The sequence below is a fragment of the Bos indicus genome, chromosome 13 (genome assembly GCF_029378745.1).
Source record: "Bos indicus isolate NIAB-ARS_2022 breed Sahiwal x Tharparkar chromosome 13, NIAB-ARS_B.indTharparkar_mat_pri_1.0, whole genome shotgun sequence".
Taxonomy (NCBI): Eukaryota; Metazoa; Chordata; class Mammalia; order Artiodactyla; family Bovidae; genus Bos; species Bos indicus.
The window spans coordinates 10848731-11103472 of record NC_091772.1 but is presented as its reverse complement, the minus strand read 5'-3'; the positions used below and the strand labels follow the sequence as shown (position 1 = coordinate 11103472).

General features: G+C 42.6%; 3 protein-coding genes across 4 annotated transcripts; 2 read left to right on the top strand and 1 right to left on the bottom strand.

The window, feature by feature from the left end:
* Positions 1 to 11901: 11901 nt before the first annotated feature.
* LOC109567863 (ankyrin repeat domain-containing protein 26-like) lies at positions 11902 to 86416 on the bottom strand. Its single transcript, XM_070801946.1, has 28 exons — positions 86062 to 86416; positions 83194 to 83308; positions 82857 to 83030; positions 77679 to 77785; positions 76042 to 76179; positions 74809 to 74876; positions 72302 to 72335; positions 71113 to 71182; positions 68096 to 68156; positions 67807 to 68003; positions 53161 to 53290; positions 52803 to 52864; positions 51444 to 51531; positions 48815 to 48843; positions 48648 to 48720; positions 44804 to 45052; positions 43679 to 43761; positions 40124 to 40242; positions 37493 to 37663; positions 35675 to 35708; positions 31398 to 32348; positions 29615 to 29767; positions 26341 to 26411; positions 25479 to 25572; positions 18832 to 19122; positions 18050 to 18239; positions 13274 to 13318; positions 11902 to 12144 (listed from the first exon to the last, which is right to left on the bottom strand). The coding sequence occupies exons 1-28, from the start codon at positions 86292 to 86294 to the stop codon at positions 12101 to 12103; spliced, it is 4074 nt and encodes a 1357-aa protein (XP_070658047.1). The 5' UTR covers positions 86295 to 86416; the 3' UTR covers positions 11902 to 12100.
* A 1965-nt stretch (positions 86417 to 88381) lies between these two features.
* On the top strand, positions 88382 to 132294 carry LOC139186648 (ninein-like protein). The gene is given in 23 exon segments (XM_070801975.1): positions 88382 to 88877; positions 89395 to 89567; positions 90067 to 90133; positions 92963 to 93002; positions 93004 to 93151; positions 93779 to 93931; positions 95117 to 95284; positions 97069 to 97205; positions 98429 to 98569; positions 102468 to 102513; positions 102515 to 102646; positions 103442 to 103549; positions 104386 to 104466; positions 107810 to 107912; positions 109212 to 109321; positions 110337 to 110596; positions 117298 to 117402; positions 118423 to 118492; positions 123822 to 123980; positions 124661 to 124774; positions 127785 to 127955; positions 129440 to 129553; positions 131333 to 132294. Coding segments are annotated over 23 exon segments (3273 nt in total). The 5' UTR covers positions 88382 to 88396; the 3' UTR covers positions 131525 to 132294.
* Positions 132295 to 136546: 4252 nt separating this feature from the next.
* LOC109567898 (ankyrin repeat domain-containing protein 26-like) lies at positions 136547 to 222817 on the top strand. 2 transcript variants are annotated; one of them, XM_070801944.1, is made up of 27 exons: positions 136547 to 137103; positions 141749 to 141863; positions 142113 to 142286; positions 150653 to 150759; positions 152519 to 152656; positions 155707 to 155774; positions 158353 to 158386; positions 159524 to 159593; positions 162677 to 162737; positions 162830 to 163026; positions 174832 to 174928; positions 175123 to 175151; positions 175247 to 175319; positions 196939 to 197021; positions 200016 to 200167; positions 200446 to 200505; positions 201628 to 201798; positions 203822 to 203855; positions 204131 to 204266; positions 205966 to 206188; positions 206866 to 207049; positions 210488 to 211444; positions 213037 to 213204; positions 216254 to 216423; positions 217658 to 217886; positions 221363 to 221408; positions 222573 to 222817. In XM_070801944.1, exons 1-27 carry the CDS (start codon positions 136871 to 136873, stop codon positions 222659 to 222661), a joined length of 4098 nt encoding a protein of 1365 aa, XP_070658045.1. In that variant the 5' UTR covers positions 136547 to 136870; the 3' UTR covers positions 222662 to 222817. The 2 variants fall into 2 exon arrangements, with proteins under 2 accessions (XP_070658045.1, XP_070658046.1); XM_070801945.1 differs by lacking the exons at positions 136547 to 137103; positions 141749 to 141863; positions 142113 to 142286 and adding an exon at positions 149702 to 150003.
* The last annotated feature ends 31925 nt before the right edge of the window (positions 222818 to 254742 follow it).

Sequence of the window (254742 nt, the reverse complement as noted above, 5' to 3'; positions counted from 1 at the left end):
CACTTGATGGGAAATAGATGGGGAAACAGTGGAAACAGTGTCAGACTTTATTTTGGGGGACTCCAAAATCACTGCAGATGGTGACTGCACCCATGAAATTAAAAAACACTTACTCCTTGGAAGGAAAGTTATGACCAACCTAGATAGCATATTCAAAAGCAGAGACATTACTTTGCCAACAAAGGTCCATATACTCAAGGCTATGGTTTTTCCAGTGTTCATTTATGGATGTGAGAGTTGGACTGTGAAGAAAGCTGAGTGCTGAAGAATTGATGCTTTTGAACTGTGGTGTTGGAGAAGAGTCTTGAGAGTCCCTTGGAGTGCAAGGAGATCCAACCAGTCCATTATGAAGCAGATCAGCCCTGGGATTTCTTTGGAAGGAATGATGCTAAAGCTGAAACCCCAGTACTTTGGCCAGCTCATGCGCAGAGTTGACTCATTGGAAAAGACTGATGCTGGGAGGGATTGGGGGCAGAAGGAGAAGGGGACTACACGATGAGATGGCTGGATGGCATCACTGACTCTATGGACGTGAGTCTGAGTGAACTTCGGGAGTTGGTGATGGGCAGGGAGGCCTGGCATGCTATGATTCATGGGGTCGCAAAGAGTCAGACACGACTGAGTGACTGAACTGAACTGAAAGCATTAGACTTGCGGAATACAACTCTCTTTATTAATCTAACTTTTAATTAGACTAATCTTCCTCCTTTGGTTTCAAATTGACCTGATCCTCTTCTGAAGATAACTCTCTACGCCCTTCATGTGTAGACAATTTTAACTTTTAAAAGCAGCTGGACGAAATAAATATGGATCTGTGGAGAACAGGTTATATACATAATAAATATGTCATGTCAAGCTTTCCTACCAATTACCAACTTGTTAATTTTCTTTTTAAAAAATGGCACAATTGGCACCAGAACACTGAAAAAACAAGATGACATTGCTTCTCATCCTTTATAACTCCTCTGAAGGTTATTAACAAGATTATTCTTTTAATTGCCGGCCATGCTTTGCCACTCTGCATCTTTACTGTAGGTTTATGGATGTTCATAATTTCCTTGCTTAACAACTATCATAGGAAGCAAATTCTGTTCACCTCAAATATCCTGTTCACTCCCCATCAGTCAGGGCCCAGGCCATGTCCCAGCCCCTCCCAGAGCTGTCCTTCTCTACCAACCACACTAGCTCACATTTATGCAACTTCTCCTAAATTCCTGCAACTCTCTCTTTGGTATCACTGAAAATTCAAAACTTAGCACTTGACATTGTCATTTATATATACATATTAAAAATAAACATATATAAAATATGGTAGGTAAGTGATATGTAAAATATATATAATGTAAATAGAGTCCCATGCAATAAAGAATTCCATTGAATTGATTCCAGATGACTTGGTGTATTTTTTCTTGTCCTCTACTTGTATGATATTCATCTGAAATTCAATTAGTATTATTAGAACTACAAGAAATAGACGAATAGGATCTTATCTCCTGGAGTTCCCTGTCAGTACTTTAATCCATGTTCCCTGGTCTCTTGCTCCCTTGAGCTCTCCTTTCTCTTTTGTCTCCAAATTTTTATTCTTTTATAGGTTTGTCTACAATATTTTCACTTTAACTTTTTTTCTGAACTATGTTTCATTACTTCCATTCCTTACTTGTATAATGTTTCTCAGAAGCACAAGTACACACCCACAAGTGCCCACATCAGCTCTGTGTTTAGGTGCTGTTTGACTGGGCTGTCTCTGTTTGACTCACATTTTCATATTCCACAATGTTACTGCATGCCAGGAGAGGCAACTATTTTCCTGTCTGCTTCTCATTTTGACCCACATCACACAAAAATGTAGCAAAAGGAAGGGTCGCAGGCAGACCATCTGAATGCTTTAAGATGCTGGCCTTTCCTAGAACCACCTTGAACAAATTTGCTGTCAAAATAACTATACTACCCAAAGCAATCTGCAGATTGAATGCCTCACCTTTCCAATGGTGTTTTTCACAGAACTAGAGCAAAAAATTTTACAGTGTGAATGGGGAAAAAAAGACCCCAAATAGCCAAGCAATCTTGAGAAAGAAAAGCAAGAGCTGACAGAATCAGGTTCCCTGACTTCAGACTACCAGACAGTTCAGTTCAGTCACTCAGTCATGTCCAACTCTTTGCGATCCCATGAATCACAGCACGCCAGGCCTCCCTGGCCATCACCAACTTCTGGAGTTTACCCAAACTCGTGTCCGTCGAGTCGGTAATGCCATCCAGCCGTCTCATCCTCTGTCGACCCCCCCCCACAGCATGGCTTAGTTTCATTGAGTTAGACAAGGCTGTGTTAGTTACAAGCTAAAGTAATCAAGACACTGGTTCTGGCACAGAAACAGAGATATATTGAATAGAGCAATGGAACAAAATACAAAGTCCAGAGAGAAACCAATGCACCTACGGTCAAGTGATCTATGACAAAGGAGGCAAGACTATACAATGGAGAAAAGACAGCCTCTTGAATAAGTAGTGCTGATAAAAATGAACAGCTACAAACATAAGAATGAAATTACCATACTCCCTAACATACACAAAAATAATCTCAAAAGAAATTAAAGACCTTAGAAAAGGCGGAGGAACCAGAGATCAAATTGCCAACATCCACTGGATCATCGAAAAAGCAAGAGAGTTCCAGAAAAACATCTATTTCTGCTTTATTGACTATGCCAAAGCCTTTGACTGTGTGGATCACAATAAACTGTGGAAAATTCTGAAAGAGATGGGAATACCAGACCACCTGACCTGCTTCTTGAGAAACCTATATGCAGGTCAGGAAACAACAGTTAGAACTGGACATGGAACAACAAACTGGTTCCAAATAGGAAATGGAGTACGTCAAGGCTGTATATTGTCACCCTGCTTATTTGCCTTATATGCAGAGTACATCATGAGAAACGCTGGGCTGGAAGAAACACAAGCTGGAATCAAGATTGCCAAGAGAAATATCAATAACTTCAGATATGCAGATGACACCACCCTTATGGCAGAAAGTGAAGAAGAACTAAAAAGCCTCTTGATGAAAGTGAAAGAGGAGAGTGAAAAAGTTGGCTTAAAGCTCAACATTCAGAAAACGAAGATCATGGCATCTGGTCCCATCACTTCATGGCAAATAGATGGGGAAACAGTGGAAACAGTGCCAGACTTTATTTTTTGGGGCTCCAAAATCACTACAGATGGTGACTGCAGCCATGAAATTAAAAGATGCTTACTTCTTGGAAGAAAAGTTATGACCAACCTAGATAGCATATTCAAAAGCAGAGACATTACTTTGCCAACAAAGGTCCATATAGTCAAGGCTATGGTTTTCCCAGTGGTCATGTATGGATGTGAGAGTTGGACTGTGAAGAAAGCTGAGTGCTGAAGAATTGATGCTTTTGAACTGTGGTGTTGGAGAAGACTCTTGAGAGTCCCTTGGACTGCAAGGAGATCCAACCAGTCCATTCTAAAGGAGATCAGCCCTGGGATTTCTTTGGAAGGAATGATGCTGAAGCTGAAACTCCAGAACTTTGGCCACCTCATGCGAAGTGTTGACTCATTGGATAAGACTCTGATGCTGAGACGGATTGGGGGCAGGAGGAGAAGGGGACGACAGAGGATGAGATGGCTGGATGGCATCATGGACTCGATGGACATGAGTTTGAGTGAACTCCGGGAGTTGGGGATGGACAGGGAGGCCTGGCGTGCTGGGATTCATCGGGTCGCAAAGAGTCAGACACGACTGAGCGACTGAACAGAACTGAACTGAACTGAAATATAAGAACAGACCCCACAAAACTCTTAGAGGAGAACATAGGCAGAGTAGTCTCTGACATAAATCACAGCAGTATGTTTTTTCACCCACCTCTTAGAATAATGAAAATAAAAACAAAAATAAACCAATGGGATCTAATTAAACTTTGCTTCTGCACAGCACAGGTAATCATAAACAAGACAGAAGAAAACCCACAGAAGGGGGGACAATATTCTGAAATGATGCAAATGACAAAGGATTAATCTCCAAAATATTCAAACAGCTCAAGGAGCTAAATATCAAAATACAAACAACCCAATCAATAAATGAATGTAAGATCTAGGTAGACTTTTCTCTATAGAATACTGACAGATGATCAAAAAGCACATGAAAGGATGCTCATAAAGGATGCTCCACATCACTAATAATTAGAAAAATGCAGAAATACTACAATGAGGTATCATTTCACACCAATCAGAATAGCCACCATCAAAAAACCTACAAATAATAAATGCTGGAGAGAGTGTGGAGAAAAGGGAACCCTCCTACACAGCTTATGGAATGTAACTAGGGTACACCCACTGTGGAGAACTCTATGGAAATTTCTTTAAAAACTAAATATAGACTTGCCATATGATTCAGCAATCCCATTCCTAGGCATATATCCAGAGAAAACCAGACTTCAAAAAGATGCAAGCACCTCAGTGTTCCAAATTGGGAAAGGAGTCCATCAAGGCTGTATATTGTCACCCTACTTATTGAACTTATATGCAGAGTACGTCATGCAAAATGCCAGACTGGAGGAAGCACACGTTGGAATCAGGATTGCAGTGAGAAATATCAGTAACCTCAGATACGCAGATGACACCACCCTTATGGCAGAAAGTGAAGAACTAACGAGCCTCTTGATGAAAGAGGAGAGTGAAAAAGTTGACTTAAAGTTCAACATTCAAAAAACTAAGATCATGGCCCAGTGACAAGCAGTAACAACCAACAAGAAAGGAGAAGCCACATTTTGTTTGTTTTTGCATCTCTAAGATCCAGCACAGAGACTAGACTCTGAAATTGGTTGGTTTTGGTTGTGCGACTTTTGAAGGACATGATACGCATTGAATATCTGAGACGGGGGAATATGACACACAGATTATTTCAAGAAAAGACATTTTTTTCAATATGTAAATTATGTTTTTTCTTAAGTTTTAAAATTGAACTATAGTTGGTTTAAAATATTGTGTTAGTGTCAGTTCTCCAGGGTAGTGATTCAGTATTTTTGCAGATTTTACTCCAATACAGTTTATTACAAGATATGGCTATAACTCCCTGTACTATACAGTATAGCCTCATTGCTTATCATTTTATACCTAGTAGTTTGAATCTGTTAATGCCATACTCCTAATTTGTCCCTCCCCGTTTAGAAGAGAGATTTTTGTAGACTTCTCAGCCTAGGTGAGTTACAAAAGAAAAGCTCCTAACTAGGAATCTTCCCTCCGCCTCTTGAATCTATTAAAAATAAAGGGGGACACACTAAAAAGAAGAACTAATGAGAATGGAGTTGGACCCTGTGGGGACTTCCCCATATACCCTCCCACTAGTTTGTAGAAAAGCTTTAGCCTCCAAGGCTTTGCCAGAGTCCCAAAGAGCAAATGTAATTAGAGAAGTGAGAAGATGCTGAGACAAATGAAAACAGTTGAGCAAGACAAAATAACAATAGTTAAACCTTCAAACAAACTCAAGGACCTTTAACTCTTCCTCAAGAGTTGCAGAGAACTTTCGGAGCCATATCCATGAGTTCTTCTGCAGATACAGACACTGGCCCCAGGTGGAAGAAGTTAACTGCATGCTGTCTACACCTATGCTTACCCCAGACCAGTTGAAACTCGGTCATGGCTGATGATACTGATTCCTGAAACCACCCAGTTAGCTACCACCAACCAATCCAGAAAGAGGTACACCAGCCATCAGCACCTCACATCCAGACCCCAAACGTTGCATTTCAGAACCCTTCCCTGAATTTGGGGGAGAATAGATACATGTATATATATGGTGGAGTCACTGTCTGTGCCCCTGAAACTATCACCCTTTTCTTCGTCGGCTCTGCTCCAATATAAAATAAGTTTTTTGAAAAAATGGGTTTTGTCCTTAGCAAACCTAAGTCACATATTTTTCTTCATTCTCCTTTACCAAGAAGTGCATTTATTTTTTTGAAAATATTCTAACTATCGGGAAAGGTTTAAGATTTTGTTAATTCTCATAAACCAGCCTACCCTCCTTGGAAAGAAAACATTAACGGTTTAATATAAAACATGGGGACATATATTTCTACACTGCTATCTGTATACCTACTCCTGTGTGTGAGTTTCTGTGTGTCTATATCTAGCTATTTCTCCCTACCGGAAATACGCTGTGCAACATTTTGAAGCTTGCTTTGCTTGAACAATAAACTCCTGACGTTAAAAACAACATCAACAGCAACAATAAAACCCTTCCCTGGAAGCCATCAGAGAGTTTGTGTCTTTGGAGAAGGAGCCCTCTGTTCTTGCCTGGCCTCGCAATGGGCACCTTGGAATAACCACCACAATTTCCTTCATCACATCTGGTGTCAGCAGATTGGTCTGACTGTGCATTGGGCAAATGGACTCAGGTTTGGTTGGGTAACAAAATCTATCCAACTCCTGCAGGAGGACAGGAGGCAACGTATAGGTTGTGTTCTAGGTTCTCCATAAAACCTAGCCAGGAACTGGAGAAATACTAGACGATTTCAATATTCTCCTTAAAACTGATAGTTAAAGCAACTGTCTAGTGTGAGGGTTCATTTATGTGTCAATTTGGTTAGCTTATGATCCCAGCTGTTTGGTCAAATATCAGTTTAGATGTTTTTGTGAAGATATATTTCAGATATGATATTTAAATCTGTAACTGAAAGGGAAATAAGTACAATTCAAGAACGAGTGATTCAGGTTAAACTGAAAGTCTTCTGAGAAAGAGAGGCGAGGGCTTATGAAGACAAAAAGCCACAGGTTGTCAAAAACTGCCTGATGAGAACTGTGACTGACCCTCATGCGAGTCAGGAAATATTTGGCCTCCCAGAAGCACAAGGTATACAGGGCAGGCGTGGTCCAAGAAGTAGCTTGAATTTCTGGCAGATGTTCTGGAGGACTTCCAAAATGGAAAAGAAATGATCTGAAGCTCAGATTGCCTCTAGGCTGAAACGTGCATATGCCACACTCCTTAATGGCCTCCCAGCTCTGTTTCAGAGAGCTCTTTAGGGAGCATTGTTGTCATTCAGTCACTAAGTCATGTCCACCTCTTTGTAACCCCATGGACTGTAGCACACCAGGCTTTCCTGTCCATCACTATCTCATGGAGTTTGCTCAAATTAGGGAGAATTACTGACTCCATCATTTTTATTCAACGAATGGCACTATGAAATCTGTCTCTGACTTCTGCTGAAGTGAACAACCGTAATAGGGAAGACCCTTTTGTATTCTATTACAAGTGCAGCACTAAAAGGATGTTGTCCGTAAGCTTAAATTATACATAGTGGCTCAGCACTGGGAGCCCTGCTTCCCACATAATGAGCATTAAGATAAAATACCTGTATTTAGCTCCAAGGAAACATCCTGACCAAGCCCAGCTGTCAATAACTGCAGGAAGGGAATTAACACAACCCCTTCAGAGGCTGATGGGAACCAGGAAGGGTTTGGCTTTACTCTTTCTCCTTTTAGTGTAAAACAAGCCTGAATTCTAACTCAGCCAAGATGGTTCTCGGGGACATGAGTCCACCATTTTACCTTGATCTACCAGCTTTCCAAACAAAGTTGCTATTGCTTGCCCCAACAACTCATCTCCTGATTTATCAGCCTATCCTGCAGGAAGCGATGCAGCTGGGTAACACAATGACCCTACCTATGTCTAAGGCCTTCAGGTGAGCATCAGCTCACTGGCTGGTGCTGCTGTATGGATCACAGTTTGCCAGAGATCTCTTCCTTGCAGACGAGGCAAAGCCTATGCCAGTTGTAAATTAGCATAGCTCCCTGTACTCAGGGGTGTGCTGTGGGGGAGGACAAAAACTATCCTTCTAGGTTCATCTGGCTGGTTAAGAAGCGACTTAACATGAGACAGATTAACAGGAGAAAAGCAAACAAAAGGTTAACAACGTGTATACTTCTGTATACATGGGTGAGAACCAGAAAACATGAGTAACTCACCAGAATGGTTGAAACCCTCACCTTAAATGCCATCTTCAGCTAGAGACAGAGGAGGATGTTGTGGGTAGTGGTTTGGGACTAGAATGTGGAGGAAGGTGATTCACATGGAGATGGAAAAGCAAGTGTTTGGAACTCTCTGTAAATATTTGGAGTTCCCCTGACCACACCTGGCCCACATTTTTTCTCAGTATCTCTCATAGTAGCTGTCTTCCTGGGCCAGCCCCTTTATCTAAACTATTCAACATTTAAGGAGGCAGTCAAAAGAAAGGCTTTGAGTCTTTTGTTTCTTAAAAATATTCTGCCTAAAATCATTCTCTTGCCAAAGATTTGACACATTTTGGGGTGACAAATTTTGCTTCCCTACAACCCTGGATCAGGTAGAAAAGGTTAATACGGAAACCCAAGGAGGAAGCCACCTTGCTTCCCAAAATAGTCCCTAAAATGTTGGGGGACTTGCTTAGATTCCTGAATCTAAGACTTGGGGGACTTCAGCTGAGACCAGTTTCTTTTGCTCAGTAAGGGTCTTGCTGATTAAATGTTGCCCAAGACAAGCCAAAAGGATTTGGTGCCCATCAACTTCAAGTTTCCTTGGACTGGTTACAGTGGCTGAATTGCGGCCTAAAACTCTTCTAGGAACAAGGAGGGAAATTGTGGAGAAATAAACTTCCCTGGATTTCTCAGCGGTTTTTTAAAAAGCCCAGATCTTCTGAGACTCTTCAGCGCAGACATCTGCAACTGTTCATCTAGTTAATAGCTCCGATCTGAAAGAATTCATAGTCTCATCTCCCCAAGGAGCAGGAGAGACCTACAGCCCAGAGTAGGTCCCCCGAAGGTGCTCCATCTCCCTAAGAATTTATATTTCAAGAAGGGTTGAGGCCCAGAACCTTGGAGACTCCAGGTCAGGCTCCTGGAGAGATTTTGCTACAAGCAAAGCCCATAAACACTTACCAGGTTAAACAAACAAACAAAAACAATATTAGGAATAAAAGTACTAACCTCCTTTCCCTTGTGCGTAGTCTGGCTTCTCTTGCTTGCTGGGTGTTTCCTGCAGAGGCCTTGCTCCTGGCTCTTCAAACCCCAGTTCCTGGTGTGAACCAGCTTGGCCGATGCTCTTGCTTGGGCTGGGGGTGCCGTGTGTGGAGACGCTGCACCCACCTTAATGCAAGATGGCAATGAGCCTTGTGAGCCCCATTACTGGGAGCAGCTGCGCCTGTCTCTGCTCCCCAGAACCCCGCCAGCTCCACCCACTCCCCCGCTGATGAGAGCCCTACGGGGCAGCCCCGCCCATGGCCTGTTGGAGAGTGTGGACTGTACAATGGGTGCTCCCACTTCTCAGTTCCTTTGCTTCTCAACACAACTCATTTCATTGGCAGAGAAACACTGGGCAGAAGGACCCTTTTTGGGGTGGGTGACACCTTTACTTACGTACCAAAGGCCAGAGTAAGGAGGACATACTTCCCAGGAGAGGAGAAGGCCCTTCTCAGCAGCAGGGACAAGGTTTTCTTCTGTTCTGCACTTGCTGGTGTGGAACAATTGACCTGCTCTCAACACACGGCCCCAGGGGCAGTCCTGGGCGAGGGGGCAACGCCTGTATGTTTACTGTGAGATACTTAATAAGAATTGTGTCTCTGATCACAAAGACCTGTCCGTGCCTTCAGGATAAAAGGAAAGAATACTGAAAGCCTAGCCAAAAGGAGGGAGTGTCTCCAAAAGGTCAGTTAGAGTGAAGGCCAAGAGGTAGGAGGAATTCAGATAGACAAGGGCAGGAAAGGTGTGGCTTTCATTCAGCGATGTGGTAGTCATCAGTGACTTGGGAGTAGTTTTGAGGAAAGAAAGGGAAGACAGTCTAGAACTGCTAGGGATACAGGTGAACCTTTCAAGAAGTTTGTTGTGGGACCTAAGACTGTCTGGTACAAGTGAGAGGGGAGAAGCATGGTGAGAAGTTCGTAGAGAAGAGATCTGAAATCCATATCAGAAGATACAAATTAAATAAAAGTAGCAGGATTACTGGGCAGTGCAGCACTGAGACCCTTGGAGAGGGTGATGGGGGAGAAGGATCATCAGTCTCATATGAAACTGGAGCTCTGCCAAGTCAGATCACTGAGAGGACAGAAAGACAAGGGGATGAAGGATTAAGTGAGCATTACTAACATGTCAGCTCTTGGAACTGTTGGTGAGGAAAACACTTCCTCCACCCTCTTAGGTTCAGTTATTGGGAATCTGCCAATTAAATTGACAAAAGCAGATAACCATGAGAAAAAAAACATTTAAATAGCTTTCCAGGAATGATGTACACATGTGAGAGTTGGACCGTAAAGGCTGAGTGTTGAAGAACTGATGCTTTCAAACTATGGTGCTGCAGAAGACTCTTGAGAGTCCCTTGGACAGCAAGGGGAACAAACCAGTCAATCCTAAAGGAGATCAACCCTGAATATTCATTGGAAGGACTGATGCTGAAGCTCCAATACTTTGGCCACTTGATGGGAAGAGCCGACTTATTGGAAAAGGCCCTGATGCTGTGAAAGATTGTGGCCGGAGGAGAAGGGGGTGACAGAGGATGAGCTAGTTAGGTGGCATCTTCGACTAAATGGACATTGAGTTTGAGCAAACTCCGGGAGATGGTGAAGGACAGGGAAGCCTGGCATGTTGCAGTCCATGGGGTCGCAAAGAGATGGGTGTGACTGAGCGACAGAACAATAACAACCACGTGCAGAGGTTCACAAAGAAATGTGACTTGAGGGGGTGACTACAACCGGGAGTTGATATACTACTTAATAAATGCCAGGGAGTAGGAGATAAAGGCATCTTCTGAAAAACAGGTGACTTGGGGAAGGAGGGGCACTTATAACAAAAAACATTTAAGAAATATAAATGGTACCTTAGGAGGACATATGGGAGATAGGGGAGTTTTGCGAAAATGTCTGTCTGGTGCTTGGAACTTTTCTCTCATTTTAACACGGTTTCCAAAAGTAAATCAAAAGTCAATTAAAACCAACTCAAATGCATTTCTTTTTATAGCTGAATAATATACAGCTTCTTTGTCCATTCATCTGTTGATGGACATCTAGGTTACTTCCATGTCCTAGCTATTGTAAGTAGTGCTGCAGTGAACACTGGGGTACATGTGTCTTTTTGGAATTTGCTGTATGATGCAGGGAACCCAAAGTTGGTGCTTTGTGACAACCTAGAAGGGTGGAATGGGGAGGAAGGTGAGAGGGAGGTTCAAGAAGGGGGGGACATATGCATACCTATGGCCGATTCAAGTCAATGTATGGCAGAAACCATCACAATATTGTAAAGTAATTATCCTCTAATTAAAAATAAATTTTTAAAAAAAGTTAAGTCATTGCAAGGGCAAAAACTCAGGCAAATCTTATTTCTCCATGAGGAAAGACCCATGAATCCATGTTTACAGTTACATATAATAAGTTTTATGCCACTATTAACGGTTGTAATACATCAAAACATTGATGGTAGCCATAACAGCAGTATCTAAATCTTTAGGTCTATATATAGTGATAAAAACTGGAAAATACAAAAAAGCTATCATCAACACCACTAAATATTAATGACAAGTCTGGTTGTTTGGGTGCTGTTTAAACAGCTGATATTAGGGTTTGAGTTCATACAGGGCCGCTCAAATGGTAAAGAATCCACCTGCAATTCAGGTGACCTGGGTTTGATCCCTGGTTCTGGAAGATCCCCTGGAGAAGGGAATGGCTCCCTGCTCCAGTATTCTTGCCTGGAGAATTCCATGGACAGAGGAGCCTGGCGGGCTCGTCCATGGGATCACAAAGAGTCGACATGGCTGAGTGACTAACAGTATCACTTTGAATATGGAAAACTCAACAGTGCTGGCTTTTAAGTCTGCTAAGTTAGATGCAGAGAAACATCGCTTAAAATACCATATACATTGTTATCATACACACATAATATGAAAATATTTTCCTTTAATAAAGAATTTCTCATCAGGTTTAATGGGAAACAATGAAAACTTCATGTAAACAGTCCCGTAGGGAAACTTTTACTATTCATCATTCAAATCATCTTTTTTCTTCAAAGTCTGTACATATTCTTGTGATGTTTTCCATAGTAGGTCCTCATATACATTTGACCCATCTGTAGATCCTCAAGGAGACACTCTAAAGGAATTAGATGCAAATTCAGCATCAACTGGAAAGAAAAGGAAAGAATTATATTCTTTACCTAAAATACTTGAGTTAACTAAGTATTAGTTAAGAAAAAAATAAACAAAAAACTGAGACCTTTCCAAGTGTTCCGAAGAATGAAATATATCTATAGATGACACAACACAAAAAACAAGATTACAATTATATAATCCGCTCATGGTCGCACGTGTGGCTGAGTATCAGGGCTTCTGGTTTTCTCATTCTTCATTCATTTACTCGATAACTACATGCAGAGGTGCTGTGACAAGCACTGGAATTACAAGATGAAGGTGCCCCAGTCCACCCTGAAAAATGATATGCCCTAAACTGGAAAAATACATGAACAGCGGATTTCCATACAAAGTCATAAATACTAAGACAGATATAAAAGATGGCACAAGGAGCACTCAAAAGGGACAGCCAGCCTTGTGTCAGTACTGCCAGCTTTTTGGTGGAGGTGATATGTAAGTAGCTATCTGAAGGACAGGAGAAAGTACAAGAGGTAGAGGGGAGAAACATGTACAAAGACCGGAGGTGAGGAAGCACACCTGTGGGATCCTACACAGTCTGGCTGGTTAGATGCAGAGTTGAGGGGCAGAGGAGGGTGGTAGATAAGGGCAACTACTTTGGCAGGACCCAAATTGAGGTGGGTGTTTGGAGCTTTTCCTGAGCGTGAAAGATAAACTGGTGACAAAGTCAGCGACAGAGGAGTTTTAAAGTCACCACCAAGTGACAGCTACACAAACATGACTGCTTCAGCCTGGGTTCCTAACCGTAACCACTGTCAGACACTTGAGACGCTGATGAACTCCACGTATTCTGAGAATAGTGTCAGGGTGTAGGCGGATAGTTCCACAGGGATGGAGGCAGCAGAAGAAGGAAATAGCAGAAATAAAAGAAATACCTAGACCTTTTGGGCTTGTTTTTCAAGCAATGGAACATGGTGAATAAATGAGGAAGAAGGAATTTTTCACTATGACTGCTCATGCTCACATTTTTCATTAGCTATATGTAAGAAAAAATATTTAAGATAGCAACTGTTATCCAAACAATGGAAAGAGACGCCACTGACTGTTTACCATGTATTTCAGAAATCAATGTCTAAGTTTAACTCATACGTTTTGGCAACATACCTTCTTCTAGTTCTCTAGTTATACTCCTGCCAACTCCTGCTGCATCTGAAATAAGTCAAATATTATGTTTAAGTTAAACAAGAGATATTATCATAGGAATGACATATAATTTCCTACATGTGACATTTAAATAATACTTTGAGACTAGACCTAACTTGAAGATTACTTAGGTAGAAAAATAATCCCATAAATAAAAGAAAATGAATTCCTACTTATTCTGCTTTTAGATAACAGAGAACATATATATGGAATGCTATTTAGATTAATCTGATAAAAAGTATAATAAATACCAGTCTATTGAGTACACATAATTTCAGAGAATTAGGGAATGACCCATAATCCTGGTAAAGATGCACAAGATCACCATCTTCTCCCTTAACAGCTCCTGCCCTAAATATGTACTTCCGAGACCTTTATTTTGATTTCTAGGTGAGGATCATGTTCAAATGAAGGAGTTTGAAGTCAAATATTAATAAGAAGAACACATCTGCAGTTTTCTTTAAACTTTTCCATTTAGCGAAACATAGAAAGGTGAGAAAACTATACACAAGAAAACAATGTACCGGCAAGTTTTAATTCTAAAGGTGTTTAGCGAGAAGGATTCTCTCACAAGTGTTAGTTTCTGAACTATGTCCCATAAAAGGGGAAGGTCCCATGGGGGTCACTGAAGGGTTGAGGAACAGAGAAGTCACAGCTGCACGGTCTCTGGCCACTCCTTTAGCTAAATGACTCTATACTTGTCTCTTTTATATAATATGGTTCTGTGAAGAAGGTTTTTTTTTAAAGAAATGTTGTTTTTAAGGTACGAGAGTCATTGATGTAGTCAAAGTTACAATTCTACAAAAGAGTCTAGAGTCCTATGCCAGCTACTTCCTCAGATTAAGAAAACACATATAGATTTTTAACTATAACATAGAGAAAATGAATATGTAAAACCTTGTTACATAGTTCAGTAATGCTTGTGGCATTTAATAAATGTTTTAAATTATATGTCTTAAATGTGTGAACAAAAATAAATCAATATCAAACTCCTATTTGTAGCAGTCGATATAGTTAATTTATAAAGCATAGATATTTTTTAAACACAGGACAGGAAACTTGAAAATCTTTAGTTGAATCAAGCAGGCCAAAACTGAAGAGATTAGTTTTAAAAGGATGTTCGTTTCTTCCTGATAAAACCTGGTTTATTAAAATGAGTCAGCACAATGAATTATCCACATTTTGAGTTATTTAGGACAAAATTTAAAACACAAATAAGATCTCTCTTTACTATTTAGCCTACTTCTATCCGAGCTCTCATGGTTAATTGTTATATACAAAAAGAATGAGTGTAATCTCAACTATAAATCTGGTCAGAAATTACAGTTGAACTTCATTTCCTCAGCCCGAAGTTTCAAAGGGAGGACTTATACTCCTACCCTCCTCATGAGAAGCAAGGAGATTTACAAAAAATATTTTTCTGAGCAATTGTAGAATGTTTCTAAATTTGTAGTTAAAGCAAACATGAAAAAATTTTAAATGAAGCTCACTTTTGTCTCTATCTCAACACTATACAGCCTTGACGTACTCCTTTTCCTATTTGGAACCAGTCTGTTCCATGTCCAGTTCTAACTGTTGCTTCCTGACATGCATTCAGGTTTCTCAAGAGGCAGGTAAGGTGGTCTGGTATTCCCATCCTATTCTAAATCCTTTCAGAATTTTCCACAGTTTATTGTGATCCACACAGTCAAAGGCTTTGGCATAGTCAATAAAGCAGAAGTAGATGTTTTTCTGGAACTCTTGCTTCTTCCATGATCCAGCATATGTTGGCAATTTGATCTCTGGTTCCTCTGCCTTTTGTAAAACCAGCTTGAACATCTGGAAGTTCATGGTTCACATATTGCTGAAGCCTGGCTTGGAGAATTTTGAGCATTACTTTACTAGTGTGTGAGATGAGTGCAATTGTGCAGTAGTTCGAGCATTCTTTGCATTGCCTTTCTTTGGGATTGGAATGAAAACTGACCTTTTTAGTCCTGTGGCCACTACTGAGTTTTCCAAATTTGCTGGCATATTGAGTGCAGCACTTTCACAGCATCATCTTTCAGGATTTGAAATAGCTCAATTGGAATTCCATCACCTCCACTAGCTTTGTTCGTAGTGACGCTTTCTAAGGCCCACTTGACTTCACATTCCAGGAGGTCTGGCTCTAGGTGAGTGATCACACTATCGTGATTATCTTGGTCGTGAAGATCTTTTTTGTACAGTTGTTCCCTGTATTCTTACCACCTCTTCTTAATATCTTCTGCTTCTGTTAGGTCCATACCATTTCTGTCCTTTGTTGTGACCATTTTTGCATGAAATGTTCCCTTGGTATCTCTAATTTTCTTGAAGAGATCTCTAGTCTTTCCCATTCTGTTGTTTTCCTCTATTTCTTTGCATTGATCGCTGAGGAGGCTTTCTTATCTCTTCTTGCTATTCTTTGGAACTCTGCATTCAGATGCTTATATCTTTCCTTTTCTCCTTTGCTTTTCACTTCTCTTCTTTTCACAGCTATTTGTAAGGCCTCCCCAGACAGCCATTTTGCTTTTTTGCATTTCTTTTCCATGGGGATGGTCTTGATCCCTGTCTCCTGTACAGTGTCACGAACCTCCGTGCATAGTTCATCAGACACTCTGTCCATCAGATCTAGTCCCTTAAATCTATTTCTCACTTCCACTGTATAATCATAAGGGATTTGATTTAGGTCATACTTGAATGGTCTGGTGGTTTTCTCTACTTTCTTCAATTTAAGTCTGAATTTGGCAATAAGGAGTTCATGATCTGAGCTACAGTCAGCTCCCGGTCTTGTTTTTGCTGACTGTGTAGAGCTTCTCCAACTTTGGCTGCAAAGAATATAATCAATCTGATTTCGGTGTTGACCATCTGGTGATGTCCATGTGTAGAGTCTTCTCTTGTGTTGTTGGAAGAGGGTGTTTGTTATGACCAGTGCATTCTCTTGGCAAAAGTCTATTAGTCTTTGCCCTGCTTCATTCCGTATTCCAAGGCCAAATTTGCCTGTTACTCTAGGTGTTTCTTGACTTCCTTCTTTTGCATTCCAGTCCCCTATAATGAAAAGGACATCTTTTTGGGGTGTTAGTTCTAAAAGGTCTTGTAGGTCTTCATAGAACCGTTCAGCTTCTTCAGCATTACTGGTTGGGGCATAGATTTGGATTACTGTGATATTGAATGGTTTGCCTTGGAAACAAACAGAGATCATTCTGTTGTTTTTGAGATTGCATCCAAGTACTGCATTTCGGACTCTTTAGTTGACCATGATGGCTACTCCATTTCTTCTAAGGGATTCCTGCCCACAGTAGTAGATATAGTGGTCATCTGAGTTAAATTCACCCATTCCAGTCCATTTCAGTTCGCTGATTCCTAGAATGTCGATGTTCACTCTTGCCATCTCCTGTTTGACCACTTCCAATTTGCCTTGATTCATGGACCTAACATTCCAGGTTCCTGTGCAATATTGCTCTTTACAGCACGATTCCCTAAATGATTTGCATTTTTTAAGTTGCCATATAGTAAATGGAATGTCCCACTAAACTGAACACTGAAAGCACAGAGCAGACCTCCTGTAAACAATGATAGTTGTAAACATGTTCTAAAGAAGTACACATGTGTCTGGGGCTCCTCAACTAACAAGTCACAGTTGGGAGAGGAGAGAAAGGGCGTCAGAGAGAAAGGGAGGTGGCCTCACAGTGATATCTGCTGCCCTCTGGGACACACCTGCCTCCAGGAAAGAGTCCAGGGATGAAGAAACACCCCATCCCTCAAAGCCACGTTCAAGTATTTGCTTTCACCACCCTAGTATAAATGTTTCACTCGTGACCTCAGAAAAATTAAGCATTTGGCTCTGAGGAATCACCTAGAGCCACAATCTCAAGGGTAGGATGAGAAAGTCATTGGGTGAGACTGAAAAGGGCTAAAACAGCCCCAGAAACAATTTCAAGCATCCCTTGCTTTTCCAAAGTTCATTTTATGTTACTTCACTTCTACGAAGGGCCTACATAGGCACCTGTTTTTCATAACAACAACAACAACAAAAATCTCCTGTTTTTCATAATAACAACAAAAAAAAAAAATCTGAAGAGGATTTTTGGTTTCATTTAAAAAGGCAAAAAGCTGAAACGATGTTCAGTGCATGTTTTTACAGTGAGAGGCATCGTGTTCCACAAACAGGGAGACCGGCCCCACCGAGCTCCTTCCCCGGGAGTGACACCCCACCTCTCAGCGTCAAGTCGCCACACCCCTGAACCTTGTGTGGGAGCACCTGTGCTTTACTCGTGCATATTCATTTTATGCATCTACGAGCAGAACGTGTCCTCGGGTCCCTGCTTCTTTGGTTTATGATGTTTTGGCTTATGAAAGGCTTCCTAGGAATGCTCTGCTTTCAGATAGTAGGGAAACCTGGACTAGGCACTGGAGGTGCTGCGATCTGCCCTTTGCATCTTCCACACCCGCCCTGAGTCAGGTCACCATGTTATTTTTAGGCACTCTGTGAATTATCCTGCCAGTCACCCCCATGTTCATTTCCCCCGATTTCACAACCATGATTTTACATAGTGTAGGAAAACTTACAAGGATATAGTATTACTAGTTTGACTTAGGGCCCCTTTGGCAGTGACTATCTAGTTAGCTTTCACTTCCTACTCATCTCAGGAACCTGGCTCTATAAAAATTAGGCTTTAGAGACAAATTAATGAACTAAATTTATTTTGTGATTCTGTGTTTTGACTTACGTGTCTAACTTACTTTCCAATGACTTTCTAACTTTTAGTTCTTCTAGGTAGAGTTTCTTATATTTTTCCAACTCTGCTTGAGAAGTTTTCGTCTTGGAGAGTTCAGATTCCAACTCTTTAATTCTGAGTTCCATCTGACTTATTATGAAAGCAGTATCATTCTCTCGTAACTTCTCTAAGTTTTCTTGAGATGCTGCTTGTATCTAAGTCAAATTTTGAAAGATATATTTCTTTTGTTAATGATTATAACCTGAATAATTGTATTTGTTCCCTTTAGTTTTGAGTCAGTAATTCAGAGAGCAATTTTAAATGTGAAAAAAAGAAAAGTGAAACTTTAAAATAATCATGGTCAATGTGAAATGAATTACATCTGAATTATAAAATTAAAGTGGAATCAATGTTATAGTAGTACTTATGTAACCTGATAAGTCAAAGAATAAGAGGATCAACTTAAAATTTAAAAACTGAACAAGACAACTTGAGAATAATTCAAGAGGATGGTACCCGTTCTAAACCACAGTATTTTTTTTCCTCTTCATGGTGTTGTTTTATGCCAATTGGTCTTATAAGTAAAAGGATCCTCTAGTGAGAATCATTCTGAAATATCAATTTAGTGATAACTGTGATGGAAACTGAAATCTTTCTCTCTTCAGAAAGAGACAAGTGTCCCCTTCCTTCCAGAAATCTACAAAACAAACTGCTCTAAGGGAAGCAGAGGAAACACATAAACTGTATGCATCCAAAATGTAATTTACAGTGAGGCGAATTCAAGGATATGACAAATCAACAAATTACCTGTAAAAACATGTTGACTTCTCTTAATTTCTCTATGAGATCCTGTCTCACTCTTTCTTCAACCTCCTGTTTATAGTGCTCTACTTGACTGTGTTCTATCATATTCAGTTCTATATGACTTTTGAGGGTCACTACTTCTTGCTGCAACTTCTTTTTATTCTTCTCTAGTTTTTCACATCTCTTTTGCATTCCTTTCATAGATAATAACTCCTCTTGAAGAACTTCAATTTTTGCATTCACGTGCAGACACGTTGAACATACAGTTTCCAGCTTTGCTGGAAGATCATCAATCTGCAAGAATAGAACAAATGCCATTTGGTAACGAGGGAAGTGGACTGAGCCCAGCCTAATACAAACTGAGGAGCAAATAAATGTGATGGTATCTGTACTGTTGAATGTAGGACCAGGAATTACGCAGAGAATCAAGAAAGAAGTCACCAAGAGTCACAAAATATATTCTTCACTGTCATCGTCTTTGTCACACAACATTTGCACTTGATTTTACACTCTTTTATTGTTCTGTAATAAAACTTTTCTCTCTTTCCTCCATGGAATGACTGCAAGTCACCCCTTGGTAGAACGTCTCTTACTCCTTCCCCTCACCATGTCCCATGGTTTTTAAAGAAGTTAGAGGTATATTGTATTGAGTTTAGGGCTGAGTTAATAAATGCCTCCCAAAAAAAGATAGTGAAAATAAGACTCTAATGACTAAATCTTGTAAATATGGATTCTAATCCAATAAGCCTTTTTCTGAACTAGAAATAGTTTTTCCTAATTTGAATTGCATTCCAAAGAGAAATGATTCACAAGGCTAAAGATACCCGTTTCCTAAGAATTTAGTGAGATGATCCATACATTTTTCTGAACAACAAAAAAATGCTTCTTTCTGGCAACCCATTGTTACTTTCCACAGAATAAGAGAACATAGCTAACAAAACAAACAAAAAATATTTGCTGGAATTTCAGTGACACAGAGTAGGAAAGAACTTTCATTTAGACAGAATGATTACTTGGTAAGTCGAGGTGAATGGAGCTGGTGGTTTTCAAACATGTCTACAAATTCTTTGACACTTTTCACATGAAATTCCCTCCCCTTAAATATGTGCTGGCCTCAGTAGCTGATTCTAGTGGACAGAGTCTGGGGGAACTGCTATGTTATTTCTCAAGCTAAATAACTTCTGACTTCGGCTCCGTGGGGAAGCCCACCCTTAGCATCAGTCACCATGCTATGAAGAAGCCCAGGCCACATACTGAGCACATGTCAGTGTCTTCCCCCACCTAATGACCCATCCAAAAGCCAGCTCCAGTTGCCAGACACGTGCATGAGCAAGTCTTCAGATGACTCTGGTCCCCACCTTCACAACATCCCAGCTGATGATGACTGGAGAAGAAATGAGCTGGCCTCACTCACTGAGCCTTGCCGCAAAACAGACTTGTGAACAAAGGAAATGCTGTTTTGAGTCACTAGGCTTTGGGTGATCTCTACTGCAATTTGTTAGCAATAAATAACTGGCACAGATACTGATATAAAAATGGGGTTCAGTGCAGTTCACTCAGTCATGCCTGACTCTTTGTGACCCCATGGACTGCATCACACCAGGCTTCCCTGTCCACCACCAACTCCTGGAGCTTGCTCAAACTCATGTCCATCGAGGCGGTCATGCCCAAAAATGAGATATTGCCATTAAAAAAGAACTAAAACACACGAGAATGCTTTTGAACCTGGATGTAGGTGGGACCTGAATGGATGCAGAGAAAGAAATGAAAACCCAATGGGCTTCATGACATTGTACACAGAAGCCTGATGGTCCTTGAAGAGGCTGCCGGTGTCGGCTTCTAGGCAAGAGAAGAAACTGACACTGAAACATGGGGGGCAGAGACTCTTGTTATGAAGCAGCTGAAAGTAAATCAATGAGAGGGGTAAGCTATGAGACAAAAAAAAAAAAAAAAAAAAAAAGCACTATTAAATATAAAGGAACCAGGACTCACTGGGTTCAATACCATATCCCCTTTACAGCATCTCCACCTGTCCAATTGTCACATGATGCAAAAAGACAGAAATGGCTTCTGGGCTAAGATCAAACCTAGGGTGCTGCCAGGAAAACATGGTCTAAAGGTAGAACCTGTAGGCTGTAAAACCCTTCATTAAGACCCTGGAAAGACTTAAGGTGGTGCCTCAGGTTCCTTTAAGGATCTTAAGAGCCTAAGAATTTTAAGGGCATCATCCGGCAAAGCTTCACAGAAAGCCCAAGGTATGATGCTTCCCTCAAAAAAGATTTTTGAGGGTAGCTTTTCCAATGGCATGAACCCCAATCAAATTCACAGGACACCGAAAGCTTTAAAGAGAACTTTGGCAGCAAAAACACCGCTCGCTTGCTTGATTGACCTAACAGAGACCAAGTGTTATTCACCCAGTCACGTCTGACACTTTGTGATCCCATGGACTGTGGGAGAAGGGATAGGCTACCCACTCCAGTATTCTTGGGTTTCCCTTGTGGCTCAGCAGGTAAAGAATCCGCCTGCAATGTGGGAGACCTGGGTTCAATCCCTGCATTGGGAAGATCCCCTGGAGAAGGGAAAGGCTATCCACTGCAGTATTCTGGCCTGGAGAATTCCAACAACTGTGTAGTCCATGGGATGTCAAAGAGTCGGACACAACTGAGCACTTTCACTCTCACTTTCTCCAGGGGATCTTCCCAACCCAGGGATTGAACCTGGGTCTCCTGCATTGCAGGCAGAGTCTTTACTGTCTGAGCCATCCGGGAAGTCCAACAGAGACCAAGACATACAAAATGAGAAAAGGCCTTTGAGATTTTCTTAGAAGTTCGATAAAGAGGAACCTGGCTTAGGAAACATGACTCAGCTACAGACAGAGGTCATTTCTTAAGAAAAGGACAGCACAGAGCCCAGAGTGTGAGCACAGAAATCAAAGAAAGTATTACTTCTCATGGGTTCATGAGTGATATGCATTTATACTCAACACAGTTTATAAACCTGATGCCAGTCAGGACAGACTTCAAAATGAATGACTTTCCTTCAAACAGCTTAAAATAATTTTTCATCATTTTGTTATCTTTCTGGAATTTAAACTGCCAACATTTATTTGTTAAAAATAGGCTATTTTACACATAAAATCGACCATCAGCTGATGTCCATGTGTAGAGTCATCTCTTGTGTTGTTGGAAGAGGGCGTTTGCTATGACCTGTGCATTCTCTTGGCAAAACTCTGTTCACCTTTTCCCTGCTTCATTTTGTACTCTGAGGCCAAAATTGCCTGTTACTCCAGGTATCTCTTGACTTCCTACTTTTGCATTCCAGTCCCCTATAATGAAAAGGACATCTTTTTTGGGTGTTAATTCTAGAAGGTCTTGTAGATCATCATAGAACTGCTCAACTTCAGCTTCTTCAGCATTAGTGGCTGGGGCATAGACTTGGATTACTGTGATATTGAATGGTTTGCCTTGAAAACAAACAGAGATCATTCTGTCATTTTTGAGATTGCAGCAGAGTACTGCATGTCAGACTCTTTTGTTGACTATGATGGCTACTCCCTTTCTTCTAAGGGATTCTTGCCCACAGTAGTAGATATAATGGTCATCTGAGTTAAATTCACCCATTCCGGTCCATTTTAGTTCACTGATTCCTAAAATGTCAATGTTCACTCTTGCCATCTCCTGTTTGACCACTTCCAATTTACCCTGGTTCATAGACGTAACATTCCAGGTTCCCATGCAGTATTGTTCTTTACAGCTTCGGACTCTACTTCCATCACCAGTCACATCCAAAACTGGGCGTTGTTTTCGTTTTGGCTCCCTCTCTTCATTCTTTCTGGAGTTATTTCTCCACTGATCTCTAGTAGCATATTGAGCACCTATCAACCTGGGGAGTTCATCTTTCAGTATCCTATTTTTTTGCCTTTTCATACTGTTCATGGGGTTCTCAAGGCAATAATACTCAAGTGGTTTGCCATTCCCTTCTCCAGCAGACCACGTTGTGTCAGAGTGCTCCAGAACGACCCTTCCACCTTGGGTGGCCCGACATGGCATGGCTCGTCGTTTCATTGAGTTAGACAAGGTCGTGATCCATGTGGTCAGTTTGGGTAGTTTTCTGTGATTGTGGTTTTCATTCTGTCTGCCCTCTGAGGGATAAGGATAGAGGCTTATGGAAGCTTCCTGATAGGAGAGACTGACTGTGGGGTCTTATTCTGATGGGCAGGGCCATGCTCAGTAAATCTTTCATCCAAGTTTTTGTTGATGAGTGGGCCTGTGTTGTCTCCCTGTTGTTTGGCCTGAGGTCAAACTATGGTAGGGGCAATGACAGTAATGGCCACCTCTTTCAAAAGGACTTGTTCATGCACTGCTGTATTCAGTGCCCCTGACCCCCAGCAGGCCACTGTCCACCCACCCCTCTGCAGGAGACACCTGGACACTCACAGGCAAGTCTGGCTCAGTCTCTTGTGGGGACACTGCTCCTTTCTCCTGGCTCCTGGTGCACACAAGGCTTTCTTTGTGCCCTCCAAGAGTCTGCACTGGTCATACCAAAACACCCTCTTCCAACAACGCAAGAGACGACTCTACACATGGACATCACCAAGTGGTCAATACCAAAGTCTGACTGATTATATTCTTTGCAGCCAAAGATGGAGAAGCTCTATACAATCAGCAAAAAAAAAAAAAAGACCGGGAGCTGACTGGCTCAGATCATGAGCTCCTTATTGCCAAATTCAGACTTAAATTGAACAAAGTACAGAAAATCACTAGACCACTCAGGTATGACCTTAATCAAATCCCTTATGATTATATAGTGGAAGTGACAAACAGATTCAAGGGATTAGATCTGATAGACAGTGCCTGAAGAACTGTGGATGGAGGTTTGTGACATTGTACAGGAGGCAGTGATCAAGACCACCCCCAAGAAAAAGAAATGCAGAAAGGCAAAATGGTTGTCTGAGGAGGACTTACACATAGCTAAGAAAAGAAGAGAAGCTAAAGGCAAAGGAGAAAAGAAAAGATACAATCATCTGAATGCAGAGTTCCAAAGAATAGCAAGGAGAGATAAGAAAGCCTTCTTCAGTGATCAAGGCAAAGAAATAAAGAGAAACAATAGAATGGGAAAGACTAGAGATCTATTCAAGAGAATTTGAGATACCAAGGGAACATTTCACGCAAAGATGAGCACATTAAAGGACAGCAATTGTTGGACCTAACGGAAGCAGAAGATATTAAGAAGAGGTGGCAAGAATACACAGAAGGACTATACAAAAAAGATCTCCATGACTCAGATAACCGTAACAGTGTGATCACTTACCTAGAGCCAGACATCCTGGATTGCAAAGTCAAGTGGGCCTTAGGAAGTGTCACTACAAATAAAGCTAGTGGAGGTGATGGAATTCCAATTGAGTTATTTCAAATCCTATAGATGATGCTTTGAAAGTGGTGCACTCAATACGCCAGCAAATGTGGAAAATTCAGCCGTGGACACAGGACTGGAAAAGGTCAGTTTTCATTCCAATCTCAAAAGCAATGCCAAAGAATGTTCAACCAATTGCACAACTGCACTCATCTCACATGCTAGTAAAGTAATGCTCAAAATTCTTCCAGTGAGGCTTCAACAGTACGTGAAATAAGAACTTCCAGATGCACAAGTTGGATTTAGAAAAGGCAGAGGAAATAGAGACCAAATTGCCAACATCCGTCTGTTGAATCATAGACAAAGCAAGAGAATCACAGAAAAACATCTACTTCTGATTTATTGACTGTCAAAACCTTTGACTGTGTGGATCATAACAAACTGTGGAAATTCTTCAAGAGATGGGAATGCCAGACCACCTTACCTGCTTCCTCAGAAACCTGTATGTAGCTCAAGAAGCAACAGTTAGAATCAAACATGGGACAATGGACTGGTTCCAAATTGGGAAAAGATGCATCAAGGCTGTATATTGTCACCTGCTTATTTAACTTCTATGCAGAGTACATCATGCGAAATGCCAGGCTGGAGGAAGTACAAGCTGGAATCAAGATATCTGGGAGTAATATAAATAACCTACTAAAGTAATCTTTGAAAAATCCCCATGCATACCCCACGTCTTTAAAAAAAAATCCAACAAAGGAAAAATGCATTCTTTCAAAAACACTGTCTATGCAGAGGTAGTATTCATTCCTGGTGAAGAGAATAAGCTACAATATTAAAAATGATTCATTCTCAAAAATCTCACAGAAGGGTTAGGATTACAAGAGATACTCAGAATTCTTAATCAAATCATTACTCAAATTTCTAGACTCTAACAGATGTTTGTGTACCAATGTTCAAGGCAGCATTATTAATAATAGCCAGAAAGTGGAAAAACCATGATTTCATTGACAGAGGAATGAACACACAAAATATTTTCTATATAAAATATTGCTTTTGGACTGGATTGTCACAATCTTTTAAATTAAAATCTTACTACAAAAATCATTAATTTTATGAATTCAATCCATTTCTTCTCTAAAGAGTAATTATGCTATTAGTAGCAAGCAGTATCAGTAAAAATACCATAAACTTTTTAATCAATGAGACTTTTCACATTGTCCAAAATATTCTTATATATTACTATTAAAAAGTTAAAACTCTTCTTCAGTATGACAGAAATTAAGAGGTTGACTTACCGATCTTACGCTTAACAGGTTTTCCTGAAGCTGTTTGATTCTGTCCGCTTGCTTTTTGACTGTAGTTTGTAAGTCGGTATTTTCCATTTCAAGCCTAAAATGCAGATTTTAAAACAATGATTCTCACACATAGGGTTTTTTGTTTAAAGATTTTTTTGAATGTGGACCATTTTTAAAGTCTTTATGGATTTACTGCCATATTGCTTCTGTTTTATGTTTTGGTTTTTTGGCTGGGAGGCACATGGGATCTTAGCTCCCCAACCAGGGATCAAACCCTCTGCATTGGAAGGCATAGTTTTAACCAGTGGACTGTCACGGCAGTCCTTCACACATAGATTTTTAAAATACCACACTGTTTCTGAACAAACATCTGCAGGTTCCATTACATAGGTTGTTAGAATTTTGAAAAGTAAATGATCTGGCAACCGCACTGTTTTTCTAGTTGTGTTTTGTGGATAATTGGCTTCCCTGGTGGCTCAGACGGTAAAGAATCTGCCGACAATGCAGGAGACCCAGGTTCGATCCCCGAGTCAGGAAGATCCCTTGGACAAGGAAATGGCAACCCACTCCAGGATTCTTGCCTGGAGAATTCCATGGACAGAGGAGCCTGGTGGGCTATACTCCATGGAGTTGTAAAGAATCGGACATGACTCAGTGACTAACACTTTCACTTTTCACTTGTGGATAATGTGCAAAATATGGAAATAATGGGGGAAAATTATGCATCTCAAAACACCTCAAAGCTGAAATGTTACCCAGCTTCACAATGATGTTTTTTATTATCATTACTGATCTAATTATCATATTATACTGTTTATCTGCTTTATATTTAAGTTATTTTCTGTGCTGCTTTAAATCATACTTTTGGATGTGATCCTGTGTTTTTTCAGCACATCTCACGGCCTCTGTACGTTGATCTTGTGTTTCTTGCAACTAAAAAGAAAGAAAAAAAAAAGGGAAAAAAACCAACTGTTTAAATTACTAATAACCTAGTGAATCTGCCAATGTCAGTTTCTGTCTCTTTCATCTGCATATTATTTACAGCTGTTTTCCTGCCATACAGCGGAGTTGAGTTGTTACAATAGATACCTTACAGTCCAAAAAGTGAAAATATTTACTGTCTGCCCTTTGTATATTACTGACCTCCCCTTTAGCACTCAAACACAAAATCATTCATGCTTTAAATTAGATTTTCTCAAATAAGTACACAAATTTATAAACTGGCCAAATGGGGAAAGACAGAAAATTACCTGATGATAAACTATATATATATATATATTTTTTTTTATTCTAAGCGCCACATCAGCCATCACTTTAAACATCCACATTTGTGAATGACCACAGCTCTTCCAGTGATTCTGAGAGCTAGCACTACTGTTGGTGACAACCAGATGCTTCAGGGACTAGTGTGAGAGGCAGTAGGTACATGGGAGCCAGAATCCATGGGCCTGTGTTCGAATTCCATCAGTTCTGAGCTGTGGGTCCTGGGACAAATTACGTAACCTTACTGTATCTCAGTTTCTCCCTCCATAAAATGGGGATAATGGTAGCATCAACCTCAGTGGGATGCTGGGAAGATTAAATTGGGGACTATACATAATGTCAGAGAAGGCAATGGCATCCCACTCCAGTACTCTTGCCTGGAAAATCCGATGGACGGAGGAACCTGGTAGGCTCCAGTCCATGGGGTCGCTAAGAGTCGGGCACGACTGAGTGACTTCACTTTCACTTTTCACTTTCATGCATTGGAGAAGGAAATGGCAACCCACTCCAGTATTCTTGCCTGGAGAATCCCAGGGACAGAGGAGCCTAGCGGGCTGCTGTCTATGGGGTCGCACAGAGTCAGACAGGACTGAAGCGACTTAGCAGCAGCAGCATACATAATGTATTTAGAAGAGGACGTGGCAGATACTAAGAGCTCTTTGTAATTGGCGTTATTACGGTTGCTGTATTTTATCTGCAAAACAATCTGATACTTGAGGCAGACGGCATGCCAACGAAAATGGTCTTCTACACAATCACAGTGAACTCACTCTCCATACCGTTGCCAGGGGCAGTAAGGGGGAGCATGAGGCCCAGAACACACGCGTTCAGACTTCAAAAATGTTCACTGACTCCACTAACAAACTAGTACTCTAGTACTTTTCTCCACTTACAGTAATTTGCAACTTCCTTCCTCTCTGTACTACTCAGTGGACAATGACCACCAGTTAATGTGTAAATAGCACCTCCTGGATGGAGTGGTACAGAACATTACACGACCATCAGAGGAAGGATGAAGTCACTGCCATGGAAATATAACTCTACTGCTAAATCAAAGTTCTGAGTCAATTCATTCTCACAACTGTTAATGTCTAGCCAGTACTCCGGTGAGAAAATTAAGGTTACGAGGTACGGATATCAGAGAAGCTATTCCCAGAACTTTACAGTTGGTGAAAGGCTAGAAATCTGTAAATCCCACTTCTGCCTACATAATGAAGGAAGGCAAATTTACACTTTTCTCCCAGAGTCAGGGAGAAAGATGAGCATTTAATTGAACAATTCTCCTCTATTAGACTAAGCGCTTTCAATTTTACATTGAGTTGCTTAAAATACATTTTAATAAAAGTTTTACTATACAAACACCTTCAAGAAAAAATAACTGGCGTGGGATGAAGTACTTAGTTGTGTCCTAACAGTTGTTAAACTAAACTGTTTCCCATTTATGCAAGACAAGTGCTGTGCATATCCATAAATATTCCCTGTTAGAACAAGGTATACCTAGATAAGATTCTCCCTCATGAAAAAAATGACAACAATGCAAAATTAAGGGCTAAATTGTTCTTCACAGACTACATAACAGGGCTGAAGAGAAAAGGCTCAATGAGAGCTGGACAGTCAGGAAAGCTCCATGGAGGAGGAGAGACTGGGCGCCAGGTCTGAATAAATGGAAGACTACCCAAGAGAAAACAAACTGTAAAGACAGAAAGCACAGTCTGAGCAAAGGCCAAGAAGAGGTGAAATCAGCCAGTTAACTCAGGATAAAATCCAACCACAGGAAAATAAAAACATGTCCATCCAGAAATGTATAAACCAATGTTCACAGCAGCATTATTAATAGTTGCAAAGTGGAAACAACCCAAATCTCCATCAACTTATGAATGGATAAATATAGCCACGTACTGTTTATTGTTTGACAGTCAACAGAAATGGAAGAACTGATACGTGCTATACCATGGATGAACCGCAAAAACATGAGGTCAAATGAGAAAAGCTAATCCCAAAGGAGCATACTGCATGATTCCATTTATGTAAAACACCCAGAAGAGGCATGTCTCCCGAGACGGATATTAGACTGGGGGTTGCCTGGGGCTGCAGGAGATGGAGGGGCCTTGGGAGGTAGCTAAGGGATGCAGGGTTTCTTTGGGGGGCTGATGGAAATGCTCTAAAATTGACTGTGGTCACAGGTGACACCTCTCTAGACTAAGAGATACTGATCTACACACTTGGAATGGGTGAATTATATGATACGTGAATTATATCTCAATAGCTTTTTAAAACTCCAAAGGCACTATCTAGATAATGTGCTTAATTCTCTATTTTCGATGTACGTGTTATACTCCATCTGAGTGCCTCCATGCTTTTACAATGTATCTTAAATGAAAAGAAAAGAAGGCAGTGCCTAACTTCAACTGGTTTGTATAATACACTTTCTGCACAAGTTATTCTGAAATGCACAAAATAAATATATACAGAACTCCACAGCCATTCACAAAAGTGAAGATGAGAAATGATAACTTTCTGGAACATTCCATTAAACATTATCCTCTGATTTTATCTGGCTTGCCTCATCATGGTAATACAGGGATCAAGAAATAAAATATTGTTCAATAGAAAAAAAAGTCTCTCAACTTGTGTGAAGAATGATGCACAATTCTCCACTTTCCTAAGGGTATATAATATATGAAATATATATATATATAATGCAAATGGCAGAATGAAAATCAGAGTTTAAGAAACAAGTGCACTTAAAGATTAATAAAATTATAGTAAATTACTAGTAATGAAAATAAAAAAGAAAGCTGTCCATGAAAATGAGCATCCTAAAACACTTTATCCTATGTATTAACTGTTGACACATTCAATTTCACACATACCTGACTTGTGAGTTGATGTAAGTTGCTCTTTAAATCCTGTGCCTCAGCTTCTAACTTGGCACAGTGATATGACATGACGTCCAGGGATTCCGCCAACTCAGACCGCTTGTTGAAGGTGTCAGTCAGTTCTTGTTGAAGGTGTCTCACAACTGCCTAATAAGATGCTTTGTTACTGAGTTTATCAAATCACTTTACTATTACGCTATGTTAGTAATAGATGACTCCAACACATGTACTTTGAAAACTATCACCATGGACAGCAACTCACCTTCTTTTCTCCTCCCTGAATGTGGTTACAGACCCAGAAGGGCTCCCCACCGGCCTTCCTGATATTAAGTTCCTCAGACGAAGGAGGCAGCCCCACTGTCCACACCCTGCCCCTCCCGATAAATCTGCAGAGCTTCACCACCTCACGTCCAGAACGAAACAGGTGTGTAGGTGGGACAAGCGGTGGAAAATTCCACACTGTGGAAACATTTTTCCTCTTTCTTTATTAGAGGCTTCGATTAACATCAGAGATCTTCACATATTCAATCCAGTGCTCAGATCTTTCCAATAGATTCCTTCCTCAGAAGGAAAATGAGGCCATTCCCTTGCTGCTTATCTCTTTTATATCTAGTCGTGTGTCTGTGTTAATCCCCAACTCCTAATTTATCCCTCCTCCCCACCTTTACCCTTGGCTAACCATAATATTCTGCAGGCATCTACTTGGGAAAGGATCTGAAAAAGAATGGATATATGTATACCTATACCTCAATCAACTTGCTGTACATCTGAAACTAACGCAAAATTGTAAATCAACTATATTCCAATATAAAAGAATAATGAAATTTTAAAAAATGAGGTTGCTCCCATGCCTTCAAGGAGCCTCGATAACCTGGCCTCCACCTGCCTCCAGACCGCGGCCCCTACAACCCTCTCCCTGACTCACTCCATTCCTGCTGCTCATGAATCCTGCCACCCTCCATTTTTATTGGGCAAACTGGTATTCAAATGACAGTAATTGATCCTTAAAATGAGAATTAGGAGCAAATTGTTTGTAAAAATGTTCTAAGTAAATAGCATAAATAGCAGTGGGAAGTTTAAATCAAGAAGAGCTTGGTTAAAGCTCACCACTTGAGTCCCAAATTATGATTTAATGACAAGTATATTTAAATGACTTGTCAATGAATTCTCAATTTCATGACAACTCTTTAAAGAGTTGAGAGGCATAAGAATAAATGATTCAAGCCTGAAATGTTTTCCAAGTTAATTCAAATTTACATGAATAAAACTAAAATTACACCAACACGTATGACAAAAAGGTATGACAAGCTACTGAAGCCAGAGTAGGATATATAAGTAATAGCATCTGGGAAACCTGGAATTGACTGTCAGGGTAATCCATGTAACTGAAGCTTAATTTCAAAATATTCAGTTTAGGTTTGAGCGTTTCTTTTATCTGCTTCATCATGATACTGACATGTGGTTACATAGAGATTAAAATTATTATCTGAATAGTAAAAGAGTAAATTACCAATACCCATCTATATTAAAAATTCAGAACTTAATCTCTTAGACATTTCATAAGCGACACGATGTCTCTACTCCAAGTGAAGCATCTCTTGGGTCTAATTTTTATTTGCTGGATACAAGGTGTGCTTTTAGTCTGTTTTAGAGACCATAGATTCACAGCCCGTGTATTTTTTATATTCAGCTAGATTCAACATTTAGCCAGAATTAAGAATCACTTTGAATTTCCTTTCAGGAAATCTGAGAATTATTTCTCCTTCTGGATACCTACTTCTCTTCCTGCTTTCTCATTTTCATACTGACGCATTCTCTCTTTTACATGATTCCATTTGTTGATTAACTTCTTGTTTCTTTCCTCCAGCATCAGACCTTGTTTCTCACGTTCAGCCTGAAGTTTTCTCAAAATCTGCTGAAACTGGTCTCGGATGCTAATAAGTATCTTCTCTTTACTGTCGGCTCTGTTTTGTGCATCATCCAGTTGCTGTTGGAGCAACATGTTTTCACTCTGGAGTTGAGATAATCTTTGCTCTAAGGATTCCTGCTTTCTAAGGTATTCATTCACTTTGCCTTGTTCATTGAACATGTGTTCAATAACCTGCTTTTGACACTGTGCTTCGCGTAAGTCTCTCTGGACACGTTCTAACATCAAAGTCTTTTCTCTGAGATCATCTGTCGTCTGATGCAGCTTGATTTTTAGCTGATTGAATTTATTTTTCACTTTAGAAAGTTGCTGGGAAAGCATCTCGTTGTCACATTTCAGGTTAGCCATATCGAACTTCATTTGGTCCTGCAAGCGTAACCTCTTATCTTTTGCTTTCTGGGAGGCAAGTTCCAGGTCTCTTTGTGATGTCTGACCTTGATCATGATCGTGTATGGCAGGAGCCAGTCTAGAACGGTAGGATTCCACTTCTGTTTCCAGTCTTTGTTTGCTTCGTTTTGCATTTTCCACCTCAGGGTTTAGCATTGTATTTTCAGCTACTGGAACGTTAAGCTGGCCAGTATGCTGGAATATGGCCTTTGTCAACGTTTCCTTGTTCAATTTTATTGCCTCTTGAGGATAATCATTCTCTCCTTTTACAATTTCAATACCCTCAAAACATTTCTTTTCTTTTTCCTGGTTCTGATTGTTCACTGTGTCTATTTCTAGTCTTGGCAGGGCAATTTCATCCTGCATGTGGTTTTTGTGCAACAAACCTTTTGCTTTTCTCCCACTATCAGAAACCTAAGTGAGACAAAGGAGACTTTTAGTTAGTACCCAATAAAATGACATTTCATCATTTCCTCTGAAATAAAAGACTAACCTGTATGTTTATACAGTGAAATGACTGCACCAAGTAGATCTCCAAGTGGAAAAAATGAGGTTCAATACAAACCTCAGACCTTATACAAGCAGAAATTCCCAAAGGTTCAAAAATTTAATTGAAGACAATGAATCCATGAAAGGTAAAAGAAAGCCCAAGGGACTTTTCAAGAAGCTCAGAACTGGAAAGGCTTTTCTCTGAATTATAACAAACACAGAAAGCTTAAAAGATTTACAGACCTGACTACACTTAAAAATTGGAGAAGGCAACGGCACCCCACTCCAGTACTTTTGCCTAGAAAATTCCATGGATGGAGGAGCCTGTAGGCTGCAGTCCATGGGGTCGCTAGAGTCGGACACGACTGAGCAACTTCACTTTCCCTTTTCACTTTCATGCACTGGAGAAGGAAATGGCAACCCACTCCTGTGTTCTTGCCTGGAGAATCCCAGGGACGGGGAAGCCTGGTGGGCTACCGTCTATGGGGTCGCACAGAGTCGGACACCACTGAAGTGACTTAGCAGTAGCAGTACACTTAAAAATTGTATCTGATGTGGTATATTTATACAATGGAAAACTACGAAGCCATAAAAAGAATGAAATAATGCTACTTGCAGCAACAAAGATGGACCTAGACATGCTCACACTCAGTGAAGTGAGTCAGACAAAGACAAGTCATGTTGCTTATATGTAGGATCTAAAAGGAACTTATGACATAACAGAAAGAGACCCACGGACATAGGAAACAAACTTACTCACCATACAGGAAAGTAGGTAGGGGAAGGGATAAATTAGGAGGTTGGGTTTAACATATACCATTTTATATATAGACAAGTGTATATAAAATAACCAGTAAGGATCTACTGTACAACATAAGGAACTACATTTAATATTCTACAAGCAGAATCTGAAAAGGAATATGTGTATGTGTGTGTGTGTGTGTGTGTGTGTGTGTTAGTCTTTCATGTCCAACTCTTTGCGACCCCATGGACTGTAGCCCACCAGGCTCCTCTGTCCATGGGATTCTCCTGGCAAGAATACTGGAATGGGTTGCCATTTCTTCCTCCGGGGGATCTTCCCGACCCAAGGATCAAACCCAGGTCTCTTGCATTGCACGTGGATTCTTTACTGTCTGAGCCAGCAGGGAAGCCCCATTTATATAATATACACACACATATACATAATATGTCTGAATCACTGTGCTGTATACCTGAAACTAACACAATATTGTAAATCAATTATAATTCCATAACAACACCACTCGCTACCTTTAAAAACACTGCACCTGATACCTCCTATACAGCTACTTCAAGTAAGAGCCTTAGCTCTGTATATATTTAAATAGATGAAATTTCATACAAAAATTATTTTCTTAAGAATATGCTACCTTTCTAACATTTTAATAGGCAATTGTAAGGCTTATACCTATTGACAACTATACTAAGCACTTCTACAAACATCAATTAACTCATTAGCTATAATGATTCTGGAAAGGAAGACGTTAAAACTATATAAGTAAGCTGCAGGCTTTTCATCAGGTCTTCTGACTCTGTTAGTCCTCTTACATCAAACCACAGTTACTTCTCTAGTACAAACATATCAGTACAAAATAATCCTCCTATGTCATTCATGGTATATACACTAATGGTAAATAAGGTAAAATTTAGAGAGCTCTTCTTAGAGAATCACGAGATTCTTTGCAATAACTTTCATTCTCTCTTCATACTGTTTAAAATAGTAAGATGGGGGAAATACAATGATAAACAATGATCACTAAATGTACACTATGGCACATCTATCACTGTTTTCAGAAGTTCCTTGCACTGACACAGGACACTACACAGAGCAGAGGGTCATTTTCTCTCAAGTACAAGAATGACTTCCAAAGTATGGTCTCTGAACTGCCTGTAGTTTCCTCCTTACCTTTAGTGGAAGTGATAAACTAACATAATCATCTATCAAGGAAGGGAAATCACTACCAAATGCAAGAATAGCTACTGTTAGTAGCAAGAGGTTTTTTTACTTTTTTTCCTTGGTGGGAGGGGGACTTTTATAAGTTTATTCTAAAGAAACAACTTTTTAAAGTGTACGAAAGTATTTTTACAACTGATGTCGCAGTTTTTATTAATTGAAAAACTGTAAATGATATGAAAAGGCTGTTGATAGGGTACTGGTTAAAAAAATGACAGTGGAGCCAAGAACAGACTCTGATTTAGACACTGATGGTGATGACGTGCATGGAGTGACTGACACACTCACTCCAGAGCACAGGGACTTTTGGTCGGGTAATGTAGTCATTGGTGGAGCACACACGGTCCTGGCCTAAACCACAATCAGGGTCCCGGCTCTGCGAGACAGTCGCAAAAATTTTGAGATCAATTCCTATGGAAAATATTAAAGGCCTCTCCTTGGATGAGGCCATGGTGTGTCCCTACCTGACTGCTGTAGACAAATGGATTTGAATTACAAATACTACTTTCCCGAGCTCTTCCTGAGAGCTTTTCGTTGTGGGAGATCTGCAGCTAGGACCTCAGGGATGGGACCCGGTCCGTGTTTGAGAGGGACATTGGGTGGGGGAGTGAATTCCTCTGCTTTGAGATGCCACTTGGGAGCTCTGCAGAATGAAGGACAATCAACTTCAAGAGTGTTTGGTTTCAACCAACTGCTGGAAAAAATCCACAGGGGGCATTCCTGCACCTCTTGAGGATGCCAGTTAAACACACCTTCCTTGAGGACTCTACTGTGAGGGAGAACCCAGCTGGGAAAGTGGAGCCAGCTCTGAGCTGTTCATGGGGCAGGTGGCCTGGAGGGCTGACAGGCACAGAGCGAGGGGGTCCATGACCCTCAGCCACCTGCCAGATGGCAACAGAGAATTTTTAGAGTAAAGCATGTCGCCATCCTCAGAAGCAGTTTCAGATGATTGAGTTAGGTTATCAAGGTCATTCACATAATTAATTTGTTCTTTGACCTACACATAAATAATACTGGTTCACAAAGTCCTCAAAATATGTATAAAATATACCAAGTGTACAAAGGTGATAAATATCTTCATCAAAGCAAAAGCAGAGCCTTCTTAAAAGAACAGGTTTTTATCAACAGGATAACTTTATCAACAGAGTTTCTAAATTATGTTTTCAAAGTAAATGTCTCTTCAGCAAAGGAAGATTTTCTATTTTGCCACTATTCCTTTTACAAAGTACTTTTTAGAGGATAATATATTTTAAAGTTAATATTATTTTTTTTAATATACCTTCTTCTTTTCATATGCTGTTTTCCTTGCAGGCCTAAAAAAAAAAAAATGATTCTTTTCAGGCTAAAATTTAATAACTCGAAAATATAAACAATACCTAAATGTTTGTTTTTTATATAACATCTTTGCATTCATAAGTAATTTCTATAAAAGGATGAAACAACAAAAAAGAGTAGCATTAAAGGACAAAGAAAATACATCTGTAATATTAATAAAACATTAAATTTAGATCAAAGGAAAAGGAAAAACCTAACACTACTTGCGTTATGTGATAGAAGCAGTATACCAGGGTTTTTTGCAGTTGTCATTTTTTAATAAGAACTAACTTTTATGGCAATAAAACCTATTTCGGAAGTATTCTCTAAGTCCTTATAAGAAAGAAACCCATTTTTTATCACCATGATATTAGCTTTTTGAGGGCTTATTATACAACGGCTATGCATTATAACAAGCATTTGACATGTCTTAAAGGCATTTTAATCCTTGCGATCATTCTGGGAGATAGGTAATATATTAGATCCTTTAGTTAGGAAGAAATGGAGCAAAGAAAGGCTGAGGAACTTGCCCAAGACCACACAGCAGTTCACCAACAGCCCAGGAAATCTGGCCTGAACACTGCTGTTCCAAAATATGCTGAGAAAGTGATATTGAAAAGTCTTTTTAAGTAATATGATACCAAATGAATCTATATTATTATTTCATGTCTAGCTATAACTACAAATGATAATTCTGAATCTTAAAACATATTTCTAACAAAACAAAAAGACTTTAGATGTAGGCAATATTGGAAATCTACTTTCAATAAAGATTTGTTTTTTGTAAAGAAATTCATCAATACACATTCATTCAACCATTCTGCTGTTTCTTTATGCATCTGACATACACTTATTGAGCACATAACATGTGTTAATGAAACTTTTAGTACAGGAAGCATGGTTTTGTCATTTAGATCTTTATCATCCAAAGTAATAAACTGTAAAAGACTGTTAATTGTTTCTATTGAAAATAAACAAAATCCTCCCCTTTTCCCTGGAAGCTATAAACAACTATGAAGTTAATATGATGTGATGTTTCAGAGCACCTTACAAAATCATAGCTACCCACGATGATACTATCAACTAGAATCATCAAGGAATGATTAAATCCTATTCAGTATAACCTAAGTATTTGTAAATTCATGATTATATAATTTTTAAAAATCTATGTATGATAGAATTAACTTAAGTAATCATCTACATATTCATTTACATAAGAATATTATGCTTCAGAGCCAATGAACAAGGCCTTACCAAAATCTACATATGAACAGAAGTACATATGTACATAATAATCATGTATAATAATAATACTGTATAATTAATTAATTGTAATAGTTTAAAGATAATGTCATACAATCAATAAGCTTTCTAATTTGGAAATGCAAATAAGATTAAACTCAGTAAACACTTCCTCCTCTGGCTCATTTCCAAGAGCATACACACTCTACAAGCTCCCCTCTTAACATAAAACAAGAAACTCTTTTGAACTCCACATTCCTCTTCAGTTACCATCCAGGTCTCCATTGCCTGTCCCAGTAAGTATTCCCGACAGAGCTGTTTAGGTGTATTCACTACAGTCCAGCTTCCAAGTGGACTATTTACTGAAATGACTTCTGGCCAAAGCCACGAATCCTCTCCTTAACCTTTCGGCAGTGTTCATCCAGTAGAGTTGAGGATTCTCTTCTCTTGGCCTGTATACTATTTATGCTGCTCTATTTCCAGAAGAAGTATTCAGTGCTAATATTTCTTCCCCTAGAAATAAAGAATTTGTCCATGTTACCTGCCATCATCTTGATCCACTTCCCTTAAAATGCTATCATCATTCACGTGCAGCAGGCCACCAGTCAGTGAATCGGTCTTTTCAAATATTGGAGCAATCACACGTTCTTCTGGTGTCCATTTGTTATCGTTCTTTTTCTTTACTCCCTTTCTGTGCACACCAGGATCGCTACTTTAAAAAGTCCAAAAAAAGCCATTGTTTTCTAATAATTCGACTAATAAAGAATAAAAAACCAATTCTTGTAAAATTCCAACTCTTACCCATATTAAGTCATTGATTAATTCACAAAACAGTTATGGCTTACTTCACTCTGTATAATAGGCTCCAGTTTCATCCACCTCATTAGAACTGATTCAAATGTATTCTTTTTAATGGCTGAGTAATACTCCATTGTGTATATGTACCACAGCTTTCTTATCCATTCATCTGCTGATGGATATCTAGGTTGCTTCCATGTCCTGGCTATTATAAACAGTGCTGCGATGAACATTGGGGTACACGTGTCTCTTTCCCTTCTGGTTTCCTCAGTGTTTATGCCCAGCAGTGGGATTGCTAGATCATAAGGAAGTTCTATTTCCAGTTTTTTAAGGAATCTCCACACTGTTCTCCATAGTGGCTGTACTAGTTTGCATTCCCACCAACAGTGTAAGAGGGTTCCCTTTTCTCCACACCCTCTCCAGCATTTATTATTTGTAGACTTTTGGATCGCAGCCATTCTGACAGGTGTGAAATGGTACCTCATAGTGGTTTTGATTTGCATTTCTCTGATAATGAGTGATGTTGAGCATCTTTTCATGTGTTTGTTAGCCATCTGTATGTCTTCTTTGGAGAAATGTCTATTTAGTTCTTTGGCCCATTTTTTGATTGGGTCATTTATTTTTCTGGAGTTGAGCTGTAGGAGTTGCTTGTATATTTTTGAGATTAGTCGTTTGTCAGTTGCTTCATTTATATGGAATTTAGAAAGATGGTAACAATAACCCGGTGTACGAGACAGCAAAAGAGACACTGATGTATCGAACAGTCTTATGGACTCTGTGGGAGAGGGAGAAGGTGGGAAGATTTGGGAGAATGACATTGAAACATGTAAAATATCATATAAGAAACGAGTTGCCAGTCCAGGTTCGATGCATGATACTGGATGCTTGGGGCTAGTGCACTGGGACGACCCAGAGGGATGGTATGGGGAGGGAGGAGGGAGGAGGGTTCAGGATGGGGAACACATGTATACCTGTGGCGGATTCATTTTGATATTTGGCAAAACTAATACAATTATGTAAAGTTTAAAAATTAAAAAAAAAAACAGTTATGAAGTACCAACCATATGCAAGAAAACAAATTCTTCCTTCAAACAGAGATATATAATTATGATACAATATGATATGTAAGAGTTGACATATGAAAGTGATAAGTGAAATAAGGAAGGATTTGCAGAAGAAGTGAAGACAGGAGGTCAAAAGGAAGAGAAAAGCGAGAAATCATTCTACTGGGAGATTAGAATGTGAGTACACAGATCAGGCACATGGCATCTAGGTTGTTTCCTAGGAACCTGGAAGGAAAAGTACAAAATACATGGAAGAAAGTAGAGAGATGCTCTGGAAAGACATTGGGAAGAACCTCAAGGGCTACACTGAAAACCTGGAGTCCACTGCCTAAACACCATGACTCTTAGACATGAGAGTCATAATTAGATTTACTCTGTATTTTTTTGTTTTGCTTTTAAATACAGTAATGTTTATTTTAGGAATTTCCCTGATACTCCAGTGCTTAGGAATCTGCCTGCTGATGCAGGGGGCACAGGTCCGATCCCTGGTCAGGGAAGATAGCACATGCCACAGAGCAATGAATCCTGTGCTCCACAACCACTGAAGCCAGCACCCTGGAGCCCACGCTCAGCATCAAGAGAAGCCACCACACTGAGAAGCCCAAGCACTGCAGATGCAAAGAACCAGCGCAGCCAAATAAATTAAAAAAAAAAAAAAAAAAACCTCAAAGAAAAAGGTAACACTTAATTTAGATGATTTTTAAAATGACATGTGGCACATCCACCATGAAAGAAGAAATCAAATTTAGGCGGGGTGGGGGCAGTTTACTTGTAAACCACCCACATGGGTGACATCAGCATCATGGGTGAAAGGCAGGTGCCTCATCGGCTCTCCCACTACCAACAGGAATCTGGCTCCATCCATGGACATACTCAAAGTGCTAGGAGAAAACTGCCAACCAAGAGTACTCTTTCCAGAAAAGGTGTCTTTCAGAAATGAAGGAGAAATAAAAACTGTCCCAGACAAAGCAAACCTGAGGGAGTTCATCACCACTAGTCCCGCCTCATGAGAAACGCTGAGAGAAGCCCTCAGACTGAAATGAAAGGATGCTCATCAGTGACATAAATTTACCTTTACAACACACTGGTTAAGGCAAGTATGCCGTCAACTCCAGAATACTCTAATACTGTAACACGGTGGTATGTTAACAAAGGAACTCTAGTATTGAGGCTAAAGGACAAGAGTATTCAAAATAACTATATCCCTAGTGAAATATAAAATTCGTAAATCACAAACATTAGCTCAAGTTAGAAATGATTTTACAGGAAAATAACAAATGACCTACTGTTAAATTTTGATATAGGCTTACCTATGAGAACCTTTATTCTCCATAGCAGGAAACGCCTGCTTGTTATTTCCTCCACTCTTTCTCTGCTGAATCAGTCGACTCTCATCAGCAGCATCTTTGTGCTTCTTTTCTTCTTCAACCTTTAATGAAAGTTTGACACTAAGAATAATTGCTATTACTTAATTCTAGAGACTGTTTTCAATTTATTATTTGACTCAGCATTTGCCCTGATTTTAAGTGATAAAAATATATTTGTGCTTACATAAATTTTATCACTTACAAGTCACTGAAATTTTTGTAAAATGTGCTTCTTTCTGAGGGAAAGAAACAAAATTCCCAAAATTTCAAGAAAGGCTTTTTTAATAAGATACAATTATTCACATCCAGTCTTCCCCATCTGACTGGCAGAGATAGAGAAATAAAAACACACAACATCTGTCCTCTTCGGTCTTTACCACCTGGATTTTCCATTAAACAGTCAGATGTAGAGGATGTGACACCTTAGTGCCTCAGAGACAGAAAGGAAACTTTCTTCTTTCTGCACTAAAGCTATTCTTTCCCCACTGCCTTTTCTAATTCTTTTTTCATTTGGATCCAGCAGATAGCAAAACCCTGATGGTGTTCACTGAAATATATGAACCAAAGTTTACCAAAACACAAGGAGCAGAATGAAACTGAGGAGGTGTTCGTGTGGAATTCTGGAATATAAGTAATGCTTCCCAATTCCACATTCAATAACCATCAAATTTTATAGCTAGAGGGTATAGAAATAACTATCTACCTTTGCCCCACTATTTACCAATAACAGCTTTAAAACAAACAAAAAAAAAAGGTTAAATGATTTGTTCAAAGCGCCTAAAGTGGCATTCCCTAACATTTTATGACACCAAAAGAGATGATACAATTCTATAATCTTGAATCTGATAAAATTACCAAATGAATTCCTCAAATGAATCAGGTAAGTTAAAAGCGTGACTTTGGCAAAGTAATTTAATTCATTAGTTGGGGTAGGGTTCATTCTCCTTTTTCTTTAAAGGAGAATAGCTACATTTTTTTTCTTTTTTTGTCTTACAGAAAAGACCAAGCAAGTTAAAAAACCTACTACTGAAGAAAGAAAAATCTCACAGCATCTCAAACCTCTGTTCTTTCCTTTGGAGATAAACACTTGATTTTTTTTCCCCTTTTTTTGCTGAGGGTTTATACTACCTATGGGCTTCCCTGGTGGCTCAGATTTTAAAGAATCTGCTTTTAATGCAGGAGACCTGGCTTCGATCCCTGGGTTGGGAAGATCCCGTGGAGAAGGGAACAGCTATCCACTCCAATGATATTCTGGCCTGAAGAAATCCGTGGACAGGGGAGCCTGGCCAGCTATAGTCCATGGGGTCGCAAAGAGTCAGACATGACTGACCAACTCTCACACACACATATATTACCTATGTGATAAAATCACACATATCAAAACTTACTACATTTTAGTAAACAACATCGTGAAGAGGTCTCTCTCAAAAGAGACATCTGAAAGTGGTGATTAAGGCATATGTGGGAGCACATGTATTTGTTATTAAAAACATCCTGGCCATGTTGGATATATAAGTGCCAGGGACTGAGGAAAGCAGAAAACATCACACATATTCAATCACAATGAAGAGATTAGAGGGAATATGTGTTTATGTCCCTTCTCTCAGTTTCTGCTTTCTTCCCATTCTGTGGAAATGCAACTTATATTTAATCCAACAAAGTTAAAAAAAAAAAAAACACTGCAAAATCCTAGTTGATCGTACTCCTTAAACACTTTCCTTGGTGCTTATTCTGGCTCCGAAGGTTACATGGTATACAGCTCAATGAGTTTCCCAGTCCATATGAAAGACTGACAGAGACAGAATTTGATTGACTGAAGGACAAAAGCCATGAAAACAGTTTCCTGAATTCCTATTATTTGGATGGCAGAAATAATCTATTTCTACACAATTACCTATTTAGATGACCCCACTTTATCCATAAGTAGAAAATCAAAATCGACCAGATCATCCAGAAAGGGAAAAACCAAGCAAGAGCAAACGAACCTCTACCTCTTTTGGAAGCTGAATGTTCTCTTTTTCCAAAGCTAACAACACTACTTGTAACACGTCTATTGCATTCTTACACCTCTGCATATCCTTCTGTAATTCTTCATTCAGATACACTTTGGATTCTCTGTGACTATTTGGTGGAGAAGAATTCCCGTTTTCTAAATCGGGCTCCATGCTTTCATCCTCACTAGCACTGCAATTATCCGCATGCAGCAGCTTCTGGAACCAGTCCTGTATTGGTTTGCTTTTCTTATCAGTATTTTAAACGACAGCAGGAGTACCATGACTTTTTATTTGAATTACGTGTTTCCTCTTACCGGAGCAGACAAGCCACAGACTAGACTGACGTGTCTGTCCGATGTCTATTTTCCAACTGGTGGGATTTTGCCTCATATTGTCTGACATTTACATATCAAACTCTTGGTCTTCTTTCACTTCAAATGTAACTACCTGGTCCCCTACTTTTTTATTTTCTGCATCATTATACAAACTCTTCTCATTTTTGGTAAATACACGTTCAATATCTAGTTTATCACTTTCAAAGTCTATTTTATTTTCACTGAAACACAGCTTTGAAGATGACTGACAAGCGTATCCCGGGGACCCATAGTTTATTCAAGGAAAAAACATTTTCAAGACTGGGTTCTTTTTGTTCAGGACATACTTGGAATACTAGATTCTTTACTGTCTGAGCCACCAGGGAAGCCCAACAATACTGGAGTGGGTACCCTATCCCTTCTCCAGGGAAATTTCCCGACCCAGGAATTGAACCAAGGTCTTCTGCATTGCAGGCAGATTCTTTACCAGCTGAGCTACCCAGGAAGCCCCTACATTCAGTTATATTATGTTCTAATATCCACCAAACAAAGTGGATAAAGCAATTTAATAATATCTACTGATTTCCCACCCTGAAATGAAATAAATTAGAACGTTATTATTTGTACCCTAAAAACAAAGGTCCAATCTAGAAGGTTCGATTCTCTTAATAGGCAACTGGGTTGATTCTATGACCCCACTCTCTCCCTGAATGTTCATCCCAAGTCAGTTATGCCGAGATCACAGGCAGAATGAATCTTTCATTTTGGCATCAGTGGCTGGCGATTTCAACGGAAAACCTTGAGCCACTGGGAATGATTTCTCTTTACATGTATCTAGGTCAGGGGCCGTCATATTGTTCATAATTTCAACTGCTTAATCTTATGATTCAGTATTTGATATCACCTTCTTAATCATGTAATGAAGTTATAAAAATGGAAGAAATAAACAATCAGGAAATTTTTTTCCCTCAATTCCAAAGACGAACTATAAATTACAATAGATTCTAACAGTATTTTAAGTTGTATAATTAAAGTGCTTTAAAAACTATTAAATTATTATCTATCAATTCTAAAAAGGTAATTTTGAAAGGCAATTTTATTTGTTATGGACTCTGTTACACACTGTATTGTGTTGCTAAAGCATAGAAAATGGTATTAAACCAGAAATTTAAATTTATAGTTTTACTTACCTGTGTATGGTTATTTTCATCTCCATCAGGTTTTTCTTGTTCTCCCTCCAATATCACTTCCAAGTCTAGTTCTCCTGACAAATCTGCATGTTTAGTTAAAATTACTTAGAATATTTAGATAAAAGACATAATCTTTATTTAAAACACAGATTTAAAACATTGTATCAAATGACAGCTTAAGTCGATATTTGTCTTCAGATGAATATTTACTTCTTTAAGAAATACTTCCAATGATCAAAAACTTCAACAAACCATTTGGGAAACACCAGATGTCACCAGGATACAGGCACACAAACACCTCAAAGGTTCATTCATGAATTCATCCAAGCATCAGTGAAAAAAACAATCAGAAACTAAACACAATTTCAAAATACAGGACAGACATATAAAGTCACAGTATATTCTCTTCTCTACTTCATCACAGTACCTTTTGAACAACACGCCAAGCTTCAACTGCATTATTATTCTTAGTTTACAAAATTCCTCTTACTTTTTATGCTTTTATCAATTCCTTCATCTGAAATGCTTCCCTGTACTCTTCTGACAAATTACTTTTCATCTCTTAAGACTCAACCTGCTTTGTGAAGTTGCCCTTGATTACAGCTATCTTTCCCCTGATAAAGAGGTATCCCTTTCCTTGTAGCTACCTTAGTACTTTGTAGATTTTTCTAGTGTACATTTCTAGACTTCTCTAGTGATAGATATAGGTCTGAACTATAAATTATTTCTTCACATGTCTATCCTCTTGGCTTCTAGACTGCAGAGGACAAGCTGTAAAAAATCACCTTAGTATAAATATTCTTTATTTTTTTCAATAATTACTTGTCTACCTAGGTCTCACAAAGAGTCCCAGAGTTCTAAACATAATCCTGCTACCCATCCTCAGATGTATGCTAAATACTAGCCTAAACGAACTTGCTTCCTCCAAACTCTGTTATTTATTATATTACTATGGTCAGAGGAAGAATGTAAGCTCCTTGCTAAGAGATATTGTTTGGCTGCAGGTTGCATAAAAGGAGTCAGCACAAGGTAGATTTTGCCACAAAATCTAATCCGAACCGTCAGAAGGACGGTAAGGCTGTGCCCAGGTGGTGCATGGCTGAGTGCCCTGGGCTTCTGCATTACCTTCTTTGTTTCCTCTGTTTCCTGGCAGCGGGGACTGGCACGGGTTAAGGGGCATGGAATTCCCTACCAGAAACACCGCTGCATTTTTCATCTTTTCTTTATCTGCTATGGTCTTCTGTCCGAGTTCTGTGGGTGCCGATTGGTTTTTGGTCACTGATTGGGACGCCAACGGACGCTGATCATCAACTTTCAAATGCCTGGCTCTTTGACAAATCTCACTATTGAAGCTCAAACTAGTCGAATCCCAATCTGAAAAATCGGAAAACAAAGTTTCCATTTATCAGGATCTGAGTACGAATACAACTCTGTCTACCTGTATTTCATAAGAACTTTATTATTATTTTCCTTCAATATACAAATATTTTATTAACAAAATTCATCTCTATTTTACATTTAATTTTGCACGATAATATTGTGTGTTCTAGAGACCATGGTTTTAAAAACACTTTTAATGAGTGGTACTACTTTCATTAATGGTAGAAACCTAGACAACATATTAAAAAGCAAAGACATCACTTTGCTGACAAAGGTCCGTACAGGCAAAGCTCTGGTTTTTTCGGTAGACACATGTGACACTGGACCACAAAGAAGACTGAGCACCAAAGAACTGATGCTTTCAAATTGTGGTGCTGGAGAGACTCTTGAGAGTCCCCTGGACAGCAAAGAGATCAAACCAGTCAATCCTAAGGGAGATCAACCCTGAATATTCATTGGAAGGAGTGATGCTGAAGCTGAAGCTTCAATACTTGGCACACCTGATGCGAACAGCTGGCTCACTGGAAAAGCACCTGATGCCGGGAAAGACTGAGGGCAGGATGAGAAGGGGAGGGCAAGAAGAGAAGGGGGCGGCAGAGGATGAGATGGTTGGACAGCATCGCTGATTCAATGGACATGAACTTGGGTGAACTCCGGGAGATGGTGAGGAACAGAGAGGCCTGGCTGCAGTCCATGGGGTCACAAAGAGTCGGGCACGACTTAGCAACTGAATACCACCACCATCAACAACTACTTTAATTTCAATGAGACAGTCTTTCCTCAATGTAGAAATATCTTCAGAACTCATTTTTAAAGCCTTGGATAAACATCATAACCTGGAGAAGGAAATGGCAACCCACTCCAGTATTCTTGCCTCTTGCCTGGAAAATCTCTTGGACAGAGGATCCTGGCGGGCTATAGTCCATGAGGTCGCAGTGGTTGAACACAACTTAGCGACTAAACGAAAATATCATAAACTTATATAAGAAATGATGGCCTGGTGTGTGACTAATTGTTTCCATGTGAAAACAGGTAAGTCTAGGACCACACTGGATCCAAAGAGCACAGAGGGGAGACAGGAATGAATACACCACAAAAAACTAAAACAGTCAGATCTGAATTTCTTAAGAGAAGTCGAAGAAACAAGCAAGAAATGTAAAAGTGAAGCTTAAAACCCTGGGTCAACACAAGGGCCCCTTTATCGTTTTACATCCAACCACTTCAATGTTTTAAAACAGTGGTTCTCAAGTGTCCCCTCAGAATCGCTGAAGTCCAGAGACCCATCGAGTCAGGGGGTCCAAGAGGTCAGAACTATTTTCACAACACTAAACATTACTTCCATTCTCATTCTATTCCGAGGGCACAGTGGAGTTCTTCAGAGACACAATATGTGATATCACAACACTAAGGACTAATGGAATTAGCAACTATGATGGTGTGTGCTTGTATTTTAAGTTTTTCAGTTTTATTTTCCAATATAGTGAACAACAATAGACTTAAACAAAGTTCCTTGGAATTTTCAATAATTTTTAGAAGTATAAAAGGATCCTAAAGCCAAAAACTTTTAGAATCACTGTTTTAAAAGATTATGTCTATCGAATCTAAGGTTTGATTACTTCCCCTACTTCTAATAATCAAAGATACCACACACACACACACACACACACACACACACACACACAGTCTGCTAATCAAAACCTCTGATCAGCCTACATTCACCTGTGTAACAACACTAAAATGAAATAATTATAAGCAGAAATACAACTGATATTAGCAAGTGAAGCTTTACTCTAGGTAAAGGTCAGAGATCAATTAAGCATTTTTGGACACTGGAAAAATCTTCAGTTCAGTTTAGTGGCTCAGTCCTGTCCGACTCTTTGTGACCCCATGAATCGCAGCACGCCAGGCCTCCCTGTCCATCACCAACTCCCGGAGTTCACTCAGACTCATGTCCATCGAGTCAGTGATGCCATCCAGCCATTTCATCCTCTGTCATGCCCTTCTCCTCCTGCCCCCAATCCCTCCCAGCATCCGAGTCTTTTCCAATGAGTCAACTCTTCACATGAGGTGGCCAAAGTACTGGAGCTTCAGCTTTAGCATCATTCCTTCCAAAGAAATCCCAGGGCTGATCTCCTTCAGAATGGACTGGTTGGATCTCCTCGCAGTCCAAGGGACTCTCAAGAGTCTTCTCCAACACCACCGTTCAAAAGCATCAATTCTTCAGTGCTCAGCTTTCTTCACAGTCCAACTCTCACATCCATACATGACCACTGGAAAAACCCTAGCCTTGACTAGACAGACCTTTGTTGGCAAAGTAATCTCTGCTTTTCAATACGCTATCTAGGTTGGTCATAACTTTCCTTCCAAGGATTAAGTGTCTTTTAATTTCATGGCTGCAGTCACCATCTGCAGTGATTTTGGAGCCCAGAAAAATAAAGTCTGACAATGTTTCTACTGTTTCCCCATCTATTTGCCATGAAGTGATGGGACTGGATGCCATGATCTTAGTTTGCTGAATGTTGAGCTTTAAGCCAACTTTTTCACTCTCCTCTTTCACTTTCATCAAGAGGCTTTTGAGTTCCTCTTCACTTTCTGCCATAAGGGTGGTGTCATCTGCATATCTGAGGTTATTGATATTTCTCCCAGCAATCTTGATTCCAGCTTGTGCTTCTTCCAGCCCAGCGTTTCTCATGATGTACTCTGCCTATAAGTTAAATAAGCAGGGTGACAATATACAGCCTTGGCGTACTCCTTTTCCTATTAGGAACAAGTCTGTTGTTCCATGTCCAGTTCTAACTGTTGCTTCCTGACCTGCATACAGGTTTTTCAAGAGGCAGGTCAGGTGGTCTGGTATTCCCATCTCTTTCAGGATTTTCCACAGTTTATTGTGATCCACATAGTCAAAGGCTTTGGCATAGTCAATAAAGCAGAAATAGATGTTTTTCTGGAACTCTCTTGCTTTTTCGATGATCCAGAGGATGTTGGCAATTTGATCTCTGGTTCCTCTGCCTTTTCTAAAACCAGCTTGAACATCTGGAAGTTCACGGTTCACATACTGCTGAAGCCTGGCTTGGAGAATTTTGAGCATTACTTTACTAGCGTATGTGATGAGTGCAATTGTGCGGTAGTTTGAACATTCTTTGGCATTGCCTTTCTTTGGGATTGGAATGAAAACTGACCTTTTCCAGTCCTATGGCCACTGCCGAGTTTTCCAAATCTGCTGAAAAATCTTAGGGTCTAATAATTAATCTCTGAGAATTCCTGAGAATACAGAGAGTCCAAACTGAGAACTTAAGGGTATTGAAACATATACAGAAACATCTTGAGTTCAAGCTTACATTTTAAACATTTCTTGTTCATATGCTTGTAAATATCTTTTTTTTCAAAACATGGATACCAACAATAACATTTGCCTTATGTATGTCCAATTCTTCAATTAAATTTGCAAAAAGAAGTTAGGAGTACAAAGAGCTAGCATTTCAAATATTTCAGTGTCCCTCCTTCCAGAAGGGACTTCCCTGATGGCTCGATGGTAGAGTATCTGCTAGCAATGCAGCAGCCAGAGTTAAGTGTGTATTGCAAAATTTACCTGAATTAGATGTTTCTGGTTTCTTCATTCCGACTGTTTTATTAGGAATGGAATCTTTCACTCCGACTGCAGGCTGCATTGGTTTGGAAACAAGTTGATTAATAAATAATGTACATATGATACAATCCACAGTTCATAATTCAAGATAAAAGGATAAGTGTTTTTACCTTCACATTAGGACATTTCTCAGGAGAAGCTAAAAGGCAAAAGGGACACAGAGTTAATTACATGTAAACATGAAAGCCAGCTGTACATCCAGGCAGAGTTAGTACCGAGCAGAATCCTCGTGCTCAGCCTTGACATTGAATACATTCTGTTTCAGTGTCTTGTTTTTAGGGGGATGTTAGGACACAGGCAAGACAGACATAGGAATCCATTATAGATAGTGAAGAAAAAACAGGAATACAGGTTTACCAAAACATGCAGTAAGATTTCAAAAGTAACATCATGTTTTCAAAGACTTCAGAAAATATTAAAGAGTACATAGACCAATGTGAATGTGCTGACTGATGAGGAGAAAATTAATCTTAATCAGAGGAGTAAATCATGACCCCAAGAAGATAAACGTGAAAGCTGATGGTAAAATGCACCAGTATATCTTGAATGCACTATAGCAGTAACATTTCCACCATTATACTGCAAGTATTTAACATGTTCTTCAATCTGTCCAGTCATTTAAGAAGTGCACAGTTGGGATGACAGTTCAGCTGAATGTATAATTCATTTCTCATCAGAGAAAGAGTAATGAACTGATTGGCTCGAATATACACTTGTAGAAAAACGGTTCATAAAAATACTCATTTTTTTCCCATACCCATGTGGGCTACTGGTATGCCTGCACATCTTGGCTCCTCTAGTTTAGTCATCTTAAAATTTCTCGATCCATTCACGCAAGAAGGCATGTAAGACACACTTACAAAATAATGTACAATAAATTCTCAACATTGAAATACAATGGTCAAAAAGGAAATAATAAATTTAATTGCCACAGAATTATTAGATGTTAAAAATCTTGCATGTTTTAAAATCAGTGTAGTATTTATTGAAAATAACAATTCTAGCATTTAGGGAATGAAGCCTATCGATCTGTTTTGTTTCAAAACTTAGTTTGGTTGGGTACATCATGCTAATGCTTCAAAGGATTTCTGTGAAACAACTGTCAAAAAATCAGTTATCTTAAAAATAAAAAGTCAATCCCTCCATATTCAAATCAATCTAATTTGAATAACAAATACCAGTACCACATATATCTTTGATGTCTATAGTTACTCGGAGTAGCTGGGGTTGTCCCTACTTCTAGCACCCCCTCCTGCCTCCCGTATTATCGGGAACAACAATGATCTTATCTCTTTTCAGTGTAAATACACTGAAGCCATCTAGATGGAGTTCTCTCAAGTGTCCTCATCGACTCCAAACTCACCTCCCTAAAGCCTTACTTTCCTCCCTTTGTCCTTTCACTAGAGTCTTCCCTCTATAAAGGGTAATCTCTGGATCCGTGGTCTGAATTCTTCCCCCTTTACGTTCTTTCTATGGATCATCCCCACCATTTCTTTTCCTTCTTTGCTCAGCAATGGTATCTTACACCTGTAATTGCTACTTCGACTCTTTGCTTCCCTCTGGCTATAAACACGCTCAGAAAGAAAAACAAACTAATGCTTTCCCTTGATCCTGTTATGTCCTGCACTAGCCAATGCTCTTCTTCCAGATTTCTCTAAACGCAAGGCTACACCCTTGCTACTCGGAGAGCTTGTTAGAAACGCAGAATCTCAGACCTCGTGCTCAGCATGTGCACTTCCCACAAGGTCCCCAGAAGACTAATTAAAATTTGAGAAACTATTTGGTCTATACGGAGTCTGCTTCTACATTACTTCAACTTAATTTATTCTCCTGAAATCTTAGCCTCAACTTCCTCACTCTAACACTTCCCCCCCACCCCCAAACTGAAACTGCATTGCAAGTTGGAAACTTTCCAGTGGCCTCTCTGTCAGGCTGTAGGTCCCTTGAGCACCCTGTTGTGCCCCCACTCTCTCCTTCTTTCCAGCTCTCTTGTTTTGTCCTGTGTGACACCATGCTGGAAAGCAGCAACACTTCATATGACACCAATTTGCACACATTTACAGCTGAGCACCTGTGCCCACGCTCCCCCAGAGGATGACAGACCGCTCTGCACACCCAGGCACTGCAGTTCTGAACGTCTTCCTAACAACGAGTAAACAGGAAGAGGGGAGAACTTTGCTGTTCTTCTCTGACAAGTTTTGGTGCTGGAAGCTCACTTCAAATTCATCGTCCATGTCAAATACTCTCCCTTTATCTAGAGACCTTCATTACTTATTGCCCCCTTCCCCCACAGACCTGTGCTTCCTTTCTTCATTTCCTCCCTGTACCATCTGCCTCTCTCATCGTTCATTTCCTCTTTCCTCTTATTTCTCGACCTTCTTTTGGTTGTAGAATATCTTGAGACAGAACTAATCATTTTTTCTCTTGTCCAGTGTCACGTGGAATCTTAGTTCCCTGACCAGGGATCAAACCTCCACCCCTGCCCTGGACAGTCTTAACATTTGGACCTCCAAGAAGTCCAGGAACTAATAATTTAGCTCCTTAAACTGGATTCTCAATTTAATCTGTGGCTGACACCTGATAAGATACACAATTTCCCTCCTCTTCTCGTCTTTTTCCTCACTACGGATCTGACAGATGTTTGGGGGTTTTTTGGGTTTTTTTTTTTTGCCTGTTAGAATATTCCCATTTTAAATCAATGTTCTGTCAAATAACCTTTCTATAAAATACAGTTCTCACCTTCTACTTGTCCATTTAATGTATTTTTTCCTCTTTGATCTTCAGGTAAATGACACACAAAGTTCTGTGGAATGCTGTCAGAGATACTCTGTTAAAATGAATATTGAGTTCCATGAAGATTTCCTAATGTCTTTTTAAGAAAATACCCTACTTTTAAAAACTGCCTACATTTAACCCAGTTAAGACAGGTTTTGCCAAGATCTCACAGCTGCCAAATGACAGAACCTGGATGCTGACTTCATACACTGCTGGATCACCAGGTAGCGGCTGCCAGCAACGAAGACATCAGGCCCTTCCTATCTCCTTCCATAGCTGCCACCTTCAAACAGAGCATCATTACTTTATGTTACCTCAAGTACGGCTGCCATAAGGGTACTCTGCCCTGCTACTTAAGTTTAGTTGCTCACTCATGTCCGACTCCTTGCGACACCACGGACTGTAGCCTGCCTAGCTCCTCCATCCATGGGATTTTCCAGGCAAGAGTACTGGAGTGGGTTGCCATTTCCTTCTCCAGGGGATTTTCCTGACCCAGGGATCAAACCTTGATCAAAACCGTAGGCAGATACTTTACCTTCTGAGCCACGAGGGAAGTCCCCCTGCTACTTAAACAATCCAAAATGGTTTGTACTTATTAAAACATTGCTAAAGCAAACTGCTGTTATTACAACCCCACATATTTATTGCTATTCCTCATGCTTTTGCTTCTCTTGAAATGTTTCTTCCAGATTAACCTGACAATCCAAATACAGTAACACTTTTAAGTTTCAAGCACTATCTTTGAAGGTCCAAGTGATAAAAAACCACAATTCACCCTGTTTCTCTCTGACTCTCTCTAGCAGTTTTACACGTGCACATGTACCAAAGAAACATACATTTGGTTGGGAGATTGGGACTGACACATACACACTACACACTATTGTGTAGGAAACAGATAACTAATGAGGACCAACCGTATAGCACAGGGAATGCTACTCAACATTCTGCAATGGCCCATATGGGAAAAAGAATCTAAAAGAGGTGACACACACACATGAAACAAAGAAACATTTGGCCATGGACTGACCTGAAATAACGTTTCAATTTTCAGATAAATGTAACTTCAGAACTCAAGCGGATTCCTTATGATCTCTAAGCCTTGGTTTCTGTACTACACTGACTTCACTAGGTGAATCTTGCAAATGAACAAAAGTGTACTAGGTGGTAGTATTTAGCACAGAATTATTTTATTCAATATAGGTTAAAAGTAAGAGAAAAGTTTTGATGGGGAAATGCAAAGGTGAGAGAGTCACAGCATCTCCCACTTTCATGTACTTACATTACTCAGGGCTTACATTTCAAAATAATAATAGAAGACAGTACCTCAGAATCCCAAGATGATTCTGTACCTTTCTCTTCTCTCAATCCTACGGCTGACATCATGTCTGTAAAATGCAGTCACAGGTGCATTAATGAGAACGTTCACTACTATGAATTTTAAAGACATATGTAAGTCTATCCCTATCCACAAATATTTCAATAAAATAAAGTAGTGGAAAAGAATTTCAGAGGGTTGAAGCATTTTCAGGAAGAAAAAGTTGGTAGTAGGTGGGACACTTCTGAAGAAAGAGAGCAAAAGAAATGTATTTCAAACAAAATGGATATTGTATTTGGATCCATACCATTTACATGTTTTTATATTTAAAGTATAGACAAAATTCACAGGCATTCACTAACTTACCACTTCTATTATTTTCGTGTGCTCTATCAACAGAAGTCAAATGGTCATGATTTGCTTGCTCTTGGGGAGCCCTTTCAATAATATCAGCATCACTTTCTTTTTCAGCAAGTTCTGGCTTTGTGGTTCCTTCCTATAGAAACAAGACAAAATAAAACCAAAACCCAACTTCAGAAAGCATATTCATTCATTGGTCCTTCACCCCGTCAGTGAGACGACAATCATGGTGTCTAGCACATCCTCTAGGGTGTCCTGGGAGAAGTTACAACTGTTAAAGAGAAGAGCGACTCTGCTCTGCGTCTAGGCAAGGCAGAGACACGTGGAAACAAACGAGAGCAGAGGAGTATCCTTCGACATCTCTGCAGCTGAAGTGGACAGAGCACAGGACGCGCACAAAGGAGAGCGGAGGCAGGTGTACCTGCGAAGCTCAAGGAGCGCTGTGACAAGGGCTGTGTCTCAGAAGACAGAGAGTGCAGAGCCGGGGTGTGAGGGGGAGTCTAGGAAGGGAGGCCCGAGCCAACAGATGAGGTGTGAAACAGGGTTCACAAGTCATGTGGAAAACTAGATCACAGTTACTGGAAACTGTATAGAAAGACAAAACTGGAGGACCAGGTTCAAACAGGGAAAAGCAAGTGTCATCTTCTTCCTTCAAGTGACAGGGATCATCACAAATTTATTTTATTTGGTGCCATGCTTTTATTCAAGTGACAGGGAAAAGACTGCACTGCACTAGGAAGTAGAAAGTTCAGTTTAGTTCAGTTGCTCAGTTGTGTCTGACTCTTTGCGACCCCATGGACTGCAGCACGCCAGGCCTCCCTGTCCATCGCCAACTCCCAGAGTTTAATCAAACTCATGTCCATTGACTCGGGGATGCCATCCAACCATCTCATCCTCTGTCATCCCCTTCTCCTCCTGCCTTCAATCTTTCCCAGCATCAGGGTCTTTTCTAATGAGTCAGTTCTTTGCATTAGATGGCCAAAGTTTCAGCTTCAGCATTAGTCCTTCCAATGAATATTCAGGACTGATTTCCTTTAGGATGGACTGGTTGGATCTCTTTGCAGTCCAAGGGCCTCTCAAGAGTCTTCTCCAACACCACAGTTCAAAAGCATCAACTCTTTGGTGCTCAGCTGTCTTTATAGTCCAACTCTCACATCCATACATGACTACTGGAAAAATCATAGCTTTGACTAGATGGACTTTTGTTGGCAAAATAATGTCTCTGCTTTTTAATATGCTGTCTAGACTGGTCATACCTTTTCTTTCAAGGAGAAAGTGTCTTTTAATTTCATGACTGCAGTCACCATCTGCAGTGATTTTGGAGCCCAAGAAAATATAGTCTGTCATTGTTTCCACTGTTTCCCCATCTATTTGCCATGAAGTGATGGGCCTGGATGCCATGATCTTAGTTTTCTGAATGTTGAGTTTTAAGCCAACTTTTTCACTCTCCTCTTTCACTTTCATCAAGAGGCTCTTTAGTTCTTCACTTGCTGCCGTAAGGGTGGTGTCATTTGCATATCTGAGGTTATTGATATTTCTCCCAGCAATCTTGACTCCAGCTTGTGCTTCATCCAGCCCAGAGTTTCTCATGATGTACTCTGAATATAAGTTAAATAAGCAGGGTGACAATATATAGCCTTGATGTACTCCTTTCCCTATTTGGATATTTGGCCTTGGAGTACAGAATGCAGGGCAAAGGCTAATAGAGTTTTGCCAAGTGATTGCACTGGTCATAGCAAACACCCTCTTCCAACAACACAAGAGAAGACGCTACACATGGACATCACCAGATGGTCAATACCGAAATCAGGTTGATTATATTCTTTGCAGCTAAAGATGGAGGAGTTCTATACAGTCAGCAAAAACAAGACTGGGAGCTGACTGTGGCACAGACCATGAACCCCTTATAGCCAAATTCAGACTTAGATCGAAGGAAGTAGCAAATACGACAGTATTTTACAGGAGAGCATTAAAAAGAAAAGAACAAAAACAAAAACCTATCAGCAATGCTCCAGAGTGGACAGTAAGCACACGAGATACTGTACATCACCCAAAGTGTCCATTAAACTGTAATTAAAAGGCTAATTTGGCTTTAAAAATAGCCAAATAAAAACGGTAACAGTCATTCTAAAACAAACTGCAGAGCCAGGAGGAATGAAAAGATTGACAAGTATATTTTAGAAAGATTACTCTGGCAGCAGCATAAAAAAGAACATCAGGGTAGCAAAACTAGAAAAGAATATTTCAAGATTATAGGTGAGACAGTGAGTTATGGTGATAAGATATGAAAAATGATAAGCAGGCAGAAAATACTGAACTTCTTGAGTGACTGGAAGCAGTAACTTCAAGGAAGTTTGGAGTCCAGGGTTTTTCCTGCTGTGGCATTTCAGTGATTCTGTCTACTAGGCTGGGGAGGACAGATGAAGGGATAGCTTCCAAAGAGTCAGGGATGAGGGAAGCATCAGGGACAGCGCCTTCAGTTTGGGGTGTAATAAGTTATTTTGAGGCGTGCAAGGGACTCAGAAGAAAGGATTTGGGTAAATACATTTGAATTAGAAATAGATAAACTTATTCAGGAAAAACATATACTGTAAAGATAATTATTTGTAAAAGATACTAACCTGGTATAATTAATGCAAACCTAGGCAGAATTCTGAACTTTTGAAAATAAAACAATACCAGGGGAAGAAAACTATGAGATTACAATTGTCAATTATGTATTTCAACATGTTTCAAGGATATAAAAATATACTTTTATAAATATATTAAAATACTCATTTCTGTCATATTACCATAATAAGCATTTTGTGTAGTGAAAAGGTTTAATTGTTAAACACCAATTCAAGATGCTACAAGAAGACTCTGTTTTAAAATTGATCTTAAAAGACAAGTTTTAATTTGTAGAAGAGAAATGCTTATGTGAGGATGGAATTATGAGGCATTTTAAAGTACTACTATGACATAAGAAAGAAATAGAAAACCCTATTTGAAAAGATCTTATTCAAAATTGAGGGCGAAATCAAAAGCTTTACAGACAAAGCAAAAGTTAAGAGAATTTAGCACCACCAAACCAGTCTTACAACAAATACTAAAGGGATTTGCAGCCAGTAAACACAAGAGAAAGGAAAGACCTACAAAAACAAACCAAAACAATTAAGAAAATGTCAACAGGAACATATATATTGATTATTACTTTAATATAAATGGATTCAATTCATCAACAAAAGATACAGAATAACTGAATGAATACAAAAACAAGAGCCAAATATATACTGGCCACAAGAGACCCGCTTCAGACCTAGAGACACATACAGACTGAAAGGAAATGGATGGAAAAAGATATTCCATTTGAATGGTAACCAAAAGATAGCCAGTGTGGCAACCCTTATTTCACACAAAATAGACTTTAAAATAAAGAATATTATAACAGACAAAGGACACTACATAATGATCAAAGGATCAATCCAAGAAGAAGATATAACAATTGCAAGTATTTATGCCCCCAACATAGAAGCACCTCAATACACAAGGCAAACACTAACAGGCATAAGAGGGGAATTCAACAGCAACACAGCCATAGTGGGGGACTTTAACACCCCACTTACACCAGTGGACAGATCATCAAAACAGAGAATCAATAAGGAAACACAAAACTTTAATGAAACATTAGACTCAATGGATCTAATTGATATCTTCAGGACTTTCCATTCAAATGCAGAAGAATACACTTTGTTCTCAACTGCACATGGAACATTCTCTGGGACAGACCACATCTTGGGCCACAAATCAAGCCTCAGTACATTTAAAAAATTGAAAATATATCATGTATCTTCTCTGACCACAACACTATGAGACTAGATATCAACTACAGGAGAAAAATGTAAAAAAGCACAAACTCAGGGAGATTAAACAATTCGTTACTAAATAACAAAAAGGGTATTGAAGAAATAAGAAGGGAAATCAAAAGATTCCTAGAAACAAATGACAACAAAAACACGACCACCCAAAACCTATGGGATTCAATAAAAGCACTTCTAAGAGAGAAGTTGATAGCAGCACGATCCTACCTCCAGGACAAGAAAAACTTTGAACAGGCAACACTCTACATTTAAAGCAGCTAGAAAAAGAACCAAAACCCCCCAAAGTCAGCAGAAGGAAAGAAATCATACAGATCAGAGCAGAAATAAATCAAAAAGAAAATGAAGGAAACAATAGCAAAGATTAATCAGACTGAACACTGGTTCTTTGAGAAGATAAGCAAAATGGACAAACCACTAGCCAGACTCATCAAGAACAGAAGGGAGAAAAATCAAATTGACAAGATTAGAAATGAAAAAGGAGAAGTTACAACAGACAACACAGAGATGAAAAGGATCATAAGAGAATGTTATGAGCAACAATATGCTAATAAAAGGGACAACCGAGAGGAGATGGACAGATTCTTAGAAAAGTTCAACCTCCCAAAACTGAATCAGGAAGAAATAAAAATTACAAACAAGCCAATTACAAACACTGAAATAGAAAGTGTTATCCAAAATCTCCCAAAAACAAAAGCCCAGGGCCAAATGGCTTCACAGGGGAATTTTATCAAACATTTAGAGAAGAGCTAATGCCTATTTTTCTGAAACTCTTCCAAAAAATTGCAGAGGAAGGAACACTTCCAAACTCATTCTATGAGGCCACAATCACCTTGATGCCAAAACCAGGCAGAGACAACACAAGAAAGAAAATTACAGGCCAGTATCACTGACAAACACAGATGTAAAAATCCTCAACAAAATTCTAGCAAACACAATTCAACAATACATTCAATAGCTCATTGATACCATGATCAATTCGGTTTATGCCAGGGATGCAAGGATTCTTCAATATACACAAACCAATTTCAATGTGATGCACCATCTTAACAAATTGAAAAATAAGAACCATATGATCATCTCAATAGAGGCAGAAAAAGCCTTTGACCCAATTCAGCACCTGTTTATGACAAAAACGCTTCAAAAAATAGACACAGGAGGAACCTTGGTCAACATAGTAAAGGCCGTATAGAATAAACCCACAGCAAACATTATTCTCAATGAGGAAAAATGAAAAGCATTCCCTCTAAGATCAGGAACAAGACAAAGTTGTCCATTCTCAGCACAGTTATTCAGCATGCTTTTGGAAGTCCTAGCTATGGCAATCAGTGAAGAAAAAGAAATACAAAGAATCCAGATCTGAAAAGAAGAAGTAAAACTCTCTCTTTTGCAAATGAAATGATATTACACATAGAGAACCCAAAAGAAACTATATATTTTCTAGTAAAAGAAAATTACTAGAGCTACACAATGAATTTAACAAAGTTGTATGATACAAGGTCAATACACAGAAATCACTTGAATTCTTATATACTAACAATGAAAAATCAGAAAGTGAAATTAAGGAGCCAATCCCATTCACCACTGCAACAAAAAGAATACAATATCTAGTAATAAACCTACCTAAGGAGACAAAAGACCTGTATATGGAAAATTCTAAGACACCGAGGAAAGAAAAGAAAGACGACATAAAGAGGTGGAGAGATATTCCATATTCCTGGGTAGGAAGAATTAATAGTGTGAAAATGACTATATTACCAAATGCAATCTACAGATTCAGTGTGATCACTTTCAAATTACCAATGGCATTTTTCATAGAACTAGAACAATGTATACAATGGACTATTACTCAGCCATAAAGAGAAACACATTTGAGTCAGTTCTAATGAGGTTGACAAACCTAGAGCCTATTCTCCAGAGTGAAGCGAGTCAGAAAGAGAAATATAAATATCATATACTATTTGCATATACATGGAATCTACAAAGATTCTGAGTCTACAATGGTAGGTGATGGATTTATTTGCAGGGCAGCAATGGAGAAACAGATATAGAGAACAGACTTATGGACATGGGGGGAGGGGAAGTGGGGAGAGGGTGAGATGGATGGAAAGAGTAACATGGAAACTTACAATTCCTTATGTAAAATAGATAGCCAATGGGAATTTGTTGTATGACTCAGGGAACTCAGAAAGGGACTCTGTGACAATCTAGAAAAGTGGGATGGGGAGGGAGATGGGAGGAGGGTTTGGGAGGGAGGGGACATGGGTGTACCTATGGCTGATTCTTGTTGATGTTTGACAGAAAACAACAAAATTCTGTAAAGTGATTATCCTTCAATTAAAAAATAAATACATTTTCTAAAAACCCCATTTGAAAATTTCATCGTTTTCTTCTTTTTTCCCTGTAAACAGCACATAACGGCTCTAATTTCCTTTCTATGCCCTCTTCAATGGCAGATAAAGGTTGAAGGAACAATTTAGATATTAAAAAAGTAGTAAAACTATGATTATCCAAGTTGGAGATTTAAAAGTTTTCAAACACATCTATGATTATCAAGCAGAATTCAATATTCACATCAGGAAAGAACAAATGAGCTGAAAAAATCAAGTAACCACAATGACTGAGTTTTAGATATGGAAGAATTTGCATTTTAGTTTAACATGTATAACAAAGAACTGACATGCTAATTTAACACCTATAAATACTGAAGCTAATAAAGTTTCTTAAAAGTAAAACTTAAAAATAACTTCTTAACTTAAAAAAATACTTCTTAAAAATAAACTTCTTAAAATTTTATTCTTTAATAAAATTCTTAAAATGGAATACACATATTACTAGAGATATTTTTTAAAGTAAAAAATTATCTTTCTGAGATAATTTTATAAACTCTGTTGGTAAATCTTTCCTTATAATTTCATAACAAGTAGTCTACATAAGAAAAAAAATCATGAATTGTGATTTCATTCATTCAATGTGTGTGACTTGCAGATATTAGGAAAAGATAAATCACAATCTTTCTGGGGGTGGGGCGGGGTGGATTCTACATTTTTTTCTTTAAGACTGTTGCAGCTTAAAATTTTCTCATGACATGAAGAGAGTTTAAGAATCTCATTTATATAAATATAAATTATAATTTTAGTAAAAGACAAGATAAAATGCTTATTTCCTCTTTATTTTCAAGAAGATTCAAAACCTCCACCAAGATTATACCAAACAGTAAGATAAATTAGTTAAGAACATTAAGTATGTATCAAACAGTAAGTTAGTAACCAGAAGAAACAGAAGGGCCAAAAATTCTTAATTCATAATATATCTGCTAAGGCCTAAAATAGAGCTCATCTAGAATTGCCTATAAATGAAAGTTTTGCTAGATTAAACAGAAGACATCGCTTGATTAATTTCAAAGTGAGAATTTTTTAAAAAAGAGAAATCACTTCAAATTGAAATGAACTTCCAGAGGGAACTATATTCAGTATAGATATATACATATACAAGTGTAACCAGGTCACATTGCTATACACCTGAAACTAACACAGTATTGTCAATGACTACACTTTAAAGAAAAAAACAAAACCAACCACCAACCTCAAAAACAACCACCAAAAAAGCTAAGTATCAAATTTTCTTTCAGGTCTTCATAAAAATCAGCTATATGTCATTCAGAAGCGTATAAGTATTGAGTTTTCACAACCTCACTTTCTCCTAAATTGAATTTGAAATAATTTACCTCATATTTATAATATAGAGCACCTCCTCTGACTTACCCCCACTATTTCTGTTGTGTTTGTAAAATAATGTTTCATCTTGACCTTCATTCTGTCTCGTATTCATCTTTTTTTAATTTATTTATTTTAAATGGAGGCTAATTACTTTACAATATTGTATTGGTTTTGCCATACATCAACACGAGTCCACCATGGGTGTACACGTGTTCCCATCCTGAACCCCCCTCCCACCTCCCTCCCCAGACCATCCCTCTGGGTCATACCAGTGCACCAGCCCCGAGCATCCTGTATCATGCATTGAACCTGGACTGGCGATTTGTTTCACATATGATATTATACATGTTTCTATGCCATTCTCACATATCATCCCACCCTCTCCCTCTCCCACAGAGTCCAAAAGACTGTTCTATAATCTGTGTCTCTTTTGCTGTCTCGCATACAGGGTTATCGTTACCATCTTTCTAAATTCCATATATATGCATTAGTATACTGTATTGGTGTTTTTCTTTCTGGCTTACTTCACACTGTATAATAGGCTCCAGTTTCATCCACCTCGTTAGAACTGATTCAAATGTATTCTTTTTAATGGCTGAGTAATACTCCATTGTGTATATGTACCACTGCTTTCTTATCCATTCGTCTGCTGATGGACATCTAGATTGCTTCCATGTCTTGGCTTTTATAAACAGTGCTGCGATGAACATTGGGGTACATGTGTCTCTTTCAATTCTGGTTTTCTCGGTGTGTATGCCCAGTAGTGGGATTTCTGGGTCCCAGTTCTATTTCCAGTTTTTTAAGGAATCTCCACACTGTTCTCCACAGTGGCTGTACTAGTTTGCATTCCCACCAACAGTGTAAGAGGGTTCCCTTTTCTCCACACCCTCTCCAGCATTTATTGCTTGTAGACTTTTGGATAGCAGCCATTCTGACTGGCGTGAAATGGTACCTCATAGTGGTTTTGATTTGCATTTCTCTGATAATGAGTGATGTTGAGCATCTTTTCATGTTTGTTAGCCATCTGTATGTCTTCTTTGGAGAAATGTCTGTTTAGATCTTTGGCCCATTTTTTGACTGAGTCGTTTATTTTCCTGGAATTGAGCTGCAGGAGTTGCTTGTACATTTTTGAGATTAATTGTTTGTCAGTTGCTTCATTTGCTATTATTTTCTCCCATTCTGAAGGCTGTCTTTTCACCTTGCTTATAGTTTCCTTTGTTGTGCAGAAGCTTTTAATTTTAATTAGGTCCCATTTGTTTATTTTTACTTTTATTTCCAATATTCTGGGAGGTGGATCATAGAGGATCCTGCTGTGATTTATGTCAGAGAGTGTTTTGCCTATGTTCTCCTCTAGGAGTTTTATAGTTTCTGGTCTTACGTTTAGATCTTTAATCCATTTTGAGTTTATGTTTGTGTATGGTGTTAGAAAGGGTTCTAGTTTCATTCATTTAAAAGTGGTTGACCACTTTCAATTTGTTAATGTGGTGTATTACATTGATTGACTTGCGGATATTGAAGAATCCTTGCATCCCTGGAATAAAGCCCATTTGGTCATGATGTATGATCTTTTTAATGTGTTGTTGGATTCTGATGGCTAGAATTTTGTTAGGGATTTTTGCATCTATGTTCATCAGTGATATTGGCCTGTAGTTTTCTTTCTTTGTGGCATTTTTGTCAGGTTTTGGTATTAGGGTGATGGTGGCCTCATAGAATGAGTTTGGAAGTTTACCTTCCTCTGCAATTTTCTGGAAGAGTTTGAGTAGGATAGGTGTTGGCTAATCTCTAAATATTTGGTAGAATTCAGCTCTGAAGCCGTCTGGTCCTGGGCTTTTGTTTGCTGGAAGATTTCTGATTACAGTTTCGATTTCCGTGCTTGTGATGGGTCTGTTAAGATTTTCTATTTCTTCCTGGTTCAGTTTTGGAAAGTTGTACTTTTCTAAGAATTTGTCCATTTCTTCCACGTTGTCCATTTTATTGGCATATAATTGCTGATAGTAGTCTCTTGTGATCCTTTGTATTTCTGTGTTGTCTGTTGTGATCTCTCCATTTTCATTTCTAATTTTATTGATTTGATTTTTCTCCCTTTGTTTCTTGATGAGTCTGGCTAATGGTGTGTCAACTTTATTTATCCTCTCAAATAACCAGCTTTTGGCTTTGTTGATTTTTGCTATGATCTGTTTTGCTTCTTTTACATTTATTTCTGCCCTAATTTTTAAGATTTCTTTCCTTCTACTAATCCTGGAGTCCTGCATTTCTTCCTTTTCTAGTTGCTTGAGGTGTAGAGTTAGGTTATTTATTTGACTTTTTTCTTGTTTCTTGAGGTAAGCCTGTATTGCTATGAACCTTCCCCTTAGCACTGCTTTTACAGTGTCCCACAGGTTTTGGGTTGTTGTGTTTTCATTTTCATTCGCTTCTCTGCATATTTTGATTTCTTCTGTGATTTGTTGGTTATTCACCACCATGTTATTCAGCCTCCATATTTTGGAATTTTTAATAGTTTTTCTCCTGTAATTGACATCCAATCTTACTGCATTGTGGTCAGAAAAGATGCTTGGAATGATTTCAATTTTTTTGAATTTACCAAGGCTAGATTTATGGCCCAGGATGTGATCTATCCTGGAGAAGGTTCCGTGTGTGCTTGAGAAAAAGGTGAAATTCATTGTTTTGGGGTGAAATGTCCTATAGATATCAATTAGGTCTAACTGGTCTATTGTATCATTTAAAATTTGTGTTTCCTTGTTAATTTTCTGTTTAGTTGATCTATCCATAGGTGTGAGTGGATTAAAGTCTCCCACTATTATTGTGTTATTATTAATTTCCCTTTTCATACTTGTTAGCATTTGTCTTACATATTGTGGTGCTCCTATGTTGGGTGCATATATATTTATAATTGTTATATCTTCTTCTTGGATTCATCCTTTGATCATTTTGTAGTGTTCTTCTTTGTCTCTTTTCTCAGCCTTTGTTTTAAAGTCTATTTTATCTGATATGAGTATTGCTACTCCTGCTTTCTTTTGGGCTCTATTTGCGTGGAATATCTTTTTCCAGCCCTTCACTTTCAGTCTATATGTGTCCCTCGTTTTGAGGTGGGTCTCTTGTAGACAACATATATAGGGGTCTTGTTTTTGTTTCCATTCATCCAGTCTTTGTCTTTTGGTTGGCGCATTCAACCCATTTATGTTTAAGGTAACTATTGATAAGTATGAGCCCATTGCCATTTACTTTATTGTTTTGGGTTAGAGTTTATACTCCCTTTTTCTGTTTCCTGTCTAGAGAATATCCTTTAGTATTTGTTGGAGAGCTGGTTTGGTGGTGCTGAATTCTCTCAGCTTTTGCTTGTCTGTAACGCTTTTGGTTTCTCCTTCATATGTGAATGAGATCCTTGCTGGGTACAGTAGTCTGGGCTGTAGGTTATTGCCTTTCATCACTTTAAGTATATCCTGCCATTCCCTCCTGGCCTGAAGAGTTTCTATTGAAAGATCAGCTGTTATCCTTATGGGAATCCCCTTGCGTGTTATTTGTTGTTTTTCCCTTGCTGCTTTTAATATTTGTTCTTTGTGTTTGATCTTTGTTAATTTGATTAGTACGTGCTTTGGGGTGTTTCAACTTGGGTTTATCTTGTTTGGGACTCTCTGGGTTTCTTGGACTTGGGTGATTATTTCCTTCCCCATTTTAGGAGAGTTTTCAACTATTATCTCTTCAAGTATTTTCTCATGGCCTTTCTTTTTGTCTTCTTCTTCTGGGACTCCTATGATTCGAATTTTGGGGCATTTAACATTGTTCCAGAGGTCTCTGAGATTGTCCTCATTTCTTTTACTTCGTTTTTCTTTTTTCCTCTTGGATTCATTTATTTCTACCATTCTATCTTCTATCTCACCTATCTTCTGACTCCATTATTCTACTATTTGTTCCCTCCAGAGTGTTTTTGATATCATTTATTGCATTATTCATAATATGTTGACTCTTTTTTATTTCTTATAGATCTTTGTTAAACCTTTCTTGCATCTTCTCAATCCTTGTCTCCAGGCTATTTATCTGTGATTCCATTTTGTCTTCAAGATTTTGGATCATTTTCACTATCATTATTTGAAATTCTTTATCAGGTAGATTCCCTATCTCTTCCTCTTTTGTTTGGTTTGGTGGGCATTTATCCTGTTCCTTTACCTGCTGGTATTCCTCTGTCTCTTCATCTTGTTTATATTGCTGCGTTTGGGTAGCCTTTCTCTATTCTGGCAGTTTGTGGAGTTCTCTTTATTGTGGAGTTTCCTCGCTGTCGGTGGGGTTGTACGGGTGGCTTGTCAAGGTTTCCTGGTTAGGGAAGCTTATGTTGGTGTTCTGGTGGGTGGAGCTGGATTTTTTCTCTCTGGAGTGCAATGAAGTGTCCAGTAATGAGTTATGAGATGTCAGTGGGTTTAGAGTGACTTTGGGCAGCCTGTACATTGAAGCTCAGGGCTATGTTCCTGTGTTGCGGGAGAATTTGCGTGGTATGTCTTTCTCTGGAACTTGTTGGCCCTTGGGTGGTGCTTGGTTACAGTGTAGGTATGGAGGCGTTTGATGAGCTCCTGTCAATTAATGTTCCCTGGAGTCAGGAGTTCTCTGGATTTAGACTTAAGCCTCCTGCTTCTGGTTTTCAGTCTTATTCTTACAATAGCCTCAAGACGTCTCCATCTATACAGCACCATTGATAAAACATCTAGGTTAAAGATGAAAAGTTTCTCCACAGTGAGGGACACCCAGACAGGTTCACAGAGTTACATGAAGAAGAGGGAGGAAGGAGACAGAGGTGGCCAGGAGGATAAAAGGGGGAATCAAAAGGAGAGAGACAGATCCAGCCAGTAATCAGTTCCCTAAGTGTTCTCCACCGTCCGGCACACACAAAGAGATCCACAGAGTTGGGTAGAAGAGCAGGGGGATGGAGGAGATAGAGGCAACTTGGTGGAGAAAAAGGAGAGTCCAAAGTGGGAGAGAGCGGTCAAGCCAGTAATCTTGCTCCCGAGTAAACTTGAGTACTGAAGATTGGGTTCTTAAAGGTACAAAATTGATAACAAATACCAAAAAGCAAAGATTAAAAATCTAGAGTAGAGGTTGGATTTTCAAAAATTCAATATTAAAGGAAAAAAAAGTCACAAAAAGTATAAAATATATATATATATATAATATATATATATAGGAAGTTTGCTCTAAAAAATAGGGTCTCTTTCTCTCTCTCTCTCTCTTTTTTTTCTTTGCAAAGTAATAGTAGGTTATAAAAATGAAAAAGGAGTAATAGAGGACTTAAAAATTAAAAAATTTTTTTATAAATAAAGAATGATAATAAAAATAGTAAAAATATATATAGGACTTTCTCTGGTGTTGTGGGCAGTGTGGGGTCAGTTCATTTTCAGATAGTTCCTTGATCCGGCTTATATTTCTCAAGACCTATAGGCCCCTCCCTATGTAGTCGGTACTAACGACAGGGTTTTAATCTATTGCACCTGTCACTTCCAAGGAGGTTCCCTCGGTTTTAGCTTCTTCTGTTTGCTGGGCTCTTCAGTGTCTGATTTCGGCCCTGACACAAGGTGGGTGGTGGTGGACACTTTTTTTAGGCTCACTTGTTCAGTCGCACTGTGGGGAGGGAGGGACACTGCAAACAAATAACACTGGCGTGTGCTTGCAGTGCCTCAGCCACACTGGGCCTGCCCCTGCTCACGGCACATGTGTCCTCCCTGCCCACACTGCTCAGGCTCCAGGTTGCTCCGCCAGGAACTGTCGGAGGCCAGCCCTTGGCTGCCTGCACCTCCCAAGTTTAAGCCACTCAGGTTCAGGCGCTGGGGTACTCCTCAGAGGTGCAGACTCCGTTGGGCCTGCGTTTGGTGCACTTCTCAGGTCCGAGCAGCTCAGGTGATGAGGTGTTTGGTGAGCGCGGTTGGTGCGACTTATCGCCTCCCCCGTCCCTGCCGTTTGGTTTTCTGGGTGTACAACCAGTGCACCTTCTCAGGCAGATGTTGACCGTCCAGAATCCCAAGAAGTCTTGGTTAGCAACAAAGCCTGCTTGCAGTTTCGTAGATAATGCCTCTCTGGGGCTGCGATTGCCCCCTTCCGGCTCTGGCTGCCTTTGCCTGCCTGTCACCGGAGGCGGGGGATGCGTTGGCCTGTAGCTGGCTAGCTCTGCTCGGTCCTTTGTTGTGTGAGTGGGCCTGGTGGTGTCTTAGGTTAGGGCTTTTTGCGTGGTAGCTCTCCCACAGTCTGGTTTGCTAGCCCAAGTTAGTTCCCTCAGATTGCCCTCGGGGCATTCAGGCCCGGTCCTTACTCTAAGCAATGCAGCCCACGCCTCCCTGCCCAGCCCCCGCTTGCTAGTGGAGGATGCAGGCATCTGCGCTGCTTCTCCGCTGGGGGAGTTATCGTTTGGCACATAATCTGTGGGTTTTAGTTATTAATTTATTTTTCCTCCTGGTTATGTTGCCCACTGTGGTGCCAAGGCTCACCACAGACTCGGCAGTGAGAGTGCTTCCTCGTGTTTGGAAACTTCTCGCTTTTTTAAGACTCCCTTCCAGGGATGGATCTCCATCCCTACCTCTTTTGTCTCTCTTTTTATCTTTTATATTTTTTCCTACCTCCTTTTGAAGACAATGGGCTGCTTTTCTGGGTGCCTGATGTCCTCTGCCGGCATTCAGAAGTTGTTTTGTGGAATTTACTCAGCGTTCAAATGTTCTTTTGATGAATTTGTGGGGGAGTAAGTGGTCTCCCTGTCCTATTCCTCTGCCATCTTAGGACCGCCTCCTCTGTCTCGTCTTGTATTCATCTTATCCTTCTTAAATGAATTCTTCTCCTTCATCCCCCTCCCCGTCTTCATATTCATTTAGCTGTTTTTCCTAATTGCTTTGTAATTTTTTTTCTTTCATAATGGCATACTTAGTATGGCAACATTTATAAATCTGAATCATGCAGATATATTGCTCTTATTATCACATCATTTTGTATCATGACTTTGATGTCTTCCATTTCTGCGGTGGGATCCTTTTTGTCATCATAAGGATCAAGGGGATGGTGTGTAAAAAAGTACAGGGGAAAAAAGTGTTAAAAACAAAACAACTTACCTTTGCAAGACCAAGGCCTGCTAGAGTCTTGAGTGGTTTTGGAAGAGGATCAGGCCTTGGGGAGGCAGGATGAGAGAAGCCCTGGACTCCAGGTGATGGTTTGGGAAGGGTTTCAGCCACATCTTCAATTTCACTATCAGAATTATTGTTCTCAGAGAGGGTGGTATTCTCTCGTCTCACAATGCCACATTCTGCTTCTAATACAGTGAAAACAGGGGAGAGTACATGAGAACCTCTGTCATTTCAAATCAGTGAATAACACCAGGAGGACAGTCTTCAAATAACTTACGGTTTCTCTTGGATTGCTGAAAAGCCTTCATTAGCTTTGCTAAGTTTGGTTTTGGTTCCTTCTGGAGAAGAAAATAAGAGCTTGATGAATAATAAGTATCAACTTGAATAAAAGAATTATAACCTCCCCCATTACTATATGATCTAACACAAAGAACACAGGCTCTTGAGTCATTCAGATGTGGATTCAAATCCCAGTTCTGCCACTGACTAACCTTCTCATAGGGTAAGCATTATGACAGATGACATCAGAAACCCCAGATGTTCCTCTCCTTACCCCTAATTGACTGCTGTACAAATACTATGACACCCACTAGGTTATTTCTCTACCAAAATGTTCTAGAAAAAAAATTTATCCCTGGCAGTTTAGAGTACTATTGAAAAACTAAGACATTTAAATTAATTGCTATATTTTGACATATGCTTGCATGATATCTATATGCATGAATTATCACTTGGGAAGGGAAATATGAAAGTTTAGATTTTAGTAGAACCTTATTTAGATACGTTACAAGTGCATACAGGATAAGCTACTTCTATTCTGTTTGTTAAACAACTAAAGACAAATGATTGTTTCAATTCGGCTCTTTCAAAGAAAAAGGGAAAAAAAACTAAGAGTAAACCTGTAGGGAAATGATCATGAATGAAAGCCACAAACACACTAAACAGAAAGCCATAATCAAACATGTTCACAATAGAGGCAGAGAGAGATGGACTGAAAGAACAGACACTGAAGAAAAGTATTCCACAAGGAAAAATTAGGTTAACAGTAAAAAAAAAAAAAAAAAAAAAAAAGGTGGGGGAGGAAAAGAAAGCAAAGAGAGAGACGTTCCTAGTCAAGTACAAAGTTAAGGGAAAAAAATAAGTATAATAAGGTTTGTGGAAAAACACATATATTTAAAATTCATATACAATAGATCAGTAATATATCAGTATTCTTAAGGATATACTATGAACAAAGCCTCTGTTTTCAATGCTTTTATTAATATATAAATTATGCATCTATATTGTTCTTCAAATTTTATGAAAATATCAACATACATTGTATACAAAACATATATTTAAGACAGAGGCTTTTGTTCATAATATATCCCTAGTATAGCAGTCAGTATTACTCTAAATCTTTTTGTTTATAAATACTACCATATTAGAGCTGAATTTTGCCACTATAAAAAATGTCATTTGATTAGCCACACATGGTCATCTATCACTACCTGAATGTTGTAAAGTATTACTTGAGAGAGAGAAAATTGATTAAGAAATATTCCTAACTATTTACTGGGAAAAAGAACTGGTAATCAAAATTCTGAGGAGAATGTATGGCTTGAAAAGAAACATTTAATGGAACACAAGATGGGGCTAAAAAGGTCAAAAATTTTAACCTAAAATTCTCATCTCACAATTGGTGGACACTGAAAAAAATACTATAACCTTTTACTTTTCACGTATTTCTTATTTATTTCCTTGTTATGCAGGACCTCCTTCCTCAACATAACTCAACTGAACTATATTACCTGCAACATTATATAGGATACCATTTCTCTCTTCATTTATTCACATTCAAAAACTATTAACAGGATTCTTACACTCGAGACCTATGCTACGTGCTCCAGGAGATGCACAGTTGTTTCCTGAACTCCACTGGCTTACACTGATACGGGGCTGTAAGATGAATACTTCAATCACAGTAAGACAAAATGTCTGAAATCTGAAGTTTTAGAATGTGTCACAAGAACTTGGAGTAGGTTTTTTTAAAACTACAATAGAAAAAAAAAATCTCAAGTTGTAAGTTTTGTCTTACGGTTATTAAAAGTCTCTGCTTCTATGAAGTGAAAGTCGCTCAGTTGTGTCCGACTTTTTGCAACCCCATGGACTATATGGTCCATGGAATTCTCCAGGCCAGAATACTGGAGTGGGTAGCTGTTTCCTTCTGCAGGGGATCTTCCCAACCCAGGGATTGAACCCAGATCTCCTGCATTGTAGGCAGATTCTTTACTGTCTGAGCCACAAGGGAAACCGCTTCTATAGCTGGTTATTATTTTAGGCAAACATGCATTCTTCAATGAGATGAAGAGTTGTGAATATACTCTTAATGGAATGCTTGAGAAAACACAGTGGAATCCCTTTATAATATGGATTTTGGAGACACAGAATTTTAATTTCTAAATCTCTATAACTTCAACTTTTTAGTCTTAATGCAGAGCCAAGACAGAAACAGAGAAAGAAAAAAAAAAAAGGCCCTCCTAACAACCCTGCTGCTGCTGCTGCTAAGTCACTTCAGTCGTGTCCGACTCTGTGCGACCCAATAGACGGCAGCCCACCAGGCTCCCCCATTCCTAGGATTCTCCAGGCAAGAACACTGGAGTGGGTCGCCATTTCCTTCTCCAATGCATGAAAGTGAAAAGTGAGAGTGAGGTCACTCAGTCGTGTCTGACTCTTTGCGACCCCATGGACTGCAGCCTACCAGGCTCCTCTGTCCATGGAATTTTCCAGGCAAGAGTACTGGAGAGGGTTGCCAACGCCAAGAAACCAAAATAAAGTGTCCAGGGGTGGTGGGTAGTGGCGGGAGGGCAACTAGATGATATATACTATATAGTTTTGGAACTGAAAGGCTCCAGGAAGATTCCATGATTATTAAAATAAGTAATTATATCCACTAAAGACATCATTATGAGTGTTGCAAAAGTCATGTCCTTATGGTTTAAAATTCACAGTAAGACTCTATCCTTGACCAAAATTCATATTTCCTTCACTGCGGGAAAGCTTTTCCCAATACAATTTTCCTGTCACTGTATATTTTCCAGCCCATTGTTTTCTTCACCCCACCTTCAGTATTTACCAAAGTTAAAAATAAAAAAAAAATCAACTAGTCATATTTTTATAAAATAGTTTGCTCTGAAGAACTTTCCATTACAAACATAAAACAGTGAGAGGGACACCATTGCTGAATTTAAGAGTAAACACTACATGAAACTGAATTCAGAGCATGAAAACTAATTTCACAAGAGACCACCTTACCTTGGTTTCAGAACCTAACATGTCATCATCTGATGTAGGCCATGAATCCACACCAGGTTTGTTGGAAAACCTTTAGAGCATAAACACAAAGAAAATGAGTGAGTTCATTTCTCTAAATGAAAAAAAAAAAAAAAGAAGCAAGTGAAAGTTTGGCTATCTATGTAGTAAACGAAGTTTCTTGACATAATTAAAATTTGGCCTCTGTTTTAAAACATTTTTTAAAAGATATTTTGATGTGGACCATTTTAAAAGTCTTTATTGAATTTGTTGCCATGTTGCTTCTGTTTTATGTTTTGGCTTTTTGACCCCAAGGCATGTGGGATCTCAGCTCCTCCTACCAGAGATTGAACCCACACCACCTGCATTGGAAGGAGAAGTCTTACTAACCATCTTAACCACTGCACCCCCAGAGAAGTCTCCAAAAGAGATTTTAGTTACCTATTTCTGCTTCCATCTCTCCCAACCTAGGACATATCTAGGTAAGACTCATTCTTAGTTTCCATAGCAAAGACTGACAGCCAATATATTGGCAGAGCCTGAAAATAACATGTTTTCACCAAGTCCTAACAGCTGAACTGAAAATCTAACTGATGGACTGACATAACTTTTGTTTGCCCAAACTGCAATAAACCTGGTGACTTAAAGCAGAAGGATATGCTGCTCCTTCTCCATTGTCTGTCCCTGGTTCAGAGCCTAGACTGTGTCCATCAAAAATGGCAGTCTTGGTCCTTCAGCAGGGAAATCACTTATGGAGAAGGCCCCATTCCTCCCCTTCACTGTAAAGGGAATACAGGAGTTCCCCGCAATGTCTAAAACTTAAAATGGACACAAGTCAAAGAAATAATTTATATGTTTCACTTATATGCTACACGGGTACTTCTCAATCTCTGCTGAGGGACAGGAGAGTGGATGTTGGAGCCAGGCAGGCCAGCTGTCAAATCACAGGTCAACGCATTTTAACCATGAAATCATGGGTCATTCATCAACCTCCCCAAACCAGTTGCCTAATTAAGTAAAAGTAGGACACAGTTACTTTACAAAGCTGTTCTGATGACTCTATGAGGTCACAAACGTTAAGCACATAATGCAGTCTCTAACCCAGAGCAGAACACTCAACAAACATTAGCTTCTCTTCTCTGTGTGTTCTCTTAGTAACACATACAATTTTAAAAAATCCATCAAATCCTACCTGCTTAAAGAGTCTTCTTCAGAACTCTTAGCTGCTATTAAAGAAAAAAGTAAGACACATTTTAAATCAACAAAAGAAAAATACAGACGATTAAAACCTCAAGACTGATGTTTTGTTTAAAAGTGTTCCTTTGGGACCACACCTGGAGACCACACTAGAGGGAGCAGTGATTGTATTATATTCATGGGCCACTAATACCTAAGAACCATTGCTCTCCTTATAGTCATCAAATGTAGAACAGAGGGAAAGAAGGAAGAACTGCTGTTTACAATGACCATAATCCTAACCAAACTCTAGGAGACTGACAGAAAATGATACTGCACCATTAATAGAATCAGTGCGATATGCTGTCAATAGCACGCTGAAACAGCACAGTGTTCCTGGACTTCCACTGCCTGCAGCAGTGAACAGAGGAACAGGTGTCTTGCTGGACATAACACAACTTCTCTGGCTCTTCAGTTCAGGATGAAAACGCCCTCTCACAGGGAAGCTTGGTCTACAGGCACTGAACTTCAGAGCGTGGGAAAACATAGGAAACAAGTCTTCCTGGCCCTCTTTCCAAATGTAAGAGAAGTATGGGAGATGTAGTGATTCCAGATTTAGAAAGGATGATCTCTTGAGAGGGAGGTGGGGGAGGGCAAATGGGTGAAGGGGGTCAGCTGGGTGGTGGGGATGAGGACCAGACTTGTGGTGAGCAGGCAGTAGGGTACACATAAGCTAAACTTCTTAATGTTTTAAATATATGTGTATACGTACTAATACATGTGAAAAGTACACTCTCTTGAGACTATTTCCTTCCATTGTTCAAGGGTATCTGGACCACCTAGAGCAGGATGGTCTAAACAGTGCTCTGTTCTACTGAGGGATATCATTATATCAATCCTCCCCATTATATGGCAAATGTTGATAGAAATCATGCTTTTTCAGCTTGGAAGGCATTCGTCATCAGATCCTAAGCTGATGAATAAGGGGAGGAAGGGAAGGATGGAAGGAGCTACAGACTCTGGTGCTGTTGGACAGCATTTCACATGTGTCGTCATGATCTGATGCTGGAGGGATGACTCACATGGAGGGAGAGGGGTCCTCCAAGCTCGAGCCTGGAGGGCAGGGGCAGTGATTTTTAAATATTTGCACACTGTAACATCAGAACAATGCTTGGTACGTAAAAGACACTTGATAGTTATCTCTTCAGTGAACAAATGAACAAATAAATAAGAATGATTTCCTTGAAAAGTGTGTTTAGAAAACTATAGAAAGTAACCAGGGACAACTCTATTCTGTTCTGAGCATATCGAAGACCAAGACTCTATGTCATCTCTGTATCTTCTCTAACATACAGAAGTCCTTTGATGGATGTTGTTGTTGTTCAGTCACTGAGTCGTGTCCAACTCTCTGCGACCCAATGGACTATAGCTCACCAGGCTCTTCTGTCCATGGGATTTCCCAGGCAAGAATACTGGAGTGGGTTGCCATTTCCTTCTCCAGGGGATCTTCCCGATCCAGAGATCAAACCAGGATCTCAGGCATTGCCAGGTGGATTCTTTATTACTGAGCCACCTGGGAAGCCCCTTTTGATTAGATAGAGGTCTACTAAGTTTAAAGGTGTTCTCAGACAGCTTGTACAATGTGCTAGATGCCACATCAAGGGGGCATAGTGGTGTTTTTGCTAATGTGAAGTGTTTGGGGTCTTTTGAGTTGATCTATTTGAAAATCTATTATGATACTCTTTTAAAGAATGGCAACAGAACATGTTGTTCTTACAAAACTATACTATCATGACAATTATCCAACACACAGAAGGAAACATCTGGTTCTAATGAAGCCAACCTATCTCACTCTTTTTGGATCTGTGAGGAATAAAGTTGGTAATAGAGACCTTGTTGGTACAATAAGCAAAATAACCGGTGGTTCTCAACTAGGCATTGCTTTTCTGATCTGTACTATTCCAAGGTATCTTTCGAAAGTAATCTCTTCCTGGTACACTGCACACTGGCTCAGCATTGCAGTTCTTACTGTTTATCATTTCTTATCCTACCAGGAAGGGATTGTTGAGGTTTCCAGTTTAAACGATGGTAACTTTTTTAATGAGACTAATCACTACACAGTAACTGATAACTATTCATTCACTAAATGCAAACTATTTGTAAAAGTTAAAGTTCCACTTTTATAAGAAGTCCAATGTGTTATAATATGATTATAGATGAAATATATATCATACTAACAAACATTTTTTCTAATTTACACAAAAATCTACTACAGGATTTTAGTGGCTGTGATTAAATACATGGAATTCTTTTCAGACAATACTGTCTCTGATGTTAAATTACCTACAATTAACTTCTTTAACAATTCTGAATACTAGACTATTAAGAAATTAATTTAAAAATAAAATACACGTGCATTTTATACTAATTTTATCATAGTTCTTTCATTATTGAAACTTCCTCACTCCTACTTTATCTATGGTGGAATCACCAAGAGTAATTCATTATTAGCAGATGACGTACCTGGGTTGCTGTTTTCGGGAGTAGTTTTAGGCCTCTTTTCTTTATATTCAGAGATCAGTTCGCAAATGCTATGTGTTAAAAATGTGATAAATAATTTTTTAACACTAATATGAAAAACAACTACAAAATATGTTAAATTCTTAGATTATTTCAGACAGACAAGGTCAGCGATAATATCAAAACTACAATTGTCCCATACATTTCAAGTTTCTAAGTTCTACAAAGTTTTGCTTAGTATGTATTTAAAGGAGAAAGAAAAGGAAGATGAAGTAGTCATGAACTGAGGGCAATATAGCTCAGTAGATTAACTAGATTTAGCTTGGCATACGAAAACTCTTTCAAACTTGCAAATCCCAGCTCTGTAACCAACTGCTCTTTGTTTCTAGAGAAGTTGTGGAGTTCAAAGTCTTCCTCTACACAACTGGGATCTAATGAGATAATATATCCCCAAAATGCTTGCAGAATGGAATAATTTGTTCTTGAACTTTATTGCTGGAACTACTTTGAAATCCCCAATAAAACCAATGTCTGTTTTCTTATATGTTTAGCATTCAAGGGCTGTAGGAAACTGTTATTAATTATGGTGATCAGTTGTTCTTTGTGGTTCGTAATTTAGGGAACCTCAGCTCTTATATAATTTGTACCTAAATTTATTTATAAAATATGAACTCACTACATTAGATAACATAATCATCCCCCTTTATTGCAGCTAATCACACCAAGTGCAGAAAACTAATCACAATCAAGACCTGGCCTGGACCGCTACTCTCCATTCTCTACCTGCTCAAACTCTCAACCAGCAGATCTTTCTGACAATGATGCTTAATCTCCATGTTTATCTCCGATTCACTTGGAAGATGTTACCCTACTCTTACAATGGATCCTGGCAAGTCCTAGGCAGGGCTTACCTCTCTAAATTCCTCTCTGAACTAACTTACTTGAGATTTAAGGATTTCTGGTAAATGAGGCAGATAAATCCTTTGGAAGATTTTCATTCTTACAGGAAACAGATCCCATGAGGGGGCCAACTGTAACTATGGAATCTCAGGCAAGTTGACACCCACTACTCTGGGAAGGATGACAGGGAACCTATGACCTAAGGAAAGGTGCCCCCACAGGATAGAAGCTGCCTGCACCAAACAGACAACTCTCACTGGTCATGTAACAAGTAACAGTTAAAATTCTTTTTGGCTGCAGTTTAGTGATACCTGGCATTTTAATGTAAACACTTACATATTAAAACCACTAATAGCAGCATATTCTTCCGCAGTCCGTCCAAAGACATCTGGAGAAAAGACATCAGCACCTCGCTGAAGGAGAAGACCGACTACATCGGTACATTCATAATTGACAGCAAGTATGAGGGCGGTTCTAAAACAACAGAGAGATGACGTCACCCTCAGGAAGTTGAGTTAACTTACAAAAAAAGCTCGTTTGATATGCTTTACCAAGTTAACATCTTGCCCTTCCATGAAGAACTGACCATTTACATGCTCAAGTGTACATCCTTGTAAATTACTTCCACGGCTAAAATGAAGGGATGGAAAAGAAGCCTCCTGCCCCACTGGGATGGCACGCAGCAGCAGTTACTATTTCAAAAGTCCCTGATGAGGACTCCCCTGGTGGACCAGGGGCTGTGACTCCAGGCTCCCAATGCAGGGGGCCCAGGTTCCACCCCTGGACAGGGAACCTCATCTCACATGCTGCAACTGAGAGTTCCCACAACTAAGACTGCACGCAGTCAAATAAATAAATGCTTTAAAAAAATAATAACAAAGTCCTTGATGGACAAGAAACTATGCTGAGGTCACTTATCTGAGGCAGGTGAGTATTTAAAGGACGAATCCCCCGTTTCCTCCTTAGTCTGATATATTATGCTTCAAAGTCAGCTAGAGGTTGGGTTAAGCAAAGGCTATTTGCAGGCTTAAAACAAAAATATTAACAATAATGGAAATAAAAATAGTCACCGAGGCACTTAATTATGTTGACAAGCATGTGCTTTTCACGAAATGAAATGCTATATATACACACAGCCGCCTTTGAAGGATGCATTACTATTTGCCTTTTTGTACCAGGAAACTTATTTGCTGATGATAAGTACTGTGCCCAGGGTCATAACCCTAATAGGTAGGAAAGCTAGGAGTTGAACCCAGTCTGAATCTAAAGCCCATCATTTTCATCTGTATCATCCACCTCTGACTTATCTTTGTTAAAGGAACTGTTTATCCAATTAAACCTATCATTCTTCCTTCCACCTTCATTTAAAATGAAAACATCAAAATGTACTAGAAATGAAAAAGGATAAAAACTGATGAGCCCACAGTATCTGGTGACAGTGATTACTCATCACTTTTTTGTTGCTGTTTAGTCACTAAACTGTGAAGGACTCTTCTGCAATCTAATAACATCAGTATATTTCAAAGAAAGTAACTGAAAGCAAAGAGTCATCCAAAAGACAAAATCAAGTCCTTTATGTTTAGTATGCATCTTTTAAGGAAAAATACATACGAAGTAGAGGTTAAACAATCGTTATAAAATAATTAAGAAATTCAATACTGTCATAAGGTAAACTGAAAAGCAGAATCCATATTTTATACAGCTAATGAAACTAGTATGAAATCCCTCAGCTACTACAAGATCAACCAGAAAAAAGAATAGGTTGCATATGACATCACTCGATATTATAAAGGAATATGAATCCTGCTATATATTCCTGCTATATAGTTTTTCACGATTCCCAGTCAGAATAATTGATTTTCTACCTAACTGATGAAGTGCTGATCACAAATGAAACCTGTTATTAATTTAATCTTGATCTTAGCACCCGAGAACAGCACTAAGGTTTGTAAAAAGAAAAAGAACAACTGTACCTTTTCATCTTATCAACCGCATGTATATCTGCTTCTTTTTTTACTAAAAATTCCACCATTTGCTGTTTCCTTTCACTTATGCCAAGTAAGAGTGGTGTAAGGCCATCCTGTAAAACAGGAAAAACCATTTCTAATGTACACAGTTAACCTATTTCTAAACTGAACGGAAAATCATGCAATAGATACTCTGAACTTAAACATATAATTCAGAAAGTAAACAAAAGGGAGCCCCTTCTCCTCATCCCCTGGCGCGCCTTCTATCTCTTCAAGATGCTCCTCCTCCTGGCCTTCCCTGGGGGTCCAGGGGCTAAGACTTGAGTTCCCAAGGCAGGGGGTCCAGGTTCCATCCCTGGTCAGGGAACTAGATTCCACGTGCCGAAACTAAAGATCCCACGTGCCACAACTAGACCCAGTGCAGCCAGATACGTCTTTCAAAAAGATAACTAATAAAATGCTCCTCCTCTACCTCTTCCAAAGATGAACCACAGAGTCATTCTCTAAAACTCACTTTCAACATTTACTGGTTCCAAGGATCTTTGTTTCTATCATAGTATTTATCAGGAATATTGTAGTATTTACTTGCTCTATTACTAGTCTCAACACTCCTCCAGAGAGAATCAATCAGCTACCAAATCAACTGCATATTTTAGGAACAATGCTGAGGCAGGACTATATAATATTATCTGTAGCATGCACAAGCTATCCAAGGATGACCAAGAGTTACCTCATGAGGTTTACAGACATTCCAATGGGAATATTATCCTCTACACGAACACGCAAAGAGAAAGGTTGTTTTGTGTTTTTCTTTCTTCCAAAAAACCAACTGTGGGCACCATGTTTTTTGGCTTTCTCAGCAAAGTCTCCTGAAATTTAATCTTACTCATTCTCCTTTGCTTGTTCCTTCCCCCGCCCTTAAGTTAACCTGACAGGTCAGCTTTAGCTAGATGCTGTTTTGACACAGAACAACACTGCTTCTCTTCAAAGACCTTTCTTGACGACTCTCATGTAATTACCTCCAGACCTCCAGGAGGAAGCTTCCTTAATCCCAGTGTTCTGGTCTCTGTCTTGCTTTACTGTTCTTAGTTAAAGATTACAAGGTCAGTTCAGTTCGGTTCAGTCGCTCAGTCGTGTCTGACTCTTTGCGACCCCATGAATTGCAGCGTGCCAGGCCTCCCTGTCCATCACCAACTCCCCGAGTTGACTCAGACTCACGTCCATCGAGTCAGTGATGCCATCCAGCCATCTCATCCTCTGTCGTCCCCTTCTCCTCCTGCCCCCAATCCCTCCCAGCATCAGAGTCTTTTCCAATGAGTCGACTCTTCGCATGAGGTGGCCAAAGTACTGGAGTTTCAGCTTTAGCATCATTCCTTCTAAAGAAATCCCAGGACTGATCTCCTTCAGAATATAAGTTACCAATAAATATGCACTCAGCGTTTTCTCGAGGAGTTGCTCTTCCGTGAATTCTCCCTGCGCTCTCTCTCATAATCCTGTGTGTTTGGGAGACTCATTCAGTGTGAAACTGCCACAACCAACTTAAAATTCTAATTTGAAAAATTGAATCCCATCCTGAAGAAATTCTTTTAAAATATGAAATCAATTATAGATTAATTAGACTGTATTTAAAATCTTGAAATAGTTATCAAAATAAACTATAAAACAAGAATTGGAAACTCAAATGCTTATGGAGGGAAAGCTGGTGGCCTGAGTAAGTGAAAAAGCCAGGTGAGGCTGGCAAACCTGCGAACACACGCCCCATACAGAAGGGGAGGCCTCCACACGCAGAGCAAACAGGGGCGGCCTCCACACGCAGACCAAACAGTAGAATGGGCTCAAGGGGGACCAGATTGAGTTCTCCAAGAAGCCTGAAATGCAGACTTCCGCATGAGTTTGCTAAGTTTTAAATGTTGACTCAGTCTGTGGAGGTAGGTAAGCTAAACATATCCAAGGACCACATTTGCTCTGTAGCCCACTTGTGGTTTCACGTTTTGCCGTTTCCAAACAGGTGGGCATAAAGCAAATATTTGTATGTGAAAGCTTTCCTTTCTTTAGTATCATGTGTTTCACAAGAAAAGTGGGTCTCAATATGTAATAAAAATTGCTGTTGACTCATAATTTTATTAAAATAAATTTAAAAAAACAAGACTCAAAATTCCCACTTTAAGACTGTTTCCACTGCTTGTTAAAACTACAATCTGTTCCTAGAATTCTCCCAGATTATTAACCAAATGGATAATGAGTTCCTAAGACTGCTGAAACTAAATTATTAAAAGAATCCCCATCTGTACTAACTTCATGGGTTTTGATGTTTAAAGCTGTCGTCTTGCTTATGCCAGGGCTCAGCAAATCTAACACACACACTGCAAGAGTCTGTCCTGCTGACACCGAAAGAAGGCTCATGAGTTACTATTACTGCAGTCAGGAAAACACTGTTGGTAACAAACATCTGTTGACCTCATGACCTGGTTGATAACAGAAGGTGTAAAATTCTTAAAGGGTCAGACTCTACAGATGAAGTGACTTCGCCATGAGCAAATCTCTAAAGACTCTTGGAGTGTCACTGAATAATTAGTGGTTGGAAGAAAAAAGGAGTTATATTATTCAGGCCAATAGATTTTGCCAAAAATATTCCTTTTAACTTCTCAATCACAGAGGGAGAGGAAAAAGTCTGGCTAATATTGTTGCAAAGGAAGGAGCTGATGGAAGTAGCCAGCATTGATCAAACTCCAACTCTTCTATCGATTACTTATTTTTGAGGTAGGTGCACTTAGAAATTATCCTTAATCACTCCGTAGTTCTTCACCAAGGATCGTATCAGAATCTCAAGGAAATATTTCTAAATACACATGTCCAGGCTTTCCTCGATTTATTTCATCAAAATCTTCAGGGAACAGCCTAGGCTTGTAAATTTTTTTTATAAACTTTCCCAAGTGATTGTGGTTTTCACCAGCACACTCTAGCTGAGAATTAGCGCAGCAAACATTCCAGTCTCATCTCTCACCCACATGGCCAGTTCCTTCTCTTACTTGAGGATTTGAAGAAAAAAGAAAAGTATAAGAGATAAGAGTCATCAAAACAGAATTAAATTTTCCTGGGTAAATAATGGTAGAACAGGGACTAATCAACACAAAAGGCAACCTGATCTCATTGTTTATAAACCCCTTACTTTCCATCAAGACCTTCTAGATTGAGAGCAGAGTCCAGACTCTTGTCTAACTGGCTGTTTCTGCCAGAATAGGATAATATTTCTGTTAAATATTTGTTCTTCTCTTTTTTTTCCCAACTTAATCACCACCTGTTCACTGCTGATCTGATTTCTGCAAAGTCTTCCTAAAATTGGTATCTAGGCAAGTCTCCAATTCACTCAATCTCTTTCTCAAAATAACAACTATTGTCCTGAGACTGAAAAGCACCTTACCAAAATATATAAACTGAAGGGGAAAGAAAAAAACCCCAAAACCAAAACCTTGGGACTTCTGTGGTGGTTCAGTGGCTGGGTCTCAGTGCTCACAGTGCAGGGGGTCTGGGTTCAATCCCTGGTCAGGGAACTAGATCCTGCATACTGAAACTAAGACCCAGCACAGCCTAATAAATATTTTTAAAAAACACCTGTTCTTGGCATACCCCAACTGCCAAAATTCCAACTTGATCTGCATTTTTCATCTGCTCGCTCCTTTGCCTTTCCTTTTAGCCTCTGAAGCCTTGGGCAATGAGAGAGAAATCATTTTTATATAAATCATTTTTTCATAAAATTGGAATGTGTTAGCAGCAGCAAGATTTCTATTATGTTGTCAAATGCTCGTTTGAGTTTTAAGACAATGTCTATTTCCAAGGCAAATTTTGCTTTACTGTGTTATTTTAGACTAATTAGGAAAAAAAAATCTTTTTTTCAATAAGGGTAAAATACTTGGAAAAAGTTTTACCTTTAAAAAGTGCAGTGTTACCACAAATATCTGCCATCGACACAAAAAAGAATGCTTTACTCCCTAATGCGTCTTGAGCAATATCGTGATTTAAAGTGATATCTTAGACAATCAAGTGCTTTCAAAATATTTTCACTCAGGGAAGGCTGGAGCTTCCAAACAAGGAAAACTGAGCCCACCTGTGAGAGTTGGGGAGCTCTCTCTGCAGCTCCAGAGCTGCAGCCACAGGAGAAAGAGCAGGAGGGGCAGCTTCACCATCATCAGCTGCCCACACTCAGCTGCAACCCCGCTGAGCACCCCCCAGGGCTGAGCGTGCGAGACCCACTTGTACCTGGAGAACCAAGTGGTCACCAGGACACCCTTGCTGGGTGTCAAACGTGACCTGACCCACGTGACTGGATCTCAGAACCGGGGTCCTGGAGGGCTCAGGGCTCCAGGCCTGCTGCCTCTCCAGCCCACTTGCACCCCCCAGCTCCCCCTGCTGGGCACTGGTTCTCCTTCCTCCTACCCCCATCCCTCCTCCAGCAGCTGAGCCCATTCTCTGAGCCGCTGGAAGCAGCCACCCATCACATCACTTCACTCCCCCCAAGCCTTCATTTTTTGTAGGACTGAGCGCCGAAGAATTGATGCTTTTGAATTGTGGTGTTGGAGAAGACTCTTGAGAGTCCCTTGGACTGCAAGGAGATCCAACCAGTCCATCCTAAAGGAAATCAACCCTGGGATTTCTTTAGAAGGAATGATGCTAAAGCTGAAACTCCAGTACTTTGGCCACCTCATGCGAAGAGTTGACTCATTGGAAAAGACTCTGATGCTGGGAGGGATTGGGGGCAGGAGGAGAAAGGGACGACAGAGGATGAGATGGCTGGATGGCATCACTGACTCAATGGACGTGAGTCTGAGTGAACTCGGGGAGTTGGTGATGGACAGGGAGGCCTGGCGTGCTGTGATTCATGGGGTCGCAAAGAGTTGGACACGACTGAGTGACTGATCTGATCTGAGCCTACCACACACTCCTGAGCACGTTCTAGTGGGAAAATCTTCCTTCTGGGGTAGAAGGGTGGCTGAGGGAGCTTTGCCCTTTCTGTGGGCTCTGATATTTTCCACCCACCTGCTGGCGTGACTTTGGAGTTGTTTCCATGGTAACAGGGCCTGCTGGACACTACTCAGTCTACCTATTTACATACTGTTATCAATAAACACTCCTGGTTTAGAAAAATGGTTTGCAAATATTTTGTGAATAAAGTTAGTTGAGCTATACCTCGTTCCTGGCTTCTAGATTGGCATTATAGGAAAGCAGCTTTGCCGCGAGTGATACATTCTGGCAAAAGACAGCATAGTGGAGAGCGGTGTTGCCATTGACATCCGTGACATTTGGGTCGGCACCATGCTCCAGCAGAAGAGCCGCACACTCCTCTTCTTGACATTCTATGGCCTGTCAGTGTTGTGCCAAGAAACAAGAGTGTGAATTCTAGGAATTCAAAGTAAATAGTCCACAAGCTTCACCAGTTCCCTATATTTCAATGAGATACATTCATTTTTAGTCTCAGTAGTTAAATCACATGCATCTCATGTGGACATGGTTTGCTGCCCCATACCTTCATCAGCGCGGTCTTGTTTTCACTGTCACCGAGGTTAAGCTGGCATTTTCTCTCCAGGAGGAGAGCTACCACCTCTGAATGGCCATTGGCACAGGCCAAGTGGAGCGCAGTCCTATGAAAGCAAGACAAGTTTTTAGGAAACTGTAGTGTAATTGTTTCAAAACAAATAACTGTTTGTGTGATTGAAAACACTCAATAGCATGGTACTCCTATCCCTCTGAAACAAATATTTCATTTTCTTCTGGAGAAAGAGCAGCATATATTAGTTTAGCTCTTCTTACACAGTAAAGAAAGAACAGTCTACTTGAATAGAATGCGTGAGACCTTGAGATTCAGCTTAACTTAAATTTGACTTTGTCACTTATTAGCCGTCACTCACCCTCTCTGTACCTCCATTTCCTCACCAACAAAATGGAGACAGAGTAGTAGTTATCTCACAGGACACTGCTGCGATGCTTAAATGAGATCCACGCACAGGGTTTAGAACCATCCCTTGCATAGATAACAGCTAGTGATTGTTAGATTGTATTATCATATTTACTACTATTACTACTATCTTACAAGGACAAATCTGAATGAAGTCAAAGGATATTACACCTCCTTTGCAGATATGTTTTGAGGATTAGAGACAACATTGTACTTCGATGATTCTAATATGCTCATTTTCTCACATTTTAACATCTCTGACATTGGAATATAATTTATAATTCATAGTCTTTACAACTATAAACTGTAGCATTTTTGTTTGTTCATGTCTCTTTTTTCCTGTTGGTTAATTCCTGTGAGGTGTTTCCATCTAAGCTTGCTTTAGAGACGACGTGTGTTATATATTATTATATCATACAGTGCACCATACAGTGACCCACAGCTGTTACAGGTTACACTGCATTTAAGGGACTATAACATCTTAGCTATATTCACCATGTTGTACAATCTGTCATTGTAGCTTGCAGGACTTTAGTTCCCTCACCAGAGATCGAACCCTGGGCCCAGAGCAGTGAGTCTTAACCACTGGACGGCCAGGAAATTCCCAAGATTCCCTCGACTTCTGAAAAGACTGAAAGTGTCACAGGATACCAACCCTCACAAAAAATTCTAAATTAAATTGAAAATGACAAATTATTTTTATCTGTGCCACATTCCTATTAATGCCAGAAAGACAAGTCCTGTCTGCTCATCCAGCTTCCCTACACACAGCTTCATCTACAGAGATTTTTAAATTTGAGGGGTCGCTAAAGCAACTTTCAGATTTCTTTTCTTCTTTTTTGGGGGGGTGGAGTGGGGAGGTGAAACCCAGGAAACTCCAGAATTCTTGCCTTTGAAATCATTCTTAGAAAGGTCTCTGGGGTGGGATATACGTATACTTACAACTGATTTCTGATGTTGTACAGCAGAAACCAACACAACATTGTAAAGCAATTACCATCCAATTAAAAAAATATTAAGGTTAATAAACAGTAGAACCAGGAAAAAAAAGGTCTTTGTCAGCACACAAAAAAATGTATAGATAGGAATTTCAGTTTTCTTCTGGTACTTTTCTCACCCTGTGTATTTAAAATTTTCGATCCATACTCCATCTGAAACTTTTGGTGAGATAAAAATCTAGTTACTCTTCTCTAAATAGTTACCAGGTTATTTCTCCCACATCTACACATAATTTATCTTTCCTAATAGAAAATGTCACCCAGCAAATTTTGATATCTAAAAGGGCAAATCTTTGCCTTCTACACAAAACTTTTAATTTCACCACAACTAAAGACAGCATGTGTAACCCCAAATCTTTAAAACCACAATAGGTTTATTGGTTTAAATATGGAAAGACCATAGATCCTAAGAAAATGCCCTCCTGTTCAAGGACACAGCCAGCTTCCTACTTCAAAGCTGTCTTCTAAGGTCCTTCAGCAAAGAACATAGACACATAAGTGTACACTGATATAAAACAGTGTAGCTGAAGAATTTTTAACCCAGAAGTTGGCCTGTCATGGGGATTATTTTTCTCACTATGCAGTTTTTTGTTGAATTGTAGCTGAAGAATTTTTAACCCAGAAGTTGGCCTGTCATGGGGATTATTTTTCTCACTATGCAGTTTTTTGTAATATATAACACTATGGTATAAAAATGTGAACATTAAAAATAAGATGCCGACAACATCAAAAATCTGTCCACTGCCAATATCCACAATGGACGATCCAAGGGAAGAAGAGTTTTCATAAATCACATGAGAAAAACAATGTGAGAGCCACGGAGTTTCAGAAGATTTCTTGAGGGCTATAGAACTTGAGAGCTCTTTCTGCTGCTTCTGCTGCTAAGTTGCTTCAGTCGTGTCCAACTCTATGTGACCCCACAGACGCAGCCCACCAGGCTCCACCATCCCTGGGATTCTCCAGGCAAGAACACTGGAGTGGGTTGCCATTTCCTCCTCCAATGCATGAAAGTGAAAAGTGAAAGTGAAGTCGCTCAGCCGTGTCTGACTCTTAGCGACCCCATGGACTTCAGCCTACCAGGCTCCTCCGTCCATGGGATTTTCCAGGCAAGAGTACTGGAGTGGGGTGCCATTGCCTTCTCCTACTCATGAGTAGATCATGTTAATGCATGCATAATAACAAATGAAGAGGAGGAGAAGGAAGAAGGAAAAAAAGATGCTATTCATGTTTTATTTCAGTTCTGTGATTACTGTCATTCAGTTAAATCACTTTAAAATGACCAGTAAAGTGCTCTATAAGGGGAATTATAAGCAGGTCCGAAAGCAGCTAAGGCTTTTGCAGCCGAAAAGTCTGTGGGGTGCTGGATCCCACAAAGGTGTCTGCGAGCCTTGGAGGGGAAACTCACAGGAGGGAGCCCTGCCAGGCCCTTCCTCCCACTTACCTGTTCTTCTTGTCCCTGTCATTCAGGCCATTCTTTCTGAGCAACAGAACCTGCTGCACTTTGGCTACATTGCCTTCGCTGGCAGCTTTGTGGATCTTTTTGAGGTCCCTGTCTCGGATGCGGTACCCGGGCTGGAAGCTGGTTCTACGATGACCTCTGTCTCTCCCCAGGCTGATGGAGGAGTCTAAGGGCGACTCGCCCTTCTCACTCCTGTAGCCAAAAATCTTCTTCATCGCAGAGCCTATGGGCTCCAAACACACCTCACCTCCCCCTCGGCTCTTCACAGTCCCCTAAACCCAACACAAGCACTACAGGGAAGCCAGAGCCGTCCCGCCACAACCTCCCAGCTGGGAAGCTCAACGGTTTGGAATCTTTCATCCCAGAATGATCGTTGCTAAGCGACAGCTCTAAACACATTGCCCGTGTGCCAGAATGCCCAGTGTGCATGTGCAAGAACTGGAAGTGCATTTTTCAAAAGAAGCAAACAATATCAATAAACCCTTACCTAAGGGAAGAAGGAGAGGAAACTGAAATAACCACAGAAAGGAAAGCGACATTACAACAGATACCTCGGAAGTAAAGAAGCATCATCATAAGGGGCCGCTATTACTCATGAACAATTACAAATTGGAAAACCTAGAAGAAATAGATAAATTCTGAGAAACATACACCCTGTCAAGACTAAAACAAGAAAAAATAGAAAAACTCAACACTCCAGTAGCAAATAAGGAGATTCAAATATTAATTAAAAAAAAAACCAAAACACAAAAACCTCCCCAAAGCTAAAAGCTTAGGACCAAATGGATTCAGAGCTCAATTCTACCACCATTCAAGTAAGAATTAAAAGTAAGAATATGCAGAAAAAACACTTGACAAAATTCAAAACCCACTCATGATAAAGGCAACTTGTGACCTCTTCGTGACTGGTGCTTTTCTGTACCAACCCCGGTTTTGTTTTGTGCTGTTTTTCTCTTCTTTCAATTTTCAGAGCTTCCCTCAATTACCCAGTCAGTTGGTGGGTCAGTCATAGGCCTGCCTGAGGTGGCTCGGCCAGGGCTGGTGCACACAGGCGGCCCCTGTGGTGACAGCCCAGCAAGCCCTGCCCCCGCCCTCCTGGGCTGTGTGCTTCCCAGGAGGCCACCCTCCCGGTCTCCCCCATGGGCTTCACCTGCTTCCCCGGCCAGCCCACAGCATCCCTCTCTCCGGCTTTCTAATCTGCCTGCTGGTCCTTCCCACCAACTCAGGCCACATGATTGAGACATGTGCTTTGATGCGCCAGGAATGTGCGTGGCACCCTGGGGCCAAATGCCTGGGGTCTTGAAGAACATTCTGCTTCTCAGTAGTTCTGCTCATTCAGGGAAGGCCATCACAGAACACATAACCAAAATATTTTTGTTTTTGTTTTTTTTTTTTGCTTGTTTAATGTTTTGGCTATGCCTCTCAGCATGCTGAGATATTAGTTCCCTGACTGGGGATTGAAACTTTGCCCCCAGCATTGGCAATGCAGAGTCGTAACCATTGCACCATCAGGGAGATCCTAAACCGACGTATTTTTAACTTGCAGAGTCTGGTATTCTGCTCCTATGAATAAATATGCGCACACAGGAGGCACAGGGCGCGGCTGACCTTGTGGTCTGCCGGCTGTCTGGGCAGCGGGTGAGGACTGGCCGAGACCCCCAGAGCTTCCCACTGAGAGGCCACAGCTCTGTGCTCTGTGGGTGGTGAGACGCTGCCCCCTCCTGGCCTGATTTGCCGCGTGGACACGTTCCTGAAGACGCATTTCCCCCTGGTGGAGGGAGGAGGTGACACTTTCGGAGAACATTTATGAACCGGTTCCAATGTGTGTGATTTCTGGGCGTCTCATTGCTCTGAGGAAAGTGCTGAGCAGCTGAAACAATGAAGAATGGGGGGACCACAACAAGGGCAGGTGGGCCTCCGGACGCGGACCGAGGGATCTCAGGAGGGGAGAGGCCGAAGCCCAGTCAGGCCAAGGGCGCAGGTGCGGTGCTGGCTCACGACCTCCGGTGAGCGGGGAGCGCGGAGCCCCAGGCGGGGGTCCATGTGCCGTCAGGCCCCCCTGGTTTCCCGAGTGTGTCCCCGCTGCCCACTCCCACCTGGCACGGCCTTTCTCTTCCCGCTGCTCCCTGCTCAGCAACCAGCCACAGCCTGTGTGTAGACAGAAACCAGCGCAGGTGCGGAGCCTGCGTGCAGGCCCCTGCTCCCTGCATGGGGTGCTCAAGCCTCCCATTTCCTCCCTGTCAGTGGGAATGCCGTCTCCTCTCCAGCAGCCCCGGGAATCCCACATGGGGAGAGTTTACAGGGCCAGACCCTGCCCATGATAACCTCACAGGGTCCAGGAACATGGTCAGCCCGCCGTAGATGTCCTCTGTCACATGGAACTCAGCATCTTCCGCCCCAGACTCCTCCCTTGTCCTCAGTTTCTCTGGGTCGCCGTCATCACTGTTTCTCCTGGAGGCCTGGTTGGACCCAGCCTCCTCCTCTGATGCTCCCAAGGTCAGGGGCTGCAGGCCAGTTTGGGGTGAGGAGGACAGAAGGGAGGTGGTACGTGGTCCCTGGGAGCGTGACCACCTGTGTCAAATGGTCTGTTTTCCTGGCCTGGCCTTGCTTCCTGGGACCCTATGCCTTTCTCTCCCACTGGCCCCTTCTGGTTCCTCCCCTTCGAACCTGTGTTCTCTCCTGTCACAGCCCAGGCCGCACCTCCACTCCCCAGTCTCTCTGGCCACACAGGTTCCTGCAGAGGCAGTGTCATTTCTTCTCTGCCTGCGGAGTCCCCATTGCTCCACAGATGTGGGCAGGTAAGGAGGGAAGAAGGAAGTGCAGGGGTGTATTAGGGCTGAAGGGAGCCTCATGAATCCCTAGCTGAAGTCCACACCTGCCTCTGTCCTGAACTTTAGACTCATGCGGAGTCTGAGCCTCCCTGACTGTGCTGAGGTCCTTGCCTCTGTGTCCTGTCCAGGTGGGGTCCTGTAGTGGGGTGGGGTCAGGTGGGTGGGAAATGACCTTCTGGTCTCCAGAGCACTTGGATTATTGGAAGGTTATTTCTTTGTGTAAAAAGCTAGATTTTTAAATTAGTTTTCTATCACATAACAAAAGCATGTTTTGCTTGGAAACACCAAGAGTTTAGGATGGAAAGTCCTGTCTCCCAGCCTAGCTGTCTCAGCCCCAGCCCCATGTTGGCCACTCCCTGTGTTCTGGCATTTTCTCTGTCACTCCTCGAGAGCTACATTGCACCTCCGAATCTGCATCTTTGTAAGCACAAGTGGGCCCAGAGTCTGTTTTTAAGAGCCCCACACGCCTCCCATTTCTTTCCAGTTGCTTCTCGGGCTGTGCCCCCAAAGTACGTGAGCAGCTCTAAGTGGTACGGCCGTCAGAGCCAGCCCGAGCCCTGTGGCGCTGCAGGTGGAGCCCCAGGTTTACTGGAGCAGCCGGCCATACCCAGTGCGAGGAGCCAGCTTTGCGGTTCTGCGTCCCTGGAAAGCGTGGAGGTGGGTGGACCCTGCCCTCGGCACATCCCCCCAGTCACTGCTCGCATGACATGACACAGGAGGATGGGAGAGGGCATCTCACCACTGGAAGAGGGGCTATTTGGGGACCTACATTTTGTTTTAAGGTGTCTCTGGATCTCTCTATCTGCAGGGCAGCTCTGGCCACAGAGCATCCTCCTTCAGAAACGGGGTCTCAGAGCATGTCCTGTTTACCACCACCCTGCCCTGGCCCTGCAGGAGGAGGGGAAGGCTAATTGACTGAGGGTAGAAAGGGCAGGTGTGCAACAGCCACAGTCACCTGCATCCAGCCCTTGGACCAAGGCTCACCCTGCACAACTTGGTGGGCTCATGATGGATGCCTCCGGGGTCTCCACTGAGACTCCTTGAGCTGTCCACTGCGGGAGGCTTCGGGCCTTCGTGTCAAAAAGTCTATCCACAGGGCAGATCCACCCCCTGCAGGTTAATCGTGGCTGATGTCCTTCTCTTTCTGTTTTTCCAGAGTCTCGAGTCTGATGAGGAAGCCGACAGCGCGAAGGAGCCTCACAATGAATTGTTTGAAGCCCAAGGTAAAGCCTGGCCTTGTGGTAAATGCCCACTTTGGTCAGTGCTGGGCTGTCAGGCAGCAGGCTGCCAGCGAAAGAGAATTTCCTGGGAGGTGCCCAGTGTGGGTGGTCTCTCTGGGGTGCCCTTTTCCTGGGGAGGTCCCAGTTCTGAGATTCCTGAGGTCAGACCCTTGGGCAGGGGCTGCTGGCTAAGAGAGCAGCGAGTTGGTTGGCTAGGGTCATAGTGATCCTCCCGACCAGCAGGCATGGGCCAGGGGACTCCTTCCTAATGTGCCAGACCTGGGCCAGCAGCCTCCCCACTCACCAGAGGCCCTGCATGTGCCCCAAGTGGAGGGCGAGACATGGCTCTGGTCCTGGGAACCTGGCGGAGCACCCAGAAGGCAGTCACAGGTGCTTAGCAAAGCTGGGTGCATCAGCATGTGGGTGTGCGGGTTCCTTAAGGACACCTCTCACCAGCGTGTCACAGGGCAGAATGTGCAGGACCACGGCTCCAGCGGGAGACCAGAACTGACCTGGAGCTTCTCCTGAGTGAGAGGTCTGCACTGGTGCTGAGCACCGTCCAGACTGTGGTCCTCAGGGGCCGAGGCTGTTGCTGGCTCAGTGCTGAGCGTGGGGACGTCAAGTGAATGAACCAAGTGTCTGTGCTACTGGATGAAGCAGATGGACCTCTTTGTGTCCAAAAATCACTTCCTACATTCCCTGGACTCAGACTAAATCTAGGGGATGAGAGGAAGGGCTCCGGGGAGGTTATCCACTGAGTGATGTTGGGCTCTCTGCCCAGAGACAGGTTGGGTGCTTCTTTCCATCCAGGTTAGAACTGACCCTCCTGCACAAACACTAACGTCAGACCTCACAGGACTTACTTACCTTCTCTGCCAGCCCTGAGAACAGGCCCTGGTGTCAGAATTGCTTTCCCCCTTTTTTGGTTCCTGCCTTTATTTATTTGTTTATTTTTTAAATTTAAAATGTATTTATTTGGCTGTGTCAGGTCTTAGTGGTAGCATGCAGGATCTTCACACGTCATTTGGGATCTTTCATTGCAGTGCACAGGTTTCTGTCTAGTTGCAGGGCACAGGCTTAGTTGCTCCATGGCACATGGGATCTGAGTTCCCTGATCAGATCAGTCGCTCAGTCGTGTCTGACTCTTTGTGACCCCATGAATCGCAGCACACCAGGCCTCCCTGTCCATCACCAACTCCTGGAGTTCACTCAGACTCACGTCCATCGAGTCAGTGATGCCATCCAGCCATCTCATCCTCTGTCGTCCCCTTCTCCTCCTGCCCCCAATGACCAAGGATCAAACCCGAGTCCCCTGCATTGCAAGGTGGATTCTTAATCATGGGACCTTCAGAGAAGTCCCTGTTTTTCCACTTTTCCATAGAACTTTCAGATGTTTTAGGCTGGAAGGGGTCTTGGAAGTGGCCCTTTCCTTGTGTTTTCCTCAACCCAATATACAGCATCATTCCTGAGCATGGAGGCTTAGCTTTCCTCAGGAAAGGACTTTCTGATTATTAGTTGGGTTATCACAGTAAACGCCAAGATGACTCCTCTCTGGAGACCTCCAGACCACTGACCAGGAGCCGGGGTCTGGTTAGGTGCAGGTGACCCTCATCCTGTGTCAGGCAGGGTGGTGCAGTCTGGACATGGAAGGAGCTCTGCTTTGAAGCCTTGCTTATCTAAAGAGAGCTCTTTGTGGGCACCCCAAGGTCTGTCTTCTCCCAAAGGGTGTTTCTCTGGCAAAGCTTCAGAAACCTCAGTAAGCCACCTGGCTAACATAGAAAGGCTATGAAACCAGGCCGGCTGTCACCCAGACTCGCTGCTGAGTCTGCATCTCAAAGACCCCTGTGGCTCCTGATGTGAGGTGGTATGGAAAACAGCCCATCTCGGGGCATTTTTGCTGGGGAAGAAAAAGAAAAAAGATAACACTCACCCTGCATCCAAACTAGCCTTTGGTGCTAAGTTCCAGGTTATAGGAGATGTTAGGGGTGGAGAGCAGGAGCCCAGGGACTGGGGGGCGGGCGGGAGGTGACCCAGCGACTCTGGGGGAGTAGCCACACACACAGGGAGGGTTCTGCGTTGATGCTGAGTTGAAGAAATCAGCTGTCGGGAGACTTGGGAGAGAACTGGGACGTCGTTGTTGGGTTGTAGGGCCATCGTCGCACTGGGGTCAGGAGTGCATATGAAACACTCAGGGGTGAGAACATGGCAGCTGGGATTTGCCTTCAAATTCTTGGGCCAGGGACTTCTGTGGTGATCTATTGTCTAGGACTCCACAGTCCCATTGCAGGGGGCCCGGGTTCCATCCCTTGTCTGAGAACTAGAGTCCCCATGCTGTAACTAAGAGTTTGCATGCCACAGCTAAAAAGATCTCACATGCAGCAACCAAGACCCAGAGCAGCCCAATAAATATTACAGAAAAAAGAAATACGTGGGCAAGAACAAACAGGGGTAGATGAAGCCAGGGCGAGAGGCTGCCCAAGGGACAGGGTCATCGGCCTTTGTTGGACTGTGCTCTTTGCTTTGGGCAGGTTTGAAGACCTTCAAGACGTTAATTTTTTTAAATCTGGCCCTTTTATTCTAAGTACAAAGCTTGCAGGTATGCTCCTGGTGCTACAGCTTCTGTAGGCTCCCTTCAGAAAACGCCTTCCCCACGTGCAGCAGAGTCCCCCTTTTATTGTGAAATTTTGCATAGAATTAAGTTGGAAGAATTGCACAGTGAGCCCCGTGTCGCCACCATCGGAAGCTTGACTCTCACATGTGTCCCTCTGCCCATCTGTCAGTCCATCTGATTTCAGAGTAAAGTACCGCCTTGGTGTGTTTCCCCTGCTTCAGGCCAGCTGCCAACCTGGGGTTCTGAGGTCTTCGGGAGCCCCGGAAGCCCTGCAGCCACTCCTTCGACACCCCGAGAGCCGGGTCTGGGGCCTCTGGGAAGAGCTGGGTGCGGGCAGCAGCGGCCACCTCCCCGAGCAGGAGCTGGCCCTGGTCTGCCAGAGCACTGGGCTCCAGGGCCTGGTGAAGGAGGTGAGAGGGGATGGGATGGACCGCCCCAAAGGGCTGAGTCTTTGTGGTTGGTGCTGGACCTAGAAAACCCCTTCACCCTCAGACACTGATTCAGTTGTCACTGTCTGATCTAAAATCCTGTGCTGACTCCCAGGGCTTGTGCTGAGGGTCCGTCTCGGGCCACCTTCACGCAGGACCCTCCTCTGCCTAGAGCTGTCTCCCCTCTCTGGTCTCCCTAGGCCTACTGCCCAGCCCAAAGGTTGTGCCCATAGCATCTGGCTGTGACCCTGGCAGCTGTGTTCAGCCCTTCCCTCCTTCGGGGCCCAGGGGAGGAGGGGGCAGTGCGATGGGATGGGCCCTGCCTTGCTGACCCTGAACCGCTGGGATTCCGTACACACGTGTCCCGCACACACACGTCCCACCGTCCAGCAGACTCCCTCACAGCAGACTCAGGTGGGTGTTTGGGAGATGCGGGATGCTCAGCTGGGTGGAAACTGACCAGATGTGTGGATTTCACAAGCCCCAGCCAGGAAGCCAGTGCTGGATAGCAAGCCTCTGGCTTGGTGGGGTGGGGGCTGGGCCTGGGCGGGGCGGTCAAGGCTGCTGGGGAGCAGCCTCTGAGCAGATGCCTGAGGCGCTTTTATTTAGGAACCTGAAGACCTGTTCAACAAGCTGGACCAAGATGGGGATGGCAGAGTGAGTCTGGAGGAGCTCCAGCTTGGCCTGTTCAATCATGGGTCGCCTCGACCACTGGAACTGGCCCCGCTTGTCAAACCCAGCAGGTCCTGGTCTCATTACCAGGTAAGGTGGGGCGATTAACTCTTGAAGCCCAGGGTGACTGCCATCACTCTCCTGAAGGCCTGAGCTCTCTGCCTGGTCCCCAGAGTGGGTTCATCCTGCACGAGTCCAGCTGGAGTCAAGCAGACTTTATTTACACTGTGATGTTGGCCGGTGCGTTTGGTTCATGTCTGTCTCGGGGTGGTCAGGGCTCCTTCTCCCACCACAGGGCACGGTTGTCCTGGGGAGTCTTGCTGCCGCCTCTTTGGCAACGTGGTTGATCCTGTAGTTTGTGGGCGGTGGTGCAGGAACAGTGTGGCCTTGTTCTCTGCTGGGCTGGGCGCGTCCGAAAATCAGGTTTCTGCCCCTGAAGCCACTGAGATGGGGAAGGAATTGGGGTAGTGAGGACAGTGCCCGGCCACCTGAGGGCAGGGACTGCATGGTGCCCACAGCCCGCAGGGGAGGGCTCCTCCCAGGGGCCTCGGCCCCTTGATCCTGCCCAGGAAGCGCTGACATGGCCCCGGGGCCACGTCCTGTGCGTGTGGACACCAGTGTGACCGGGCTGCAGGTGTGGGGCCTCGTGCAGGAGACCGAGGTTCTCCTGCTCCATCAGGCGAGCCCCTGGGTCTGGTGGTCTGGGGACACCCACCTCAGAGAGGAGGGGGCCGCTGCTCCTCCTTGTTCGGGCCCCAACAGCCAAGGCGTGTCCTGGGGGCCCTCCCTGGGGCAGGAAGCAGCTTACCGGCCACACCACAGCCTCACCCGTCAGCTTTCTGGCCGAGGGATTTTTCTGCTCTTGTCTCCAGCCCTGAATCCTGAGGACACGTGCCCTCTGCTCAGGCCGCTTCGCCTCTTCTGAAGCCCATCTTGGGTTTCTATGCATAGACTGGGTTTCCCTCGGCTGGTGTGTGCCTTCCCAGGCTCTTCCTCTGGGAGGACAGGCGGGAAGCCATTGCTTGTTCAGAGAGAAGTTACTTCGGGGGGCCCTGCAGGTGCTGGCGCGTCCCCCCGCACGGTCTCAGGCAGATGGCCCTGAGCCCTGGGCTCGGGTCGCCTCCGCGGAGCCTGCAGTTCCCTCAGGTCCTCTGGGCACCCTGTTCCCTGCAGCAGGAATCAGGGGGAGGCCACGCCCGCCGAGCACAGATGGTGAGGTCACGGAAGGTGCGTGGGGAGGCCCGCGGTCCTCACAGCGCTGGTCCCCGTGTGCAGGTCCCGGAGGAGAGTGTTGGCCAGACCACCACCTCGTCCCTCGTGTCCGTGTGCTCAGGCCCCCGCCTCTTCTGCAGTGTGGATGACGGCAGCGGCTTCGCCTTCCTGGAGCAGATCATCTCCTTTGGGGCCCAGGAGGGCGTTCACAATGGCAGGGAGGTCTTGCAGGTGTGGGCCGGTCACGCGGCTGCCCCAGCAGAGGCGTCTGGGCAGGGAGACTGGGGGGAGCCGCTGCCCATGAGGGAGGCTGGACAGAGAACCTCGCAGACACAGGCCCCATGGAGGGAAGGCTCGCCATCCTCACTTTTTGCTTTATTTTTTGATATCGATATGTAGGACCTCTTAACTTAGAAACATAATAAGTAAACAGCAGAGAAAGCCCACAGCCCGAAACAAATCCTTTAGAGGGTAGGTTTCAGTATCTCAGACACCCCGCAGTGCGTGTCGGCCTCCGAGCGGATCCTGGGTCCTGGAGGACAGGAGGGCCTCTTAGTGACTGCAGCACGTGGGCGTGGACACCAGGAGGCGCCGCCCACACGTGTCGCGCGGTTTTTCTAATCTGGAAGCTGCTGCCCAGACCTCTTCGTCCTCTGCTCCCCCCGTGATTTCATTGCTGAGAAGCGTGATTTCATTGCTGAGAAGCGTGATTTCATTGCTGAGAAGCGTGCTCTCAGCGTGTCGTGGCGGCAGCTTCCGGGTTGCTCCGCACGCTTTAGCGTCCTGTCATTTTTCTCCCAGAAGCCCTCGGGGCCATGGAGAAGCGTGGAGGTTCAAGTCCCCGTCTCCCGCTTTACAGGAAGGGCTTCCCCATGGGCCCTGCCATGTGCCTGCCCCACCCGTGTGTCTGCAGCTTGTAGTCACAAGCACCAGTCACCGAGAGAGCAGCCACGCCACCCGCGTTGTCACTAGGCCGCCGGCAGGTGCGTGGACGTTCCCAGCCTACTCTTTTTCTTACTGTGGTAAAATACAGAAAGCACCGTTTTTCTGTTCTTTTAACTTTACCTTCCCCAATCCTGAAAGGCTTCCCTGGTGGCTCAGAGGTTAAAGCATCTGCCCGCAATGCGGGAGACCTGGGTTCAATCCCTGGGTCGGGAAGATCCCCTGGAGAAGGAAATGGCAACCCACTCCAGTATTCTTGCCCGGAGAATCCCATGGACAGATGGAGGAGCCTGGTGGGCTACAGTCCACGGGGTCGCAAAGAGTCGGACACGACTGAGCGACTTCACTTTCCCCAATCCCGAGGGGGAATGGCTGTGACTCTCGGAAATGCCTGGCTGTGGCTCATCGCTCTATCAATCGTTTCCATCAACAGAACCCACATTGTTCCTATGTCTGTTCGTGCTTTTTAGAGATACATCAAGGATTCTTTGTGTCTGAAATGGCAAGAATTCAACTCCCACTTGGCAAGAGGAGGACATCAGGGATCTTTGTGATCAGCTGGGAAAGGAGGAGGATGTTTAGGCTTGGGAGTCCCAGCTCTGGGGGTTGTCAGGACTCTCCTGGCCTCTGGGTCTTGGCTTCAGGCCTAGCACCCTTGCATGGTTCCCCAGGACCCCGTGGTCTATATAACACTTGCCTTGACAGAGAAAAAGCCCTTCTCCAGCCTCCCTATCAATCCCCAAAGTCCTCTGCTTGCATATGCCCCCTTCTGTGTCTGTCCCTTTGTCCAAGAAGGGGGACTTTGTCCAGCCTGAGTCGTGCCCACCTCCAAGGCAGGGACAGTGAGGGGAGGAGCTGTATGTTGACAGTGGGAGGGGGACATCAGTGTTGACAGGGACCTAGGGAGATGTACCCTAGAGGGATGGGAGCAGGGGAGAGGCTTCATTCAAGAGGTGGAGACTTTGCAGACAGAAAAGAAAGGTACTGGGACAGTGAGGTCTGGGCCTGAGAGAGCCAGCAAATATCTGAAGACCCACTCATCCTGCCTGCCTGACAGGCCTTTCTGTTTTCAGAGCCTTGACTTCAGTGTGGATGAGAAGGTGAACCTTTTGGAGCTGACCTGGGCCCTGGAGAATGAGCTCATGATGGTGGGCGGGGCCACCCAGCAGGCAGCCTTGGCCTGCTATGGCCAGGAACTGAGCTTCTGCCAGTAAGAGCCCCGCTGGTGGAGGGGGGCGGGGCGTGGCGTGCTGCTGGCCAGGCTGGCCTCCTCGCCCAGGACACGGGCAGCCTGCGGGAGGAGAAAGGGTGCTTCCAGTGTGGTCACAAAGCACGGCATGGAGATTGGGCCAAGAATGTGTTCCTTTTGAATTGGGTTTGGCTCCAGTTGAGATGGATATTCAGGCCATCCGTCTACTGAGCCTGTTGGCACAGAGATTGTTACTGTATTTTTATTGATGTACTGAAGCTACAGAAAAGGTTGGCAGTAATTCCAATCTCCATCCTCACGACTTTGCATCTCGTTAAGTACCGACAGATGAGACCTCTGACATCAGGCAACTCTGCAGAGGGGCCCAAAGGAAGACTGCTTTGGGAGGATGAGGAAGGGAGACAAGCTCGGTGCTTCTCCAGTGGGAAAAACAGGCACCAGGCTAGCCAGTGCACTGAGCCTCAGGCAGGGCCTGGGGTGACCGGACAGAGACAGGAGTCTCCTCTGCTCTGGGCAACTCCCTGGCTCTTAGGTGCTAGGCTACAGTTGGCAAGGCTGTGACCAGGCAGGATAAGGGGTGGCCCCTTTCTCCCCTTCATGCGTCCAGTCCCAGGTTAGGTGCTAGAGATCCCTGGGGCCTGAGGCCCAGCTGCAGGCAAGAGGGAGTGTGGATAATTTCCCACCTCTTCTAAGGCCGTCTGGAGGGGTGAACACTGCACGCCCCAGGCTTGAACCTCTTGGTTCAGAAACCTGCTAGAAACCCCATTGCAAGCCAGTTGGCTTCTTGCTGTATGTACTTCTGTAAAACAGACTCAATAGCTGCAGAAACCATCCTGGTAGGAGGAGGGTCAGGCTTCCCGGGTGGCGTTAGTCATAAAGAACCCACTTGCCAATGCTAGTGCAACCCGCTTGCCAACGCGAGAGGCCTGAGAGATGCGAGTTCCATCCCTGTGTCAGGAAGATCCCCTGGAGGAGGGCATGACAGCCCACTCTAGTATTCTCGCCTGGAGAATCCCATGGACAGAGCAGCCTGGAGGGCTACAGTCCATAGGATTACAGAGTCAAGACATGACTGCAGTGACTTGGCACACGTGCACAGGAGGTGGGTCAGAGCCCAGCGCTGGCCACTGCTCAGCACTCTTAGGCCAGCCGAGTTTGTTCCTTCAGACTGGCTCGCTAGGCCCAGAGCAGTGTCCCCAGTGATCCCTCCCTCCTTTCTGCAGGGACCAGGTGGAACAGATGGCCAGGGAGCGAGATAAGGCCAGGCAAGACCTGGAGAAAGCTGAGCAGAGGAACCTGGAGTTTGTGAAAGAGACGGATGACCTGCACTCTGCCCTGGAGCAGCTCACGGAGGAGAAGGTCAGGTAGGTCCTGCCGGGGTCCTGGGCCAGGGCGGATGGTGGACCCAGGCTGCTGCCAGCTGAGGCCCTGCTGTCTCACCTGAGCCCTCAGCAGGGAGCCCGCAGACCATGCATCACCCATGAAGTGGGCTGAGCGGATTCCGCAGTCAGCCCGGCTGGTGGCAGACAGACCAGAGGAAAGCATTTCTGACCTTTATGAAAGTCCTTCCCTCTCTCGATGTGTCACCTGCCTCCCTGTGGTTCTTTGCCGTGGCCGCGTTTGGTTCCATCCCAGACAGGGGAGGTGCCGGGTCCCCTCTGGACGCACATGGGGCTCCCCGCTGGGGGGCAGCCTGACTGCACACGCCCTTCCTCCACGGCCAGCACTGCCCTCCCCAAGCGCCCACAAGCCGATGGTGACTGATTTCAGGCCATCAGTCGGGGAGCTGAGAATGGATTTGCGTTGGTCTCAGCCTGGTTGACGTGATTCTCCCGACCACCCCGAAGGGACTCGGTGAAGTTCTCTCTGAGTCAGAGAACCGGAGACTCGTTATCTCCATCCAAGAATCTGGTTGGGGGATACAAGGCCTCAAGGGCCATGTGGGTGTTTGGATTTTGCTCCATGAGTAACACGGTGTCATTGGCACATTTTTAGAAATAGCGTTTGCAGTTGTGTTAGGTTGCTGCTGCTGTTGCTGCGTCGCTTCAGTCGTGTCCGACTCTGTGTGACCGCATAGACGGCAGCCAACCAGGCCTCCTGTGTGTTAGGTTACTCTAACAGAAAAGTATTAAGGGATACATGTTCATTGTAGAAAACTTGGAAAATACACACACGAGGAAAAATAAAAGCAAACATTTCATGTCCACAGAGGTTGTTGCTTCTGACCTTTCTCACGTGTCCCTCGCTTCTTCCTGTGTGTGTGGTCGCTTTCAGAGAGGTGTCGTTGCTGTAATGTTGCATATCCTTCCTGAGCACCCGTCATGAGGCTCTGCCATATGTTACTACACCTTTCCCCTTTAAAGAGGGGGGTGATATGATCAAGTGTGTAAAACTCACCCCAAGATCTGCAGGCTCTTAGGTTAATCGTGCTCATCAAACTGTTGCCCTGAGTGACAGCTGCCCTTGTGCCCCAAAGCTCTGCGCTGAGTCTGAGGGAGGCCGAGCCAATCATTTCTGGTTTCGACCACAGTCAATTGATTGCGGACCCGGGCAGGCTCTGCCGAAATAAGAGTTTCCACTCATCTTCACTCTAGATATACTGGGTTTGAGAGTTTTGTTAAGCAACTGTTTTAGTAATGTTGTTCAGTCACTCAGTCGTGTCCGACTCTTTGCGACCCCATGGACTGCAGGGCACAAGGCTTCCCTGTCCTCCACCATCTCCCGGAGTCTGCTCAAACTCATATCCATCGAGTCAGTGATGCCATCCAGCCATCTCATCCTCTGTCGTCCCCTTCTCCTCCTGCCCTCAATCTTTCCCAGCATCGGGGTCTTTTCCGATGAGTCAGTTCTTTGCATCAGGTGGCCAAAGTACTGGAGTTTCAGCTTCAGCATCAGTCCTTCCAGTGAATATTCAGGACTGATTTCCTTTATGATGGTTTGATCTCCTTGCAGTCCAAGGAACTCTCAAGAGTCGTCTCCAAGACCACAGTTCAAAAGCATCAATTCTTTGGTGCTCAGCTTTCTTTATGGTACAAATCTCACATCCGTGCATAACTACTGGAAAAACCATAGCTTTGACTAGATGGACCTTTGTTGGCAAAGTGATATCTCTGCTTTTTAATATGCTGTCTAGGTTGGTCATAGGTTTTCTTACAAGGATCCAGCATCATTTAATTTCATGGCTGCAGTCATCATCTGCAGTGATTTTGGAGCCCAAGAAAATAAAGTCTGTCACTGTTTCCATTGTTGCCCTATCTGTTTGCCATGAAGTGATGGGACCGGATGCCATGATTTTAGTTTTCTGAATATTGAGTTTTAAGCCAGCTTTTTCACTGTCCTCTTTCACTGTCATCAAGAGGCTCTTTAGTTCTCCTTCACTTTCTGCCTTAAGGGTGGTTATCATCCGCATACCTGAGGTTATTGATATTTCTCCTGGAAATCTTGATTCCAGCTTGTGCTTCATCAGCCTGGCATTTCACATAATGTACTCTCCATATAAGTTAAACGAGCAGGGTGACAATATACTGCGTCGACATACTCCTTTCCCAATTGTAAACCAGTCTGTTGTACTCTGTCTAGTTCTCACTTTTGCTTCTTGACCTGCATGCAGGTTTCACAGGAGGCAGGTAAGGTGGTCTGATATTCCCATCTCTTTAAGAATTTTGCACAGTTTGTTGTGGTCTACACAGTCAGAGGCTTTAGTGTAGTCAATGAAGCAGAAGTATGTGTTTTTTGTGGAATTCTCTAGCTTTTTCTGTGACCCAGTGGATGTCGGCAATTTGATCTCTGGTTCCTCTGCCTTTTCTAAATCCAGCTTATACATCTGGAAGTTCTCGGTTCACATACTGTTGAAGCCTAGCTTGAATGATTTTGAGCATTACTTTGCTAGCATGTGAAATGAATGTAGTTGTGTGGTAGTTTGAACATTCTTTGGGATTGGAACACAGGAAAATGAAATCTGTCAGTGCTTCCACTTTTTCTCCTTCTATTTGCCATGAAGTGGGTGCTGTGATCTTAGATTTTTGAATGTTGAGTTTCAAGCCAACTTTTTCACTCTCCTCTTTCACCCTCATCAAGAGGCTCTTTAGTTCCTCTTTGCTTTCTGCCATTAGAGTGGTATCATCTGTATATCTGAGATTGTTGATATTTCTCCTGGCATTTTGCATGATGTACTCTCTATGTTAAATAAGCAAGGTGACAATATACAGCCTTGATGTCCTCCTTTCCCAGTTTTGAACTAGTCCATTGTTCCATGTTCAGTTCTGTTGCTTCTTGACCCACATACAGGTTTCTCAGGAGGCAGGTAAGGTGGTCTGATATTCCCATCTCTTGAAGAATTTTCCACAGGTTATTGTAATCCACATAGTCAAAGACTTTAATGTAGACAATGAAGCAGAAGTAGATGTTTTTCTGGAATTCTCTTGCTTTTTCTATGATCCAGTGGATGTTGGCAATTTGATCTCTAGATCCTCTGCCTTTTCTAAATCCAGTTTGTACATCTGGAAATTCTTGGTTTATGTACTGTTGAAGCCTAGCTTAAAGGATTTTGAGCATTACCTTGCTACCATGGAATAAGTGTAACTGTGCTGTAGTTTGAACATTCTTTGGCATTTCCCTCCTTTGGGATTGAAATGAAAACTGACCTTTTCCAGTCCTGTGGCCATTGCTGAGTTTTCCAGATTTGCTGGCATATTGAGTGCAGCACTTTAACAGCATCATCTTTTAGGATTTTAAATAGCTCAGCTTCACTAGCTTTAGTGATAAAGCTAAGGTTTGGCACTGTTTTCCCTGCTGATAGAAATGGTTGTTGCAAAAGATCACTGCAGGGTCTGAGGGGAAGGGGAAGGGCCCCGCCCCATCCTCTGTCTGCTTGGGATTCGCTGTGTGCTGGTTTTCCAAGGCTTGTGGTGGAGGCTGACTTCTCTGTGCCTTCAGTCACCAAGGGCCCTGATGCTGCCTTTATTTACCGATGCATTTTTTTTTTTGATGACGTGGAAAAGGTTGAATGGCCAAGGGGTGCACCTGCCAGCTCGCCCCATGGGCCGAGGGACACGCTGGCTCCCTTGTGTGGGGTCACCTCTGCTAGCCCCGAGTCGGGCAGTTCATGAGGCCTGTGCTGCCCCACAACACTGCAGCTCACCCGTCTATCAGGTGGGAACAAACGAGTCCCTAGTGCCTAGGCCAAGTGTGCTGACGGGAGACCCCGGGGAGGGAGAGGCCCAGATGGCGCCCCCGATGCACTGTGTGCCGTGTGCCTTGCAGACGCCTGGAGCAGGGCTACCGGGGGAGGCTGAGCCTCCTGCGTGTGGTCCGAGGTGGAGGTGGAACGTGAGCTGTTCTGGGAGCAGGCCCGGCGGCAGAGGGCCGGGCTGGAGGAGGACCTGCGGCACCTGCAGGCGGAGGAAACCGGCCTCCACGAGAAGCTGACCCTGGCCCTGAAGGTAGGGGGGTCAGGGTGCTGTGGGGTGCCTCCTCAGGACCCCCCACCTGAAAAGAGGGAGTCCACATTGCCCGGGGTCCCTCCTCCACACCCACACCTTCCTGGGCCAGGTCTGAACCCTCCCTGCGGCTCTGGGGGCTTAACGCTAAAGAACATTTTCTGCAGCCACCGAGAGAGCCCATTTCTCAGCCGAAGCGGAAGCGTCCTGGCTTCTCCAGGAGAGACCCAGGCCTCCTCTGCAGCCGTGTGGGCCGCAGGATGGGGGCCCTGGGGCTCTTGCCCTCGGCTCTGGGTCAGTGGCCGCCGCCTCGGCTGCCTCCCTGGAACCACAGCACTAGACCAAACACAAAAGCGTCACCCGCCCCCAACCCTGGCTGTGTGACCTGGATCGGGGGCACTCTTCCTGGCTGTGGAGAGGGTCCCTGACCTGCTCCCCGCCTGCCTTTGCTTCCAGTGAGGTGGCTCCAGCCCCACCTTCTTCTTCCCTGACTGTGGGTTCCTCCACACCGCCCTGCCTCCCTCCCCCAGAGGAGAAGCCAGGCCTGACTTCTGGTTGTATCCTGTGTCTCCGGACACCGCCTTCCTTCCAGTGGACTCCTGGGCTGTTGCAGGGCAGCTTCAAATCCGTCCTTTCAAAGACGGCTCGGGAAGGGTTGTCACCGTCTTCCACTCGTGCTGCTTATGACCTTCTCGAGAGCTCAGGTGGCTGGGAGAGCCTCCCCCAGGGCTCCTGCCCGGGAGCCCTGCCTCTTGCTCCCTCCTCCATCCTGGCCAACCACTGACCTGTGTCTCGTAGGAAAATAGTTGATTGCAGGAGATGACTGAAGTCGTGGAGAAGCTCTCAGACTCAGAGAAGCTAGTCCTCAAGCTGCAGAATGACCTGGAGTTTGTGTTGAGGGACAAGGCAAGTCCTCTTGCAGACTCTGAGTCCCCAGACAAGCACCTGTGGGTGTTGGTAAAGGGTGTCAGGGTCTTGATGGAGAATACACAGGAGACGGAATTGGGTTTTTCTGCTAAAATTCCACGTGCTGCTCAGTCACTCAGTCATGTCTGAATCTTTGTGACCCCCATGGACTGTAGCCCGCCAGGCTCCTCCGTCCGTGGAATTTTCCAGGCGCAGGCAAGAATACTGGAGTGGGTGCCATTTCCTGCTCCGGGGGATCTCCCCACTCCGGGACTGAACCTGCGTCTCCTGCGTCTCCTACGTTGGCAGGCGGGCCCTTTGGCACTAGTGCCACCTGGGAAACCTAAATGCTGTGATGCATTGGAAGTTATTAAGGCCACTTCGCCTGGAGTTTCCTCCCCTTCAGGCAGTGCAGGGGTGCAGGTGACTCCCCAGTGATGCCCTGCATTGACCTTCTGGTGACGAGGCCTGGACCAGGCAGCAACTCTGCACAGACCCCAGTACTGGGGTGAGGAGCGCTTAGAGACCTGGCCCTTTCTGTCACCTTGAGGGGAGGAGGGGAAGGGAGGGAGGTGCAGGGTCCGTGCAAGGGGCCTCCCAGGTGGCCGAGGCAAGAAGGCAGCCCAGGGTCCAGGTGGGAGCATGACCACCTTCCTTAAATTCGAAACATCCTTCTGCTCTGAGACCTTTGAAACGAGGGCAGGGAGGAAGGGGAGGGACAGGTGGCTGCGCCTGCAGATGCTGAGCGTACTGCGGCAGTACGAGGGGGTGGCAGCCCACCCTCTACCTGGCCTGAGGTCCTGGCCCTCACTTTCCTGCTTGCATCTGGCTTTCAGCTGGAGCCTCAGAGCACAGAACTCCTGGCCCAGGAAGAGCGATTCTCAGAGATCCTGAAGGAATCCGAGCTTAAGTGCCGGGTAAGTGTCCCCCTGCCCGAGGGAACGTCAGGCACTGTCTGCTCAGGACTGGGTGGCCCCTCCCACCTCCTGGCCTCCACGTAGGGGGTGGCCCAGCCTGGGTCCACAGGAGCATCCCTACATGAGCCGGGCAGGCATAGCCTCTGACGTGGGCTTCTTTCTTCAGATGAGGTCTTCTGAGCTTCGTGTTTTTGTTTTTTCAAATTTTTTTGGCTATGTTGCATGGCTTGTGGGATCGCAGTTTCCTGACCAGGGATGGAACCCACACCCTCGGCAGTGAAAGCCATGGAGTCCTCAATGCTGGACTGCCAGGGAATTTCCCGAGCCTCATGTTCTGCAAGGAGGCAGTTGGGACTTTGCCTGCCCGGCACCTGTGCCCGGCCCCACACAGGCTGCTCACCCCAGTCCCAAGGCCCCTGTGTGTGTCCGGGCACCCGTGCAGGGCTTCATCTTATTTCCTGTGGTTGAGTGTATGCATTTCCTGGGCCAAACCTACATGTGAGCCCACTCAGCTGGCGTCGCCACCATTCAGAGCAGGGTGCAGGTGGTGAACAGTCCCTGCTGGGAAACAGATCACACTGTCACTCCCTCAAGATTGTCCAGGACTCCGGCAGATAAAGCATGATTGTTTGGCATTAAGGGTCTAGTATTCACTTGCTTCTTAATGGTTTCCCTCCTGATTAACGTAAGAACTGTCTCTCTGCACGTGATGCTTTGGTCACACCAGAGGATAAAGGTGAGCCCGTGCTCGTCTGCAGTGTGACGTGACCCCTGCCTCCTGCCTGCCACACCCCGAATCCCGGTGCCCCTGCAGTCCTGTGTATGGGTCACCTATGTAGCCCTTCTCAGAGACCGAGTGGTGTGTGGGTTTTGTGGTTAACTTTCTGGGAGGAACTCTCCTTCCTGCCGTGTTTTCTCCCCCACTTTGAGCACCTGTGACTAACCAGCACTTAATACGTTGCTTTAGTGCACCTGAACTTTTTCATACAGGTGTAACTCTCTTTGTTTTTTTCACATGACTGTCACCTAACTGTTGCTACTCATTTCACTTTTGATTCTTGAAATTTTGGCAAAAAAAACTTTACATTTTGGTGCTACTTATTCAGAGATCTTCCCTCTTTTGGGGGGACATTTTTGGCTGTTTCAAACTAGCATTGAGAACGTTAAAATTTTTTTTTTTTTTAATAATTTCTAATACACAAAGTTGCAAATGTCTGGGCAGCCAGCCCCTCTGTGTGTGCTGACTCGGTGTGGCTGGCCCTGCCTTCCTCTCCAGTGCTTTCTGAGCTGCTGTTGAAACTTCACCCTCTCCTGCTTTCTTGCTGAGCTCACCTCTCCTGCTAATGCTAACGTGAGAGAAGCCTCGAAGGTTCCAGAGCCTCAGACCTAGGGCTTCGCTGTGTGCAGTGGACTTGCTGCCTTTCCTGGCTCTCGGGGCAGCATCCTGTGACTGCCTTCAGCATCCACAGGCACCCCAAATTCACGTGCAACCCACACGAAAGCAGGCATGTGGCTCCCCAGCCCTGCTGGGCGCACCCTGGATGGACAGGCTGGGACCCAGGACAGTGCATGTCATCCTTAGGCACTTGGAACAGAGCAGTCTGCCTGGCATCATACCTTAAGGGTTTCTGGCTCTGCTGAAATTGCGGAGCATGGATATGCTCTTACAGTGGCCGTGTGAGGGGGGAAGGAACCACTGAAGGGGCAGGGCATTGGGCAGAAATGATTCTGTCTATGTTTCCTGCCACATCAGCACTGCTCAGTAAAAATAGCAGTCACGTGTGTACTTCCAAGTTTTCCAGTGGTCACATTAAAAAAGGTAAAAGAAAAAAGTAAAAAGAAATGGGTGACGTTAATTTTAATAACATTTTATTTACTCCATTACTTTCACAGTGTCATCATTTCAGCATATAATCAATATAATCACATTTTAAGTGAGCTATTCTGCATCCCTCTTTGGGAACCTGGTCTTTAAGATCATTGTAGAGTTTATGCTGCACACCTCAATCCAGACTGACCATGTCAGAGATGCTCTGTGGCCTGTGTGGTGTCATTGTGGGGTGGGGGGCTGGGGCGCACACACCCGCCGCCCCATGGGCCTCCCTGCAGCTCTCGCTTCCTGGCCTTGCCCTTTCCCCGGGACAGAGGTGCTCGCTCTGGGGAGATTGCGTATTTGCTCAGGAGTTTCTGAAGGAGGTACAGTGAGCCTAGTAAACATGTGCTTCCTCTAGGATCAGCAGGGCCTGTCCCTTCTCCCACATGGCCTAGAGCCGCCAGTTAGAGGCTCCTCCTCCCAGGGTGGGTGTGGACACAGGCCAGGCACTGGCCACCAGGGAGTTCAGAAAGAACTGAGAGGAGCTGCCTGCAGAGGAAACTCAGATTAAAAAATCAGAGAGGAGGGACTGCCCTGGTGGCCCAGTGGTTAGGACTCCCCTCCCGATCAGGGGGCGTGGGTGTGATCCCTGGTTGGGGAACTAAGGTCCTGCAGGCCGCATGCGCAGCCCCCAGAAAAGGAGAATCAGAGTGGGCAGTGGGGACTTGAGGGTGTGCGTGGTGTGGACCCCAGAGCCTGGGTCCCGGGGGAGGAGCCGGCTGGAAGCGGCATCGCATGTGGCGTCCTCCAGGTGGGGTGACCACGGCCCACCCGAGGCGGGGGGAGGAGCACGTGGACCCACCGTCACGGGTGAACGTGGCACTCGGGCCGTGGGACCACCTGGGAGAGCGGACTGTGCGCGCTGCCCTTCTTGCCCTGTAAAAGCCAGGTGACCAAGTGGGCGCGTTGAGTTATATTTCATTCTTTGCGTGGATAAATGATGCTTGTTACAAACGAGACCCTTCTTCTTTTATTTTTCCTCTGTGCTGTGCAGCTTGCAGGGTCTTAGTTCCCTAACCAGGGAGCAAACCCGAGTCCTCTGCAGGGAAAGCACTCAGTCCTAACCGCTGGGCCACCAGGAAGGTCCCAGAGGCCCTTCCTCTTAAGCCTCATGTCCCCCGAATCTCCCCTACCCCTTACAAGCATGCCCCCCCCAACCTCTTGTGGTTTCAGGTGTTAAAAGGTCTCTGTATTTTCTCTATTTCTCACTTTCACTGCACTTTTTTCCCCGAGCCCCTTCTAGGTATCTAGTGATGGAAGGTGGTGCCAGGCATAAGACGGTGGGAAATGACTCCCACTCCTTGTCGCTCCCAGAGCAGTTCGGTGCCCGGGTATAGTGTCGGTGCCCCGTTCTGGAAGTTGGGACCCACTCTGCTGGGGCCTGAACTGTTCCCCAGGTGCCGGCCCTGTGCCCCGCTCCTGGGCCTGGTGGCCGCAGTGGCTGGAGGAAGTGTCTGGCTCTGCCCACAGGACCTGCAGGACCACAATGATGAGCTGCAGGCTGCCCTGGAAGGTCTGCAGGCACAGGTGGCCCCGAGTCAGCACGGCCGCCTGCCCCCGGGACACGGCCGGGGTAGGAGCTGACTGCTTGGAGGTGGTGGGTCTGCTGGGAGGCAGTGGGTCACGTGCTCATGCCCTGGGGTTGGGGCGGTGGGCCAGCCCGCTATGCAGGGGGTCACAAGTCCTTCGGACCACTTGTGTGGGAGAAGGGGCCTATCTGAGGCGAGGGGTTTAGGCAACCCAGAGCCCCAAGGGAGATGGAGGAGGATGAAGGTCCTACTGCTTGGACAGAGTAAGTGGTGAAGGTTATGATGACCTTGCTGTGACCTCAGGGCAGGCGTGTCCCCTGTGAGCCTCCTAAGGCAGCGGGGACGGAAGGAGATGCCCCCGGGGAGGGTCATCTGGGAAGGGGAGCAGAGAGCGGGCTGGGGGCGAGGGGGGACGGCCTGCGATGGCTCTGACAGGGCAGTCCATGTCAGCTTTCCTCGGAGCCTCCGAGGGCAGCCGGGGGGTCTTCTGCGCACCTGGCCTCTGAGGGGGGCCCTCACCTGCACCTGCAGCAGTGGACTCTGCTCCCCGAGCCACAGCCCTGCTGCCCTCAGCCAGGGGTGGTTGGCGCGTGGCTGCTGTCATCGCATGCCTCGATGAGTGTCAGGGGCCCGTTTGGCCGCAGGGAAGGGGGCGATGGTCTTTATCCCTGGACGGGCCTGAGCTGCAAGGAGTGTGTGGCCCTTGTTGAGAGCCAGGACCTGCGCCCCGGGTGTGGTGGCCATATGGCTCTGGGTCGTAGCACCGGAGGGAGCCCCAGGCTTCGTGTTGGTGCCAACGCAGCCAAAGCGCTCTCCGGCTGGAGCCTTTTCTCTTCCCCTCGGCCCCATCTAAGGAGGAGGGGCGGTCAGAACAGCAGCGCTGTGGTGCAGGGGCCACATGGGTGGTAGAGGACGGGCTGGCTGTGCATCCAACCGGGGCCACTCCTGACCCAGGCAGCAGCTTCCTGTTGTCAGGGCAATGGGATGCTCTCTTTCCTAAGGTGCTTATCCCAAGTTCTCTCGGCCGGATGTTGCCGAGTCTGTCCCTCTTTTTCATGGAAAACATTCGGGAACTGAAAAGAGCAGGCAAGAGGTCAGGATGTGTCTGCTCCCTTCACTTTCCAGCCCATCCACCCGCGTGAATGAAACCCCAGCAGTGGCCACACTCCCATTCTGAATCAATATGAGTGTGCCCCCTACCACGCGTGGCATGGGGACACCTGGGCCCAGGAGGGCTGGCCGTGAATCACTGCAGATGGTGACTGCAGCTATGAAATTAAAAGATGCTCGATCCCATGGTGTTCTGGGCAGAACATCAATGTGCATGTCCTCTTTATTTTCAGGCACCATCACGTTCGTGGGTGATTCTGCCCCAGCGAATATAAAAACAGAGGTCATGTTGGAGCTGCTGAAGGAGCGTTACCAAGAACTCAAGATCCAGCTGGAGACCAAGGTCAGGGAACTGAGGGAGGCCACAGAGTTAGGTGAACTTCCTGCTGCTGAGACGTGTCTGCACACACGTCTGCCCAGAGTGAGCGCACTCAGGGGGACGGAGGTTTGCAGGGAATGTGTGTGACCTTGACTTTGTGCCTCCACCCTCTTTGGAAGGAGGCAGGACAGAAGGAATAGCTAATAATGGGAGGGAGCAGGGTCCATCCCCGTGTCCAGAGGCTGGTGCAGAGGCCAGACCTCCCTGTTTGCCCTGTGCTGGGAAGTCACAGCCCCCGGCTCTGTTGCAGCTGAAGCAGATTCTGGGAGCAGAATCTTAGTTCCTGTGATTGCCCTGCACCAGGGGCTCCCCAGGTGGCGCTAGTGGAAAAGAGGAGATATGTCGCCAATACAGGAGACATAAGAGATGCAGGTTCAATCCCTGGGTCGGGAAGATCCCCTGGAGGAGAGTGTGGCAACCACTCCGTCTTCTTCCTGGAGGATCCCATGGACGAAGGAGCCTGGTGGGCCACAGTCCACAGGGTCACACAGAGTCGGACACGACTGAAGCGACTTGGCACAAAGGGGCTCCTAGGCCACCCTGGCCAAGCCTGTCTTCTTGGGTGAATGTGTCTCTTGCTCTGTTACTTGATTGTGGTGGGTTTTGTGGAGGGATGGTGCCCACAGCTTGTCAGGTGTCACCATGGCCACGGGGTGGTCCTGCCCCTGGGTGCCTGCTGTGGCCTTGCCTTCCAGGCCTCGTGGAGGTGTTGTTCCACTCTACCCTCCTCCTGCGGCTGCCTGCCAGGCCGCCAGCCTCCCTTCTGCACCTGCGGGCCTCCCCCCAAGGCTGCAGTGGAGGTTACAGGAAGTGATGGAAGCAGGCGGCCACACAAGCCGTGGGGAGCCTTTCATGGGCCCCGGCACCCTGTTGAAGCTGGGCCACCTGCTGTTTGGGTTCTGCGCCCGGCAGCCTTGATTCGTCAAGTGAGTTGTGTTTAGGGGTCCCCAGTCGACATCACTCATGCCTCTCTCCTCAGGTTAATGACCACGAGAGGGAAATGGAGGAGACGAAAAGGGCCTTTGCAGAGGAGAGGAGGGAGCTGGAGCAGGCCTTCCAGCTCAAGGTTGGCGTGCTGCAGGGTCAGAAGGCCGAGCTGGCGACGCTGCACGCGGAGTCGCAGGAGGTGGTCCGAGGCCTGCGGGACCAGCTGCAGAGGAGGGCGGAGCTGGAGCGGGGCCACACGTGGTGGCTGAGCCAGGAGAGAGCACGGCTGCAGGAGGCGCTCCAGCGGCTCAGGTCCGCCACCCCAGCTTTGCGTGATATCAGGTCCAAGGTTTGTTGCCCAGAACCCGGATTTGAAATTGAATTTGGGCAGATTGCTCAGAGTCACAAGTACTTGTTACCTGAGTGGTGAGCCCTGAAAGAGCAGGTTATTTTACACAGGGTCTGACTTTTCTTTCGGCTGCACTGTGCGCATGGCATGAGAGAGCTTAGTTCCCTTACCAGGGATCGAACCTGTGCCCCTGTGGTGGACGCATGGAGTCTTCACCACTGGACTGCCAGGGACGTCCCAAGGAGTCTGACTTTAAAAACACAGTCTCCCTCATCTGTCATCTCGTGGCTCCTGGGGAGGTCGATGAAAGGCCTAAATGCCCCCAAATAATGGGAAAGGCCTTTAGTTTGGGTTAGTGGAGTTCTTGAAAGAAACCGAGATTTGTGAGCAAAGGAGAGAACAGGTTTATTTGGAAAATTGGAACATGATCTTCTGTGCTAGAGAAGAAGGGCCCACACGCCCATCCTCCGGGCCCCACCAGGGAGCTGGGGCTGGAGGCCTGAGGGGAGGCTAAAGGTGGGGAGGAGGTCTGTGAGCTGGTGATGGAGTGTCAGGTGTGCAGCCTGGCCCTCCTCCCCGGGCCCCCTGGGGCCCAGGCCGGCACCCACTCCACCTCAGGAGCCCAGGCCTCTAGAAGGGCTTTGCCAGGAGCCTCCCAGCACCACCCAGGAGATGACCTGGGTGACTGCAGGCAGGCCCAGCTGTGTGTTGTGGTTGCGGCTCTCTACCCAGTGTCTTTTGGTCCCGTGAGCGCCCACACGGCACTCCCGCAAGCTCATCGCGTCCTGCAGAGACAGAGTCTTTGTGAGCTGTTGTGTCCCTTGTCTGGGCAGAGGACACTGGCTCACCGCACACACAGGTGTGTCCAGCTGAGGAGCCAGCTCCTGCCCGCAGGGTGACCATGCCACGTTGCTTCACCGGAAAACAGATCACGTGGGATTTATGATAAGCCAAGGAATAAATGTCAGTGCACCTCCCAGCTTGAGAAAGAAAATACTGGCATAGCCAGTAGCCCCAGGCTCTGTTCCCAGACCCCCCTCCCTTCCCCCCGAGGCGCCTGGACTGTTTATCACCCTCTAGACCTTGCTGTAGGCCTCTGCCTCAGACGCGGGGGTCCCCCATGATGTGGAGCCTTGGTCGTGGTGGGCTGACCTCTGAATTCCCTGCTCCATGAAGCAGAGGTGGTGCTGGGCCTCACAAGTGGCAGAGCCTCAGGTGAACGTGTGGACCCACTGTTGCAATTGCGGCTGCGATCGGAGGCTGGTCTCTGGCCCAGTGGACCTGCGAGTCCACATCAGGCCCCTGGCACACTCCGGGGCCTTTCGTGCAGGAGCAGCCCAGCGGCCACACGCCCTCTCTGCTCTCTGTCTCGGGCACTTCCTCTGGACAGGCACAGGAGCCGGTGTTGTCCTCGTCCTCCACCCAGCCCCCGGGCCCAGGGGCTGTGCTGGGCCTCTCCCTGCTTCTCCTGACTCGCTGCATGCCTTGGCTTGTTGGCCCCACAGATGACATCACAGTTCCAGTCTCAGTGGTGTCCGGATCATTGGACAGGGTTTCCCGGGCACCTGCCACCTGCTGTCACAGCTGAGGGAGCAGCCGGGAGTGAGACAGGTGTTTGCAGCTTTCGGCCCCAGGTGGGTGGGCGGACAAAACAAGGCTCCATTCTTCAGCATCTGTAACCCTTGTTACAGGTCTGTTCAGGTCTTATGTTTCCTCCTGGGTCTGTCTTGGTAGATTGTTTCAAGGCATTTGGACATGGCCGTTTTTCAAATCTCCAGACCGGGCGTTGTACTGAATGGTCCTCAGCTTGGATGCCAGGTTAGATGCCTTCCTTATGGGGCCATCTTCTTTACTCTGATGTGTGGTCTTTTGTGAAACTGTCTTTGGAGTACATTCCCTCAGTTTTTTTTTAATCTGAAAATGTCTCAGCTTCTCTCCCATTTCTGAAGGCTGGTCTTCCTAGAAGCACAAACCTTGATGTGCAGTTGAAGGTTGCCCTCTGCCCTCTGCCCTCTGACCTGGGCAGGCTGCTCTGTGTGAGCATCCATTTTCCATTGCTGCAGTGATGAGTTACCAGGAAGTCAGAGGCTTAAAGCATCATCACTTAGGATTTCACGGTGCTCGAGCCTGGAAGTCAGAAGTGCCTACGACTGGGCAGGAGTCTTGGTGTTGGCAGCTGCCTTCCTTTCTGGAAGCTCGGGAGGAAACCTGCAGGCCTCCCATTCTTTTTTTTTTTTTTTAATTTTATTTTATTTTTAAACTTTACATAATTGTATTAGTTTTGCCAAATATCAAAATGAATCCGCCACAGGTATACATGTGTTCCCCATTCTGAACCCTCCTCCCTCCTCCCTCCCCATACCATCCCTCTGGGTCGTCCCAGTGCACCAGCCCCAAGCATCCAGTATCATGCATCGAACCCGGACTGGCAGCTCGTTTCTTACATGATATTTTACATGTTTCAATGTCATTCTCCCAAATCTTCCCACCCTCTCCCTCTCCCACAGAGTCCATAAGACTGTTCTATACATTAGTGTCTCTTTTGCTATCTCGTACACCGGGTTATTGTTACCATCTTTCTAAATTCCATATATATGCGTTAGTATACTGTATTGGTGTTTTTTCTTCTGGCTTACTTCACTCTGTATAATAGGCTCCAGTTTCATCCACCTCATTAGAACTGATTCAAATGTATTCTTTTTACTGGCTGAGTAATACTCCATTGTGTATATGTACCACAGCTTTCTTATCCATTCATCTGCTGATGGACATCTAGGTTGCTTCCATGGCCTGGCTATTATAAACAGTGCTGCAATGAACATTGGGGTACACGTGTCTCTTTCCCTTCTGGTTTCCTCAGTGTGTATGCCCAGCAGTGGGATTGCTGGATCATAAGGCAGTTCTATTTCCAGTTTTTTAAGGAATCTCCATACTGTTCTCCTTAGTGGCTGTACTAGTTTGCATTCCCACCAACAGTGTAAGAGGGTTCCCTTTTCTCCACACCCTCTCCAGCATTTATTATTTGTAGACTTTTGGATCGCAGCCATTCTGACTGGTGTGAAATGGTACCTCATAGTGGTTTTGATTTGCATTTCTCTGATAATGAGTGATGTTGAGCATCTTTTCATGTGTTTGTTAGCCATCTGTATGTCTTCTTTGGAGAAATGTCTGTTTAGTTCTTTGGCCCATTTTTTGATTGGGTCTTTTATTTTTCTGGAGTTGAGCTGTAGGAGTTGCTTGTATATTTTTGAGATTAGTTGTTTGTCAGTTGCTTCATTTGCTATTATTTTCTCCCATTCTGAAGGCTGTCTTTTCACCTTGCTAATAGTTTCCTTTGATGTGCAGAAGCTTTTAAGGTTAATTAGGCCCCATTTGTTTATTTTTGCTTTTATTTCCAATATTCTGGGAGGTGGGTCATAGAGGATCCTGCTGTGATGTATGTCAGAGAGTGTTTTGCCTCTGTTGTCCTCTAGGAGTTTTATAGTTTCTGGTCTTACGTTTAGATCTTTAATCCATTTTGAGTTTATTTTTGTGTATGGTGTTAGAAAGTGTTCTAGTTTCATTCTTTTACAAGTGGTTGACCAGATTTCCCAGCACCACTTGTTAAAGAGATTGTCTTTAATCCATTGTATATTCTTGCCTCCTTTGTCAAAGATACGGTGTCCGTATGTGCGTGGATTTATCTCTGGGCTTTCTATTTTGTTCCATTGATCTATATTTCTGTCTTTGTGCCAGTACCATACTGTCTTGATAACTGTGGCTTTGTAGTAGAGCCTGAAGTCAGGTAGTTTGATTCCTCCAGTTCCATTCTTCTTTCTCAAGATCGCTTTGGCTATTCGAGGTTTTTTGTATTTCCATACAAATTGTGAAATTATTTGTTCTAGCTCTGTGAAGAATACTGTTGGAAGCTTGATAGGGATTGCATTGAATCTGTAATTTGCTTTGGGTAGTATACTCATTTTCACTATATTGATTCTTCCAATCCATGAACATGGTATATTTCTCCATGGCCTCCCATTCTTGATCCACACCTTCTTCCTCTGATGCCAGCAGTGACTAGTTGGTCCTCCTCGTGCTCCATCCTGACTCCCAGTCTTCTGCCTGCTCTTCCACAGAGAAGGGCCCTAGTGGACAGTCTAGGACACTCTTTCCATCTAAGGGCAGTGAATTAGCAGCTTTAATTCTGTTTGTTACATTGATTCCCCTTTGCTATGAAATAGCACATTTGCAGTTTCTGGATGCAGATGTCTTTTAGAGGCTGTTATTCTGTCTCCACAGGAGGTGATCCGAGTTGTGTCATCTGGTTGCTGTTAGCTTCTCCATCTTTTGTGGTTTTTCTTTGGTGTGTTTAGGTGTGTATTTCTTTCATTTTAACTTTTTATTGAAGTGTTATATGCACACACAAAAAAATACACACGTGTATACAGTTGGAAGAATTGATGAATTGGACACATCTGTGTCACCACACCCAGAACACGTCCCCAGGGTCACTATTCCAAGTCGGGATAGTGGTAACCCCTGGGGGGGGGCGGCTCTGGGGAACCCCATTTTTTTGTTCTCGGTGCTGGTGTTCCTAAGAATGGAATTGTTGAGTCATAGGGCAGAGGTACCGTTTTCTTTTTACTTACCATACTTAGAAATATTATGCCTGCTGAGTATATAGATTTGTGTCCTATGAAAATCTTTCAGATGTTCTTTGTAAAATATTGCCTCTCCCCTCCGTGGCCTTTTCAGTTGGATGTATGATATTAGATCTTTTCACTTTTCCTGCTTTTCTTAACCTCTCTTTCATTTCTTGCAGCTTCTTTTCTGTACATGGCATGTTCTGGGTACTTTTTCATATCTCTGTGTTCCAGGTCAGTGATTCGTTCTTCAGCTATATCTAATCTACCAGTGAGCTTTTCTTTTGACATTGATTTTTTTTTTCATTTTCTAACATTCTATTTGGTCCTGCCTGATCATTTCTGATAGCTTCTTGCTTGCTTGTCCACTTTTTATTTCCATCTTTTATTTAAGTAAACATTTAATAATATTTATCCCAAGTTTGTGTCTGATAATTCCAATATCTGGGATCTAATTCTGTTGTTTTGGCTTCTTCTGACTCTCATCAGTGGTCCTTTCCCACATACGTTGTGGTGACCTTTGATTGTGAGCTCATGTTCACACAATGTTTATCTCTGGGACTCTTGAGAGCTGTAGTAGAGGGTTCTCCCTGCAGAAAGGATGTGTTTTGCTTTTTCCAAGAAGACTTGGGAGCCTCTTAATCTGAGACCGCTTAAGCTATTCCAGGGAACCAGCCCAGCACACGCACCCCTGGTGTGGTTTCTCCACACCGATGTAGGTGTTGGCCTCAGGGTGACGCTCAGGGCAACCCCATCTTTGTGCTGCTTGCTCACAGCTCTGATTTCAGCATTCGGGTTTTTGTTTAACGCCCGTGGAGGCTTCTATAACTTTCTGTGAGGACACCGCACCTTAAATGATCAGCTATGCACGGCTCTGGTTATCTGGTGAATGTGGAGGACTAGGATAAGGCAGCCACCATCTTATTCGAGGTCCAGGAAACTGGAAACAGAACCCCACCCACCGCTGCCACCCACATACATACACACACCTGTCTCGAATCAGTTTTGTTTACCATCCAGGAGCCTGAATAACAGTTCAAAATACAGATCTCATTGGAGATCACTCTCCTCATTGAAACCCTTCATTTCTTGTAAACTTCTATTGACTTCTGTGTCTTAATTTTTCTGTTTAGTTCCTCATGAGAAAAATGAAATCATACTTATGCTTATGAAGGAGATACTTATGCTTGATATTATAAGAATAATATATTAAACATATGAGGTCATGTGCTTGAGTACTTTTAGATTGAAAAAACCAGAAGCTAATGCCAGGTAGAGACCTAATGTTTAGGGGAATAAGTGTCAGTGACACCAGCACATATGAAGGATAGATTTTCTGGGCGACAGGTGTGTGTTTCAAGCTGCCTCCCCGTGCTCTTTATTGGTCAGTTGCTCATCTGTTGCACATCACTGGAGTTACCTTCCAGGGAGACTAAGAGCATCGGAAGCCAAGGGCTCCAGGCAGACTTGGCCTGGGCAGCCTCTGTCAGTACTTGCTTTCCCCTCCTGAAGGTTCCACGTTGCATCGGATCACCCTCCATCCGCTGCCGTGGGCATCTTTCCAGTTTCCTCCAGTGCTGACCTCAGGGTGTAGGACAGGGGGCACTCCCCATAGGATTCAGCTTCCTGAGTCCTCATGTTCCTCAGCTTTGTGCTCGGGGTCCCTGGGGGGATTTCCTTGCAACAACTCTGTGAGGACTCTCACCCAGCGTCTTGCATTGGTGCCAGCTGTGAGCACGGTGACATTTCAGTGAAGGTAAGGAGATGCAGGAACGGGCCAGCTGTAAACACAGTGAACCAAGGTGCCGAACACACTAGTCACTGGCTCTTTTAGGAGCTAAGAAAACTTTGTTTTTCTGTAGCTTATCTCTTGAGAGATGCAAGCCAGAGCAGGTTAACACTGGATACAGGGAGGGACTGGTGCCCTGTGTCCCCGTCCAGGGAAGGAAAGTGGGGCTGGGGGTCATTGCAAGACCAGACTCTGTCGGGTGACCAGCTCCTGGAATTCCCACTCTTCTTTCTTTTTAAAATTTGTTATCCAGAATCGAGTTGGAAAAGCTTTCTGAAGAAAACACGCTCTTGAAAAATGAGCTGGGGAGGATCCAACAAGAGCTTGAAGCTTCAGAAAGGACGGAGGCTGCACAGAGGTAAGGGCCAGCTCATGGGTCCCACCCCAGCCACCCATCCCAGACACGGTTTGCTCATCACAGAAGAAGCTCAGAGGGCATTACTGTAGAAAGTGGGACGTGTTCACAGATAACCCACATTCCAGGAACAGTCAGCAGAGAACTGTGCTGCCCTCCGACCAGCCTTGATGGGCACGGGAGGGCTCAGGCATCCTACAGAATACTCCATAGCGTGCTCAAGGGTCAGAGGAGGCATCCTGCATCCCTGTAGGGGCAGGAGGGCCTCTTACAACCTTCCTGGGCCAGGAGAATCTGTTTCTTCTTGTCCTGATGATGATTTCAGCCCTGCTGTTGTCCACGGTTCATTCCTGGTCTGTTGATTTCAGTGTGTCAGAGTCAGGGGTCTAGGGCAGGGGCCTGAGCACTGAGGCAGGAGCTGTGTGTATTGTAGAGGGATACTTGTTGGTAGATTTCAGCTTTCACTATCAGAGCCTCATCTAAGAAGGGTTTGGCTTTTTTTTTTTTTTTAAATAAAATTCAAATGAGCTCAGCTGTAAACTGCTGAGAATGTGGTGTTGATTTGATAAAAAGTGCCTGACGATTAAAGTGTGGAATCCAGAGTGGATGGTCACCCAGCGATCACTGTTACGTTACAGCAATTCTGAAATCTGAAAGGTTTCTTCCCTCCAAGAACCATTTTCCCTAAGTTTGGTGCTGGGGCCCTTTTGACAGCAGATGTCAGCAAATGTAAGGCTGTGTTGATCGTTATGCTTCTGGGTGTGAAGAGCACTCCCATGTGCTGGAGAGAGATTAACATGTGCTGTGCAACTGAGGAATGTTCTGGAGGGTTTGTTCTTACAGTGCTGGCAGGGTTCCTCTGGCTCCCAGGCTGGGATCCAGTTGGACCAGCACAGTAACAGTGCAGGACAGTGACAGACCAGTGGCTGTAGGCTATCGAGAACAGGTGTACAAACCAGCACCACGGTGACCACGGTGAGCAATGACTCATCAGTGACACTGTTAACTTTGCTTCTTCAACAGGAAGGACATTGAGGTTTTAAAGAGAGACAAGGAAAAGGCCTGCTCTGAGATGGAAGAGCTCCACACACAGGTTAAGTATTGACCCCTGGTGTGAAACGGATGCCCCCCTCCCTTTTCCATTGTTTTGAAATAATCTCAAACTTGCAGAAAGGAAACACAGAACATTTTTATGGAAGTTACAAGAGTTGCTGGCCCATCAGCCCCTCCCACTCCAAGTTGGGGAATCACTGTGGATATGACGGGGTGTGGCCTCGTCAGCCACAGCCGGGACCTCGTGTGGCTTGTCTGCCTTTCCTTGTTCTTAGGACCTGGTGCTTTTGAAGGTTATAAGCAGTTGTTTTGGTGTGTCTAAAACTTCCTTATAATTGGATTCCGATTATGTGGGAACATCCCCTTCTCATTCTATCCTGTCCGGGGACACAAGCTTTAGTGACGTCCTTAGATTCTTGGTCAGGTGCTGTTGGCCAGGCTTCTTCACAAAGTTACTTTCCCCTTGGTAATTACGGAACATTTTATAGGAAAATCCTTTGAGATGATGTGAATGTCCTGTTCTTCATCAAACTCTCACCCAGTTGTTCTCCCTGTTTATTTAATGGGTTATAATATGTTACCATCAGTATTTATTTTCATGCTCAATTGTCCCAGATTTGGCTAATAAGAGCCCCCTCCTGGTGAGTTCTGGGCCCTCCAGACAGGTCCTGGTCATTATTTGAGTACTTCCTTACTTTCTAGTGTCCCATGATATTCCAGGTTCATCTGGTACTTCCCTTGCCCCAACCCTGGAAGCAGCCACTTCTCCAAGGAATCCTTGGTGACTTTTAGCTCAGAATGGTACGTGGAGACCAAGATTTGGGTCCTGGGGGTGCTCACGGCTCCGGGATCATCACTATGTCCAAATACAGTTAGTGCGTGGAACTCGGGAGGGTATATTTATGATGCTCACATGCATGTGGTTTCAGGTATATTTATTTGTACACCTCTCTACTAGAAATCATAAATTCAAACTCTGAAATTCCAATATCACAGGGATGGTTCTAGCTTTCTCTCTCTGTATTTATAACTTATGCCTCTAGCAGTGAAAAGCCTGGTCTCCATCATCCTCAGTGGATGGACTTACTGTTTGGTCAGTCCCCTTTAGCCTGCACGTGAATGCCCTTCTCACGCTGTTTAGCGCTGACCACCACACTGGTCTCCCTTTGCGCCACGAATAAGTGCTTTCTGCACTTGGTCTCTCTTACTGGCTTTTGTACCCAAGCACACAGCTAGGAGGGCTTCCTTTGTGACTCAGCTGCTAAAGAATCCACCTGTAGTGCGGGAGACCTGGGTTTGGTCCCTGGGTAGGGAAGATCCCCTGGAGAAGGGAAAGGCTACCTACTCCGGTATGCTGGCCTAGAGAATTCCAAGGGGTTGCAAAGAGTTGGACACGACTGAGCTTCTTTCACTTCACTTCACACAGCTTGGATGTGTCATTCTTTTTTATTTTTTTTAAAAATTGAAATTATTACTGATAATTGCAGGCTCACATGTGGTTGTAAGACATATATTACAGAGGAATACACTCTGTCCAGTTTCCCCAGGGACCACGTTTTATTAAACTTTAGTATAGTGTCTGTGTTAGTATGCTAGGGCTGCCATAGCAAAGCACTGCAGACTGAGGGGCTTACACAACCAAGTTTATTTCCTCACAGTGCTTGGAGTTAGAAGTTCAGGTCAGGGCAGGGCTGGTTTCTTCTGAGGCCTCTCTCTGGTTTGTACACAACTGTCCTGCCTGTGTCTTCACGTGGTCGTCCTTCAGATGCGTCTGTGTCATCATCTCTTATTAGGGCACCATCATACTGCATTCATACGACCTCGTTTTACCTTAATCACCTCTTTCAAGACCCCGTCTCCAACTACACTCCCTCTGTACAGGATTGGAGGTTTGGGCTTCAACATTGAATTGGGGTGTGAGGGGGCACAAGTCAGCCCTTAATGAGCATCACAGTCAAGCTGTTGACATTGATGCATCCGTAGGTCTTACTTCCCCAGTTTTTTTTTTTGCGGTGGGGGGGGGGGGTGGTGGTGTTCTTTTTCTTGGGGGAGGGGCTTCGTTGCCCCACAGCACGTGGCATCTTAGTTCCCCAACCAGGGGTGGAACCCGAGTGTCCTGCCTCGGAAGGCAGGTTCTTAACCACGGGACCGCCCAGAAAGTCCACGTGCTCCCGCAGCTTTGCTTATGCTCTCGTGTGGTGTCAGGTCTACACGGGTTTATTCCCTGTGCAGGTTCATGTCTCCACAACCCAGCTGCAGCTCCACAAGGTCCTTCATATTGTTCATTCACAGCGACATCCGCCATCTGTCTTTCTGCCCACCTATCTCAGCCCCAACAGCACCCTTACGGCAGAAAACAAAGAGGAACTGAAGAGCCTCCTGATGAAAGTGACAGAGGACAGCCAAACTTGTACCATTTCTCCAGTGACACACAAGGAGCCATCCCAAATGAGCTCTCTGGGACTGCCTCTCCACATAGCACGGCTCCCTGCTGCGTGTCCACAGTAGTTTCTTCCTGCCACTGGATGGCATTCCAAGGCGTTAACATCCCACAGCTCGTCTTCAGTTCAGTTCAGTCTCTCAGTCGTGTCCAACTCTGCGACCCTATGGACTGCGGCATGCCAGGCTCCCCTGTCCATCACCAACTCCCGGAGCTTGCTCAGACTCATGTCCATCGCGTCGGTGATGCCTTCCACCCATCTCATCCTCTGTCGTCCCCTTCTGCTCCTGCCTTCAGTCTTTCCCAGCATCAGGGTCTTTTCCAATGAGTCAGTTCTTCACATCAGGTGGCCAAAGTATTGGAGTTTCAGCTTCAGCATCAGCCCTTCCAATGAATATTCAGGACTGATTTCCTTTAGGATGGACTCGTTGGTGTCTGCACCTTGCAGTCCAAGGGCCCCTCAAGAGTCTTTTCCAACACCACAGTTCAAAAGCATCAATTCTTCGGCACTTAACTTTGTTTATGGTCCAACTCTCACATCCATACATGACTACTAGAAAAACCATAGCTTTGACTAGATGGACCTTTGTCAGTTTTTTAACATGCTATTTTGGTTGGTCATAGCTTTTCTTCCAAGGAGCAGGCGCCTTTTAATTTCATGGCTACAGTTACCATCTGCAGTGATTTTGGAGCCCAAGAAAATAAAGTCTATGACTGTTTCCATTGTTTTCCCATCTATTTGCCATGAACTGATGGGACCGGATGCCATGATCTTAGTTTTTTGAATGTTGAGCTTTAAGCCAACTGTTTCACTCTCCTCTTTCACTTTCATCAAGAGGCTCTTCAGTTCCTCTTTGCCTTCTGCCATAAGGGTGGTGTCATCAGCGTATCTGAGGTTATTGATGTTTCTCCCGGCAATCTTGATTCCAGCTTGTGCTTCATCCAGCCTGGCATTTTGCATGATGTACTCTGCATGTAAGTTAAACAAGCAGGGTGACAATATACAGCCTTGACGTACTCCTTTCCCAATTTGGAACCAGCTTGTCTTAATGCTCACCTTTTAAAGGATGGCTGGGCTGATTCCAGTTTTGGGCCGTCACAGAAGCTGCAATGAACGTTCCTAGGCAGGTCTTTGTGTGGATGGTCATCATTTCATGGGATAGATGCCCAGGAGACAATCGCTCATCTGTACGGCAGCTACATGTCTGGTTTTATATGAAATCGCCCAGCTGTTTTCCAGAGCAGCTACTAAGAGTCAATGTTCCCGCCAGCGGCGTCTGCCAGGTCCAGTTGCCCCACATCCCTGTCCACACTTGGTGTTGTCACTCTTATTTTAGCCCGTCCAGGAGTGAGTGACACTGGGTCAGAACAGCTGGCGGGGGCTCCACTTGGCTATCCCCTCACTGGTTCAGGCCTGGTAAAGAAGGAGGTTTCCCTCGAGGGCAGAGAGCAGAACGCTCTGTGTACTTCAAAACAGGCGCGGTCCTAGTCTACTCAGGCTCATACAGACACCACAAGCAGGCGGCTTCAACTACAGGGTTTATTGTCCCAAGGTTCTCAAGGCCACGGTCAAGGCGGGGCCGGCCTGGTTCCCGTGAGGCTCTTCCAGGCTTGTGGGGAGCCCCCTCTCACTGTGTCTTCTTATAAAGTCACTGTCCCATTGGATTAGGACCCCACCTTGCGAGCACATTTAACCTGAATTACCTGCCAGCAGCCTTGTCCCCAGACTGGTGACTTTGTGGACCCGGTTCTACCCACAGCAGCCACCTTGTTCAGGCCTCCAGCCTCTGGCTCCTGGTGAGCTGTGACGCTCTTCGCCTGTCTTTCTTTCTGGTTTTCAGAGCATTGGTTTGCCCTGTGACTTCAGTTCTCTGATGGGCCTGAGAAGAGTTGTTGACTTTCAGTTACTCAGCTTTTTCTTTGTTCTTGCTGGGAGGGTGGGAGCGACAACTTCCAAGCTCTTTCCAGGCCAGAGCGGAAATGGCGTTTTGTTTTTCTCGTGGGTTGCTGCACGTTCACTGTCAGGACTTAGAAGCGTAGTAGATTTTCACCTGCCGACCTTGTGTCCTTGCTGAGCTCCCACTCACTCTGGGAGTGCGTTTGTCACCTCTGGTTTCCCAGACTCCTGCTGTACCCTGGAGACACCCGCAGTTCCCATCTGCCTCTTCCCACCGCTGCCTGCCTCCCCAAGCCTGGCTGATACGGTGGGAACAGCCACCCTGGGGTGACAGTGATGCATCCGCCTAGCTGTGCATGAACCCTGCTCTGAGGCACAGAGGGCTTCAGACCCTCAGCCTCTGGAGCAATTGCTAGGGAAAAGCAGAGGAGCAAAACATGGTTTGTGTGAAGGCGTGTGACACACGGTTGGCGATAACGAGCTTCCTTGTGTCGCCTGCTGGCTGCCATTTATCCCAGGCCGCACCGCCAGCGTCCAGCATCCACTGTCTGCAAAGTGGGTCATTTCATCAGTGTGCTGTGTTTAATGACAGTGATCGGATTTTTCAAGAGAATCATGTGCCTCAGGTGTAGCTAGGGTTCTGGGTTTTTTTTTTTTCCTTCAACTTGTATAAGATAATGTCAGAAATAACTGTGGGAGAAACGAGAAAAGCATGCCAGTTCTCCAGAGCAGTGATGGGATGTTGATGGGATGTGAGTGCTCCTGGTGTCCAGCATTTATTTCTTGGGGGATTGATCACAGTTCATTCTCCACCTGGTGGCCTGAGAGCCCGTCACTCTGGGGACACTGAGCGAGTGCCTCACCCACTAGTTGCTAATAGCAACCCCACCCCTAGCTGTGATGACCAAAATGGTCTCCAAAGATTGCCAAGCATCCCCTGGGGAGAAGAGTGTTCCTGGTTGAGGACCCCTGGGATGCTGCTGGCTTAAAAAAATAACTTTCCTACCTGTGTTTTCTCCCTGTTTGTTCCAGAGTCAGAAGTGTAGGGATGAACTGTCCCAGCTCAACCACAGGGTCCTGCAGCTCGGAGAGGAGGCCTCTACCCACCAGACCCAAAGCGAGAAGAGTCCCGTCACCGTCCAGCTGCTGACACACAGACTGGAGGAGGCCGAGCTCCGGGAGGAGCTGCAGGTGAATGGCGGGCAGGGCAGGGAGGGGCAGGCAGCCCGGCCTAAAACAGACCAGGGACAGCCCTGACGTGCCTGCAGGTAAAGCAAGGGGCTTCACAAGCAAGCCCTGACAAATGTGTGAACTTCTAGCAGCTTTTGCAAAGCCTGGTACCTCTAGAGAAAGTAGCAGAAAGGAATTAAATCCTGATGATAGGAGCCTAAATTGGGGTGACCTCTCCAGAGGTCATTAGGCAAAACATACATCAAGAGTGGTCAAGAACGTTGGTGTGCTCTGACTTCATGATTCTGCTGTGGGAACTTTACTGAACATTGTGTATGGACTTAGATGAACATATGTTCATTGCTCTGGTGTTTATAATAGCACAACAGAATTGGAATCAGCTTTGAATCATCAACCGTATTGACTAAGTCAGTAAATTATGGTGCCGCCATTAAAAACCACATTTTTGAATAGTGTCTAATGCTCTGGACATTATAAAAGAGAAAGCATGGCCTACGATGTCGTGGTGGCAGCATGTGTGTGTGTGTGGAGGAAGGGCCAGGAGATACAGCATGTCGGGTGTGCTGTGGTCACTGCTGACTTAAATTTTGTAATTCTTGCTTTTCTGAAGTTTCTGCATTAAGCACGTATCACGTTGCTAGTGTTCTTCTTATACTTGTGAAACCGATATTTAACAACAGGGTAACCAAATCCAAAAACTTGAACTTGAACTTGACCGCGTGACTCGGGACCGTCAGAGCCTGAGACTGGCACAGTCACAGCTGAGAGAGGCCCTTGAAGAGAGTCGGAACCAGGTGAGTGTGCATGGTGGTCCCAGGCTGAGGGGAGTCAGCCTCGCCTCTGACAGCCTGCACGGGACTAGTCCGGCCAAGGGCTTCACGGGGCTGGCTGAGGCCACACAGCTAGGGGGGCGCCCTCCAGGCCGAGGATTCAGTCAGGCCCCGTCCAGGGTCAGGTGGAATGCGAGTGAACCGTGTGAAGGGCTGTGCCTGTTCCCTCACGAGGGCAGGCAGGCATAGCAGCACCTCTGGGTGTGCCCTCTGCAGGTGGAGGAGCCAGGGAACACGGAAGGTGGCCTCCGAGGTCCAGGCCGCGGGCGGAGCAGCCCCCAAGGGGACCAGCTCCTCGCCCTGGTGGAGCCCGGGTGTCACACGCCTGTTCATGTGTGTGGCAGTGCTGCCAATGCCCTGCCCTGCACTTGTCTGATGCCTGCCAGGCTCAGAGATGCAGCAGCGGGGAGGCAGGGAGCTCACGGGCTGGGACACACAGATGTGAGCAGAGTGGGCCCAGGGCCCAGGAGGGGTGGTGGGTGCCTGCCAGAGTGAGGTGCTGGGATGCAGGGCTGGTTCTTCCGAGGAGCTCGAGCAGGAGGAGAGGAGGGAGCTGACGGTGTGAGGTGCCCTGAGGGCCTCAGGCCCTGGTGGACTCAGACATGGGGTGCGCTTGGAGAGCCAGGGTCTGCAGGGGGAAGGGGCTGTGAGAGAGGGTCTCTAAGCCTCGTGTTTCTGCTCAGCCTGGCACCAGGTTCCCCACCTGGCCCCTGGTCTGACCCCTGGACTTAGCTGTGGACACCTGGTGTGAGAGGTCACTTCTCAGATGGCCCAGGTTGCAGAAGGGTCTGTCTGCATGTGGGACCCCTCCCTGTCCAGGGTCTTAGGAGGAGCTGGCAGACCCCTGTGGGCCCAGCCCCCCACTGTCAGCAGGCACTTTCTCCAAGGTGTCTCTGTGTACTGGGGGCCCCCTTCCCTGTTTGTAGTGCAAAAGGAACCTTGACAAATTGCTGGACTGGTTTGAGCCTTTGAGGTGGAGAAGACAGATCCACCCATGGGCAGCAGGACTGGGCTGCCGGAGGCTTCCATGCCCGCTGGGGTTGGGGGATGCTCAGCACTCGGCCGCTGTCACAGGCAGGAGCAGCTGCTGTGAGGCAGCTGGTGTCACCTTTGGTGAGTTAGATGAGGACCCCCAGAAACACACCTGGATGAAAGTGTGCAGAGAGAAGTAAGGCACTTACAAGGCATCTAGAGACCATCAGGGGTGCAGAGGTGAGGGTGCATCCAGAGCCGTGAGAAGGGAATGGTCCTGAGGTCACAGGGCCAGCAGGGGAGCCAGGCGACAGAGAGGGAGCTTACACGGCCGGCATCCCGGGGTGCTGTGGGCGGGGGCACCTGCACTGCCCTCTGTGGCATCGGGTCCTTGTTGCGTGGCAACCAAGCACCCAGGAAGGGCAGACAAGCATCCAGGCTGCTGAGCACTGCGCCAGGGGTTTCCTTAGCATCACTGCCCCACATTTGGCCGGGCCAGCCTGGATTCAGGGTGGAGAGGTCTGCCATCGTCTGAGGGGCTCATTGCCCCACCCCAGCACCCAGAACACGGAGGCCCTGGCTTCCTGGCTGCAGGGGCCCCACTTCTCTTCTGGGGACATCCTGCCTTCTCACGTGGCAGTCGAGCAGGGCTCTCCGGAGCAGGCCCACTCTCCACCCACACCTTGTTTTACAAGGAGGGCCTCAGGGGCACTCAGCTGGGCCGTGCTGAATACTTCCTGGCCTAGGAGAGTGGACGGTGAGGCCTGTGGTCAGGCTTCAGGGCTAAGCAGAGCATCGGCTGCAGGAGGCAACAAGGCACCCAGGCAGGTGTGTGGGACTCAGACCTGGGCAGGAGTGACTGCATAGTGATCATCCGAAGCTCTAAAGCCACAGGGAGGTGGCTACGTCTGGTGGAGGGTGTGTGAGAACTTTCCTCCCCTCTCTTCATCCCAGGAGCGTGGCAGCTGCTCCGCTGGACCTGTGTGTGTGGTGTGCTTCTGGGGGTCTGTCTGGGGAAACTGCCCAGGGTGGCCCCTCAGACACGCAGTGACACAGGCCAGTGAGGGAGTAGGGCTGTGGCTCACAGTTTCACCCCTGCCCGGCCAGGATGGCCAGTGCCCTCCTCCCCTGCCTGCCCTCAGCAGGGCCCCTGGTGGAGCCGCCGCCTCTCCCGTCCACGGGGTCTCAGAGGGCAGGTCTGTGTGCTCCAGACGAGGCCGCCAGAGCCCGTGGTGTAAATGGTGTTTAGATGGCCTCCCAGGCGCTCCGTTCAGGGAAAGTGGCCAGGCTCTGGGCAGCCTGGTGCCAGCGATCCCGTGGGTTCTGTGCCCAGGAAGCAGGTGGCTGAGTCCGTCCACATCCACACCTCTCCAGATGCTGTGCAACCACCTCCGGGGCCCTGGCCACAGCCCGTCTCAGGAGCATGAGCTCTACATTTAGAGGGAGGCTGCTCTATGCTGCTGGTGTGAGTCCCATTATTGAAGGAATTAAATCCAGCAAAGAACCCAGGGGATAAACAGGACAGAATAACTTGATCCTCCCAGGATCCGGTACGAGGTCACAGGGAGGGCTACAGGCAGGCCTTCCAGGCTCTCAGGGTGCAGAAGCGCCCCTGAATGGACTCTGTGTTAGTCGCTCAGTCCCATCCGATTCTTTGCAACCCCATGGACTTTAGCTTGCCAAGCCCTTTGTCCCTGGTATTCTCCAGGCAAGAATATTCGAGTGGGTTGCCATGCCGTTCTCCAGGGGATCTTCCCAACACAGGGACCAAACCCACGTATCCCGTGTCTCCTGCATTGCAGGCGGATTCTTTACCATCTGAACTACCAGGAAATGGAGTGTGGGCATCAGATAAATGGACTCTTTAGAAATCATGGGCTCTGCTGGACACACCCTTCCCTTGTGGGGTGCCTACCAGGTAGAAATGCAGTTTTCTGTGTCTGGTGGTGACCCTTTAGTTCTGGGCAGTCACCGCACAACTGCTGTGCCTTTTCCCCAGCAGCTGTATGGAGCCACCCAGAGGCTGCAGCTGGCCCAGTCGCAGCACACCCAGCGGGTACAGCAGCTGCGGGAGGAGATGGCACAGCTCGTGCCTGCAGTCCGAGTGGCTGAGCTGCAGCGGCTGCTGGAAGGGGAGCGGTGGGGGGCACGGCGGCTCCAGGAGGAGGCCCAGGTGAGTGGGGACCAGGCTCGGGGGCCAGCTGGGGGTGATGGGGAGGGCGAGTAGGCTTTCTGGCGCCAAGGGGAGGATGGCCTGACAGCCCTCCCACCATGTGGGATGTTTATGGAAGCCACGGGACCCGGCTTCCGCTGGGAGCTGGGGGGCATTGAGCGGCCGACCCTGAGTCCCCCAGCCTGTTTTCTGGGCTGTGTGTGTCTGTAGCCAGCCACACACGTGACCCGCTTCCAGGTCTGAAAGATGGTGATAGAAGGGCCACAAGAGAGGGATGGGCAGGGATAGCTTTTCAGGAGTGTAGGCAGGTGCAAAAGTCCTGGGGTGGGCTATGCTTGGCATGTTTCAAAGCAGCAAGGGGTGTGGGGTGCTGGTTGGACAAGAGATCAGCACAGTGACAGCATGGACTTGGGGAGCCCTGCTGTGTGCCAGGCTCACATGCAGAAACAGAGCTGCTGCCTTAAAAGGGCAGCAGAACAGTGGCTCAGCGCGTGCACTGTGGGGGACTGGATCCTGGCTCCACCACCTGAGCCGAGTGGTTTAACTGAGTGAGTGATTCAACTCTCTGTGCTTCCATTTCTTTCAACCTCTGGTGGCAGTGGTTCCCACCTCAGAGCAGTCTCTCAGGCATCAGTGAGTGAGCACCTCAAAGTGCGAGCCTGGGGAAGCACATTTGGGTCCTCAAAGTTCATGGGTCAGTGGGAGGGTGAGGAGCGGCAGAGGGCTAGGTGCCTTCCTGAGGAAGGAATTTGTGCAAGATTGGAAAGGTGGGTAGAATCTGACATTTGTAAAACACAAATTCTAACGAAGAACAGCCTTATAGCATTATGCAAACACGTTGTGCTGGAGAGACATTTAAGCTAGGACAGATTATTGACAAAGGAAATTTAGTCAGAGATCCCCTAGAAAGACTACCATGTTTAGGGAAACTCAACTTTGAGTCATTTAGGATTAAAATCCTAGGACAAAGAGTCTCTTATCTGCTCACACTACAGTGAGAAGTGCAGCTTTGTGGCTTGTGAGACATTTCTAACCATCCCTCCCTATAGATGAAAGGTTAGCCAGATACTCAGATTTTGTACACTTCAGCTGATTTCCATTCTAAAGTAAATAAGCCTGAGATGATTCTTTTTATTTTATTTTATTTTTACGAATGAGGCAATTTATTAACCCAGCATCATTTGTTCTAATGCTTCTTGTTGGCAGCTGCCACCTGTCCAGCGATCCCGTCCAGATCTCTCTGTCCCTGAGGCGTCAGTTTGCGGCCCCCATCTTGGTCCTTTTCCACCATTTTCAGCCAATGTACCGTGCTGATCTCTGCCACTGCTGCTGCTGCTAAGTCGCTTCAGTCGTATCCAACTCTGTGCGACCCCATAGACAACAGCCCACCAGGCTCCCCCGTCCCTGGGATTCTCCAGGCAAGAGTACTGGAGTGGGGTGCCATTGCCTTCTCTGGTGTTGATCTCTAACCTCCTCTTATTCAGGAAGCACATGAAAGGCAGCTGAAAGCAACAGAAGAGCGGGTGGAGGAGGTGGAAATGATTCTGAAGAACATGGAAGTGCTCCTCCAAGAGAAAGTGGGTGAGCTGAAGGAACAGGTGAGTGACGAACGCCTCCTTTGGGCATCCAGGTAGCTGATGAGGGAGACAGGACCCCAGAGAACCCTGTGTCCTGCGGAAGTGCTGAGAAGGGGAGAGGAGGGCAGGGAGAGGGGAGAGAGAGGCCTTGCTGTCCTATGAGGTCTGCTTGCTGCTCCAGGAAGTGAAATGTGAGCATCTGTGGAAATGCTTAGTTCCACAGTGACCGAATGTGGTTTACCTGGAGCGCCCTGAGCCGCGTCCCCAGTTCGAGTCACTCCACGCAGGCTGCCTGCTCCAGACCCCCACTCCCACCTGTGTAGCCCCTGCCCTGCCGGCACCACCGCCCTCCAACCTTTTCCGTCCCTGGGTCCTCACTTTCCTTCCCAATCATCAGACTCCTGGTGACCCCCTACCCCCAGTCACTCTTGGTAAAACCTCAACCCCAAGTAAATCTTGAGGCTCCTACATGCTGGGGGAGGGGGCGGGTAGGGGTTGACTGTCCCAACTGCCGCCTTTCCCCCCTCCCTGTCTGGGGGGCCCTTCCGCTCTGCCTCTGACCCCCAGCCCCTCTCCCCTCCTCTCAGTTGTGACTTGGGCTGTGTCCCCGTAAGACCAGAAGGTCCCAGAGAAATGGCTGTGCGCTCAGCTCGCCCAGCCCCGCTTCTGCCGCCCCCTCTCCGGTCTCCTCAGCACCGCCTTCCGGAGCCCGGTGCTCCCAGCGAGTTCTCTGCTGCCTTGACAGGCCCCCCTTGACAGGCCCTCCCAGCCGCCCGTCCACCCAGGGGCCCGTCTGGCTCTTCAGCGCGGCCCTCAGTGCGGAGCAGAGCTCCCATCGCGCACCCCGCGCCCCATCTTTTGGGTCCTGACAGCTGGGCTCCTCGTCTCCTCTGCCAGCCCCTCAGCAGCAGCAGTCTTCCTTAGATACGTTGGAGCTGCGGCCTGCCTCAGAGTAGACAGCGGCTTCTCCGGTGGCCTCGAGATCCTGCAGGACCTGGCCCCCTCCCCTCGGCCCCTCGCCCAGCCGGCGTGGCGGCCCTGCCTTCCTCACCGGCCTCCTGGCCGTTCCTGCCACCGCGCATGCGCCGGCCTCTGCCCGGGAGGTTTGCGTCAGGCAGCCGCCCGCGCGTCCTCCATGCTTCTTTCAGGTCTCTGTGCACCTCAGGCTCAGCCGTGTGTCCCCCGCCTGGGTTCTCTGTTAACACGCCACCTGACACTGCGCGCTCTGCTGGCTCCTGTTAGAACACGTGCCTGTGGGAGCAGGGCCGTGGCCGGGCAGCACTGGCCCGCAGAGCTGCTCGGTAGCTACTTGAGTGAGTGGCTTCAGCGCGGACTTTCAAAGCCCAAAGCCGGGACCCCTGCGTCTTTGCATCTTGAGTAGTGTGTCCTGTGTCCCCATCGCTGAAGCCCCTGTCGGTGTCGTGTGGGTGGCACCCAAGGTGCCTCGGTGCGTCCCGGCTGGCATGGTGGGCCTGCAGAGCGCACTGAGATAAGGCCATCATTTGGGTACTCTTGACAGTTTCCTCATTGATTTTTGGAGGCCTCCAGATTTGGGTCTTGTCTTCATTTCGTGATACATCAGTTTGTACAAAGTTGGCTTAAATTTTCTCTACCACATAGTTCGTCAGTTTCCTCTCTCATGCCAGGATAACAAAACCTGTCATTACATCCAACATGTCTCTGATTTGTAAGGTTCCCCAAACTAGTCTGAACGCGTGTGGAGGAATAGGAAGGGAGAGCTGGTGGCGTGGCGTGGCTGCGTTAGACGTGCAGTACACTGTGGCTTTCTCCCCTCTCCAGTTTGAAAAGAACAGCCGATCTGATCTGCTGCTCAAGGAGCTCTATGTGGAAAATGCTCACCTGACAAAAGCGCTTCAAGTCACTGAAGAGAAGCAACGAGGTGCTGAGAAAAAGTCCCGATTCTTGGAAGAAAAAGTTAGAGCTCTCAGCAAACTGCTCAGCAAGATTGCTACAGCATCCCTCGCTGTGTAGACTGCTTTTCTTCCTGGAGTTCGTTTTGAAAGAACATCTTTAAAGTAAACCACTGTGACGCTGTAACTTATTGTGGCTCACTGGCTGTACACCCCTGGATAGACGAGGATTGTGATTCTGTTTATCTCACAAGCATTTAATGAAGGTCTGTGTGCCAGAGGCTGGGGAAACAGGTTGGAAAAGACTACTTATTTTTTTAGTGGTCCTTGGGTAACTTCCAGAGTTACATTCCTAATTTTGCTACTGACAAGCAAAACAGATTATGGGGTTCCCAGCAAGGTAAATGGTAAAATAAAGCAATTTTAATGTTGCACTTCTGACCTTGGCTACAGAGATTCAAATGCAAAGTCAGGGCTCTATAGTTTTACCATTGCACTGTTAGTGCTATGGGTTTAGTCACTGGCATTCTCGTTGGTGGATTGATATAGACACTCCAGAAATGTACTTTCTGTGACTTTCAACTGGCGATAAGGGATAGAGGAAGGAAGCCTTTTTGTCAGGGCCTGTTCCACCACGAGGGAGTCTAGACAGTGCTGGTATTTTAGGGCTGTGGACTCAGGGAGGATGGTATCCATTGTGAATGCAATCTTTTCCTCATTGAAATGTCACCACACTGGAAAGTGTATGATATGTTTAAAAAAAAAAAAAGGGAAAAAGTATAGTTTTATATCCAAAATATACATAAAGTATGGTCATTTGGTTTATCAGAATAAACTACTGTAATATGAAGTCACTGTATTTGCAATAAAATCCTTTTCTATTAAAACCGATTAACTTCTAGATATTTTTTAAACTAAAATATTTCAGAGATAGAGAAAAATAGTTCTATAGGAAGCACTCATATGCACTACATGAACATGCAGGTGTGTTAAGGACGTTGTTACAGCATCCTGGACAGAGGCCCAGTCCCTGTTCTACTGCAGCCAACCTCTCTCCCTGTCCTGGTGGCCTCCGCTCTCCTGAAGCTGCTGCACGCCCCCTCCGCTCCGTCTGTCTGCACATTTACTGTCCCTGCTTGAATGAGAAAAGCCTTAAACCGGGGGAATAGATGGAAAGATCAGATCTGGGGTAGGAGGACTCAACAACATAAAGTGGGCTCTTCTCTCCATGCAACTCTGGTCGCTTAACCTATGACAAAGGAGGCAAGGATGGACAGTGGAGAAAACCCTCTTCAATAAGTGGTGCTGGGAAATCTGGACAGCTACAGTAAAAGAATGAAATTAGGACATTCTCTGATACCATACACAAAAATATACTCAAAATGGATCAAAGACCTAAATGGAAACTTTTAGAGGAAAACATAGGCCGAACACACTTTGAGGGAATTCTCTGGCAGTCCAGGGTTAAGACTTGGCACTTTCACTGCTGTGGGCCTGAGTTCGATCCCCGGTCAGGGAACTAGGATCCCACAAGTCGCATGGCACAGCAAAAAAAAAAAAAGCACTCTGACATAAACCGCAGAACTATCCTTTTTGATCCATGTCTTTGAATACTGAAAAATAAAAAGAAACAAAGGGAACTTAATTATACTTAAAAGCTTTTGCACGCCAAAGGAAACAAAATAAAAAACTAACAGGGAAAATATATTTGCAAAGGCAGCAACTGACAAGGGATTAATCTCCAAAATATACAAATGTAGCTCTATGTCAAAAAAATAAAAATAAAAAACCAAAACCCAATTTAGAAATGGGCAACACAAATAAATAAAAATAAAAAATAGAAATGGGCAGAAGACGTTAGTAGACGGTTCTCCAAAGAAGATAGACAGATTGCCATGAAATGATGGCACGTGAAATGATGGTCAGCATCACTAATTATCAGAGAAATGCATGACAGAACTGCGATGAGGTATCACATCACACTGGTCAGAGTGGCCATCATCCAAAAGTCTACTAATAATAAAGGCTGGAGAGGGTGTAGAGAAAAGGAAACCCTCCTACATTATTGGTAATACTGTGAATTGGTATAGCCACTATGGAGAACAGTATAGAAATTCCTTAAAAAGCTGAAAATATACTAGAACTACTGTATGATTCAGAAATCCCACTCTGGGGCATATATCTGGAGAAAACTATAATTCAAAAAGATACACATACTCCAATGTTCATTCCAAACTCCCTTCCCATCCAAGGTTGCCACATCCCATTGAGCAGAGTGCCCCATGCTACACAGTAGGAAAGACAATTGAGTTTTCAACCTTGGGTCCATCACTTACTGTCTGAGTGACTTTGGTAAGGTTACTTAACCTTTCCGAGGGGAGCAGCTACTCACCCTCTGCTGGAGGAGCCAGGGAGATGGGTCCCCTCTGTCCCCTCCCCAGCAGCGCATTCCTTGGCCCTGGTCCACCGGTACTTTGTCTTGTCCAGGCAGATGTGTTTACGCCTGAGTTGTGCTCCTCTTCAGTCGAGGACCTTCATCATTAGCCTTCCTCTACTCACGATCCTGGGGTCTGGGGCCTGGTGCCCACCTGTCCAGGCCCACTGCCTCCTGCCCTCTCTCCAGAGCAGCTGGACCCCTCCTTCCTCCCCAGCCTTGCCTCGATTATACCTAATGTCCACCCTTACTAGACTAGCACCCCACCTAGTGACAGTGCTTCCCTGCTTCTGCAGAAACAGTGATCATGCACAAATGAACAAGAGTAGTGACCGCTGCCGCGTGTACGCTTAACAAAATGCCCCTTCACTCTACGTGATAGCCTCCAACACCCACAACTTCATAAAGTTGGATGAGACAATTGAGGCTGGGGGTTTAAACTTAATATTTGAGCTGGGATTTGCACATGCATGGCCTGCCTGCCACCAAAATCTGACTCCTTCTGCTGCACCCCTTGGTTTTTCTTTATCACTGTGGGGGTTAGTTTATATTAGTGCCAAATCAGTACTGGGTGAGAGCTATCCCTCTCCCTCCCCAGGCAAACAGTCTAATTTGCAGGCTGAGGTCACAGTAGGAAGGATATAGATACATGGATCCATAGAGAAATGGAGAAAATAAATTGGTTGAAATATCTGAGGCTCATTTAGGGGCAGAGCCAGAGTAATAATTCAAAAGGATTCCAGCATCCCGAGCTTTGTCTTATCCACATACGACTATGATCTCTCTTCTCAAAGCTGAGGGCCCAGACATGGCCCTTGGGTTCTGCCCTGCAACAGATGTGGTTTATTTAAGCATCTGATTGCCAGCATCCCACTTTCCTTTAGACAGCTTTCTTGTGCTCTGACAGCTTCAGAAACTAACCAGGGAGCAGATGTGGACAGAGCAGCCCAAGGACTGCTTGGAGCTGCTGGCTGCACTTACCTCGATCCTGGACAAATAGTTCTTCCATCCCTCAGCCTCATTCACGGGCTGAAAACAGCCCCAGGGCCCATCCGTGTCCCTGATAAAGAATCCTCTCTCTCCACCCCACACACACCCAGGTTCAGACCTGGGCCAATTTCACCACCTTTCAGGTTGGCTGTTGCCTGTCCTGCAGTATCAGAAATGAGAGGCTGATGCTACACTGTGAGTTTAGATCAGGATGTGTTCTTGAGCAAATGTGTGTTTCCTGCTTCTTCCCAGCCTCAGCCACCACCCGGGAAGAGAAAAAAGCTCATTGCTCTTTCCTGGGAGCCAGACTGAGGTAGGTTGAACATTCTCCACACCTGGGATACATTTAATCAGAGCACAGTGGGTCAGCCGCACAGACACAGGGCAGGAGTCCCCTCCCCGCCGGGAAGTGACAACAGCCTATGACTGTATGCATGCCAACCTGTCCCCCTCCCCATCTGTGGGGACAGATCAGGGACTGAGGGTCTTGAGCTCTTTTTCCCTCCAGTGAGGATCCAACTCATGGCCTCACCATGTGATGTTTATACCCCGGTAACGTTACTGGCAGCTTTCTTTGAACCTTACCATCTAGCACCTGTGACCTGAAGTGCTGAGAGCTCTCTCCCTTCACCTGTAGGCAAGCCATTTGATTTCAGCTCCGGTGGCAAAGAGAACAATTCCAGAGTGAGGGCGCAGAATCTAGGCTGTGTCGAGGAGGAGTGAGGCTGGGCAGCTCCTTCAGGGTGTTTGGTTGTGGGTTGAGCACCTTTGAGGCTGCAGGTAAAGGGGGCAGCATAGCTGAGGGAGAGGTGTTTTTTTTTTTTTAATTTATTTTTAACTGAAGGACAATTGCTTTACAGTATTGTGTTGGTTTCTGCCAAACATCAGCATGAATCAGCCACAGGACAGAGGGCTTTTTTCTTTTTAACGATGGGAGCCATCCTGGTCAAAGCCTCTTGGTCCCTGCTTTTCCTACTATCAGACGCTGTTTTCCCAAGTAGACTAGCTTCCCTGTTAGCTCAGTTGGTAAAGAATCCACCTGCAATGCAGGAGACCCTGGTTTGATTCCTGGGTCAGGAAGATCCACTGGAGAAGAGGTGGCTACCCACTCCAGTATTCTTGGGGTTCCTTGGTGCTCAGCTGGTAAAGAATCTGCCTGTGTTGCGAGAGACCTAGGTTCTATCTCTGGGTTGGGAAGATCCCCTGGAGAAGGGAAAGGCTACCCACTCCAATATTCACGCCTAGAGAATTCCATGGACTGTATAGTCCATGGCATAACAAAGAGTCAGACACGACTGAGTGACTATCACTTTCACTTTCCATGCTTTTCATAAATGGCCTTGAGGAAATTTCCTCAATTGAGGAAATTTCTATTTTATTGAAGTTTTTTTTTTTATCATGAATGGGTTTTAAATTTTTTCAAGTGTTTTTTATGCATAGTCTTACTTTTAATTCTTACTTGAATGTTGGTAGAATTGAGCTTTGAAGCCATTTGGTCCTAAGCTTTTAACTTTTGGGATTTTTTTTTAAATTAATATTTGAATCTCTTTATTTGTTACTGGAGTGTTGAGTTTTTCTATTTTTTCTTGTTTTAGTCTTGACAGGGTGTATGTTTCTCAGAATTTATCTATTTCTTCTAGGTTTTCCAATTTGTAACTGTTCATCAATAATAACGTCCCCTTATGATTATGCTTCTTTACTTCTGAGGTATCTGTTGTAATGTCACCTTCCTTTCTGTGGTTATTTCAGTTTCCTCTCCTTCTTCCCTTAGGTAAGGGTTTATTGATATTGTTTGCTTCTTTTGAAAAATGCACTTCCAGTTCTTGCACATGCACACTGGGCATTCTGGCACACGGGCAATGTGTTTAGAGCTGTCGCTTAGCAACAATCATTCTGGGATGAAAGATTCCAAACCGTTGAGCTTCCCAGCTGGGAGGTTGTGGCGGGACGGCTCTGGCTTCCCTGTAGTGCTTGTGTTGGGTTTAGGGGACTGTGAAGAGCCAAGGGGGAGGTGAGGTGTGTTTGGAGCCCATAGGCTCTGCGATGAAGAAGATTTTTGGCTTCAGGAGTAAGAAGGGCGAGTCGCCCTTAGACTCCTCCATCAGCCTGGGGAGAGACAGAGGTCATCGTAGAACCAGCTTCCAGCCCGGGTACCACATCCGAGACAGGGACCTCAAAAAGATCCACAAAGCTGCCAGCATAGGCAACGTAGCCAAAGTGCAGCTGGTTCTGTTGCTCGGAAAGAATGGCCTGAATGACAGGGACAAGAAGAACAGGTAAGTGGGAGGAAGGGCCTGGCAGGGCTCCCTTCTGTGAGTTTCCCCTCCAAGGCTCGCAGACACCTTTGTGGGATCCAGCGCCCCACAGACTTGATAGGCTGCAAAAGCCTTAGCTGGTTTCGGACCCGCTTATAATTCCCCTTACAGAGCACTTTACTGGTAGTTTTAAAGTGATTTAACTGAATGACAGTAATCACAGAACTGAAATGAAACATGAAAAGCATCTTTTTTTGTCCTTCCTCCTCCTCCTCTTCCTTTGTTGTTATGCACGTGTTAGCATGATGTACTCGTGAGTAAGAACTCTCAAGTTCTATAGCTCTCAAGAAATCTTCTGGAACCCCCTGGCTCTCACCCTGTTTTTCTCATGTGATTTATGAAAACTCTTCTTCCCATGTATCATCCATTGTGGATATTGGCAGTGGACAGATTTTTGATGATGTTGGCATTTAATGTACACATTTTTATACCATAATGTTATGTATTACAGAAAACTGCATAGTAAGAAAAATAATCCCCATGACAGGTCAACTTCTGGGTTAAAAATCCTTCAGATACAATGCAATATCCATTTTATATCAGTATACACTTAGGTGTATAGGTTCCTTGCTGAAGGACCTTAGAAGACAGCTTGGAAGTAGGAAGCTGGCTGTGCCTTTGACTAAGAGGACATTTTCTTAGGATCTATGGTTTTTCCATATTTAAACCAAATAAACATCGTGGTTTTAAAGATTTTGGGTTACACATGCTGTCTTTAATTCTGATGAAATTGAAAGTTTTGTATAGTAGACAAAGATTTGCCCTTTTAGATATAAAAATTTGCTTGATGACATTTTCTATTAGAAAGATAAATTATGTGTAGATGGTGGAGAAATAGCCTGGTAACTATTTAGAGAAAAGTAACTAGATTTTTATCTCACCAAAAAGTTCAGAGGGAGTATAGATCAAAAATTATAAATACACAGGGTGAGAAAAGTACCAGAAGAAAACTGAAATTCCTATCTATACATTTTGTGTGCTGACGAAGACCATTTTTTCTAGTTCTGCTGTTCATTCACCTTAATGTTTTTAGTTGGATGGTGGTTGCTGTACCATGTTGTGTTGGTTTCCTCTGTACAACATCATAAATCAGTTGTAAGAATACACATATCCCACCCCAGAGACCTCTCTAAGAGTGGTTTCAAAGGCAACAATTCTGGAGTTTCCTGGGTTTCGGCACCAAAACAAGAAAAGAAAAAAAACCTGAAAGTTCATTTCAATCAGTTCAGTTCAGTCGCTCAGTCATGTCCGACTCTTTGCAACCCCATGAATCGCAGCACGCCAGGCCTCCCTGTCCATCACCAACTCCCAGAGTTCACTCCAACTCTTTCCGTCCATCCAGCCATCTCATTCTCTGTCATCCCCTTCTCCTCCTGCCCCCAATCCCTCCCAGCATCAGAGTCTTTTCCAGTGAGTCAACTCTTCACATGAGGTGGCCAAAGTATTGGAGTTTCTAGCATCATTCCTTCCGAAGAACACCCAGAACTGATCTCATTTAGAATGGACTGGTTGGATCTCCTTGCAGTCCAAGTGACTCTCAAGAATCTTCTCCAACACCACCGTTCAAAAGCATCAATTCTTCAGCACTCAGCTTTCTTCACAGTCCAACTCTCACATCCATACATGACCACAGGCAAGTCCATAGCCTTGACTAGACGGACCTTTGTTGGCAAAGTAATGTCTCTGCTTTTCAGTATGCTATCTAGGTTGGTCATAACTTTTCTTCCAAGGAGTAAGCGTCTTTTAATTTCATGGCTGCAATCACCATCTGCAGTGATTTTGGAGCCCCCCAAAATAAAGTCTGACACTGTTTCCACTGTTTCCCCATCTATTTGCCATGAAGTAATGGGACCAGATGCCATGATCTTAGTTTTCTGAATGTTGAGCTTTAAGTCAACTTTTTTACTCTCCTCTTTCACTTTCATCAAGAGGCTCTTTAGTTCCTCTTCACTCTCTGCCATAAGGGTGGTGTCATCTGCATATCTGAGGTTATTGATATTTCTCCCAGCAATCTTGATTCCAGCTTGTGCTTCTTCCAGCCAGAGTTTCTCATGATGTACTCTGCCTATAAGTTAAATAAGCAGGGTGACAATATACAGCCTTGACATACTCTTTTTCCTATTTGGAACCAGTCGGTTGTTCCATGTCCAGTTCTAGCTGTTGCTTCCTGACCTGCATATAGGTTTCTCAAGAGGCAGGTCAGGTGGTCTGGTATTCCCATTTCTTTCAGAATTTTTCTCAGTTTATTGTGATCCACACAATCAAAGGCTTTGGTATAATCAACAAAGCAGAAGTAGATGTTTTTCTGGAACTCTCTTGATTGTTCGATGATCCAGCGGATGTTGGCAATTTGATCTCTGGTTCCTTTGCCTTTTCTAAAACCAGCTTGAACATCTGGAAGTTCATGGTTCATGGTTGACATATTGCTGAAGCCTAGTGTGGAGAATTTTGAGCATTGCTTTACTAGCGTGTGAGATGAGTGCAATTGTGTGGGAGTTTGAGCATTCTTTGGCATTGCCTTTCTTTGGGGTTGAAATGAAAACTGACCTTTTCCAGTCCTGTGGCCACTGCTGAGTTTTCCAAATTCGCTGGCATATTGAGTGCAGCACTTTCACAGCATCATCTTCCAGGATTTGAAATAGCTCAAGTGGAATTCCATCACTTCCACTAGCTTTGTTCGTAGTGATCCTTTCTAAGGCCCACTTGACTTCACATTCCAGGATATCTGGCTCTAGGTGAGTGATGCCACAATCGTGATTATCTTGGTCATGAAGATCTTTTTTTGCACAGTTCTTCTGTATATTCTTGCCACCTGTTCTTAATATCTTCTGCTTCTGTTAGGTCCATATCATTTCTGTCCTTTATCGAGCCCATCTTTGCAGGAAATGTTCCCTTGGTATCTCTAATTTTCTTGAAGAGATCTCTAGTCTTTCCCATTCTGTTGTTTGCCTCTATTTCTTTGCATTGATCCCTGAGGAAGGCTTTCTTATCTCTCCTTGCTACTTTTTGGAACTCTGCTTTCAGATGCTTATATCTTTCCTTTTCTCCTTTGCTTTTCATTTCTCTTCTTTTCACAGATATTTCTAAGGCCTCCTCAGACAGCCATTTTGCTTTTTTGCATTTCTTTTCCATGGGGATGGTCTTGATCCCTGACTCCTGTACAATGTCACGAACCTCAGTCCATAGTTCATCAGGCACTCTATCTATCAGATCTAGTCCCTTAAATCTATTTCTCACTTCCACTGTATAATCATAAGGGATTTGATTTAGGTCAGACCTAAATGGTCTAGTGGTTTTCCCTACTTTCTTCAATTTAAATCTGAATTTGGCAATAAGGAGTTCATGATCTGAGCCACAGTCAGCTCCCAGTCTTGTTTTTGGTGACTGTATAGAGCTTCTCCATCTTTGGCTGCAAAGAATATAATCAATCTGATTCCGGTGTTGACCATCTGGTGACGTCCATTTGTAGAGTCTTCTCTTGTGTTGTTGGAAGAAGGTGTTTGCTATGACCAGTGCGTTCTCTTGGCAAAACTCTATTAGTCTTTGCCCTGCTTCATTCCATATTCCATAGGGATGTGGCACAGATAAAAATAATTTGGCACTTTCAATTTGTTTTAGCATTTTTTGTGAGGATTGGTATCCTGTGACAACTTTCAGCCTTTTCAGAAGTCAAGGGAATCTTGGGAATTTCCTGGAAGTCTAGTGGTTAAGACTCACTGCTCTGGGCTCAGGGTTCGATCTCTGGTGAGGGAACTAAAATCCTGCAAGCTACAAAGATTTATTGTACAACATGGGGAATATAGCTAATATTTTATAGTCACTTTAAATGCAGTATAACCTTTAACAATTGTGGATCACTGTGTCGTACACCTGTGTTATATAATAATATATATTATACATCATCTCTAAAGCAGACTTAGATGAAAACACCTCATGGGAATTAGACCAACAGGAAAAAAGAGAAATGGACAAACAAAAATTCTACAATTTGTAAAGTCTGTGAATTATAAATTATATTCCAATGTCAGAGATGTTAAAATGTGAGAAAATGAGCATATTAGAATCACCGAAGTACAATGTTGTCTCTAATACTCAAAATACATCTGCAAAGGAGGAGTCATATCCTTTGACTTTATTGAGATGTTGTCCTTGTAAACTAGTAGTACTAGCAATAAATATGATAATATGACCTAACAGTTACTGAGCTGTTATCTGCCAGAAATGGTTCTGCACCCTTTGCATGGCTCTCATGTAAGCATCACAGTGCTGCCCTGTGAGATAACTACTACTCCCTCTCCATTCTGTTGATGAGGAAATTGAGGCACAGAGAGGCTGAGCAACGGCTAATGAGTGACAGAGTGAAAGTCAAATACAAACCCAAGTTGAGCTGAATCTCTAGGTCAGGCTCCTTCTACTCAAGTAGATGGTTCTTTCATTACTGTGGTAAGAAGAGCTAAAGCGAATATAGACTGTTCTTTCTCCAGAAGAAAACGAAATATTTGTTTTAGAGTGATAGGAATAGCATGATGTTTTCAATCACAGGAACGATTGTTTGCTTTGAAACAGTAACACTAGGGTTTCCTAAAAATTGCTCTTGCTTTCATAGGACTGCGCTCCACTTGGCCTGTGCCAATGGCCATTCAGCGGTGGTCACTCTCCTCCTGGAGAGAAAATGCCTGCTTAACCTCTGTGACAATGAAAAGAGGACAGCGCTGATGAAGGTATGGAGCAGCGAACCGTGTCCACAGGAGATGGGTGTGATTTCCTGAGACTAAAAGTGAATTTATCTCATTGAAATATAGCAAACTGGTGAAGCTTGTGGCCTGTTTACTTTGTTTTTTTTTTTTTTCTAATTTTATTTTTAAACTTTACATAATTGTATTAGTTTTGCCAAATATCAAAATGAATCCGCCACAGGTATACATGAATTCCTAGAATTTACACTCTGTTTCTTGGCACAACACTAACAGGCCGTAGAATGCCAAGAGGAGGAGTGTGCGACTCTTCTGCTGGAGCATGGTGCTGACCCAAATGTCATGGACGTCTGTGGCAACACCGCTGTCCACTACGCTGTCTTTTGCCAGAATTTATCACTCGCAGCAAAGCTGCTTTCCTATGACGCCGATATAGAAGCCAGGAACAAGGTATCAGTCACCTAACTTTATTTACCAAATGTTTGTGAAGCATTTTTTTTTAATCTACAAGTGTTTTATTTACAACAGTATGTAAATAGGTAAACCGAATTGTTGAGGTCCTTTAATGGACCGGAACCTGGCCGTCTGGAGGCGACGATAAGAAAGTGAGAGAAAGAAAGAGGCCAATACTCCCTGGTGTACGTAGAAAACCAATAAAGCCCTTGAGACAGGACTTGGGTCTCTCACGAAGGCACCGGGCGCCCTCTCGAGGGGGTTGAAGGCACAGGGCGCCTTCTCGAGAGTCTTAGAAGCCCGGGCAGGAGAGTGAGCAAGACGGGTCTCTGCGCTCCAAGGAATCAGCCGGGGAGAGAGAGAGAAAGACAGACAGACACGGGGACCCAAGCTCTGATGGAGCAAAGGTGCTTTAATGATTTTTCTGTGAGTATATATAGGCTGTAGTACAAGAAGTTTCTTTCGTCAATGATAAAGATCAGAAAACCAAAGGTACAGTAGCCGTTACCAAGGGAACAAGGGATGATGATGGTCACAAGCTCAGGAGACAATCCGTGTCTCAAGAAAGGGGATCGAGACTAACCAGTTTTGTCGTAAAGAGATGTTTACTAAAGGAGATTCAAGCCTGTCTCACACAATGACCCCAGTTCCTGGGAGCAGCGTGCTGTTTCGCTTAAAAAGAAACAAAGGACTTGTGAGAAACAGCACGTAGGAATCCTCCTGTTAAACATTCCCTGACTTGAATAGTGTCCATGAGGCCCTGTAACATGGAAAAACAATTCCAAACCCGAGTCAGGGGGCGGGGGTGAAAAAAGTCGGTGCCCCCAGAGAGGGCAGAGCTCTGTCTGCCAGCCACCCTTCTACCCTAGAAGGAAGGCTTTCCCATTAGAACATGCGTGGGAGTGGGTGGTGGGCTCTGAGCCCACAGGAAGTGAAGGCCTGAGGGGAGTGAAGTGATATGGGCACTGGCTGTTTACAGGGGCTCAGGAATGTGGGCTGCTGGGGGTGGGCAGAGGAGGAAGGAGACCCAGTGCCCAGCAGGGGGAGCTGGGTGAGTGCAAGTGGGCTCGGGAGGCAGCAGACCTGGAGCGCTGAGCCCTCCAGGACCCCGGATTCTGAGATCCAGCCAGGCGGGTCAGGTCATGTTTGACACCCAGCAAGGGCGTTCTCTTGTGCTGGTGACCACTTGGTTCACCAGGTACCCCTCGGGGTCTTCCACGCTCAGCCCCAGGGAGTTGCTCGGCGGGGTGGCAGCTGTGCCTGGGGAGCTGCCCCTCCTGCTCTTTCTTCAGGAAGCATGTGAAGTCCGGCCTCTTCAGCACCGCCAGGAACTCCCTCCACTCTCACAGGTGGGCTCAGTTTTCCCTGTTTGGAAGCTCCAGCCTTCCCTGAGTGAAAGTATTTTGAAGAAACCAAACTGTCTAAGATTTCACTTTAATCATGATATTTCTCAAGCATTAGAGAGTAAAGCATTCCTTTATGTGTTTATGGCTGGTATTGGTGATAACACTGCACTTGTTAAAGGTAAAACATTTTCTAAATATTTTCCCCCACTTAAGGTTTTTTTTTTTTTTTAAATCAGTCTAAAATAACACAGTGAAGCAAAATTTGCCTCAGTAGACTTTGTCTTAAAATTCAAACATAACGAAAGCATTTTACAACATAATAGAAATCTTGCTGCTGTTCACAAATTCCCATTTTATGAAAAATGGTTTACATAAACACAGTTTCTCATTGCCCAAGTCTTAAGAGGGTAAAAGGAAAGGAAAAGGAGCAAGCAAGTGAAAAGTTGCAAGTCAAGCTGGAATTTTGGCAGTTGGGAAATGCCAAGAAGAGGATTCATTTATTTATTTATTTATTTTTATTTTTATTTTTTTGAAGACAATCTGCCTTCCTTCTTCTTTCTCCCTGGACTCACTTCAAAGGTCTGGGGAAGGAGGAGGGGAAAGTCCCATACCTATTGCAAACCCCACAATTTCAGCCTACACTAAATAGAATCAAATTACTCTATAACAGTAATAGAGTTAGATCAAGACGTATCAATAGGGGAAAAAAAAACATGTACGCAGAAGGGAGACTTTTTTACAGCTACCTTTTAAAAATCTTGTTTACATCCTAATAAATTGAAATTATTTGGGGAACCTGTTTCTTTGTAGTTTGTACTGAAACATTTTCAAGTTACTTTCTACATTTCCACAAATCAGTCTAGTGTTAGTTTGTATCCATTTCAGAGGTTGACACTTTTAATCTAATCTGTGGATCCATAGATTACCTCACAACTTGGATCCTAGTGTTCCCTATAGACTGATTTTAATGAGTGTTCTTTCTTTCTTTTTTTTTTTTTTTTAGGTGAAATTCATTGTTTTGGGATGAAATGTCCTATAGATATCAATTAGGTCTAATTGGTCTATTGTATTGTTTAAAGTTTGTGTTTCCTTGTTAATTTTCTGTTTAGTTGATCTATCCATAGGTATGAGTGGGGTATTAAAGTCTCCCACTGTTATTGTGTTATTGTTCATTTCTCCTTAAATACTTGTTAGCATTTGCCTTACATATTGTGGTGCTCCCGTGTTGGGTACGCACCCATTTATATTTATAATTTTTTATAAATTTATAAATTTATAAATAAATAAATTTATTTATTTATAATTTATTTATAATTTATTTTTATTATATTTTATTTTTATATAATATTTATATATATTTTATTTTTATTTATTTATATTTATATTTTATTAATATTTATTAATATTAATTAATTTCGATATATATTTATATTTTATTTATATATAAATATTTATATATTTTTATTAATTATAATTTATTTATAATTTATAAATTTATAAATAAATAAATAAATTTATAATTTATTTATAAATTTAAAATTTTATAAATTTATAATATTTATAATTGTTATGTCTTCTTCTTGGATTGATCCTTTGATCGTTATGTAGTGACCGTCTTTGTCTCTTTTCACAGCCTTTGTTTTAAAGTCTATTTTGTCTGATGTGAGTATTGCTACTCCTGCTTTCTTTTGGTCCCTGTTTGCATGGAAAATTTTTTTCCAGCCCTTCACTTTCAGTCTGTATGTGTCCCCTGTTTTGAGGTGGGTCTCTTGTAGACAACATATGTAGGGGTCTTGTTTTTGTATCCATTCAGCCAGTCTTTGTCTTTTGGTTGGGGCATTCAACCCATTTACGTTTAAGGTAATTACTAATAAGTATGATCCCGTTGCCATTTACTTTATTGTTTTGGGTTCGAGTTTATACACCATTTTTGTGTTTCCTGTCTAGAGAATATCCTTTAGTATTTGTTGGAGAGCTGGTTTGGTGGTGCAGAATTCTCTCAGCTTTTGCTTGTCTGAAAAGCTTTTGATTTCTCCTTCATACTTGAATGAGATCCTTGCTGGGTACAATAATCTGGGCTGTAGGTTATTTTCTTTCATCATTTTAAGTATGTCTTGCCATTCCCTCCTGGCTTGAAGAGTTTCTATTGAAAGATCAGCTGTTATCCTTATGGGAATTCCCTTGTGTGTTATTTGTTGTTTTTCCCTTGCTGCTTTTAATATTTGTTCTTTGTGTTTGATCTTTGTTAATTTGATTAATATGTGTCTTGGGGTGTTTCTCCTTGGGTTTATCCTGTTTGGGACTCTCTGGGTTTCTTGGACTTGGGTGATTATTTCCTTCCCCATTTTAGGGAAGTTTTCCACTATTATCTCCTCAAGTATTTTCTCATGGTCTTTCTTTTTGTCTTCTTCTTCTGGAACCCCTATGATTCGAATGTTGTAGCGTTTAATATTGTCCTGGAGGTCTCTGAGATTGTCCTCATTTCTTTTAATTCGTTTTTCTTTAATCCTCTCTGATTCATTTATTTCTACCATTCTATCTTCTAATTCACTAATCCTATCTTCTGCCTCTGTTATTCTACTATTTGTTGCCTCCAGAGTGTTTTTAATTTCATTTATTGCATTATTCATTATATATTGACTCTTTTTTATTTCTTCTAGGTCCTTGTTAAACCTTTCTTGCATCTTCTCAATCCTTGTCTCCAGGCTATTTATCTGTGATTCCATTTTAATTTCAAGATTTTGGATCAATTTCACTATCATTATTTGGAATTCTTTATCAGGTAGATTCCCTATCTCTTCCTCTTTTGTTTGATTTGGTGGGCATTTATTCTGTTCCTTTATCTGCTGGGTATTCCTCTGTCTCTTCATCTTGTTTAAATTGCTGAGTTTGGGAGTCCTTTCTGTATTCTGGCAGTTTGTGGAGTTCTCTTTATTGTGGCGTTTCCTCGCTGTGTGTGGGTATGTAGAGGTGGCTTGTCAAGGTTTCCTGGTTAGGGAAGCTTGTGTCGGTGTTCTGGTGGGTGGAGCTGTATTTCTTCTCTTTGTTCAGTCGCTCTATGGGGAGGGAGGGAGGGAGGGATGCTGCAAACAAATGACACTGGCGTGCGCTCGCAGTGCCTCAGCCACACTGGGTCTGCCCCCGCTCACGGCGTGTGTAGCCTCCCTGCCCACACTGCTCAGGCTCTAGGTTGTTCTGCCGGGAGCAATCCGAGGCTGGCCCTGGGTTGCATGCACCTCCCAGGTCCAAGCCGCTCAGGTTCAGGCGCTCTTCCCAGGTCCGAGCAGCTCAGGTGATGCGGTGTTCGGCGAGCGCCAATGCTGCGACTTATCGCCTCCCCGCAACTTGGTTATCTGGGTGTAAAACCGGCGCACCTTCTCAGGCAGATGTTGACCGTCCAGACCCCCAATAAGTTTTAGTTAGCAAAGAAGCCAGTTTTATAGATAATGTCTCTCTGGGGCTGTGATTGCCCCCTTCCGGCTCTGGCTGCCTGTCACCGGAGGGGGAAGGTTTGCAGCCGGCTACCTCTGTTTAGTCCTTTGTTCCGTGCGCGGGTTGGCGGTGTCTTAGGTTAGGGATGGCTTTTCGCGTGGTAGATATCCCACAGTCTGGTTTGCTAGCCCAAATTATTTCGCTCAGATAGTGCTCAGGGTATTCAGGCCAGATTCTTACTCTCAGCGATGCAGCCCACGCCGCGCCTCCCTGCCCAGCCCCCGCTTGCTAATGGCGGATGCAGGCGTCTGCGCTGCTTCTCCACTGGAGGAGTTACCGTAGGGCTCGCAATCTGCGAGTTTTAATTGTTTATTTATTTTTTCTCCCTGTTATGTTGTCCTCTGTGCTTCCAAAGCTCGGCACGGATTCGGCAGTGAGAAGGTTTCCTGATGTTTGGAAACTTCTCTTTTTAAGACTCCCTTCCCGGACGGAACTCCGTCCCTCCCTCTTTTGTCTCTTTTATTGTCTTTAATAATTTTTCCTACCTCCTTTCGAGGAGTTGGGTTGCTTTTCTGGGTGCCTGATGTCCTCTGCCGGCCTTCAGAAGTTGTTTTGTGGAATTTACTCGACGTTTAAATGATCTTTTGATGAATTTGTGGGGGAGAAAGTGTTTTCCCCATCCTACTCCTCCGCCATCTTGGCGCCTTCCCTCTCATTTATTTTAATATTTATTTATTTGGCTGAGCTGGGCTTAGTTTCAGCATGTAGGATCTAGTTTCCTGACCAGGGGTCGAACCCAGGCCTTTACCGGGAGCACTGAGACCCAGCCCCGGGACCACCACGGAAGTCCCGAGATTTTGGTTTGTGCTTTTCATTCCCTTCAGTTTATAGATTTCTTATATACTTTTCAGTTTTCAGGGATAATAGTTGTTATTTTGAAAAAGAGTGTGAGTGAATTGTAAACTTGCCTAGGTGCCAGTTTAAAGAAGACTCTGAGCAAAACACTGACAGTGAACAGGTGGTGATGAAGTGGGAATTAAGAGAGAAGAACAAATAACTACCTGATATTATCCTATTCTGGCAGAACCATCCACTTAGATAAGAGTCTAGACTCTGCTCTCCCATCTAGAATGTCTTGATGGGAAGGAAGTAAGGGGTTTATAAATAATGAGATCAGGTTTCCTTTTGGGTTAACTAGTCCCTGTTCTACCACTGTTTACCCAGGACAATTTTAAAAATTGCAGTTTTGATGACTCTTGCCTCTTACACTTTTCTTTTTTATTCAAACATTCACATAAGAGAAGGAATTGGCCGCGTGAGTAAGAGATGAGACTGGAGTGGTTGCTGCACTAATTCTCAGCTATATTCTGCTGGTGAACCACAATTATTTGGGAAAACTTCTTTTAAAAATGTATAAGTCTAGGCTGTTCGCTGTAGATTTTGACTGAGTAAATTGAGGAACACTTGGACATGTGTATTTAGAATTATTCCCTTGAGATTCTGATCCAGTCCTTGATGAATAACTATGGAATGAATACATGTAATTTCTAAATGCCCCCTTCACAAAAGAAAGTAGTCTCTAGAAGGGCTGGAGTTTGATCAATGCTAGCTGCTTCCATCAGCTCCCTCCTTTCCAACACTATTAGCCTGACTTTTTCTCTGCCCCACGTTTGAGACATTAAAAGGAGTATCTTTGGCGATATCTATGGGCTTGAACGACAACTCCTTTTCCTTCCAACCACTCATCATTTGGTGACCCTCCGAGAGTCTTTAGCGATTTGCTCATGGCGAAGTCACTTCGTCTGTAGAGTCTGACCCTTTAAGGAGTTTGCACCTTCACTTAGCATCCAGGTCATTAGGTCAACAGATGTTTGTTACCAACAGGGTTTTCCTGATTGCAGTAATAGTAACTCCTGAGCCTTTTTTGGTATCATCTGCAGGACAGACTCTTGCAGTGTGTCTGTTAGAATTGCTGATCCCTGGCATAAGCAGATGAGAGCTCTAAAACCCGTGGAGTTAGTAACAGTACAGAGGGGAATTGTTTTAAACATTTATTTTCAGCAGGCTTGGAAACTCATTATCCATTTGATTAACAGTCTAGAAGAATTCTAGAGATAGATTGTAGTTTCAACAGGCAGTGGAAACATTCTTGACTGTGAATTATGAGTCTTTTTAAAGTAATTTATGTTTACTTGAATTATGAGTCTTAATAGCCATATTTATTACATATGGGGACCCACTTTTTTTTGTGAAACATATGATACTAAAGAAAGGAAAGGTTTCACATACAAATATTTGCTTTATACCCACCTGTTTAGAAACAGCAAACATAAAACCAAAAGTGAGCCATAAACCAAACATGGCCCTTGGATATGTTTAGTTACCTCACACATTGAGTCAACATTTCAAATTTAGGAGGCTCATGCAGAAGTTCAGGCTTCTCCAAGGACCAAATCTGGACTCCCTTGAGCCCATCCTACTGTTTGGTCTGTGTGCAGAGGCCACCCCTTCTGTATGGGATACGTGTTTTCGGGGTTACCAGTCTCACCTGGCTTTTTCACTTATTCAGGTCATCAGCTTTCTGTCCATAAGCATTTGAGTTTCCAATTTTTGATTGATAGTTTATTTTGATAAATATTTGAAGGTTTTTAAAGACAGTCTAATTAATCTATAATTGATTTCATATTTTTAAAAAATCTCTTAAGAATGGGATTGAATTTTTCAAATTAGAATTTTTAAGTTGGTTGTGGCAGTTTCGCACTGAATAACTCTCACAAACACACAAGATTATAAGAGACAGCACAGGGAGAGCTGGTGGAAGAGCAACTCCCCGAGAAAATGTTGAGCATGTATTTATTGGTAATTTTATGTTGCAGTAAAGCAAGACAGACACCAGAACTCTAGGATTTTGGAAGCTTCTTCCTGGTGGTCTGGAGGTAATCACATGAGAGTCATTAAGAAGGGTCTTTGAAGATAAGGTGGGGAGGCGCTCATTCTGCATGCAGTTAACATCTAGTGAATGCTGACCTCTCTCAGCCAGAATGTCTAACTTAAGGAAGGGCGGTGGAAAGAGCAAGCAAGGAAGAAAGAATGAATAAGATTAAATTCCAGGAGACATGTCTGAGAAAGCAGTAAAACAGGGTTCCCACAGTTGATTTTTTGAAAAAAAGAAAAAGTTTCTTTCTTTGCATGTTCATGTAGAGAATAATATTCCCACTGGAATGTCTGTAAACCTTTTGAGTTTACTCATGGTCATCCTTGGATAGGTTATGCATGCTACAGATAGTATTATATATTTCTGCCTCAGCATTGTCCCTAAAATATGCAGTTGATACAGTAGCTAAATGATACCCACACCCCCTGCATTGGGAGCTTGACACTTAGCCACTGGACCACCAGGGAAGGCCCAGAGGAGGAGCAGATTAAAGAGAAAGAAGGTGCACAGGGTGATGAGGAGGAGGGGGCTCTCTTTCATTTACTTTCTGACTTTTATTTTTAACTTCAGAGAATCTATTGCACGGTTTTAATTTCAGTTTAGAAATAGGTTAACTGTGTACATTAGAAATGGTTTTCCCTGTTTTACAGGATGACCTGACACCACTGTTACTTGCGATATGTGAAAGAAGAGGGCAAATGGTGGAGTTTTTAGTAAAGAAAAAAGCAAATATACATGCGGTTGATAAGATGAAAAGGTACCGTTGTTCTTTTTCTTTTAAAAACCCTTAGTGCTCTTCTAGGATGGTAATATCAAGATTAAATGTATAAGAGGATTCATTTGTGATCAACACATCATCACTTAGGTAGAAAGTCAGTTATTCTGACCGGGAACCATGAACAATATATAGCAGGAATGTATAGCAGGATTCATATTCCTTTATAATATTGACTGATGTCATATGCAACCTGTTTTTTGTTTGTTTGGTTGATCTGGTAATAGCTGAGGGATTTCAAATTAGTTTTATTAGCTTTATGAAATATGGATTCTGCTTTTTAGTTCACCTCATGACAGTATCGAGTTTCTTAATTCTTTTAAAAGAATTCTTTAACCTCTACTTTGTATGTATGTATTTTTATAAGATGCATAGTAAACCTAAAAGACTTGGTTTTGTTTTATGGATAACTCTTTGTTTTAAATTACTTTGTTTGAAGAATGCTGATGTTATTAGATTGCAAAAGAGTCAGATACAACATAGCGACTAAATAACAACAGCCACAAAAAGGTGATTATGACTCATTGTCACCAGATCCTGTGGGCTCATTAGGTTTTCATTTTAGTACATTTTGATATTTTCATTTTTAATGCAGGTAGAAGGAAGAAAGATAGCTTTGATTGGATAAACAGTTCCTTTAACAGAGACAAGTCAGAGGTGAATGATACAGATGAAAATGATGGGCTTTAGATTCAGGCTAGGTTCAGTTCCTAGGTTTCCTATCGATTAGGGCTATCATCAGCAAATAAGTTTCCTGATACACAAGGCAAATAGTAATGCATCTTTCAAAGGTGCCTGTGTGTAAGAAAGATTTTATATATAGTATTTCATTTTTAGTGCCTAGCACATGCTTGTCCACATCATTAACTGCCACCATGACTATTTTTATTCCCATTAATATCAATATTTTTGATTTAAACCTGCAAGTAGCCTTTCCTTAACCCAACCTCTAGCTGACGTTGAAGCCGAATATATCAGACTAAGGAGGAAATGGGGAATTTATCCCTTAAATAGTTACCTGCCTCAGATAAGTGACCTCAGGATCATTTCTTGTCCATCAAGGACTTTATTATTATTTTTAAAAAACATCTATTTATTTGGTTGCATGGGGTCCTAGTTGTGGGAACCCTTAGTTGCAGCATATGAGATCAAGTTCCCTGACCTAGGCCCCCTGCATGGGGAGCCTGGAGTCTTATCCACTGGCCCACCAGGGAAGTCCCCATGAGGGACTTTTGAAATAGTAAGTGCTGCTGCCTGGCATCCCAGTGGGACAGGAGGCTTCTTTTCCGTCCCTTCATTTTAGCCTTGGAGGTAGTTTGCAAAGATGAACACTGAAGCTGCCGCTGGTGCTGCTGAGTCGCTTCAGTCGTGTCCAACTCTGTGCGACCCCAGAGACAGCAGCCCACCAGGCTCCCCTGTCCCTGGGATTCTCCAGGCAAGAACACTGGAGTGGGTTGCCATTTCCTTCTCCAATGCATGAAAGTGAAAAGTGAAAGTGAAGTCGCTCAGTCGTGTCCGACTCCTAGTGACCCCATGGACTGCAGCCCACCAGGCTCCTCCGTCCATGGGATTTTCCAGGCACGAGTACTGGAGTGGGGTGCCATTGATGAACACTTGAGCCTGTAAATGGTCAGTCCTTCACGGAAGGGCAAGGCGTTCACTTGGTGAAGCATATCAAATTAACTGTGTAAGTAAGTCAACTCAGCTTCCTGAGGCTGAAGTCATCTCCCTGTTGTTTTAGAACAGCCCTCATGCTTGCTGTCAAGTATGAATTGCCAGATGTCGTCAGACTTCTTCTTCAGCAAGGTGCTGACATCTTTTCTCAAGATGTTTTTGGATGGACTGCAGAAGAATATGCCGTTTTTGGTGGTTTTAATATGTAAGTGTTCACATTAAAATGCCAGTTCTCACTAAACTGCAGCCAAAAATAATTTTAACTGTTACTTGCTATGTGACCAGTGAGAGTTCCAGTTTGGTGCAGGCAGTTTGGAGAAAGGTGGTGAGATGTTCCCCCTCAAGAGCTGAAAGCCAAGCAAAGGCCAATTAGTGACTCTTGGCTGTGTGCTTAGGGTGCTTTATCTCAGGACATGTAGACCTTGATCCTTAGAAACCTTGACATTAGCTATTTCATTCTAAGTGTGACCTCTTGGTATGGGGTACAAACAGAGTCACAGTTGTGATATTTCTAACTAGTTCTTTGGGTCTTGAAATATTTAGTTCAGCAGCAAATCCTGTTTTCCCTTGAGGGCTTGCCTCTCTATACAATTCCACTTGAATTTTCCAAGAACCTGGAGGAGTCCCTAAGACCAACGAGACAGTCCTCTTCCACAAGTCATTTGAGGGGAGAAAACAGTTCCTTCTCACCATTCTGTTGCTTGCATTGATTCTACTGCTGCAGCACTGCTGCTACAGCTGGTCTTGACAGGGTCTGCTTGGCAGCTGGATCTGGAGTCTGGATTGGCTCTATAAAGACCTTTAATAAAATCATTTTAAAAGGGGAAAAAAAAAAAAGTCATCCTGCAGTGGGCTCACGATTGACCTTTGCTCCCAGGCCACCCCTCGGGGTCCAGGTTCCCCAGCCTTTAAGATGATGTACAGGTCGACTTCAGAGTGAGAGCTCCTTTGTTCTCATATGTATGCTGTTGCTCAGTCACTGCTGCAAACAAAGCTCCAGCACCCAGTTTGGGCAGCTGGGCCTCCTAGCTTTCCCCCTCACTCAGAGACCTTATGTGGAGCCCATGTGTAGGCCTAGATCTTCACGATGAGGTGCCCTTGAGGCTCTTATTTATCTTTTCTGCTAGCAGATGTCAGTAGGGACCATTTTAGGCTGTCAGAGAGGGTCAAGTGCTCCTGCAGGGATTGAGCACACTTCCCTTTCTCCTTTGTATCTAGACTTGAACCTCAAGGTGGCTTTCTGTCCTGTGGGGGCACCTTTTCTTAGGTCACAGGTTCCCTGTCATCCTTCCCAGAGTAGTGGGTGCCAGCTTGCCTGAGATTCCCTAATTATGCTTGGCCCCTCATGGGATCTGTTTCCTGTAATAATGAAAATCTTCCAACAGATTTCTGTCTGCCTCCACCTTAAATGTTTTCAGAATCTGCCCCATAAGGAACCCATTCAGCAGAAATCCCTAAATCTCAACTAAGATAGTTGGAATTCACAGAGGTAAGCCCTGTCTAGAACTTGCCAGTACCCACTGTAAGAGTAGGGATATGTCCTCCAAGTGAATTGGAGAGGAACATGGAGATTAAACATCATTGTCAGAAAGATCTGCTAGTTCAGAGTTTGAGCAGGTAGAGAAGGAAGAGTAGTGGTCCAGGCCGGGTCTTGACTGTGATTAGTTTTCTGCTCTTGGTGTAATTAGCTGCAATGATGGGGGATCATTATGTTCTCTAATGTAGTGAATTCATATGTTATAAATAAATTTAGGTACACATTATATAAAAGCTGAGGTTCCCTAAATTACAAACCACAAAAAACAGCTAATCACCAGAATTAATAACAGTTTCATGTAACACTTGAATGTTAAACGTATGAAAAAGCACACATTGGGATTTACTTGGAATTCCAAAGTAGTTACAGCAATAAAATTGAAGATGAAATTATTCCACTCTTTGTTTCTGCAAGCATTTTGGGGGTATATTATCTCGTTACATCTTATTAATCCTCTTGTGAAATAAGGTAGTAATATCCCAGTTGTGTAGAGGAAGACTTTGAACTGAAGAGAAACAACTCCTCCAGGAACAAAGAACAGTTGGTTATAGAACTAGGATTTGCAAGCTTGAGAGACTTTTCCTATGCCAAGCTAAATCTAGTTAATTATTGGAGCTGTACTGCCCTGAGTTCATGACTACTTCATCTTCCTTTTCTTTCTCATTTCAGTTCAGTTGCTCAGTCATATTTGACTCTTTGGGACCCATGAACCACAGCACGCCAGGCCTCCCTGTCCATCACCAACTCCCAGTTTACCTAAAATCATGTCCATTGAGTCGGTAATGCCATCCAACCATCTCATCCTCTGTTGTCCCCTTCTCCTCCTGCCTTCAATCTTTTCCAGCATCAGGATCTTTTCAAATGAGTCTGCTCTTCACATCGGGTGGCCAAAATATTGGAGTTTCAGCTTCAACATCAGTCCTTCCAATGAACACCCAGGACTGATTTCCTTTAGGATGGACTGGTTGGATCTCCTTGCAGTCCAAGGGACTCTCAAGAGTCTTTTCCAAGACCGCAGTTGAGAAGCATCAATTCTTCGGCGCTCAGCTTTCTTTATAGTCCAACTCTCACATCCATACATGACTACTGGAAAAACCATAACCTTGACTAGACGGACCTATGTTGAAAAAGTAATATCTCTGCTTTTTAATATGCTAAGTTGCTCTAACTTTCTTTCCAAAGAGTAAGCGTTTTTTAATTTCTTGGCTGCAATCACCATCTGCAGTGATTTTGGAGTCCAAAAAAACAAAGTCAGTCACTGTTTCCCCATCTATTTGCTATGAAGTGATGGGACCGGATGCCATGATCTTAGTTTTCTGAATGTTGAGCTTTAAGCCAACTTTTTCACTCTCTTCTTTCACTTTCATCAAGAGGCTTTTTAATTGTTCTTCACTTTTTGCCATAAGGATGGTGTCATCTGCATATCTGAGGTTATTGATATTTCTCCCGGCAATCTTGATCTCAGCTTGTGCTTCATCCAGCCCAGTGTTCCTCATAATGTACTCTGCATATAAGTTAAATAAGCAGGGTGAAAATAGACCTTTACTTTCTCCTTTACTACATGCTAAATAAAAGTTTATAGAACTTAGAAACTTGAAATGTATGTGACAATTGAAATTTTGATATTATCTCTGACATTGTCTGAAATGATCTAAGAATTTGGTAGTTGTTTTTTGTATCAGTGTTAAAATATTATTTATTGCATTTTTAATACATAGTTTTCACCAACTGATTTCTGAATATAAAGAAAAGAGATCTAAAACTTCTCCTGAAAATAGCAACCCAGGTAAGTCATCTGATACTGAATTACTGTCAGTGATTCTACCATAGATAAAGTAGGAATGAGGAAGTTTCAATAATGAAAGAAGTATGAAAAAATTAGTGTAAATTGCATGTGTATTTTATTTTTTAAATTTCTTTATACTCTAGTATTCAGAATTCTTTAAGATGATAATTGTAGGTGATTTAACATCAAAGACAGTATTGTCTGAAAAGAAATCCATCTCTTTAATATGGCCCCTAAAGTCCTATATTAGATCTTTGTGTAAATCAGAAAAAAAATTTTAAATGAGTATGATGTATATTTCATCTATAGTCACAGTACAGCAGATTGGACATCTTATGAAAGTGAACTTTCACTTTTAGAAATGGTTTGCATTTAGTGAATGAATAGTTAGTAGTCACTGTGTAGTGATTAGTCTCACTAAAATAGTTACCATCATTAAAACTGGGAACTTGAATAATCCCTTCCTGATAGGATAAGAAATGATAAACAATAACTGCAAAGCTGAGGCAGTGTGCAGCATAGTAGTGAGAGATTATTTCTGAAAGATACCTACCTATTGTACAGAAGGCAGAAAAGCAATGCCTGCTTGAGAACCAGTTATTTTGCCTATTGTACCAAGCAGGTCTAGATTACCAACTTCATTCCTTACAGATCCAGAGAGTGAGATAGGTTGACTTCATTAGGATCAGATATTTTCTTTTGTGTGTTGGACAACTGTCATGAGAGTACAGTTTTGTAAGAACAAGATGTTCTCTTGCCATCAGTTAAAAGATTATCATAATAGATATTCAAATAGAACAAGTTGGGACTCTGCAGGTTCTAATAAAAGCACAAAAATACTTTGCATTAACAAAAACAGCATTAGGTCCACTGGATGTGGCATCTAGCACATTGTACAGGGTATCCAAGGATAAGTTTAACTGAGTAGATCTCTGTCTAATCAAAGGGGGCTTCCCAGGTGGCTCAGTAGTAAAGAATCCACCTGCCAATGCAGGAGATACGGCTTGATCCCTGTGTCGGGAAGATCCCCTGGAGAAGAAAATGGCAACCCACTCCAGTACTCTTGCCTGGGAAATCCCATGGACAGAAGGGCCTGGTGAGCTGTAGTCCATGGGGTCACAAGAGTCAGACACAATTTGGTGACTGAACAACAAAAACATCTATCAAAGAACAGTAGGTTGGTTTATTACACTAGTCAGAGGAGATACAGAGATGACAGTGTCTTGGTCTTCAATGCGCTCAGAATAGAGTTTTCTCTGGTTAATTTCTGTATTTTTCTAAAGAAAATTTTCAAAGAAAACATGCTTATTTATTTGTTCATTTGTTCACTAAACAGATAAATTTCAAGTGTCTTTTATGTACAAAGCATTGTTGTGATGTCACAGGGTGAAAACATTTAAAAATCACTGCCCCTGCTCCCCTTGCTCAAGCTTGCAGTGCTCCTCTCCCTGTGGAGTCACTGCATGTGAGTCATCCCTCCAGCATCAGATCATGATGACCCTTGGGAAATATTGTTCAACAGCACCAGAGTCCGTGGCTCCCTGCATCCTTCCCTCCCTCCCCTTGTTCATCAGCTTAGGATGTGATGATGTATGCCTTCCAAGCTGAAAAAGCATGATTTCTATAAACATTTGCCATATAATGGGAAGGACTGATATAATGATATCCCTCACTAGTACACAGCACTCTTTGGGCCATCCTGATCTGTGTGGTCCAGATACTCTTGAGCAGTGGAAGGAGATAGTCTCAAGAGATTCTTTTTAAACATGTTGGTGTATGTATATATATATATGCACAGAAGCTGAACTTTTTTTGAAAGTTCTATATATGTATATATAGGGAACTATATATATATATATATGGAACTTTTAAAAAGGTTCAGCTTCTGTGTACCCTACTTCATGCTCACCACTACAAGTCTAGTCCCCATTCTCACCACTGAGTTGAGCCCCTTTACCCATTGGCCTCCCCCACCTGCCTTTCAAGAGATTTTCCTTTCTAAACCTGGAATCACTACACCTTTCATACTTCTCTTGCCTTTGGAAAGAGGGCCAGGAAGAGAAGACTTCTGCTTCCGATGTTTTACCACGCTCTGAAGTTCAGTGCCTTTGACCAAGCTTCCTTGTGATAGGGCGTTTTCACTGTGAACTGAAGAGCCAGAGAAGTTGTCATGTCCCAGCAAGACACCTATAGTCTCTGTTCAGTGCTCCAGGCAATAGAAATCCAGAAACACTGTGCTGTTTAAGCATGCTATTGTCAGCGTATCGTACTGATTGTATTGATGGTGTAGTATCATTTTCTCTCAGTCTCCTGGAGTTTGGTTAGGATTATGGTCATTGTAAACAGCAGTTCTTTTCTTTGTTGTTTTGTTCTGCATTTGATGACTATAAAGGGGAGGAGTGGTTCTTAGGCATTAGTGGCCTACGAGTATAGTACAACCACTGTCCCCTTCCTCTAGTGTGGCCTCCAGGTGTGGTTTGAAAGGAATACTTTTAAACAAAGCCTCAGTCTTGAGGTTTTAATATTCTGTATTTTTCTTCCATTGATTTAAAATGTATCTTGCTTTCTTCTTTAATAGTGGATGAGAGTTCTGAAGAGCACTCTTCAAGGAGGTATGATTTTATGGATGTTTTAAATTATATGTTTAACTAAGGGAACATGGAGAAGAGAAACTAATGGTCGTTGAGTGTTCTACTTTGGATTAGACAATGCATTACATGCTTAACATCTGTGACCTCATAGAGTCATCACAGCAGCTTTGTAAAGTAGCTGTATCCTACTTTTTCTTAATTAGGCAACTGTGGTTTCAGGAGGTTAATGAATTGACCCTGGTTAAAATGAGTTGACCTGTGATTTGACAGTTGGCCTTCCTGGCTCCCATGTCCACTCCCATGGCCCTCAGCAGAGACTGAGAAGTACCCATGGAGCATATAAGTTAAAGATATAAGTAAGTTCTTTGACTTGTGTCCATTTTAAGTTTGACATTGTGGGGAAACTCCCTGCACTCCCTCTTAGAAGTGTACTCACTTCTTAGAGAAATGGTGCCATCTCAGTCAGTGGTATCCCTGCTGACGGACCAAGACTCCCCTTTTGGACGGACTCAGATTCGTCTCTGAACCTTGAACAGACAATGGATAAGGAAAAGCCTATTCTTCCGCTTTGCTTTAAGTCACCTGGTTTATTCCAGTTTGGGCAAACAAGAATTATTTCAATCCATCAATGGGGTTTTCAGTTCAGCTGTTAGAACTTTTGGTGAAAACAAATTATTTTTAGGCTCTGCCGATACAGTGGCTGTCACTCTCTGTTATGGAAACTAAGAATGAGCGTTAACTAGATATTTCATAGGTTGGGAGAGATGGACGCAGAAATAGGTAATGAAAAACTTTTTTGTAGACTTCCCTGGGGGTGCAGTGGTTAAGATGTTTAGTAAGACATCTTCCAATGTAGGCAGTGTGTGTTTGATACTCAGTCAGAGAAGCTAAGATCTCACATGACCCAGGGTCAGACAGCCAAAACATAAAATAGAAGCACCATTGGAACTAATTCAGTAAAGACTTTAAAAGTGATCCACATCAAGAAATCTTTAAAAAAATTAAAAAAAAAAAAAAGCTGTTTTAAAACAGGCCAAATTTTATTCATGTCAAGAAAGTTCATTTAATATATAGACAAACTTTCACTTGTTTTTTTTTTTTTCCTTTTGTTCAAGGACATGAGCTCACTCATTTTTATTGTATGTTTTTGCTTTAAAGGTTTCCCAACAAACCTGGCATTGATTTAGGGCCTACATCAAATGATGAAGTCTTAGATTTTAAAACCAAGGTAAAATGTTCTGTTGTGAAATTAGTTTTACTGCTCTGAAATTAGTTTCATGTAGTATTAGATGTCTTATGATTAGACAGTGGAAGTGACAAATAGATTCAAGGGATTAGATCTGATAAACAGAGTGCCTGAAGAACTATGGATGGAGATTCATGACATTGTACAAGAGGCAGTTATCAAGACCATCCCCAAGAAAAAGAAAAGCAAAAAGGCAAAATGGTTGTCTGAGGAGGCCTTCCAAATAGCTGAGGAAAGAAGAGAAGCAAAAGGCAAAGGAGAAATGGAAAGATATACCTATTTGAATGCAGAGTTCCAAAGAATAGCAAGGAGAGATAAGAAAGCCTTTCTCAGTGATGAAGGCAAAGAAACAGAGGAAACAATACAATGGGAAAGGCTAGAGATCTCTTCAAGAAAATTAGAGATACCAAGGGAACATTTCATGCAAAGATGGACACCATAAAAGATGAAATGGTATGGACCTAAGAGAAGCAGAAGATATTAAGATGAGGTGGCAAGAATACACAGAACTCTACAAAAAAGATCTTTATGACCCAGATAACCAGGATGGTGTGATCACTCACCTAGAGCCAAACATCCTGGAATGCAAAGTCAAGTAGGCCTAAAGAAGCATCACTATGAACAAAGCTAGTGGAGGTGATGGAATTGCAGTTGAGCTATTTCAAATCCTCAAAGATGATGCTGTGAAAGTGCTGCACTCAATATGCCAGCAAATTTGGAAAACTCATCAGTGGCCACAGGACTGGAAAAGGTCAGTTTTCCTTCCAATCCCTAAGAAAGGCAATGCCAAAGAATGTTCAAACTACCACATAATGGCACACATCTCACATGCTAGCAAAGTAATGCTCAAAATTTTCCAAGCCTGACTTCAAGAGTACATGAACCATGAACTTCAGATGTTCAAGCTGGATTTAGAAAAGGCAGAGGAACCAAAGATCAAATTGTCAACCTCTGGATCATAAAAAAAGCAAATGAGTTCCAGAAATGCATCTACTTCTGTTTTATTGACTGTGCTAAACCATTTGACTCTGTGGATCACAATAAAGTATAGAAAATTCTTCAAGAGATGGGAATACCAGATCATCTGACCTGCCTCCAGAGAAATCTGTATACAGGACAAGAAGCAACAGTTAGAACTGGATATGGAACAATAGACTGGTTCCAAATCAGGAAAGGAGTACATCAAGGATGTAAATTGTTACCCTGCAACTTATATGCAGAGTACATCATGCAAAATGCTGAGCTGGATGAAGCACAAGCTGGAATCAAGATAGCTAGAAGGAATATCAATAACCTCAGATACTCAGATGACACCACCATGATGGCAGAAATTGAAGAAGAACTAAAGAGCCTCTTGATGAAAGTGAAAGAGGAGAGTGAAAAAGTTGACTTACAACTCAACATTCAGAAAACTAAGATCATGGCATCTGGTCCCATCACTTCATGGCAAATAGATGGGGAAACAATGGAAACAGTGACAGACTTCTTTTTTGGGGCTTCAAAATCACTGCAGATGGTGACTGCAGCCATGAAATTAAAAGACGCTTGCTCCTTAGATGAAAAGCTATGACCAACCTAGACAGCAGATTGAAAAGCAGGGACATTACTTTGCCAGCAAAGTTCTGTCTAGTCTAAGCTATGGTTTTTCTAGTAGTCATGTATGAATGTGAGAGTTGCACTATAAAGCAGGCTGAGAGCTGAAGAACTGATGCTTTTGAACTGTGGTGTTGGAGAAGACTCTTCAGAGTCCCTTGGACTGCAAGGAGATCCAATCAGTCCATTCTGAAGGAAATAAGTCCTAAATATTCATTGAAAGGACTGATGCTGAAGCTGAAACTCCAATAGTTTGGTCATCTGATGCGAAGAGCCGATTCATTGGAAAATACCGATTCTGGGAAAGTTTGAAGGTGGGAGGAGAAGGGGATGACAGAGGATGAGATGGTTGGATGGCATCACCAACTCAATGGACAAGAGTCTGTAAAACCTCTGGGAGTTGGTGATGAACAGGGAAGCCTGGTGTGCTGCAGTCCATGGGATCGCAAAGAGTCGCACACCACTGAGCAACTGAACTGAGCTAAACTGATGTTGATATTTTCATAAAATTTGAAGAACAGTGTAGATGCATAAAATATATTAATAAAATCATATGAAACAGAGGCTTTGCTCATAGTATATCCTTAAGAATACTGATATGGTACTGATCTATTGTATATAAATTCTAAATATATGTTTCTCCACATACCTTATTATACTTGTTTTTTTTTTTCCATAAAGTTTGTTCTTGACTAGAAATGTCTCTCTTTTTCCTTTCTTCTTCCTCCTCTACCTTTTTAAAATTTAAAAAAATAAAAAATTTACTGTTAACCTAATTTTTCCTTGCAGAACACATTTCTTCAGTGTCTGTTCTTTCAGGCCATTTCTCTCTGCCTCTATTGTGAACATGTTTGCTTATGGCTTTCTATTTAGAGTGTGACTTTCATTCATGATCATTGCCCTATGGGTTTAACCTTGTTTTTTCCCTGTTTCATAGAAGCAGCTGAATTTTTTCCCTGTTTGATTTGTCTGTAGCTGTTTGACAAACAGAATAGAAGTAGCTTATCCTATCTGCAGTTCTAGCCCATCTAAATAAGGTTCTGTTAAAACCTAAACTTTCATATTTCCCTTCCCAAGTGATAATCCATGTATATATTAATCATGGAAGCAAATTTCAAAATATAGCAATTAATTTAAATGTCTTAGTTTTTCAATAGTGCTCTAAACTACCGGGGATAAATTATTACTCTAGAACATTTTGGTAGAGAAAGTAATCTAGTGGGTGTCTTAGTATTTGTATAGCAGTCAATTAGGTGTAAGGAGAGGGAGATCTGGTGCTTCTGATGTCATCTGTCATAATCCTTTCCCCATGAGCAGGTCAGTCAGTGACAGAAGTGTGATTTGAATCCACCTCTGAATGACTCCAGAGCCTGTACTCTTTGTGTTAGATCATAGAGGAATGGGGGATGTTATAATTCTTTTATTCAGGTTGATACTTGTTATATCCTTCAAGCTCTTATTTTCTTCTCCAGCATGTCCTGAAACCAAAGTTAACGAAGCTAATGAAGGCTTCTCAGCAATCCAAGAGAAACGGTAAGTTATTTGAAGACTGTCCTCCTGGTGTTATTCCTTGATTTGAAATGACACATGTTCTCAGGTACTCTCTCCTGTTTTCACTGTACTAGAAGCAAAATGTGGCATTTTGAGACCAGAGAGTACAACTTTCTCTCAGGACAATAATTCTGATAGTAACGTTGAAGATGTGGTTGAAACATTTCCCAAACCATCACCCTGGTTTGAGGGCATCTGTCATCCTGCCTTCCCATCGCCTGAGCCTGTTCCAAAACTTCTCAAGTCTGTAACAGGCCTTGGTCGTACAAAGGTAAGTTGTTCTGTTTTTAACTCTTCTTTCCCTGTGTTTGTTCACATACCATTCCCCTGATCCTTATGATGACAAAAAGGATCCCACCACAGAAATAGAAGCTCTCAAAGTCACAGTACAAAATGGTGTGATAGTAAGAGGCATACAGGTGCATGATTCAGATTTATAAATATTGGCATACGAAGTATGCTGTTATGAAAGAAAAGAATTACAAAGCACTGAGGAGTGAACTCCGGGGGTTGGTGATGGACAGGGAGGCCTGGTGTGCTGCAATTCATGGGGTCGCAAAGAGTCGGACACGACTGAGTGACTGAACTGAACTGAACTGAGGAGAAACAACTAGATGAATATGAAGATGGGGGGAGGATGAAGGGGAAGAATTCCTTTAAGAAGGACAAAATGAATATAAGATGGAATGAGAGTGAAGATGAGACAGGTATTATACAAACACAACAGAAATAGTGGGGGTCAGTCAGACCAGGAATTCTATATTATAAATATGCAAGAAATTATTTCAAAATCAACTTAAGAAGAGAAAGTGAGGTCGTAAAAAAACAATGCTCAAACTTTTTTGAATGACATACGGCTGATTTTTATGAAGAACTAAAATGTGTTCCTTATTTTTTTTGGTGGTTGTTTTCAAGGTTGGTGATTGTTCTTGTTTTTTTGTTGAAGTGTAGTCAGTTTAAAATACTGTGTAAGTTTCAGGTGTACAGCAATGTGATTTGTTTATACTCGTGTATGTATATATATATTTTTTGAATATAGTTCCCTCTGGAAGTTCATTTAAATTTGAAGTGATTTCTCTTTTCAAAAAAATTCTCACTTTGAAATTAATGAAGCAATGTCTTCTATTTAACCTAGCAAAACTTCATTTTGAGACAATTCAAGATGAGCCTTGTTTTAGGCCTTCGGAGACATATAATGAATTAAGAATTTTTGGCCCTTCTGTTTCTTGTGGTTTCTAACTTCAGTTCAGTTCAGTCACTCAGTCGTGTCTGATGCTAAATAGTTAATGTACTTCTCTAATTTATCTTACTGTTTGCTATAACCTTGGTGGGTGTTTTAGATCTTTCTGAAAATAAAGAGGAAATATATAAGCATTTTATCTGTTCTTTTTACTAAAATTATAATTCATAATTTTATAAATGAGATTCTTAATCTCTCTTCATTAAATGAGAAAATTTTCAGCTGCAACACTCTGAAAGAAGAAATGTAGTAGTATATTTTTTCCTCTGGAGAGATTCTGATTTCTTTTTTCTGAATGTCAGCAAATAATGGGTAATTACATACATTAAATGAATGAAATCACGATTTATGATTTTTTCTTATATAGACTACTTGTTACTATAAAATCATAAGGAAAGAAAAATTACCACCAGAGTTTATAAAATTATCTGTGGAAGATATTTTTTCTTTTAAAAATATCTCTAGCAACATGTACATTCCACATTTTTTAAATTAATTTCTTATTTTAATTACTTTACAATATTGTAGTGGTTTTGTCATACATTGACATGAATCAGCCATGGATGTACATGCGCTCCCCATCCTGAAATCATCTCCCACCTCCCTCCTCATCCCATCCCCTCTGGGTCATCCCAGTGCACCAGCCCTGAGCACCCTGTCTCATGCATCGAACCTGGACTGGCGATCTGTTTCACATATAATAATATACATGTTTCAATGCTATTCTCTCAAGTCATCCCACCCTTGCCTTCTCCCATAGAGTCCAAAAGACTGTTCTTTACATCTGTGTCTCTTTTGCTATCTCACATATAGGGTTATCGTTACCATCTTTCTAAATTCCATATATATGCGTTAGTATACTGTATTGGTATTTTTCTTTCTGGCTTACTTCACTCTGTATAATAGACTCCAGTTTCATCCACCTCATTAGAACTGATTTCAATGTATTCTTTTTAATGGCTGTGTAATATTCCATTGTGTATATGTACCACAGCTTTCTTATCCATTCGTGTCCTGATGGACATCTAGGTTGCTTCCATGTCCTGGCTATTATAAACAGTGCTGCAACAAACATTGGGCTACACGTGTCTCTTTCCCTTCTGGTTTCCTTGGTGTGTATGCCCAGCAGTGGGATTGCTGGGTCGTATGGCAGTTCTATTTCCAATTTTTAAGGAATCTGCACACTGTTCTCCATAGTGGCTGTACTAGTTTGCATTCCCACCAACAGTGTAAGAGGGTTCCCTTTTCTCCACACCCTCTCCAGCATTTATTGTTTGTAGACTTTTGGATAGCAGCCATTCTGACTGGCGTGAGATGGTACCTCATAGTGGTTTTGATTTGCGTTTTTCTGATAATGAGTAACGTTGAACATCTTTTCATGTGTTTGTTAGCCATCTGTATGTCTTCTTTGGAGAAATGTCTATTTAGTTCTTTGGCCTATTTTTTGATTGGATAGTTTATTTTTCTGGAATGAGGTGCCAGGAGCTGGTTGTATATTTTTGAGTTGCTTCATTTGCTATTATTTTCTCCCATTCTGAAGGCTGTTTTTGACCTTGCTTATAGTTTCCTTCATTGTGCAAAAGCCTTTAAGTTTAATTAGGTCCCATTTGTTTATTTTTGCTTTTATTTCCATTACTATGGGAGGTGGGTCATAGAAGACTCTGCTGTGATTTTTGTTGGAGAGTGTTTTGCCTATGTTTTCCTCTAGGAGTTTTATAGTTTCTGGTCTTATGTTTAGATCTTTAATCCATTTTGAGTTTATTTTTTGTGTATGGTATTAGAAAGTGTTCTAGTTTCATTCTTTTACAAGTGGTTGACCAGTTTTCCCAGCACCACTTGTTAAAGAGACTGTCTTTTGTCCATTGTATATTCTTGCCTCCTTTGTCATTGATAAGGTGTCCATAGGTGCATGGATTTATCTCTGGGCTTTCTATTTTGTTCCATTGATCTATATTTCTGTCTTTGTGCCAGTACCATACTGTCTTGATGACTGTAGCTTTGTAGTATAGCCTGAAGTCAAGCAGGTTGATTCCTCCAGTTCCATTCTTTCACAAGATTGCTTTGGCTATTAGAGGTTTTTTGTATTTTCATACAAATTGTGATATTATTTGTTCTAGTTCTGTGAAAAATACCATTGGTAGCTTGATAGGAATTGCATTGAATCTATAGATTGCTTTGGGTAGTATACTCATTTTCACTATATTGATTCTTCCAATCCATGAACATGGTATATTTCTCCATCTATTTGTGTCCTCTTCGATTTCTTTCAACAGTGTTTTATAGTTTTCTATATATAGGTCTTTTGTTTCTTTAGGTAGGTATATTCCAAGTATTTTATTCTTTTGGTTGCAATGGTGAATGGAATTGTTTCCTTAATTTCTCTTTCTGTTTTCTCATTGTTCATGTATAGGAATGCAAGGGATTTCTGTGTGTTGATTTTATATCCTGCAACTTTACTATATTCATTGATTAGCTCTAGTAATTTTCTGGTGAAGTCTTTATGGTTTTCTATGTAGAGGATCATATCATATGCAAACAGTGAGAGTTTTGCTTCTTCTTTTCCAATCTGGATTCCTTTTACTTCTTTTTCTGCTCTGATTACTGTGGCCAAAACTTCCAAAACTATGTTGAACAGTAGTGGTGAGAGTGGGTACCCTTGTCTTGTTCCTGACTTTAGGGGAAATGCTTTCAATTTTTCACCACTGAGGATAATGTTTGCTGTGAGTTTGTCATATATAGCTTTTATTATGTTGAGGTATGTTCCTTCTGTTCCTGCTTTCTGGCAAGTTTTTATCATAAATTGATGTTGAATTTTGCCAAAGCCTTTCTCTGCATCTATTGAGAAAATCATATGGTTTTTATCTTTCAATTTGTTAATGTGGTGTATTACATTGATTGATTTGCGGATATTGAAAAATCCTTGCATCCCTGGGATAAAGCCCATTTGGTCATGATGTATGATGTTTTAATATGTTGTTGGATTCTGTTTGCTAGAATTTTGTTAAGGATCTTTGCATCTATGTTCATCAGTGATATTGGCCTATAGTTTTCTTTTTATGTGGCATCTTTGTCTGGTTTTGGTATTAGGGTGATGGTGGCCTCATAGAATGAGTTTGGAAGTTTACCTTTCTCTGCAATTTTCTGGAAGAGTTTCAGTAGAATAGGTGTTAGGTCATCTTTAAATTTTTGGTAGAATTCAGCTGTGAAGCCATCTGCTCAGGCTTTTGTTTGCTGGAAGATTTCTGATTACAGTTTCAATTTCCATGCTTGTGATGGGTCTGTTAAGATTTTCTATTTCTTCCTGGTTCAGTTTTGGAGAGTTATACTTTTCTAAGAATTTGTCCATTTCTTCCACGATGTCCATTTTATTGGCATATAGTTGCTGATAGTAGTCTCTTATGATCCTGTGTATTTCTGTGTTGTCTGTTGTGATCTCTCCATTTTAATTTCTAATTTTGTTGATTTGATTTTTCTCCCTTTGTTTCTTGATGAGTCTGGCTAATGGTTTGTCAATTTTATTTATCTTCTCAAAGAAGCAGCTTTTAGCTTTGTTGATTTTTGCTATGGTCTCTTTTGTTTCTTTTGCATTTCTTTCTGCCCTAATTTTTAAGATTTCTTTCCTTCTACTAACCCTGGGGTTCTTTGTTTTTTCCCTTTCTAGTTGCTTTAGGTATAGAGTTAAGTTATTTATTTGACTTTTTTCTTGTTTCTTGAGGTAAGCCTGTATTGCTATGAGCCTTCCCCTTAGCACTGCTTTTACAGCGTCCCATAGGTTTTGGGTTGTTTTGTTTTCATTTTCCTTCCTTTATATGCATATTTTGATTTCTTTTTTGATTTCTTCTGTGACTTGTTGGTTATTCAGAAGCATGTTGTTCAGCATGTTGGAATTTTTAATAGTTTTTGTCCTATAATTGACATCTAATCTTACTGCATTGTGGTCAGAAAAGATGCTTGGAATGATTTCAATTTTTTTGAATTTACCAAGGCTAGATTTATGACCCAGGATGTGATCTATCCTGGAGAAGTTTCCATGTGTACTTGAGAAAAAGGTGAAATTCATTGTTTTGGGGTGAAATGTCCTATAGATATAATTTAGGTCTAACTAGTCCATTGTATTATTTAAAGTTTGTGTTTCCTTGTTAATTTTCTGTTTTGTTGATCTATCCATAGGTGTGAGTGGGGTCTTAAAGTCTCCAACTATTATTGTGTTATTGTTAATTTCTGCTTTCATACTTGTTAGCATTTGCCTTACATATTGTGGTGCTCCTATGTTGGTGCACATATATTTATAATTGTTATGTCTTCTTCTTGGATTGATCCATTGGTCATTATGTAGTTTCCTTCTTTGTCTCTTTCCACAGCCTTTATTTTAAAGTCTATTTTATCTGATATGAGTATTGCTACTCTTGCTTTCTTTTGGTCTCTGTTTGTGTCGAATAACTTTTTCCAGCCCTTCACTTTCAGTCTGTATGTGTCCTCTGTTTTGTTGAGGTGAGTCTTTTGTAGACAACATATATAGGGGTCTAGTTTTTGTATCCATTCAGCCAGTCTTTGTCTTTTGGTTGGGGCATTCAACCCATTTACATTTAAGTTAATTATTGATAAGTATGATCCCGTTGCCATTTGCTTTGTTGTTTTGGGTTCAAGTTTATACACCCTTTCTTGTTTCCTGTCTAGAGAAGATCCTTTAGCATTTGTTGAAGAGCTGGTTTGGTGGTGCTGAATTCTCTCAGCTTTTGCTTGTCTGTAAAGCTTTGGATTTCTCCTTCATATTTGAATGAGCTCCTTAGTGGATACAGTAATCTGGGTTATAGTTTTTTTCTCTTTCATCACTTTAAGTATGTCCTGCCATTCCCTACTTGCCTGAAGAGTTTCTATCAAAAGATCAGCTGTTATCCTTATGGGAATCCTCTTGTGTGTTATTGTTGTTTTTCCCTTGCTGCTTTTAATATGTGTTCTTTGTGTTTGATCTTTGTTAATTTGATGAATATGTGTCTTGGGGTGTTTCGCCTTGGGTTTATCCTGTTTGGGATTCTCTGGGTTTCTTGGACTTGGATGACTATTTCCTTCCACATTTTAGGGAAGTTTTCAACTATTATCACTTCAAGTATTTGCTCATGGCCTTTCTTTTTGTCTTCTTCTGGGACTCCTCTGATTCGAATGTTGGGGTGTTTAGCATTGTCCCAGAGGTCTCTGAGGTTGTCCTCATTTCTTTTAATTCTTTTTTCTTTTTTCCTCTCTGCTTCATTTATTTTTACCATTCTATCTTCTACCTCACTTTTCCTATCTTCTGCCTCAGCTATTCTACTGTTGGTTCCCTCCAAAGTGTTTTTGATCTCATTTATTGCATTATTCATTATTGATTGACTCTTTTTTATTTCTTCTAGGTCCTTGTTAAACATTTCTTGCATTTTCTCAATCCTTGTCTCCAGGCTATTTATCTGTAACTCCATTTTGTTTTCAAGATTTTGGATCATTTTTACTATCATTATTCTGAATTCTTTTCCAGGTAGACTCCCTATTTCCTCCTCTTTTATTTGGTTTGGTGGGCATTTATCATGTTCCTTTACCTGCTGAGTATTTCTCTGCTTTTTCATCTTGTTTTGATTGCTGTGTTTGGGGTGGCCTTTCAGTATTCTGGAAGTTTGTGGTTCCTCTTTATTGTGGAGTTTCCTCACTGTGGGTGGGATTGGACGATTGGCTTGTCAAGGTTTCCTGGCTAGGGAAGCTTGTGTCAGTATTCTGGTGGGTGGAGCTGGATTTCTTCTGTCTGGAGTGCAATGAAGTGTCCAGTAGTGAGTTTTAGGATGTCTGTGGGTTTGGTGTGACTTTGGGCAGCCTGTATATTGAAGTTCAGGGCTATGTTCCTGCGTTGCTGGAGAATTTGTGTGGCTTGTCTTGCTCTGGAACTTGTTGGCTCTTGGGTGGTGCTTGGTTTCAGTGTAGGTATAGAGGCTTTTGGATGAGCTCATATCGATTAATGTTCCCAGGAGTCAGGAGTTCTCTGGTGTTCTCAGATTTTGGACTTAAGGCTCCTGCCTCTGGTTTTCAGTCTTATTCTTACAGTAGCCTCAAGACTTCTCCATCTATACAGCACCAATGATAAAACATCTAGGTTAATGATGAAAAGCTCCTCCACAGTGAGGAACACCTGGAGAGGTTCACAGAGTTACATGGAGAAGAGAAGAGGGAGAAGGGAGATAGTGGTAACCAGGAGTGGGAGAGGGGGAACCAAAAGGGGAGAGAGCAAGCTAGCCAGTAATCAATTCCCTATGTGCTCTCCGCAGTCTGGACCCCTTGGAGAGGTTCACAGAGTTACAAAGAGAAGAGAAGAGGAAGGAAGGAGACAGGTGACAGGAGGAGAAAAGGGTGAATGAAAAGGAGAGAGACAGATCCAGGCACTAATTAGGTCCCTAAGTGTTCTCCACAGTCTGGAACACACAAAGATTCACAGAGTTGGGTAGAGAAAAGAAGGGGGAGGGAGGAGATAGAGGCGACCTGATGGAGACAAAGCAGAGTCAAAAAAGGGAGAGAGCAATCAAGCCAGTAATCACACTCCCAAGTAAAAATGGGTACTGAAGATTGGGTTCTTAAAGGTACAAAATTGATAACAAATACCAAAAAGCAAAGATTAAAAATCTAGAGTAGAGGTTAGACTCTGAAAAATACAATATTAGAAAAACAAAACAAAGTCACAAAACTTATAAAATATATATATGAAGTTTGCTTTAAAAATAGGGTCTTTTTTTTTTTTTGCAAGGTAATAGTAGGTTATAAAAATGAAAATTAAAGGAGTAATGTCAGGGGATGTTCAGCTTTAAGGGATCCAATATGTTATTCTTTTCTTTTGTGTGCCATTTCTTAAGGATTCTCTATTCCTCATCAGTTGCTGCAGGAACGAGCAGAGCTGCACGCAGTTCCTGGGACTGAGATCCTGAGAAAGGGCACCTGCTTTGTCCCTTCAGTGACTCCCTCCAGTGACCTCACTCAAATGTGATCTGCTCAGTTATGCCCCTCTCACTCAGGACATGCAACGCTTTCTGGCCCTTTGAAGATTGTTATTTGCTTGGCTTTGTTTTTGCTCAGTTTTTTTTTTTTTTACTGCCTAAAGCTGCCTTGTATGATGATATATGAACATGCTTTTCTGCAAACAAAGCACCCTTGTTTCACTCGAGACTTGGGTCCCCTGCATCCCTCTTCTCATCAACTCCCGGTCTACAAAGACAATGACAGAGTAATAGAGAACTTAAAAATAAAAAAAATTTAAATATTTAAATAATGATAATAGTAAAAATATATCTAGGAATTTCTCTGGAGCTGTTGTGGGCAGTGTGGGGCCAGTTCAGTTTCAGATAGTTTCTTGATCCACCTTATACTTCTCAAGATCTTTAGGCCCCTGCCAATGTAGTCACTGCTAACTACAGGGTTTTAATCTGTTGCACCTGTCACTTCCAAAGCGGTTCCCTCTGTTTATTATAGCTTCTTCTGTTTGCTGGTCTCTTCAGTGTCTAATTTCTGTCCTGACACAAGGGGGCAAAGGTGGTCACTTATTTAGGCTCACTTGTTCAGTACTGCTGTGGGGACAGAGGGAAACTGCAAAGAAATATCACTGGCATGTGTGGGGAGTGCTTGCAGTGTCTCGGCCACACTGGGTTTGCCCTTGCTCATGGCACGTGCACTTTCCCACTCTACACTTCTCAGGCTCTAGGTTGCTCTGCCGGGGAACTATCTGCGGCGGGCCCTGGTTTGCGTGCACTTGCGAGGTCTAAGCTGCTCAGGTTCAGGTTCTCAGGTAGTCCACAAAGGGGCAGACTCGGTTGGGCCTGCGTTTTGTGCCCTTCCCAGGTCCGAGCAGCTCAGGCGACCAGGTGCTTGGCGAGCGGTCTCCCCAGGTGGGGAGTGCATCTTATCACCTCCCCGGTCCAGCCGCTCGGTTTCCTGGGTGGCAGCGGGTGCACCCGTCTCCAGTGTGTCGTATGTCTCTTCTGGGGAGCTGATCTCTGGCTGTGACCCTCCCGGCAGAAGTCAACCATCCAGAATCCCAAGGGGTTTTGGTTAGTGACTGGGTGCCTGCTTGCAGCTTGGTAGAGGATGCCTCTCTGGGGCCGAGTTTGCCTCTTTCCAGCTCTGGGTGCGGCGCTCCTGCCTCCCTGTCTCCAGTGGGAGATGGGCCGATCCGCAGCTGGCTAGCTCTCCTCTGGTATTTGCTCAGTCCTTTGTTTTCTGAGTGGGCCTGGCAATGCCTTAGGTTAGGGCTTTTCGCAGGATAGTTCTCTCTCTCTCTCTCTCTTTTTTGTTTCTCTCTCTCTCTGGCTATCCCACAGTTTGGGTTGCTATCTCATGTTAGTTCCCTCAGATTGCTCCCTCAGGGCATTCAGGCCCAGTCCTTACCCTAAGCAATGCAGCCCGTGCCTCCCTGTTCAGCCCGCACTTGCTGCTGGCGGATGCAAGCTCTGGGAGTTCCAGTTAGGCACGTGATCTGTGGGTTTTATTTATTTATGTATTTAATTTTCCTCCCAGTTATGTTGCCCTCTGAGATTCTAAAACTCCCCACAGACCTGCCGGTGGGAGTGTTTCCTGGTGTTTGGAAACTTCTCCCCTTTTAAGACTCCCTCCCTGGGATGGATCTCTGGCCCTACCTCTTTTGTCTCTCTTTTTATCTTTTATATTTTGTCCTACCTCCTTTCGAAGACAATGGGCTGCCTTTCTGGGTGCCTGATGACCTCTGCCAGCATTCAGAAGTTGTTTTGTGGAATTTGCTCAGCGTTCAAATGTTCTTTCAATGAACTTGTGAGGGAGAAAGTGGTCTGCCTGTCCTATTCCTCCGCCATCTTAGCACCATGCCCCCCCCATATTATTTTTAAGAAACTTTATTAATTTCAGTGTTTATAGATGTTAAATTAGCACATCAATTCTTTGTTATACATGTGAAACTAACGTGTAAATTCTTCCATATAGAAAAGTTAGTTCATTGTGGTTACTTGATTTTTTTAGTTGGTTTTTTCTTTCCCGATGTGAATATTGAGTCCTTCTTGATCATCATAAATGCATTTGAAAACTTTTAAACCTTCAACTTGGATAATCATAGTTTTACTCCTTTTTTTGTATCTAGGTCATTCCTTTAATCTTTATCTACCATTCCAGAAGACATAGATATGAAGATAGAGTCCTTAGTGTGCTGTTTACAGGGAAAGAAGCAGTAAACCATGTGAATGTTCAAATAGGGTTGTAAAAAATTCATTTATTCTTAAATGAAGGATAATTGCTTTCCAGCATTTTGTTGTTTTCTGTCAGACATCGACAAGAATCAGCCATAGGTACACCCATGTCCCCTCCCTCCCAAACCCCCCTCCAATCTCCCTCTCCATGCCACCCTTCTAGATTGTTGCAGAGCCCCTCTTTGAGTTCCCTGAGTGACAGAGCAAATTCCCATTGGCTATCTATTTTACATATGGAATTGTGAGTTTCCATGTTACTCTTTCCATCCATCTCACCCTCTCCCCTCTTCCCCTTCCCCCGTGTCTCTAAGTCTGTTCTCTCTCTCTGTTTCTCCATTGCTGCCCTGCAGATAAACTCATCAGTACCATCTTTCTAGACTCCATACATATGCGTTAGTAGCAGATATTTATATTTCTCTTTCTGACTTACTTCACTGGTATAATAGGCTCTAGGTTCATCCACCTCAGTAGAACGGACTCAAATGCGTTCCTTTTTACAGCTGAGTAATATTCCTTTGTCTATATGTACCACCACATCTTCATCCATTCATTTGTCGATGGCCATCTAGGTTGCTTCCCTGTTCTAGCTATCATAATGTGTTCATGCACATCGGGGTGCATGTGTCTTTTTCCATTTTGGTTTACTCAGGGTGTACTCCTGGGAGTGGGATTCCTGGGGCATATGGTGGTTTTATTTGTAGTTTCTCTGCATACCATCTTCCATAGTGGTTGTATCAATTTACCTTGCCACCAGCAGTGTAAGTGGGTTCCCTTTCCCCCACACCCTCTCTGGCATTCATTGTTTGTAGACTTTTTGATGATGGCCATTCTGACTGGTGTGAGGTGATATCTCATTGTGGCTGAGCGGTAAAGAATCTGCCTTCGGTGGGAGACCTGGGTTTGATCCCTGAGTCGGAAGGGAGGGCATGACAACCCACTCCAGTATTCTTGCCTGGAGAATCCAATGGACAGGGGAGCCTGGAAGGCTTCAGTCCTAGGGTGGCACAGAGTCGGACACAACTGAAGTGACTAAGCAGCAGCAGAGGTAGCAGACTTTTGGATGGTGGCCATTCTGCCTGGTGTGAGGTGGTGTCTCATTGTAGTTTTGATTTTCATTTCCATTGTGGTTTTTTACCAAATCAATGTTGACAAGATAGTGCTTGAAGCTTGAAAGTAGTATTATTACCTTTGGATTGTCAAGTTGATCTGCAAGGAACATTTCAAGAGAAGCAAAAGCGTAGGAAATAGTAATAAATGTGTGGGGCTATAATAACAGCAGTTAGCTTTAGTGATGTTTTAGTAAGTGCAAACCATTTTGGATAGCTTAAGTAGCACATGCAGAGTACCTTTATGGCCGCCGTACTTGAAGTAACATAAAGTAACGGTGCCCTGTTTGAAGGTGGCAGCTATGGAAGGAGATAAGAAGGGCCTGGTCTCTTAGATGTGGCAGCCACTGCTTGGTGATGCAGCACCCTGTTTGAATTCAGCATCCTGGTTCTGTCACATAGCAACTGTGGGATCTTGGCAAAACCTGTCTTAACCAGGTTAAAAGTGTAGGGTATTTCTTCAAAAGCGATTAGGAAACCTTCATGTAACTTATTGTTATCATTCATTCTAGCACAGTATCTCTGAGAGCCTTCCACAGAAGTATGTGGATCATTTACCTGGAACTGCTGGTCAAAGAGGAAAAAAGACATTAAATGGACAAGTAGAAGGTAAGAACTGTGTTTTACAGAAAAATCATTTGACAGAACATTGATTGAAAATGGGAATGCTGATACATTCTAATAGGCAAAGAAAATCACCTGTCAGATGGGTAGTGAGAAAAAAGATGAGAAAAGGAGGGCAATTATGTATCTTATCTTACATGTTTACATGTAATTAACTCTGTGTCCCTTTTTCCTTCTAGACTCTCCTGGGAAATATCCTAACGTGAAGGTAAAAACATTTATGATTTTATCTTGAATTCTGAACTGTGGATCGTCTCCTATGTACATTATTTAGTAATCAACTTGTTTCCAAACCCCATTCAGCCAGCAGTCAGAATGAAAGAGTCTGTTCCTAATAAAACAGTCAGGATGAAGGATTTACAAACATCCAGTTCAGGTAATTTTGCAGTACACAGTTAACTCTGGAAAGAGGGTTAACTGAAATATTTGAAATGCTCAGTCTTCATACTTCTAATATTTTCTTCTCAAATTTAATTGAAGAATTGGACATACATAAGGCAAATGTTATTGTTGATACCTGTGTTTTGAAACAAAAGATATTCACAGGGATAAGAACAAGAAAATTTTAAATTGTAAGCTTCAACTCAAGATGTTTCTGTATATGCTTTGACACTCTGAAGTTCTCCATTTGGAATCTCTATACTTCTCAGGAACTCTCCAAGATTAAATTTTAGACTCTAAGTTTTTTCCAATGTCCAATAATGCTTCTTTGAACTCTAACCTTTCCCTAGAGTAAAACTTCACTTGCTAATATGTCAGCTGTATTTCAGCTTATAATTGTTTCATTATAATGTCGTTACACAGATGACTGTAGGCCAATCAGATGTTTTGATGAGCAGATTGTGTGTGTGTGTATGTTTGTATGTGCGTGTGTGTGTGTGTGAGAGTTTGTGGTGTCTTTGATTATTAGAAGTAGGGGAAGTAATCATGACTCTTGGATAGACATAATCTTTTGAAACAGTGATTCTGAAAGTTGTTGGCTTTAGGATCCTATTATACTTCTAAAAATAATTGAGAATTCCAAGGAACTTTTGTTTCTGTCTGTTGATGTTTACTATATGGGAGTTCAGTTGAGTTCAGTCATTCCGTCGTGTCCGACTCTTTGTGACCCCATGGACTGCAGCACACCAGCCTTCACTGTCCATCAGAACTCCGGAGTTTACTCAGACTCAAGTCCATCAAGTTGGTGATGCCATCCAACCATCTCATCCTTTGTCTTCCCCTTCTCCCACCTTCAGTCTTTGCCAGCATCAGGGTCTTTTCCAGTGAGTCAGTTCTTCACATCAGGTGCCCAAAGTATTGGAGTTTCAGCTTCAGCATCAGTCCTTTCAATGAATATTCAGGGCTGAATTCCCTTTGGATGGAGTGGTTGGATATCCTTGCAGTCCAAGGGACTCTCAAGAGTGTCCTTAACACTACAATTCAAGAGCATCAATTCTTTGGTGTACAGCTTTCCGTACAGTCCAACTCTCACATCCATACATGACTACTGGAAAAACCATAGCTTGGACGAGACAAACTGACGTTAGCAAAGTAATGTCTCTGCTTTTTAATATGCTGTGAAGGTCGGTTATAGCTTTTCTTCCAAGCAGCAAACATCTTTTAATTTCATGAGTGCGGTCACCAACTGCAGTGATTTTGGAGCTCCCCAAAATAAAGTCTGTCACTGTTTCCATTCTTTCCCCATCTATTTGCATGAAGTGGGTGGGACCGGATGCCATGACCTTCGTTTTCTGAATGTTGAGTTTTAAACCAACCTTTCACTCTCCACTTTCACTTTCATCAAGAGGCTTTTTAGTTCCTCTTCACTTTCTGCTATAAGGCTGGTGTCATCTGCATATCTGAGGTTATTGATATTTCTCCTGGCAATCTTGATTCCAGTTTGTGCTTCATCCAGCCCGGAATTTTGCATGATGTACTCTGCATATAAGTTAAATAAGCAGGGTGACAATATACAGCCTTGATGTACTCCTTTCCCTATTTGGAATCAGTCTGTTGTTCCATGTCCAGTTCTAACTGTTGCTTGCCGGGAGCCGGCATATTGCATATTGAGTGCATATTGCATATTGAGTGCAGCACTTTTCAGGATCTGGAATAGCTCAACTGGAAATTCTATCACTGCCGGTAGCCAGCGTGAGGAACTCCGCCCATGACAAAGGTCATGAGGAAGGAGGCTCGGCATACGCAAAGGCGGGATCGAGCTTCAGGAGTCCCCCTGGAAATTCTCGAGCATATACCCCCAAAACCAGAGTCTGCCTACTTTCTGCTTTGTGCTTTCACCTACACCTCTGACTTTACGGGGGGCTGTCCCCCACTACCTCTCTGAAAAAAGTTAGCTTACAGCTCCAGTTAATAATTCCTGGGTGTGACAGTGTTTAACCTACAAACTCCTTTGGAAATCCTCTAGCCTGCCTGAATAGGTTTTTCCGGCCACATGTGATTGTTCAGAGCCTCCCAACTGTGAGAGGCAGGAGATGTTCTAAACTGTCTAAACACAGATTCTTTTGAGTAGTTAAAAGATTGATTAGAAATTGTATTGGTGAAGGGATTTTCACTTGTTGGGCCAATGTTTGCTGCTAAGTTTCCATATCCCTTACCTGCTGTGTCCCTGGCAGTGTATTGGTTAATATAATTGGTGTAAATAGTAGCTTTAATGTTTGTAACCTGGGACCCTTGAATTAATTCTTTTTGTAGCCCACCACACCTTTGCGCTGTACGAATGCAACTTTATCTAATGCTTTTGGAGGGTGGCTCCTGACCAATCACCTTTAGAGAAAAATAAGTTTTCTGAAGAAAAGGTCTTAAAATGTTAACAGGCCTCCGGGCCAGAAGATGATGCAAATCACCTAAGCTTTTGCATATGATAAGTTTGCAGGAAGAAAGCCTGGTTTGCTGCAAGACTCTACCCCTTCCCCCATTATCCTCTGTGCATAACTTAAGGTATAAAAACTACTTTGAAAAATAAAGTGCGGGCCTTGTTCACCGAAACTCGGTCTCACCATGTCGTTCTTTCTCTTACCTTCTGGCTGAATTATTCAGCCTCTTTTCTCCACTGAATTTCCTCACTGAGCTATCCTTATTTCAGCCTCTTTTCTTCACTGAATTTTCCTACTGAGCTATCCTCATACTATTACTCTTTATATCCTTAATTAACATTTAATTAAGCAATTGTTTCCTGATCTTCGCCTACGCCGTCTCTCCTTCGAATACCCTGGTTCAGCCGGGGCTGGTCCCCGGCAGTTGCTTCTTGACCTGCATACAGATTTCTCAGGAGGTAGGTCAGGTGGTCTGGTATTCCCATCTCTTTAAGAATTTTCCAGTTTGTTGTGATCCACACAGTTAAAAGCTTTGGGGTGGTCAATAAAGCAGAAGTAGATGTTTTTCTGGAACTCTCTGGCTTTTTTGATGATCCAGTGGATGTTGTCAGTTTGATCTCTGGTTCCTCGGCCTTTTCTAAATCCAGCTTGAATATCTGAAAGTTCACGTTTCATGTGCTGTTGAGGCCTGGCCTGGAGAATTTTGAGTATTACTTTACTAGTGTGTGAGATGAGTGCAATTGTGTGGTAGTTTGAGCATTCTTTGGCATTGCCTTTCATTGAGATTGGAATGAAAACTGACCATTTCCAGTCCTGTAGCCACTGCTGAGATTTCCAGATTTGCTGGCATATTGAGTGCAGCACTTCCATAGCAGCATCTGTTAGGATTTGAAATAGCTCAACCGCAATTCCATCACCTCCACTGGCTTTGTTCGTAGTGATGCTTCCTAAGGCCCACTTGACTTCACATTCCAGGATGTCTGGCTCTAAGTAAAGGATCACACCATCGTGCTTATCTGGATCATGAAGATCTTTTCTATATAGTTTTTTTGTGTGTGTTCTTGCCATCTCTTCTTAATATCTTCTGCTTCTGTTAGGTCCATACCATTTCTGTCCTTTATTGAGCTCATCTTTGCATGAAATGTTCCTTTGGTATCTCTGATTTTCTTGAAGAGATCTCTAGTCTTTCCATTCTGTTGTTTTCCTCTATTTCTTTGCATTGATCGCTGAAGAAGGCTTTCTTGTCTCTTCTTGCTATTCTTTGGAACTAGGTCCATACTATTTCTCTCCTTTATTGTGCCCATTTTTTGCATGAAATTGTCCCTTCGTATCTCCCACTTTCTTGGGGAGATCTCTAGTCTTTCCCATTCTATTATTTTCCTCTATTTCTTTGCATTGACCACTGAGAAAGGCTTTCTTCTCTCCTTGCTATTCTTTGGAACTCTGCATTCAAATGGGTATATCTTTCCTGTTCTCCCTTGCCTTTAGCTTCTCTTCTTTTCTCAGCTATTTGTAAGGCCTCCTCAGACAACCATTTTGCCTTTTTGCATTTCTTTTTCTCCGGGATGTTCTTGATCAATGCCTCCTGTACAATGTCACGAATCTCCATCCATTGTTCTTCAGGCACTCTATCTATCAAAACTAATCCCTTGAATGTGTTTGTCACATCTACTGTATAATCCTAAGGGATTTGATTTAGGTCATACCTGGATGGTCTAGTGGTTTTCCCTACTTTCTTCAATTTAAGTCTGTATTTGGCATTAAGGAGTTCATGATCTGAGCCACAGTCAGCTCCCAGTCTTGTTTTTGCTGACTGTATAGAGCGTCTCCATCTTTGGCTGCAAAGAATAGAATCAGTCTGATTTTGTCATTGACCATCTGGTGATGTCCGTGTGTAGTCTTCTCTTGTGTTGTTGGAAGAGGGTGTTTGCTATGACCAGTACATTCTCTTGTCAAAGCTCTGTTCATCTTTGTCCTGCTTCATTTTGTACTCCAAGACCAAATTTACCTGTTACTCCAGGTATCTTGTGAATTCCTACTTGTACATTCGAGTCCCCTACATTGAAAAGAACATCTTTTTTCGGTGTTAGTTCTAGAAGGTCTTGTAGTTCATCATAGAACAGTTCAACTTCAGCTTGTTCAGTGTTACTGGTCAGAGCATAGACTTGCATTACTGTGATATTGAATGGTTTGCCTTGGAAACAAACAGAGTTCATTCTGTCATTTTTGAGATTGCATCCAAGTACTGCATTTGGGACTCTTGTTGACTGTGATGGCTACACCATTTCCTCTAAGGGATTCTTGCCCACAGTAATAGACATAATGGTCATCTGAGTTAAATTCACCCATTCTAGTCCATCTGGGGGCTTCCCTGGTAGCTCAGTCAGTAAAGAATCTACCTGCCATGCAGGAGACCCGAGTTCGATGCCTGGGTCAGGAACATCTCCTGGGGAAGGAAATGGCACCCCACTCCAGCATTCTTGCTTGGAAAATCCTATCGCCAGAGGAGTCTGGCGAGCTACAAATAGCCCATGGGCTCAGAAGCGTCGGACACAACTTACGGACTAAACCACAAACCAGTCCATTTTAGTTCACTGATTCCTAAAATGTCAATGTTCACTCTTGCCATCTCCTGCTTGACTGCTTCCAATTTGCCTTGATTCATGGACTTAACATTCCAGGTTCCTATGCAGTATTGCTCTTTACAGCCTTGGACTGGACTCCCATCACCAGTCACATCCACGGCTAGGTGTTGTTTTTGCTTTAGCTCCGTCTCTTCATTCTTTCTGGATTTATTTCTCCACCAATCTCTAGTAGCATATTGGACACCTACTGACCTGGGGAGTTCATCTTTCAGTGTCCTATCTTTTTGCCTTTTCATACTGTTCACGGGGTTCTCAAGGCAAGAATACTGAAGTGGTTTGCCATTCCCTTCTGCAGTAGACCATGTTTTGTCAGAATGTTCCAGCATAACCCGTCTGTCTTGGATGGCACTTCATGGCATGGCTCACTCATAATTTCATTGACAAGTCTGTGGTCCATGTGATCAGTTTGGTTTGTTTTCTGTGATTGAAGTTTTCAGTCGGCCTGTCCTCTGATGGATAAGGATAAGAGGCTTATGGAAACTTCCTGATGGGAAAGACTGACTGAGGGGGAAACTGGATCCTGTTCTGATTTTCTGTTGATGGGTGGGGCTGTGTTCCCTCCCTATTGTTTGACCTGAGGCCAAACTATGGTGGAGGTAATGAAGATAATGGCACCTCCTTCAACAGGTCCCATGCATGCACTGCTGCACTCAGTGCCCCTGACCCTGCAGCAGGCCACTGCCAACCCTTGCCTCAGCCAGAGACTCCTGGAAAATAAAACTAAAAAACGTAAAAATACAGGCACACACAATCATAATGGCTAGTTCCATTAGTCATTAGAGTTCTGATATCACATATCCTGTCTCTGAAGAACTCCTGTGTGCACTCAGAACATAATTGAGCATGGAAGTAACGTTTAGAGTTGTTGTGAAAAGAGCATTGACCTCTTAGATCCCCTGGCCCAGTGGGTCTCTGGACTTCAGGAATTCTCAGGCCACACTACAGAACCACCATTTTAAACCATTGGCATGGTTGGATGTGAAATGATAAAGGGACTTTGTGTTGACATGGGGTTTAAAGTTTCACTTTTACATTTCTTGCTTGTTTCTTTGATTTCTCTTAAGAAATTTAGACCTTAGAGTTCCTTTTTTTTTTTTTTTTTTTTTTTTAAGCAAATATTTCTGTGTTGCATTCATTCTTCCCTCATGGTGCTCTGTGCTCTTTGGATCCAGTGTGGTCCTAGACTTATCCTATTTTCACATGGAAACAATTAGTCACCCACAAGACTGTCATGTCTCATATAAGTTTATGATGTCTATCCAGGGCTTAAAAAATCAGTTCTGAAGATATTGATAATTTGAAGAAAGATGATCTCATTGTAATTAAAGAAGTTGTCGTTGGTGGTGATGATCAGTCACTAAGTCGGGTCAAACTCTTTGTGAGCCCATGGACTGCAGCACGCTAGGCCTCCCTGTGCCTCACTGTCTCCTGGAGTTTGCCCGAGTTCATATCCATTGCATCAGCGATTCTATCCCACCATCTTATCCTCTGCCATTTCCTTTTCCTCCTGCCCTCAATCTTTCCCAGCATCAGGGTCTTTTCCAGTGATTCAGCTCTTCACATCAGGTGCCCAGAGTATTGGAGCTTTAGTTTCAGCGTTAGTCCTTCCAGTGAATATTCAGCGTTGATTTCTCTTAAGATTGACTGGTTTGATCTCTTTACTGTCCAAGGGACTCTCAGATGTCTTCTCTAGACCACTCTTTGAAAGCATCAATTCTTCAGCGCTCAGCCTTCTTTATGGTCCAACTCTCACATCTGTACATGACTACTGAAGAAACCATGGCTTTGTGTACGGACCTTTGTCAGCAAAGTGATGTCTTTGCTTTTTAATGTTTTCTAGGTTTGTAACATTAATTAAAGTAGTAGGATTCATTAAAGTGTTTTTAAAACCATGGTCTCTAGAGCACACAGTATTATAAGGCATAATGAAGTGTAAAATAAGGTAGATATACATTTTCTTAATAATATATTTGTATGTTGAAAAATAGCCATGTATGGATGTGAGAGTTGGACTATAAAGAAAGCTGAATGCAGAAGAATTGATGCTTTTGAACTGTAGTGTTGGAGAAGACTCTTGAGAGTCCCTTGGACTGCAAGGAAATCCAACCAGTCCATCCTAAAGGAAATCAGTCCTGGGTGTTAATTGGAAGGACTGATGTTGAAGCTGAAACTCCAATATTTTGGCCACCTGATGTGAAAAGGTGACTCATTTGAAAAGACCATGATGTTGGGAAAGATTGAGGGCAGGAGGAGAAGGGGATGACAGAGGATGAGGTGGTTGGATGGCATCACTGACACAATGGACATGAGTTTGGGTAGACTCCAAGGAGTTGGTGATGTACCGGGAGGCCTGGTGTGCTGCAGTTCATGAGATCGCAAATAGTTGGACACTACTGAGTGACTGAACTGAACTGAACTGATGTTGAAAAAATAATTATTGATAAAGTTCTTATGGAATATAGAATATGTAATAGAAGTTGAGTGAATCAAAATCAGTAATACTAGGCAATTAAAAAGTAGAAGAAATGAGACACACTAGTTTACATCTCTTCATGAATGATGGTGACATGTGAGATACTGTAAGCTGTGAAGGACTAGTGAGTTTCAGGGGAGAGGAGGACATGGAACTGATTCTCTGAAGAAAGACTTTGTACAAGTTAGTCAGAGTTGTATTCTCACATTCTCATAAATGGAGACTTTGTTTTCACATTTTTCAAATTGGGCTCCTGCTGCTTTGAGCCTCAATAATGAGACTTGTTTTTCCTGTGGTCATGTATGGACTTGAGAGTTGGACTGTGAAGAAGGCTGAGCACTAAAGAATTGATGCTTTTGAACTGTGGTGTTGGAGATGACTCTTGAGAGTCCCTTGGACTGCAAGGAGATCCAACCAGTCCATTCTGAAGGAGATCAGCCCTGGGATTTCTTTGGAAGGAATGATGCTAAAGTTGAAACTCCAGTACTTTGGCCACCTCATGCGAAGAGTTGACTCATTGGAAAAGACTCTGATGCTGGGAGGGATCGGGGGCAGGAGGAGAAAGGGACGACAGAGGATGAGATGGCTGGATGGCATCACTGACTTGATGGACGTGAGTCTGGGTGAACTCTGGGAGTTGGTGATGGACAGGGAGGCCTGGCGTGCTGCAATTCATGGGGTCGCAAAGAGTTGGACACGACTGAGCGACTGAACTGAACTGAACTGAACTGAATGAGACTTGTCAAAGAGCCAGGCATTTGAAAGTTGATGGTCAGTGTGCTTTGGTGTCCCATTCTATGACCAAAAATCAGTCAGCATCCACAGAATTTGGACAGAAGACTGTAATAGATAAAATGAAGATGAAGACTGCAGCCGTGTTCCCGGTAGGGAATTACTCGCTCCGTCAGCTATGCAAGTTGGATCTGCCAGGAAACACAGGAAGCAAAGAAGATAATGCAGAAGCCCAGAGCACTCAGCTGTGGGCCACCTGGGCACGGCCTTACCGTCCTTCTGATGGTTCCAAATTAGATTCTGTGGCAAAGTCTACCTTGTGCTGACTCCTTTTATGCAATCTACAGCCAATCAATACCTCTTAGCAAGGTGTTTGCATTGTCTCTCTGACCATAGTAATGCAATCAATAACAAAGAGAGTTAGGAAAACGTTAAGTTCGTTTAGGCTAGAATTTAGCATACACCTGTGAGTGGGTAGCAGGATTATGTTTAGAACTCTGGGACTAGTTGGGAGACTAGGTAGCCATCTAGAGACTGTCTTCTCAAAATGGGACTTTGTAGCAATGTTTTTATATGGCTGTCAATTCATAAGTATTAGTTATGATTATATTCAGTATAACTGCAAAAGCAACTCTGATACCAAATACTAAAATATTTCTTGTGTTTTCTGTGACTTCATATTTTTTAGAATTGGCTTTCCCAGTGGGAATGGGAGTCATGGGAAATTTGCTACATAGTACCTCCTTCTCACCTGTGTCCACATAGTATATCAACTTGTTTTAGTATTTGTAATGAATTAAAAGATGCTTACTCCTTGGAAGAAAAGTTATGACCAACCTAGATAGCATATTGAAAAGCAGAAACATTACTTTGCCAACAAAGGTCCGTTTAGTCAAGGCTATAGTTTTTCCAGTGGTCATGTATGGATGCGAGAGTTGGACTGTGAAGAAAGCTGAGCGCCGAAGAATTGATGTTTTTTGAACTGTGCTGTTGGAGAAGACTCTTTTTTTTTTTTTTCTAATTTTATTTTATTTTTAATCTTTACATAATTGTATTAGTTTTGCCAAATATCAAAATGAATCCGCCACAGGTATACATGTGTTCCCCATCCCGAACCCTCCTCCCTCCTCCCACCAACCCTCTGGGTCGTCCCAGTGCACCAGCCCCAAGCATCCAGCATCGTGCATCGAACCTAGACTGGCAGCTCGTTTCCTACATGATATTTTACATGTTTCAATGCCATTCTCCCAAATCTTCCCACCCTCTCCCTCTCCCACAGAGTCCATAAGACTGTTCTATACATCAGTGTCTCTTTTGCTGTCTCGTATACAGAGTTATTGTTACCATCTTTCTAAATTCCATATATATGCGTTAGTATACTGTATTTATGTTTTTCCTTCTGGCTTACTTCACTCTGTATAATAGGCTCCAGTTTCATCCACCTCATTAGAACTGATTCAAATGTATTCTTTTTAATGGCTGAGTAATACTCCATTGTGTATATGTACCACAGCTTTCTTATCCATTCATCTGCTGATGGACATCTAGGTTGCTTCCATGTCCTGGCTATTATAAACAGTGCTGTGATGAACACTGGGGTACACGTGTCTCTTTCCCTTCTGGTTTCCTCAGTGTGTATGCCCAGCAGTGGGATTGCTGGATCATAAGGCAGTTCTATTTCCAGTTTTTTAAGGAATCTCCACACTGTTCTCCATAGTGGCTGTACTAGGTTGCATTCCCACCAACAGTGTAAGAGGGTTCCCTTTTCTCCACACCCTCTCCAGCATTTATTATTTGTAGACTTTTGGATCGCAGCCATTCTGACTGGCGTGAAATGGTACCTCATAGTGGTTTTGATTTGCATTTCTCTGATAATGAGTGATGTTGAGCATCTTTTCATGTGTTTGTTAGCCATCTGTATGTCTTCTTTGGAGAAATGTCTATTTAGTTCTTTGGCCCATTTTTTGATTGGGTCGTTTATTTTTCTGGAGTTGAGCTGTAGGAGTTGCTTGTATATTTTTGAGATTAGTTGTTTGTCGGTTGCTTCATTTGCTCTTATTTTCTCCCATTCTGAAGGCTGTCTTTTCACCTTGCTAATAGTTTCCTTTGATGTGCAGAAGCTTTTAAGGTTAATTAGGTCCCATTTGTTTATTTTTGCTTTTATTTCCAATATTCTGGGAGGTGGGTCATAGAGGATCCTGCTGTGATGTATGTCAGAGAGTGTTTTGCCTCTGTTGTCCTCTAGGAGTTTTATAGTTTCTGGTCTTACGTTGAGATCTTTAATCCATTTTGAGTTTATTTTTGTGTATGGTGTTAGAAAGTGGTCCAGTTTCATTCTTTTACAAGTGGTTGACCAGATTTCCCAGCACCACTTGTTAAAGAGATTGTCTTTAATCCATTGTATATTCTTGCCTCCTTTGTCAAAGATAAGGTGTCCATATGTGCGTGGATTTATCTCTGGGCTTTCTATTTTATTCCATTGATCAATATTTCTGTCTTTGTGCCAGTACCATACTGTCTTGATAACTGTGGCTTTGTAGTAGAGCCTGAAGTCAGGTAGGTTGATTCCTCCAGTTCCATTCTTCTTTCTCAAGATCGCTTTGGCTATTCGAGGTTTTTTGTATTTCCATACAAATTGTGAAATTATTTGTTCTAGCTCTGTGAAGAATACTGTTGGTAGCTTGATAGGGATTGCATTGAATCTATAAATTGCTTTGGGTAGTATACTCATTTTCACTATATTGATTCTTCCAATCCATGAACATGGTATATTTCTCCATCTATTAGTGTCCTCTTTGATTTCTTTCACCAGTGTTTTATAGTTTTCTATATATAGGTCTTTAGTTTCTTTAGGTAGATATATTCCTAAGTATTTTATTCTTTCCGTTGCAATGGTGAATGGAATTGTTTCCTTAATTTCTCTTTCTGTTTTCTCATTATTAGTGTATAGGAACGCAAGGGATTTCTGTGTGTTGATTTTATATCCTGCAACTTTACTATAGTAATTGATTATTTCTAGTAATTTTCTGGTGGAATCTTTAGGGTTTTCTATGTAGAGGATCATGTCATCTGCAAATAGTGAGAGTTTTACTTCTTCTTTTCCAATTTGGATTCCTTTTATTTCTTTTTCTGCTCTGATTGCTGTGGCCAAAACTTCCAAAACTATGTTGAATAGTAATGGTGAAAGTGGGCACCCTTGTCTTGTTCCTGATTTTAGAGGAAATGCTTTCAATTTTTCACCATTGAGGATAATGTTTGCTGTGGGTTTGTCATATATAGCTTTTATTATGTTGAGGTATGTTCCTTCTATTCCTGCTTTCTGGAGAGTTTTTATCATAAATGGATGTTGAATTTTGTCAAAGGCTTTCTCTGCATCTATTGAGATAATCATACGGTTTTTATTTTTCAATTTGTTAATGTGGTGTATTACATTGATTGATTTGCGGATATTGAAGAATCCTTGCATCCCTGGGATAAAGCCCAATTGATCATGGTGTATGATCTTTTTAATGTGTTGCTGGATTCTGATTGCTAGAATTTTGTTAAGGGTTTTTGCATCTATGTTCATCAGTGATATTGGCCTGTAGTTTTCTTTTTTTGTGGCATCTTTGTCAGGTTTTTGTATTAGGGTGATGGTGGCCTCATAGAATGAGTTTGGAAGTTTACCTTCCTCTGCAATTTTCTGGAAGAGTTTGAGCAGGATAGGTGTGAGCTCTTCTCTAAATTTTTGGTAGAATTCAGCTGTGAAGCCGTCTGGACTTGGGCTTTTGTTTGCTGGAAGATTTTTGATTACAGTTTCAATTTCCATGCTTGTGATGGGTCTGTTAAGATTTTCTATTTCTTCCTGGTCCAATTTTGGAAAGTTGTACTTTTCTAAGAATTTGTCCATTTCTTCCACGTTGTCCATTTTATTGGCATATAATTGTTGATAGTAGTCTCTTATGATCCTTTGTATTTCTGTGTTGTCTGTTGTGATCTCTCCATTTTCGTTTCTAATTTTGTTGATTTGATTTTTCTCCCTTTGTTTCTTGATGAGTCTGGCTAATGGTTTGTCAATTTTATTTATCCTTTCAAAGAACCAGCTTTTGGTTTTGTTTATTTTTGCTATGGTCTCTTTTGTTTCTTTTGCATTTATTTCTGCTCTAATTTTTAAGATTTCTTTCCTTCTACTAACCCTGGGGTTCTTCATTTCTTCCTTTTCTAGTTGCTTTAGGTGTAGAGTTAGGTTATTTATTTGACTTTTTTCTTGTTTCTTGAGGTGTGCCTGTATTGCTATGAACTTTCCCCTTAGGACTGCTTTTACCGTGTCCCACAGGTTTTGGGTTGTTGTGTTTTCATTTTCATTTGTTTCTATGCAAATTTTGATTTCTTTTTTGATTTCTTCTGTGATTTATTGGTTATTCAGCAGTGTGTTGTTCAGCCTCCATATGTTGGAATTTTTAATAGTTTTTCTCCTGTAATTGAGATCTAATCTTACTGCATTGTGGTCAGAAAAAATGCTTGGAATGATTTCTATTTTTTTGAATTTACCAAGGCTAGCTTTATGGCCCAGGATGTGATCTATCCTGGAGAAGGTTCCATGTGCGCTTGAGAAAAAGGTGAAATTCATTGTTTTGGGATGAAATGTCCTATAGATATCAATTAGGTCTAACTGGTCTATTGTATCGTTTAAAGTTTGTGTTTCCTTGTTAATTTTCTGTTTAGTTGATCTATCCATAGGTGTAAGTGGGGTATTAAAGTCTCCCACTATTATTGTGTTATTATTAATTTCTCCTTTCATACTTGTTAGCATTTGTCTTACGTACTGTGGTGCTCCTGTGTTGGGTGCATATATATTTATAATTGCTATATCTTCTTCTTGGATTGATCCTTTGATCATTATGTAGTGACCTTCTTTGTCTCTTTTCACAGCATTTGTTTTAAAGTCTATTTTATCTGATATAAGTATTGCTACTCCTGCTTTCTTTTGGTCCCTATTTGCATGGAAAATCTTTTTCCAGCCCTTCACTTTCAGTCTGTATGTGTCCCCTGTTTTGAGGTGGGTCTCTTGTAGACAACATATGTAGGGGTCTTGTTTTTGTATCCATTCAGCCAGTCTTTGTCTTTTGGTTGGGGCATTCAACCCATTTACGTTTAAGGTAATTACTGATAAGTATGATCCCGTTGCCATTTACTTTATTGTTTTGGGTTCGAGTTTATACACCGTTTTTGTGTTTCCTGTCTAGAGAATATCCTTTAGTATTTGTTGGAGAGCTGGTTTGGTGGTGCAGAATTCTCTCAGCTTTTGCTTGTGAAAGGTTGTTGTTGAATCACGTGAATACACCAGGATTCTTGGCCCCCGGAGGAGAAGAATTCAATCCGGGGCCAGAGACGAGGCTTGATTGCTCAGAGCTTTTGTGTAGTAAAGTTTTATTGAAGTTTAAAGGAGATAGAGAAAGCTTCTGACATAGGCATCAGAAGGGGGCAGAAAGAGTACCCCCCTGCTAGTCTTTAGCTGGATGTTATATAGTCACTAGCAGTCTGTTAATGAAAGAAAGGAATGTCTTAAAATTCAGATGGGCCATAAAATGATTAACTTGAATCTTGAAGAAGGGCAGACCACCATACAAATAGTTTCATTTACATAGATTAGGGGAACAATATCCATACTGGTTTGTCAAGTAGGTTCTGGGCCAAGAGGCGGAACCGACTTGGAGACAGAGTTTGGGGTAAAGGCATGGTACATTAGCATAGCTTAAGACAAACATTTTCATAAGAAAAAGGCATTGGTTATCTCTAGACTCGAGAATAGCTAACTTCAGGCGAAGCCGGGTGTCATTATGGCAACACAATATTTTAAGAGAAACCTCCCTTTAAATTTGTATAGAGAAGGAAAAAATATTGCTAGTTTGTTTCCTCCTGCCGCTTAAGAGAGATAAAAATGTCTGACACTTGCAGGCTATTTCCTCTATTTGGAGACCCCTGGCCTTCCTGCCTGTTATCCTCTCACTTGTCTGAAAAGCTTTTGATTTCTCCTTCATACTTGAATGAGATCCTTGCTGGGTACAATAATCTGGGCTGTAGGTTATTTTCTTTCATCATTTTAAGTATGTCTTGCCATTCCCTCCTGGCTTGAAGAGTTTCTATTGAAAGATCAGCTGTTATCCGTATGGGAATTCCCTTGTGTGTTATTTGTTGTTTTTCCCTTGCTGCTTTTAATATTTGTTCTTTGTGTTTGATCTTTGTTAATTTGATTAATATGTGTCTTGGGGTGTTTCTCTTTGGGTTTATCCTGTTTGGGACTCTCTGGGTTTCTTGGACTTGGGTGATTATTTCCTTCCCCATTTTAGGGAAGTTTTCCACTATTATCTCCTCAAGTATTTTCTCATGGTCTTTCTTTTTGTCTTCTTCTTCTGGAACCCCTATGATTCGAATGTTGTAGCGTTTAATATTGTCCTGGAGGTCTCTGAGATTGTCCTCATTTCTTTTGATTCGTTTTTCTTTTATCCTCTCTGATTCATTTATTTCTACCATTCTATCTTCTAATTCACTAATCCTGTCTTCTGCCTCTGTTATTCTACTATTTGTTGCCTCCAGAGTGTTTTTAATTTCACTTATTGCATTATTCATTATATATTGACTCTTTTTTATTTCTTCTAGGTCCTTGTTAAACCTTTCTTGCATCTTCTCAATCCTTGTATCCAGGCTATTTATCTGTGATTCCATTTTAGTTTCAAGATTTTGGATCAATTTCACTATCATTATTTGGAATTCTTTATCAGGTAGATTCCCTATCTCTTCCTCTTTTGTTTGGTTTGGTGGGCATTTATCCTGTTCCTTTATCTGCTGAGTATTCCTCTGTCTCTTCATCTTGTTTAAATTGCTGAGTTTGGGGTGTCCTTTCTGTATTCTGGCAGTTTGTGGAGTTCTCTTTATTGTGGCGTTTCCTCACTGTGTGTGGGTTTGTACAGGTGGCTTGTCAAGGTTTCCTGGTTAGGGAAGCTTGTGTCGGTGTTCTGGTGGGTGGAGCTGTATTTCTTCTCTCTGGAGTGCAATGAAATGTCCAGTAATGATTTATGAGATGTCTATAGTTTTGGGGTGACTTTGGGCAGCCTGTATCTTGAAGCTCAGGGCTGTGTTCCTTTGTTGCTAGAGAATTTGTTTGGTATGTCTTGCCCTGGAATTTATTGGCCCTTGTGTGGTGCTTGGTTTCAGTGTCGGTATGGATGCATTTGATGAGCTCCCGTCAATTAATGTTCCTTGGAGTCAGGAGTTCCCTGGAGTCAGGGTTTGGACTTAAGTCTCCTGCTTCCGGTTATCGGTCTTATTTTTACAGTAGTTTCAAAACTTCTCCTTCAATACAGCACCATTGATAAAACATCTACATTAAAGATGAAAAGTTTCTCTACAGTGAGGGTCACTCAGAGAGGTTCACAGGGTTACATGGAGAAGAGAAGAGGGAGGAGGGAGTTAGAGGTGACCCAAATGAGATGAGGTGAATCAATAGTGGAGAGAGTGGGCTAGCCAGTAGTCACTTCCTTATGTGCACTCCACAACTGGACCACTCAGAGATGTTCACGGGGTTATACAGAGAAGAGAAGAAGGAGGAAGGTAACAGAGGTGGCCAGAAGGATAAAAGGGGGGAATGAAAAGGAGGGAGACAGATCCAGCCAGTAATCAGTTCCCTAAGTGTTCTCCACCGTCTGGAACACACAGAATTTCACAGAGTTGGGTAGAGTAGAGAGGGGTTAGGGAGGAGACACAGGCGACCTGGTGGAGAAAAAGGAGAGTCCAAAGGGAGAGAGAGCAATTAAGCCAGTAATCTCACTCCCTAGTGAAAAATGGGTCCTGAAGATTGGGTCCTTAAAGGTACAAAATTGGTAACAAATGCATAAAAGCAAAAATTAAAAATCTAGAGTAGAGTTTGGAATTTCAAAAATATGATGTTAAAGAAAAGAAGAAGGAAAAGAAAGAGAGAAAAAACGAACAAACAAAAACAAACAAGGTCACGAAAATTATAAAGAAAGTACAGGTACAAAATTGATAACTAATACCAGAAAGCAAAAATTAAAAATCTAGAGTAGAGTTTGGAATTTCAAAAATACAATGTTAAAGAAAAGAAGAAGGAAAAGAAAGAGAGAAAAAACGAACAAACAAAAACAAACAAGGTCGCGAAAATTATAAAGAAAGTACAGGTACAAAATTGATAACTAATACCAGAAAGCAAAAATTAAAAATCTAGAGTAGAGTTTGGAATTTCAAAAATACAATGTTAAAAAAAAAAAAAGAAGAAGAAGAAGAAGAAAAATAAAGAGAGAAAACAAACAAACAAATACGAACAATGTCACAAAAATTATAAAGAAAATACAGGTACAAAATTGATATCAAATACCAAAAAGCATAAATTAAAAATCTAGAGTAAAGTTTGGAATTTCAGATATACAATGTTATATAAAAGAAGAAGAGAAAGAAACAGAGAAGGAAAAAAAAAAAAAGTCAGAAATTATATTAAAAAAAAAAACTATAGGTACAAAATTGATAAAATATACCAAAAAGTGAAAATTAAAAATCTAGAGTAGAGTTTGGAATTTCAAAAATACAATGTTAAAGAAAAGAAGAAAAAAACAAAAACAAACAAAAAACAAGGTCAAAAAATTATAAAATATATATATATGAAGTTTGCTGAAGAAGAAAAAAATAGGGTCTTTTTTTTTTTTTTGCAAAGTAATAGGTTATAAAAGTGAAATTTAAAGGAACAATAGAGGACTTAAAAAAATTTTTTTTTAATTAAAAAAAAAAAAAGGAAAGAATGATCGTAAAAATAATAAAAATATATCTAGGACTTTTTTGTTTTTTTTTTTTTTGTGGGTGTTGTGGGTTCAGTTCATTTTTGGCTAGTTCCTTGGTCAGATTTATATTTCTCAAGATCTATAGGCCCCTTCCTATGTAGTCCGTAGTAACCACAGGGTTTTGATCTATTGCCTGTAGCTTCCAAGGCGTTTCCCTCTGTTATATCTTCTTCTGTTTGCTAGTCTCTTCAGTATCTGGTTTCCGCCCTGACACAAAGGGCACGGTGGAGGACACTTTTTTTTCTTTTTTTTTTTTTTTTAGGCTTACTTGTTCAGTCGCGCTGTGGGGAGGGAGGGAGGGAGGGATGCTGCAAACAAATAACACTGGCGTGGGCTCGCAGTGCCTCAGCCACCCTGGGTCTGCCCCTGCTCACGGCGCATGTAGCCTCCCTGTCCACACTGCTCGGACTCTAGGTTGTTCCGCCGGGAACAATCCGAGGCTGGCCCTGGGCTGCATGCACCTCCCAGGTCCAAGCCGCTCAGGTTCAGGCACTCGGGTAGTCCTCAGAGGCGCAGACTCAGTTGGGCCTGCGTTTTGTGCTCTTCCCAGGTCCGAGCAGCTCAGGTGATGAGGTGTTTGGCGAGCGCCAATGCTGCGACTTATCGCCTCCCCGCCACTCGGTTATCTGGGTGTTAAAACCGGCGCACCTTCTCAGGCAGATGTTGACCGTCCAGACCCCCAAGAAGTTTTAGTTAGCAAAGAAGCCTGCTTACAGTTTTATAGATAATGTCTCTCTGGGGCTGTGATTGCCCCCTTCCGGCTCTGGCTGCCTGTCACCGGAGGGGGAAGATCTGCAGCCGGCTATCTCTGTTCAGTCCTTTGTTCCGTGCGCGGGCCTGGCGGTCTTAGGTTAGGGTTGGCTTTTCGCGTGGTAGATATCCCACAGTCTGGTTTGCTAGCCCAAATTATTTCGCTCAGATAGCGCTCAGGGTATTCAGGCCAGATTCTTACTCTCAGTGATGCAGCCCACGCCGCGCCTCCCTGCCCAGCCCCGGCTTGCTAATGGCGGATGCAGGCGTCTGCGCTGCTTCTCCGCTGGGGGAGTTACCGTAGGGCTCGCAATCTGCGAGTTTTAATTGTTTATTTATTTTTTCTCCCTGTTATGTTGCCCTCTGTGCTTCCAAAGCTCGGCACAGATTTGGCAGTGAGAAGGTTTCCTGGTGTTTGGAAACTTCTCTCTTTTTAAGATTCCCTTCCCGGGACGGAACTCCGTCCCTCCCTCTTTTGTCTCTTTTTTTTTGTTTTTAATATTTTTTCCTACCTCCTTTTGAAGAGTTGGGTTGCTTTTCTGGGTGCCTGATGTCCTCTGCCGGCATTCAGAAGTTGTTTTGTGGAATTTACTCGACGTTTAAATGCTCTTTTGATGAATTTGTGGGGGAGAAAGTGTTCTCCCCGTCCTACTCCTCCGCCATCTTGGCTCCTCCCCGCTGGAGAAGACTCTTGAGAGTCCCTTGGACTGCAAGGAGATCCAACCCATCCATTCTAAAGGAGATCAGCCCTGGGTGTTCTTTGGAAGGAATGATGCTAAAGCTGAAACTCCAGTACTTTGGCCACCTCATGCAAAGAGTTGAGTCAGTGGAAAAGACCCTGATGCTGGGAGGGAGTCGGGGCAGGAGGAGAAGGGGACGACAGAGGATGAGATGGCTGGATGGCATCACTGACTTGATGGACATGAGTCTGAGTGAACTCTGGGAGTTGGTGATGGACAGGGAGGCCTGGCGTGCTGCAATTCATGGGGTCACAAAGAGTCGGACACGACTGAGCGACTGAGCTGAACTGAACTGAAGAGTTCACAAGGGAGGTTGGTATAAAGGAGTGCTGTATCACTTAAAAGCAGTATACAGAAAGTCAATTCTGATTCTACTCGGATGCCCAGTCTATTGAGTAACCACGTCTAATAATGTGTTGTCCATAAATACTAGTTAATGCCCTTAATCAGTCATACGGTCAGGACTATGGTAAGAAGTCATCCACTGTTTCTTTTTCCACTCCTGTACTTTTTTCTTTTCTATCCTCACCTTGCATTTACAGAATATTCTCAGTTATCTCCTAGAATAGTGACTACAGGCTCTAAACTCAACATGTTTTGTCTTTTTTTCTTTTAATCTATACAACTGAGTCATTTGCTCTTGTTTCTCTGTGAGCTTGGTAGGTCCAGGAAAAACAAATTCAAATAAAATGCCTACATGAGTCCCTTCAACACTGGACGATGTGAGGTAGGAAAACTACAAAATAGATAGAAGCCACTTCAATCAGTTCATGTTGATCATTTTTTTTCAGTCAATACATTTTATAAAACAACGAGCAGTACCTACTCCTTCAGGGTCCCTGGATTTGTACATTTATTGGTTTCTTAAAGATTTATTCTATACTGTACCCTGAAAATTTTATATCCTAAATTTTTCTGTAAACATTCCCTGAGTTCAGGCCTGCATCACCTTGTTATTCCCAGTATTAATTCCTTCAGATTCGTCTTCCTCCAGTTATTCGTGTGCCTTTCAGATTCCTCCCTCCCATGGTGTTTAGAGTCACCAATCTCAAAAGCACAAGTGACCATGAGGCACTCTGAGTCACGTTAATGTCTAGACCTCTTAAGGCACCACTGATGCTCTCACAGTCTGACTTCTGCCTGACCCTCTGTCTCTAGCCCTTTCAGTCCTTTGCTCTAGAATTCTGAACTGCTGCTGGTGCCCTCGTCACTTGTCCCTGTTGTTGTTCAGTCGCTCAGTCCTGTCTGATTCTATGCAGCCCCATGGACCGCAGCACACCAGGCTTCCCTGTCCTTCACCATCTCCCAGCGCTTGCTCAACTCACGTTCATGGAGTCGGTGATGCCATCCAAACATCTCATCCTCTGTCATTCCCTTCTCCTCCCGACTTCAACCTTTCCCAGCATCAGGGTCTTTTCTAATGAGTCAGCTCTTCGAATCCAGTGGCCAAAGTAATGGAGCTTCAGTGCCAGCGTCAGTCTTTCCAATGAATGTTCAGAACTGATTTTGTTTAGGATTGACTGGTTGGATCTCCCTGCAGTCCAAGGGACTGTCATGAGTCTTTTCGAACACCACAGTTGAAAAGCATCAGTTCTTCGGTGCTCAGTCTTCTTTTTGGTCCAACTCTCATATCCATACATGACTACTGGAAAAGCTTTTGCTTTGACTAGACGGACCTTTGTCAGCAAAGTAACGTCTTTGCTTTTTAATATGTGAAGTTTGTCATACCTATATCTTTTCTTCCAAGGAGCAGGTGTCCTTTAATTTCACGACTGCAGTCACCATCTGCATTTCTTTTGGAGCCCAAGAGAATAAAGTCTGTTTCTGTTCTCATTGTTTCCTATCTCTTTGCCACAAAGTGATGGGACCGGATGCCATGACCTTCGTCAGTCCCATCCCTTCACTTTGGACAGATATCTACCCTGTGGTGTGTGTGCTTCTCTCCCCATCTTGCTACAGCCTGAAATGCTCTCCCTCTCGTGCCTTCTGTTCCCTTGAACTGTGTAAGTCTGCACTCAGGCATTATCTCTAGAAAAGCCATCCCTGACACATTTTTCTACATTTTTCGTTAAACTCCGGTGTCTAGTACTGAGCGTAAACCCAAGAAATAATTATTGAATAAGAGACACTGGGGCTCTGTATCAACCTAGAGGGGTGGGATGGGGAGGGAGATGAGAAAGAGGTTCAAAAGGGGCGATATATGTGTACCTATGGCTGATTCATTTTGAGCTTTTACAGAAAACAACAAAATTCTGTAAAGCAGTCATCCTTCAATAAAAAAATAAATTAAAAAAAAAAAAACACGATATATACCGAGGTGACTTTTAAGAGTTTGTCCTCTGCAGCCTAGGAGCCAAGAGGATAGACATGTAAAGAAATAATTTACAGTCCAGATCTATATCTATCACTAGGAAAATCTAGAAAGATACACTAGAAAAATCTTTAAAGTACTAAGGTAGCTACAAGGAAAGGCATACCTCTTTATCAGGGGAAAGATGGCAGTAATTAAAGACAACTTCACAAAGCAGGTTGAGCCTTAAAAGATGAAAAGTAATTTGTCAGAAGAGTAGAGGGAAGCATTTCAGATGAAGGAACTGATAAAAGCTAAAAAGTAAGAGGAATTTTATAAACCATGAATAATGTTGCAGTTGATGCTTGGCGTGTTGTTAAAAAGGTCCTGTTATGAAGTAGAGAAGAGACTGTATGGTGACTTTATATGTCTGTCCTGTATTTTGTTTGGTTTCTGATTGTCTTGTTCACTGATGTTTGGATCAATCTGTGACTGAATCTTTGAGCTGTTTGTGTGCCTGTAACCTGGTGACATCTGGTATTTCCCAAATGGTTTGTTGAAGTTTTTAGGTCATTGGAAGTAGTTCTTAAAGAAGTAAATATTCAGCTGAAGATTAAGATTGATTTAATCTGTCATTTCATACAATGTTTTAGATCTATGTTTTAAATGAGGATTATGTCTTTTATCTAAACATTCTAAGTAATTTTAACTAAACATGCAGATCTGTCAAGAGAAGGAGACTGGGAAATGATAACAGAGGAAGAACAAGAAAAACTTGATGAAGATGAGAATAACCGTGCACAGGTATGTAAAACTGTAAATTTCAATTTCTGGTGTAGTACTGTATGAGAAAATGTGTATCAAACAAGGCAAGTTAGAATGGAAAGATAAGTTAAAACCCATCACAAATGAGTTAAAGCTGAAGTTCAGTGAAATTTTGTGAGGAATACCAAATTACCGTTTCTCCTGAGGAAGATCCACTACGTGATAACCCTAAAGAAGGAGCAAACCAAAAGGAAATATCTCCTAATCTCACAAATAATATACCTGATTGTGAGGAAAAAGATGCATTTGGAGTATCTGTCTCTCTAGTATTCCAAGCATTTCCTGAACAAAAAGAACCCAGTCTCAAAAATGTTTTTCTGTGGTCTGTAAACTCTGGGTCCCTTGGATAGACTTGTCGGTCATCTTCAAAGCTTTGTTTCCCTGAAAATAAAGTAGACGTTGAAAATTATCAACTAGACGTTGAACATGTGTTTAGGAAAATTGAGGAGAGTTTTTATAATGATACAGAAAATAAAAAAGTAGAGGAGCCGGTAGTTATATTCGAAGTGAAAGACCAAGAGATTGATATGCAGATGTCACAAAATATGAGGCAAGATCCCACTAATCGGAAATGAGACACAGGACAGGCATGTCATTCTAGTCTGTGGCTTGTCTACCCTGGTAAGATGAAACATATAATTCAAATAAAAATTCACATTCCCCTTGCTGTTGTTAGAATGCTGATCTGAAGAATAAAGCAATACAGGACTGGTTCCAGAAGCCACTGCATGCAGATAATTGCAGTGCTAGTGACAATAAAAGCATGGAACCCAAATTAGAAAATGGGAATTCTTCTCCACCTAATAGTCATGGCGCATCTGCAGTGTATGTAAATGAAGGATTAGAGAAGGATATGCAGAGGTTTAAGAAGGAAATAGACATGTTACAAGTAGAGTTGCTGGCTCTGGAAAAAGAGAAAATTTAACTTCCAAAAGAGTTTCTCATTTTCTCTTGCTTTGGTTTTTCTCTTTCTTGATGATGTGGTCCCTTTTGATTTTCCACTTATGAATAAAGCAGGGTCATCCAAAGAGGTAATTGTGTAGAAATCGAAATTGATTATTATCTCAATAACAGGAATTCAGGAAACTATTTTCATGGCTTTTGTCCTTCAATCAGTTCTAATATCTAATTCTTCTCCGTCAGTCTTTGTATGGACTGGGAAATTCATTTAGCTATGTACCATGTGGTCTTCTGAGCCAGAATAAGCACCAAGGAAATTGCTTAAGAAGAATAATCAGCTAGGGTTTTGCATCTTTTTTTTTCCTTTAACTCTGTTGGGTTAAATATAAGTTATATTTCCATAGAATGGGAAGAAAGCACTGACTGAGAGATGGGACATGAGCATGTGTTCCCTCTAATCTCTTCATTGTGGTTGAATATGTGATCTTCTCTGCTTTCCGCAATCGCTAGGCACTTAGATTTCCAGCATGGCCGCTTCAGGATCTTTTTAATAACAAATACATGTGCTCCCACATATGCTTTAATCAGCACTCAGATGTTTCTTTTGAGACAGACCTTTCCATTATGTTGTTTACTAAAATGTAGAAGTTTTGACATGTGTGATTTTGTTACATAGGTTGTGTGTGTGTGTGTGTGTGTGTGTGAAAGTTGCTCAGTCAGGTCCAACTCTTTGCGAACCCTTGGACTGTAGCCTGCCAGGCTCCTCTGTCCATGGAATTCCCCAGGCCAGAAAGAATATCAGAGTGGCTAGCTGTTCCCTTCTCCAGGGGATCTTCCTAAACCAGGGATCGAACCCAGGTCTCCCGCATTGAAGGTGGATTCTTTAATGTTTGAGCCACCAGGGAAGCCCACAGGTAGAATAAATCCTGAGCAAAAAAGGAAAAAAAAAATTAAGTGTTTACCTACAAAGGAGAAGACTGAGTTCTGAGATGCTGTGAGATTTTTCTTCTTCAGTAATAGGTTTTTTTAAATTGTTTGTTTGCTCTTTTGTGTAAGAGGTGCTTTGACTGAGTTTGAACAACAAACAAAAAGACACAAAAAAGAAACAAAAAACCTCTATGTGTTCTCCTGTTTAAAAAAAAAAAAAAAAAAAAGGAGATGAGCCCTACCCCCAACTAAAGCATTGAAACTGTGCCAAAGTCACGCTTTTAACTTATCTGATTAATCTGATGAATTCAGTTGGTAATATATAACATTCAACGTTCCAGAATTGTATCATCTCTTTTGGTGCCATAAAATGCTAGGGAGTGCCAGTTTAGGGGCCTTAAACAAAACCTTGAACATTCTTTGATTTTATTGCTGTTTTTGGTAAATAGCAATAAAATTGCTCCTTTCTGTTTGAGGAATTGCCTAGAGGGGCAATGCTAGGTAATTATTTCTATATCCTCTACCTGTAAGGTTTGATGGTTATTGAATGTGGAATTGGGAAGCATTACTTATATTCCAGAATTCCACACTAACTAACAACTCCTCAGTTTCATTCTGCTCCTTGTGTTTTGGTAAACTCTGGTTCATTTAATTTCATGAACACCGTCACTTTTTTGCTATTTCCCAGATCCAAGTGAAAAAAGAACTGTAAAAGGCAGAGGGGAAAGAATAGCTTTAGTGCAGAGAAGAATGTTTCCTTTCTGAGGTGCAAAGGTGTCACATCCTCTCCATCCGGCTGTTTAATGGAAAATCCAGGTAGTAAAGACCAAAGAGGACAGATTTTGTGTCTTTGTCTTTTTATTTCTCTGTCTCTGCCAGTCAGATGGGGAAGACAATATGAATAATTGCATCTTATTAAGAACGCCATTTTTGAAATTCTGGGAATTTTGTTTCTTTTCCTCAAACAGAAAGGAGCAGATTTTACAAAGATTTCAGTGACTTGTAAGTGATAAAATTAAAATAAACACAAAAATATTTTTATCACTTAAATTCAGGGTGAGCACTGAGTCAAATAATAAAATTGAAAACAAAGATCTTTATAATCAATACACAGCAATTATTCTTAGTGTCAAACTTCCATTAAAGGTTGAAGAAGAAAAGAAGCACAAAAGCAGTGAAGTGGAAGTATCAGAGAACGTATGCGATGCTGCTGATGAGAGTGGATCGTTTCAGCAGAGAAAGCGTGGAGGAAACAGCAACCAGGAGTTTCCTGCTATGCAGAATGAGGGTTCTGATAGGTAATCCTGTATCAATATTTAGCAGCACGTCCCTTCTTATGTTCCTATAAAATAATTTCTAACTTGAGCTAATGTTTGTGATGTACAGATTTTATATTTTACTAGAGATATGGTTATTTTTAATACTCTTGTCCTTTAGCCTTATTACTAGAGTTCCTTTGTTAACATGACACCATGGTACATATTAGAGTATTCTGGATTTGACTGCATATTTGCCTTACTCAGTGTGTTGTATATTTAAATGTGTTTTGTCACTAATGAGCATCCTTTCATTTCAGTCTGAGGACTTCTCCCAGCGTTTCTCATGAGGCGGGACTAGTGGTGATGAGCTCCCTCAGGTTTGCTTTGTCTGGGATGGTTTTTATTTCTCTTTCATTTCTGAAAGACAGCTTTTCTGAAAAGAGTCCCTTGGCTGGCAGGCTTTTCTCTCCTAGCACTTTGAGTGTGTCCATGGAGGAGGCCAGATTGCTGATGGTGGCGGGAGAGGCCATGAGGCGTCAGTTTTTCAGCCGTGAGGCTGCTGTCGCCGCATCATGCGGGTGGTTTAAAAGTGAGCTCTCCTCCCCTGGCCAAATATTTCCTTGGTTTCTTCTTTCATGGTATGTGTGCCTCGTGTCACTTAAAATACCACCTAAATTAAGTGTGGCTTTTTTCTGTGAATTCTCTTTTTCATTTATTTTTGGCTGGCCTGGGTCTTTGCCGCCACAGTGCTTGGGCTTCTCAGTGTGGTGGTTTCTCTTGATGCTGAGCGAGGGCTCTCGGGTGCTGGCCTCAGTAGCCGTGGAGCATGGTTTAGTTGCCCCATGGCACGTGGGATCTCCCCTGACCAGGACTGGAACGCCTGCCCCCTTATTGGCAGGTGGACTCCTAAGCACTGGACCACCAGGGAAATCCCTAAATTCACCATTATCATATTTAGTAGCAAAATAAAAAAATATAGTGTAAATCTACTTATGACTCCCACGTCTAAGAGTCAAGGCGCTTAGCCAGGGGACTCCAGGTTTGCAGTGTAGCCCTTGAGGTTCTTCTCAGTGTCTTTCCAGATGCATCTCTCTCCTTTCTTCCATGTATTTTGTGCTCTTCCTTCCAGGTTCCTCGGAAACAACCCAGATGCCCTGTGCCTGATGTTTGTGCTCACACTCAAATCTCCAAGTAGAATGATTTTCTCCCTTTTCTGTTTCTCATGATCTCCTCTCTTCACTTCTTCTGCAAATCCTTCTTTATTTCACTTACCACTTTCATATGTTGTTTTATATATCATATTGTATCATAATCGCATCTGTGTTTGAAGGAAGAATTTGTTTTCTTGCATATGGTTGGTACTCTATAACTATTTTGTGAATTAATCAATGACTTAAGATGGGTAAGAGTTGGAATTTTATAAGAATTGGGTTTTTTTTTTTTATTCTTTATCAGTTGAATTATCAGAAAACATTGGCTTTTTTGTGGACTTTTTAAAGTAGCGATCCTGGTCTACATAGGAAGGAAGTAAAGAAAAAGAACGATGACAAATGGACACCGGAAGAACATGTGATTGCACCAATATTTGAAAAGACCGATTCACTGACTGGTGGTCTGCTGCACGTGAATGATGACGGCATTTTAAGGGAAGTGGATCAGGGTGATGACAGGTACATTCTCCAGATTCCTTGTTTGTAGGGGAAGAAATGTTAGCACTGAATACTTCTTCTGGAAATACAGCAGCATTATACAGTGCTCAGGCCAAGACAAGAGATTGCTCAACTCTAGTGGACGAACCCTGCTGAAAGGTTGAGGTGAGGACCAGTGCCTTTGGCCGGAAGTCATTTCAGTAAATAGTCCCCTTGGAAGCTGGACTGTAACGAATACACAAAAACATTCAGTAGGGAATGTTATTGGGACAAGCAATGAAGAACTGGATGGTAACTGAAGAGGAATGTGGAGTTCACAGGTGTTTCTTGTTTTATGTTAAGAAGGGAGCTTCTAGAGTATGTATGCTGTTGGAGGGAGAAGGCAATGGCACCCCACTCCAGTACTCTTGCCTGGAAAATCCCATGGATGGAGGAGCCCCTGGGCTGCAGTCCATGGTGTTGCTAGGAGTCAGACACGACTGAATGACTTCACTTTCACTTTTCACTTTCATGCATGGGAGAAGGAAATGGCAACCCACTCCAGTGTTCTTGCCTGGAGAATCCCAGGGACTGGGGAGCCTGGTGGGCTGCCGTCTATAGGGTCGCACACAGAGTCGGACACGACTGAAGTGACTTAGCAGTAGCAGCAGCATGCTATTGGAAATGAGCCAGCAGAGGGCGTGTTTGTTTAGTTTAGTCTTGTTTGCATTTCCAATACTAGAAAGCTTATTGATTGTATGACATTATCTTTAAACTATTACATTAAACTAATTGTACATAATACTTCTGTTCCTGTATAGTTTTATGGTAAGGGCTTGTTCATTGGTTCTGAAGTGTAATATTCCTATGTAATGGAATATGCAGATGATTGCTTAAGTTAATTCTATCATATATAGATTTTCAAAAATTACATAATTGTGAATTTACACACACTTAGGCTATACTGAATAGGATATGGTCATTCCTTGATGATTCTAGTTGATAGTAACATGGTGAGTAGCTATGATTTTGTAAGGTGCTCTGAAATATCACATCATATTAACTTCATAGTTGTTTATAGATTCCAGGGAAAAGGGGAAGATTTTGTTTATATTCAACAGAAAAACATTATTAGCAGTCTTTCACATTATTCCTTTTGTGTGATAAAGATCTAAATGACAGAACCCGTGCTTCCTTTACTAAGCATGTCATTAACACATATTGTGTGCTCAATACATCTATGTCAGATGCATGAAGAAACAGCAGAATGGGTGAATGAAGGCCTATTGATGAATTTCTTTACAGAAAACAAAACTGTATTGACAGTAGATTTGCAGACTTGCCTACCTCTGAAGTCTTTAATTTTTGAGAAATATGTTTTAAGATTCAGAAATCATTATTTATAGCTATAGCTAGATCTGAAATAATCCTATAGATTCATTTGCTATCATATTACTTAAAAAGGCTTTTTGATATTACTTTCTCAGCATATTTGGGAAGAGCCGTGTTGAAGCCAGACTTCCTGGGTTTGAATTCTGGGTCTGTTGGTGACATGCTGAGTGGGCCTGGGCACGTTCCTCAGCCTTTGTGTGCTCCATTTCTTCCTGTACCCATCTCCCAGAATGACTGTGGGGATGAAAATGCCTTTAGGACATGGCAAGTGCTTCTAATAATGCATGGCTGATGCATAAGACGTCCTCCAGAGCTAATATCTTGGTTATTCAAATGGGTTTCTTTCTTAGAAGACTGAAGGAATACCTCCCAGATAGGTTGTATTGCCATAAAAGTTAGCTCTTCTGGAAAAGGACAGGTGCAAAAACACTGGTAAATTTTCCTATCATACAACGCAAGTAACTTTATGTTTTTCCTTTTCCTTGGATCTAACTAATGCTTTATTAATATTACTGATATATTTTCTGTGTCCTTTAATGCTGCTCTTATTTATTTCTGCATCCTTTATAGACAATTACTTGCCAATGCAAAGAGTTTATATGAAAAAGTTTAGGTATTGTTTATATTTTTGAATATTTAATATTAGCCTGAAAAGAATCATTTGTTCTTTTAGGCCTGCAAGGAAAACACCGTATGAAAAGAAGAAGGTATAGTAAAAAAATGAACTTTCAAAAATATTATCCTTGTCAAAAATACTTTGTCAAAGGAATAGTGGTAAAATAGAAAATCTTCCTTTGTTGTAGAGAAGTTTACTTTGAACACATCATTCAGAAACACTGTTGATAAAGTTATGCTTTTGATAAAAATCTCTTCTTTTAAGAAATGTCTGTTTTTGTTTTGTACAGAGTTTTATCACCTCTGTACACTTGGTATATTTATGCATATTTTAAGGACATTATGAAACAGTATTGTTTACGTGTAGGTCAAAGAACAAATTAATTACGTGAATGACCTGGATGACTTAACTCAGTCGTCTGAGACTGTTTCTGAGGATGGCGATGGGCTTTACTCTACGAATTCCCCGTTGGAAGTAGAACCTCTCGACGTGGGGCTTAAAGGTAGGACTGCAGTGTAAATGTTAACGGAAAGCCTGTCTGTGTGTCGAGGAGTGATATATGCACACCTTGTCAGTCTGCTCTAGAGCCAGGGATATGCTACAGTGCTGTGCATCCCAGAAGTTTGTTTTGCGTTAAAAGGGCATGAACGTGAGTGTATACTCTGAGCCACAGGCCTATGATCCTTCTCACTCACTGTACCTTCTGTTGACTCTTCTTTCCTGTGCCCCCACCCACGGTCAGGTCAGCATCATTTTCCTCCTAGAGTCTCTGAAATACTCTCAGGACTTCTTTCCCTGCCACTCCACCTGGCAGAACCTCGGTCTGCATAGCAACTGTAATTATTGCCTATTTGTAAACATTCAGGTCTCATCATGCTACCCCCTTGCTTCAAGCCCTACTGTTGCCTCTCTTTGCTGCGTGGTTAAAGGTCACAATTGTGTGGTTCCATCTGGTTTGAGTTTTCACCCTTCTTTCTACATGAATTCTAGAATCAGCTTGTCAGTTCCCTAAAATGTCTGCTGGTCTTAACATTTTCATTTTCTTTCAGTTCAAAATACTTTGTTATTTTCTCTTTTCATTACCTCTTTGATCCAAGGGTTATTTAGATCCGTGTGACTTAGTTTCCAAATATTGAGAGTTTTCCAGAGATCCTTCTGTGCTCTTGCTTCTCATGATGTGTTAGGTGCATCCAGAGGGGCCCTGGGGCTAGGGCTGATTATTTCCTGCCTTGGAGGCCAGACCTTGCTGACTACCCTGTTCATTCTGCTGGTACCTAGGAGTTTTTCCAGCCTGGCTCATGAGAATAGATAGAACTCCTGGGACTGAGTGAGCACCAGTCACAGGTTCCTGTAGTCTTTTCAGATGGTTTCTCCCTGGTCTCAAGTGGTTTCTCCCAGATGGGCACTGTTCATTCCTCTGCTGAATACCCGAGGGACTCCTCCTCAGATCTCCAGGGTCCTTTTTCTCTCTGTCCCACTCTCTCCTCTCCCGGTTCTGATTTGTGATCTCTGCCCACTTTGGTTTCACCAGACTGTCAGCTTCATCACCTCCTGTCAGGGAGTCTGGCTGACTCAGCTTCTGTTCCTTCTCCCCGTGTTGGGGCCTAGAAATTCTCTCCAGGCGGTGAGCTGGGGCGTTCCTTAGGCTAACCTGGTGTGTTTCCGGGATCATTGTCCTTCACTCCCTGAAGTCCTTTGTCATGAAATCATTGTTTAATGTATTTTGTCAGCGTTGTTTTTGCTCGCTCCACTCAGGAAGGTAAATCAGTAGCTGTTCACTCTGTCTTGGTTAAAAACATATGGCAGCTGGAGACTGTCCACAGGGTTGTTCTTCCTACTCCACTTACTACTTCCTGCTCATCCTTCATTTCTCAGTGTGACAGCTCTTCCCCAGGGAAATCTTTCCTGGACCCAGTCTGTGTCAAGTTCTGTTATGTGATCATAGAACTCTCTTTTCTTAGAGTATCTATCTGAGTTCATAATTATTTTATTTGTCTTTCTCTTCTACTAGACTTCAAGCTAAACAAGAGCCAGGGGCATCTATTTTATCTGCAGAGCTTAGAATAATGTCTTCCAATTATAGACACTTAATACTTGTTCAGTGCGTGGATGAGTGAACGTGAAAGGCACAGTCCTTTATACTCAAAAATTACTCACATAATTTTTTTTTGGTTTCTGTCTTTGTTTTCTTCATCATGCAGATTCTGTTGGCTTGTTGAAAATTCAAGATACAGTTCTTTCGCATGAAAGATTAGTAGGTTCTCAAAGAAGCCAAAGAAGCCATTGTGAACTACTTAGAGGAGAATTTTACAGAATGAAAAGTAAGGTTCGTGGGCTACAGAAAGAGCTGTCAGAAACCAAAGAAGTAAAGTCACAGTTAGAGCATCAGAAAGTGGAGTGGGAAAGAGAGCTCGGCAGCTTGAGGTACTGTACATCTTGCTTTTAAAGAAATATGTGAACTGTTGTTTCCTTTAATACTGCAGAGACGTAGACGTGTTATAAGGACTAACTTATCCTCTAGGATTTTACAGGGGAGAAAGTGTCACTAGTATTGTGGAGTGTGAAATTCTTGGAAATAATATGGCAGGTTCTTAACAGTGAATGCTTCTAATAATGTATGTTTTTCCAAATCATCATTTTCATGACCATAAAGAAGTCCACCATAATGGAAACCTTATTAATTATTTAGCAAATTGACTTTCGGTTGTTTTTCACTTTTCTGTATTCTATTTAATACTGCAGGGAACACCTTTTCTATAAATTCATGTCTACCTTTCTAATTATTTAATAATATCGTATTATTTGGTTAAAGTATGAGAACTTAAAAAAGGTCTGTGATCTATATTTCTAAACTATTCTTAGGAAAGTTTATATTATTTTACATTCCCACCTGCAGATGTATAAAGTAGCCATTTTTCTCAAGAGAAAATGAAAACAATTGTTTTATTCCTAACCCTCTGTCTGCAAACAGTGACCATTATTAAGTGCTTTTCATTGTATTCCCCCACGTTTACTATTTTAAACATTGTAAAGATGGAACAAAAGTTATTGCAGCAGTGAATAATCTCATGATTTTCTAAGAAGAGCTTTAAATTTTGCAGAGTCACCTTAAAGCAAGAAGAAGAGAATAGAAGAAATGCCGATATGTTATGTGAAAAAATGATGGAGCATTTAAGAAGAAAAGAAGACGAATATAGTAAAGAAGTTGAAGTGAAACAGCAACTAGAACTCACTTTCCAAGCAGTAGAAGTAAAACTGAAGACTGAGAGAAATAATCTGAATCAGGTAATCTTTGGTGAAAATTTCAAATTTCTAACACTATTTCATCAATATTATTTATAATACCCCCTTTTTAAAAAATACCATTTTATTTAGTGTTGTACCATTTATTTTGTGTCATTTTGTTTAGTGTTACAGGAAATTTTAGGTTAATTGTTAAAAACAAAAGAAAAGAAATTCAAAATTCCCAAAGTAACAAGGCTAGAAATAAGAATTGTATGATCCTGACATGCTGGGTGCACTTTTTCGAGCAGAGGGAGGAAGAGGTCACGTCAGTAGCTCACACAATAGATCCTGAGAAACCACAGGGTTGAGAATGGTGTAGAAACTGGAGGTTAAGCTCTCAGCCCACCTCAGGCAACAGATCCTTCTGCCTTGAGGGACTGTTGGTGAGTGAATAGGTCTAGAGGAGAAGGGGCACTGGAAGGGACCATCGTGCCTAATTTTACATCAAGTTGCCTCTGGCCTTCGGTCTGGCAGGTGGCTGAGGGTCGTGGACCCCCCTCCCTCTGGACCCCCCTCCCTCTGTGCCCGTCAGCCCTCCAGGCCACATGTCCCATGAACAGCTCAGAGCTGGCTCCAGCTTTCCCAGCTGCGTTCTCCCTCACAGCAGAGTCCTCAAGGACAGGCGTTAACTGACATCCTCAAGAGGTGCAGGAATTTTTTTCCAGCAGTTGGTAGACACCAGACACTCTTGAAGTTGGTTGTCCTTCATTTTGCAGAGTTCTCAAGTGGCATCTCAGAGCAGAGGAATTTGCTCCCACACCGAAATCCCTCTCAAACATGGACTGGGTCCCATCCCCGAGGTCCTAGCAGTAGATCTCCCACAACGAAAAGCTCTCGGGAAGAGCTCGGGAAAGTAGTATTTGTAATTCAGATCCATTTGTCTAGAGCAGTCAGGTAGTGACATAGGATGGCCTCATCCAAGGAGAGGCCTTTAATATTTTCTATAGGAATTGATCTCAAATCTTTTGTGACTATCTCAGAGGAGCCAGGACCCTGATTGTGGTTTAGGCAAGGAAGACCATGTGTGGTCTCCCGTCGACTGCGCTACCCGACCAAGTCCCTCTGCTCTGGAGTGAACGTATCTATCCCTCAATGCACGTCGTCACCTTCAGTGTCTGAATCAGAGTCCGTTCTTGGCTCCACTGTCATTTCTTTAATATCCTGTCAACGACCTTTTCACATCATTTACTGGTTTTCATTTTGTAAAAACTGCGACATCAGTTGTAAAAACACTTTTGAACACTTTAAAAAGTTGTTTCTTTAGAACAACTTATAAAAGTGCCCCCCTAACCCCCCACACACACCAAGGCGGGGGCGGGGGGGAAACTCTTGCTACTAATAATAGATATTCTGGGTTTTGGTAATGATTTCACTTCCTCGATTGATCATTAGGTTAGTTTCTCACTTCCCTGATGGTAAGGAGGAAACTATAGGCAGTTCAGAGACCACATTTTGTGTGTCATTCTTCTGCTTGTGAGAACATGAGCACTCTGCTCTGTGAGTGTCCTGTTTCAGTACAGGAAACTTTTGAAAACAGTGATAGATATGGCATAACATATATTTAGTGATAGTTATTAAGTGTTTTTCATTGTATTTTCCCCGTCTTACTATTTTAGACATTATGGAGAGATAATGAAAGTTATTGCTGCAACAAATAATCTCATAGTTTTCTAAGAGGTTTCTAAATTTTACCTTATTTACCATTAGTGTATGTACCATGAATGAAATAGGAAGCTTATTTTGTATTGATATGTTTGTACTAGAGACATGTGGTTTGATGTAAGAAGACTAGTAGAGTCCAAAGACCTGGCGAAAAGGCTGCAGCTTACTCATATTTTTAACTTTTTCCTTCCCAGAATCATTATAGCTAATGAGTTAATTAATGTTTGTAGAAGTGCTTAATACAGTTGTCAATAGGTGTAATTCTTGTAATTGCCTATTAAAATGTTAGAAGGTAGCATATTCTCAAGGAAAAACTTTCTGTACAAAATGTAGTCTATTTATACAGAGTTAAGGCTCTTACTGTGAAGTAGATGTGTAGGAGGTATCAGATGCAGTGTTTATAAACCTAGCAAGTGGTGGTGTTTATTGAATTATAGTTGATTAACAATATTCTGTTAATTTCAGGTATACAGCACAGTGATTCAGATATATATGTACATGTGTGCGTGTATATTATATAAATGGGGCTTCCCTGCTGGTTCAGACTGTAAAGAATCTGCCTGCAATGCAGGAGACCTGGGTTCAATCCTTGGGTTGGGAAGATCCCCTGGAGAAGATGGAGAAGGCAATGGCACCCCACTCCAGTACTCTTGCCTGGAAAATCCCAAGGGCAGAAGAGCCTGGTAGGCTGCAGTCCATGGGGTCGCTAAGAGTCAGACACAACTGAGTGACTTCACTTTCACTTTTCACTTTCATGCATTGGAGAAGGAAATGGCAACCCACTCCAGTGCTCTTGCCTGGAGAATCCCAGGGACGACGGAGTCTGGTGGGCTGCCATCTATGGGGTCACAGAGTCAGACACGACTGAAGTGACTTAGCAGCGGCAGCGGCAGCCTGGAGAAGGAAATGGCTACCCACTCCAGTATTCTTGCCTGGGAAATTCCATGGACAGAGGAGCCTGGCAGGCTATATAGTCTACAAGGTCGCAAAGACTCGGACATGACTCAGTGACTAATACACATACACACTCACTCACACACACGCTCACATGTACACACATATTCCGTTTCAGATTCTTCTTGCAGCATATAGGTGTAGTTCCTTATGTTGTACAGCAGATCTCTGTTGGTTATTTTATATCTACTAGTGTGTATATGCTAATCCCAACATCCTAATATATCCCTCTCCTACCCCGCTTTCCCCTGTGGTCACCATACGTTTGGTTTCTGTGTCTATGAGTCTCTTTCTGTTGTGTGAATAAGTTCATTTTAGAGTCTACATATAAGCAGTATGATATAATACTTGGCTTTGTCTGACTTACATCACTTAGGGTGATAAAGTCTAGGTCCATGCCTGTTGCTGCAAATAGCATTATTCCATTCTTTTTTATGGCTTACTAGTTTTCCATTATATAAATATTCCACGTCAGATGCAATTTTTAAGTGCAATCAGATCTATGAATCTTTTATTTGAAGCCTTCTGGGTTTGTTATAGTTCAGAGAGAAGCCTTTCCAGTTCTGAGCTTCTTGAAAAGTCTCTTGGGATTTCTTTTTGACTTTCGTGGATTCGTTGTCTTCCATTAAATTTTTGAACCTTTGGGAATTTATGCTGGTGTAAAGTCTGAGGATTGTATTGAACCTTATTTGTTCCTGTTGGAGACACACTTGGTGCAGTCTTTTCATTGTGTAAACATACAAGTTAGTCTTTCATTTCAGAGGAAATCATGGAATGTCACTTTACTGAGTACTAGCTAAACATCTCCTTTGTTTCACTTAGGTTTCTGATAGTTGTGAAAAAGCAAAAGACCTGTTGAGCAAAAACCACATGCTGCAGGAGGAAATTGCCATGCTAAGACTGGAGAGAGACGCGCTGAAAAATCAGCACCGGGAAAAGGAAGAGAACTATTTTGAGGACATTGAAATTCTCAAAGTAAAGAATGATGACCTTCAAAAGACAATAAAACTGGATGAGGAAATGTTAACAAAGACTATATCCCACTATACAGGCCAGCTTAATGCTCTGACAGCTGAGAATGCAATGCTAAACTCTAAGCTGGAGAACGAAAAAGAAAGCAAACAAAGACTGGAAACGGAAGTGGAATCCTACTGTTCCAGACTGGCTGCTGCCTTACACAATCGTGATCAAGGTCAGACATCAAAAAGAGACCTGGAACTTGCCTTTCGGAGAGCAAGAGACGAGTGGTTATGCTTGCAGGACAAAATGAAGTCTGATGTGGCTAATCTAAAAGATAACAATGAGATGCTTTCCCAGCAACTATCTACAGTGGAAAGTAAATTCAATAAGCTGAAAATCAAGCTGCATCACACAACAGATGATCTTAGAGAAAAGACTTTGATGTTAAAACATGTCCAGAGAGACCTACACCAAGCAGAGGGTCAAAAGCAGGAAATTGAACACGTGTATCGGAACCAACAAGGCAAAGTGAATACATACCTTGGAAAGCAGGAATCCTTAGAGGAGAGATTATTTCAACTCCAGAGTGAAAACATGTTGCTCCGACAGCAACTGGACAATGCGCGAAACAGAGCCGACAGTAGAGAGAAGACGGTCATTAGCATCCAAGACCAGTTTCAGCAGATCGTGAGAGAACTTCAGGCCGAACATGAGAAACAAGGTCTGATGCTGGAGGAACGAAACAAGGAGTTAGTCAAGGAATGTAATCATTTAAAAGAGAGAATGTGTCAGTACGAAAATGAGAAAGCAGAAGGAGAAGTGAGTATCCAGAAGGAGAAGTATCTCAGACTTCCTGAAAGAAAGTTCAAAGTGATTCTTGATTCTGGGTAAATGTTGAATCTAGTTGAATATAAAAAATACACAGGCTGTGAATCTATGGTCTCTAAACCAGCCTAAATCCAGCAAATAAAAATTAGACCAAAGAAATCCTTTACTTTGAATAGGGACATTGTGTCGTTTATGAAATGCTAAGAGATTTAGTTCTAAATTGTTAACGTAGACAGGTACTAGTAATCTACTCTTCGTTAAGATAATAATTTTAATCTTTATGTTACCACATTTCAGTATCATGATGAAGCAGATAAATGAAATGCTCAAACCTGAAATGAATATTTTGAAATGAAGCTTCAGTTACCTGGATTATCTTGATAGTCAATTCCAGGTTTCCCAGAGGCTATATTTTGTATACCGTACTTTGGCTTCAGTAGCTTGTCATAGCTTTTTGTTTTATTTGTTGGTACAATTTTATTTTTATTCATGTCAATTTGAGTTAATATGGGAAACATTTTAGCCTTGAATCATTTGTTCTTAAAGCCTCTCAACTCTTCAAATGCATCTACTTATCATTAAATCGTAATTTGGGACTCAGGTGGTGAACTTTAGCAAAACTATTCTTGATTTAATCTTCCCACTGCTGTTTATGATTTACTTAACATTTTTACAAACAATTTGCTCATAATTCTCATTTTAAGTATCAATTACTATCATTTGAATACAAGCTTGTCCTCTAAAAATGAAGGATGGCAGGATTCGTGAGCAGCAGGAATGGAGTGAGTCAGGGAGAGGGTTGTAGGAGCTGCAGTCTGGAGGCAGGTGGAGGCCAGGTTGTCGAGGCTCCTTGAAGGCCATGGGAGCAACCTCATTTTTTAAATTTCATTTTTCTTTTATATTGGAATATGGTTGATTTACAATTTTGTGTTAGTTTCAGATGTACAGGAAACTGATTCAGTTATACACGTATCCATTCTTTTTCAGTTCCTTTTCCCAGGTAGGTGACTACAGAATACTGAGTAGAGTTCCCTGTGCTCTCCAGTAGGTCCTTACGGTTAGCCAAGGGCAAAGGTGAGGAGGAGGGATAAATTAGGAGTTTGGGATTAACATAGACACCCTACTAGTTATAAAAGAGATAAGCAACAAGGGAATGGCCCCATTTTTCTGCTGAGGTAGGAATCTATTGGAAAGATCTGAGCACTGGTTGGAATCTGTGAAGATCTCTGAGTTAATCAAAGCTTCTAGTAAAAAAGGAAAATGTTTCCACAGTGTGGAATTTTCCACCACTTGTCCCACCTTCACGCTCATTTCTTTCTGGACGTGAGGTGGTGACGCTCTGCAGATTTATTGGGAGGGGCAGGGCGTGGACAGTGGGGCCACATCCTTTGAGTAACTTAACGTCAGGAAGGCTGGAGGGTGGCCCCTTCTGTGTCTGTAACTAGATTCAGTGAGGAGGGAAAAGAAGGTGAGTTGCTGTCTGTGGCGATAGTTTTCAAAGTCCATATGTTGGAGTTATCTGTTATTAATATAACATAATAGTAAAGTGATTTGATAAACTCAGTGACAGAGCATCTTATTAGGCAGTGGTGAGACAACTTCAACAAGAACTGGATGACGCTGTAAAAAAGCAGTCTATGTCGGAGGCTTCACTGAGGCTCATGTCACGTTATTGTCCTAAGTTAGAAGCTGAGGCTCAGGATTTGGAGAACAATTGTAAACTACTACAACCACGTCAAGTCACAAGTCAGGTATGTATGAAATTGAACGTGTTAACAGTTAATATGTAGGATAAAGTGTTTTAGGACACTCATTTTCATGGTCAGCTTTCTTCTGTAATTTTGTTACAAGTAACTTACTACAATTTTCTTATTATCTTTATAATGCACTCGTTTCTTAAACTCAGACTTTCATCCTGCCATTTGCATTATGTTGTTTTTTTCTTATATTATTTACCCTTAGGAAGGTTCAGAATTGTGCCTCATTATACACACAAGTTGAGAGCCTTTTTTTTCTTTGAAACAATACTTTTTAAAGTGATAACTGTATTACCATGATGAGGCAAGCCAGATTAAAGTCATTAATTTAATGGAACGTTCAGAGTATTATCATTTCTCATCTTTCCTTTTGTGAATGGCTGTAGAATTCTGTCTATATTTATTTCATGGATTTCAGAATAACTTCTGCATAAAAGGTATTATGCAAACCAGGTGAAGTTTAGGCATTGCCTTCTTTCCTTTTCATTTTAAGTATATTGTAAAAGCATGGAGGTATTCAGATGGTGTAGAATACGTACATCCCAACTAGAGAATTAAGAAGATTATCTGGGTCCTGCATTGGACTGGATTTTTTTAAAAGCTATTGAGATATAACTGACGTATCATAGAATTCACCCACTCGACATGTGTAGTTCAGTATCTCTTAGAGAGGTGTAACCGGTGACTACAGTCAATTTTAGAGCATTTCCATCACCCCCTAAAAGAAACCCTGCATCCCTTAGCCGCCACCCATGGCCTCCCATCTCCCTCAGTCCCAGGCAACCCCCAGTCTAATATCTGTCTCTCTAGACATGCCTGTCCTCGGTATTTTATATAAATGGAATCATGCAGTATGCTCCTTTGGGATTAGCTTTGCTCATCTGATGTCATGTTTTCACAGTTCATCCATGTGATAACAAGTATCAGTTCTTCCGTTTCTGTTGGTTGTCAACAGTAAGCTAAGCCATGTATCCATCATCACTAGATGGAGCTTTGGGTTGTTTCCGCTTTGGGGCTATTAATAATGCTGTTGTGGACACTGATTTCCATGATTCTGTGTGCACATGTTTTTATTTCCCTGTGGTTGGATCTTATCCTCAGAGTTAGCTGGCTGATTTCACCTTTCCTTGGCCCTTGCTCAGACTGTCCTTTCTGTCTTTACAGTTTCTTTTCCTCTTGGGTAGTCCTTCATTATTTCAGACCTGGCGCCGTCTCTCCTCCTTCATGGAGCTTTCCTGACTATCCAGCTCTTTGAGCCCTTTCACATCAGCGCTTGTTACCTAGGCTCTGAGGAACAGTTTAGCCCCTGATTTTACACTATTGACATTTCTTCCATGAGGGGGAGTCTTGGCTAAGTATACATTGATGTAACAGGGAATATTTATTGATGTGCACAGCACTTGTCTTGCATAAATGGACAGTAACAAAGGATTACAAGAATGAGGCATTTTTTGTTGTTGCTGTTCAGAAAAATGTGTGGATCATCTCTGTAAACTGTTAGGAAATGGGATTTCTTTAACTTTGCAAATAATTCTGTTTGGAATGCAATTCAAATTAGCAAAACGTCTTTGTACTTCAGAAAAAGGCTTATGGGATTAGAATCCATATTTACAAGATTTATGAATTAGAGTCTTATTCTCATAGTCTTCTTTTGGAAGGGATTTATTAACTTAGCCCTGCGAAGTCACTTCAGTCATGTCCGACTCTGTGCGACCCCATAGACGGCAGCCCACCAGGCTCCCCAGTCCCTGGGATTCTCCAGGCAAGAACACTGGAGTGGGTTGCCATTTCCTTCTCCAATGCATGACAGTACAGTATCCCTCAAACTTCTTTAAAATCCTGGGACATTAAGATGGGGGGAGGAGTAAGAGACATTCTACTAAGAGGTGACTTGTAGTCATTTTATGGAGGAAAGATAGAAAAATATTATTGTAGGACCATAAAAGAGTGTAAAACCAAGTGCAATTGTTGTGTGACAAAGATGACAGTGAAGAACATATTTTGTGACTCTTGGTGGTGAGAACATCTTTCTTGATTCTCTGAGTAATCCCTGGTCCTACATTCTACAATACAGATACCATCGTATTTATTTCATCCTGGGTTTGAGTTAGGCTGTGCTCAGTCCACTTTCTTCACTAGCAAACACTATCTTTATATTCTTGAAGACTGATGATTTTCCAGCAGAGCTGGAAACTGCATCTTCAAAAGGTCTGTACCTGGATGCAAAAAATCAAGTTTTTCAACAGGAGTTATTATCTATGAAACTAGTGCAAAAGAAATGTAAAAAACTAGAGAGAAGAGAAAGAAGTTGGAGCAAGAAGTAGTGACCCTCAGAAGTCATACAGAAGTGAATATGATAGAACACGGTCAAGTAGAGCAATATCAACAGGAGAGTGAAGAAAGAGCGAGACAGGATCTCGTAGAGAAATTAAGAGAAGTCACCATGTTTTGCAGATTACTTTGTTGGTCTGTCCTGTGCTTGAGTTCACTCTCCCTGCACAGTACATTTTGGATGTGTACCGCGTAGGTGTTTCCTCTGCCTCCCTTAGAGCAGTTAGTTTTGTAGATTTCTGGAAGGAAGGGGGGCGCTTGTTTTCCCTTTTAATATTTCCGTTTCCATCACAGTTATCACTAAATTGACCTTTCAGAATGATTCTCACTAGAGAATCCTTTTACTTATAAGACCAATTGGTAAAAAACAAGACCATTAGGAAGAAAAGAAAATATTGTGGTTTAGAACTGGTACCATCCTCTTGAATTATTATCTTGTTCAATTTTTAAAATTTTAAGTTGATCCTCTTATTCTTTGAATTATCAGATTATATAAGTACTACTGTAACAGTGATTCCACTTTAATTTTATAATTCAGATTTAATTCACTTCACATTAACAATAATTGTTTTAAACTTCCGCTCTCTCTTTTTTTTTTTTTTTCACCTTTGAAATCGCTCTCTGAATCACTGACTCAAAACTAAAGGGAATAAATGTAATTTTCCAGGTTAATGATTATTTTAAAAATGTTATCTTTTTCAATTTGCCTTAGACACAAGCTGGATTTCAACAGATGGAAGTCAGAATTAAAGACTTGGAATCTGAACTCTCCAAAATGAAAAGTTTGCAAGAAGATTCTAATAAAGCAGAGTTGGAAAAATATAAGCAACTCTACCTAGTAGAATGTGAACTTATAAAGTCATTGGAAGATAAACTAGACAAGTAAGTCAAAACACAGAATCACAGAAACGAAATTTAGTTCATTGATTTGTCTCTAAAGCCTAATTTTTATAGAGTGGGGCATGAGATTCGTAGGAAGGGAAAGCTAACTAGCTGGCCACTGCTAAGGGGGCACCCTAAGACCGACTGTTAGCACTGTGTCACGGCTTCCCACACTATGCACAGGCGTGCTTATGAAACAGGGGAAATGAACACATGGGTTAGAGGCAGGGTAAGTCACAAAGTGGCTAAAAGTAATGTAGTGACCCGACTGAGGGGTGTGGAAGATGGAAAGGGCAGATCCCACCGGCAGTGCCCAGTCCAGGCTTCCCCACTATCTGAAAGCAGAGCGCTCCTAGGAAGCCTTTCAAAAGCCAAAGCAGCATAAAGCAAAGAAGCAGGGACCTGAGGACACATTCTGCTAGTCAATACATGAAATGAATATGCACAAGTGAAGCACAGGTGCTCCCAGACGGGGCTTAGGGCTGTGGCGACTTGATGCTGAGATGTGGGGTGTGGCTTCCCGGGGAAGGAGGTCAGTGGGGCCAGTCTCCCTGCCTGGGGAGCGCGATGCCTCTCACTGTAAAACGTACACTGAACACTGTTTAGAGTTTTGGCTTTTTAAATGAGACCAGAAATTGTCTTCAGATTTTTTTATTTTTTTGATCATCAAAAACAGGTACTGACATAGGCCCTTTGGAGAAGTGAAGTAACATAAAGTGAACTTTGGAAAAGCAGGGGATACTTGTAATTGTTCCTGGGGCTGTTTTAGCTCTTTTCAGCCTTAGCCTTTGACTTTCTCGTCCTCCCTTGAGATTGTGGCTCTAGGTGATTCCTCAGAGCCAAAAGCTGAATTTCTCTGAGGTCATGAGTGAAACATGTATACAAGGGTGGTGAAAGGAAGCACTTGAACGTGGCTTTGTGGCATGGGGTGTTTCTTCATCCCTGAACTGTTTCCTGGAGGCAGGTTTGTCCCAGAGGCAGCAGGTGTCCGTGTGAGGCCACCTCCCTTTCTCTCTGATGCCCTTTCTCTCCTCTCCCAACTGTGCCTTATTACTTGAGGAGCCCCAGACACATGTGTACTTCTTTAGAGCAAGATTACAACTGTTATTGTTTACAGGAGGTCTGCTCTGTGTTTTCAGTGTTCAAATAATTTAATGGGAATTCCATTTACTATATGGCAACTTAAAAAATGCAGATAATCATGAATGAAATTGGTGTTTTCCATCTTACCCAGGACTCATCAGAGGCTGGCAGTGGTCAGCGCCAAACTTCAGGTGGAGAAGCAGCAGAACAGATCTTTCTTCAACACTGTTAGCACGAGGCCAGTCCTGGAGCCCCCTTGTGTTGGAAATTTCAATAATCCTTTAGTGCTCAACAGAAATCTTACTCCAAGAGCAAACTTAAGGTTTTCTACCTCAATTCCACGCCCTTCGAATAATAGCATGGAGACTTACTTGACCAAGGTTAGTTCTATTATCTTTTTTCCACTGGGTTTCAGATTTCTGATATTAATGATCCTTGTTTGTAATTTGGTGAACTTCTGAGTTATTTATTTGACTTATGCACACTAAGTAAAAGCTGTCATTAACTGTGCTAATCAAGGAAACATTTAATGATTTTTTTGGTCCTAAATCTCTCATTTTTAAGAGATACTTTTTAAATTTCTTGAAAAGCTGCATTGAAATTCTACTTTAGAAATGAAATCTTATTGCCTAGTAACTGAAAGTATACTTTAAAATGTTTGACTTTCTAATTGATTTCACTTTGGCAGTGGTTCATAATCATTTCTGAGCTTTGCTGCACCCACCGCAGTTTATCTACCCCTAAGCATAAGTGAAAAGGCAATGGTACCCCACTCCAGTACTCTTGCCTGGAAAATCCCATGGACAGAGGAGCCTGGTAGGCTGCCGTCCATGGGGTCGAGAAGAGTCAGACATGGCTGAGCGACTTCCCTTTCACTTTTCACTTTCATGTATTGGAGAAGGAAATGGCAACCCACACCAGTGTTCTTGCCTGGAGAATCCCAGGGACGGGGGAGCCTGGTGGGCTGCCATCTATGGGGTCGCACAGAGTCAGACACGACTGAAGCGACTTAGCAGCAGCAAACATAAGTGAATCACTGGCATCTAAACACTAACCACATATGGATGTTTTTTTATTTGAAAGAATCCTAGATAAATCCTTTTTATGAATTAAACAAACTTGTAATACTAAATCAAAAGATTAATTTCTGGTTTTAGGTTAACATCTTTTGTTATTTTCTTGTACAAGAGTATGTCTTTAATTGCTATTTTACTTATAGAATTTTGATTTAAATTTCTAAAAACTATCGTGCTGAGCAGTTGTAGAATGATTCTAAATTTGTAGTTAATGCAAACATTTAAAAATTATAAATGAAGCTCACTTTATCTCTATCTTGACATCATCTGGATGGATGGTATCTAGGATAGCAATGATGGGGAGTCTTTAAATTGCAACCAGTTTTCATTGTGTAATCATTGTGGTTAAAATATCCATTTCAGTCAGTGCACACGGGTTTATCGTTTTGATGGTGTTTTCGTGATGTTGGTGATGCAGAGAAAAGTAGCCCTTGTTAAATGCAATCTCAACCTCTTTTCTCATTTGGCTTCTTGCCATCATAGAAGAGCAACCTAAAGTTTCTTCGACAGCACTGCGGCTATGTTGGGTCTTAGTACTTGAGAGCCGTGAAATTGGAGGATGTGCTTTAGCTGTGCAGTCACAGCGGGCCTCTAAACACTTCATCCCAAGTCAGATACTTCCCCACGCAGGCCTAAGGGGAGGAAGCAAATGCTTGACCCCCGTCCCAGACATAGGCAGCCTACTGCACACCCAAGTTCACAGTACTGTGGGCACCAACATCTTTTCAAAGAAGAGATTTGGAACCAAGCAAGCACTTCTTAGTTCCTTGTCCCAAACTCACCTGTTAGATAAATCTCCTCTCTTCTCATATGGAGGGTAGGAGTATAAGTCTTCACCTTGAAACTTCAGGCTGAGGAAATGAAGTTCAACTGTAATTTCTGACCAGATTTAGATTATAATTGAGATTACACTCATGCTTTTTGTATAAACTAATGATGACAGCTTGGATAGAAGTATGCTAGACAGTAAAGACGGATAAGGCGATGGCACCCCACTCCAGTACTCTTGCCTGGAAAATCCCATGGACGGAGGAGCCTGGTAGGCTGCAGTCCATGGAGTCTCGAAGAGTCGGACATGACTGAGCAACTTCACTTTCACTTTTCACTTTCATGCATTGGAGAAGGAAATGGCAACCCACTCCAGTGTTCTTGCCTGGAGAATCCCAGGGAGTGGGGAGCCTGGTGGGCTGCCCTCTATGGAGTCGCATAGAGTTGGACATGACTGAAGTGACTTAGCAGCAGCAGCAGCAGCAGACAGTAAAGAGAGATCTGTTGCGTGTTTTAAATTTTGTTCTAAATAACCCAAAATGTGGATAATTCATTGTTGACTGATTTTAGTTAACCAGGTTTTATCTGGAGAAAATGAACATCCTTTTAAGGACGAATCTCTTCAGTTTTGGCCTGCTTGATTCAAATAAAGATTTTTTCCTTCAAGTTCTCTGTCCTGTTTTTAAAAAATATTTATCCTTTCTAAATTAACTATATCAACTGCTACAAATAGGAGTTTGATATTGATTTATTCTTATTTATGCATTTAAAGTGCATAATTTAGTTAGAAAGTCATGTCATGCCACAAGCATTGTTCAATTATATAGGAAGGATTTATATATTCATTTTGTCTATGTTATAGTTAAAAATCTATGTGTTTTTTCTTTACCTGAGAAAGTAGCTGGCCCAGGACTCAGTAAGAATGCCATTGGCTTCGTTACTTCTTTTGTAGAGTTAGGAACTTTGAGTAAATCAATGAGTCTCATACCTTACAAAAGTTTTTCTGCAAAGATGATTTGGGAGAATGGCATTGAAACATGAATAATATCATATATGAAATGAGTCGCCAGTCCAGGTTTGATGCGCGATACTGGATGCTTGGGGCTGGTGCACTGGGACGACCCAGAGGGATGGTACGTGGAGGGGGGAAGGAGGAGGGTTCAGGATAGGGAACACGTGTATACCTGTGGCGGATGCATGTTGATATATGGCAAAACCAGTACAATATTGTAAAGTTAAAAATAAAATAAAATATATTAAAAAAAAAAAACAACCTTTCTTCTAAAAAAAACTTCTGCGTGGAACCGTGTTACATAAAGTGGAGACAAGTATAGAACCGTTTAGCTCAAGAGTGGGCAGAGCCCCTGCAGCTGGGACTTCTCTGTTCCTCAACCCTGCAGCGACCCCTGGGGGACCTTCCCCTTCTATGGGACGTAGTTCGGAAACTAACACTGATGAGAGAATCCTTCTCGCTAAACGTCTTCAGAATTAAGTCTTGCTGGCACATTGTTTTCTTGTATATAATTTTCTCACCTTTCTTTGTTTTTTTAAAATGGGAAAGTTTAAAGAAAATCACAGATGTGTTCTCCTTATTAACATTCGACTCAAACTACTTCCTCTATTTGAACAGGATCCTCACCTAGAAATCAAAATAAAGTCTCGGAAGTACATATTTAGGCCAGGAGCTTTTAGGGGAGAAGATAGTAATCTTGTGGGTCATTCCAAGGATTATGGGTCATTCCCTAATTCTTTGAAATTATGTGTACTTGATAGACTGATATTTATTGTACTTTTTATCAGATTAATCTAAATAGCATTCCATATATATGTTCTGTGTTATCTATAAGCAGAATAAGTAGGAATTCATTTTCTTTTATTTGTGTGATTTTTTTTCTACTGAGGTAGTCTTCAGGTTAGGTCTAGTCTCTAAAAGTATTATTTAAAAGTCACATTTAATAAGTTATAAACATATAACTTGTTTATCTTAAAGATAAATATTTGACTTATTTCAGATGCGGCGGGAGTTGGACAGGAGTATAGCTAGAGCACTAAGAGAAGGTATGTTGCCAAAATGTATGAATTAAATTTAGACATTGATTTCTGAAATACACTGTAAACAATAAATGGCGTCTCTTTCCATTGTTTGGATAACAGATGCTGTGTTAAATATTGTTTTATATACATAGCTAATGAAAAATGTGAAAGCGTGAGCAGTCATAGTGAAAAATATCCTTCTTCATTTATTCATCATGTACCATAGCTTGAGAAACAGTCTCTGAAGGTCTGTGTATTTCTTTTTATTTCTAGCTGTATCCTTCTTCTACTTCCTCCATCCCTGTGGAGCTGTCTTCCTACACCCTGACACGATTCTCAGAAAACGTGCCGCTCATCAGCCTCTCAAGTGTCTGGTAGTGGTTAAGGCTAGGAAACCCAGACTCGAGCAGTCACGTTTGTGTAGCTGTCACTTGGTGGTGACTTTAAAATTTCTCTGTCACTAGATACGTCACCAGTTTATCTTTTACCCTCGGGAGATGCTCCAAACACCCACGTCAGTTTGGGTCCTGCCAAAGTAGTTGGCCTTATCTCTCTACCAGCTTACTCTGCCGCTTAGCTCTGCATCTAACCAGCCAGACTGTGTAGGATCCCACAGATTCGCTTGCTCACCTCCGGTCTCTGTACGGGCTTCTCCCCTCCGTCTCTTGCACTTTTTCCCGTCCTTCAGGTAGCTACATACATATCACCTCCACCAGAAAGCTGGCAGTATTGACACAAAGCTGGCTTCCCCTCCTGAGTGTTCCTTGTGCCGTCTTTTATATCTTAGTATTTGTGACTCTGTATGGAAATTGCCTGTTTGTCTGTTTTTCCAGTTTGGGGCATATCATTTTTCAGGGTGGACTGGGTCACCTTCATCTTGTAATTCCAGTGCTTGTCACAGAACCTTTGCATGAATACATGAGTATTCATCATTTCACTCAATTGCATGAGTACATGAATGAAGAATGAGAAAACCAGGAGCTCTGATACTCAGCCCCACCTGTGACCATAAGCAGATTAGAAAATTGTACTCTTGATTAGTATTTTGTGTTGTGTCATCTATAGATATATTTCATTTTTCAGAATACTAGGAAAGGTCTCAGGTTTTTTTTTTTGTTTGTTTGTTTACTAATCTTAGTTAACCCAAATGTTTTAGGTAAAGAATATAATTCTTTCCTTTTCTTTCAGTTGATCCTCAGTTTGCATCTGATGCCTTTAGAGTGTCTTCTCAAAGATCTACAGATGGGTCAAATGTGTGTGATGACCTACTTTTGTAAACAGAAGAACAAGATATACAGATTTGGAAGGAAAAATACATGATTCAGAAAGATAAATAGTAAAAGTTTCTCTACTGGACCATTTCCATGCCATTTCGTTGTTTCCCATTAAACATGATGAGAAAATCTTTATTAAAGGAAAATATTTTTGTATTATGTGTGTATGATGAAAATTTATATAGCATTTTAAGTGATGTTTCTCTGCATCTAACTTACTTTTTAGCAGATTTAAGCATCAGCACTGTTGAGTTTTCCATATTCTAAGTGATAGTGTTAGTCACTCAATCGTGTCTGACTCTGAGACCCCATGGACTGTAGCCCACCAGGTTCCTCTGTCCATGGAATTCTCCAGGCAAGAATACTGGAGTGGGGAGCCATTCCCTTCTCCAGGGGATCTTCCAGACCCTGAGATCAAACTCGGGTCACGTGCATTGCAGGTGGATTCTTTACCATTTGTGCCACCAGGGATGCCCTTTACAAACTCACGCTGAGCCCTAATACCAGCTGTTTAAACAGCACCCAAAGAGCCAGACTTGTCTTTAATTTTTAGTGGTGTTGATTGATAGCTTTTTTATATTTTCCAGTTTTTATCACTATATATAGACCTAAAGATTTAGATACTGCTGTATGGCTTCCGTCAATGTTTTGATGTATTACAGTTGTTAATAGTGGCATAAAACTTGCTATATATAACTTTAAACACAGATTCATAGGCGTTTCCTCATGGAGAAATAAGATTTGCCTGAGTTTTTGCCTTTTAAATGAATTAACTTTTTATAATTTTTGTTTTTAATTAGAGGATAATTACTTTACAATATTGTGATGGTTCCTGCCAAACATTGATCTGAATTGGCATAGGTATGCGTATGGCCCCTGCCTCTTGAACCTCCCTCCCACCTCCCTCCCCATTCCACCCTTCTAGGTTGTCACAAAGCACCAACTTTGGGTTCCCTGCATCATACAGCAAATTCCAAAAAGACACATGTACCCCAGTGTTCATTGCAGCACTACTTACAGTAGCTAGGACATGGAAGTAACCTAGATGTCCATCAACAGATGAATGGAGAAAGAAGCTGTGTATTGTTCAACTATAGAAAGGAATGCATTTGAGTCAGTTTTAGTTGACTTTTGATTTACTTTTGGAGACAGTGTTAAAACTAGAGAAAGTTCCTCTCGATAAATATGATTTGCCTAAGACTTTTCACCTTATCTTTACCTATCTACCAATCTATCTATTTTTGCTTTGCTTTTTGGAAAAAGTCTTAGAAGACTTTTTCTTGGAGAATGCACCAGACAAACAGACATTATCACAAAACTCCCCTAACTCCCATATATCCTCCTAAGGTACCATTTATCCTTCCTAAATGTTATTTGTTCTCCCATAAGTGCCTCGCTCAAGTCACCCATTATTCAGAAGATGCCTTTTTCTCCTACTCCCTATCATTTATTAAGTAGTATATCAACTCCCAGTAATTCCATTAATGCTGAAGAAGCTGACGTTGAACGTTCTATGAAGACCTACAAGACCTTCTGGAGCTAACACCCAAAAAAGATGTCCTTTTCATTGTAGGGGACTGGAATGAAAAAATAGGAAGTCACGAGATACCTGGAGTAATAAGCAAATTTGGCCTGGGAGTCCAAAATGAAGCCAGGCAAAGGCTAACAGAGTTTTGCCAAGGGAGCGCACTGGTCATAGCAAACACCCTCTTCCACCTACACAAGACAAGACTCTACACATGGACATCACCGGATGGTCAATACTGAAATCAGGTTGATTACATTCTTTGCAGCCATTCAGGTATGACCTAAATCAAATCCCTTATGATTATACAGTAGAAGTGACAAATAGATTTAAGGGATTAGATCCGATAGAGTGCCTGAAGAACTATGGACAGAGACTCATGACATTGTACAGGAGGCAGTCAAGACCATCCCCAAAAGAAAGATATGCAAAAAGGCAAAATGGTTGTCTGAGGAGGGCTTACAAATAGCTGAGAAAAGAAGAGAAGCTAAAGGCAAAGGAAAAAAGGAAAGATGTACCCTCCTCAATACCAAGTTCCAAAGAATAGCAAGGAGAGATAGGAAAGTCTTCCTCAGTGATCAGTGCAAAGAAATAGAGGAAAACAATAGAATAGGAAAGACTAGAGATTTCTTCAAGAAAATTAGAGATACCAAAGAAACATTTCATGCAAAGATGGGTGCAATAAAGGACAGAAATGGTATGGACCTAACAGAAGCAGAAGGTATTAAGAGGTGGCAAAAATGCACAGAAGAACTGTACAAAAAAGATCTTCATGACCCAGATAACCACAAAGGCGTGATCACTCATCTAGAGCCGGACATCCTGGAATGTGAAGTCATGGCCTTAGGAAGCATCACCACAAACAAAGCTAGTGGAGGCGATGAAATTCCGGTTGAGCTATTTCAAATCCTAAAAGATGATGCTATTACAGTGCTGCACTCAATATGTCAGCAAATTTGGAAAACTCAGCAGTGGCCACAGGACTGGAAAAAGGTCCGTTTTCATTCCAGTCCCAAAGAAATGCAATGCCAAAGCATGTTCGAACTACCGCACAATTGCACTCATCTCACGTGCTCGCAAAGTACTGCTCAAAATTCTCCAGGCCAGGCTTCAACAGTATGTGAACCTTGGACTTCCAGATGTTCAAGCTGGATTTAGAAAAAGCAGAGGAACTAGAGATCAAATTGCCAACATTCAGTGGATCATCAAAAAAACAAGAGAGTTCCAAAAAAAACCATCTACTTCTGCTTTATTGACTACACCAAAGCATTTGACTGTGTAGATCAAAAAAAAAACTCTGGAAAATTCTTAAAGAGATGGGAATACCCAATCACCTGACCTGCATCTAAGAAATCTGTATGCAGGTCAAGAAACAATAACTGGACATGGAACAACAGACTGGTTCCAAATCAGGAAAGGAGTACGTCAAGGCTGTTTATTGTCACCCTGCTTATTTAACCTATATGCAGAGTACATCATACTAAATGCTGGGCTAGATGAAGCACAAGCTGGAATCAAGATTGCTGGGAAAATATCAATAATCTCAGATATGCATATGACACTACCCTTATGGCAGAAAGTGAAGAAAAACTAAAGAGCATCTTGATGAAAGTGAAAGGGAAGAGTGAAAAAGTTGGCTTAAAACTCAACATTCAGTTTGCATTCCCACCAGCAGTGTAAGAGGGTTCCCTTTTCTCCACACCCTCTCCAGCATTTATTGCTTGTAGACTTTTGGATAGCAGCCATTCTGACTGGTGTAAAATGGTACCTCATAGTGGTTTTGATTTGCATTTCTCTGATAATGAGTGATGTTGAGCATCTTTTCATGTGTTTGTTAGCCATCTGTATGTCTTCTTTGGAGAAATGTCTATTTAGTTCTTTGGCCCATTTTTTGATTGGGTCACTTATTTTTCTGGAGTTGAGCTGTAGGAGTTGCTTGTATATTTTTGAGATTAGTTGTTCATCAGTTGCTTCATTTGCTATTATTTTCTCCCATTCTTAAGGCTGTCTTTTCACCTTGCTTATAGTTTCCTTTGTTGTGCAAAAGCTTTTAAGTTTAATTAGGTCCCATACAGTGTGGAGATTCCTTAAAAAACTGGAAATAGAACTGCTGTATGATCCAGCAATCCCACTGCTGGGCATACACACTGAGGAAACCAGAAGGGAAAGAGACACGTGTACCTAGATGTCCATCAGCAGATGAATGGATAAGAAAGCTGTGGTACATATACACAATGGAGTATTACTCAGCCATTAAAAAGAATACATTTGAATCAGTTCTAATGAGGTGGATGAAACTGGAGCCTATTATACAGAGTGAAGTAAGCCAGAAAGAAAAACACCAATACAGTATACTGATGCATATATATGGAATTTAGAAAGATGGTAACAATAACCCTGTGTACGAGACAGCAAAAGAGACACTGATGTATAGAACAGTCTTATGGACTCTGTGGGAGAGGGAGAGGGTGGGAAGATTTGGGAGAATGGCATTGAAACATGTATAATATCATGTAGGAAACGAGTCGCCAGTCCAGATTCGATGCACGATACTGGATGCTTGGGGCTGGTGCACTGGGACGACCCAGAGGGATGGTATGGGGAGGGAGGAGGGAGGAGGGGTCAGGATGGGGAACACATGTATGCCTGTGGCGGATTCATTTCGATATTTGGCAAAACTAATACAATATTTTAAAGTTTAAAAATAAAATAATTACGAATAAAAAAAATAAAATAAAAACTAAAAAAAAAACACACAAAAAACTCAACATTCAGTAAACTAAGATAGCATCTGGTCCCATCACTTCACTGCAAATAGATGGCGAAACAATGGAAACAGTAAAAGACTTTATCTTTTTGGGCTCCAAAATCTCTGCAGATGGTGACTGCAGCCATGAAATTAAAAGATGCTTGCTCCTTGGAAGAAAATATATGACCAACCTCGACAGCATATTAGAAAGCAGAGACATTACTTTGCCAACAAAGGTCCATCTGGTCAAAGCTATGGTTTTTCCAGTGGTGATGTATGTATGTGAGAGTTGGACTGAAAAGAAAGCTGAGCACTGAAGTATTGATGTTTTGAACTGTGGTGTTGGAGAAGACTCTTGAGAGTTCCTTGGACTGCAAGGAGATCCAACAAATCAATCCTAAAGGAAATCAGTCCTGAATATTCATTGGAAGGACTGATAGTGAAGCTGAAACTCCAATACTTTGGCCATCTGATTTGAAGAACTGACTAACTGGAAAAGACCCTGATGCTGGGAAAGATTGAAGGTGGGAGGAAAAGGGGATGAGAGATGAGATGGTTAGATGGCATCACTGACTCGATGCACATGAGTTTGAATAAGTTCCGGGAGTTGGTGATGGACAGCGAAGCCTGGCGTGCTGCAGTCCGTAGGGTCACAAAGAGTCAGACACGGCTGAGCTACTGAACTGAACTGACTGCTACCAACCCCCAGTTGTAGTCACCCCTTACAGTCACATTTCTTTGTGAACCTCTGCATGTTATTGTTTTGTTGCTCAGTCGTGTCCAATTCTTTATGACCCCATGGACTGCAACACGCCTTGCTTCCCTGTCCTTCACCATCTCCCAGAGTTTGCTTAAACTCACGTCCATCGAATCAAACATGCCATCTAATCATCTCATCTTCTGTCACCCCCTTCTCTCTGGCTCTCAGTCTTTCGCAGCATCAGGGTCTTTTACAATAAGTTGATTCTTCGCATCAAGTGGCCAAAGTATTGGAGCTTCAGCATCAGTCTTTCCAATGAATATTCAGGGTTGATTTCTTTTAGATTGACTGGTTTGTTTTCCTTGTTGTCCAAGGGACTCTCAAGAGTCTTCTCCAGCACCACAGTTTGAAAGCATCAGTTCTTCAGCGCTCAGCCTTCTTTATGGTCCAACTCGCACATGTCTACATGACTCCTGGAAAGCTTGAATCTTTTGGAGATTAATCTCCTGTCATTTGCATCATTTGCAAATATTGTCCCCCATTCTGTGGGTTTTCTTCTCTCTTGTTTACGATATCCTGTGCTGTACAAAAGCTTGTAAGTTTAATGAGGTCCCATGTGCTTATTTTTGTTTTTATTTTCGTTACTCTTAGAGGTGGGTCAAAAAAGATATTGCTATAATTTGTGGCAGAGAGTGTTCTGCCTATGTTCTCGTTTAAGAGTTTTATAATGTTATCCTTACATTTTGGTCTGTAATCCATTTTAAGTTTGTTTCTGTGGATGGTGTTAGGGAGTGTTCTGATTTCATTCTTATACGTGTAGCTTGTCCAGTTTTCTCAGCACTGCTTATTGAGGAGGCTGTCTTTTCTCCACTGTATAGTCCTGCTCCCTTTGATTGCTATAGCTTGTAGTATACTCTGAAGTCAGGGAGCCTGATCCTGTCAGCTCCTGCTCTTCTTTCTCAAGATTGTTTTGGCTCTTCAGGGTGTTTTGTATTTCCACATACACTGTAAAATGTTTTGTTCTAGTTCTATGAGAAACACCATTGGTAATTTGATACAAACTGCATTGAATCAGTAGATTGCTTTGGGTAGTATAGTTATTTCGACAGCAGGAAATGGTTTATTCAGAGTTGTTCTAGGTATGTGGTGGCCACCTTGAATTAAATCAGATTCATTAAATCAGATCTGATTTTCCCAGCCTGTGGCTCTTTGTGTCCCGCAGAAGGAGCCAAATGACTGGCCAGAGCTCTGATGCACGGGCTCCTCTTTGGAAAACGTGAAATGTAATTTTAAAAGGCCAGCATCTTAAAGCATTCAGTGGTCTGTCTGCGACCCTTCCCTTTGCTTCATTTTGGTGTGGTGTGGGTCAAAATGAGAAGCAGACAGAAAAATGGTTGCCTCTCTTGGCATGTGGTAATATTGTGGAATATGGAAATGTGAGTCAAACACAGAGACAGCCCAGTCAAACAGCACCTGAACACAGAGGACGTGAGTGTGTACTTGGTCTTCTGAAAAGGATTATACAGTGAAGAATGGAAGTGATGAAACATACTTCAGAAAAAAGGTAATGAGAAAATATTTTAGAAAAAAAACTATAAAAAAAGAATAAAAAGTTGGAGATGAAAGAGAGAGGAGAGCTCAAGGGAGCATGAGACCAGGGAAGGTGGATAAAAGTACTGACATGGGATCTCCCGGAGGCAAGATCCTAGTCCTCTATTTCTTGCAGTTATAATAATAATAATTAAATTTCAGATGAATATCATAGTAGTGGACAAGAGAAAGTACACCAGGTCATCTGAAACCAATGGAATTCTTTATTTCAAGGGACTCTATATAATTTTTATATATTTTACATATATCTTACAGACTGCATTGTGTGTATGTGTGTATGTGTGTGTGTGTGTGTGTGTGTGTGTGTGTGTGTATATATATGTCTGCTGCTGCTGCTGCTAAGTCACTTCAGTCGTGTCCGACTCTGTGCAACCCCATAGACGGCAGCCCACCAGCCTCCCCCATCCCTGGGATTCTCCAGGCAGGAACACTGGAGTGGGTTGCCATTTCCTTCCCCAAAGCATGAAAGTGAAGAGTGAAAGTGAAGTTGTTCAGTCGTGTCCGACTCTTCGCTACCCCATGGACTGCAGCCTACTAGGCTCCTCCATCCAAGGGATTTTCCAGGCAAGAGTACTGGAGTGGGGTGCCATCACCTTCTCCATATATCTATGTCTCTCTCTCTATATATATATATGACAATGTCAGGTGCTAAGTTTCAAATTTTCAGTGATACCAAAGAGAGTGTTGCAGGAATTTAGGAGGAAGTTGCGTGGCTATGCACTTCTGTGGTCGGGAGAGAAGGACAGCAGCTCTGGGAGGGGCTGGGACATGGCCTGGGCCCTGACTGATGGGAAGTGAACAGGATATTTGAGATGAATGAACAGAACTCGCTTCCTATGCCAGTTGTTAAGCAAGGGCATTATGAACATCCATAAATCTAAAGAGTGGAAAAACATGGCCAGAGATTAAAAGAATAATCTTGCGAACTACCTTCAGAGGGGTTATAGTGGATGAGAAGCCACAAATTCCTGGTTCAGCAACATCATCTCAGTGCTTTTTCAGTGTTCTGGTGCCAATAGCACCATTTTTTAAAAAAAGTTTAATAAGTTAACAAATGATGGGAAAGCTTGACATGACATTTATTATATATATAATATATGTATCATATTGTATATATATCCTGCTTGATGCTTTAAAAAGTTAAAATTATGATCATAAGATACATGAAGGGTATAGACAATTAGCATCTTAAGACCAGTATCAGGACTATTTGAAACCAGAGGAGGAAGATTAGCCTCATTAAAAGTTACTTCTTATTTAATAAAGTGAGCTATATTGCTCAAGATTTACACTTAGACATATTGATTATTTTTAGCTATGTTTTCGGAGAAGGCAATGGCACCCTACTCCAGTACTTTTGCCTGGAAAATCCCATGGATGGAGGAGCCTGGTAGGCTGCATTCCATGGGGTCACCAAGAGTCGGACACGACTGAGCGACTTCACTTTCACTTTTCACTTTCATGCATTGGAGAAGGAAATGGCAACCCACTCGTGTTCTTGCCTGGAGAATCCCAGGGACGGGGGAGCCTGGTGGGCTGCCGTCTATGGGGTCGCACAGAGTCGGACACGACTGAAGCGACTTAGCAGCAGCAGCAGCAGCTATATTTTGCCTATCTCATTACATGAAAGAAATTTTAATCTAGATATTTTGTTTTCTTTACCCAGCTCTTCTTCCCCATCCCTCTTTCAAAGCATTAAAAGCAAAATATTTAAGCTGATTTTGTCCAGGAATTTTCACCATGCATGTAGAGTATCCTGCTCGTGGCCTCCCTGTGTGGTGTTTATTCCCTGGTACTTTACTGGCAGGTTTCTCTGAACCTTAACGTCTAGAACCCATGACCTAAAGTGCTGAGAGATCTCCCCCTTCAGTTCAGTTGCTCAACTGTGTCCAGCTCTTTGCGACCCCATGGACTGCAGCACGCCAGGCCTCCCTGTCCATCACCAACTCCTGGAGTTTACTCAAACTCATGTCCATTGAGTTGGTCATGCCATCCAACCATCTCATCCTCTGTTGTCCCCTTCTCCTCTCTCCTTCAATCTTTCTCAGCATCAGGGTCTTTTCCAATGAGTCACTACTTCACATCAGGTGGCCAAAGTATTGGAGTTTCAGCTTCACTATCAGTCCTTCCAATGAATATTCAGGACTGATTTCCTTTAGGACGGACTGGTTTGATCTCCTTGCAGTCCAAGGGACTCTCAAGAGTCTTCTCCAACACCACAGTTCAAAAGCATCAATTCTTCGGCGCTCAGCTTTCTTTATAGTCCAACTCTCACATCCACACATGACTACTGGAAATACCATAGCTTTGACTAGACGGACCTTTGTTGGCAAAGTAATGTCTCTGCTTTTTAATAGGCTCTCTAGGTTGGTCGTAACTTTTCTTCCAAGGAGCAAGTGTCTTTTGATTTCATGGCTGCAGTCACCATCTGCAGTGATTATGGGGCCCCCAAAAATAAAGTCAGCCACTGTTTCCACTGTCTCCCCATCTATTTGCCATGAAGTGATGGCACCAGATGCCATGATCTTAGTTTTCTGAACGTTGAGTTTTAAGCCAACTTTTTCACTCTCCTCTTTCATTTTCCTCAAGAGGCTCTTTAGTTCTTCTTCACTTTCTGCCATAAGGGTGGTGTCATCTGCATAAATGAGGTTATTGATATTTCTCCCAGCAATCTTGATTCCCACTTGTGCTTCATCCAACCCAACATTTCTCCTGATGTACTCTTCATATAAGTTAAATAATCAGGGTGACAATATACAGCCTTGACGTACTCCTTTCCCTGTAGGCAAAACATTTGACTTCTGCTCCCCTTGTCTTCCCATAAAAGGGAGTTTTGGAGGATAATTTCCCAGGAAATCTCCAGTGGTTTTAAGACCAAAGACTGGTTTTGATGCCTTATCTCATTCCTTCCAGCTGTTTTGAGTTGTGTTCTCCTTGGTTAGCAGAGGCTTATAAAAATGCATTGGTTATTTTGCAGCTTCACAGGTGAGAGAGCAGAGGCTTCCCAAGGGCCAATCCAGTTCCATTTGAGGCTGGACCAGTCATCCATGTGGTTGGCCTCTGGTTCTCATCAGCTGTCTAGTTCTGTGTAGAGTGAAGACGGTGTGCAGAGTGAAGGTACAGGGAGAATGCTTCACAGTTCCTGTGTTCCAAGAACAGAGATGCTCCGCCAGCTCACTCTTCAACCTTGTTTCCCAGCAGGTACAACAGATTTGTTTGAGTTCTGAGCTGCTGTCAGAGTGGAGAGTCTGATTGGATCTCCATGCTAACCAAAATGTTCAGCACTGGTGCATTGCATATTGACTGATTTCTAACTTGAAGTCCTGGGGTCTTCCTGGAGGAAAGGACAGCAGGGACTTGCTCTTGTGTATTGCCAGTGGTGGTGTCTTAGATCAAATGCCTGCGAAGTCCCAAAATGTGACCCAAGTCAGGTGACCCAGCCCTCCTTCCCATGTAGTGAACAGCGTCAGGGACGTCTCTCCCCAGCGGTGGTACTTGAACTGTGTATTCTCATCTTCATCATGATAGTGTAGCAAACTCTTCATGCTTGGCAATGAAAAGATGGACAATTCAAACCAGATGATTATAATCCACGTGGCTCTGGATGTAATAAAGACAGTCATATGATGAGACACAGTCTATTTCTTACGCACACATTCCACTCATATACGTTTGATTTTACTTGTACTCTGCATCTAATTATAGTCCTTTCTTGACTAGTCCCACATCGTCATGGACCGTGGGGCCCAGAAAGACAGCTGGGCAGGCACCAAACTGACCCTCCACTGGGGGTTATTTGAGAGCTGATCATAAGGCTTCAAGTTCATGGCTGCAGTGGGTGCTGCCCCTACATCAGTAGCACAGAAACCTTCCTGTTGTACCAGAACGTCCATCTAAAAATGGGTAACATCAGTAGGAAGGCTGGGGCAGAGGGTAACACTGCCCTAGCAGGTTAACAGCCCTTGAAAACCAACCAATCTCAGGTCCCCTGGAAACTAGAGAGGCCTGTAGCTGTCACAAACAGGTCAAACCATGTATGAACTCACAGGAGACTCAGTCTGGTGCTCTGGGGATCAGAGCAGATGATTTAAAGCCTCTTTCTATATATCTGTGTGTTCTTTGGGAGAAAAGATTGGGGTGGGGCAGCAAACTGATTTCAAAAATTCTACACTAAGGAAAGTTGAACAGCTTTCTTTAGCCTTTAATATTCCGGTTTGATTGCAAATCTCTAAGAGGGGGAAATAAAAGGGAGCTTTTCCCAAATGTTTCTCAACTGGGATTCCATCTTCACTGGGAATCACTCACATTTCAACATGCACAAATGCCCCCCAACCCCCGCCCCAACCCAGTTTGGAGAATGCCAGCTGGAGAGGTCAGGGAATCTCCCGCTGTCCAGGGTTGCCAGCTCTGCTGAGACTCAGCTCCCAGGTCAGTGGTTTGGCAGTCCAAAGGGGTAGCCTTCACAATTGGACCCCCACATGCTTGGCGGTATGTGAATGCTTGCTAAGGTTACATCAATACGTGGATAAAAAAAAAAAAATTGAAGATCCACAGCCTACCTGTGCACCCTTTCCAAAGGTTACTCTGCCGAGAGCTGAGCAGCAGTGAGCGGTCCCAGGTGGGCGGAGGGACTTGCTTTCTACAAAGATCTCACCATAAAGGTGAGACCTGCCTCTCTCCCTCTGCTTACTATGATGAGTTCCTCCAGGGCCCACAGATCTTTTGAGTGCCAGACAAAATAGCGTTTTTTGAGAGAGTGAAAGTCTGTTGATTTAGTATTAAATCTTTTTCCAACTCAGATGATTTCTTATACTTTGCTTTCATGAAATTTGAGGGAAGACTGAGTTGAGCTCTGTTAAAAGTTAGATCATTAAAAATCATTTTGATGATAGATCACCCTATCAGAGGGAGCTCGGTAACAGACATTACTATGATAAAGTTCCTTTCATTTTCATGAAAAATGTTTCATAGTGTGTACAATAACTGTAACAACAATAATTGTAAAATGAAATTAATGTTGGTGAGGATTGCCATCTCTTTTAGGAAATAGATGCATCTTAATTTAGCAAGTCTGATGAAAACTGGTTTTTCCAATAACATTGTACTTTTTATATGTAATAATTATTTATGAAATCCTGTTGTGATAAATCACATATTAATAGTACCTATCATGATAGTTCAGTCTAGAATTATTTCTTTAATATCTAGAGCTACTTGGCCACAGGATTTAAACATTACCTTCAAATTAAAATATACAAAATTAAATTCAAGTTATATACATACTTTTGCTGCAGATAAGTATAAGTGATCAATGAAAGGATTTTAGGCATAAAATGTATCACATTAATATAAAATTATGTGAGAAAAGTAGAGTGGAAATACAACTTTAAGGAGTAAATGAAATAACTTTTGCCTACTAAAGATGAGCTTGTAGGTGTATATTAAAATGAATTAAGGTGGATCTCAAATTGCTGTGGCATTAGATGGTCCTGGAAACAGTGAAGAAGTCATAATAGGATTTTGCTTTTAAATGTTTCCTACTTCTGTTTCACCAGAGATTATATCCTTTGCAACTATTTAGATTGATGAAGAAATGTTTTAGATGTTAACTTAAACAGGTGTGAAATGTCATATCGTGTTTTTTTGTTGTTGTTGCTGCTGCTAAGTCGCTTCAGTTGTGTCCGACTCTGTGCGACCCCATAGACGGCAGCTCACCAGGCTCCCCGTCCCTGGGATTCTCCAGGCAAGAACACTGCAGTGGGTTGCCATTTCCTTCTCCAGTGCATGAAAGTGAAAAAATAAAGTGAAGTCGCTCAGTCCTGTCCGACTCCTAGCGACCCCACGGACTGCAGCCCACCAGGCCCCTCCGTCCATGGGATTTTCCAGGCAAGAGTACTGGAGTGGGTTGCCATTGTCTTAGTATTAATATGCATTTTGAAATATGCACAAATGAATAATTTGAAAAGACATATAGTTTAAAGAATTATTTTAAGGGGTAACCAAGCAGGAAATTGAAAGTCTCTATATCCAACAACACATAATAAAAATGAAAACACAGGGGTCCAGAAATGGCTCCATTTGGTCTGGTTCAGGCTCTTTCTGCACTTCCTCCCCCTGCCCTCCCTGTAGTGCGGGATCCAGGGCTAACAGGTCCTCAGCTCCCAGCTTAATGTCCCACGTTACCACTGTTCTCCTCCTCCCACGTGTGGCACTCATTTCTTTCACACTTAATGACAATCATGTTGACTTGGCCCTGGGACCACCTCATGGAACTATCCAGGGAGTCATCATCCCCTGGCCCACGCTCCCTGCCTCACTCTTGCCTCAAATCCCAGAAACTCTCAGACAATAGAAAGCCCAAGTTTAGGCCAGGCCCTAAGCCCTTGTCCATCTATCATCATCTGAACGATTGCTATTAATTTGTGCATTTGCAGTTTTCAGAGTGCCTCCCTCTTTATACTTCCTCTTTTCCTCTTTACCACAACCTGCTGTGATAGAGGAAGGTAGAAGATGGATGGATGGGTAGGTAGGTAGGTAGAAAGAAGAAACTGGGGCTCAGAGGATTTAAATGGTTTGCCTGTGATGACACAGCAAGAAATGATGGCGTATTTGGAACCAGGTCACCTGTCTTCAGACTCTTCGCCTTATGCAGGACACCACTGAACCCAAGTCCAAGGTCAAAGAAAACCAATTGGAACCTTTCGAGCCTGGGGTGGCCCACTCAAACCTTACTGATCATGTAACCCTGGAGATAGTGATGGGTGTTAGCACGTGGTCCTTGTCCGATGGCCACTGTCTGGGGCCGTCACACTTCATCCAGGTTCTCTGCCAGACATTTGGAAAGGACTTACAGCCGGGGAAATGAACACATTTGTGTACTTCCACGTACCGTGGGACAAGATTCCTTAGAACAGGACACGATGGTGTGGAGCTAAGAGAGCTGAGTATAAACAAACATACACATAAAAAAGGGCAAGTTTTGCCATGAGTGGTGTTTTAGTCTGGATAGCTGTACCAGAAATAAAACTTGGGTAGATGTCAAAACACCAGTCATCTAACTTCAGCTTTATTTTTAGTTAAAGACACTGACTTTTAGAAACCAAGAGAATACTAAACCTGTTTCAACTTACCTCAGAGCGCCCAAATTAATAGTTATTTCTGGCTGAGCTGACTTCACCTATGCTTTTGTGTCATTTTTTAGAAAACTTTTGAGGATACTTTTTTTTTTAAGTGCATTCAGACATACAGTTTAAAAAATAATTACTCCTACTATGGAGCTTGATATTTTTATTCTTCATTGTGAGGTATTTCCTTTGAGGCTGAGCCCTTAAAACATTTAGAAGTTAGTTGGGATTCAGGGTCACAAAAAATTCCGACACAACTTTAGCAACTAAACAGCAACTGAACGACAGAGTGATTGGTTCCCTAGAACTTAAAGGAGTCAATCTGTAAGTCAGATACACAGTGAATAATTTTAGTCCACTTAGCACGCACAGGGCATAGTTTACTAAAGAAAGGACCATGGCTTTATAACCCGCCGAAGGTTGCTCTCCAAGACCACCTGGAAGTTCAGGTGTGCAGATGGACAGGAGTTCAGCAACCCGAACTTATCCTACCTGTCCTCGTGGATGGGCCCCAGCTGTTTCCTTCTGAGCACAACTCAACTTACTGAGTAGTCAGGCTCACTGTCAGTGACCGACATGCATAGACTGTCCAGCAGGGAAGGGTGAAAGAGACCAGTGTAAATGACCTCCCCTGGCATTTGGGGCAGGCAAATCTATTCCTGTGAAACTTTGCTGTACAGGAGAAACAGCATCCAGACCCCTGGTGTCTACACATCAATAATGCTTCTGCTACTATTAGGATGAATAAAAGTCACCTCTCCCAGAGTTTCAAATATCGAGGATCATTTTACTTTCAGCTGCCAGTGCTGCATACAGAGAGGACACAGGGCTCTAGGGAGGTGGAGGGGCTTGCCTGAGATCATAATGCAAGTTATTAATGATAAGTCAGAATTTTTTCTGATATCTCTTGACTCTAAACACCTGCCTACTACTATCCACCTGTGAATTTGGAATCAATTTACAGGTTAAATTACTGTTCGTGGCCAGTGTTTATAAAGTGTTGTTATGTCCTGTGCCAAAGATACTTGTGTGCACGCTCAGTCGCTAAGTTTTGTCCAACTTTCTTTGACTCCATGGACTGTGGCCTGCCAGGTTCCTCTGTCCATGGGATTTACCAGGCAATAATACCAGGAAGCAACAGTTAGAACTGGACATGGAACAACAGACTGGTTCCAAATAGGAAAAGGAGTACGTCAAGGCTGTATATTGCCACCCTGATTATTTAACTTATATGCAGAGTACATCATGAGAAACGCTGGGCTGGAAGAAGCACAAGCTGGAATCAAGATTGCTGGGAGAAATATCAATCACCTCAGATATGCAGATGACACCACCCTTATGGCAGAAAGTGAAGAGGAACTAAAAAGCCTCTTGATGAAGGTGAAAGTGGAGAGTGAACAAGTTGGCTTAAAGTTCAACATTCAGAAAACGAAGATCATGGCATCTGGTCCCATCACTTCATGGGAAATAGATGCAGAAACAGTGGAAACAGTGTCAGACTTTATTTTGGGGGGCTCCAAAATCACTGCAGATGGTGACTGCAGCCATGAAATTAAAAGACGCTTACTCCTTGGAAGGAAAGTTATGACCAACCTAGATAGCATATTCAAAAGCAGAGACATTACTTTGCCAACAAAGGTCCATCTAGTCAAGGCTATGGTTTCTCCAGTAGTCATGTATGGATGTGAGAGTTGGACTGTGAGGAAGGCTGAGCGCCGAAGAATTGATGCTTTTGAACTGTGGTGTTGGAGAAGACTCTTGAGAGTCCCTTGGACTGCAAGGAGATCCAACCAGTCCATTCTGAAGCAGATCCGCCCTGGGATTTCTTTGGAAGGAATGATACTAAAGCTGAAACTCCAGTACTTTGGCCACCTCATGCGAAGAGTTGACTCATTGGAAAAGACTCTGATGCTGGGAGGGATTGGGGGCAGGAGGAGAAGGGGACGACAGAGGATGAGATGGCTGGATGGCATCACTGACTCGATGGACGTGAGTCTGGGTGAACTCTGAGAGTTGGTGATGGACAAGGGAGGCCTGGCGTGCTGCGATTCATGGGGTCGCAGAGTCAGACACAACTGAGTGATGGAAATGAACTGAACTGAACTGAATATTGGAGTGGGTTGCCATTCCCTTCTCTAGGGCATCATCCCAAGCTCTCCTGCATCTCCTGCATTGGCAGGCAGATTCTTTACCACTCTGCCACCTGGAAAGCCTTCAAAGATGCTAATGATATTTTATTAGTATGATTTGATATCTATTTATAGTGTAAGGCAGTAGCAACAGAATAAAAGCTATAGAAGAAAAATTTAAGTTGGAATCCATTCTGAAAATACTTGAAAAAAAAAAAAAAAAGATCAGGGATGGTTAGAACACACCTGTGCCCAGACTGACAGCTTTTGGAGGAGTGGGATACTCCAGTCTGGAGTAGTCTGGAATATTCTCCATGTACCCTAGTGCCAAGCACCAAGCCTGGCTCAAAGCTGACAGCCAGCCAGCGTGTGTTCATCCAGACTGAAGCACGTGCATGTTTGCATGTGAGCTGCTCTCTTAGTTCATTGAAAGGAGTATCTTAGAGGTTTTCATTTCTGATTCCGCCAGGGGTTCCTATCAGGCTCCCCTGGATTATTGGGAGGAAACTGGACCCTGAAAGTAGCCCAGGTGAGTGGGAACTCAGAAGGCATGAGTTCTTGCCTTGAAGTTCAGAACCTTGAAGCAGCCATGCAAGATGTGGCCAGGACGAGCTGCCAGTGCTGCTGGGCTGGTGTGTAGAAGAGGCCCCCTGGCCAGCTCATCAATCGTCATGCCCAGGAGCTCTAGCATCCAGAGCAAGGTGCTGGCTCCCAGGTGCTCCAAGCTGCGGGCGCTTCATCCATATTATTGTTTCTAACCTGCTGATGCAGGCTGCATGTAAGTACAAGGAGAGGAGCAACTTGGGTTCACATGCAAATCCTCCTGAGCACCCCAGCCTGCTGCTGCCTTCCAAGAAGAGATGCGGCAGCTCTGCTGCTGAACCTCGGCAAGTCCTCTACGAGTGTTTGTTCTAGGAGCTTCCTCTTCCAGAACAGATACTGTTGGCTGTTTGTTTTCCTGAGACAATCAACTTTTGTTCTTTCCCAGCAGAATGCCTACACAGCCCTAGGCTTCTGTTTCTCTGGACTGTGGAAACACTGCTCTCCTTTTCAGCTCTCTCTGGAAAACTGTTAGGGACCTCCTAGAGAGGAAAGCTATTGCTTGGGGTTCTAAGTGGATCCAGGGGAGGAGTAGGGGGGTGTGGGCACAGATGATACACGCACCAGTTTCATTAAGTGAGACAATGCAGATTGTCCACAATATCAAACTATATGCCTCTGGAAATCATAGCTGGCCAGGGGGTAGTTCACAGCTTAAGAAATGGCTTCGTAACTTATTCAGAGTGTGGCAAGTCCTTCAGGACTGTGAGCCCAGTATTTTCTAGCTACTCAACGACATGGGAAAAGAGGGGGAAATGTTCTAATGTGAAAGAAATGTAAAAGAGACCTAAGTCACATAATAATAACCTTACATAGTTCTCAAAGAAGCCTACAGTAAGAAAGAGTGTTATAGGTATTTGAGGAACTTTTAGGTATTTGAGAACAAATAGGAATTTGTCTGTATCTGCTAGGTTATCAGATTTTTTGGTATATAATTGTTCATCGAAGTCTCTAACAATCCTTTGTTCTTGTATCTTATCATTTGTAATGTCTTCTCCATTTAGAATTTCAGTCCTTTCTTTTTCTTGAGTCTAAGTAAAGATTTGTTTGTATTTTTAAAAAACAGAGCTTATTAGTTTCATTGATATTATTTTTTTGTTTCTATTTCATTTATTTCCATTCTGTCCTTTGCCTTCCTTATATTAATTTTGGGCTTGGTATGTTATTTTTCTGGTTCCTTATTAGGTTGCTTATCTGAGAGCGTTCTTTTTTCTTAATGTACACATTTATTGTTATAAACTTGCCTCTGAGACCTTCTTTTGCTCCATCTGTTAAGTTTTGTTGGTATTCGTTTTCTTTCTTTTTTTTTTTTTTTTTTTTGTGCCTAATATCTATTGTTTAACTGCTGTGCTATAAAACCCATCACAGTGTCATGCCAAAAGGTACAAGTTTCTTTTATCTGACTTTCAGGAAGCTAGTAGAAAATTAATGTAAGACATGCTGGAGCAAAACAGGAGCAAAAAGCACTGAAGCCTGCAGAGGCCACTTCCACCTAGTGAAGTCCCCGCATGCAAGATTGCCACTCAGAAAGAGAGAGAGCCATGGGGTGCTCTACTTGGGCATCCCAAAATAATCCCAGAGCTGCATGTTACAGAGATGTCCTTCAGTCTCTTCTGTTTGTAACTCAAATGTACAGAACGAAACTAGTTCCTCAGGCAGTATCAAAGCAGCTTTCCTCATGTCACAAAAATTTCCAGAAGTTGGAGACTTGGAAGTGGATCCCCAGTGGGGGCAGGGGTGTCAGAGCCCACAGCAGGAGGCTGGGGGAGTGGCTTACACGCCTCCACTCTCATCCTTGCTCACACAGTACACCCCTTGTTTAGAACAGGTTACTCTAAATCAGCAGGAAATTCCACGTGTGGTTAGATCGCACAACGACCCTTCACTGTCTGCTGAGCGCGGACAGTGTGGCCACCACGTTTCAGGTGCAGCGATGCAGCAGGGACGGAGACACCGTGCTTCCTGTCGTTGTGGCATTTACAGTCGCGCAACATCTGAAGTAACCTCATGTATAAAGAGGCAGGAACCTGGTTTTGGTAGATTTGATTGTCAGAAAAAGAGATCGTAGCCTTTACACTTTACTGTCCTTCTATTTTCTGTATTTGTGTTTTTCGTCAGTTTGTCCTCCTAGGACTCCAGCTCAGACCAGTTATGTAGTAGTCTAAGAAACCAGCAGTAGTCCACAAGTTGGCTCCAATACGCTTTTTTTTCTTTATTTTTTTTTTTTTTTTGGTGGGTGAAGTAGCATAATCCACTAAATCCCTCAAGTTTGGGTACTGCTCTGTCATCTGGGAGTGCTCTAGGAACTGTGAATTAGAAAAAAGTTGACAAATAAATTAGAAATCCCAGTGAGGTTGTTTGGATGTCTGGGTCATGTGTCCCCAATTCTGTTCTCAGAGACACCATGTCTTATGTTGACCTGGCCTTTGTAAACCAGCGGGGTCCTGGTCAAAAATGTGGTAGCATTCCACTGCAGAATCATAGTATCTCCCTAAGAGGAATATTAACCTTGGTTTCTATCACTAATTGAGAAGATAGAATAGAAGGTTTAAATGCTGGCTCCAGCATTTACTAGCAGTACGACCGTGAGAACTTAAGCAAGTTAATATAACCTCTCTAAACTATCGCTTTAGTTTGTTATCAATAAATGAGGCTAATAATATTTCCCTTGTAGTGCTGCAATGGTTAAATGATAAAGTCCGTGGTAGAGGGTTCATATACACTGTGGGCTTCCCTTGTGGCTTAGCTGGTAAATAATCTGCCTGCAAAGTGGGAGACCTGGCTTCACTCCCTGGGTTGGGAAGATCCCCTGGAGAAGGGAAAGGCTACCCACTTCAGTACTCTGGCTTGCTTTTAACTTGTACCCTGGGAGTCCCCCCACACCCTGATTCTGGACTTGCCCATGTGACGAGCCTTGATCAGTGGAGCGTTAGCAAGAGTGATGCAAGTGAAAGCCTGGTAAGTCCTTGCACATTGGGCTCTGTTTTCTTGGAATCCATCTGCCATGCTGTGAAGAAGCATAAGCAGCCATGTGGAGAAGCCCAGCTGGAGGAGAATGGAGGCCTTAAGCCAACTCCCAGCCTGCAGCCAGTACTGATTTCCATCCATCTGTATGAGTCCCTTTTAGACCTTCTAGACATCCAACTCAAAGCCAGCAACATTCTTGAAGCCTAGTAACCTTGTGGTCAACCCCCAGAGCTGTAAGAAGGAATAAGAAATTGTGAGAAGCCATTAGATTTGGGGTGATGTGTTCTGCAGCAGTCGATAGCTACAACAGAGCCGTGTGGAGTCCTGCCACCACAGGTGGCACTGGTTTTGTGTCTGCTGGGAGAGTGGAGAAGTCTGGAGGAATGACGAAGAGACTGGTGGTGCAGGCTGAAACCCAGTGGAGGCTATCCTACTGGGAGCTGCAGGAAAGAGAACTTGAGTTACATAGCCACAGAACAGTTACCAGAACTCTGCCGGTGGAAATAAGAGAACTAGAAGAGGCGCCTCATGAACTTGGGGTCTGGCTAAGGAGATTCCTGGACAGGATGTTGAGAGTGTCATCTGCCTCCGTTTAGACACCTGTGGTAAAGTCCAGGAGAAGCTACTTGAGCTAAAGAAGGAAATGTTTAGATTTCAAGCAAATTTAGAAGAACTAAAAAGGCACTAGAACTTGCTGGTTTGATAATAAAATTGCTTTCATCTCTCCAAGGAAAATTTCTCAACGTGAAAAATGGCCTTGGTTTGAAGATGAAATCCAGAGTGCTGTTAGTAAAGCATGACCTCAGGGTCAACGTCACTGTTAAAACATGAACAAGATTTAAAGAGTATCTCAGTGATCCTCTCAGCTAAACAAGAAAACTTCTAAGAATCTTAAAGGTACCATGTAAAGCAGAACTACCAGATCATCCAGAGGAATGGGGAGAGATGTTACATTGTTATTAAGTCTTTAAATATATGGGGGGTTTCTTATGCAGCAATAGATCAGCCAAACAGGTCACGAATGGTTTTTATATGCACTTGTACAATGGTAGGATAAAATATTTTTGACTTCACGTTTGACTTTTGCCATATAGTCAGAAAAGGGCTACTTTTGCAAAAATATTCAAAATTTTAATTTTTACCCACGTGCTCTGTATCTTTGTCAACACCTTTATTTTCTCTTCTTAAATTGTTAACTGGTCAAGTTGTATATAAGGGCTTCCCTTGTAAGCTCAGGTGGTAAAGAATCTGCCTACAATGCAGGAGACCTGGGTTCGATCCCTGGGTCAGGAAGATATCCTGGAGAGGGAAATGCAAACCAATCCAGTATTCTTGCTTGGAGAATCTCATGGACAGAGGAGCCTGGCAGACTACAGTCCATGGGGTTGCAAGAGTCGGACACGACTTAGTGATTAAACCACCACCTTCACAAGTTGTGTATATTCTCATTTATTATTGGCTTGACATATTTCAAGCAGTTCTATGAGACTGCTTTCATCACCTTCATGAAATCCTGCACCTTTTGCAATATTTACAATTTCTTTTCACTTTTACTGTCCTTGAATTTATTATCTGCTATAACCTTGGTAGGATGGATACTAATGTCTTGAAAGAATGGGTCTTTGGTTAGACATTAATTTATAAGTAGTCAGTTTATTAATGAATAATTTTTCTGTAAGAAGTTGTGCTTCTTTTAAACAACCCAGACATTGGATTCTCATATAACGAGAGGCACTCCGGTACCGCTCAATTTATAACTGAACAGGCCCTAGGACCACACAGGGCTTAACGTTCTGGGAGAAGCTGAGTTGAAGTATGTGATTCAGGCTCACTATCTAAGAGGAGCTTCTGTTTTTCACCCTAAATCTAAATCTTGGTGCAACCCACTCAGATGTAACTTTGGGGCGGGAGAGAACTAGAGAGAAGTCTGGCCCACTTAGCATGCCATTGTAGTATGGAAGAGGTAGAGAAAAGAAATGAATGCTCTGTGAAGACAGCTTCTGCACAGTGTGCAGAAGGAGGCTGACAAGAAAGCTCTGCCAATGCGTGTAATCCTCCAAGGCACCATGAGCTTGCTCCTGGCAAGTGTGACCTGAGGCATGTCCTGGGCGCTAGGCAATAAAATCAGTACATCTTCATCTCTTGTGGGAAGATAGAGGAAGGAGTGGGTAAAGAAGTAGTAAAGCAGGAAAAGAGGAGTAAAGAATCTCCTGTCTCTACAGTGTCCGTCATACTGGAGAGAATCATCCATTAGGTGATGGGAGGCTGGTTGGTCAGAAAGTAGCGAAAGGAGGTAGGTATTGTACTCAGAGGGCTGATCCCTCTATATTTCCCTCTTACGTTTCCCCTTTGGAGAGGAGATAAGAGAACTGAGCAAAGGAAGCCACACTTCTGGGCAGCATTGCTTTAGCAACTGTGATAGAAGCTGGTTACAGGAATGAGCTCTCCTCCAAGTTGAAGTTCAGAAGTTATTGCTAAAAAAAGCTGTAAGAGTTTTTAAAAGCCCATTTCCCCCAAAATCTGTTACTAGAAATAGGAGGGAATTGAGTCCAGGAAAGGATTGAAGTGGAATGAGAAGCTCTGGAGTGAAGATCTAGAGATTTGTGTCAGCTTAAGCTGAGATTGAGAAGAGGAGAGAGATCCAAAGGAATGTATTGTACTTCAAGTGGATTTCTTTAAGAGAGTTATTCCAGAAGAGTTACCTGCTTCTATTGCTGAGTGTTAAGCTTAGGTATTTCCACACAGTACTCCTTTTTTGTAAATAAAGAGTAGAACATGTATAGCTATATTAGAGTGATAATCTACTCCCAAAGCCCACTTTTTTAGTTTGAACACACAAATTTAATACATGAAAAGATGACATTTAAATTGAATAAACTGTTTCAGTGTTGGATAAACTTTCAGCTGAGGTTGTACATTTATAGATCAGAACATATATATTTGTCCATTCGTTTAACAATTATTCAGTGCCTGCTCACTGCTTGTCATTACATGTAGTGTTCATATTATTAATTCAAAGTTAGAAAGCTTATTTTAAAAGGCTGTAATGTGTAAAGAAGTGTCACTGGCAGTAAGTCATAGAATTTTTAAATGGAAAAAAGTCAGTAATGGAAAATTTGGAAAAAAAGATATTCTTCTGCAATGTACTTTATCTTAGAGGTAGAAGTTGCTGAAATACGGACCACATTATACCTTTGCAATGAGAGCACAGATAGAAAGGTTAATACGTGCAGAAGGCAACTAAAAAAAATCAGGGGGAAAAAAACATTTTAACTGTGATGCCTTTGGGGTTTTGCTATAAATGAACCTGTTGGACTTTTTCCTGATGCCAGAAAAGGGGCTGCAATCTAGTATTATTTATGTTTCAGTTATATTTATTAATCCTGTTATTCCAATGCTTTCACAGTAAAGAACCCTCGAACTGCTTCCAACTTTTCTATTCATTTCTCAACAGTCATCACAGTGTCCCATCAAGCCAAAAATCCTGTGAGATCCTTCCTCTGGAATAAGAGCCTGTTTCTCAGCAAGCTTTCCAACAGGATTTTAACTCTTCTATGTAGCTGGCAAAAACACAGAACCAGCAAATTGAAAACACACAGTGGTATGTATGCTTGGGTCTTAATGAAATTTCCCATGTGTGCTATTCAGTCAGCTTCATACATTCTCAGGACACATACTGAAGATCTGAGGACTCAGACAATTGCTTGGAGGTGAGAACTGGTCTAGGATACACAGTGTGTGAATTCACAGTCTAGAGAGTGCACCCAGCTGTGGGTCTTCTCTTGAGCAGGAGGGCTCTTCCCTTTTAAGAACTGTGTCCCATTCCGCCTGCCATGGCTTCTACTACCTCCCCGGGAGACTTCACTTCCTGTGGGAAAGAACCGCTCCTTGACAATATCTCAGGGAAAGTCAGAGCAGCATTAGAATACTCACACAGATACCCTCTCTCCACTTCTCAACTGTGGCTTATTTCCATTTGCTTCCAAGGACACTGATGTGAAAGGGAACAATGTGATATTGATGTCAATGAAACCCACCTTGCTCCCAGTCTGAGGGTATGCTCTGAAATATAAAGGGGAACTTGGTTCCTTAGAGACTCATCTGAGCCCCACCATGCTAACTCTTAACTGTGGTCAGTTCCATGGACTAAAGTGAAGGTGTTTCAGAGGACGTTGAACAAGGTTCTCAAGCCATTCTTCCCCAGGTAAAGGCTGTGTCTTCCAAGGCAAGCCTTTCTCTCCCCAACCTGTTGATGGCACCGATTTGACTTTTGGTGAATATTCCCCCCAAAAGGAGGGTGCTCTGTTTTATTCACTTCTGTATCCCCAGAGCCTAGAATAGTGCCTGACACATGGCAATTGACAGGGAAATGTTGCAAGTTATTTCTTGAAACATACATGTGATTGACAACAGTGTCAAGATGCTCAGTCTATGCCTAACCACTTCCATTTGGCATTTGGAAACTTGCACAAGATGATGGTGGGGATTTGGTTTGATAGACTTAAAATTGCAACAGGAATTCTTAGACCCTTAGCTCAGCTTCTTGAAAAATCAACTAGTCCCCCTGTTTCTGTTTTGCCAGCTGTGAAAAGGGATCTGGCCAAGTCTTCACTGTGACAGAGAGGGAAAAATGCAAGTGCAGGGTTTAACACCTAACAGAGTGATGGATTCTTGAGAGGTGCTTGTCAACTCCACTCTTAGCTTTCTTTTTCTGAAATGCAGACATGGAAAACTATAGAATGAGATGTCTATCAAGAGTCCATCCCTCTTGTTTCTATCTTCTCCTGATAGAATTGTCATGGATTCAGCACCAGAATGGTTGTTTAGGCTCAATATCGGTCCCCAGATTGGATGGATTGAAGCTATTATAGACAATGCCTACATGTCCTAAACCTGCCTTCTGAAAATGTACTCTATGAACTTGCAGGGGAAGGACAATGTATGTGGCATGTCAGCAGTCCCATAACTTCCCTGTTATGGAACAAGATTCCCACAGAGTTTGAACACAGAATTATCTTTCAGGAAGGCCCTGTTTGGGAGCCAAGGGACCCCAGGCAGGGATTCCTAACCCCAAGCCCCATTCCCAGCATCCCTAACTGCCTGTAGTTATGTGACCAGGGCAAGGCGTTTAACCCTTGGGACTCAGCTTCTTTGTCTGTGAAATAATACTGGCTTCCTGCCTCCCAAGGGGACAGAAGGAAGACTGAATTAATATTTACATAGCACATTGAGAACCTCCAAGAAAGGCACCATACAACTGGGAAATATGATATAATGGGAAGAATGTCTTTTAAGTTGTTGGTCTCTGCTCAGCCTTTCTACAGATCTCTGATCAGGCCTGTTCCACATGTACAATATTAAAACGACAGGTGAAGGGGTTTGATTGGATAGTGTGCTAGTCAGGCACTGTCAGAAAAACAGATGAAGATATATATATACACACACATATATACTAAGTCACTTCAGTCGTGTCCGACTCTGTGCGATCCCATAGACGGCAGCCCACCAGGCTCCCCCGTCCCTGGGATTCTCCAGGCAAGAACACTGGAGTGGGTTGCCATTTCCTTCTCCAATGCATGAAAGTGAAAAGTGAAAGTGCAGTCGCTCAGTCGTGTCCGACTCTTAGTGACCCCACGGATTGCAGCCTAACAGGCTCCTCCATCCATGGGATTTTCCAAGCAAGAGTACTGGAGTGGGGTGCCATTGCCTATATCACCAATATGATATGTATATATGTATTAGAATATATGTATATGTAATATATATCAGGACTTACCTATATTTGTATATACTTAGGATATAGGCGGAGAAGGCAATGGCACCCCACTCCAGTACTCTTGCCTGGAAAATCCCATGGATGGAGGAGCCTGGTAGGCTGCAGTCCATGGGGTCGCTAAGAGTTGGACATGATTGAGTGACTTCACTTTCACTTTTCACTTTCATGCACTGGAGAAGGAAATGGCAACCCACTCCAGTGTTCTTGCCTGGAGAATCCCAGGGACAGAGAAGCCTGGTGGGCTGCCGTCAATGGGGTCGCACAGAGTCAGACATGACTGAAGAGACTTAGCAGCAGGATATAGGCATATATTTTTTCATTATGCTTCACTTCACTGCACTTTACAGATATGTTATTTACAAACTGAAGTTTTGTGGCAACCTGGTGTTGAGCAAGTTGGTTGGTACCGTTTTCCCACCAGTATTTGCTCACTTTGTGTTTCTGAACTTGTCTCACTAAGGTCAGCCCAAGGCTGAGGGCTTACTCTGTCAGTAGTAAGGACCTATACCAATGCCTTCTTATGGTCCCAGGAGCTGCCTGTGGCTCACATCATGAACTCTTTATTGCAAACTTCAGACTTAAATTGAAGAAAGTAGGGAAACCTCTAGGCCATTCAGGTATGACCTAAATCAAATCCCTTATGATTATACAGTGGAAGTGGCAAACAGATTCAAGGGATTAGATCTGATAGTGCTGAAGAACTATGGGTGGAGGTTCATAACACTGTACAGGAGGCAGCAATCAAAACCCTCCCCAACAAAAAGAAATGCAAAAAGGATAAATGGTTGTCTGAGGAGGCCTTACAAATAGCGGAGAAAAGAAGAGAAGCAAAAGGAAAAAGGGAAAAGGAAAGATAGATCCATCTGAGTGCAGGGTTCCAAAGAACAGCAAGTAGAGATAAGAAGCCTTCCTAAGTGATCAATGCAAAGAAATAGAGGAAAACAATAGAAAAGGAAAGCCTAGAGATCTCAAGAAAATTAGAGATATCAAGAGAACATTTCATGCAAAGATGGGAATAACAAAGGGCAGAAACAGCATGAATCTAACAGAAGCAGAAGATATTAAGAAGAGGGGGCAAGACTACACAGAAGAACTACACAAAAAAGATCTTCATGATCCAGATAACCATGATGGTGTGATCGCTCAACCAGAGCCAGACATCCTGGTGTGAAGTCAAGTGGGCCTTAGGAAGCATCACTACGAACAATGCTAGTGGAGGTGATAGAATTCCTGTTGAGCTATTTCAAATCCTAAAAGATGATGCTATGAAAGTGCTGCACTCAATATGCCAGCAAATTTGGAAAACTCAGCAGTGGCCACAGGACTGGAAAAAGGCTATTTTCATTCCAATCCCAAAGAAAGGCAATGCCAAAGAATGTTCAAACTACCACACAATTGCACTCATTTCACTTGTTAACAAAGTAATGCTCAAAATTCTCCAAGCCAGACTTCAACAGTACGTGAACCGTGAACTTCCAGATGTTCAAGCTGGATTTAGAAAAGGCAGAGGAACCAGAGATCACATTGCCAACATCTGTTGGATCATAAAAAGAGCAAGAGAATTCCAGAAAAATATCTACTTCTGCTTCATTGACTCCACTAAAGCCTTTGACTTGTGGATCACAACAAACTGTGGAAAATTCTTAAAGAGATGGGAATAGCAGACCACATAATCTATTTCCTGAGAAATCTGTATGCGGACAAGATGCAATAGTTGGAACCGGACATGGAACAACAGACTGGTTCCAAATTGAGAAAGGACTACATCAAGGCTGTATACTGTCACCCTGCTTATTGAGCTTATATGCAGAGTACACCATGCAAAATGATGGCCTGGATGAAGCATAAGCTGGAATCAAGATTGCCAGGGGAAATATCAATAACCTCTGATATGCAGATGACACCACCCTTATGGTAGAAGGTGAAGAGGAACTAAATAGCCTCTTGATGAAAGTGAAAGAGGAGAGTGGAAAAGCTGGCTTAAAACTCAACATTCAAAAAACGAAGATCATGGCATCTGGTCCCATCACTTCATGGCAAATATATGGGGAAACAATAGAAACAGTGAGAGACTTTATTTTTGGGGGCTCCAAAATCACTGCAGATGGTGACTGCAGCCATGAAATTAAAGATTCTTGCTCCTTGGAAGAAAAGCTATGACCAACCTAGACAGCATAGTAAAAACCAGAGACATTACTTGGCTGACAAAGGTCCGACTAGTCAAAGCTATGGTTTTTCCAGTAGTCATGTATGGATGCGAGAGTTGGACCATAAAGAAGGCTAAGCACCAAAGAACTGATGCTTTTGAACTGTGGTGTTGCAGAAGACTCTTGAGAGTCCCTTGGATTGCAAAGAGATCAAACCAGTCCATTCTAAAGGAAATCAGTCCTGAATATTCATTGGAAGAAATGATGCTGAAGCTCCAATACTTTGGCCACCTGATGTGAAGAACTGACTCATTTGAAAAGACCCTGATGCTGGGAAGGATTGAAGGCAGGAGGAGAAGGGGATGACAGAGGATGAGATGTTTGGGTGGCATCTCTGACTCAATGGACATGGGTTTGGCTAAACTTCAGGAGTTGGTGATGGACAGGGAGACCTGGCGTGTTGTGGTTCATGGAGTCGCAAAGAGTCAGTCACAACTGAGCAACTGAAATGACTGAAGTGACTACACTGAACCTCTTCCATCTTGGAGGGAGCAGAGACTTGTCCTCACTGGAGTAGATACATTCTGGGTGTAGATCTGCCTTTCCTGACCCACAGTGCTTCTTCTAGGAACTCTAGGGGAAGACAGAGGATGAGATGGTTGGATGGCATCACCAACTCAATGGACTATGAGTAAACTCTGGGAGTTCTGATGGACAGTGAAGCATGGTGTCCTGCAGTCCATGGGGTCGCAAAGAGTCGGACACAACTGAGCGACTGAACTCAACTGAACTCCCATATAGTAAATATCAATAGACAGAAACAAAAGTTCCTTGGAATTCTCAATAATTTTTAGAAGTATAAAAGGATCCTAAAGCCAACAACTTTCAGAATCACTGTTTCAAAAGATTATGTCTATCAAATAGTCATTAAAGTATGGTTACTTCCCCTACTTCTAATAATCAAAGACACTACAAACTCACACACACACACACACACACACACACACACACACACACACACACACAGTCTGCACATCAAAACCTCTGAGTGGCCTACATTCATCTGTGTAACAACACTATAATGAAATAATTATAAGCTGAAATACAACTGACATATCCGCAAGTAAAGTTTTACTCTAGGGAAAGTTTAGAGTTCAAACAAGTATTGGACATTGGAAAAAACTTAAGAGTCCAGAATTTAATCTCTGAGATTTCCTGAGAAGTATAGAGATTCCAAACTGAGAACTTCAGAGTGTCAAAGCATATACAGAAACATCTTGAGTTAAAGCTTACCATTTAAAATTTTCTTGTTCTTATGCTTGTAAATAACTTGTTTCAAAACACAGGTATCAACAATAACATTTGCCTTGCAGCTAAGTCTCTTCAGTCATTGTCCGACTCTATGCGACCCCATAGATGGCAGCCCACCAGGCTCCCCCATCCCTGGGATTCTCCAGGCAAGAACAGTGGAGTGGATTGCCATTTCCTTCTCCAATGCATGAAAGTGAAAAGTGAAACTGAAGTCATTCAGTCGTGTCCGACTCTTAGCGACCACATGGACTGCAGCCTACCAGGCTCCTCCATCCATGGGATTTTCCAGGCAAGAGTACTGGAGTGGGGTGCCATTGCCGTCTCCGAACATTTGCCTTATGTATATCCAATTCTTCAATTAAATTTGCAAAGAAAATGTTAGAAGTATGAAGACTAAGCATTTCAAATATTTCAGTGTCCTCTTTCCAGAGTTAACTGTGTACTGCAAAATTTACCTGAAATGGATGTTTGGAAATCTTTTTTTTCTGACTGTTTTATTAGGAACAGAATCTTTCATTCTGACTGCTGGCTGAATGGGGTTTGGAAACAAGTTGATTACTAAATAATGTACATAGGAGACAATCCACAGTTCAGAATTCAAGATAAAATCATAAACGTTTTTACCTTCATGTTAGGATATTTCCCAGGAGACTCTAAGAGGGAAAAGGGACACAGAGTTAATTACATGTAAATATGAAAGCCAGAGGTACATTCATGCAGAGTTAGTACGGAGCAGAATCCTCGCGCTCAGCCTTGGCATGGAATACATTGTTTTAGTGTCTTGTTTTTAGGGGATCTTAGGACACTGGTAAGACAGACACAGGAATCCACTAAAGATAGTGAAGAAAGAACAGGAATACAGGCTCACCAAAACGTGCAGTTAAGATTTCAAAAGTAACATTACGTTTTCAACGGCTTTATAAAACATTAAAGTGCACACAGACCAATGTGAACGTGCTGACTGATGAGGAGAAAGTGGATCTGAATCAGAGGAGCAAGTCATGAACCCAAGAAGATAAACGTGAAAGCTGATGGTAAAATGCAACAGCACATCTTGAATGCAACACAGCAGTTATCATTTCCACCATTATGCGATAAGTATTTATCATGTTCTTCAATCTGTCCAGTCATTTAAGAAGTGCACAGCTGGGATGACAGTTCACCAGAATGTATAATTCATTTCTCATCAAAGACAGAGTAATGAACTGATTAGCCTGGATATACACTTGTAGAAAAATGGCTCATAAAAATATTCATTATTTTTCCATATCCGTGTGGGCTACTGGAATGCCTACTTGTCTTGGCTCCTCTAGTCTAGCCATCTTAAAGTTTCTCAATCCACTCATGCAAGAAGGTATATAAGACACATCTAGGAAATAATGTGTAATAAATTCTCAATATTGAAATACAATGATCAAAAAGGAAATAATATATTTAATTGCCAAAGAATTATTAGAAATTAAAAATCTTGCATGTTTCAAAATCAGTGTAGTATTTATTAAAAGTATTTCTACATTTAGGGAATGAATCTTATTAATCTGTTTGGCTTCAAAATTTAGTTTGGTTTGGTATATCATGTTAATGCTTCAGAGGATGTCCATGAAACAACTTTCAAAGAATCAGCTATCTTGATAAAAAAAAGTCAATGCCTCCTTTTACAAATTAATCTGATTTGAATAACAAATACCAGTACAACATATATCTTTGATGCCTAAGAGTTACTCAGAGGGGCTGCAGTTTCCCCCACTTCTAGCACCCCCTCCCAGCTCCAGGATTCTCTGGAGCAATAATGATCTTATCTTTTTTCAGGGTAAATACACTGAAGTCATCTAGAAGGAGCTCTCTCAAGTGTCCTCATCAACTCCAAACTCCCCTCCCTACGGCCTTCCTTTCCTCCCGTTGTCCTTTCACTAGATTCTCTCCTCTCTAAATGGTAATCTCTAGATCTGTGGACTTAAATCTTCCCCCTTGACATCCTTTCTATGGATCATCCCTACCTGTGGTCTTCTTTACAGACTGGGGCCTGGTGGACCGAAGTCAACGAAAAGAAAGCAAAAGAGAGAGACTAATATTCCCTGGGTTAATGGAAAACCAATAAAGCCCTAGAATAGGGCTAGTACCGCTCACTAAGACACAGGGTGTCCTCTCAAGGAGGTCTTGAAAGCCCGGGCAGGAAAATGAGCTTGGCAGGCCTCCATGCTCCAAAGACCTAGCCAGAGAGAGAAAGAAGGACACAGGGGACCCAAGTCTCTAGTGCAACAAGGGTGCATTATTCATGTTCGTGTGAGTTTATATATTGTTATACAAGGAAGCTTTAGGCAAGAAAATAAATTTAAGAAAACAAAAACCAGACGTATAACAACCGTTACCAAGGGAATAACAAAGAATAACAATCGTCACAAGGCCAGAAGACAATCCATATCTTCAGTAAGAGGGTTGTGACTAAACAGTGTTACTGTAGGGTAGAAGGTACTGAAGGAAATCCACGTATGCATTCCGTCCCATGACCTCAGTCCTGGGAACAGCGTGCCGCTCCACTCATTCCTGTATACCAGGAACTGATAAGGAACAGAGGGTTCATGAGAAACAGAAAACAACATACAGGAGTCCTAAAGTTAAACGTTCCCTGACACCTACCATTTCTTTCTCCCTCTTTGCTTAGCAATGGTATCTTACACCTATAACTGCTACTTCAACTCTTTGCTTCCCTCTGGCTATAAACACGCTCAGAAAGAAACACAAAATACTGCTTTTCCTTGATCCTGTTCTGTCCTGCACTATCCAATGCTCTTCTTCCACATTTCTCTATATGCACGGCTACACCCTTGCTACTCAGAGAGCTTGTTAGGAACACAGAACCTCAGACCTCCTGCTCAGCATGTGCACTTCACACACGGTCCCCAAGAGACTAATTAAAATTTGAGAAACTCTGGTCTACACGGATTCTGCTTCTACATGACTTCAACTTAATTCATTCTCCTGAAATCTCAGCCTCTGCTTCCTCACGCGAACACGTCCCCCCAAACTCAAATGGCATTAGAAGTTGAAAACCTTCCAGTGGACTCTCTCTGAGGCTGTGGTTCCTTGGTCTCCCCATCACGCCCCCTGCTCTCTCCTCCTTTCCAGTTCTCTTTAGTCCCACGTGACACCATGCTGGAAAGCAGCAACATTTCATATGACACCAATTTGCACACATTACAGCTGAGTACCTATGTCCACGCTTACTGACAGAGGATGACACACTGCTCTGCACACCCAGGGACCACAGTTCTGAACGTCTTCCTAATAACGAGTAAACAGGAAGAGGTGAGAACTTTGCTGTTCTTCTCTGACAAGTTGGTGCCAGAAGCTCACTTCAAATGCATCATCCATGTCAAATACTCTCCCTTTATCTAAAGACCTTCATTATTTATTGCCCCCTTCCCCCACAGACCTGTGCTTCCTT

Excerpts from the sequence above, each read along its gene's own strand:
- LOC109567863 (XM_070801946.1), bottom strand. The coding sequence starts at position 86,294 with ATGAAGAAGATTTTTGGCTACAGGAGTGAGAAGGGCGAGTCGCCCTTA. Across the intron at positions 74,877-76,041 it reads GCTATTAGTGGTTTTAATAT|CATTTGCGAACTGATCTCTG; the intron begins GTAAGTGTTTAC and ends TTTAACACATAG. Across the intron at positions 40,243-43,678 it reads ATGAAAATAACCATACACAG|GTTGAAGAAGAAAAGAAGCA; the intron begins GTAAGTAAAACT and ends CTTTCATTAAAG.
- LOC109567898 (XM_070801944.1), top strand. The coding sequence starts at position 136,871 with ATGAAGAAGATTTTTGGCTTCAGGAGTAAGAAGGGCGAGTCGCCCTTA. Across the intron at positions 152,657-155,706 it reads GTTTTTGGTGGTTTTAATAT|TTTTCACCAACTGATTTCTG; the intron begins GTAAGTGTTCAC and ends TTTAATACATAG. Across the intron at positions 174,929-175,122 it reads ATTAAATGGACAAGTAGAAG|ACTCTCCTGGGAAATATCCT; the intron begins GTAAGAACTGTG and ends TTTTCCTTCTAG.